This window comes from Gopherus flavomarginatus, chromosome 2 (genome assembly GCF_025201925.1).
Source record: "Gopherus flavomarginatus isolate rGopFla2 chromosome 2, rGopFla2.mat.asm, whole genome shotgun sequence".
NCBI classification, from domain to species: Eukaryota; Metazoa; Chordata; order Testudines; family Testudinidae; genus Gopherus; species Gopherus flavomarginatus.
The window spans coordinates 43,983,885-44,202,832 of NC_066618.1; the positions used below are offsets into that span (position 1 = coordinate 43,983,885).

A 218,948-nucleotide genomic window follows, 5' to 3' on the forward strand; every position below is an offset into this window, starting at 1 on the left:
ATACTTAGTGGTTTTTAAGGTCTGGCTTGACAAAGTCCTGTCTGGGATGATTTAGTTGGTGTTGGTCCTGCTTTGAGCAGAGGGTTGAACTAGATGACCTCTCAAGGTCTCTTCCAATCCTAGTCTTCTATGTTTCTATGATTCTATGCCACATAGTGACACCTACTCGAGATGCACCACATTTTGCATTGACACAATCACTTCTGATGAGTACATGCAGTGCCGATGCAAGCAGCCAAGTATGCACACAGACATGATATACTTACTGTGGCAGCATGTATAGTGTAGACGTGACCTAAGGAATCAACTTATGCTAAGTCAACATAAAATAAGAGTGGGGAGGTTGCATGATTTAACTAAAACAGTTTCTAAACCAATTTAATTAAATCCATACAAATTGTGTAAATGAGGCCTAAGAGCTAGATTGTACCATTTAAGCACAGCCCAGAGTAAAAGATATTGTGAAAACACATTACTCCAGGGGAAGTGCCAAGACGCATTGTGCCTCCATGTGCCTCCTGTGTGTGCAGGACCACAGACCAGGCTGAGAGTACCGCTTACTACCCCCTGTGCGGCTGGCCAGTCCTGCTGCCTGAAATGTAGAGCAGGAACCAAGCCCAGGACACGCAGAGAAATAGTGAGAAAACAGTTCTGCTCTCCTTGGAACACAGGCAATATAATTCTGCGTGGGCCTTTCAAGGGAAAGAAATCTCCCTTTACCTATAAACCGTTTGTCTCACCTGAGTCATATTTTGAAAGAAAAGTTCCCCAAAATGAATTTGTAAAGCTTTCCTGGCCTTGATTAAACAGTTATTAGCCATATTCCCATTATTGTTTAACTGTCAAGATCTAAACAAAATCTGGGACTGAGGCTTGTGTTTCCACTAAGCTTTACCCCTTCAGCTTCATATTCCCCCACTTTCCCCATTTCCCAAACTGGGAGAGAGGTTTCCACTAGACACCTGTGACAGTCTGTAATGACCTGCTTTAAATGTATAACCATCCTTCTTTTGTGGCCATTTTTGTCAGAGTACCAGCATTTAAATGAACTTCTTCCTTTAGTTTTTCATTATTGCCAATTTCCCTTGTTTTACAACACACATCTATCATATGTTCTAATTGTTCAATATCGTCATGAACCAGATTAGAATCCTTTCTGTCATCATATATATTAGACATATTAGTATTTCAGGGCTCATGGTGATCAGCTTCCATCTTTCTCTCTAGCAACTACTTCCTCTTCTAGAATAATGCTTCAAGAAACAATTCAAGTTCTGTGGCAAATTCCACAGCCTCTCAGGGCATTTTTGGTCTCCTTTCACTGACTTTGATCTGCAAGTTCAAGTCCAGCTGAGCATCTATATAATTGGTCCATCACCAGTCTATTTTGGAAGGCATTGTTGGTATCTGGTTGTGCCAGGACTAGCCTCTACAGGTCCTCTGCTAGTTCTAGTGGGGTTTCTTCTTTCCTTCTCCTTCTAGCTTTTAGCTGTTCCCTGTTCAGCTCATATTGATGTAACTCCATAGCACATCTCAAGGTCTTGCATCAGGTCTGGATAGCTCAGTCTCTTTTCTGGGGATACGTTCTGCAGCACCATAAGTGCTGGGCCACACATATTGGCTGCTAACAAAGTTCCTTTCTCTCCCTCTTCCCAGCCATTCATTTGAGCTATAATGTTGAATTGAACCAAATAAGCCTCTGTGATGGGGTGGACTAGGCCCAGAGACCCCCTGCTGGAGGCCTCAGGGTCCTGCCACTCCCATCCCAGGAAAGGAGCATTGGAGAGGTTCTCTAAGCAGGCTAGAGTGGCTGTAGGGGCAGCAGCCAACCAGGGCCCAGGAGGGCCATATAAAGGAGTTGCAGAATAGCAGCAATTAACTGCTGCTATGGGATCTGGAGAAGAAAGGACTTCGTGCTTGGCTGGCTAAGGGAACTGCACATAAAGGACAGCTCAGTGTGGGCAGGGACTGGGGGAGTGAGAGGCTCCTGGCTGGCTTATAGCACTGAGTCAAAGCCAGTGTGCTACAAGTGACCAGGGGAGTAGTGAAGGAGCTCCTAGCTGGCTGCTGAGACTGAGAAGGGAAGGAAGGAAGATAGTGTCTCCAAGGAGGAAGCCCTGGGGATATGACCCCATACCAGGGCTAGACGGGTTTAAAGACCATGGACACACCCAATCAGAGGGGGTGCTTGTGAGAGATGGGTGCTGACCCCATTACAGCCTCCCAGTGAGTTTTGTCCTCAAAGACTGGGGGCTTTTAAATTATTTGAGCTGGAACAGCCCAGATTTTCCCATCTGGGCCTCTGTGGGTTATAAATAGAGTAGAAACTATTATAAATATCTGGTCTTCCTCAAGTCGTTTGGCTGGATCAATTCCTCCTCCAGACAGCTGCCGTTCACTGTGATCCTTTGATTTCCTTATGGAGCTGAATTTTCAGCTCCTTACGTCCTTGCTGAAGATCAGCTCTGTTAGCAAGATCCAAGTTGGATAAAGCTGTCTAGTCTCTGTTATTTAATAGAAAAAATTCTGGACTCTGGCCGTCAGGTTGCTGGTCACCTCTTTGTTGTGTCTTGTCATTCCAGCCTGGGAACTTTGCAGTGGGGTTTCCCAGCCTTCTTGGACATTTTGCAGTTTTTACTCCAATGGCGACCTCTCCCTGCAAGACAACTTTCTGACTTTTCTGGGAATCCTCCAGATGCCTCCCAGCTCCTGTTTCAAGTCTTGTTTTATATCCCACTGGCAGTTTTTGATTTCTGTAAGGAAATCCATTATGTGTTCCATCTTGTTTCCACAGGAATACCAGCTCACAATCTCTCTCAGTAGAAACTGGATCCCACTCCTAACACCCCTCTTCTAAGCAGATAGTCACAGTTTGGGGGCCTGGGGATGTTCCACTTGGAAGTAGAAATTGATGGTGACTGGTACTTTCTTCAATGTAATCTTGTTTATTTACAAGGAATGTACAAAGTCCTGTATCTCTGAATATAGAAGGAACTGAAAACAAAGGGAGCAGATTTCTTAGCTTACAGCTCCCAAGCATGGGTGGCATGTGAAACTTCTCCTAGGGGAGGCTAGCCCTCTGTCCCTCATCTTTTGCCTGTGGCCCCACCCACACCTGCCCTGCCCCAGGCCCTGCCCACTCTGCGCTTGGCCCCTTCCCCATTCACCTTGTCCCTCTCCTCCCCCTTCTCCACAAGATCCCCACCACCTGCCACATCCCTCCTCTCCTCCACCCTCTCTCCCATGAAGCCCCCCACCACTCCCTGTGTCCCTCCTCTCCTCCTGGGGTGGAAGAGTGAGGAGAGATGTGGAGAATGAGGGTCTCACAGGGGAAGGGGTGGAGGAGAGGAGGGACGCAGCAGGGGCCTCGGGGAAGGGCGGGAGCAGGGGGTTACCAAGTGTCTGTCTCTCTCTCAAAAAAGGTGCTGACTTTCAAAACAAGCACAACCTATTTCAGAGGGAGCAGAGTGGGAATGTTTATACAAATTCCATAATTTTTTTAGTAATGTTAATAAACACAAATGTATTTTAATAAAATTAATGTGTAACAATGTTCTATGCAACAGAACTAGGACATAAAGGAGGATAGGGGAGTGGGACTAGCATGCAGCATCTGCCCCCCTCCCCTACACACACACTGCAAGGAGCTCAGTGGGCTTTCACACACTATTTCCCTGCTGCAACATCCCACTCTGTGTGGGCTGTAGCTCCCTCTGGCCAGCCAGGTTTCACAACCTCCCCCGATCCCCCAACTTGCCTGCTCCACTGTCACAGAATGACCGGGAAGGGGGAGCAGCTGGCCCAGCTGTTTTGTGTGAGTGCTTGAAGTTCAGACTTCAGAGCCACACACAAACACCCAGAAAATGACTGGCTTCCCCTCCCGTAACCTTGAACCACCTGGCAGGAAAATCAAAAGCTCTTTCTGAAGAAGGCTGAGCTTATTATTATGCACCATACTGGTTCAGGGGCAGCTGAGGCGGTGGTATCTGCTACCCAGCTTCCTGTGTTCATTGGTAATTTCTCTGGAGTCTAGGGAGATTACTGAATCCAGGAAGCTGAGTAGCATATAATGCAGTGGTTCTCAACTGGCGAGCCTCATGTGGCCCAATTAGCACATGGATGCAGCCCAGCTCAGCTGTGTGCTAAAGGCTGGCCCACATGTCGGGGGTCCGAGTTGCCCATTGTGGAGGGGTCTGGCTGGGTTGCCCTGCATGGTGGGAGTCTGGCATCCAGGGCAGCTGCCCAGCCTCACAGAGTCTGGGTCCGGGGCAGCCACTCGGCTTTGCAACTGCTGGAGTCTGGCTCCAGGGTGGCTGGGTGGCCCCATATGGCAGGGGTCTGGGGGAGCCATGTGGGGAGGGGGATTCCAGTGTAGCTGTCTGGCTGCCCTGCACAGTGAAGATCGAAGTTGTGGCTGCTGCTGCCCTGCCACCCAGCGTCTGCAGCCAGTGCCGGATTAAGGCAGGGGCTTTAGGGGCTGCAGTCTAGAGCCCCAACTCAAGGGGGGGCCCTGCAAAAATAAATCAAGGCAGCGATCTCTGGGCCGCTATAAGGGGCGCTCAGGCAGGCTGCCTGCATGCTATAGCCCCACGCTGCTCCCAGAAACAGCTCGCTGCTGGCATGTCTCTGTAGCCCCTGGCGGGGGGGTGCAGGAGAAGGCTGGCTTCCGGCCAATGGGAGCTACTGGGGTGGCATTTTCAGGTGCGGGCAGTGCATGGAGACCTGCTGGCCCCTTCCCCCTAGGGACCAAAGAGACATGTGAGCAGCCAGCCGCTTCCAGGAGCAGCATGTGGCTGTGGCTATGGCAGGCAGCCTGAGCCCTGCTGTGCTGCTGGCCAGGAATCGCTTGTGGTAAGCACCTCCTGGCTAAAGCCTACACCCCCCCAACCCGCCGCCCAGATCAGAATCCTCCTCCTGCACCCAAACTCCCTCCCAGACTCTGCACCCCAACCACTTGCCCCAGGTCAGAATCCCCTCCTGTGCCCAAACTCTCCCCCAAACCCCGCAGCCCCTCCTTGCAACTTAATCCTCTGCCCCAGCCCCCTCCTGCACCAAACTCTGTCCCAGGAAAAAGACTTGTATACAGGGGCCCCACAAAATCGAATAGCCCTGGGTCCACAGGAGCATTAATCCATCCCTGCCTGTGGCCCAGGCAACATATATATGTGGCCCACAATGGGTAATCAGTTGAGAAACACTGATATACTGACTCCTCAGCAGCCCCAGACCCTGCATGGTGCATAATAAGCACAAACTTCCTCCAACGGAAGTCCACTCCCAGCCCATGCAAATGGCAAAGCCCAAAATAATGCTGAGCTCCAAACACAAGCCCCAAAAACTGCAACCCACAACTCAACAACATTTAAAGCCATTTTTAAAAATGTAAGCCCGATTCCACTTCTTATATGCTGGCTTTTTATACCTGCTACCCAGCTCCCAAGCCTCTTTAGCCATCACGAGGCCCAAAAAAGCTCTCTAGCTTTTTCCAGGGTCACATTGTGTTCACAGGCTCCTGCTTGGCTCCCTTGCCGCTCCCTAACTTTCTGTTCTTGGCTGTCCTCAGTTTCTATGTGATCTCTCTTCCCACTCACACATCTCTACACAAAACATGACTCAGCCAAAAGCTCCTGAGCAGGTTCACACACACTTGTTATCTTCTGGACTTATGTTTACAGGAATATTAATTGAAGAATAAGTTCACACCTCTCTCAATGGGGTTTAAACTCAACCATAACAAGGTTTCAACAGTATTTACCCTTACAACACCTCTGTGAGATACAGACATGCTATTATCCCCATTTTGCAGATGGGGAACTGAGGTACAAAGAGGCTGTGACTTTCCCAAAGTCACATAGGAAGCCTTTGATGGAGGATGGAATTGAACTGATGCCCAATGCCCAAGTTAGCATCCTAACCACTGGGTCACCCTTCCTCTGCTGTGAAACAGCTGTGGCCAGCAAAGGCATTCTGGACTAATAAGCACATACTAGAAGCAGGAATTGCCTTCATCAGTTCTAGCCCAATTTTATCCCAAGATTTTTGTACTCTTTGCCATGCTGCCCTGGATGCATGGGAGGAGCTCCCTGTTAAAATTCATAAGAATCCATAAAAGCAGCAAAGAATCCTGTGGCACCTTATAGACTAACAAACGTTTTGGAGCATGAGCTTTCGTGGGTGAATACCCACTTCCTCAGATGCATAAGAATCCATGACATTATTCTTCTTAGAATTCACCTGTGCCATGATGACTACAAATTATGTGACAAAGGATAGAAAGTTGGTGTGCTCTGCCTGCTTTTTATTGTACTAGACATGATCATTTCCATTTCATAGTTTCATAGAGTTTAGGGCTGGAATGTACCATTAGATCATCTAGTGTGACTTCCTGTACATCACAAGCCATTAAATTTCACTCAGTTACCACTACAGTAAGCCCAAAGACTACTAAACTGTGTCACAGGCAGAGAAGAGACCAAAGTACCACCCTTGACTGAGGCCCTTGCAATAGCAGACAATTGGATAGGTGAAAAATGCTCAAATGATCCTAGCAGGCAAACTGCACCCCATGCTACAAAGGAAAGGGAACCCCTCCTTTCCCAACTCCAAATATGGCAATCAGAATGACCTTGTGTGTGAGAGAAAAACATACTATCAAGGCATCTACAAAGAGCACTGATCCTTCCCAGCCCCCTGTCCTGTTTACAGCTGTGGACAATTTCTGATCTTTTAGAGGAAAGGATGAACAGAGTACTTCAAGCCAATGGTGCATGAGGAGGAAAAAATCCTTCCTGATCCCCACAGGTAACTAACTGAAGACCTGAAGGATGAGAACTGATTATATCATTATTTTAATGCAGAACTGCTAGTGTTATGAGCAGGTTGAGGGCAATGCAGGCAATCCTGTTCTTCCTATGGTATTTGAAGGAAGGGGATGAACAGGGGGACTCAGAGATTCCAAGGCCAGAAGGGACCACTATGACCATATGCTCCCCCTCACTGCCCTACACACAGGCCATAGAATTTCTCCCAGAAGCTTGATTAAAGCAGTGGATCAATAAGGTGTACATATAGCCTGGGTGTACATCAACTCATGTAGATATTTGCCTAGTTTTACAAAAGGCTACATAAAAAACACTAACAAAGTCTGTAGAAACTAAATTTCATACAGACAAAATGAGAAAATAATCAATTTTTCAATAATAGTGTGTTGTGATACATATTTTCGTTTCTATTTTGTAAGCGAGTGGTTTTTAAGTGAGGTGAAACTTGAGGTACACAAGACAAATCAGACTCCTGAAAGGGGTACCATAGTCTGGAAAGGTTAAGAGCCACTGGGTTAAAGCATATCTTTTAAAACGCTGCCTAGATATCACGGTTCCCTTTTCTCCTTCCCTAACCTCATGTTTGTAGCCATATACTATTCTGGTAATATATTAAAACTGTAACCTCTTTGGAAGAGGACCGTCTGTTACCACATGTGTGTAGAGAGCCTAGCACAATAAAGACCCAATCCCTGAAGATGCTGCTGAGCAGGGAGCAATGTGGGTCCAGACACCAGTGAGGAATAGATGATGGATGGGACACCACCAGCAGAGGGTGTTCCCCATGGAATGAGCTAATTCCTGGAGCAACCAGCAGGAGGTGCTGTGGTGGTGAATACCAACACTGTCACAGGGCCCCTAGGCATTACCTCACTACAAATATTAAATAACACAAATAATTATGGAAATAAATTGGAATTCTTAGTTATTACTAATATTATTATTTATATTCAGCAGTGCAGTGAATCTGCATAGTTCTGAAGAACGGGTAAAATTTGCCAAACATTAAGCAAGAATCCTTGTCCTGGAAAGAGTTATGCCAGTATCCTGCATGATTTTCCAGGTGACAACTATTCTTTTGTTTATGTTGGCAAGTAATGGGACACTTTCATTATAAAGTATTAGTTACAGAGGTTTCAAAATTAATCCTAAAAACTCATTTCAGGCTGAAAATTAATGTACACATGTTAATCCCACAAAGTTTCTTTAGCAAAGTGTATCAATTTTATGTGTGTTTTTGACCTTGAGTTTTTTTTAATTGTTATGGTTCCACTGGATTTTTATAAGCAGTTACAACATTTAAATCCTAACAACCTGCCAGGTAATTGTGAATGCATGTGACCTTTAAACAAGTTAATTTATATGCACCTGGGTGTGAGGGAAAAACAAGAACAAATGAACTGATCTGATCCTTCCTCTGTGTCTGAGATCAATTCACTTATACAAACTTGTAGTTAGATTCTTATAAAATGATTTCATGTTACCTGTCATCAAATACATCTCTGTGTTTAAAGTGTAAAAAAACTAAATCTTTAAAATATTTTGAAATATAAAGCCTCTGACCATAGTGAAAATTAATTTAGACCATATTATTTTTCTTAAACAAATTAAAAACCAATATATAACAACTACAATCCTACAAAAAGTCACAGTTTTGGATTGTATACAGGCCTCAATCTAGCCTGAAGTCAGTGGGACTACTTACATACTTAAAATTATGTGCTTAAGTGCTTTGCTGCATAGGATCTTTAAAGCTAGATCCAAATCCCACTGAAGTCAATGGGATGGCTCCTACACATTCAACTCATTTCTTAAATATGAATCTTATGATTTACAGTTGCCTTCAAATTCCTAGAATGAATTTGTTCATACATGAAAAATGCAGATTTGCTTCAAATTTTACATAATCTGCTTAATCCAGACTGTCTTCCCATCTTTTCTGCTAGAGTTTCAGGTGGTAATACCCTCTGGAAATAGTGAGAGAATTTTGTCTCACAGCTTTTGGTTGGCTCCATGTCCTTCCTAGCTGGTGCAGGCCAGTGAGGAAGTACTAGGTCCTTTGCTGGGAGAGAGTGTCAAAACCTCTCTTAAAGCAGGAGGGCTGACCATTGCTTTGAAGTAAGCATTATTGCTGTCTTTGCCTCCTGACTGAGACCCTGAAACCTAATTTGGACTCTGACCTTTGGTATTGACCTGACTATGCACTCCTCTGCTACTCACAGCTTCAGGTTTGACCTTGACTGCCCTTGTTGGGATTCTGACAATCTAAAGGGAATTCTCAGCTGGCCAGAATATATCCACTTTGTGCCGTCTGAATACTATATGCTCAAGCTCAATCACAAGATATTGACCTGATCCAGGAATCACTGGGTGACATTCTATGCCCTGTGTAATGCAGAAAGTCAAACTAGATGATACTAAAAGTCCATTCTGGTCTTCAAAATCTTTATCTATTAATGTATTGGACTGGAGAATCCACCTTGTAAATTATGCTTTAGCTTCCAGCCTATGAAGGGTGAACAAGAGTAAAAAGTTGAAAAATTGTCATTAAATATGACTCTAAATAAACATTCCTTCGCATAGTCACTATTCAGAGTAGGACTGTACTTTAAATTAGATTTTTTAATACTGTTGTAATGTAGGAATTAAAAAAAGGTTTAATTGTAAGTGTGCTTAGGTTTCTCTTATTTTTAGTAGTGTTTCCATAAATGTTCATCCAATGAATATTTATGGAAACACTAGAATATATGGGGACACACTTAAGTGATTTACATCTTTGTAGGATTTAAAACAGGAAAGCCAGCAGGCACTGTTCATAGAAATGTAGCATGTGACATGTTTGTAGGCATGTCTCTAAAACTCTGAAATGATCTCTCAAACTTTGATTATTTTTATGGGAACTTTTTCATAAAATGTATGTTAGAAAACACTAATGAAAGCGATTTTTTTTACAGTTCAAATTGGAAGCAATTCTCCTCATTAAATCAGAAGGAAGAATAAATCTGATTTCCAGGTGAATAAACCCAAAATCTCTAATTTTCTGGTTAATGACAATAGGTCAGGTTACAGAGTAACATTTCTCTTTTTGTGCATTGTTTCTGTAATTAATGAACTTCTATGAACTCAGTTCGTTTTATAAGAAGTTTATGATGGTACTAAAATAATATGATACATCAAACTTTGACCTTGAAGTTCATAAAAATATTCAGACTGTCTTGTCTCTCTTTTCCACATATGGTATAACAGTAATTCTCTAACATTTATAGTGTACAAAAGAAGTCCAATCATGTATAAAAGTCAGCTGCTCAGCTTCCACCTACTAACACTGAGTTTCAAACTTAGATTTCTTATTCTTTTATTATAGCTTACATGGCACTGACTCATTTGAATTCTTATTCAGCCTAAGAAGTTAGGGTCTGACCTAAATCTGAGGGAAATCAATGGGAGGCTTTCCAATTATTTTGATGGGCATTGGATTTTAGGTCCTTATTCAGTTGTGTGGAAATCTATTTTCCTAGCTATATAATCTTATTATAAGTTAAGGTGTTGTTGTATCCCACACACTTCCTAGGTGTGATGTTCTGTCCCATCTAGTGGCACCAAGACCACTTAGAGAGAATGTCTACAGTACAAAATTAATTTGAAGTTATTTTATTCAAACTTCCAGAATCAAGTTCATACATTTGATGTTGTGTCCCCACTAAAGCACGTGAATTCTGCAGTGTGTGTCCGCAGTACCGAGGCTAGCATCGAATGGCAGAGTGTTGCACTGTGGTAGCTATCCCACAGTTTCCGCAGTCTCTGCCACCCATTGGAATTGTGGGTTAAGCTCCCAGTTCATGACAGGGCAAAAACATTCTTGCAGGTTTTTCTGGGTATGTACCGTCACTTGCTCCTCCCTCCGTGAAAGCTATGGCAGATGCCTTGCTGCCAGCAGATGGTGCAGCACGGTGCACCACCTGTCTCCTGGTATGTTGAATTCACTTTGAATGTGCTCTCCTCTTTCTACCTCCTCTTTCACCTAATCATTTCCTGCCGTTTCTCGGCCATCATGAACAGAGCCACAAACTCTGCTCATGCTTCCACTGCAAACTCTGCTCACACTTCCGCCGCAAACTCTGCTCTCACCACTTGTTCCACGTTGTTGGTCCTGGGCTCCCATGGAAGCTACAGAAGGCAACAATTCCCTGCTGTTTCTCATCCATCGTGAATGGAGCCACACAGACAATCTGGAGAAAGTGGCGGATGCTGTCCTTGGCTCCTGTGGAAGTTACAGAAGACAACCATTTACCACTTTTTATCAGCCATCTTGAACCAAACAGCTCATTTTGCACCCTTTTTCAAGGATTAACTGTGCAGGTGCCATTGTGTGGCAAACATGGAGCCCGCTTTCAGATCTCTGCCGCAATTTTGACCATTGTAAATACCTCGCACATATCCAACAGTATGTTCAGTACCTACAAAACCGGGCAAGGAAGCGACGACAGTGCGATTACTATACTGATGAGGACATGGACACAGATGTTCCTAGATGTAGGGCATGTGGCGATTGGGAGATCATGGTGGCACTGGGCGAGGTTCATGCCGTGGAATGCTGATTCTAGGCCCAGGAAACAAGCACAGACTGGTGGGACTGCATAGTGTTGCAGGTCTGGGATGATTCCCAGTGGCTGCGAAACTTTTGTATGCACAGGGCCACTTTCATGGAACTTTGTGACTTGCTGTCCCCTGCCCTGAAGTGCAAAGACACCAGAATGAGAGTAGCCCTCACAGTTGAGAAGCGAGTGGCTATAGCACTGTGGAAGCTTGCAACACCCAACAGCTACCAGTCATTCGGGAATCAGTTTCGAGTGGGCAAATCTACTGTAGGGGCTGTTGTGCTGCAAGTAGCCAACACAATCATTGAGCAGCTGCTATCAATGGTAGTGACTTTGGGAAAAGTGCAGACCACCATGGATGGCTTTAAAGTGCTGGGGTTCCCTAACTGCGGCAGGGTGATAGACGGAACACATATCCCCATCATGGCCCCGGCACACTGTGGTGGCCAGTACATAAACTGCAAGGGGTACTTTTCCATGGTGCTGCAAGCACTGATGGATCACAAGGGATGTTTCACTGACATCAACGTGGGATGGCCGGGAAAGGTGCATGATGCTTGCATCTTCAAGAACTCTGGTCTGTTTGAACAGCTGCAGGAAGGGACTTACTTCCCAGACCAGAAAATTACTGTTGGGGATGTTGAAATGCCTATAGTTATCCTCGGGGACCCAGCTTACCCTTTAATGCCATGGCTCATGAAGCCGTACACAGGAACCCTGGAAAGTAGTAAGGAACAGTTCAACTATAGGCTGAGCAAGTGCAGAATGGCGGTGGAGTGTGCTTTTGGACATTTGAAAGGGTGCTAGAGTAGTTTACTGACTCGGTTAGATCTCAGCACAACCACTATTCCAACTGTAATTGTTGCTTGTTGTGTGCTCCACAATATCTGTGAGTAAGGCAGAGACTTTTATGGCGGGGTGAGAGGTTGTCGAGGCAACTCACCTGGTTGCCAGTTTTGCACAGTCAGACAACAGGGCTATTAGAGCACAGCAGGGCACGCTGTGCATCAGAGAAGCTTTGAAAGCCAGTTTCATGACTGGCCAGGGTATGGTGTGACAATTGTGTTTGTTTCTCTTGAAGTTACCAGCACCCTATATATATATATGAAAGGAAATAAAGTCAAAATTGTTTAAAAACCGTTCTTTATTATTTGATGCACAACGCACTGAGAGAAATTAGAAGGTAGACTGAGGGGGTAGGGTTGGGTAGCGGGGTGGAGGAGGAGGGAAGGAAAAGTCCAGAAACCAAATCAGAAGTTCGCATATGCCAGTTCTCTGGTGCTTGGGCGATCCTCTGGAGTTGAGTGTGTGGGTCCCCGTAGCCTCCCCCCTCGTATTCTTGGGCATCTGGGTGAGGAGGCTATGCAACTTGGGGAGGAGGGAGTTTGATTATACAGGAGCTGCAGTGGAAGTCTGTGGTCTTGATGCCTTTCCCACATTAGATCCACCATACAGCAGAGCATGTCAATTTGCTCCCCCATGAGCTTGACCATAGCGTCCTGCCTGCTCTCATTGCGTGCCTCCCTGCTTTCTTTGTGTTCCTGTAATGCTTTACGGGACTCTGCAATTGTTTGCCTCCATGCATTCAGCTGGGCCCTATCAGCGCAGGAGAACTGCATGAGCTCCGCAACATGTCCTCCCGAGTTCATTTTTTCCACCTTCTAATCTGGACCAGCCCCTGGGATGGAGTAGATAGAGGCTGCATTGAAATATTTGCACCTGCAGGAGGAGAAAAAGGCAGTATTTTAAAAAATATTTTGCAGAGAACAAAGCTCCAATGAGGCTCAGAGCAGGGATGAGCCCAAAACACTAAACATGTGGCTCCAATCAGGCTCCCACTCACCAGAAGTAACTTATCAGGGTCAAGGAACAGGAGCCCACCTTGGGAGTGAGGGGAGGCTATTGGATCCAGCATTAAGATTAGTTCCTGGCTAGGGGGAAAAATGGATTCCCCACTTGCCGCCTGTGCACTGTCTTCCTCCTCCTCCTCTTCGTCATCCAATGTCTCTTCCTTCTTGCTCCGTGCACCTCCCCCCTTGCAGGTGTTTATGGACAGTGGTGGGGTAGTGGTCACATCACCCCCCATAATTGCATGGAACTCACGGTAAAAGCAGAATGTATGGGGCTGTGACCCAGAGTGCTCATTTGCCTCCCTGGCTTTTTGGTACGCTTGCCTGGGCTCCTTGATTTTTGTACGATGCTGCTCTGTATCCCTCGAGTAGCCTCTTTCCATCATGGCCCTGGAGACTTTAGTGTAGGTATTTGCGTTCTGCCATAACAGACTCATCTCCCCAGCATGCGATGAGATCCAGTACCTCCTGTTCGGGCCATGTTGGAGCTTGTCTGCAAATCCGGGACTGCATGATCTCTTGTGATGGTGGACTGTGCTGATAGTCACCTGTGCTGATGGTGACCAAACAGGAAATGAAATTCAAAAGTTTCTGGGGATTTTCCTGCTCACCTGGTTAGTGCTTTGGAGTTGAGAGTGTTGTCCAGAGCAGTCACGAGGGAGCATCTTGGGATAGCTCCCGGAGGCCAATAACATCGAATTGTGTCCACAATACCTTTAACCCGCGATTGTGATCTCTGTTTAAGCGCTACTCCACTTGCCGAGGTGGAGTACAGAAATCAATTTAAAGAGCCCTTTAAATCGAAAAAAACCACTTTCTCATGTGGACAGAATCATTTTTTTTCTAAATAACTCGGCTAATTCCAAAATAACAGGCTAGTGTAGACCAGGCCTGAGTCTGCTCTATAGCCTTAGCTAACAGGCAGTTGACTTTTAGTTCATGTAGTAGAGGCTCATGTACTAAGCTCCAAAAGTGCCGGGTTTGATCTCGCCCACCAATGACTGGGATCTGTCGCCATTACACTATCACAATTGCCAACATCGACTCTCATTATCAGAACTATTTTGCAAAAAAAGAAATCTGATGGGCTAGAACTTAACTTGCAAGAAAATAAATCTTTAAATAAAAAGATTAATTTCAAAATTGTACAAATGTTTTTAAGTACAAAAATACAAATTTCAGGTACTTTTTTTTTTCCTCACACACTATATAAATATACCAATAATGTTTGGGACAGAATTAGCTCATAACTGGTCTTGTTTGTCCTGTTGGCCGAAAGAACAGAAAATCACATTACATTTACATACCTTTATAATTAAATGACTAAACTATGCACTCTCAGGCTATAGTTTAAAAAGTTAACTTCACAATTAACCTTTTCATTCAATAGTAACGATGGAATACCAATAATGAAAACGGTGCTGCTTTCTGCACAAGCTGAAAGCCATTATCTTTATGAAACCCGAGGAATAAACTCTTTTTTCCCCGCGGGATGAAATAAAATATTTCCCTTGTAATTCAGGCTGTCAATTAATCACAGTTAATGTATGCAATTATCACAAAATAAATTGAGATTAAAAAATAGTTGTGATTAATTGTGGTTTTAATTACACTGTTAACATATAGAATACCAATTTAAACTCATTCATATTTTGGATGTTTTTCTACAATTTCAAATATATTGATTTCAATTACAACAGAATACAGTGTACTGTGCTCACTTTATATTTTTATTGCAAATATTTGCATCATAAAATAAATAATATTTTTCAATTCACCTCATACTAGTAGTGCAGTGCAATATGTGCATCATCAAAGTGCAGCTTACAAATGTAGATCATTATTTTTTTACATCTCTGCACTCAAAAACAAAACAATGTAAAACTTTAGCACTGCTACAAGTCAAAGCATGAAAGGGCATACAAATGTTTAGTGTATCTAGCACATAAATACCTTGCAATGCTGGCTATAACAGTGCCATGCGAACACCTGTTCTCACTTTCAGGTGACATTATAAATAAGAAGGAAGCAGCATTATGTCTGTAAATGTAAACAAATTTGTTTGTCTTAGCAATTGGCTGAACAAGTAGGACTGAGCATTCTTGTCTGAGGTGAATTGAAAAGTACTAGCAGTCTTATATGAAATAGCAAAACAGATATAATTATGGAGTTAGGGTTAAATATTAATTTTGATAATGGCATCAGCTCCACCTATAAAAGGGTTGCATTTTCATCATGTGTCTCTGAGACACTATGTGCTTTGCATATTTTTTCAAAATGCTTCCTTCTGTTTTCAGTTCTGTAAAAGATCCCAGCTGAAGAATGTAAGCCTTGTGGGTTGGAAAAAGTCATGTCTACATGTGTAAAATACCATATACATTTATAATGCTATTAATATTAATCAAATTAAAATAAATAATAGTGTAGGACACCTCTATGATATTCAGTACCATGTCTCCCTACAGCACACTTAGTCTTAATTGACTAACAGGGATTCTACTAATTTTGTAATCCATTCTTTTCAGGAGCTCTTGCTAAAGCCCTTCAGCACCACTCCTTGATTTTCTTTCTTTTCTTCCAAACTTTTCAGCTGATTTAATAATTTCTGCAGACACTTACTGCTTTAAAACTAAATCTGGGTCCTAATAAACAGTATTTCTCAAGTTTCTGTAAAACCACTGCCAGCTTTTTTTCTTTTAACAACATTCTCAAAGGTATGAGCTTAAAGCTCCAATGCTTGCCCCACTACCAAGAGAACAAAACAAACTTAAGATTCTGTGAATTTTCCTTTGACTTTGCAGCCATTAAATCAGAAATACTCATTTTAACTTTAATTTTTCAGCAACATTAACTGAGAGACTTACCTTCATGGAGGAATTCAATTTTTTCTCTGTTTTCTTTGAGGTCTATCTGAGTCTGATACTATATTGAATTCAGGAGGTCTTACCTGCATATCATTTGATTTACATAAACAGTAAAGATGGGTGGGGTAAATCTTTTATTGGATCAACTTCTACTGGTGAAAGAAGATTTTGCGCTCCAGAGTTCATCTTTACCTCTTTGGAGCTGAAAAGCTTGTCTCTTTCACCAACAGGAATTGGTCCAGTAAAAACTATTACCACCTTATCTCTCATATCCTAGGACCAACATGGCTACATCAACACTGCAAACAAAATATTTCAAAAGACACATACAGTATATTAAGTATTCTGTCAGGGAAATATCATACCTCACATCTGTGAGGAAATGAAAAACAGAGGTTACTAAAAGAAAATAAAGATCAGCTTGGGCATTGCCTGGTTAAATGAGGCCACCATGTGGCAATTTAAAGACATGGCCACAGAGGGGAAATGTGTTGGTGGTTTTCTGTAAGATAACTAATTACAACAACAGAATGATTGATAGTTCAATAAATTAAATTATTAGAATAAAAATAAAGCCAGGAGTAATCATCGAACACTTATCATCTCAAATCAACAAACGACATCCTACTAAGTAAAAAGCCTGACCAACCCAGTTCCAGAGAAGCCTATTCTCTCACTGGAACAGCGTGGGCATTGGATTTGCCTTACAAACTGGGGTTGGTCAGCTCTCTGTCTGGATCTCCTGACTTCATTTCTAATAATGGTTATGGGGTTATTTTTTTCTTCATTGGTTTTGTGATTTTTTTTGGGGAGGGTAGCTGTTTCGATGCCTTACTTATAGTAAATGTAAGAACAACCTACTGGTAAAGCATTCAGTTTAAATTGCAGATGGTAAACATTAGGTGACATACCCTTCAATGAAGGCAACATTTCAGTTCTTATGGGTCTTTACATTTGGATTTTAGATTCATTTGTCTATAGTAGGTGATGGGGCTGTTTCCTATTTCCTACCCCTCATATTTTTCTAGCAGACCCTCATAGCTATATCTTTCCTGTAGTACTCTTACAACTGCTGCATAGTTGTATATGAATTTTAGCCTGGAAACCTTATTTAAAATGTATTAAAAGATGTTACCCCCCGACCCCCCCACACACACTTGCTCCTGCTTTTGCAGGTGGAGTGTTGGGAACAAGTTATTTATTCTGCTTTTAGCTTAGGGCAGGAGGAAAGTGTACATTAGACTGCCCCTCTCTAACCTGGTCTTTTGTCCAATTCTGCCTGGAGTGTTGCTTTCTCACACCTTTGTCTCTTCTTACAATCCCCCATTGTACCTCCTCTCAATTTTCTCTTATCCACTTAGTACTTAACTTACTGCCATTGATCTTCTCTTCTCCCTCTTCTCTATCGAAACTCCTTGTGGACTCCCCTAGATATCCATTATCCTCTCTACTCACCCTAACTATGTCTGTGGGTTTCAGTAGGTGCAAAAATGAGATTTGTTGGGATGTTTCCCCCGTGAGTTCCTATTGTTAACTTACTTGTATTTCTTGGAACAGTAAAAGGAATTGGTAACCTTATAAAAAAAAGGGGAGGGGGACTTTGTATCTCACTTAAGAAAGCTGATCTACTATTCCTCCAGAACACCTACTTTACTGAGTCTGAGGCTTAAAAAAGGCTGCATTGTAGAAGGTGTTTTTAGTAATTACTTGGCCAACTCTACGGGTTTGTCAATTCTGTTCAGTAAAAGAATGAACACACAAATTCTGTCAACTACAAAAGACACTGAGGGTAGACTCCTAATTGTTAAAGTTCCTATCTCCGATGTTACATACACTCTGTAAATCTCTATGCCCCCACCAAAGAAGTTTCCCTCTTGTTTCAATCAATTATTTTCAAGATTAATTGAAAATCTAATTGTAGTAGGGGGGACTTCAATGAAATGCTAGACCTGCTTTTCTATTGATTGAGCAGACACCAGCAGTCCCAATCCCTTGCTAGGCAGAGCTTTATGGTCAAGATCAAAGAATTGGATTTGAAGGATATACGGAGGCTGCAAGACCTAAGAGGAGAAACTATGCCTTTTTCTCACCCTCACCATGTACTTGTGAATTTATTATTTTCTGGTAATGGGTGGTTTGGTGACCGCTGTTGTTAATAACAAAATAAAAGCAATTATGATTTCTGATCACACAACAGTGGTATTGCAGCTCTTTTCTCCTGAAAAACTAGGGACTACCAGAAGGAGGTTAAACTCCTCTTTACTATTAGACACACAATCTAAGACATCTGTGGGGGAAGTTTTTCTTGGAGATCAGTGACAACCACTTGATCCCCTGAGCAATCTTGAGGGCCACTTTCAAAGCATACTTAATGGCAAGATAATATCCTACTCCTCCCATAAAAAGAGAACCAGGCAGGCTGAGATGGAGAATTTAATAGAAAGGAATTTAATCCTCAAGACAGAAAAATATGCTGATAGGCTGATATACTTTTAGTCAGCACCTACCCCAACATCCTACAAATTACTGAATTGTTTGGGAAAATCCTCAGGGTACAAAATAGATTAGCACAAGTCAGAGGCTCTTTGTCTCTAGAGGGATCATAATATCGCCCTCTTAGATAATACTTTTCTCTGGCAGTATGCAGAAATCAAGTACTTGGGTGTCCTCTTTCCAAGGAACAGAAAAGATATGGTGAAACTTTATTTCAGTCCTTTTATCTCAGATGGCTTTGGATTTACATAAATATTAGGCCCCCCTCTATCCTTTTGGGGAAGAGTTAATATATAAGAAACCAATGTCTTCCTGAGACTTCTATTTGTTCTTAGCACCTTACAAGTTTATATTCCCTCTTCTATTTCCTCCCCTCTCCCACTCAATTAACAACATTTTAAAGTCCTTCTGGGGTGTAGGCAAAAAGTCCAGGTTATCCTTTGGAAAAATGTAGCTGCTTATTAAATCATGAGGCTTTGGTCTGCTCATCATTAGGCTTTACTATCAGGGGCGGCTCAAGACACCAGCACGCCAAGCGCGTGCCTGGGGCGGCAAGCCACGGGGGGCGCTCTGCTGGTCACCGCGAGGGCGGCAGGCAGGTTGCCTTCAGCGGCATGCCTGCGGAGGGTCTGCTGGTCCCGCGACTTCGGTGGACCTCCGGCAGGCTGCGGCAAAATACCTAGTCACCCCTGTTTACTATATAGCCTCAATCTTGAGCTAAATGACACAATAACTGATTCACTGATACCAGGGTCCACAGCCCGGCTGTACATGGAGGAAGAAATTATAGCCCCACTATCACTAGAATCAGTCCTAAACTCAGACTTCTATCATTTCCCTAGAAAGAGATGTTACAATTTTGGCTGCTAGAAAAGCCTGGTATCTGGCTGCTAAGTATAAATGTCATCCCTTAGAACACTCAGAAATTCCAATTTGGGGTAACTCCAAAATTAGATGCCCATAGATCCCTTCTGTAGCCTGATTGGACTAAAATGGGATTTTGAGCATAAAGCATATAACTGAAAATTTACCTTCATGCCCTTTCCCAAAGGATATCAATACCTTCAACTTAAAAATGTTCTGCAACACCAGTTTGGACCAGGTGCCCTTTCAGTCCTCGATGCCTCGTAACTGTTGGGGCTTTCTGAAATTTGTTACACTGTATAGGTGTGACATTCTATACCTTGGGGGAGCACCCTGTGACCCCATGATATTCCTCATTTATATATAATTGTGATATTTCACATAAAGCATGTCACGTAAGATATCATGGGAAAGGTTATGATCTGCTGAAAGTCATTTTTCTATCTAAATATGTATATCATTAATGCATATGAAGTTATGAGACTGTGTTGTATGGTTGTCACTAAAATATACTGTGGATTTGGGAGCAGCCCAGATACTAGCTCTTCAGAGACAATGATAAGGCAGGTAACCAACACCCGAGTGGGTGCTGAACAGACATAACAAGCCATTGTCCTGCAATGACAATGACTCACCTGCATAAGGGCATGGCTACACTTGCAGATGTAGAGCGCTTTTAGTTAAACTAGCCTTCGGAGAGTGCAGTAGGGAAAGCACTGCAGTCTGTCCACACTGACAGCTGCAAGCGCACTGGCGTGGACATATTTGCAGCACTTGCAGAAGCATTGGGAGCAGTGCATTATGGGCAGCTATCCTACAGAGAACCTCTTCCTTTCTGGTGCTGTGGCTTGTGGGAAGGGGGAGGGGAGTGCGAGGCATTCTGGGTCCTGTCCCAATGCCCCATGATGCATCGGTTTGCATCCCAGCAATCCCTCTGCTTCCGGCCACATTTGGCACCATCTTTCAATGTTTTTTGTGCTGCACACTCTGTCTTCCCTCTCGGTCTGCAGGAATGGTGCCTGAACAGCTGAGGAATATGCTGACAAGTCTAGCCAGCACATCACGTTTGGCAGTCAAGTTACTCCTTAACAGCCAAACTGACAGTGAGGACTCTGATATTGACTCGAGTAACGCAAATGACACGAGATTGCTTGTGGCATTCACGGACATGCTCATCACCATGGAATGTCACTTTTGGGCTTGGGAAACAAGCACTGAGTGGTGGGATCACATCGTCCTGCAGGTCTGGGATGACGAGCAGTGGCTGCAGAACTTTTGGATGAGAAAAGCCACTTTCATGGGACTGTGTGAGGAGCTTGCTCCCACCCTGCGGCGCAAGAACACAAGATTGAGAGCTGCCCTGACAGTGGAGAAGCAGGTGGCTATTGCAGTCTGGAAGCTGGCAGCTCCAGATAGCTACCGATTGGTCGCTAACCAGTTTGGAGTGGGAAAGTCGACCGTTGGAATCGTGTTGATGCAAGTTCGCAGGGCCACTAATCGCATCCTGCCCAGAAGAACCATGACTCTGGGTAATGTGCATGACATTGTGGCTGGCTTTGCACAAATGGGTTTCCCTAACCGTGGAGGGGTGATAGATAGGACACATATTCCAATTCTGGCATCAGCCCACCTAGCCTCTGAGTATGTTAATCAGAAGGGGTATTTCTCTATAGTTCTCAAGGCACTTGTGGGTCACCGTGGGCATTTCATTGACATTAACGCAGACTGGACTGGAAAGGTGCATGATGCACACATCTTTCAGAACACTGGCCTGTCCAGGAAGCTGCAAGCCGGGACTTTTTTCCCAGACCAGAAGATCACCGTAGGGAAAGTCAAAATGCCCATTGTGATCCTTGGGGACCCTGCTTATATTTTAATGTTGTAGCTCATGAAACCCTACACAAGGAGTCTTGACAGCAGTAAGGAGCGGTTCAACAACAGGCGGAGGCGGTGCAGAATGAGTGTGGAGTGTGCTTTTGGCCATTTAAAGGGCTGCTGGCACTCTGTATGGGAAGCTGGACTTAGCCGATGACAGCATCCCCGCGGTTATATCCGTGTGCTGTACCCTCCATAACATTTGTGAAGGGAAGGGTGAGACATTCACTCAGGCATGGAACTTGGAGGTTCAACACCTGGAGACTGAATTTGAACAGCCAGAGAGCAGGGCTGTTAGAGGGGCCCAGTGCGGGGCTGCAAGGATTAGGGATGCATTGACAGAGCAATTTGAGGCTGAAAGCTGCCAGTAATGTTTGGTGCCCTGCACAGCAGTGAAGTGCAGTAGATCCAATGTTAGTAGGAATCTGTGTTTGCTATGCTGACTTATAGAATCCTTCCCTTTGGTTTAAGAAAGAAAACATAACTGTAGTGTGGTAAACAAACCCCACACTGGAGAGCAAGAGGTTATGGAACAGCACTGGGTTCAGGCAACCCTGCCCAGAGATACCTGCAAATCCTGGAGGCAGGGCTTGAAAAGGAAGAGCTGAGCCGTTCATAGGCTGGCAGTGGAAGGGAGCAAATGGCTGCTCTGAAGGAAAGGCATTGCCCAGGAGCTCATTGCCTGGGACCTGACACTACAAATCCACAAGGGAGAAGCAGGGGACAGAGTGTTTGAGTCAGAAACTTTATTGGAGTGGTTTAGGGGAGCAGTGACTTAATTCTAAGGCACTGGGTTTAGCTGCCCACCAGTGGGTCCTGGACTAGAACCTAGTGGAGAGGATGGGCCTGGGTTCCCTTGCCTACTCTGAGAGGACAATACAATCACACAATCCCTCTCCTCCACTCATTTTCACTGGGCTGGGGCAGGGGGTTGGGGTGCAGGAGGGGGTGAGGGCTCTGGCTGGAGGTGTGGGCTCTGGTGTGGAGCGGGGATGAGGGATTTGGAATGCAGAAGGGTGCTCCAGGCTGGGACCATGGGGTTCAGGAGGGGGATCAGGGCTGGGACAGGGGTTGGGGTGTGGAGGTGTCGGGGTGCAGGTTTTGGGTGGCACTTACTTCAAGCAGCTCCTAGAAGCAGTGGCATGTCCCTCTCTGGCTCCTATGCAGAGGTGCGGACAGGCATCTCTGCATGCTGCCCGGTCCACAGGTGCCGCCCCTGCAGCTCCAATTGGCCATGATTCCCGAACAATGGGAACCGTGGGGGTGGCACCTGTGGACGGGGCAGTGCACAGAGGCCCAGGGCTGCCCCTTGGCGCAGCAGCTGAGTGGGGCATGCCGCCGCTTCCAGGAGCTGCGTGGAGCCACAGCAAGCTTAGCTCCACTGTGCCACAACTGGACTTTTAATGGCGCCATCAGCAGTGCTGATTGGAGCCACCAGGGTCCCTTTTCGACTAGGTGTTCTGGTAAAAAAACAGGTACTTGGCAACCCTAGATAGGAACCCCTGACAACTGGGATAGGAACCTTGAAGGAAGAGTTTACTTAGTAGGTCTAAGAGAGAGAGGTCTGACTAAGAAGGCCAGAGAATTAAAATCTTGGACAAGCCTAGTAGGCAGTAGTCCAGGTGCAATAGCAGAGTAGAGGTAGGACCTGGGTTCCCCAAAGGGAGGTGAATAGGAAGACTGCCTGAGTCACTACAGGAGTGACATAGTCAGGGCGATGGTTATGAGGACTGCCTGGTGATGGTTGTGGAGAAAGATTTTGAAAGTCTCCCCCAGATGGGGAATAACTGTGTGACCTGGCCGGAAGGCTGAGTATGAAGCAGCCATACTGTGACTCGGTGAGATGAAGGAGCGCTGCATGTTGGAAGACCAGAAAGGGGGTGCAGAAATGAGTGGAGCTAATCCCCAAAATTGCCAGAAGGAGGCACCATCTAGCAGTGAGCAAAGTATACTGTCACACATGTTCTTATAGAGTGAACATCTGCCAATCCTAGGACTCTAAGTACTGACCTATCAAACCAACTCCAATCTTAGAGGCAGCCCTCCTAAAAACATTTCTGTGTTGATGCCTAAACCTGGCTTCAGAGAGCACTTCCAACCTCTAATACCCAGGATTTCCAAAGAGTAAGACCAAGGAATGGTCGATGTTCAACCTATAAGAATATGAATATTCAAGACAGACATTTGTCCTTTCTTTATTTAACTGAATATCTGTCATTCCTGGGCAGCCAAACATTGGAGTATATGGCAAGGAAGAACAAACACAGAATTCTAATTATAAAATATTCTCATTTCTTAGAGAAAGAATAGCTAGAAAATCCAATGGCTAAAAGCAGCATCAGAAGAAGTGTCCACAACTACTTTGTAATACTTAGTAAGAGAGTGAAGCCTCATTGCTTTGTAGACAAAAAGTTGCTAGCTGCCTAGATCACTGAAGAGGAAGAAAACTGGGAAAGGAATCTGCTTAAACAGAAAAGAAAAGAAAAATGGTAGCTTTAGAAGCCATATAACCTCTTCGGTCTTATCTATAAACAATAAAAAAGACAATCTATGGTTGTTTTTTTTCTTTTTAACAAGGAGAGGCCCATTTAAGGGCTTCTCTACATAGGAGTTTAATATGCATGGAGTTGAAATGCACTGCTGGTGAGCAGTATGTAAGTCACAGTAATAGCAGGCACACCGGACAGCTGTGTCCTGTTTCAATTCACATAACTGTGTACTAAGCATGTGTCAGTCTCTGTGGGTATCCCATGGTCCTTTGCTTCACTGCTGAGATGTGTGCATTCTGGGATTTTTCTTGCTATCCATTGTAGGAAACATAGTAGAAGCCAGGAAGAAGCCAGTGGAATTCTGGGACTTGAGGTCAAACTCCAAAAGTACCATGATTCCACTTTACCCATCCCATGGTTCTCTTTCCGGGTGGACTAGTGCTATTTTGAGAGAGCTCCATTTTCAAATTGCTGTTGGCCAGCACGGATGCAACAGTGCTTCACAATGCAATGATGGTAACCATGAATACAGAGGCTGTCAGGATTTTATTTGAACTGTCAACACCAGATGGCTTCAGCTTTGGATTTTGACTGCTGCACTACTGAGCAGCTGATGCCAGTAAAACAGTGGCTCCTCCAGCAACAGCAGGAGGAGGATGAAAGAGAGGAAGATGATACGGAGGAACTGCTACTAAACTAACTGTTCCTGTCAGGGCCGGCTTTATGACCTGGGGCCCGATTAGAATACTCGGCGGCAGGGTGGTCCGCTCCGGGTTTTCCGCAGCACCAAAAGACTCCCCGCTGCCGAAATGCCTTAGCTGTGGGGCCCTCTTCAGCGCAGGGCCCGATTCTGGGGAATCGGGTGAATTGGCTTAAAGCTGGCCCTGGTTCCTGGAGCTGCTTCAGCACCATTTCTGGGCTCAGGAAACCAGCATCAATTGGTGGGAAAGAATTGCTCTGCAAACCTGGGATGACCAGCTGTGCCAACAAAATTTTAGGACGGCAAAAGCAACTTTTATTGAGATCTGTGCTGAACTCCTCCCAGAGCTGCAGTGTACCAATATGCAGACTCCCATACCTACTGAAAAACAGGTCACCATCACCATCTGGAAGCTGGCCATCCTTGACTGTTACCAGCCCCTAGCTAACCAATTAGTCACAGGAACTTGGACTGTTCGGGCCATTGTCATGGATGTTTTTGCTGCTATGCAGAAGATATTGATGCACCAGGTTATAAAGCTTGGTAATGTTCAGATAATGGAGAATTTGCCTACAGGATCACTACAGACATTAAATGGTGTAGAAATTGCTTTGGTCATCCTGGGAGACTCAGCTTATCCTTTGCTTCCCTGGCTAATGAAGCCATTCACAGGCCACCTGTACAGAAGGTACGGTTTAGCTATCACTTCACCAGTGGCAAAATGACATTGGACTGTGAATTTTGACCCTTTCAAAGAGGCGGTGCTGTCTTGTGGCTAAATTACAGGCTTCAGAACAATACTTGCCTAGGATTACAGCTTCATGTTGTATTTTGAACAATATTTGTGAGAGTAAGAGAAAAAGTCTTAACAGTGCGTGGGAGGCTAAGGTGCAGAGAATTGCTCAGCAATATGAGCAGCCAGCAAGACATCTACTGCCAGGACAATCTTTTCAAGGATTCCGTTTGCTCTTATTGCGTGGTTGATACCTGAAAATATGCAGCTGTATACCAAGTTGTCATCTGCTGGGAGCAGAGTTTGCCGAGGGATGTAAACCAGAGGCCTCTTTCTGCAGTTAAATCAGCAGCCAGATTGAGAGACAGCAGCCATGAGCTAAATTGCAGAGTTACATCCTCACGTTCCATCTGTTGCACCAAAACAATGTAATACCAGGCTGTTAAGATGGTACTCCTGTCCTAATAGAACCCACCATCACCAAATAAAGAAACAGATCTTAAGATGTCTAAAGAAAACTTTGTTGGATAGTTTTCTGTCTGGCAAGAAACCACTTATTGACAGTTGTGATTGTGAAATCTATACTTCTATTGTTTTGTCTCTATGGTCCCTACTTCTCCATGGTTTATCTGTATGGTCTCTGATTCTTTAATTGTTTTTGTCTGTTGCATAACTAATTTAGTAAGATTTAATCAACTAAGGTAGTGCGGTATGATTGGTTAAAGAATTGTTTCATAATGGTTTAGGTTGGTGAAAAATACTGTCTTCTAGTACTTTCATTGAAATAATTTGGTTAAGGTATAGCTAAGTAGGATCCAAATTTTAACTATATAAACTGGGGTCCAAAAGGATGTTCTTTGGAACTCAACTCCAGGACACAGCCTAAGATAAGAACTGCCAGACCTCAACACTCTGCCAACTATACTTTGCAGAAGCTAGAGGATCTAATCTGGACTAGCCATCAAGAAAAGTTCATCTCTCTTATTGGGAGTGGTGAGCATTGTATGTTTAGCATGTGTATTCTGTTTTGGTAACTGTTAATAGAGGTTAAGTATATTACTGTGTAAGGCTCTTTCACTGGTAAAAGGCCCCGCACACCCACAAAAGATTATGCCCCAAGCCCTAGGATCTGGGCAAAGGTGGGGGTGCCTAGATTAACAGGGTTACCTCTTGAGTACATGGAAGGGTAAAGGTGAGGTGCCCTAGAGCAGTGGCTCTCAACTTAAAAGTCTGATTTGTCTTGTGTGCCTGCAAGTTTCACCTCACTTAAAAACTACTTGCTTACAAAATCAGACATACTATAATCACATCATACTATAATCACACTATTACTGCAAAATTGCTTATTCTCATTTTACCATGTAATTTAAAATAAATAAATTGGAATATAAATATTATACTTTCATTTCATTGCATAGTCTATAGAGCAGTATAAACAAGTCATTGTCTGTATGAAATTTTAGTTTGCACTGACTTCGCTAGTACTTTTTATGTAGCCTATTTTAAAACTAGGCAAATATCTAGATGAGTTGATGTACTCCCTGGAAGACCTCTGTATATCCTCAGGGGTACATGTACTGCTGGTTGAGAACCACTGCCCTAGGGGGTGTGGGTAACAGGGAGGATTTGATTTTTGAGTTTGAAGTTGATACTATAGGTGGTAGAAGTGGCATGTGATAGTATTCTTTAGATGTATGCTTCTATACTTTTGTAAAAACCTATGACACTGTTGTTAACTAGAAAATTGATGGGGTTTATGTCTATTGTGCATTGCAGGTGCTTTCTGACTAATGTTTGTTGCATAAGTAACAAAACTAACAAAAAATTACTTAGAAAATATTACAAACTTTGCTCATAGTGATTAAAACAACACAAAATACAGCTTTAAAATGAAAAAGTGTGATATCCATATAGTGCACTGGAAGGAGCAGCACACAACAATGTGGATGGACTCCTGTTTACAGATAAGTGTAGTAGGTCTTGCCTCTGCTTCTACCCTTTCTGCCTCCTGGAACTGTATGTCTGGATTCAAAGCTGCACTGTGTATTGGAAGGCTCAGATGTGCTCGGCTGCCTCATGCTGTTTTTCCTGCTACCCTGTGCTAGTGGTGGATAGGGGATTGGTCTTGGGAGCAAGCCTATGGAACTACAGTGGAGAACAGATGTTGGTTTTCCCAGTATCCTGTATTATCCAGGGGCTGTAGAGTGAGGCAAGTTCCTTGTTGAGGGTGCTGCCTTGCCTGCTGTCCTGACAGTAGCATGCGCTCCAGCAAAACATTCTGCCTGCTCACTGACTCCAGGAGCTGCTTCTGTATATCCTTGTCTCTCTCCACTGGGTCTTTGGTCATGGCAATGCTGTCCCGGGCCAGTTTAATGCTGTCTCTGAATAGCTGCCTATCTTTCTCCCTTCCAGACATCAAAAACACCCTTCACTACTTGGTAGTTTTCCATTTTTTCTGAGAGTCTCTAAGGAGGACTCCTAATATCTCTTCTTCGGAGCTCCATTTCTTTTGCTTCAAGTTGACCAGCTGCACAGCCATTGATAAAGGCCCTGTCCTAGCCAGTCTGGGATGTATGTTTCTGAGACACAGTAGAATATGAGTAACTTTGTATCAGAGAAAATGACTTGGTGATTTATGTTGTCACATTCCATTGGAAAGGCAGGAATGGAAATACAGAGAAGGAAGTGTTGAATGGTCAAGCCTACTCCCTAATCTCTAAGAAATGCCACTCACATGAATGGATGGGGGAAACTGATGAGGCCAGAAGTGAAAGGGGGACAATCCCAGTAGCAAGGGAAGGAGACATTCACAAATGGACAATAGGTAGCTCTTCTTCTTGGGAGTCTGTGGCATCCATTACCCAGCTGGGAGAGAGGGATGCTGGCTGGCCAGTATGTCTCAGCTCCCAGGATTTATCCTTGCAAATGTGGAACCTCTTTTGGTTCTCTTCCAGCAGCCTACCCTACCCAAACTAGGAATGGGAAACCGGCCTGACACATGCTGTGGGTCTATCTGATCGTCCATTTAGGAGTCAGGAAAGATTTTTTTTTTCCTCCCATGGGCAAATTGGTGGAAGACCAGGTTTTGTTTTTTTTTGCAGCACCTTCTAGCCACAGATTGCTTAGTATCTAACTGAAGTACTGGGATGGAGTTGTTTATTCATCAGAACTTGTGGCAAGTTTCCACTGCAGATAATAGAATAAAACGAACAGTTCTCAGAAGTAAAAAATCTGGAATTTTGGTGAAGGGCATTAAGCTCAAGTGATAGAGTGAGATCTTCTAGCCTTCACAGGCAAAGGTCCCCACCTTTCTGCACCCTTTATCCCCCTTTCAGGAGGCAGGGTGCTAGTACTCAGAGAGAGCTGAATCCTTGGGTGTAGACTGAGGAGAACCTACCCCACATTATATGGTAAGGAGCCCTATAACCCCCCTCACTGGAACCAATTAAATACAAGTATGAGTGATGGGTGCTACTGCAATATAAATACCAAATACAAATAATAATAATAAAATGTCTGGTAAATGTTTGTTGGAATAAATATGTGGCTATCTGTAAATTGACTGGACCCATTATGCTTACCAGAGCCTTGGCAGAACATATTGTAATACAAACATTAGGTATAGGCTCGTCAGACTGTATCAGTGAAAAACTGAAAATCTATAGACTTCAAACAGTTAACACCTAGAAATGTCATCAATCCTCTTTCCAGATAGGCTAGAGAACATGCTGTTATCCACTCCAAATAAGCTTCTAGAAAGCTTCCTTCTGAACCAGTGGAGCAGGGTCTCCTTGTACTTTATGAGCAGGCATGAGCTATACTGAAGGTAAAGTAACTGTAGTTCCAATCCCAACAGAAAGAATCACGATATAATTTGCAGTATCAGCTACTCAGTAGATTAGTCAGTACGTATCAAAAGATAGATAAATCAGTAGATACCAACTGGCCAACTGAACTCCAATGTGGGAAAAGCTGAACTCACAGGTTTTCCTTCATTTAGTTAGGAAACAGATTTTTTTTTTGGTGGGAGGTGGAGGAAGGATGATGGGGATGAGAGGATTCGATTGGGTTGAGCCCTGTAAACATTGAACTATTGGTTAAAGAAATGGTATATCATGTTCAACTAGTCCATGATAAGGTGAACCTGCTGCCCAGTAAAAGTTTTCCAATACACCAGAATCAATTAAAGAACCTCTGAAGCAATGTGGTGGGTGTTTAGAAGAGTATGTGAAAACCCACTTGTATCACAGGACAAAAGCTTTCTCTAAGAAACACTGAGAACAGGAAACCTCACCTAAAAACAACATTAATCAGTATTCTACCCTGCCAGAAACCTGTCAGTGAGGGAGATATTCTGTGCAGCAGGGATGAGAGAAATACCCTAGCTCTGAGGAATCATCAGTGAACACAAGTCTCAGTTTGATTGGACATCCAAAGTGGCAACCACATGATTGGACTCTAAGGGATATTGGCTAACTAAGCTTGGTCTGAGCAGGTAATTCCACAGGACCGGACAGGGCCCTAGGCGCACCATGACAGAGTCCAAGGGCTCTGTCCCTGAGGCCCTGTCTCCAGTTGTGGCTCTACCTGACAGTGAGTGGGCCAGACATAGGAAGCACAGAGATGTGGGGGACTGTGCAGTGAATAGGAACAGGGAGAGAAACCTCCTTCAGATCCACAGAACAGAGAAAACCTGGGGGCAGTTCATTTGAGAGAGGAGTGCAAATGTTTCCAGGGCCAGTTTGGCCTTCCCAGGGAGGTGGGGGATGTCCAGATGTGGACAGTGCCCTGGCAGACCCTCTGCCCCAGCAGTTAAATCACCACTAGCAAGGGCAGGTCCTATGGCCTCAAGGCTGCTGAGAGCCAGTGACGAATTTCATATTTCACAGCTGGGATGTGTGTGGGGGTGTTTGCCCTACAGCTCCCTCCCCCCATTGGCTACCCCCAGCCTCTCCTCCCTGCTCTCAGCAAGCACCCCTCCTGCTTGGCCCGCACCAACCTCCTACTGACGCCCCGCCCCGCCCCGCCCCGCCCCCGCGGTGTCCCGGCTCCGCCTCCTCGCCGAATTCCCCACGCCGCATCTTCGCGCACTTGACAGCACGCGCCGCTTTGAAGCATCTGCCACCCTGTGCCCCGCCCCCTCCTGCCTTTTGATTGGCTGGCGGAGCCAGTGCTCTGCGGTCCTGGCCCCTGCGACTCCAAAGCGCCGCGGTTGCTCCGGTTGCTGAGGGCGGGGGAATCATCCCTCCCCCGGCCGGATGTACAGCAGCACCTGCCGCTCAGGCACCTGTACCAGGCGAGGGAGACACGGGGGCCTCGTCCTCTTCTGTGGCGGCAGCGGCAGCCCAGAGAGCAGGAGGCCGGGAACAAAGGCTCCGCGCCAGCCGCTGCGGCTCCACCTGCCTCCCGCGGCGATGGCTTCCCTCAGCCTTGGGGGGCTGAACGTCTCGGCCCGTAGGAAGAGCGTCCAGTCCCGTAACGCGGCTGTGGAAAGGAGGAACCTGATCACCGTCTGCAGGTGACTCCCCAGCCCCGCGGCTCCTCCCCGCTCTGCCTCCGTCTCGTGCCCGCCCTGTGGGGAGGCGAGTTCCCCTCCTTCCCCAGCGCCGGGCTGTGCCCGCCTCCGTCTGTGCGGCTGCAATCGCTTCCCACCCCCACCCCCGCGCCCCGCCTCGTGCAGGTGAATGCCCCGCTCCGCCCTCTGCATCCCAGCCCCTCGCTGCGCAGCTGGCTCTGGGCTGGTCCCCGTCGCCCTGGGCAGCGTGTCCGCAGGGCTTAGAGCCTGTGTAACGCGCGTGGCCTGACCCAGGGCTTTGATGGCCCCTGGCAGCGTGGCAGGCTGTGCCCCTGCCCTCGGTGCGTCTTGGGGTGGGGTGGGGTTGCCTGGCTTTGGGGCTGCAGTAGGATTAACTAAAAACGAATGATGGGAGGGAGTCTCCCTCCTGACTCAGCGCCTTTAAAAATGGCTGTTTAGCAGCCATCCAAGGACCCGGCATAAATTGCTTGCTGGATTTATTCTCCTTCACTTTTACAAGGCAGTGTGTGTATTTACCCGACTATACGAGTAACGCTATTCAAACAAAATATTGGGACTAGTTCATACGGGTAGCTTGAAACAAGACGTTTGTTTTTTGCCAAAATGTACTTGTTAGAACTAATAAATATTCACATTGTACAGTGAAATCTCTATGTAGGTTCCCAACAGTTGAAGCGAGAACCAAGATGGATTTTAACATCTTGAGGATGTTTAATTCAAGTCTTGTTTTCATTTAGGCTTTCCTCATGTGGTATCTTGTATGTTGTGAGATACAGCTGAATTTCTCCTTGCAAAATAATACCTTTAACTAACAGTTCTAATTTTTATACCCACTGCATCTATAAAACTTAACGTGAAGGTTGAAGCTCTCTTATTTACCATGTTGTACATGTAGTACAAATATATTTTACCTACTTTTTAAAGATAATTGCAATAGATAATCACAGGAATGGGTGCATTAAAGATAGTGTTTGAGTCTGGATTTATGTTTTAATGCCAACATCTACCATTAATGTATGTGTTTTTAATATTTTTAAATTCTTCTGTGAAAGCATAGACTTGACATGATTCTGTGTGACCCCAAAAATATGTGTCATTTCAGACACTTCAACAGCTCTTTTAGTGCTGTCATAGTCTTATAAATGAGTAGCTTATTTTTTCCACATGTAAATTATTACATATTAAATCATGGAAAACCTTGAGTAAAAGTACAATTCCTAGCCCTATTAATATAACATAGAGACATCAAATTGATTGATTAATTTGAATATTGACTAAAATGCCCTGTAATGACTTTAACTCATTGAAAATAAGTATATTACTTTAAAAATACTGAACAGATATTTAACTGTAGTATCTCTATAATATATAAAGTTCTCCATCTATATTATAACTTCTTTACAAATTGAAGCTTTCACACAGGGATTGACAAGTGACAATAACTGAATAAAGTAGGTAAGAAACTAGTCAGTTTTGTGGTTGTTCATCCGGTTTCAAGTGGCAGAAATGAAATTCTCCAGTATTGTCAGTTCCACTTGGCTGTTGGGAAAGCAGCAGAGGTGCTGACATTGCTTGCCTCCTCATAGACTTAGGATCGAAGTTCACTGGTTACTATTGCAACCATAAATGGTAGAAAAACGTAACAACAAAGCTTACATTCTGTGGAAAGTGATGGCTTAGACCTCATCTCTCCTATTGCATGGAAAATTTCGTACTCTCCACTGGAGAATGGTTGTCATTTTTAGCTCTGATATTTAATACATCAGTGCTGAGACAGTCAAAAGTGACTAATATAGGCAAAGAAATCTTTGAAAACTGAGGCAATATAAATTGTCAGCAACAGCAGTGTATGAGTGATTCCTACCTTCCTATAGTCGCTCTGTAAAATAACAAAATGTTTACAGCTAGAATAACATTCTGCTATCTTTCTCACCAAGCCTAAAAATTAACATTTTCCACAAGCTTTACATCTTGGGAGAGAGGAGTGTGTTCACTTTTAAAGCTGGTATATGTTCTTGATTGTTTCTATCCTTTTTGAGCTTTTTAAAAGAAAAAGGCAAGGAGTAGTTTTATGGAAATAATCAAAACCCATCTGCAATTATTAAGCGTTTCTGATATTGTAGCGTATCCTTCAGTAGGCATACACTAAAAAACTACAAAGCAGCAAATCAGACAGCTGACTGTAATATGTTTGAGACAATCAGAAATACTGTTGGTATAAATGGTTCCATTAGTGTACCCTGAGATGGTTGAATCAAATGTGGAAAGCTCAGAACCTGCAAGGAAGAAATTCTTCTGCATTGTCATCTGCAGCCTTCTCTTATGATTACCAGAGAAGATTTCTTCAAATTATCATTCCGCAAAATCTTTAGTATTTCCTCAGCAGGTCTTTTTAAAATGTCATCTGCATTATTTGTCTTTTTACTTGCCCCTTCTTACTGCCAATTTTTCTGTGCTTGTTCTTCATTAACTAAATGACACAGAATATAGAGGGGATTACATGGTCATTTAGAGACTTCTAAAAATCTGATTTTAATATTGTAGATATTATTTATTCTGACACATGTAGGCACTCAGTCAGATAAGATAATAGTTACCTTATTTTCATATAAGAAAATAACTCTTGACCCTCACATTTTTGCATAGGCCCATGAAAACAATTCCTTCCCCAAACATCTCTACCATGATCACAATAGGGTCCATAAGGTTGGTCTGAGAATTTTCAGGCAGAGGAGTGTCTAGGTTTCTCTGGCCTCCTTCTGTAAAAGTTAGGCCCCACTACTTGTGGTGGTATGTATGTATAGTTCTGAACATTTAAAGTTTTTTGCAAGGGACAGTTTGTTTCAAATAAATTGAAAAGGTTGCGGGGAGACAACTTAAATATTAAAAACCATCATATAATTTTAAGTGTGTTTTTTAAAATTTGGAGATCTGTTAATAGCCTCAGTGCTTTGCAGGTAATATTGTCTCAGTGTGTGTTGAGATTTCACAGCCTTGATGCCCAGCTGGAAGCATCAAGTTCATTGAAAAAGTTATAAACTTTCCCCGATAAGGTGGAGATTGTCTTGTGTTCTTATCTGAAATCTATAAAGGGAAGATAAAACAGAAATGATATTCAATGGTGAAGAGTCTTACAGGATTGTATTGGGGTCTCTCTCCCTATCCTGGACACAATACTCAAACTCTCTGGAGATGGTCTTCAAAAATTAGACTCCCGTTTGCTTGCTTGGATTGTTCTAAAGGTATCTGCCTCAGTGTAGATGTTTGATCCAGTATACATAGTGTGTCCATACACTTCTTGTTAGAGGTTACACAAAGAGAAGCATCAAGGTTTGGGATATCTGTATAGGTTCCTCTTTTGAATGTGAAAGCCATGTGCCAAAGTTGATCAACTCTTTGACACAGGGTGCACTGAACCCCTGAAATAGTATTGGCTGAGGATTCTAAGTATATTACGGTGAGATGCTTAGAGTGCTTTGAAGATATTTGTCTTAAAGCAGATGCCTAGCTGGCATCCAAAGTGCAGCCTTATATCTCTGCTCGGTAGAGAGAGGTTTCAGTGCAGACAAGAACATCAGCAATGAACCATCCTTGGATCCAAAGTCCACATATCAATACAGAACCACCTTTCATTCAAGGATACTTCAAGACCATGGAATTCAAGGTAAGTGGCATTGGTGTAGAGCTTCAACTATAAGCAATAAGGTGCATGATTCCAATTTCTTGTGAAAATGTTATTTCGAGATACTGTTGCATTTCCACACATTGGTGCAAGTAGCTTTGATGCTTCAGAGCTCAAGACTGGTGACTCTTGAGCAGAACTACGTCACAAAGCTGAAACTCCATGTACAGGAGTTGATGTAACAATGCTGCTTCACAGACCAACTTAATGCTGTTGCATGTAAGGCAAGTGACAGTGGGCAAGTACTGCTCCATGATGCTTGTGTTTCCAAGGTGAGATCTGTTCTATTATTAAATAGAATAGAGACACAAGAGGCTGAGGTAATGAGACTGGAAAAGAGCTTTGTAGCTCCAAGTCTTCTCTCTCTCTCACCAACGGAAATTGGTCCTCCACTTTGTCTGTCTAATACCCTGGGATTGACATGGCTACAACAACACTGCATATGTCAAATAGAATAATCAGTTTGTCATGCCTCCTTGCTAGGTACCATCAATTCTAGCTGTTTCAATCCTGATAGTCAAGGCATTGAACTTTTGATCTTGGCTCAGAGCGGCCTCACAAAGCTGGACCCCACAGATACTCAGAAGCCTTGAAGTGAGGATCATAATTCAAACCTTGTTTATCCAGTATAGGCAGTTGTCTCATGAAAAATTAAGCCATCTGTGCTTATCTCAGCCTGAGATAAGTAGCTTTGATGCGGGACTTCCTCAGTTTGCTGTTAGTAGCCAGGACACTACTCTATTCCCATTTGTACTATGTTCATCAGAAATATTGAAACTTGGTAACATCAACCCTGAATTATCTTTATGGTAAATCAAATTTCATGGCTTATGGAATCTCAACTTGTCACCTGTTTGTATAAAGTCAAAATACTGATATAATGGGAACTTGGCAGTGTTTAATATGGCTTCAGATCACTTAAGAACAGAGGAAAATGTCCACAGTATATATGTACTAGTTCACCCGACTTTTTTTTTTTTCTTGTTTTTTTTTTTCTGGCCTTTTGAAAGGTGATAGTGAAGAATAATAGTGTAGCAGCAAAAACATCACAATCAGAAATATGTCTAGCAGCTTCCTTCCATGTTTTTAAAATAATCTCTAAACTTCATAATGCCTCAACAAGAGAAGATTCTAACTTTAAGCCTCTTGGCCTGGATATATCCCAAATGAGGTTCCTGAGCCCTGTTGCAGTTGACTTAAGAAATTTGGGAGAAATTCCTTCTCATCCTGTTGCAAGGACAGAAGAGGTTGCATGGAAAAGATGATGATGATCTTCCAGGTCTCCATCTGACTAACATCTTAATAAGGACTCGGAAGGTCTTCTGCAGGTTGGAAAATGCAACCACATCTACAGCTATTTATTGCTGGCCCAGTCCATGACTACCCTGAAGGAAGAGAATCATGTCCTCAAAGGTTGAAATCATAGGATGCTGGAAGAGCTGTACAGAAGCACTGGTGTTTGGGAACCTTCTCTTGCTTAAAGGACATTGTGTGCAGCTAGGGACTGTTGCAGTGGTGGTATAGCTATGCCATGTTTGGAATACTTTTTTCCTTAATACTGACCTTTTTCTGTGAGCTTACAGCCATTTGAATTGTCTGTTGGCTGGCTAGTGGTATAAACTACTAAGAATACTCTCATGTGCATTGCACTGTGAAAATTGCTGCAGGCCCAATAAAGTGGTAATCTAGCTTAGACCACTGTGGCATGCACAGAGGAACCCGGAGAAGAGAAATTCAGGCTTAGCTTTCCTGCAGATTCTAGCTATTGATGGTGATCTGGCGCAATTAGTCTGGTGGCATGGACTGTCTGTGTTGCTCAGGAAATCCAATGGCAGGTGTGGCACATGCATGCGCACACACATTATTGTGGGAGCTGATCCACTGCTCAGTTAGGCTGATCACATGAGCAAGATGACTCTGATGTCTTGGTGAGGAAATCCAATGGAATACAAGGTGAAAGGATGAATTTGAAGTAGGCATCTCTTCCTTTTTTTTTTCTAGCAGAAATGTAGTTTCAGCAACGAGGATCCTTTGGTTGCCCTTGAAGGAGGGTCAGTATACTGTCTTCTGAAAACTCAGTTTATTTCAAGTTCAGCAATTTGCCTAAGAAAATTCTCAAACTATAAAGTCCTCTTTCAGAGAATACTGAGTCTAAAGCAGATCTCATGGATGGATATAGACTAAATTGGAGTTAGGTTATCAGATTCTCACCCCCACCATGGTCCCTGTAGGATGAGTTAAGGAATTGAGGTGGCATAAAACCACTCTAGAAACTTCTGATGAGAAGGGGGAATTTTCTCCCAGCAAGGGAACTGAGGAGGAACCTGGTCTGACTTCTGAGAATCCCTTCACAAACCCTAGTGTACTGGGGGTGCCAGGGATGAGGATGGAGATGTGAGAGACTTGTTCAGGGTGCGGGAAAGGCTTGAGATTCTGAACAACAATGCTCTAGGCTGAAATCAAGCAGTGAGATGGATGTACACAAGACACTTTTCACCTGCCTACTTTTACTATCCCCAATATTGCTGAAAAGTTTCTCCAATTATTTGGAGAACATCTGAGAGGACTATAAAAAAATTAAAGAGAGAAATTACCAGGGCCAGATGTTTTACTTAATGGAGGATTTTTTTTTAATTGCTTTGGGGCAGTGTAAAATTTATAATTCATAATTTTCTCTTTGGTTTTGTAAATTAATATTGTAATTGCTTGTGTTCTGGTGGTGTCTGTAGTCCCCAACAAATGTTGTTGGCTCTATTGTGCTAGGCACGGTACAGTCTTTTTTTTCCTGAGCAGAACAGGCTGGAGAAAGGATGTCTCTGTTAAATATTCAACATCCCTGCCCTTTCAACTGATCTGTAAGAATTCACCATTAGTGTGTTTGAGACTCCCAAAAGGTCCTTCAGCAAAATTAGGAAAACCGACTCGATATTCCAGATCAATGTTCTGGCAAACATAGCACAAGCTGTGGTATTACACACCACCAAATCACACTAGGGAACAAGATGACTCCAGCTTAAGTGATTGACTATACTATGTAGGGGAAGGAGCTGCATGATTATGGGGGACTTCAGTTTGAGTGACACATGATGGAAGTCTCTTCTTGCAAGTACTTAAACATCCTTGGAATTTCTAAACATTAGAGATGACAATTTCATAACTCAAAAAGTGTTGCAGCCAACAAGAGGGAATTCTTCTAGACCCTTTCTTAACCAGATAAAGAGAAACTGATCACAGAGCAAAAAATTAAAGGTTGCTTAGGTACAAGTGGTCATGACTTCATCACATTTATAATGTGCAAGCACAATCAAGTCCAGATCAGTAATGTACTTAGTGCTGTATTAGGACCAGTTTCACAAAGCAGAAAGCAGTTAAGCCAAATCAGCTGAGAGGAAGAACTTAATCATAAAAATGTGAATTATAATTGGTAATCATTTTAAGAACACCTTATTAGATGGCCAAAAAGCCACAATCTATGGAGAAGGTTGTGCTGGTTTAATAACCGACCTGGTTTGGAGGGGAAGTGAACATACCTATAATAAATAAATAACATTAAAAACAAATGGGGGAGAAGGAAGGGGAAGTTGAAAGTAATGACTATAACTCAGAAGTTAGGAATTGTAGAAAACTGATAAGGAAAGAAAAGGGACCCAATGTAAAAACTATGGCCAGCAGCGTTAAGGACAATAAGAAGGTGTGGGCTTTTTTTGTTGTTGGTTTTTTTTTTTAATATATTAGGAACAAAAGGAATCCTGATAATAGTATTGGTCCATTACTAGATGGAAATGGTAGAGTTATCAATGAAAAGGCAGAAGTGTTCAATAAACATTCATGTCCTATCTCTGGGGAAAAAACAGATGATACAGTCTCATCATATGGGGTTGATAACATTTTTTCCTTCCACTAGTATGTTTGGATGTTAAACAGAAGCTACTAAAGTTAGACATTTTTAAAGCAGCAGGTCCAGATAATTTGTATCCATGAGTTTTAAAAGAGCTGGCTGAGGAGCTCACTAGACTATTAATGTTGATTTTTCAGTAAGTTTTGGTGCACTGGGGAAGTTCCTGGAGACTGGAGAAAAGCTAATGTTGTGCCGGTTTTTAAAAAAGGTAAACAGGATGACCCAGGTAATTATAGGCCTGTCAGCCTGACATCAATCCCGGGCAAGATTATAGAACAGCTGATGTGGGACTCAATAAAGATTTAAAGGAGGGTAATGTAATTAATGCAAATTGACATGGGTTTATTGAAAATAGATACTGTCAAACATATAATAGTATCAAGTTTGAGTGATAAATGTAATAGTGTTGATGTAACAGACTTCTATTAGGTGCCTGACTTGGTACCATATGACACTTTGATAATTATACCTCTACCCTGATATTACGCTGTCCTTGGGAGCCAAAAAAATCTTATCATGTTATAGGTGAAACTGTGTTATATTGAACTTGCTTTGATCTGCTGGAGTGCACAGCCCTGCCCTGCCCCCAGAGCACTGCTTTACCACGTTATATCCAAATTTGCATTATATTGGGGTAGAAGCGTATATTGTTCTAGTGGTTTTTTTTTTGTTTTTTTTTAACGTGACACACATCAAATGGATTAAAAATTGGCTAACTGATAGGTCTCAAAATGTAATCGTAAATAGGGAATCGTGATCAAGTGGGTGTCTTTTCCAGTGGAGTCCATGAGTAATCAGTTCTGTACCCTAAACTATTTAACATTTTTATCCATGATCTAGAAAAAAAAACTTTAAATCATTGTTGATAAAGTTTGAAGATGACACAGAAATTGGAGGAGTGGTGAATAAAGAGGACAAGTCATTGATTCAGAGCGCTCTGGATTACTTGATAAACTGGGCGCAAGCAAATAGCATGCATTTTAATATGGTTAAATGTAAATGTTAGGGCTGTCAATTGCAATTAACTCACATGATTAAGTAAAAAAATTGTGATTAATTGTAGTTTAATCGTACTGTTAAACAGTAGAATACCAATTGAAATTTAATATTTTGGATGTTTTTCTACATTTTCATATATTGTATTCTGTGTTGTAATTGAAATCAAAGTGTATATTTTTGATTACAAATATTTGCACTGTAAAAATAAGATATTTTTCAGTTCATCTTGTACAAATACTGTAATGTAAACTTTGTGAAAGTGAAGCTTACAAATGTAGATTTTTATTTTTTGTTACATAACTGCACTCAAAAAAAACCAAAACAATGTAAACTTTTAGAGCCTACAAATCCACTCAGTCCTACTGCTTGTTCAGCCAAGCACTAAGACAAATACGTTTGCTTACATTTTCAGAAGATAATGTTTCACTTTTTTCTTATTTTTAATGTCACTAAAAATGAGAACAGTCATTTGCATGGCTCTTTTGTAGCTGGCGTTGCAAAGTAGGTACTTACGTGCCAAATATGCTAAATATTCGTATGCCCTTTTATGCATCAGCCACCGTTCCAGAGGATATGCTTCCATGCTGATGACGCTTGTTAAATAATGCATTAATTACATTTGTGACACAATTCTCCCCAAGAAGTTCAATGTCCACTGCTCTGTTTTACCCACATTCTGCCATATATTTCATGGTATAGCAGTCTCGGATGATGACCCAGCATATGTTGTTCATTTTAAGAACATTTTCACTGCAGATTTGACAAAACGCAGAGAAGGTACCAATGTGAGGTTTCTAAAGATAGCTACAGCACTCCACCCAACCTTTAAGAATCTGAAGTGCCTTCCAAAATCTGAGAGGGAGAAGGTGTGGAGCATGCTTTCAGAAGTCTTAAAAGGGCAACACTCCAATGCGGAAACTACAGATCCCGAACCACCAAAAAAGAAAATCAACCTTCTGCTGGTGGCATCTGACTCAAATAATGAAAATGAACATGCATCTGTCCACACTACTTCGGATTGTTATTGAGCAGAACCCATCATCAGCATGGACACCATCCTCTGGAATGGTGGGTGGTTGAAGTGTCAAGGGACATATGAATCTTTAGCACATCTGCCACGTACATATCTTGCAACTCCGGCTACAACAGTGCCATGAGAATGCCTGTTCTCACTTTCAGGTGACATCGTAAACAGGAAGCAGGCAGCATTATCTCCTGCAAATATAAACACACTTATTTGTCTTAGCGCTTGGCTGAACAAGAAGTAGGACTTGCAGGCTCTAAAAGTTTACATTGTTTTAGTTTGAATGCAGGGGTTTTTTGTACAAAATTCTACGTTTGTAAGTTCAACTTTCACAATAAAGAGATTGCACTACAGTATTTGTATTAGGTGAACTGAAAAATACTATTTTACAGTGCAAATGCTTGTAATAAAAAATAAATAGGAAGTGAACACTGTACACTTTGTATTTTGTGTTGTACTTGAAATCAATATATTTGAAAACATAGAAAACATCCAAAATATTTAAATAAATGATATTCTATTATAGTTTAACAGTTAAATTAAACTGTTTAATCACAATTATTTTTTTAATTGTTTGACAGCCCTAGTAAATTTTATGCATCTATGAACAAAGAATGTAGGCCATGCTTACCTCATGGGGTCTCTATCTTGGGAGGCCGTTAATCTGAAAAAGATTTGGAGGATATGGTAGATAATCAGCTGAGTTCTCAGTATGATGCTGCGGCCAAAAAAGCTAATGAGATTGGATGCGTAAATGGGAGAATCTCGAGTAGGAGTAGAGATGTTATTCTACCTCTGCATTTGGCACTTACATGATTGCTGCTGGAATACGGTGTCCAGTTCTGGTGTCTCCAATTTATCAACATCATTCTTGAATTGTGGAGTGTTTAAAGGATTAGAAATAGACTCAGAACTCAATCTATTTATCTTAACAAAGAGGAAGTTAATGGGCAACTTGATTACAATGTATAGGTATCTACATGGGGAAATGAATATGTAATAATAGATTCTTCAGTCTAGCAAAGAAATATATAACATGATCCACTGGACTTGGATGTTGAATCTAGACATAAATGTATACCTTATTTCCATTTTCAATTTAACAATGAGGATAATTAACCACTGGGATAATTTACCAGGGGTTATTGTGGATTCTTCCTTACTGACAACTTTTAAATCATAATTGGATTTTTTTTTTCCCCTCAAGATTTGTTCTGGGATTATTTTGGGCAAGTTCTATGTCCTGTGTTTATACAAGAGGTCAGACTAATTAATCACACTGGTCCCTTCTGGTCTTGGAATCTGTGAATCTATGAAAGCTCTAAGTGTCAGACTAGTTATGACTTACAATATTTTCTACATTACCTCTTGTTATAATTTAGGTAAACGAGAACCATACATTTTATAACTTGAACATCTTGATCATTTCCAGTTTGTATTTTATTTAAAAAAAATTGTGCTATCTGGTGTAAAGAAGCAAAACTATCTATAAAATTGATATCCCATTCTTCTCTTCTAGGTTCTCTGTGAAAACTCTGATTGATCGTTCCTGTTTTGAGACTATTGATGATTCTTCCCCTGAATTTAATAATTTTGCGGCCATTTTGGAACAGATTTTAAGTCATCGTCTGAAAGGTACATTAATTCTGTTTTTCATTTGTTATACCTTTCTTTGTTTATCAAAAACAATGGAGTGTGCACTATGCTCAGTGAATATATGCTCAAAGTTTAAATGGAAACCAAGTGTTTTTAAGCTGAGTGTTGCTCATGTAAAACTGAAGTATAGTTACACTTCTGTCAGTGTCAGATTGCTAGTAATTACATCATGTCATTTGCTCTAGAACTCGTCTTCAAAGTGTCTGAAGATATGGCAGCTGCTACACGCAACCAGATCAGGAGAACTAAAACTAGAAGTCTTTTTGTGAAGTGTGTGGGCAGAAGGATTTTCAGTTTGTTTTGAATGTTTGTGTCCATCAGTAGAATCCAAGTCTTGTGTGTTCTTGGCTAGTCTCATGCCTAATGAACATCCCAAAAGTTATCCTACAGAGCTGCAATTGCCATGTGGAAAATCCTGTTCTAAATAGATATTGAATAGTGCAAAGTTTCATTATTTGCCTTCCATGCAGTGGTCATGTGATTGTGTTTGGGGGTATAAACCCACACTGGGACAGGAGGGTTTCAGGAGCAGTTCTGGGCCCAGGAGATTCTGCTTCTCTCCACCTGCAGAGTTTTCTCTAGCTGGAGGAGAAGGTTTTAAAAGGGGGACAGACAGAATAGGAAAACAGATCTATCCTGAGAACTCCTGAACAAGGGCACAAATAAGTCCTTATTGCAAGAGAAGGGCTAGTAAGTAGCAGGAGAAGGTTCAAGGTGGAGATTCAGGTGAAAGGGTACTGCAAACTTTCTCTTTTGGGCTCAGGGCTGAGTCCTGTGCCAGGAGCCTGAATATATCAGGTTCATCAGGGACTGTTGCTTGCATGAAACCCTGGATAGAGGGAGAGTGTGACAGACCCTGAGTGGGGTGCAGCCCAGGAACTTGGATCAGCGTGCAGCTCGGGCTAGTGTTCAAGAAATGAGGCTACTAGCTGAGCTGAAATGCACTGAAAATTCAGTTATTTTCCATTGGACTTCAAAGGAAATACTTTGAGGTCTTGTGAGAAGAAAGTGGTAGGAAGTGGCTCAGGAAGGCAGCCCCAAAGTACTCCAGAATGTTAGTTGTTGCCTCTTGTAGGGCCTTGGGTTGGAATCTGGTGGAGGCGGAGGGCCTGGGCTCTCCTACCAACCACCCTTCCCAGGGAAGGGGCATAAACCTCTCTTCCCTTCTTCCCCCACCCCTCCTTGGAGAAGAAGATAGACACTGTAAGCGCTCCTGCAGTTGTTTATAACAAGGATGTATTGAATAAATGTTAAAGGACCTGTGGAAGTATTGAGTCTTCTTGCTACAAAAGAGACATTTTTGCAGAAGGGAAATGACGATAAGTAAGTGTTTATGCTATCTGAAGGACAGTAGAATCTTTCTGTAGGTAAAGAGAGGGTCTCTGGTTCTCATAAAATGAATCATGACCATGAGTCGAGCTTAGGGTTGCCAGGCATCTGGTTTTTGACCAGAACGCCTGGTCACTCCTGGAAGTGGCTGGCATGTCTGATTTCTAGGCACAGGGGTGGCCATGAGGGCTCTGCGTATTCCCCTTGCCCTGAGTGCCAGCCCTGCAGCAGGGGCAGTTCCTGTGGGACAGGGCAGTGCTCAGAGCTGCCTTGTCACGCCTCCACCTAGGGGCTGCAGGGACGAGCCATAGGGACATACCGCCGCTTATGAGCTGCCTGAGGTAAGTGCTGTCCAGAGCCTGCATCTCCTCCCACACCCCAACACCCTGCCCCAACCCTGAGCCCCCTCCCAGAGCCCACACTCTGCATCCCCTCCTGCACCATAATCCTCTGTCCCAGCCCAGTGAAAGTGAGAGAGGGTGGGAGAGAGAGAGAGAGCGAGCAATGGGGGGGGGGGGAAGGATGTACTGAGCGGGCGTGGGGCCTTGGCGAAGGGGTGGTGTGGGGCGTTGGGGCAGAGCAAGGATGTTTGGTTTTGTGTGATTAGAAAGTTGGCAACCTTAGTCAAGCCTCTGTGCAATGGTGACTTCTTGAGACAAACTGCTTCCTAGTAGGAATTAGAACTACTAGTTTGTGCTATGTGCAGGTTAAGTTCATGTTGTCAAAGTGTAAACAGTGCTTTTCAATGAATATTATTAGAAAAAATGTTGGTCTGAGTCATGATGTGCCTGAAAGTGCAATTCTACTCTTTAAAGTTCTTTTTCAATGCATTTTGGGTGTTTGAGTTCTTTCTAAATGATTTATAAACTGAGCATATTTGATATGTAAAACAACAGTGCTTACAGAGTTGGAAGGTGTAAAAGTGAACAGTTCTTGGTCATTCCTGAGAGGTGAGGAGGGTGGCCCTATCTGGGGAGCCCCCTTCTACCTGCTGCTCTTTACAGTAAAAGGGGTCATCGTGGGGTTAACTGCATTACTCAAAATATTAGGGGATGGAGCCATGCTCTCCCCTCCCTCCTTCCTGTGTTCTCAATGAGAGTACCTCTCATGCCCTCCCCCAAATATTTGGTTGTGATGCTGTTGAATAAAACAGCAAGTTCCCAGCCTGCAGTCCTGTGAGTGGTGGTGTTTTTGTTGCACTGAGCAGTCCCATTACAAACCCTCCAGTACAGCAGTCCTTGCTTTGTCTGTCTGTTTCTGGGTAGAGTAGTTGGAGCCTCTGGCTGGCTTGTCTCTGAAGTTTTTCCAGAAGCCCACGTCATGGTCGTGAAATAACATTTTCAATTACTTGAATTTACTTAATATTTCGAAATATTTTATTGGTGACTGCAACTTCAAAATTTGTGTTCTTGTTCAGTAATGGTTTTCTACTAGTTTTTTAACATTGTGAACTCTAAGAATTGGATTTCTAGGTGTTCAAGATACAGTGATAGAAATTCTACATGTATACAGCACATGCAGGTGAAGTGATAATACTCTGAACCAGTGAATTTCATATTCTGTCTAATTAGTAAGTGTACTAAGTTAATAAGATGCTTATTCACCTTTTTCCTGTGAGGTTGTCTTGCTGACACTGTGCATCAGTCAGTCATGTCTTTTATAATTGGGTGGCTCTGCACTAAAAAGGAAGATGTCTCTTCTAGTGATAAAGAATGTTTAATTGCACTTTTCGTTTTGAAGGTATCATTTTTATTCTGATTTGAAGTAAGAGGGAAATTAGCTGTTGTCTTATAAGTGGGCAGGTTCATGCTTCCACCAATCTGTTTTCTTAAGCACATCAAGATAACCACTCTCAGAGGATTCTTGGTGGTTCTATGGAACATGAAGGAACAGCTCCCTTTTGCTCTTGAGCCATTCTGCACAATCTGGCTCCACCTGACCCTCTATACCACCCATCTACTCCCATGCCTCCTAAATGCCATCAGACACAACTAATGCTGTTTGCGAGCTCCAGTTAACTGTATTAAACACCCTTGTGTGTTGTCCGTTCTTTTGCTAGTAATCAGTGGTCCTGATAGTGAGGTGTGCCTCTGGGAATGTAAAGGGATAATATTGAAGTGACTGTGCTCTAAGAGACACACTTGACAGAGACTGAGGTGCTCAGCTTCGGATGCTAGATTGGGGTTGTAGACTGTTGCTATTGTAACTCCAATGCGAGGATTGTGGTGATCCTGTTGCATAAAAAACTCAGTATAAGGATTGTGGATACTTGTCTCGGCTACCATTCTTAGCTGACCTATCAACAATTGTTTTTGCTAGTACCTTTCCCCATATTTGTGTTGACCCTGATTTGTTTTCATGTCATTGAGGGTCAGCCGAAAAGACATGGGGCATTGCTCTCCTCTTATCACTGGTGACTTCAGTGGAGTACTTGATCCCGTTTTGGATAAATTGGTGCCTTCCACACATAGAAATTCCAAGCAGAAGTCTTCATTATACTTAGATTTTCTACAGTACACTCTACCTACTCTCCTCTAGATTACTTTTTAGTAGGCCATGATTTAATTGAAAATGTAACGGATTGTCATATTGGAACAATTGCTGTGTCAGATCATATGCCTGTACAGATATGTCTTTGGCTCTTGTTGACATACCCCATCTGTTCGTATTTGGCAATTTAATATATCCTTACTCTCTGATCCTGATTTCATAGCGCATAAATGATAGGAGATTGAAAGTTTATATGAGACCAGAGCTCCAACAGCCCCCTCTTTAGCAGTTTTGTGGAAGACCACCAGAATGTTTATTTGTGGGAGTATTATTGCATATGCATCTTTTAAAAAAGAAATGGTACAATGCTAAATTAGCCTCTGTAGCAGTGAACCAGCAGTTATGGAAAACTCATAACCTTAGCCTTTGGGGCAAATTTAATATTAGTCATAATGAATGTGCTTCCCAGAATACTGTGTATCTTGAGTTCTCCTAGTTATTATTCCTCCATTTTATTTTAGGAAAACTTAATGAAATTTTTTAAAATATTTCTTTGAGGGTGCATCGGAGGCCAAATTGCAAGTCCCAATAACATCTAAAGGCTTCTGTTTTCCCCAGTCTGCAGTATTATCATATGGCCTCTATTTTTAGCAATGCAGCCCTATGACTCAAGAACATAAGAGATCCTCCCTAACTGTTACTGGAACAGGAGTTGGTCCATCCCCTGCTGCTGGCAGGAATACTGGCATCAGCCTATTACCATTTTGATTATAAAATATCCCATATGATATTGGCGACTAATCAAAGCCTGGGCTAGTTTGTCTCAAATTTAAATTTCATCCTTTCGCACAGATTGATGATGTCCTTAGAGGCAACCCATGATTAAAACCAATAATGTGAAGAGAGTGAATGGAGAGTGGGATGATTTGGTGGTGGTCTCAGCTGATCTCAGGGGATCAGTGTCCGGCATTCCAACAATAATACAACCTACAACCCAATTCCTTCTTACCACTGCATGGCTTGAGTCAGAATCATGTCCTCCTTCACTTGGTTGTATAACCTGCAAAGAAAGAAAATATTTGTCAATAGTTACCTATTTTAGCTTAGTAGTTAGTTATGGTTAGTATAAAATATTTATTTTCACCCAGTTGGGGAACCACTCCCCAGCTCTGGGACTATGCCCAGAGTCCCTGGATTCAAGAATTGTATCTCCTGCCCTTGCTGCTTCTCCATCAGTGATGAACATCAGTGCCGGTTGGACAGTCTGGGGGATGTGCACATCTCTATGAAATGCAGTATCTATCACTCCTTCCCATCCTGAACTCAAGAGACCCCCCCCCAGTACATTGGCATCAGCTGACCAGCAGTGCCCCTCCAAGCATGTGCCTTGGAGAGGGGCCTTCAAAATCTAAGCCCAAGAACCCTTCTTCTAGGGCTCCTTATGAGAGTAGAGGGCACTCTAGTGGACCTCCTGGGAAGGAAGGTCTGCTCTGTGGGCTTGCAATTCCATATTGCTGATTGCTAAGCTTTGTTAGTGAAATAAGACTTTAACTATTCCAGGTTTGTGGATTTCAGAGAGAAGCTTCCCATGGCAGACAGGGCCCAATTGCAGTCTGTTTTAGAAGAGGGAAGTTAGTAGCAAAAATAGCCCTCCAGGCTGCAGTGGATCCAGAGATACAGCTTCCAGAAATCAGGTCTCTGGTCTGGTAATAAAGAAGGGATTCCTGGCTGCAGTCATCTGAGTTTCCTAGGGAGGTCCAAAACACCATCAAGAACCTCCCCTTTGACAAATCCAACCTCTTTAAGGAGGAAATGGATGAGTCCCTCTACTCGCTAAAGTATTCGAGATTGACTCTGTGTCCCCTGGGAATTTACATTCCAGTCCCCAGGAGGAAACACTAGCGTCAGCCCTATAGACCAAGGCCTCCCTCCTCATGCACACTGTTACCAGCAGCCAACTGAGTCTGTGTGCAAATGCTAGAGGATTCAGAGGCCTCACTTCTCAGCCTCCTCTACTGCCACAGCCTCCCCCCGCCCCCCACACAACTGTTGGCCAACAGCCATTTTTGATCTGTTGGTTGAGACCTGTGTACCACTACTGATGCCACCTACCTCTCTCCTTGTGACATTTGGGATGCATCTTACACTCTTTGCCCACAACTGGAACACAATCACTATGGACAGTTGATAATCTTCAGAATTCAATCAGGGATACTCCATAGAATTTCTCACCTTCCCATCTCACACAGCCACTCTTGGTCCCTTCTTTGGGAACTACTCTCACAATGTGATTGTTCAACAGGAGATGGAATCCCTTTTATGCCAATAATTATGTCCCACCTCATTACCATGGGAGGGGGTTCTATTCCCTGTATTTCCAAATTCCTCCCAAAAAGATAATGGATGGAGACCCATCCTGGACCTTCAGCAACTCATCTTATTCAAAAGCTGAAATTCTGGATGATTACATTGGCATCAATAATCTCCCCTTCAGGAAGGGATGTGGTTCATAGTTCTTGAAAGGAAGGGCACATTTCCGCATGGACGTTCACCCATCACACAGGAAGTTCCTGCATTTTATGATTGGCCACAAACACTTCCAATTTTGGTCCTCTTTGGGCTTGCTACAGATTATTGACAAAGGTTTTCTCTGTGGTAGCAGCCCAGATGAGGTATCAGGGATATATGCTGTTTCTATACCTAGACAATTGGCTTCTGGAAGGCCAATCTTGTCAGGAGGTCAAGTCAACAACAGAGTGTCTCATGCTACTTTGAGCAGCCCTTGGTATTTGCATAAATGAAGAAAAGTCCATTTTGTTACCAACAAGGACTGTAAACTTTATAGGGGTGGTTGTACTCTGTTTCTGCAAGAGTGTTCCTTCCTGCAGATAGGTTTCATACAGCGAGCAACCTGGTTTTATGCATTACCCGCAGACTATGAATCACAGGTGTATTTCAGTGTTAGGCCACATGGCTGTTTGCACCTATGTGACACTATTCGCCAGACTCCACTTGTGGTGTCTACAGACTTGGCTTTATTCCATCTAATGACTGAGCAAGGACCACATGAATGCCTAGGTGACAGTTCCCACCAGAGTTAACACACTCATTTTGTGGTCATGCCTAGAAAAGGTCATGGTGGGGGTTCCCTTCAGCCCTTCCACACCCAGGGTGACCATCATGACAGATGCCTCCTTCCTGAGTAGGAGTGCTCACCCGAACAACTACACTGTTCAAACTACCAGACCCCACAAGTACACCTACTAGCGATTTTAGTACCTTCCTCCTTCTGGCGAAAAGGCATTCCATCTTCACTCACCCAGTTACAGTATGATTTTTATGAAAGGTCTGATCAGGACCTTCCCACCAGTATTCAAACCTACACCTCAATGGGACCTTCACAGTGTGCTGTTGACACTCACAGGTCTGCATTTTGAGCCACGGCACATTTTGCCATTAACCACCTGCCTATGAAAGTAGAATTCCTAGTGGCTGTCACTTTGGCCAGGAGGGTAAGTGAACTCAGAGCCATCATGGTGGATCCTTATTCTGTGTTTCAAAAGAAAAGATTTTCCCAGACTGCACCCTAAATTTCTCCCCAACATTGTTTCAGAGTTCCATATCAATCAAATGTTATTTATTCCCCTCCGCCCCACCCCCCCCAAAACCTAGGCTTCCTCCGAAGCCAAGTGACTTCACTCCCTTGATGTTCGGTATGCTCTGGATTTCTACCTGCAAAGAACCTAATCCATTAGGAAATCGTTACAGCAGAAAGATCACATGGGCAAGCCATACCCTCCCAAAGGATTTCTTAGTGTGGGTTCAGGATGTATGTTACAGTGCTACAAGATAACCAAACTTCCACCCTCTGGGGGTGTGTCAGCTTATTCCACGTGAGCATAAGCTACCTTTGCAGCATCCCTATCTGATGTCCTTCTGCAGGACATCTGCAGAGTGGCCACCTGGCATTCTATCCACGTGTTTGCGAGAGACACTGCTCTTATTCATGCCTTGGCTGCGATGCAGTAGTGGGATCAGCAGTATTGTAAGCATCTCTGCTACTGGCTTCCTTGCACCTGCCTCCGATCTGAACACTGCTTGCCAGTCACCCACATGTGAATACACATAAGGTCCAGCACTTGAAGTGGAGTTTACTTATTGTAACAGGAAGTTCTTCGAGATGTGTGGTCCTGCTCTGTATTCCATGACCTGCCCTCCGTCCTCTATTCGCTAAAGCAAATCCTGTTGGATTTGTGGTAAGAAGATGAACTGGAGAGGCATCGACCCTTCTTCAGGGGGTGACCTTGTGGGTGCTCCACTTTAGGTGTCTTGGTGGCCTGCACTTCTTATCAGAGAGTTTTAGTAGCAGTGACCTGGTTGACCGTGCACGCGCGGCAGCCGCCTCACGTTGCTCCGAGCAGTTACCCTGTGTGCATAGCCCCAGTTCCTTCTCTACCGCCTTAGGCTTTGGTCAGAACGACAGCAGTGCTTCACAGCTTTTGCTATTTCTATTATTTCAGTTATTTCCCAGCTAGTACCTTCTTTCTTAATTTCTCCTTTTATTTTACCATTTAAAAAAAACACAACCCTTTTCGTTTCCTAGTCTTTCCCTTTACCCGCTTGAGGCAGGGGAACTCCCAATGACAGAAGATGAATACAAACGGGATTATTCCCATTCTTCCTTTCAACATAGACTCTCAGAGATGCCTAGTTCGTCAGGCTTTAAACGTTGTCTTACTTGCAGGCTGTTTATACCAGTCTCTGATGGCCATGCGCAGCATGTTCATTGCCTGGGTGGGGGAGTGCAACAAGTCCTCTGCCTGCCCCTCCTTCTGGGGCCCACTATCTGCCCCAATAAAACTCAGAGAGGTGGCTTCTTCTGCAGAACCTGTGGCTTTATTTACACCAGGTTCTCCCACCACCAGTGATATACTATATACAGAGCAGGCCTTACAGTCTCCTCTTCCTCACAGAGTCTGCCCTTAGCCTGGAGACTGACCTTCCCCTGGCCATTCCCCTGTCTTCTGGCTGCCAGCCACCCTTTATAGCCCTTGAACCCTCAGGCTCACAGGTGCAGCCAGTTCTAAAGGCCAGGCACCAGACTTCTCCCCAACCCCAATCTATTTCCCCTGATTGGGGCTGGCTGAACAGGGGCTAATTAGGTGCCTTTGCACCAGCACCCTGCTGTTCACCTCCCCCTTTAAGCTGGTGCCAGGCCTGGTCTTCTCAGCCTCGCTTTTCTTGGCCGGGGATTCTACTCTGGGGCTGGGCCCCTGCCCAGCCGAGAGATCCCCAGGCACAACCCCATGGGGCTTTGGCACCCCCTCCCACAAAAGGTGCATTGGGTAGAGGGTGGGGCACCCCACAGGTCCACGTTCACCCAGAGGTCCTCACACCAGTCACATGGTTGGGCCGTTTGCTCCAGAGACTCCCCTTTCTTTTCTAATGGGGGTAACAGTTCAGAGCCTACTGCCCCGAGTTGGCCCCCTGTCTCTGGTCCAGGCCCTCTGTCCCTTTTAATGTTGGGCCTCCCTCTGTTGGGTTTCTTCCACCCTTCCTGGGGTTCCCTCCCCTGGGTGGTCCTGCCCGAAAAGCTCCCTTTGCTCCTCGGTTACTCTCTCAGGCTCCCTATTTTGGCTTGGTTTTCTAGGCTGCTTGGCTTTTTCTTCTGAAGGTTGTGGGGTCTTTCCTTGCTCTGGGTCCACCTCCACCAGGGTCTTGCCCTCTCTTTCCAGGGTTCTCTTTCCCCCTTTCTTCGACAATCCCTTCTCCGTGGTCTCTCTCCCCTTGTGGGGAGGGTGCCAATCCAACCCCAGGACCATAGGGTAAGCCAACCCCTGTATTACCTCCACTCACTTCTGGGTAAACCCCCCTTGCACTTCAAGGGGTACCTGGGCCACGGGACAATATTTCCTATCTCCGTGGATTCATTCTACTAACATCTTTTCCTCAGGGATAAGCCAGTGCGGCTTCACTAATCACTGCTGTGTAAGGGAGTGAGCGGAGACCGTGTCCACTAGACCCCGCTGAGGCCTTTTTCCAGTCTGCACCGGGATAGTGGCCAACCTGCACCTCTTTTTCCACCCCTCAAATCTTAGTCCATCCACAAAATTCAACTGCCCCACATTCCATCACCAAGCAGTCTTGACTTTTATGTCCCAGCTGTCTACACAGCCAGCATACGAGCTGCCCCAGGCTGTTAGGAGTCCCCTTGGGCTCCTCCCATCGCCTGTCTACCGGCTTCACCCCAGCGTGCTGATGGGGTTTCCTGCCCCCCCCCCCGTGTCCTTCAGGGCTTGGTGCTCCCTCGGTGGGAAGTCGGCCTCTGCATACTCCTCAGTTCTTTGCGCTGCAGCTTCTATGGTGGCCGGCTGATGTTGTTGCACCCAAACCCGCACGCTATCGGGGAGGCACTGGATAAACTGTTCAAGGATCACTTGATCCATTATCTGTCCCACGGTGTGGGCGTCGGACCTCAACATTGTGTTGCCCAGTCTGTTAATTTTTGAGCAAAGGCCCTGAGTCGCATGCCCTCTGCCCACTGGGCTGCTCGAAACTTTTGCCGATACTTCTCGGCTGAAAGCCCGAGGCGGTCCAAAATCGCTGCCTTCACTGCATCATAATTCCTGGCTTGGGCGTCTGTCAGGGCCATATAAGCGGCCTGTGCCTCCCCAGTGAGATAGGGGGCCAGCCACAGGGCCCAGGTTGTCAGGTCCCACCCCACGCCCAGGGCCACCCACTCGAAGGTACCCAAAAAGGCGTCAGGGGTCATTGGCTGGGGCCATCTTACAGAGGCTAGGGCCCGGGTGCCATCTCCCCCGACAGGACTCACCAGCTTTTGCAGGAGCTGCTGCTGCTTTGTTGACTGCTCCTTGATGAAGTCCTGTAGGGCCTTCTGCTGCTCTGCCTGCCAAGTGAGTAGGGCCTGCCTCTCCACCTGGTCGGACTGCTGGAAGGTGGGACTGCTTTCTGCATTTCAGTCTTTTGCTCAGTGAGCCACTGCAGGGTGGTCTCCATTGCTGGGTCACCAAACTGTGTCTTTGGCACTAGATCCCAGACAAGCCCCAACTTGTAACAAGTCCTCTGCCTGCCCCTCCTCCTGGGGCCCACTGGCTGCCCCAATAAAACTCTAAAGCTTCTCCTTCTGCAGCACCCGTGGCTTTATTTACACCAGTTCTCCCACCACCAGTGAATTACTATATACAGAACAGGCCTTAGTCTCCTCTTCCTCACAGAGTCTGCCCTTAGCCTGGAGACTGCCCTTCCCCTGGCCATTCCCCTGTCTTCTGGCTTTCAGCCAGCCAGCCTTTATAGCCCTTGAACCCTCAGGCCCACAGGTGCAGCCAGTTCTGGTGCCTGGCCTTTAGACTTCTCCCCAACCCCAACCTATTTCCCCTGATTGGGGCTGGCTGAACAAGGGCTAATTAGGTGCCTTTGCACCAGCACCCTGCTACAGGGAGACATCTCACAAAAGTGTTCCTGTTGCAAAAAACTGACACTAGGACAAGGCAGGCTAGGGATCTCCAGCTGAAATTCATGAGGATGGAGAAATCCCTCAGACCAGCTTCCATCCAGAGTTCAGGACATTTCTTGGCCAGCAGTCACCAACAGCTGCCTCAGACATGAGATGCTCCTAAAGACTCTTCCTAAAAAAGCCACAAAAAAGAGGTCTCACTCTTCACCACAGTGAGATTCACCTCAGAAAAAGCGATCTCTGACCTCAAAGTCTGCCCCCGGTACCAACAACACTGAGAGCACTGGACCGTGAGGCACCAGGAACATCCAGTACTGAGGCGTCCTGAGGAGCTAAAGACCCGGTGTGGTCTAGCTCTCATGTTGGTGCATGTACCAAAGCCAAGCCTCCTAGCTCGTCACTGGTGGAACCAAAGAAAATCCAAACAATGGTGCCACCTGCTGCACTGATGCAAGTCTGCTGCACCGGCAGTCCTTCCGTTGATTTCCAGCCAGAGCTTGCCTTTGTCCTTGGTACCATGCCTCCGAGTGCTGCAACAATTTCAGACATGTGGACCTCCTGATTTCGTCAACTCCGGGGACTCAGCTTTTTGCCACCGATGGCACCCCAGCCAGACCGGGATCCCCTTTGGCTCAGCCCCTTCTCTTTCCAGCAGTGAGGAGAAGGCAGGGATGTACATCCCTTGCCATTCCTCACTCAAACCTGGACCCTCGCAGCACCAAAAATCTCTGGATGGAAGAGGCTGGCAGGCTCCATAATGAGCGCCATCTCCCATGGCCCTCCCACCAAACTGGGCATACTGGGACCCATGGGCATTATACAGGGCCCAGAACATCAGGCCCCCAAACCCACCCAGGTCCAGAACAATGTGATCACCTTCACCAGTTGCCTCAGCTTACTCAGAAACGCTGGAGGAGGAAGTAGAAAAACCTGAAGATGCACTTGAGGGTGATACCCTCTCACCTACCAATATCTCCTCTTTTGTCACCAGATGAAACAATAATGCCTCTTCCCCACCCCTACATCTGAAGATAACTTCAAATCCTTTCAGGATCTGTTTAAATGGGTAGCTGACTCCCTTGACATATCACTGGCAGAACTACCAGAAACACAGCATAAACTGATTTAGAGTATATCTGCCAAGCTTCTCTATCACCCAAGTTGTACTACCCATTAATGCAACCATTATGGACCTTGCAAAAAATGTCTGCTAGCCACAGGTCCACCTTCTTGTAAGAGATCCAACAAGAAGTACTATATACCGGCTAAGGGGGCTGAGTTTTTGTTCACCCACCCTACCCCAAACTCATTGGTAGTAGAAGTGGTTAATCAAAAGGGGGAACAACATCAGTCGAGAACCACCCCTTACAATAAGGACTGGAAAAGGCTAGAACTTTTCAGAAGGAAAGCCTACGCATCAGCTACCCTCCAATTCCACATAGCCAATTACTTGGCCTTACTAGCCAAATACATGCACAACATGTTTTCTCAGATGTCAACCTTTATTGAACATCTTCAAGAAGATAAAAAGGAGCAACACAAAGCCAACATTGCAGAAGGTTCCCTCATTGCCAGAACGGCCTTGCAGACTTCTCTCAATTCTGCTGACATGGTGGTATGATCCATTGCTACATCCATAGTCATGTGTAGAGCTTCCTGGCTCCATCTTTCCAGGTTTCCCATGGAATTTCAAGCAACCATAGAGGACCTACCTTTTGAAGGCCAAAAATTTGTTTTCACAGAGCACGGACATCTCTTGGCACACCTTGAAGGACTCCTGGGCAACATTTAAAGACACTACAATCTATGTCCCTCAAACAAAAAAACAGGGCAAATTCTATAATCAACAATTCTGGACTGCCCCATACATCCAACCTCAAAGAGACTACAACCAGCACCGCAAACAGAGGCAGATGAGACGCTGATAAACACAAGATCAGTCATCTATGTCTCAACCATCCACTTCGAGGCAAACATTCTGAAGTGTTGGTCAAGGACATGAGAGCCCCACATTCTCCAATCCCAGAGTTCTATCCAATCTCCATCCCATTTGGGAACTGTCTGTCACCATTCTGCCCAGTCTGGAAAACCATTCCCATGGACAAATGGGTTCTGGAAATTATCCAGAAGGGCTTTATCTTTATTCCACCTACCCACTCCTTTTCCCCATCCCTCTTCAGGGACCGCTCTCGTGCACCTGCTAGAGCAGGAAATAAACCATCTCCTACAATTAGGTGCCGTTGAACCCATACCAGCTCAATAGAGAGGCAGAGGGTTTTATTCATATTGCTTTCTCACCCAGAGGAAAACAGGTGGATGGAGTCCCATTCTCAACTTGCAAAAACTAAACAAGTTCATGAGAACACAACATTTCAAAATGGTGACTCTAGCAACTATAATTCTGGCATTGGAGAAAGGAGATTAGCTCTCTGCCCTCGACCTACAAGACGCTTACTTTCATGTTACCATTCACTGAGCACACAGAGCAGTTCCTGCAATTCACTCTAGGAAACCTGCATTACCAGTACAGAGGTGCTCCCCTTCGGCCTGTCCACCACCCCAAGGGTGTGTTCTGAAGTTCTTGCCATCGCAGCAGCACACCTTTTGCCATCAGGGTGTGATTTTCTTTCCTCATTTAGACAATTGCCTTCTAAAAGCACCAATATACCAGGCAGAAATGGACGCCACTCACACCACTATAACCCTGTCTATGAATCTAGGGTCACTAATCAACTTTCAGAAGTCCACTCTGACACCTACCCAATAGTTGGACTTTATAGGGGCACATCGCGACTGCCTCACAGCAACCACTCGACTACCCCAACAACTCTTTCTTACCTTAAGAAATCTAATTACAACAGTAAAAGATAGGCACATTCTGGCGGATGTTTATAGGCTACAACTCTTGGGGCACAGGATGGCAATAATGTTTGTCGTGAAACCTGCCAGGCTCCACATGAGATCTACAGGCCTGGCTCCGCACTGTCTATATTCCACACATGCACTCGCTCAACAGACGTCTTACAATGCCCCTCAAGGTAAAAGACTCTCTCACATGGTGGACACCACATATGAACGTTTACTCAGGTGTCCCCTTCTAACAAAAATCTCCAACTGTAACATCACGGCAGACTCCTCTCTGGTGGGATGGGGGGCACATTTGTGTGACAGTACCATCCAAGTTCACTGGTCCCTGGAGGAGTCCAATCTCCACATAAATCTACTGGAGCTAAGGGCAGTCCGAAATGCTTGCTAGCTCTTTCTCCCTCTGATCCACAACAGGACTGTCCAGGTTCTCAGCTTGGCGACTGTTTTATGTAATTTGCCAAGGAGGGGCTTGATCTTATCCCCTCTGTGCAGAAATAGGCATCATAGCATCCTACCTGCCCGGTTGCCAGAATACAACAGCAGACCAACTAAGCAGAAACTTTTTCACAAACCCACAAGTGGAAAATGGATCCTGGAATAATAAAAACTATATTCAGACAATGGGGATTTCCTTTGCACTGGCCCACAATGCCAAGTGCCCACAATACTACTCCTGGGTCAGACTGGGGAACGACTCTCTGGGAGATGCCTTCCTTGTGAAATGGGAGGCCCCTCTGCTGTATGCCTTTCCCCCAATCCCTCTATTGCTCCATGTCCTTCACAAGATCAAGCAAGACAAATCTGGGGTCATCTTCATTGCATCAACATGACCCAGACAACTGATTTCCATACCTGAAGCAGATGGCTGTGAGACCACCACAAACCCTTCCCCTTGTGCCTCATCTGCTGATACAGGATGTCTGATGCCTCCGTCACCCCAACATTTCAGTACTCTATCTCAAGGCCTGGCTAATTCATGGATGACAGGACTTGTGATAGACTGTTCTAAGGAAGTACAAGCTATAGTACTGAACAGTCGGCGGCTGACCACACAAGTGACATACGTGCACAAGTGGAAATGATTCTGTACTTGATGCCAGGACAGGCAGATTTTTCCACAGTCCACTAAGTATTGACACGAACAAAATTGGGCTTTTCTGCTAGCTCACTCAGAGTTCATCTAGTAGCCATCACCTCCTCTCACTCTAAAGTGGATGGAGTAACCATCATCACTCACCTGCTGACTAAATTCTTCCTTGTGGACATAGAGAACACCTATCCCACATTACGGGACCCAACCCCCATGTGGGACCTCAATCTCGTTCTCCGTGCCCTCATGAGCAAACCCTTTGAACCACTAGCGACCTGCTCATTGTTGCACCTATCCATGAAGGTCGCCTTCCTAGTAGCTATCACATCAACAAGAAGGGAGGGAGAGCTGGGTGTCCTAATAGCACACCCACCTTATACCATATTCCTCAAAGACTAAGTAATTCTACGACCACATCCTAAGTTTAACAAGGTTGCCTCCCCCTTCCATCTCAACTAGCCCATTTACTTACCTGTATTTTTCCCCAAACTGCATGCTGATAATGGGGAGGCCTCCCTTCACATGCTGGACATCCGCGGAGCGCTAGCATCCTATATAGAAAGAACAAAAACATTTAGAAAATTATCCAGACTGCTTTTGACCCTGGGAACGTTCTCTTGTGGATACAAATCATCTCCAAGCTGAGACTATATCTAAGTGGATATTTACATGTATTCAGTTATGTTACCAAAGCTACAATCTGCAAGCTCCGTCTGGACTTGCACACACTCTACCAGAGCACTATCCACATCTGTAGCCTTTCTCAATAATGTACCCATGATGGACTTTGTAAAGCAGCTACCTGGACATCAGCCCATACTTTTACCAACACTATGCTTTAGAGCAACAATCGGCTGCAGATGCTCAGTTTGGACTGTTGGTGCTCTCCACCATACATAAATAAACTCTGAAGACTCACCCCTCCACTGAGGGGCACTGCTCTACTGTCACTAAAGTGGAACACCCGCAGGGACACTGCTCAAACAAAAAGACAGGGTTACTCACCTTGAGCAGTAACTGAGGTTCTTTGAGATGGTTGTCCCTGTGGGTGCTCCACTACCTCCCTATCCTTCCCTCTGCTTTGGAGTTTCACATCAATCCTCTGGGGTTGAAAGGAACTGGGGGACGGTTGGCTGCACATTTGGGGGTAACCACTTGGAGCGGTGCGGCACGGCCAACCAGGGCACTGCTACTACAAATCTCCGATTAGAAGCACAGGGTGCCAAGACGCTTAAAGTGGAGGACCCACAGGGACAACCATCTCTAACCTCAGTTACTGCACAAAGTGAGTAACCTTCTCTTACTGCCTCTTATACCCTCAGTTGGAAGCATGAGGAGAGCTACTGCACATGTGCAGACCAACGGACACTGCTTTGAACAATTTCTGGACCCGGGCACGTATGCATACCAACATCTAGAATATGGGTTGGGACCACACGTCTCGAAGAACCTCCAGTTTCAATAAGAAACCTCCACTTCTGTAGAGCAGCGCTTTTAACCAAATAACTTGTATTGCTTAGATGGAAGAACAGACTGCCTCCAGGTATAAAATCTTGGCTCAGCAACTTGGTTGACTTAGTGCAGGCGTGGCCAACCTGAGCCTGAGAAGGAGACAAAGAGCCACAGTAATACATCAGCAGCTCCCCATTAGTTCCCCCTCCCACTCCGCTCTCAGCACCTCCGACCCACTGGCAGCTCTGCTGATCTGCGCCTCCCTCTCTCTCCTCCCATTCAGCTGTTTCGTGGCATGCAGGAGGCTCGGGTAGGGAGGAGAAGGAGCGAAGGCACAGCAAACTGCGGGGAGGAGTGGAGTGAGGGCAGGGCCTCTGGCAGAGCTGGGGTTGAGCAGTCAGCACCCCCTGGCACATTGGAAAGTTGCTGCCTGTAGCTCCAGCCCCGAAGTCGGTGCCTATACAAGGAGCCGCATATTAACTTCTGAAGAGCCGCATGTGGCTCTGGAGCCACTGGTTGGCCACCCCTGACCTAGTGAGTAATATTTTGGAGAAGAGGGACCTCTGACAAATTTGAAAAGATTTGGTCTAACTCTTTAGAAACCTTTGATTAATTCCTAGCAGATGGAAATTGGAAACCAAGATATCACTCTTTCCATTCCTTTTATTTTTTTGTTGTTGTTTTGTCTTTCTCTGTTCTCCCTTTATTTTTGGGGGGAGAAAACATTTCGTTTAAAAATATATGTATTTTTTAAAAACAAAATCTAACCACTGCCACTATGCAAAATATCTTTGCTTCCATTTTACGATATTATGGCAGAGTAATTACTTTTTGTTAAAGTTTGCCTAATCCAGTATTGCACCTCTACCTATAAACTGATGTCAGTATTTTTGCTATTGGGTGCTGCATGTGTTGAACAAAACTGAAATATGAGTGGTCTGGTTTTAGATTCTTAAATTTAGGCACTCAAGTTAGAGAAATTTGAATTTGCTTTCTCTCTTGTATACACTAATTAAGGTTGTTTGTTTGGTGTTTTAAATAGCTTGTCCTTGTAAACTTGAAATATGCTGTCAGTATGGATAAAAATGTCAACTTTTGTGGGATCTCCCGTTTCCTGTGCAAGAACGGATCTTGTCAGCACCAGTTTGTTTGAATATAATTATTGAGTAAAACTGAGAATAAAGCACGTTTGACTTTGGTTTTGAGAAAAGAGTAAAACCTCTTAGATGTGTTGTCATATAGGATCTTCTAGTCAAAGAGTGGTAAAACAATCTGAATATTTTAATGCAGAGTTTTCCAAACTATGGTACATGGAGTTCTTGATGGCCTGCAGATAGCTGGCCACATGGTGATCTCCTCTTTTTTTCCAAGTGTTAAATCATATTAAAGACAAATGGCAAAGTAATCTTAGGTAAATATTTCAAGTAAGAATTTGCTAGAGTTGCCATAGAGAGGTTTTGTGAATGTTGTGATAAATGAAGGGCATGGGGGTGGAGGAGAGCTCCCTTTTATGATAGCCAGCCAGCCAGTTAGCTATAAAATCCCTCTTAGTAGTTGTTCTCTGCTTGCTTTACTTCTAAAGGGTTAAAAAGTCTCCCTGCATACGTAAAAGGAAGGGAGTGGGCACTTGGCTAGAAGAGCCAGTGGGAAGGCTAAAACTTCCTCTTTGTCTGTCTGCTCTCCCAGAGAGAAGGGCTAGAGCAGCTATGCTATAAGAAGCTTTAAGCCAGGTATGAAAAATCATCTGGATCATACCTAGAAACTACTCACTTAAAACCCTCAGATATGTAAGTAGATCAGGAAATATCTAGGAATACATGATTAGGTTTGTTTATATATACAAATTTTTCTTTATGGCTTGTGGACGCCTCTGTGTTAACCCCAAATGCTTTTGTTTTGTTTGTAACCTTTAAGCTGGACCTCCAGAAAGTTATGCCTAATTCTTGTAAGTGGGTTTTTTAAATCTAGCAGTAGCCTGAGTTTTCAAATGTATTTTCTTTCTTTTTGATTTTAATAAAATTTACCTTTTTTTAAGAACAGGATTGGATTTTGTGTCCGTAGAGGTTTGTGCACATGTTGTTTAATTAACTGGTGGAAACAGCTGATTTCCTTTTTTTTTTTCTTTCTCAGCTCTTCCCTGGAGTGGGGGTAAAAGGGCTTGAGGGTACCCCACAGGAAGGAATTCCTAAGTGCGCCTTCTTGGGTTCTCAAAGGGGTTTTAGCACTTGGATGGGTAAATGCTGCCACCACCCAAGGTCAGAGAAAAGCTGTAACCTTGGGAGTTTAATACAAGCCTGGAGTGGCCAGTATTAATTTTTAGAATCCTTGTGGGCCCCAACCTTCTGCACTCGAAGTGCTGGAGTGGGGAATCAGCCTTGACAAATGCAGGTGGAAATGGTCAACACAAACAAGAGGTGAATGATGAAAATTTCTTTATTAAGGTATGGTCCACACCATGAAAGAGTTGCTACTAGGGCTGTCAAACAATTAAAAAAATGAATCAAGTGATTAATTGTACTGTTGAACAATAATAAAATAGTGTTTATTTAAATATTTGTGGATTTTTTTCTAAATGTTAAAATATATCGGTTTCAATTACAACACAGAATACAAGCTCACTTTATATATTTTTATTACAAATATTTGCACTGTAAAAACAAAAGAAATAGTATATTTTAATTCACCTATTACAAGTACTGTAGTGCAGTCTCTTTATGATGAAAGTTGAACTTTCAAATCTAGAATTATGTACAAAATAAACTGCATTCGAAAATAAAACAATGTAAAACTCTAGCACCTACAAGTCCAGTGAGTCTTACTTCAGCCTATCACTCAGATAAACAAGTTTTGCAGGAGATAATGCTGCCCACTTCTTGTTTATAATGTCACCTGAAAGTGAGAACAGGTGTTCTCATGGCACTGTTGTAGCTGGCATCGCAAAATATTTACTTGCCAGATGCGCTAAAGATTCATATGTCCCTTCGTGCTTCAACCACCATTCCAAAATACATGTATCTGTGCTGATGACGGGTCTGCTTGATAACAATCCAAATGGAGTGGACCAACGCATGTTAATTTTCATCATCTGAATCAGATGCCACCAGCAGAAGGTTGATTTTTGGTGGTTTGCGTTTTATAGTTTCCATATTGGATTGTTGCTCTTTTAAGACTTCTGAAAGTATGCTCCACACATCATCCCTCTCAAATTTTGGAAGGCACTTCAGATTCTTAAACCTTGGATTGCGCTCTGTAGCTATTTTTAGAAAACTCACATTGATACCTTCTTTGAGTTTTGTCAAATCTACAGTGAAAGTGTTCTTAAAACGAACGTGTGCTGGGTTATCATCTGAGACTGCTATAACATGAAATATATGGCAGAATGAGGATGTAAAACAGAGCAGGAGACCTACAATTGTCCCTAAGGAGTTCAGTCACAAATTTAACGCATTTTTTTTTTAAACAAGCATCATCAGCATGGAAGCATGTCCTCTGGAGTGGTGGCTGAGGCATGAAAGGACATTTGAATGTTTTTAGCATATCTGGCACATAAATACCATACAACGCTGGCTACATAAGTGACATTGTAAATAAGCAGTCAATATCTCCTATAAATGTAAACAAACTTGTTTTTCTTGGCAATTGGCTGAACAAGGAGTAGGACTGAGTAGACTTGTAGGCGCTAAAGTTTTACATTGTCTTGTTTTTGAGTGCAGTTATGTAACAAAAATGAAAGTGTTACTTATAAACGTAAAGAGATTGCACTACAGTACTTGATGAGGTGAATTGAAAAATACGGTTTCTTATCATTTTTACCGTGTGTCATAAACAGATAGCTAAGGGTTAATGTCTCTTCCACCTGAAGCACCTGACCAGAGGACCAATCAGGAAACCGGATTTTTTCAACTCTGGGTGGAGGGAGTTTGTGTCTGAGTCTTTTGTCTGTCTTCCTGCTTTCTCTGAGCTTTGGAGAAGTAGTTTCTACTTTCTAGTCTTCTGTTTCTAAGTGTAAGGACAAAGAGATCAGATAGTAAGTTATATGGTTTCTTTTCTTTGGTATTTGCATGAATATAAGTGCTGGAGTGCTTTGATTTGTATTCTTTTTGAATAAGGCTGTTTATTCAATATTCTTTTAAGCAATTGACCCTGTATTGTATCATCTTAATACAGAGAGACCATTGGTATGTATTTTTCTTTCTTTTTTTATACTAAGCTTGGAGGTTTTCATGCTAACCCCCATATTTTGGACGCTAAGGTCCAAATCTGGGACTAAGGTTATAACACCGTGCAAATATTTGTAATAAAAAGATCATATAAAGTGAGTATTGTACACTTTATATTCTGTATTTATAATAGAAATCAATATATTTGAAAATGTAGAAAAATATCCAGAAATATTTAATTTCAATTAGTATTCTACTGTTTAACAGTGCAATTAATTGTGATTAATTTTTTTAATCGTAGTTAATTTTTTGGAGTTAATTGCATGCATGAATTGTGATTGATAGACAGCCCTAGTTGCTGCCTACTGTTTTAGAGATTGAGTTTAATATTTTGTTTTCTTTGTAGTAGATATTTAACAAGGGCATAATTTAATGAGATATTTGCATCTTATTCCAGTCCCTATATTTTCTCGTCTTTGTCGTTCTTTATATTTTATGTTCTTTGGGACATGACCTGTCTTATGGTTCTGTGTTTGTACAGCAATAGGCCCCTGACTAGGGCTCCTACATGTTATGTTAGTTCAAATAATTATCCTCCTCTTCCCTTCTGATCTTTAATGCTATGCTCCTCGTACTTTAATCAAGAAGGCTCCATGGTTCTGGTATATTTAGCTGCTTGTGTTGGTACTGTTGGCCCAAGGTGCCTTTTTTCAAATTCCCTAGAAATATGTGAAGCTATAAAGATGGAACTATTTTGTGCAATACCATTCAGCTGCACGATTGTCTGAGTAACATCATAAGGAGACTTTCCAGAAACTAGCTGTAATCTTAGAACATTTTAAAAATAAGATGCACTGATCAGATCTTCAACATATTATTGGTATGGATCATCCCTTCATGAATATACATTATTTTTGCTTTCTAGAGAGCTCCAACTTGGTGTTCAGATTGTTGGGGCCAAATGTATACCCTATTGCATTACTGAACACTTGGGTCCCAATGTTATAAGGAAATACAGTTTCAAACTTCACTTAGTTCTTTCTCACTGTTACAGACTTGAGGTTAGAACCTGTATACCCTCCTTTGGTGCTTTCATTTTCTTAACAACCAACACCCAAAATCCTAATCTGTGCAAGTACACATTGAAGCTCAATTAGTGATAGTATAGTATAGTTTTATTAGTGAGTGATTAGTTTTTAGACTTAGTTCCTTGTTGGTGCATGGTCTCCATGGTTGACTTTAGTTTTGTTTGCAACTTTCTTGGTCCTGTTCTACAGTCAATTTTTATTCTCATTGTGATCAACATAACTGATCCCAGCAAGTCTGGATTCAAATGGTGCGCATTATGGAGGAGGAGAAAGATGTCCGTAACCAACTAATATTCCCAGTGTCTGAGTGAAGGTAATTCCTTCCAGAGATGAAAGGTCTAGTTAGCCTTACTCCCTGAACATACAGTCACTTTCTAAAGAGCCTAGTTATTTAAAAGCCAAAGTATTGGTGTCCAAGGCTGCCTTGAAGACTGGTTATGAAAAATCCTCAAGATTGAAAAATGGAGAAGAAATGAAGGTGAGTCAAGCTCAGCCCCAACTACTTCCTCATCACAGAGGAAGAGGCACATCTGTTCCTCTAGACCTTTTCTGCAGTTCAGCAAGACATTGAAGGTCTGGGACTGAGTTTTGCTGAAGAGATTTGTCTGCATTAAAATAATTGATATCAGTGGGAACCCCTTTGACGTTGAAAGTTGGCACTGTTTACTTTGGTTCTAGCCATCTTGTTGGCTTCTTCACCACTGTAGCATTCAGTATCTGATGCTGTTACAGAAAAATTCTCAAAACAACTCTTTATGTCTATAATGGGGCATGCCCCATCCCTGTCCTCTGATGCCCCAGAAACCTCTCAGACTCTACAGTAAGTGGAAACTTTGTGTGAATGATTTATAGTCCCATCACCAACACCAGTACAGTCTCATACAGCAAAGTATTAAGAGTGCTGGTTGCTCTTTAGCCCTTTCCCACGGGTCAAGGGAGGAACAGAGGTCTGCTTTCCTTGAGATCTGAGTATACTAGACTCAGCTAGCCCCAGGTCCTCCCTCCTCACTTCCTTCTTATACATCTCAACTAATAGCTACTTTTCATCAGTGCTCCCAGCCTGATAACTAATAAGATGTTTATCCCCAGTCACCTTTCTCCAGAAGAACTAGCTCACCTGTTTGCTTTCAGCACTCTGTCACAATGCCTTGGTTGGGAACCTTCTATATGTGTGGTATCAGGAAAATGAAGCTTGCCTTGGCACTGAGGCTTTAGCCTGAAAGTTCTTTCTGCCTTGCTGCCCTGTGTAAGGGCCTTTAGCAGCCCTGTTGTGAGTCTGTTATATGGCTTTCTAAGACTGATATGGATGGCTTATCTAGCTGTGGTTTTCCTATGACATTTTTCCTTGTGCTGCTTTCTCTCCAAAGGACCCTATGTTAGGGGTACTTCTTCCTTACTGAACATAGCATGGCTAGCTTTAGGGATGTCTTAGGGCTGAATCCAGTTTTCTAGAAGATTGGCTGCTCCTTCACCCCCTGGATCAGTTTCTAATCCCCCATCAGCTTTAGGCGAACATCCATTACCTGTGTTTCCTACATGTTCTAGAGTAGGCTCTTCTGCAGAGTATATGGAGAAGGGTGACCAGTCTTCCAGTTAAGGTGCTGGACTGGGACTTGGGAGATCTCAGTTCAATTCCAAGTTCTGTAAACAGCTGTTGGGTTGCACGGAGATCATAAAGCATAAGATAAGGGTATATTTATATGTATTATTTTGCAATTTACCTTTTAATACTCTAAAAATATTATTACTTAAGTAATTTATTAACTTTTTTCTAAATCTTATGTGAAGACCATTGTGTGTAGGCTGACATTTGAGTAGCATGATTACTATCTGCTGTCATGCTGTCAGAGGAAGAGAAATTTCACACAGTTGGGTAAAAATATAATTGTCACATAGTGACAAAGACTGTGGGAGCAATTACCCACTTGACAATGCAGGGAACCTTTCTATATCTTTTTCTAACTTCAGTGATTTATTGAACAAATATTCTCATCAAATATCCTTTTGTCTAATGACTTGATGCATAAGTATATATGGTGTGTGTGTCTTTATACACATACATCATGAAATTTCACACTACAGGGCCTTTCCTTCTCCCTCCAAGCTCTGAGAGAATTTTGTACTCCTTTTTATTCTCCCTTTCCTCTTTTTCTAATTAACTTATTAAAATGCATTCATCGCCTTTCAATATTTAGGAGAGCTTTGGAGATGTGGGTCTAGAGAGGATTGCTTCATTGATTCCAAGCAGGCAAAGTATCTGAAGACTCTTACAATCATAGAAGATTAGGGTTGGAAGAGACCTCAGTAGGTCATCTAGTCCAACCCACTGCTCAAAGTAGGACCAACACTAAATAAATCATCCCAGCCAGGGCTTTGTCAAGCCGGGCCTTAATATCCTCTAAGAATGGAGATTCCACCACCTCCCTAGGTAACCCATTCCAGTACTTCACCATCCTGCTAGTGAAATCGTTTTTCCTAATATCCCACCTCAACCTCCCCGACTGCAACTTGAGAGCTTTGGTCTGTCATCTGCCGCCACTCAGAACAGCCAAGATCCATCCTCTTTGGAACCTTTCTTCAGGTAGTTGAAGGCTGCTATCAGATCTCCCCTCACACTTCTCTTCTACAGACTAAATAAGCCCCGTTCCCTCAGTCTCTCCTCATAAGTCATGTGCCCCACCCCCTGATCATTTCCATTGCCCTCTGCTGGACTCTCTCCAATTTGTCCACATCATTTTTGCAGTGGGAGGCCCGAAACTGGACGCACTACTCCAGTTGTGGCGTCACCACTGCCGAATAGAGGGGAATAATCACTTTTCTTGATCTGCTGGCAGTGCTCCTACTAATGCAGCCCAATATGCCATTAGCCTTCTTGGCAACAAGGGCACACTGTTGACTCATATCCAGCTTCTCGTCGACTGTAATCTCCAGGTCCTTTTCTGCAAAACTTCTGCTTAGCTAGTTGGTCTCCAGCCTGTAGTGGTGCATGGGATTCTTCCATCCTAAGTGCAGGACTCTGCACTCGTCCTAGCTGAACCTCATCAGATTTCTTTTGAGCCAATCCTCCAATCTGCCTAGGTCACTCTGGACCCTATCCCTACCCTCCCATGTATATACTTCTCCCTCCAGCTTAATGTCATCTGTGAATTTGCTGAGGGTGCAATCCATCCCATCACCTGGATCATTAATGAAAATGTTTAGAGGGGAGGAATAGCTCAGTGGTTTGAGCACTGGCCTGCTAAACCCAGGGTTTTGTGAGTTCAATCCTCGAGGGGACCGCTTAGGGATCTGGGACAAAATCAGTACTTGGTCCTGCAAGTGAAGGCAGGGGGCTGGACTCGATGACCCTTCGGGGTCCCTTCCAGTTCTATGAGATAGGTATATCTCAATGTTGAACAAAACCGGCCTCAGTACTGATGGGGCACTCTGCTTGGTATCTGCTGCCAACTAGACATCAAGCCGTTGATCACTACCCACTGAGCCCGACAATTTAACCAGCTTTTCTATCCACCTTATACTCCATTCATCCAATTCATACTTGCTGGCTAGAATACTGTGGGAGACCATATCAAAAGCTTTGCAAAAGTCAAGGTATATCATGTCCAGTGCTTTCCTCAGATCTGCAGAGCCAGATATCTCATCATAGAAGGCAATCAGGTTAGTCAGCCATTCTAACAACTCAAGAGCCTCTTGATTTTGGAGTAGATCCCAGCACAAGTCTTGGCCGTCTTCCAGCCAGATTGGAGCATATATGCAGTTCCTGAAAGAGCATAGATAACTCGTACCTCCTGATACTGCGGGGGGGGGGGGCGCCCAGCCTGGGGCCACTGCACTCACCCCTCCCACAGATTTTACATTTAGCTGCTCTCCCTGGCAGCTGGACCCAGGTGAGCAGCAAGAAGGAGTCATTTCTCATGGTGACTGGGCGGGGCTTCAGGGTGGGGAAGCGACCAAGCGTGGTTGGCGCATGGGTGGAGCAGGGAGTGGGGCCATGGTCCATGCAGCAGGGCCCACAAAAGATTCATCCAGCCCTGTGTGCAGTACAGCAGCTGCCTGAGAGAGAGCCCGGCTGAGGCAGCACCCCACTCCCTTCCCGAGCCTGGCTGCCAGGCACAGGGGCTGAGTGAGCCAGAGCTCTCCTCCGTCGGCACGTTTCAGGCTTGTTTGGCACCTGTCCCCGGCAGCTGGGCCGTCAGGCCCAAGCTAGGACACTGCCCTAGCCAGGCTCTTTCAGGCAGCCGCCATGCTGCATGGAGCAGTGACCTGGAGCAGCTGGCATGAGAAGCAGCTGGGACCGCACCTTCTGCTTCCTGCTTGGGCCCAGCTGCCAGGGACAGGGGTCGAGTGTGCCAGAGGGCAGGTGCAGCAGAAGAAGGGAGCCCCTCCCCCTGCCTCCCTCCCCCGGCAGACCAAACAGAAATCCTGAGGGAGGGCGACTACCCATCACCTCAGCATGTCATAACAGAGGGAGGCAAAAACCTTGCACTTCCCGAAATTAGGCTTGGAAGGATTAGATTTTTATTGGTAAGTGTCAGTAATGTTCGATTTCACTATATATATGCAAACTGACAAAACTCCATCCTAATCAAAATTTGTGGATAAAATAAGAAAAATGCAGCTTGAGGACTTACTGGAGTCTAATTTAAGGATATTTGTATTGTATATTTTGACATGGGATGTTGGCAATTTGTGTTTTCAGAGTTGTAAAGCTTTAACATATTGAATCTCAACATCTATTATAATTAAGCAATTGTCTGCCTCCCCCCTGCATAATTTCCTGCAGTTTGAAAATGTAAACTGAAAACAAAAATGCTTAAGCATATATATCGGCCATCAAAATTATATAAAATTTTTTTTTTGCCAAGTTTTCACGTAATGTATCGCAGAATAGGAAATTGCTAGTGGTGCAGTAAACATTTTATATTCTAGAGAGAGAGAGAGCACTGTATATGGTTATTTTACTTGAAAATTTTTGAGAGAAATAAAATCAAGATTTGACTTGTCATAATACATTTTATTATCTCTTTGGAGGAAAAACATTATGAAACATAGGGCTTGAAAGAATGCATCTTATTGATGGAAATGACTAATACGCTTTGACTGCCATACCTTTTGTGTGAGTGATAAAAACAGTCTGTAGTGATTATTTTGGGTGATAGAAGAGTTCCAGTGCAGGCAGAATGTTGCTGGACTGATATCTGTTGTAGTGCTTTATATTAATAGAAAAATTGGGGACTACTGACATACCCCATATAACGTTGTGGTTTAGTATTAGAATGAAAAGTAACTTTTATAAAGGATGGTTAAATTTTAAAACTTAATATTGTCACATTTTGTTAATGGAGAAAGTGCATGGGGGTATTTGGTTTTTTTTTCCCAGTCTTAAGCTGCATGCTTCCTTATACTTTTAAAAATTTGTTTAATTGCCAATTTGTGACCCCTGTGTATAGCCCTAGTAAACACGGTTTGCACGGAGGCTCTGAATGGATCAAATGGTGGAGGCTTCCATCCTTATTCTTTCTCTGAATGCCAGATCAGGAATGTGACTCCCACTATTTGTCACATCGGGTTCTTTCCATGTCTTAGGGGATGTTGTCATGATTAAAGACAAACAAAATAATCCCATTTATAAATGGTGCTTATTTTCTTTAAAGAATAAAAAATACAAACAACAATGTTTTGTACTTGCAGTTTATTCTGTATATCTCTGTGGAGAGCTTTCAGCAGATTACTCCTTTGACAGCCTTGGCTCTCCTTTAGGGGTTGTGGGGAACCCATCTCTAGGTAAATTAAGATCAAAGTATATTCTTTCCAAAGTCAATAGTGAGTCCTGTCTCAGTAGATCATAAATTCTTTTAGTTATCTATAGATAGGGAAACAAATTTTGTTTAAAAGGTTGGTGAATCCTGTTTGGTTTAAAAACTGTTCATAAATGGGGAGAGTTAAGTAATCTTAACTAAATCCTGTGAAATGCAGGAGTTTAATTCATTTACCTAAAAGAAGCTATTCAAGGTATGGTCTTGAGACAAACAAATCAGTGACTATTAAGAATCTTAAATTCCAATTAAATCCCACTATATCTGTTTACCAAGATTATCCATGAATCTTCTTATGCAATACATTATCTAAACAATCTGGTGTTTAATAAGAGAAGCTGTTAATACTTTAAATTATAATAGTATTTCAATATCCCATTACAATCTATGACAAGAACAATTTAAATTTAATCCCTTGTCTGAACTTTGGCAAACTCCCCCTCACCAATGATGATAAACTATTGCAGAGGTAATACTGGGCTGTAACAGAGCTTCCTTTTGATGCTGTATTATGACTACTTCTTTGTTTTAGCTGCCTTGTTGCTGCTGCTGTTCACTTGCATGTAGCGATGAGACCGAGGGCTGGTCTACACTACCGCTTGAGTCAATGTAACTTGCGTCACTCAGGGGGGTAAGAACAGCACCCCCCTAAGTGATGTAAGTTACATAGCATGGTGCTGACACTATTGTAAGTCTATGTCGGTGGGAGAGCATCTCTCATCAACATAGCTTCCACCTCTCGTGGAGGTAGAATAATTTATGCTGATGGGAGAGTGCTCTTCAGTCAGCAAAGCATTTCTTCACTAGTTGTAGCGTGTTAGTATAGATTTGCTCTAAAACAGAGGTGCTCAACCTTTTTCGTCTGGCAGGTGCACGACGACGAGCCATGGAGGACCATGGCGGTGGGCAAACATCCACTGAAATGCCACTGACAAGCAGCAACATCAATAGACGCTGCCGCAGACAAGCATCATCATCCAGAGGCGTTGCCGCCGAAAATCGGTGGCATTTTGGCGGCGATGCCTCTGGATGCTGCTGCTTGTTGGAGGCATTTTGGCAGATGCTCGTCCGCTGGCCAGTACGTGGGTGCCCTTGGACGCCCCGGCGGGTGCCATGGCTCCCGCAGGCACCGCATCGGGGACCCCTGCTCTAAAATGAACAGATTAAGTTGAGCTGAGTGCTGCTGATTGCTAGAGCGAGGAAGAGGGAGACTGATTTTTTTTCTTTCTTTCTGTATTTCCACTGAAAGAGGAAGGTGTGCCTCTTTCAGAGGTTTGGCTAAGTTCTAGTATTGGCTGTGGTCACCTTTCATTGGCTCAACACTTTTATGGGATTGTCATAGTAGCGTATTTGGCTCATGAATATGCAGTCTGCTAATGCATATGCAGCAGGGTTCTAATTGCTTTTGTCTTTGTGGCAGGAAACTCTCAGTTAAAACTAACTTTAAAGGTAGTTTTATCTTCTATTCAGTCCATTTTCTGATCTATCATTGTAGTTCCATCATAGAGTTTAAGGCCAGGAGGGCCCACCAGATGATCTAGTCTGACCTTTTGTATATCCTAGCCAACATCACCCAGCTACCCACAAACTAAACACAAAACTTTGGTGTAATTTCAGTTATTAGAACCCTTCAGAGACTGTATCTAAGGGCTTATCTACATGGGGGTCGTGTTAGTTCTCACTAACTTTAGTTTCCACTCAAATGACCTCTGTCCACATCACAGAAAGGCTTAAGGTGTACTGACTAGCTAGTTAATACATATTCTGTACTCCACTTTGAAAGTATATCAAGATCATTGCTTACTGAGTTAGTGAGGACTAATGTTCATGTGCACACCTTTCATTTGCACTAGCTTGTCAGTCCACTAACTGCTATGCCACATAGGTTTGCATGATGACAGGACTGACCTGTCTATGTGTGCGCTCTCTTCTGCACCGGGGTCATGTGGAGTAGATTTCACCTCCATATTTAGATGCTGGCGCAAAGCCAGGTTCATTCCGTTTGGCGTATCATACCTCTATGTTCTAGCAGTACTATTACGAATGCAATTGCTAGCATTATACAATGCTTTCTGCAGCTGCATGAAGCTGTCTGGGGGATCATTGATCTCATTGCTGGGGATGTGCAAAGGAGGAGACAGCCCTTTCCAAAAAATACTAGAATAAAGAGGTGTACGTATGTAGCCATCTCTGAGCAGGTGGCTAAGAAGGTCACGGCTGGGACCCTATTCAGTGCTGCAATAAGAGCAAAGAGTTGAAAAGTGATTACAAGAAAATGAGAGACAAAGAAGGCTCTGGCAGTGCTCCTGTTCCTCCTGTTATGAGGAACTGGACAGTATTTTCTCCTGGGATGCCACCACCAAACCTCAGTTTAGTGGACCGCACTGAAGATACCAAAGATGACCTGAATTTGGATGAGGAGATTTTTCCCTGCCAGACAGCCTGGATCTCTTTGTTTCAAAAGAGCCTGAACTAGCTCCAGAGGGCACTTACCACGATACCCAGCCTTACAGTCCTGAGGAGGGTATGTAGGTTAGTAAGTGTCTTTCCTTTCATACACTAATTTTAATCTAGCAGTTTTGGAGCTAGGAGCCTTTCCAAGCCCTTGCTTCTCCCCCTTGTCCCTCCACCTGTGTGCTGAAAATGGTGACTGTGATGGGAGAATTCAGCTCTAAAACACGTTGCTGTCCCAACAATAGAGAGTTTACTGCCCTCCACCAGGCCAGCACCAATCCCCAGTCCTGACCCGCTTCCCAGACAGTCGCTGTAGCCTTCCTATTCCCCTGCTCACATGCTCAAATAGTGGCCACAGTGTGCTATAGGCCTGGCTTGTATAGTGAATACATCTGTTGAAACATGCAATATCGGACAAAAAGTACTTTGATTCACAGTTTGATATGTTCTATGCCTGAAGTTACAATGCATTCTAGGAGGTATGTCCCATGATCATATTTCATAGCCATGAAGATTCACATTTTTTTGAGCACTTTGTGCATGTGTTCAGGGAGAATTTAAGGCAAAGAAGGTACTTTGTGGTGGACGTTGTATGGTACAGCAGCCTTATCATTTGTGCCAGCATAGATCATGACTCCCTTCCACTCCTGAAACACTTTTGGGGGACCGTCCTGATAAATATCATCACTGCTATCTTTCTGGTCTGTCCTTAACCTTTTTGAATAAGTCCATCTTCTGCTTCCTAGTCATACAAATCAGCGTAACATCCTCCAAAGTAATCACTGATTAAAGAGGCTTAAAGGCAATCACTATACAGCTCTTATTTCACTGCCACTATTCCCCAATCCATTGCTCAATATTTCTCTGACCCCACTGCCCCTGGATACTGGAACCTGCAAAGCAACTGCACACGCTGCCTGTCTCAAATTGGGATAACCACCCAGCTCTGAAAATATCCCATAATTACAACAAGGTTCATTATAATAGGGTTCCTAGGCACAGAGGGGGAAAAAAGGTGAAAAACAACCTTTGATCACTGATGTTTCCCAAGACAGGGAAGAAGCTCAGGGGATGGTGTTCCAAAAGAGTGGGGAAAATTTATCATTGCTGTCATGGAAACTGAACTTTATAAGAACAAGAGCTATTTGTTAAAATTCATATCTTCCACAGCTCCTGCATCTGAAATTCCAAGACCTTCCAGGACAGGTCCCTTATCTACATCTGAGCAGTTTGCCAATCTCCATGGAATAAAATGCAGGACAAGGGAAAGAGTGTTTACAGATCTTCTCGTAGCCTCTCAGAAAAGATCTGAAAGCACAGAGTACTGGAAAGATCTTTCACTGTAGGAAAAGAGAGATTGGCAGCTGAGAAGAGATGCATGCTAATAGAGCCTCACAATGACCCACAAGATCATTGACCTTAACTGGGACACTATTGAAATGGACAGATATTCAGATACAGAATCCCCTGCTGAAGAGATTGCTGCTACGCGCACCTACCCAGTACAGCAAGCTCAAGCAGGACAACATCCCAGTTACGTATTATAATGTCTGGACAACACTAGTTACTGGAACTGACAGCACTCTGGACACGCTTGTAACCAGAGGCCATTCCCTTCCCAAAGGTCACCCCTTCCCAGGACGCACATAAGAATCATCATACTGGGTCAGACCAATAAATCATCCAGTGGTCCATCTAGCCCATTATCCTGTCTTCTGACAGTGGCCATTGCCAAATGCTCCAGATGCTTTAGAGGCAATTTATTGAGTGATCCATCCCCTGTCATCCAGTTCCAGCCTCTGGCAGTCATGGAGTTGCATCCCTGGCTGTTATCTTTGAAAACTTGTAGCAATTGGGGGAGGTCCCAGGTGACTAGAAAAAGGTAAATATAGTCCCATTTTTTAAAAAAGGGAGGAAGGAGAACCCGGGGAACTACAGACCGATCAGCCTTACCTCAGTCCCTGGAAAAGTCATGAAGCCAGGGCCTTAAGGAAACCATATTGAAGCATGTGGAGGAGAGGAAGGTGATGGGGAACAGTCAACATAGATTCACCAAGGGCAAGTCATGCCTGACCAACCTAATTGCCTTCTATGATGAGATAACTGGCTCTGTAGATATGGGGAAAGCAGTGGATGTGAGATATCTTGACTTTAGCTAAGCTTTTGTTATGGTCTCCCACAGTATTCTTGCCAGCAAGTTAAAGTATGGATTGGATGAATGGACTACACAGTGGACAGAAAGCTGGCTAGATTGTCAGGCCCAATGGGTAGTGATCAATGGCTCGATGTCTAGTTGGCAGCTGGTATCAAGTGGAGTGCCTCAAGGGTCGGTCCTGGGGACGGTTTTGTTCAACAACTTCATTAATGATCTAGATGATGGGCTAGATTGCACCCTCAGCAAGTTCATGGATGACACTAAGCTGGGGGGAGAGGTAGATAGGGGCCTGAGTGACCTAGGCAAATTGGAGGATTGGCCCAAAAGAAATCTGAGGTTCAACAAGGACAAGTGCAGAGTCCTGCACTTAGTATGGAAGAATCCCATGCACCACTACAGGTTGGGGATGGAGTGGCTAAGTGGCAGTTCTGCAGAAAAGGACCTGGGGATTACAGTGGATGAGAAGCTGGATATGAGTCAGTGTGCCCTTGTTGCCAAGAAGGCTAATGGCATATTGGTCTGTATTAGTAGGACCATTGCCAGCAGATCGAGGGAAGTGATTATTGCACTCTATTCAGCACTGGTAAGGCCACAACTGGAGTATTGTGTTCAGTTTTGGGCCCCCCACTACAGAAAGGATGTGGACAAATTGGAGGGAGTCTAGCGAAGGGCAACAAAAATGATCGGGGGCTAGGGCACGTGACTTACAAGGAGAGGCTGAGGGAACTGGGCTTGTTTAGTCTGTAGAAAAGAGTGAGGGGGGATTTGATAGCAGCCTTCAACTACCTGAAGAGGGGTTCCAAAGAGAATGGATCTCAGCTATTCTCAATGGTGACAGGTGACAGACCAAGGAGCAATGCTCTCAAGTGCAGTGGGGGAGGTTGAGGTTGGAGATTAGGAAAAATTATTTCATTAGGAGGGTGTGTATGGGGAGATTTTTGGCAAACCAGTAAAGTGCCAAAGTGAAAGTTAAAACCACTATGACTTATTGCTAAAACCAGCCAAGTCAGCTGGCTTTAAAGTGGCCATGCAGCTTGACCAAGGCAGGAGGGGAGTGATGTTTGAGTGCCACAGAAAGGACAGCTTGACTCCATGTCCTTCCTGATAAGAATTGTGTTGAAGTTGCTGATGCATGCATTTTAGAAGAGTTAGATGTGCCCCAGGAATCTCTCTATTGGGGCATCAAGGCTGCAGCCTCTGGAAAAACCCACACCTGGTTAATCAATAATCAGAAGGAACCTCTTGGTTGACTATTGAAACTGCTTACTTAACAAGTTTTCTTTAAGGGAGATGTCATTCTATTACTAATGTATAAATAAGAGGGGAAAGTTTGAGGCAGTTGGACTCTTTTGGACTCTCCTTCTGGATATATCTTGCGGTCCTCACTGGCAGACAGAAGATTTGGCCACCAGAAGCCTGCTCCTGTGTCATTCGAGAGCCCGCTCAACTTTGGTAATTATCAAGGGTTGGGGGTGTTTAATTAACCTGTTGCAGATGTGTGTAAGTGCTTGAGGCTAAGTAAAGTTTAGCTTTAAGTGAAAGCACTCTTGTGTTGTCCTGTTTGTGCCAGCCATCTATCGGTCGGATGGCCGTGTCTCCCCTGACTTGTTTCCTGATACCTCCTCGCACAGAGTAAAAGTTACCAAGAGCTTTGGGTTGAAAGAACCCTGGGTAACAGGTGGTGAAGCACTGTAATGAGTTACCTAGGGAGGTGGTGGAATCTCCAACCTTAGAGGTTAAGGCCCGGCTTGACAAAGCCCTGGCTGGAATGATTTAGTTAGTATTGGTCCTGCTTTGAGCAGGGGGTTGGACTAGATGACCTCCTGAGGTCTCTTCCAACCCTAATCTTCTATGATTCTATGTGGGCTAATAACCACTGATGGACCTTGTGACCCGATGTGCCTAGGACCGCCCTCAGTGGAAATGCCAAGGTAAGGGCAGTCTGCAAAAGGGAGAGCAGATATTCCCAAGACTGGTGGGTAACACTGAAATTAATCTCCCCAACAGTCACAAACTGTGCTTCTGATCCCCACACTGGTTGTCAAGAATCAAAAAACAGAAAGAGGGAAAAAAAAAAAAAAAAGAAACCACACAGCCCCTTTATTGCATTTCCATTCTCTGGCTCCTAATATGCACCTAGGTCCAGTGTAGTGAGAAGTTATTTTAAAAACTCTGTTCACAGATAAAACATGGTTTTTCTGACCCCAAAGGGTCAGCCATGTTACCAGGTCAGTATACATTTGGATCTTACCCAAAATACTGCACTGCCAGCCAATGGTTTATTATAAAGAAAAAACAAGGAGAGGGATGTTAAATGGTAAAGCAGTCACATACTTCGAAGTCCATATATCAGGTTCTTAGCAGTATTGGTGAGTTTGCTGGCTTGAAAGTCCCTCTGGAACACATCCACAGCTTGGATGATCATTCAGTCCTTTGTTCAGAGCTTCGTTTGTAGAAAAGTTATTTCAAAGGCAAGAAGCAGAACTGAAGACAAAATGGAGAAGATGCTGCTGTCCTTTATAGTCTTTTTACCATGCAACTTGTATTTCCTCTGTTCCAAACACAAGTTGCACAGCCTGGAAGCCTTAGAATTGTGTTCATAGCATGCCTCTGCATGCCTTGCTGAATCATAAGGTATATCCCTTGCCTTTTCTCAATGAGTCAGTTGAATAGCTGATGTCTCTTGATCAGCCATCAAGCAGGGTAGGCAGTGCTGATGCCAGTCTATCGGGAGTGTGAGCCAGATGCACAGCACAAGGTTGGAACTATAGACCTACCATACATATAACTTACAATGCAAAGTATACAAACACGTAAGCAAGATTATCATATTTGGCAAATTGTAAATTTTTGCTGATACCTTACATGGCATATCTAGCACAGTTCATTGCATTTTTACAATATTGGTATCCATAATATCCTAAAGTGTCCCCCAGATTCCATATAGTGTCTCAGACCTATCCTCCATGAACTTATCCAATACTTTTTTGAACCCACTTATAATTTTGGCCTTCACAACATCCCCTGACAACAAGTTCCACGTGCTGACCATGCATTGTGTGAAGATGTACTTCCTTCTGTTTGTTTTAAATCTGCTCCCTATTGATTTCATTGCGTGACCCATGGTTCTTGTGTTATGTAATAGGGTAAATAACACTTTTCTATTCACTTTCTCCACACCATTCATGATTTTATAGACCTCTATCATGTCCCCTCCTTAGTAGTCTCTTCATATGGAGGCTGTTCCATATCCCTAATCATTTTTGTTGCCCTTCTCTGTGTATCTTTTCCAATACTAATGTATCTTTTTTGAGATGAGGCAACCAGCACTTCATGCAGTATTCAAGATGTGGGCATACCAGGGACTTATATAGTGGCATTAAAATATTTTCTTATTATCTATCCCTTTCATCATGGTTCCCAGCATTCTCTTAGTTTTTTCAGTTGCCACTGAACATTGAGCGGATGTTTTCAGAGAACTGTCCATGATAACTCCAACATCTTTCTTGAATGGTGACAGCTAATTTGGAACCCATAATTTTATATGTCTAGTTGGGATTATCTTTTCCAAAGTGCATTACTTTGCATTTATCAACACTGAATTTCATCTTCCATTTTGTTGCCCAAACCCAGTTTTTTGAGACCCTTTTGTAGCTCTTCACAGTCTGCTTGTGACATTACTGTCTTGAGTAGTTTTGTATCATTTGCAAATGTTGCCATCTCACTGTTTACCCCTTTTTCCAGATCATTTATGGCACAGGAATCCCAGGTGTAGGAATCTCCCTTACATCCTTGCAATAGACTGATTACAAAAATTAATTTGGCTTCTCCACAATGACCTTGTCTCCCTGAGTGCTACTTTAGCACCTCAATCATCCAGTGATCTCCCTGATTGTTTGGCAGGCTTCCTGCTTCTGATGTACTTACAAACTAACATCAATTTTTTTAAATCTTTTTGCTATTTGCTCTTCAAATTCTCTTTTGGGCTGCCTAATTGTACTTGATTTCCAGAGTTTATGCTCCTTTCTATTTTTCTCTCTAGGATTTGACTTGGAATTTGTCTTTCTTTTTTGTCTTTTTTTTTTTTTTTTTTTTTTTTTTTTTTTTTTTTTTTACTCTGTTTAGCCATGATGGCATTTTTTATTCTCTTTTATGGTGTTTATTTGGGGTATACATATAGTTTGAGCTTCTATTATGGGTTTTTAAATAAGTTTCCATACACTTATTTCACCCTGGTGGCTGTTCCTTTTATGTCTGTTTAACCAACCGCCTCTTTTTTTCTTTTTTGTATGCTTTCCTTTTTGAAGTTAAATGGTGCTGTGGTGAGTTTCTTTGGAATTTCCCCCTCCCAAGGTGTTAAATTTAATTATTTTGTGGTCACTATTACTGAGCAATTCAGCTATATTCAACTGTTGGACCAGACTCTGTGTGCCATTTTAAAGCTAAATCAAGAATTGCCTCTTGCTTTGTGGGTTCCAGGGCTAGCTGCTCCAAGAAGTCATTTAATGGTGTCTAGAAATTTTATCTCTGCATTCCATCCTGAGGTGACATATTCCCAGTCAATACATGGATAGTGGAAATCCTTCATTATTGCTGGGTTTTTCTTTTTGTAGCCTCTCTGATCTCCTTGAGCATTTCACAATAATCATTCTCATTCTGGGCAGGTGATTGAAAGTATATTCCCACTGTTTTACTCTTATTAGTTAAGCATGGAATTTCTGTGTGTAGAGACTCTGTGGTACAGTTTGATTCATTGAAGATGTTTACTACATTTGACTCCATTCTTTCTTTCACGTATAGTGCCACTACAGCACGATCTACATCATCAGTCCTATTTCTTTTGTACCCTGGTATTGCCATGTCCCATTGATTGTCGTCATTCCACCAAGTTTCTGTGATGCTTATTATATCAATATCCTCAGTTAATCACAGGCACTCGAATTCACCCATCTTAGTATTTAGACATCTAGTATACAAGAACTTCTAAAATTTGTCTATATTTTGCCTTCATGAGATGTGCTGTAGTTGAATGGGACTCTTTCTTTGACTATTTTTCTTCAGTTCCACCTGTATTTTATCAATTTCTGTCATCTCTTTTTTTTACTAGGATATTGAGTATCTCATTTAATAAATCCTCTCCTAAGGGATGTATTTGTCTGAACTGTGTGCTCCTCTGCACTTGTCCGCTTTCTCCCAGCGTTTAGTTTAAAAACCTCTACAGCCTTTTTAATTTTACATGCCAGCGATCTGGTTCCATTTTGGTTTAGGTGGCATCCATCCTCGGAACCCTGCAAATCCACATATATTTGCAGACCACTTTTGCAGATAGTGGCTTGGATCTAGATACAACTGTGCAGGGCTCTACTCACCAGCAGGGCCTGGCCCGCAGCATCTGGCTTGTGCAGCCCGAGGGGCACAGCACGCATGAGGCTGTTGGCCAGCAACTTGTGGCTGGGGATGGTGGCAGATTGGAGTTCAGGCTGTTCAGCACCTGTTCGCCGCGACTCTTCCTGTCCAGCAGCTCAGGCCCCTCAGGCAGCAACAGTGTCCCCACCATAGTGCGGCCCGCCGCCTCATGGGCAGCAGGGCCTGCCCCCAGGGATTGGAGTGGGCTGGGTCCTGGCACCCAACTCCTCCAGCCTACTGTAATGCAACCTGCACTGCTGCTGCCATGTGCCATTGTTCGGGAGCCCCCAGGAGCAGCACTTGGTGCAACATCCCTTCCTCCCAGCCTCTCCCTCTGCGCCATCCCTTCTCCTCGAGTCCCTGCCCCCATGCTACCCCTTACCCCACAGCCCCACCCTCACACTGCCTCTTCCTTGCAAGACCCTGCCCTCCCACTCGCTCCCACCCATCTCCATTACTAGCCCTTGTAAGATGGCTTCCTGCTGCTGGTGCAGATGCAGATACAGCAGATCATGGGTTGATCCTGCTGGATGCGGATCCCCATTTTTGTACTGTCATAAACAGATAGCTAAGGGTTAATGTCTCTTTCACCTGAAGCACCTGACCAGAGGCCCAATCAGGAAACCGGATTTTTTCAACTCTGGGTGGAGGAAAGTTTGTGTCTGAGTCTTAGTCTTTGTCTGCCTGCTTTTCTCTCAGCTTTGAGAAGTGATTTCTGTTTTCTAATCTTCTGTTTCCAAGTGTAAGGACAAAGAGATCAAATAGTGAGTTATATGGTTTCTTTTCTTTGGTATTTACATGTCTATAGTTGCTGGAGTGCTTTGATTTGTATTCTTTTTGAATAAGGCTGTTTATTCAATATTCTTTTAAGCAATTGACCCTGTATTTTGTCACCTTAATACAGAGAGACCATTTGTATGTATTTTTCTTTCTTTTTATATAAAGCTTTCTTTTTAAGACCTGTTGGAGTTTTTCTTTACTGGGAAACTTCAGGGAAATTGAGTCTGTACTCACCAGGGAATTGGTGGGAGGAAGAAGTCAGAGGGAGATCTGTGTGGGTTAGATTGACTAGTCTGAATTTGCATTCCCTCTGGGTGAAGAGGGAGGTAATTCTGTTTTCCAGGACTGGGAACAGGGAGGGGGAGTCCCTTTGTTGTGAGACTCAAGGGATTTGGGTCTTGGGGTCCCCAGGGAAGGTTTTCGGGGGGACCAGAGTGCCCCAAAACACTCTAATTTTTTGGGTGGTGGCAGCATTACCAGGTCCAAGCTGGTAACTAAGCTTGGAGGGTTTCATGCTAACCCCCATATTTTGGACGCTAAGGTCCAAATCTGGGACTAAGGTTTGACATGTACCCACACAGGGCTCTATGCATCCTTTTTGTACGGGCTCCTCCTTTTCCCAAAAACTCCTCAGTTTCTAATAAATCTAGCTCTCCTCTGAACATCATTGTCTCATCCACACACTGAGACCCTGCAGTTCTTCCTGGCTAATGGACCCTGTATATGGAACTGGAAGCATTTCAGAGAATGCTACCATGGAGGTCCTGGACTTTAATCTCTTACCTACCAGCCTAAAATTGGCCTCCAGGACCTCTCTCCTACCTTTTTCCTATGTCAGTGGTATCTACTTGCACCATGACTACCAGCTCATCCCCAGCACTGCACATAAGTCCCTCTAGATGTCTCAAGAGGGCCACAAACTTCAAACCCAGCAGGCAGTTCACCATGTGGTTCTCCTAGTCATCACGAACACATCTATCTAGATTTTTTTAATCGACTCCCCCTACTACTCTTTTGTGTGTCTCTTCCTAGTACCAAGGATCACCTGCTCTGTTGGGGTATTCTTAGTACGATAGGATACCATGACATCATCTGGAAGGAAGGTCGCAACTATGGGTTAATTTCTCTCCACTCCAGATTGATGTTCTTGTTCTCTGAGATTTTTATCCTCCTCTATAGCACAGAGGCTGTTAGATGGTGGGAGGGACCGCTTTACTATGTCCTGGAAAGTCTTGTCTGTGTATCTCTGTCTCCCTTAGCTCCTCCAATTCAACTACTGTGGTCTGAAGAGCTTGCACTCTATCTCTGAAGGCCATGATCTGTTTGCATTAAGTGCGCATACATGCCACCAGCCTACAAGGCAGGTAATCATACATGTTGCATTCAGTGTAATAAAGTGGATAGTCCCCACTCTGTCGCTCAACTTCTGCCTGCATTATCTTTCTTCTTGTAGCGGTTTATTTTTGTTGTTTGTGTGAGATTTGTTGTTGTGTGTTTGATTTTTGTGGGTGATGGTGGTGGGAGAGTTATTGGCCTAACTTTTTAGAGAATGTGGATTAGGTTGATCTGGCTTCCATGCTCTCCCATTTGCTCCTCCTGTTCGCTAGCTTCTGTGGTTGCTTGGGAGCTGGCTTTTAAAATCCTTGTTCTCCCTGAGTTAGCCTTGCCCCCTTGTCAAGGGATCCTAAAGGGATTAGGCTTCAAAGGATGGCAGGCTAGAGCCTCATTAGGAAGCTCTCAGCTTTGCCTAGCAGGCCGCTAGGCTCAGCACACAGTTCCCTAAACAGATCACACTACAAACTTCAACCAAGCAGGCACATGCAAACAAGCTTCACAACAACAAACCAACTAACAGACAACACACTCCCTCTAAAAGTTACATAGTTGTTTCTCCTTTACCGTGAGAACTCTGTGGCAAGACTCTACTGTTTGCTGCTCCTGTTTGTTAGCTGGGTATAGGGCACTAAGAACAGCAAGTTTTAGGAGGTATACTTTGAACCCTTCAGTCCACCCCAAGCCTTACTCCCATGGCATTCCAAAAGCCCGGTGGCCAGCCATCAATGCCATGTAGGACCCCAGGGTCCTGGGGCCAGCCCCAGAGGCAAAGCGACAAAGAAGATAGCACATCTACACATGGCTGTGAACATCACTGCTGCAATGTGTATGTGCATTTTATGATTGGACTCTTAATATTGTGCTGTACTGTTCTTGAGCTTCTGTTGTTTTTTATGTTAGCAAAATTGCACAGTTCTATTGACAAAGTTTTAATTTGCACTATTTCTCAAATATCTTTTAGTTCAAAGGTGACTACAGTTTCATAAAAGCACATGCCATACATAAAATATGTTGTAATTCCAACAAGAGACAATGCAAATCATTTAAAAATTAAAAAAAATATATTATGCAGGGTGTACCAGTACATTAAACATTTTATATGAGTACACTGGCTATTTTACAGAGAAGCACAAGGCAGTCTCTAGTCTTGTCATTAGCGAGCACCACCTCCCCTGCAATAGGCCAAAGGCACACTCAGCTTTATTCCTGCAACTACTCAAGTGTTAGTTAAAACGTTCCTTTCTAGTATCCAAATGTCCTGCATGGCTGGGCCAAACCTAGGTGGTGTGGCAACCCCGTGCACAGGGAACTGGAGCCCAGGGTCTGGTCTAAGAGTAGGAGAACTGTGGGATTCCATCCCAGAAAATGTAAGGGCATGAGGCTTAGTGCCTTAGAGGGTTGCACTCGAAAGAATTGGAGGTGGAGGGAAGTCAAAGGTGCAGTTAGCTCTGTAAGCATGACAGATTGTAGGGTTTGAAGCCAGAACCTTCAGATACACAGCACATACCTCTTCCACTAGAGTTCAGAGTTGCTGATAGCAGAAACAGGCTGTTATCCTCTATACAGACAAGCTTCAAGTGGGCTGCACAACTATTTGTAAGACAACAGTTGAATACAGGATGTCTGGTTTTCTTGGTTCTCTCTCTGGCTTCGGGAGAAGGCTATGGTCTAGTAGTTAGAGTAGTGGTTACAGGCAATATTGTCAACACATTGCTGTGGTATATTCATTCTGAATGCCATTGTGACAAAGTGAGTGCACTTGTGTCCTCTAACATTAGAGACCTGGGTATGATCCCCCACTGTGACTGAAATAACCTCATGAAGGGTGTTACCTTATTAGTAAAATGGTCCCAATGATTCTTACCTCCCTCCCAGGATAGAAATATGAGGCTTGACTTCTTGTTAATGGATGTAAAATGCACATGAATATAAGTTAGTCAGTAGAAGAGATGAGAGCAGAAATCAATCTCCTGGCTTTCAGCCCATTTTATGAGGTGTGTCTCATTATGAGCGAGATTTTACTTGAGGTGTAGGCAGGCATGAGAGGGATGCCACATGTTTGAGTGTAATGTGAGAAGCATGATACTTAGTTGGCAGTTCTGGCTGTGAAGGTCTTTAAGGCTTCATGTGAGAAGGTATACTGGGCCTCTGTGGTTCTAGGGTGAACCAGTCCTGCCCTGAGCTTGTCCTTGTTAATTTCTTAACTAACTGTCAGGTGATGTATAACCTACTGACATTCCCTAAGGATGGGCTCAAAAGCTAGGGATCTGGTTTATGGATTCTGGCCTAAAAAGCTCAGAATGTGGGATATTTTAGGCAGGTTTTTTTTCCTCTCTGTTGCAGTTAGACTCGGTCATCTTTCAGGTAGTCTGAAGCCTTAGCTAAAGAGGTTCTTGGTGTTCCTCTGAGGTATTCTTTACTCCTGGGGGGATTCTGCATCAAAACATTCAAAATTCTGCATACTTTGTCAAAATAATGCAGTGTAATCACAGCAGTTTCAATGTTTTGGTAATTGATTTAAACTACAATATAGAAAAAAATCATAACTGTTCAGCAGTTCCTAAACACATGAAAGTTAAGTTACAAACACTTGGTAACTAATACCCTGCATTCCAGTTATGATCTTGGATTTTCATTTAAATTTCATTACAGAACACCAAACAGCTTCCCCTCCCCTCCCTCGCAAAAAAAAAAAAAAAGAATTTTATTTTTAAATTGCTCAGATGGGGTCAAAACCCACAGTATGAGAACTGCTGGCATTGGAGCAATGGTATGGAATAAACTTAAAATTGCTGTAAAGCATAACTTTACCGTACAGGTTCTCACTCTGTCTGTCTTTGATTATTTTTATTCATGACGTGTATATGGCCCTATCTAGTAAAAAAAAAAAAAACCAACAACAACAACAAAAAAACATTGTTGCTATCAGCATTTGAATCTTTAGCTCTTTTTGGACCCTGCCTTTGAGTTTGTGAAGTACAGTGGGACCATGGTTACAGTTTAGAGCTCTGGGTGGTATTGCAATGCAATACTTAAAAAAAAGCCCAAACTAAATCTTTATCTACACACTGGTTTCAAAGCAAGATAAGCTGCACCAGTGCAAGTCACTTTTTGTGCAAGGGCAGCACATTTACACTAGGGACTTCATTGGTGCAGTTCCTCTGGTGCAGCTATACCAGTGCGATAACAGTGGTAACAAAGCTTGAGGTGTATCCAAAATGTTGGCTGTGTGTCGTCATTGTTTCTAACAATCCATATTTACCTACAATTTTGTCTCCTGCCTTCTGATTAAGGTCAGATCACCTGGTTTGGCTATGAAAGCCCTCGTAGCTTCTGGGACTATATCCGAGTAGCTTGCTCTAAGGTTTCACACAATTGCATCTGCAGCATCGAGAATATGGAGAATGTCAGTTCTTCTAGAGCAAAGGTAAGAAATAAAGCATCAAGGTGGCTGCAAATTACATCATTTATTGTATGTACATCTTAATCTTTATTTTTGTTCACAACAGGAAAATATAACTGGTTAAGTTTATCCTGTAAAATCCTTCAGTTTGTTTTAAATAACTATTTATTTGGGAAGTTTTACAAATCATTACCATGTAAATAGCAGAAAAAGAATGATAATCATTACAACAGTGAGCTTATTTTTTGTTTAGAGAAAAATAATGTAGGAATATAAATCTCATCAAATCTTTCTGTTTAACAGAGTGTTTATTGTATAACAGGTTGAGCCTGTTCACACCATCCCAAATGTATTGTTTCTGGTGATTTTTATTAAACTGTGTGAAACTACTGACTCTATTCATATTTATCAAATCAAGCATGTCTATCAAATATTAATAATTTTTTAAAAAGAAGACATGCTTTTTTTTTTCCTGCAGGTTAATGTATTTTGTCTGAGTCCTGAATAAATGGTACCCAAATGCCAAAGTATCTTTGTCCTCTTTAATTTTTCGATAACATCTTCCCATTTATTTTGGAACCATTCTTCTCATTCTGGGCTATTTTTCTTTTTCCGGTGAAAGGCTGTCAGTTGTCTATTGGCTATTAGTAGATGAGAGATTAGTTCTTTTCTTTGAGACTGTGTTTCCTCTAGGAAGCCCCAGGAGGATTACCAAGGGTGATAAATATACAATAATGTTTGGTTATGAAGTGCATCCCAATACTCTCTGGACTTGTCCACTCCATGTGCATAAAATCTCTCTTCTTTTCACCACAATTTCCCCAACATTTGTCCTCATTCAATTTTTATATATAAATAAAATAATTTTTAATCTGACTGGCATACTGTTGAAACAGTATCTTAAAGAAATTTTCTTTTATCATGGTACATGCTGAGGTTGCAGGTCCTGTTTCGCAGATCAAAACACATTCCTCTGGGGGTAATTTGTCTGTTCAAATCTTTCTTCCTCTGTGTCAGACGGGGGCATTTCTTGCTTGGGAAAGTTTGTCTGCAAAGTTTGACAATGTTTTCTCCCCTAATTGACCAGAAGCCAACATTTCTTTTAAAGTTAGTTTCTGTATACTTTTCTAGAAAGTGGAGAAAATAATATCTAACTTGAAAGTGCTTTAGGAGAGTGGGCCAGTCTGACACACACTGGTTGGAGCCACTATGTTCTCTCTTTGCCACAGCAAGAATGAGCTGCTTTGGAGATTAGACTGTGTGTGTCAGCTCCCAGCCACCCCAGAGTGTCTTCTCAGCCAGCAGCTCAGTCTTAGCCTTGCCTAGCAGGTAACAATCAATGAACTCCAGCCACTGAGCACCTCTCTCTACAGTGTACAGACCGTATTACTTTGCATTCACTGAAGATACTCACTGCTCTTTTAAAGAGTTAGGGCATTACAGATTAGTAACTTAATTGGGGTACTGCACCCTTCCCTTCAAGCACAACACTGAGTTGGTTTGTAGGAAAAATAGAACAAGTTTATTAACAAAAGAATATATGTTAAGTGATACCAAGTATAAGAAATAAAAACAGAAAGAGTTACAAGCAGACAAAAATGAAAATATGTGTCTACTGAAACCATTAGTGAGTTACAGTCTTTGCCTAAGCAGGTTTATCACCTGTATCAATTCCAGAGACTTAGTTGAATGACCAAACATTCTGTGATTTCAAGAGCTCTGACCCCTTGAATCTCCCAAGTAATAGAAAACCTTGAGGTTCTTTCCTTTTTATAGTCCAGTAAACCTTTTGAAATGTATTCTTTAAAAAGTAAGCCCTAGACCAAGCTTCTCTCTCCTGCTGGGGTGCAGGCACCATGCTGTCTTCCCAAAGTTATAAACTCTCCTTCAAGATGCAGGAAGACTTCCAGGGAATAGAGTCTCCATCCCCTGTTGAGTTTAAGAACTTCTATTTTCCACTTTGTAGGCTGTTGGCTTTGTTTACATTTTATGTAAATAGATCTTCATTGTCTCTGTCTGATCTGGCTGGTCAGACAAGGAAATACACATTCCTATGTATAGGGCAGATTGGGATTATGCATTGTTTGCCAAACACATTTTAAGAACATAATTCTAGCTCATATTTATAACTTTGTACACAGCCCAAACATACATCATGCAAGAATATTAATGATCAGTAAGTTACTAATTTTCCTGTGATATATTACATGCCATCTTTTGGCTATATGTCATGACAACAGTGTGTTAGGTATAATAAGTTTCAGGGCCGGCTCAGGGTTTTTTGCTGCCCCAAGCTGACATAGAGTAATGAACTACAAATGTCCTGTGTCACAACCAGTTAAAGTTTTGATTTCAAAATAAATTTAAAAAGTTTCTTTGTTGAAGAGCTGGTCAACCATGTGTATTCCATGTCTCTCCCTATCTATAAAACTTACTTGTTCATGATTTTGGTTAAAATCTGGATTATTTGCAATGAGTATAGTTGGCAAGGGCAAATAATTTTTTTTATTTTTAGTTCTTGATGGCATTGAGATAGTAGCCATTTTCAAAGAATGCATATACATTTCTGTAGAATATTTTTTATATTAATCTGTGGTAACTAAGCATATTCCCCAATGGTTTTTCTTCAATAAAACCCAGTGATGGGGTGCTGTAGAGCACCCCGAATCCACTATTTTTTTGAGCTGGCTGGTTTGATAATACCGTAAAATACTTGGAACAGCTTCTTCATCCTGTTTAATAAATCTGTACAAAATGTCTGCATTCACACTCAATCTTTTCTTATTCCGTATAAATACTAATTTTGTTTTCTATATTCCTGTTAAAATTTTATCTGGGATGATTATAGAAGGATTTTTGAACAATAAAGATGGCCTTAGCAAAATATTCATTTTGACCATGGCTATTCTTCCAACTGAGAAATTGCATAGTTCCACCAGCACTCCAAGCTCTCTTCATTTGCTGCTCTTGTAGATTGTTTTCAGACTTTAATTCCCATGTATCTGACAGAATTTGTTGCCCATTTGTACCCTAATGTTTTCCAGAGGCATGACTCCTTAGAGGGCTGGCAATTTTATAGCTAATAGTTCAGCTTTAAAGCCAGACACTCCCAAAATCCTAGATTTCTTTATATACGAATTTTATGGAAATATTCAGGTTAAATTTTTTTTAAAAGTCATCAGCATATAATGTGTTCCTGCAAATTTTATTCCTGTGATAAATTCATTATTCATTATCCTTTGTGCAAAGGGCTCTATGGCCAATGCTTTTAAAAAAAACAAAAACAAAAACAAACCATACCTACTAATTCATCTTCCAATGATGCACATGTCAATTCCCTGTGAGGTGTATGTGTGTGCCCAGTGCACTGAAGTCAGAGACTTTTTCTCTTACCTGTTGGGGCAGCGCGTGCATGCACCCTGTTCTGCCTCGTGCTGCTGCACAATGGTATAAAGGGAAGAACCACCCCCCAATCTCCCTCAGTTCCTTCTTACCACCCATGGCGGTTTGCTGGAGTGTTTTTCCTTGCTCCTGCAAGTTTTTCCTTGTTCTTAGTGTTGTATATAGTTGATTCTCATTTAATATCCGAGGGGTAGCCGTGTTAGTCTGTATCCAGAGAAGCAATGAGGAATCCTGTGGCACCTTAAAGATTAACAGATATATTTGAGCATAAGCTTTCGTGGGTGAAAAAACACTTCTTCAGATGCATGGAGTGAAACTTACAGATACAAGCATAAATATACTGGCCTATGAAGAGAAGGAAGTTACCTTACAAGTGAAGAACCAGTGATGACAAGGCCAATTCAGTCAGGGTGGATGTGGTCCACTCCCAATAACTGAGGAGGAGGTGTTAATACCAAGAGAGGGAAAATTGCTTTTGTAGTGAACTGGCCACTCCCAGTCCCTATTCAAGCCCAAATTGATGGTGTTAAGTTTGCAAATGAATTGTAGCTCTGCAGTTTCTCTTTGAAATCTGTTTTTGAAGTTTTTTGTTGTTGTTGAAGAATGGCTACTATTCAATCTCTCTGGATGTTCAGTAACAGATTAAAATATTCTCCTACCGGCTTTTATATGTTACTGATCCTGATATCTGATTTGTGTCCATTTATCCTTTTACATAAAAACTGTCCGCTTTGGCCAATGTACGTGGTAGGGGGGCATTGCTGGCACATGATGGCATATATCACATTAGTAGTTGTGCAGGTGAATGAGCCTCTAATGGTGTGGCTGGTATAGCTGGGTCCTGTGATGGTGTCGCTAGAGTAGATATGGGAACAGAGAAGGCAACGGGGTTTGCTACTGGCATTCATTCCTGGGTTAGTGTTTCTGTTTTGTGGTGAGTAGTTGCTGGTGAGTGTTTGCTTCAGGTTGAGGGGGGCTGTCTGTAAGCGAGGATTGGCCTGTGGGAGATCGTTTTCCAGGATAGGTTGTAGATTGTTGATGATACGCTGGAGAGGTTTTAGCTGGGGCTGTATGTGATGGCTAGTGGTGTTCTGTTGTTTTCCTTGTTGTGCCAGTCCTGTAGTAGGTGACGTCTGGGTACCCATCTGACTCTGTCAATCTGTTTCCTCACTTCCCCAGATGTGTATTATAGTTTTAAGAATGCTTGATAGAGATCTTGTAGATGTTGTCTCTGTCTGAGTGATTGGAGCAAATGCGGTTGTATCTTAAACTTGGCTGTAGACAATGGATCGTATGATGCATCTTGGATGGAAGCTGGAGGCATGTAGGTAAGTATAGCGGTCAGTAGATTTCCAGTCTAGGGTGGTGTTTGTGACCATCAGTTATGTGCACAGTAGTGTCTAGGAGGTGGATCTCTTGTGTGGACTGGTCTAGGCTGAGGTTGATGATGGGTGGAAATTGTTGAAATTCAGGTGGAATTCTTCAGGGGCCTCCTTACAGTGGGTCCATATGATGAAGATGTCATCAATGTAGCGTAAGTAGAGGAGGGGCACTAGGTGACGAGAGTCAAGGAAGCATTTTTATAAGTCAGCCATAAAAATGTTGGCATACTGTGGAGCTATCGGGTACCCATAGCAGTGCCATTGACTGGAAGGTATAAATTGTCCCCAAATCTGAAATGGTTGTGGGTGAGGACAAAGTCACAAGTCAGCCACGAGGTGTGCCGTGGCCTCATCAGGGATACTGTTCCTGACAGCTTGTAGCCCTTCCTTGTGTGGAATATTGGTGTAAAGAGCTTCTACATCCATGGTGGCCAGGATGGTGTTTTCAGGAAGATCACCAATGCATTGTAGTTTCCTCAGGAAGTCAGTAGTGTAGCTAGGAGTGCCTGTAGTGTAGGGTCTGAGGAGAGAGTCCAAACAGACAGATAAACCTGCTGTAAGTGTGCCAATGCCTGAAATGATGGGGCATCTAGGATTTCCAGGTTTATGGATCTTGGTAGCAGACAGAATATCCCTGGTCGGAGCTCTAGGGGTGTGTCTGTGTAGATTTTTATTCCCATGCTGTAGCAGGGAGTTTCTTGAGCAGATGGTGTAGTTTCTTTTAGTACTTCTCAGTGGGATCGGAGGATAGTGGCCTGTAGAATGTAGTATTGGAGAGTTGTCTGGCAGCCTCCTGTTCAAAATCCCTCCTGTTAATGATGACTATAGCACCTCCTTTGTCAGCCCTTTTGATTATAATGTCAGAGTTGTTTCTGAGGCTGTGGATGGCATTGCGTTCTGTACTGCTGAGGTTACGGGGCAAGTGATGCTGTTTGTTTACAATTTCAGCCTGTTCACGTCTGTGGAAGCACTCTATATAGAAGTCCAGTCTGTCATTTCGACCGTCACTCCTACTCAGCGTGTTAAATCAAGCAGGACCATGTGCTGGTGTGGCCTCACCAGCATTGGTTTTCCTCTTTGCTGAGCCTCTCAGCTGGGGTTCCTTTGACACTTCCATCGGACCCAGACCTGATATCTCAGGACTATGGTCACTTCTTCAGTCCCAACCAGGAGGAAGCTGATAGCCTGGATGTTCCATTGTTAACATCTCAGGAGGAGAGCTGTATTGTGGAAAAGACCACCACCCATTCGATTTTAGTCAGACAGGTCGAGGCACCTTTATTGTTAAAACAAGAATACAAGTATGCATACAGGGAGAGACAGAAAATCCCATGCAAGGGAAAAACTGCTCTGCCCCTTACAAATTTCACCCAGCTTATAAAGGCTAAAACCGCAAAACGTCATATTGATTACACAAGTTATTTGCTTATATTTGGTAGTTAATATTGCAGATCAGCAGGTTATTTACTTTAAATTCAGCTTAGGGTATTTCCAGTTATGGGCTTTTGCAATTACATTGTCTTATGACTTCTTGATTGCGAATACATATTGCACAAGCTATTAGCATATTGCATAGGTCAACATTTTGGCAGTGATTAAGCTGGTCACTTGACAATGCCACTTGGCAATTTTCTGTAGGCAAGCAGTCTTATTATGCTATATTTTGCTTAAAGCCAGACTGGCAGGAAAAAACCCCTGGTCCCTCCCTGCCCAGTTCCTCTTTTGTCAGTTTACTATACCCTATTTCTTAATATCTTGTTTCCTCCCCACCCAGCGCGAGACATTACTGATAAGCAAGTTAGGCCTGGATATTAAGGCCTATAAACCAATAAAGCTAAAAGCATTTATAATTATTACAATATTATATTAAAATTACAGAGGCTTATATCAATGTCAGGAATCTGCAGCCGGGACTGATTTGCTTTATTATTTCAATCAGGGTCCTGCTGCAGTATCCGTGGCAGTGACAGCAAATTCTTAAAGGCACTGGTTAAACAAGATTTTATCAAAACAAAAGTTTACAAGTATTTAATTATATTCGAACCGTAGATGCTCATATTATTGTTGGGGACATACCACTAGGGTACTTGATCATACATGGTCTTCAATCAGAACCCTAGGGCAGGAGCCACACCAGTGACAGAAAGATTCTAAAGGCAGCGGCTAAACAAGGACAGAAAGCTACAAGTATTCAATTATGTTTCAGGACCACAGATGCCTGTATTACTGTTGGGAACCCTCCACAAGAGTACTGTTCGTGCATTATTTTCCCACCAGAACCCTAGGGCGGGGTCCACACCAGCAACAGCAAACCTTTAGAGGCAATGGCTGAAGATGGCCTGAGTTGGCCGGCACTAAAGCTACATATAAAGGGTGGGGGGTTATGATTCCTTACAGCTGTTTAAAGGAGGTACAAGGTGTCATCTTGAATACAGTAACTCCTCACTTAACGTTGTAGTTATGTTCCTGAAAAATGCAACTTTAAGTGAAACGATGCTAAGCGAATCCAATTTCCCCATAAAATTTAATGTAAACGAGGGGGTTAGGTTCCAGGGAAATTTTTTTTCCACCAGACAAAAGATGTTTGTCCCGCAACCCGCTTGATGTTTGTTTGGTCATGTTCAGTCAGGACGCAAATTGTCCTGATATTTTGCACTCTTGTTTTTTGTTTTGTTTTGTTCTGCCATCAGGACACCACTCCCTGTCTTTCCCCCCCCTTCCATCCCTCCTGGCCTGTGGGACTCTTGGACTCCATTATACTTATTTTTAATTTTTTTTTCTGCTTTGCCTTTGGGACTCTGCCCCTCCCACTCATGTGTTCCAGTGCCACTTCCCAAGAAGTGGGTAGGTGTATCTGGGCCCGCCCTCTACGCCAGGTTCCCGCCCAGGAACCCTCAAACCAGTAGTTCTGGGCTTTGCTCTCTCAGTCCTTACTGCTCCTGCCCTGGACTGCTTCCTACTCTTCAGGTATACACTCTGGGTAGATCAGCTCCAACTTCCTCTTCCCAGGCTGTGACTGCAGCCTTTCCCAGTAGTCGATCCTTTGTGTTGCCAGCTTCTTGGTTTTCATAAGTTTGTGCCCAGCTGAACCTGCCTGCACTCAATCTCCTGCTCCCTGGCTCTCCTTCCAGGGGCAACCTGTGGCGTTAATAGGCCTATCTGGCCACCTTAACCCCTTCCAGACCACTCTATCACATGGACTATTTGTTATACCTGAAATAGCTAGGTCTTGCCTTTAGTTCCATCAGAGTCCACCTAGCAGCTATTTCAGCTTTCTACCCTTAATGCATCTTCCCTTTCAATCCTGGGCTACCTGTTCATTTCTCCATCTCTCAGTGAAAGTAGCTGCCTCAGTGGCAATCACCTCAGCCAGGAGAGTGGATGAATTACAAGCTTTAGTGTCTGACCCTCTGTACACAGTCCTCTACAAGGATGAGATAAACTTATCCCCTCATCTGAAATTTCTCACCAAAGTGGTCTCTCACTTCCACATCAATCAGACGTTAATAAATATAACTTCTTTCCCTAAGTCTCATGCTCATAAGGATAAGGAGAGATGCCACACATTAGATTTTAGGAGAGTTAGTGGTTTACTTGGAGAGAACTAAACCATTTAGATCCTCACAATTGTTTGTGGCCGTTGGACAGGATGAAGAGCCTTCCAGTCTCTTCTCAGTTTTTAATTTTGTTATGGATCTCCTTTTGTATACGTTTGTGCTATGACATGGCCAGTGTAACTCCATTGAGTAGGATACTGGCTCATTCAACCATATCACACATGGCCTTTGCAGCCTTTCTAGCCTGTGTGCCTATATTCTGGTTATTTGCCGAGCTGTAACTTGGTCTTCAGTGCATGCAGGCTGGCATAATGAGAGGCAAATGTAATAGTATAGTGACGATGCCAGATTTGGGCTTGTTGTCCTTCCATTATTATTCTGGTAGATGCCAATCCCACCTTGAGATTGACTGCTTGTGAGCTACTTGATTGGACATGTGAAATCAATTGAAGAAGAATAGTTACTAACCTGTTCTATAACTATTTTTCTGCAAGATGTGTCATACAAAAGCTCCCTGACTTATGCAAGCGTTCTGTACAGGAACATCTTGCTTAAGTTGAATTTTGCGTAAATCGGAAACATATCTCCGACAATTACACGCCAAAAAAAAAAAAAGCTTACAGAACTTCTTCTGTAAGTCCAGATTTCTGTAAGTCGGGTTTGCAAAACCCAGGGAGCGTCTGTACGTTGATTCCATAACCCACCCTTCTTTCCCTCTTTATAAGAGTCTATCTGATAAGAGAGAACTGAGGGGGTTGGAGATGGCTCTGCCCTTTATACTATCATGCAGCAGCACAAGGCAGCAGAGAACACGTGCATTGTCCCAACGGGTACCACTGAGGGAAAAATCTCCAACGTCAGTGTACTTGGCATGCACACACCTGAAGTGGAATGGACATGCACAACACATCTTGCGAAACAGTTACAGAACATGTTAATAAACATTTTTCCCCTGGGTATACAAATAGCGGAGATTTAGCTCTCTTGATTTGCATAGCTGCTTTTGGGCTGGCATAAAAAGCACTAATCTATTTAAGAGGTAGGGGCCAATATCCATATGGGACTAGATATTAAACTGGTAGTTCCTCTATCATCTAACAAAAAGCTTTCTCTACACCAAGTGATAACAAAATACATGTTGTTTTTATTTGGCACTACGAGTTATTCCAAGGATATATGGATATTATGTACCATTTGTCTATCTTTAATGAGTCTAGTTTGATCTGGGTTTATATAAACTGAGAGCATGGGCTGCAGTTGGTTAGCTAGTATTTTTGCTAAAATCTTTATAATAATTCAGCAGGGAAATGGGCCTAGTAAGAGTTGCGTGTATAATTTAAAAAAAAATAACTAACAAAATGACTTCCCACATAATTAATTGCTGGTAGATTTTATATAGTTTAGAAGTAACTTGACCTGATTGGGGTAATCTTAACTGTTGCCTAATTAAAACGAACAGATTGTTCGGAATTATTTCCTATCTTTTGAATTAGGACCAACTATCATATAAAAAATTCTTCTTTTATTGACTGAAACACGAATTAAATCTGGGCATGTTCTACAATAGTCTGCTGAAGCACTTGAGTGTGTGTACATAAGTCCTTACTCTCTGAATACAATTTTTAAACTTTTGATATGGATGTATGAAAACAGTGATAGTTGGAACTGTTATAATTGCTCTCTTTTGGGAGCAACCCCCCCCCCATTGGCCTAGATGATCACAGTGATCCCTTCTGGCCTTAGAATCTGTATCGTGCGAAGAGACTGTGTATAATCTAAAGTATCTGGTCTCTCATTCATGAATATTTTGTTTGGAGCACGAATATTTGGTTTGGAGCATGCCACCTGTTTACTGTTGTTTGATTTGGGTATATATAACTGGCACCAGAGAAAAAATTTAAATTAGAAAATATTATAACCTGCACTGCCAAAAATTTAACAGCACACAGAAATTTAGCTTTTAAAATCATATATAGACACACCATTTTATAATATAATTCTGTGTAAAAGTATTGATTAATAAACAGATTTCAGTGATTGCAAAAATGCAGTTTACAAGGAGTTCCAAAGTAAAGGTATGTTGCAAAACTTATTTACAGAAATAGGTATGGAAAGCTGCCAAAGCTTTCACATGTTTTCATTAAATTAGAAATATTTTGTACATCTGAGTGAAAGTTAGCCACTTCTATATTCTTGAAGGAAAAATTGCTACTTCAGAATTCTTATTTGAATACTCCTGTAAAATGTGAGAAATATGTTTTGTTTTTTATTCCTGTAGTCACGTATACATTAAATACCAAATTTATATTTTTAGTAGCAAATTTGGGTAGTGGCTTTCCCCCTCCAGCTATACTGGTCTGATTGTTTTCCAGGGGTTCAAATAAACAGAATGCTCTTTAGTACAGTATGTGATTTAAGTATTTGGTATTGTTTCTTCCTTTCAGGGCAGAGCGTGGATCAGAGTGGCACTTATGGAAAAACATCTGTCAGAATATATTTCTGCAGCTCTAAGAGACTTCAAAACAACCAGGTCTTAAAGTCCTTTTATTTGCTTAATGCTAAATTTCAAAATGTTGCTTAGGCAAAAGACCTGGGTTTCGGAATGAACTTGGTACTTGATCTATTTAAGGATAAGAAGTAAATAGCAGAAATGGTGAGTTCAGTTTGTATGAGGGGTATCCGTTGCTGCCTTTGCAGACTGATCTAGAGGCCTATATTTATTTATATATTAGCATTGGCATAATTGAAAACTTGTATATTCCTCTCTGATGATAAAAGTTTGGTTGTTTTTTTTAATAGAGATTTTGGAGAGGATCATGAGATAGGAAACTAAACTTTGGAAGTGGGGTTGGTGCTTGTTGCCTACATAAAGATAGAAAATTAAACATTGGTCTGAGGTCTTCTTCTCAAGATAGAGGAAGTGCCATTAGATTAAAAAGCCCTCAAACACAGTGAAAGAAGTATTTACATTTGTCCTAGTTATTGTGGAGAATTTCCCCAGGCATAATTTAGGGGGGAAAGGAAGAGACTTCTGGTAAAGTACTTTAGAAAAGATAAAGGGAAAGGTTAGAATTAATGCACAACAGTGCTGATTATAGCTGTGAAGTACTGCTGTAAAATGTAATAACTTTGGTTATATTTGATAATATACCAATTATGTAGTTTTATTGTCTTAATAAAAGAGAACGCAATAGTGGCTAGGAACTCTAATATGAGCTTATAGTGTGATAGATATGGTATCAAAATATGTTGCTGCTGTTTTGGGTTGCTCTTGCAGGGGCTTCATGTCATAGATCAGAAGGGTCTCTGTATACAGAGCTGAGACTGCCCCTATAATAATGCGAGTATCAGGCCTCACAATATCAGAGAGACTTGAATAGACTGGAGAATATTCAAAGAATGGCAACAAAATTGAGTAAGGGAAAATAATTTCACTAACACTTAATAGTTTCTGTAACACATACTTTTTGTGCTTGGAACTCAAAGTGCTTTACAAATCTTAAATTGCACCAGCGTCAGGTAGATGTTGTTCCATGTATGGATGAATTAACTGAGCCTTCCAGTCACATGCTCTTTGCTTAAAATTATAAGCATTTATCCAGGTATACTTACACTTGAACTGTGTGAGAAATTCTTAAAGCACTTAACATGTCTTTTGTTGTTTTTAAAGCCCAACTCTTGTTTTATTAATTTTTCTTCTAAAGAATTTTGTTTAAAAAGAAAAGTCTTTGTTCATGTCCAGTAGTTTAACCTGCTAGGTGATAGAAAACAATAATTATGATTAGCTGGCTGTTTCATTAGTTTTTCTTTTTTAGAAAACAAACCTTTATCACCATTCATTTGGAATATGAGGAAGTTCCCAATAACCTTGAGATGTATACAGTGTCTATGTTTCAGTAGACCTTTTAAAATTAATGTTTGTTATACATTCAACTTATGAAAATACTTTTAGTAATATTGAAGTTTTGGCGCTGGAAGTTTTAGATTTCCAGTTACTCAGCACTAAAGCAAAACATTTGGGGTTCCCAAACCATAAGCAGCAGAGGACTTAAACAGTGATTTCCTGTGTGGAGCTATAGAGTTAACTGAATTTTCATATAAATTTGTGTATAATTATGTCAATTTCAGTTCAATTATCCAGAATTATTATTTAGCGATTTATTTCTTTAAGTTTTTTTAATAGAGATGGCCAACATTTTCATACATGAGTTTCTAAAGTTAGGCACTTAAGTAAGTGGGCTGACTTTAAGGGTGCTGAGCATCTGCTGGTGCTATTAACTTCAGTGGGAGATGGATGTGGTTAGCCCCTTTTGAAATCAGGCCATTTATTTAAGTGCTAAAATGTGGATTTTGCTGTTTTACCCTAGGCCCCAGTCTTTCAATGATCTTTCATGCACTATGTGAGAGTCTTTTCCTATGGCAAGGAAAGGCTTCAGCAGTGGGGAGGCAATGGGACACTACGCTGCTAAAAATAGGAGCGTAGACTGCTAATATAGTCAAATGTTGAAAGTTAAATCTGAATACTGGGTCTTAAAATTAACTTTAAGTGCAATTAAGAAATATAGATGAAAAAGGCTTTTACAGTAGCATCAATTGTCATTCTTTCAGTAGGCATGACATATATTCTCATTCACAAGTAAAACTCCAATTGTGTCTTTGTCTTCCTCTCTCTCTCTTTCTCTCTTTTTGGGGGCGGGGGTTGTTGTTTTTTGGCTTATCCTTTTCTACTGCTATTTCTCAAGGGCATGAAATTAGACTCCTAATACATTAATTAACATATATCTAGTTATTTTGTTTGGCACTGTCTGGATTTGATACCTTTTAAAATAGTTTTATCATTATGGAGCACTTCCCTGCCCCCCTCTTGAATTTCTTGCTTTATAGTGATCTCTTCCTTTGCTTTACCAGAAGTGAAATATGAATGCCATCTGGGTATCCAGTGGCTGTTTTCATTTATTTGGATTTTAAGTCTTTTTTTAAATAACTTGAATAGTCAATAGGATAGCTGAATTATTATTTAGAACAAAGATTGGTGCTCATTTGTGTGTGTGTGTGGTGAAAACCATTTTGTTTCTTGCAGGAGATTTTATGAAGATGGAGCAATTGTCCTGGGAGAGGAAGCAAATATGCTTGCTGGCATGCTGTTGGGACTCAATGCTATTGACTTCAGGTATTCAGTTTGTCTGACAGGTGTTTAGTTATACTAAATTTAATATCCTAACCTTTATTTTTGAATCACTTGTAGATCCTGTAACCTTAAACCAGTTTTCAGTGTAGTTAAAGATGTCTTTTTCGTATACTGTGCCTAGCACAATGGGGCCCCAATCTGATTGGAGCCTGCATATGCTGCTATAATACAAATAAATAATATCCTTCATGAAAGAGAATATCAACCGTGTGCTCCAACATGGATTTTGGCTTGTGTATGCATGCTGCTTCATTTCTTTCCTCTTCTGTCGCAGTGTATTAAGACAACAAAAACACACACTTCTGTGTGTCCTATATTAAACTTCAGCTAATGATCAGTTGCTGATATTTTGATGCATTGAGAGAGACCACTTTTGCATCACATCCATTATTCTTCAGTTCTTTTCCTCCTGTACTGACTAAAAATGTTGTTCAAATAACAAAGTGTTCCTTCATTACCATCAGAATGATTGATTAATTTTTCAGTTCTGTCAAATTTGTCAGTTGCATGAGTACTTTGGGAATTGCAGCTCAAATTTTGGATAAAACACTGTTTTAAGTGACTAAAAAGATTCTTTTTAATGTTATATTATTTTAAGTTTGTCTGTTCTAGCATGATGTAGTTGATCTTCAAACAAATATTTGCTTTAATGTTCAGAAATGTGTCAAAGTGCTTTGGCTACTGTACTCTACAGCAGGATCTGTAGTTAAGATGATGGCACTAAGGGTTCCATTCGAGCTTCCTGTTCATCTTTGAGTGTCCTCTGTATATTCCCATTCTTGGGTTTGCCAGTTGGTGCAGCCTAGACAGTAGAACCTGTTCTAAGCAGTGCCTGTTAGAGTACTCACACACGCTCTCTAAAATGTTATGAAGGCAAGGCTATAGTGTGGCATGGCATCTACTGTTCCCCAGTTCCTTCCAACCACAGCATTAGACAAAAGTGAACTTTTCCACATCTCTTGGATTTCATCTATAGTACCATTAGATATGTAGGTATTTTAGAGTTAATGTTAGATACTTTATCTCAGACACTGTTTCCTTCCCCAGATCTAAAGCAGAGCTCTGTGTAGCTCAAAAGCTTGTACCTTCCACCAACAGAAGTTGGTCCAATAAAAGTTCTTACCTCATCTATCTTGTCTTTCTCATACTTAACACTCTTGGTAAAGTTACAATTTTTAATCTCTCTCTGTTGTAACTGTAGTAGTGGAGACAAAAATCAGAGGAGTAGTCTTCAAAAGATGCACTTTGCGTCCAGAAGTATTTCCAGCATCAGACGTTACTATAAGGCACCTTGCATGTCTTGGTGAAAGACACACTCAACCCAGAAGCTCCATCTGCTGTACATTTACTGCAGGATTGCATAAAGACAGACAGAATGGTTCACAGGAACTCTTACTAGTTCTTCAAGTAGTGTCCCTATGGGTACTCCACTTTAGATGCATTCGCACCTACTGCACCTCAGATTGGAGATTTTAGGTATCAGTGTCTGTCCAGCCCACAAATATGTTCTCCCTGTTTTGTGCCCTGCATCAGAGCTGTGTAGTGCTGCGTGGGTGAACTGTCCTCAGTTCCTTCTCAACCGCATCAACCTGGAGCCCCAGCAGCATCTGAATTGAAATTTCCTCATTTATATCTTACTATCTTGTTCGAGTTAGTTAGTGTTAGTTCATAATTTGAGTTAGTGTTAGTACTCTCCCCCCCTTTTTTTTAAACAAACCTCTTTTATCTTCTTATTAAAATAGCAAACTACTTCCTGTCCTTTATTTTTCATTGTCTCTTCCCTCTGGGGAAATTAAACCTGGACAGGGTATGCCTGGCTCTCCCTGGTTTAAGTGTTGCCTCTCCTGCCATGAAGCAGTCCTGGTCAATGACAGAAATTTCTGCTGCTTTCGCTGTCTTGGGGAGTCACATGTGCCTCAGAAGTGTACTTTCTGCTTAAATTAAAATCAAGAGCCATAAAGAACCATGAGCTAAAATTCCAGCTGCTAATGATGGAAAGTTCACTCCGAACAGCCCTGCTCTCCACTATCAGAGAGTGAGCCAGCCTGAGGCCTCTGCAGAACCAGCTTACCATTGAGAGGCACGACACATCCAGTTGTATGGACATCCTTGGTTGCCCCACCCATGCCCTTTCCACTACCTCAGTGGCCTTACTGGGACTCCTGGGTAGCCTATAGACACCAATTATTGAGGGCCCATAGTGTTTCGCGTAGGGATAGGAGAAGACAATCTTCAACAGTTTCTCTGTCTAGACCTCATGATCTGCAAGAGGAGACCTTTGAGAAACAGAAAGTGAGACCAAACAGATTACTTCTTCAACCAACTTCTCTTCAACTTCTCCTTATAAAGCTGTTATGCTTCGTCCACTAACCTTGGCAGATAACGTCAAACAATTTCAGGACCTTATCAAGAGGATAGTGGATTCTTTTAAAAATTCTGCTGGAAGAGGTTAAGGAGTCACAACACAAGCTGTCAACGTCCTGTACGTGCCCACATTGCACTTCTAATTAATGAGGCCTTGCTGGACCCAGCAAAAATTACATGGCAGACACCAGCCAAAACACTTTCCACATACAGGAGAGCAGACAAAAAATACTGTTCTCTCTAAAGATTTGGACTTTTTATTTTCACACTCATCCCTAAACTCCCTTGTTGTTGACCCTGTACATGAATGTGGCAGACAGCACCTAGCTAAATCGACACCCTGTCACAAGGATTTGAAACATCTTGAGTTATTTGGACTAAAATCATATTTATTGGTGACCCTACAATTTAGGGTTGCCAATTACCAAGCTCTTATGGCAAAGTACAGTCAGGGTGCTGTTGAGGTCCATCTCCCCAATTTACAGGCTCTCTGGCTCAAGGCATGACTCCTTGATGGTTGAAGGCTTGGAAATGACCTGCTCTGAGGATGTAAAGGTGGTGCTATTATGTAACAGGAAACAAACTATTCATCGCACATGTATTCCAAAGTGGAAGAGATTCCAGCTCTGCTGTGACTTGAGACAATTATTCCTACATCCCCTCTAACTACATAAGAATGGCTGTACCGGGTCAGACCAAAGGTCCATCTACCCAGTATCTGTCTGCCGACAGTGGCCAATGCCAGGTGTCCCAGAGGGAGTGAACCTAACAGGCAATGATCAAGTGATCACTCTCCTGCCATCCGTCTCCATCCTTTGACAAACAGAGGCTAGGGACACCATTCTTTACCCATCCTGGCTAACAGCCATTTATGGACTTAACCACCATGAATTTATCCAAGTTTCTTTTAAAAACTGTTACAGTCTTAGCCTTCACAACCTCCTCAGGTAAGGAGTTCCACAAGTTGACTGTGCACTGTGTGAGGAAGAACTTCCTTTTATTTGTTTTAAACCTGCTGCCTATTAAACTAGTGCTAGATTCCATCCTAGAACTAAACATGTCAGGATTATCTCTAATCTCAAGGTGCTTCTTGTAGCCATCATCTCCTTCTATCATAAGAGAGACGGTTATTCTGTTTTCACTCATCCTACAACAAGGAGGTTTCTCAAGGGTAACCTCTTCCCACAAATCAGATGCCCTGCACTAGCCTGGGACCTCATCCTTGTCCTCAGTTGCCTTGCAAGGCCTCCCTTTGAATCCGTGGCCACCTGCACTCTTTTACACCTCTCTGTGAAAACTGCATTCCTAGTAGCCTTTACATCTTCTCAGAGAGGGGCTCTAAGATACCCCTCATTTGCAGTCTTTTTCAAAGACAAGGTTACACTATAACCACACCCTAAGTTCCTACTGAAAATATCTTTGGAATTCCATATAAACCAAGTAATCCACCTCCCAGTTTTCTTTCCAAAACTGCACCAGGACAGAGGGAGGTGACATTGCACACATTTGATGTCAGGAGAGCACTAGCCTTCTATTTAGATAGGACTAAACCCTTCAGGAAATTTCCCAAACTGTTTCTCTCCATTGCAGACAGATCAAAGGATACTCAGTCTCTAAACAAAGACCCTCTAGATGGATATCGGACAGGATCACCTATTGCTTTCATTCTCTCAATCTTCTTTCTCCTTCTTGAGTATGAACTCACTCCATGATGACAGGTTTTAGAGGGATAGCCGTGTTAGTCTGTATTAGTAAAAACAACAAGGAGTCTTTGTGGCACCTTAGAGACTAACAAATTTATCTGGACATACCCAGATGAAGTGATTTATAGCCCACAAAAGCTTATGCCCAAATAAATTTGTTAGTCTCTAAGGTGCCACAAGGACTCCTTGTTGTTTTCACTCCATGAGATTTCGCTCCTCTTCCATAGCCTTTTACAGAAATATGCAAAGCAGCAAATTGGACATCTGATCATACATTTGCTGAACATTATCCACTCATTCATGACTGTATCCAGTGCCATATTTGGCTCCACTATCTTATCCTCAGTTCTAGACTCAACTCTGAAGCCCCACCCCTCACTTAGGGGTACTGTTGTAGAGTCACCTAAAGTGGAGCACGCATAAAAACACTGCTTAAAGAAGAAGAAAAGATTACTTACTTTATGCACTAACTGTGGTTCTTTGAGATGTGTCCCTATGGGTGCTTCATTATCCGCCGTCCTAACCTCTGCTTTGGAGCTCTTACCAATGAGCTCTGCAGAAGGAACTGAGGAAGTTTGCCTGCACAGAGCTATATAGTCCTGATGCAGGGCATGGGACTGGGAGAGCACATGTGTGGACCAAACGGACACTGCTACCTAAAATCTCCAATCTGAGGTGCAGGGGGCGCAAACGCACCCAAAGTGACGCACCCATAGGGACACACCATCTCAAATAACCACAGTTACTGCACAAAGTGAGTCACCTTTTCTTGTGGAAGTAATAGCAGCAAAGTCTATTGTACCTGATACATCCAAGAGCATGTAATATGAGTGAAGAGACCTGTCATCTCTGAGTTTGGCACCTACTAAGACTAAGGTACCTATGAAGACATCAGCATCAGAGGTAACCCTAAGGCTAGCAATGCTCATGGCCCACAGAACATTGGATCTGATTAAACTAAAAGCTCTTAAGCTTCTGTCAGCACTGGTTTCATACACTACAAAGTTAAGGGCACCTGAAAGGCCACCAGATGCATCGGTTGCAGCTCTGAGGAAGATGGATAGAATCATAGAATATCAGGGTTGGAAGGGTCCTCAGGAGGTCATCTAGTCCAACCCCCTGCTCAAAGCAGGACCAATCCCTAACTAAATCAAAACAGGAAAAGAGCATCCAGTGTTAGCAGGGCTGGATCTCAGATGAGTGATTCATTGGATCCATCAGTCCTGGATCCACCAACATCAGTTCCCAAACTGAAGATAACAATCCAAAAGGAAAAATGTAGACAGAATGTTCTGTTACTGGTTTTGAGGGTTCCTATGGCCCTAAAGACAATGGCAAAGACCTGACCGGAATTGGCAACAATGGAGTCATCGGAACCGGACAGTAGTACTCTATTAGCCAAAATTTGCCATACAGCTCTACAATCACACTGGGCAACAGACCTACAACAGGTACCTTCAGAGTTGGGAGAGAAGAAAAACCCCTTCAGATGTCTGTGTTCGGGGTCATACCCTGAAGAAGACAGGTAGAATGAAGGAAATACCTAGTTTCTCTCCAGAATTTTTTCTACTGCCTCCAAGTTCCTCAGATTCTCTGACATCATTTACTATGCATCACATCTTGGTTCTGGTAATTCTCCGATCTTCTTGGCTTGGATCCACATTTGGAAGAGAAGTAGGATACACTAAACAACCTGATACATTCCCTATGTTCCATTCTGTAGGAGCAAGATATACACCTGGATATTGAACCTTTAATCGTCCTTACCCTTTGATTACAAATGGCACCTGAGAGTGGGTACTGGCAAGAATGGGCTCCTTAAGCTTCATGGTTCTGTTGGTATACATCAAGGGGATTTATGGAGTCTCCCAGCTACTATTTGGCATATGAATCATTCTCCTGCTAAAGATCAAGAAAGGATCTCTAATAGATTTGAGCTTTCTGTCTCTGTCTCCATCTCCTGACTTCAGTGAAGAATATCTGATGGTGTTACCAACTCCTCTATCTGAAGAGGAAGAAGAATTAGCCCCACAGATGGACTCGCAGCAGCTAGTAACAGAGCTAGACTCTTCTGGTCAGAATGTGGGCATCGCTTCTGCTTTGTCTTTCTCTGAGGATGCCCTACAGTTTTGTGAATTAGTAGATAGGATTGATGGTACCTCTGAAACTACCTTCTGTGGCAATGGAAAAAATTCTCCCATCCAGTTTTTGACATTCTGAGAGCCTCTTCACAGACCAAAATTTCTTTACCCATATTGTATGGGCTGTTGTCATGGCCAAATCTGTTTGGTCTACTCCAGCAGTTTGTTAGCCCATTTTTTAAAAGGCTACTAAGTTTTACACCGCCTGTCCTATGAAGAGTTGTTCTTATTTTCACTACATGCAGCCCAGCCCTAACTTGTTCATAGTAGCAGCGGCTATCGACAGCTGGTACATTTCATGTTATTTGTCAAGGAGGGTAAAGATTGTATACTTAAGGACAAAAGGTTTGTTCTTTATCTTCTGAGTATTATGTCCTGTTATCAGTTTCACCTACAAGAAAAGATGGTGACCTTTATTCAAGTGCTATCAGAAGATCAGCATAAACTGGTGAACAATATTTTAACTGGCGGACAGAACATAGTGAAACATGCTCTCAGAGCAGAGGTCCACAGTCTGTGGGGTGTGCTTCCCTAGAGGGGTGCAGAGGAACATTGGGGAGGGGGGCGTGGCCCAGGCATAGGCGTGGGAACTAGAGGTACAGGGATGTAGGTTTTACACAGGGTCCCAGCTGCCGGCCCCAGGCCCAGGGTCTTGGCTGTGGCCCCAGCCTCAGCCCTCTTACCCCTGACTGATTGCCCCCCCACCCCCAGAGAGACCGCTCTGCTCCCAGCCCCAGCTCTGGGGCGGGGGCAGACAGGGGTAAGGGGGTTGGCTTTCAGCACCCCCACTATTAAAAGTGTGTTGCAGTGCCACTGACCCAGGGCCCCAGCTGCCGGCCCCCTTACCCCGTTCTTATCCCCACTCCTCTGGTGGGTGTGGACAGGCGTATGGAGGGGGCGCGAGGTAAAAAGTTTGGGGACCTCTGTCTTAAGAGTATCATTTGATGCTTCATACTCTGACTAGAACAACAGCATCTATTATTAGCTTAAAAAGACATGGCTGGTTAAGATCTGCTCTTCCCGGTGAAACAGGTTCAGAATAGAGGACTTCCCCTTTGAAGGGGAGAATCTATTTAGCAATCAAACAGATGAACCACTGGAGAAGCTAAAAGAATACATGGTCTACTGCCCAGTTCCTTAAGTTAATTTCTTCTGCTGAGAGAAGAACATCTGCCCCTACATTTTGAGATACCATAGTTGATCTTATCTGACACCATAATCATCTTACTATTACACTTTCAGTAGCAACAAAGAGGCAACTGTCACTCTGAGCTAGTTTTTTCAGCTTTGTCTGAGTGCCTTTACTCCAGACATTGGGCGAACTAGTTTGTGAGGTATGCTATACATTAGATTTCTGTATTGTTTTTAGCTAGACTTGTCTGTATAATGGTTTGTAAGACATGGAAGATGGATTTGTGCTCCATGTTGCATCCTCACACCTCCCCTTACTGCAAGTTTGAATATTTTTAGCCATTTAAAAATATGTAAAGGTTTAAGACTTCTGGAAAAGCTCACTTTTACTATTTCTTCAGAACAGTTTTTTAATTTGATAAAGGAATTTCTTTAACAAAAGTAAGCTTCTAAATTGACTGCAGGAACTGTCTCCCTCTGAGGAGCAATTTTTAGAAAGTGTATATTTTGGTTTTTGGTGAGGGGAGGGATAGGAGGAATAAAAAAATTGTATTTGAGCCTCTTGGAAACCTTGTGAAACTATTGTTGTAATTAAACCTTAATTTTAGGTCAGAACCATGTTTAATCTTATCTATTTCTAACCTATGTTGTGATCTTTATATTTGAGTTTTAGAAAGCTATATGGCTACATAGGGACTTTTCTGAATGTCGGTTTCTAAAATGTTCATCTGTTCCTGCAACTCATCGCTTGAAGTGTAAAAAAAATAAAATAAAAATCTAATAGTTATTGCAGTAATTGGTTGTGATGTTATAAACCATGCTATTCTCCCTCCCTCCATCTGCACCCTCACAGTAAAAATAACTAATTTAAAAAGCAGAATTAATAAGGTGTTTGTCAGTTGCTCTGATCACTTCCCTTATATGTACATCCTTTTCTCCATCCCTTTATCTGGTCTTTTAGGCGTGGAACTAGCAACCACTACACACATGCTTGCTTTTATGCATGTGAGTAGTTCTATTACAATCAGGTCAAGTATCTGTGTAAACATTTGCGAAATCAGGACTTAAGGTAGCAAACCCATTAGGTTGGTGATTGATTGTTTGGAAAGAGCTGAGCATTCTTTGATAATTTAATCTCAATAGTTTTAATGTGCAGAAAATGCAGCAATATATAAACAGAATTGTATCTAAAGGAATGTCTTTCTCCCACTTTCCATGCACAATTGGCAGCTCTTCAAAACTTTTGAGAAAAGGCAAACTAAGAACATACTCCCCTTTCCCCCTAAATAATACAGAAAATATGGATATGTATAAAAACTACATCCTTCTAAAACAGAGGCAATAACTTTTCACTTTTTAAATAAATTAGTTGATAATTTAATTTTGACAACCTAGATTCAGGATTTGTGATGGTATTTCAGTGGCTGAAAACTGTACCCCACAATCTTTTTTTTAAATAATACTTTAATGATTTTGTTGGTAAAGAAGATCAAATTATATCCTATTAAGATTGAACTGTGTCACTGCCATTTCCTTTTCTTGGTGTAACATGGTTACTGATTTTCTGTATTGTGTCAGTTTCTGCCTGAAGGGAGAGGGATTGGATGGCAACTTTCCAGCTGTAATAGATTACACACCCTATCTGAAGTTCACCCAAAGGTACTTTTTCATCCTGAAATCTCATCTTATTTTTCAGCTTCACTTGGTAGTTGGATATTTTGTCTTTTACTTATCTTTTTCAAGTTTATTTGGCTTCAAGTGCAGAATGTCTCAACATACTTGGTGACCAGTACGGGATGTTTAGCTTTTTATTGCTGTAATACTGCGTGACTTATGACCTATGAGCAGTCATTCTGGAATTTTAGTCTATACTCAAGTGTTTAATACTTATGCTAATTTTAAAGAGAGAAATTACTTTTATCACTGAACCTTAGACTTTTTAATTACAGCTCATATCAGACTGTAGAGCAGCTGTAATAAATGCTTTTTTTCTGTAGGAAGATATGCCAATTAAATTTTCCTTCCTACGTGTATCTTTCTTCATAGTTAATGGCATTGTTCATATGAAGGTGAGAAAAATCACATCTGCACCTATATCTTGTTGATTTCTGTTGCATCTTGTAAAGTCTGGCTATATGTGCTATTTGTAATTAGCCCTTCAAAAATATCCTGTGGTTACCTGTATAATACCTAGGTCTCTTCAACCAATCTTTAAGTATATGGTTTAACATAATGGTCCTTTTTGACAAACAGCATTTAGTTAATATCTGTATCTGACTGAGAACAGTGAGGCCATCAGTAGCTCCACTCAGCACCTCAAAAGAGCATGGAAATACTGCTATAGATTTTGTTGCTAGATTTAACTGTTTTGGAAAGCAGGTGGGCATTAAGATGTCCTCCCATGAAACATTGGATGTACTGTTGCTAAGACACATGGCTGAAAAATGAACATTCTAATTCTTCTTTGGAGATGCAGATCTCATTAGATTTTGTTTAATTGCCTAATTGCAAAGTTTAAGTTAAACTATAAAAATATTTTTTACCCGATCAGTAAAAGAATGTGAGCATTTCTTAAAAAGTGTGCACACACATCTTATCGAAAACCCTGTGTCTGTTCAGGGTCACTGCTGTACTGATATAGTCTAAAAGCTTTAATGGACACCCATGTTTGTCACAGCAGGCCTGATTTGTCTTAAAATTAAAACAAATTTAGACCCCTTAGGTACTAGGGCAGTGATTCAAACACTTATGTTGATCCTTGATAATGAGGACTAAAAGATCCATAGGTGATGAGTGTGTTATAGTAACATGCCTTCAAGAAGTATATCAACAGTGAACTGTTTTAAATATCGGTACTATGATTTATAGTATTTACAACGCTAAATACTTCTAGAAGAAACATGAACAATAAGTGAATTATGCAGAACTTTCACAACTGAAAACTAGCTAAAAGTTCTTGATGATGCAGCAGAAAACTTTGTAACAAGGAAAAAGATAACGGGATAAGCTAAAATTCTTACCTTTCTGAGTTAATTGCCGCCTCCTCAATTTAGCATAGCAAGATATTCCTTTTTGTGCTGCCCTAAAGAGCTGATGACTTCACAGACACAGATTCACAACCACCAAAAGTAATGCCAGGAAATAGCTTTGTGTTTGCTGAGCAACTAATGACTATCTTGTAAACTGTAGTTGAAATGTTTAATCCTACAGCTATTTCATTAGTTTTCCTTAAAAAACAAACAAACAAACAAAAAACAAAACAACAAAAAACAAAACACACCTTTGCATTTCTTGTTTTAAGAGTAGCAATGCTTCAGTTTCAAGGCAGGTTTTCTGTCAGTTAACTGTAATTTTTATTTGGTTTATAAATTTGGTCCTTCAGTTCTGATAGCATCAGCAGTGATGAAGAAGAGCTAAGGACTCTGGGGAGCAGCGCCAGTGAAAGCAGTACTCCGGAAAATATTGGACCTCCTTTCATCATGGATGAAAACAGTTGGTACAACAAATGCAAAAGAGTAGAACAGAAGTATCGACTCACCTTGGAACAGAAGGTAAAAAAAAACAGTTTGTGGAAGGGTGAGGGTGACTGAACTAATGTGTATTTTTATGTCCAATATTATTGTCAATGAAAAGACATAGGATCCTGTAAACAAGAATTCTTCTAGTCATATATTTTTATCAAAACATAACGAATATGGCTATTATTGTGGGTCAGTTTAAATGTCATTGAAGTTGATGGGTTGGACTGCCACACTTTGTTTTAAGATGGCAGTAAGAAACGCTTATACTCCTTTTATAGCAGCTCCCAACCTAAAACAAGCATATGAGAGTCCACGCAGGAATTTGAATTTATGTGAGTGGAGGGCTTGGGTGGTGAGTGTGGAGAGAGAGAAGCAGTACCACACAGGAACAGATTTAGAAAACACGTACAGTATGGACAAGAAGCTTGGAACTGTAAGCAACGAAACTATCTCCGGAGTCTTGCCTCCTCTGTTCAAGGAAAACAGGACTTTGTATATTTCTTGTCAATAAACAAAATTGCATCAGAGGTACCTATTGAAGCATTGGGACTGGGCAGGTATAGACCTACCCATTACTAAAGGCCTCCCCCTTCAGCTTAAGGGGAAGAGCTATTGGACCCAGGCATCAACTAATTTTGGGGGATGACAGATGAAAAAATAGGGATGGAAATGAAGGTCACAAGGATAAAATCAGGGATCCAGAAGGGGCTAGTGAGCAGAGAACTCTGGACAGCACCCACTGGTCCTTGAAGGTGCCAGGGAGGCAGTGGACACAACTCAGAGGAACTCTGCCTGGAGATGAGACTTCAAGAGGGATTGGAAATAGGCCTCACGGTTGCAGAGCCACCTCCCTGTCCAGCTTCCTCCTCTGGATATCAAAGGTTCCTGATATCAGTTTCTCCTCCTACCTGGAGCAACCTGCAAGATCCTGAATTTTTCACTAGCTGCTCAGGCCAAACAGGGTAACACTACTTTGTGTTCTTTGGCTTTCATATATCTAAGTACTGATGTGTGCCCTGTCACTATTGAATCTGATAGTTTACATGAGGTCTCTTAATATCTAGACAGAATAAATAATAATATTTAGCACTTATATAGCCCCTTTTAATTAGAGGATTTCAAATGACTTTAAAATAGTCCCTATGATGTACAATAAGTGGTACAATAAGTAGGAATTTACTATATGCACTTTATTGGTGGATAAACTGAGGCACTGTTAACTTAATTGTCCAAAGTATCACAGTGAATTGATGGCAGATCTGAAAATCTAATACAGAATGCCTGGCTCCCAGTTTCCATCTCTAGCCAGTAGACCACATATAACCTATTGGTTATAACTGGTATAGCTGCATGTCTTGGGAGTGGCCTAGCTATCTGAGAGTTCCTGGTTTCATAACCCTTTGTCCTCTTCATCTGATGGCTACATTCCACCAGAACAATTGAAATGTTGACTAGTCAAGGAGGTTTGTGAGTATTGGAGACAGACTTTTCGCAAAAGCTGGACCTAGACTATGAAACTTCCTTCTGAAAGAGATAAGAATGACTATCAAACTAATCACTTAGAGAGAAATGCAAAACTAATTTCTTTGACTTAACTTTGCCTCAGATGCACAATACACACTTTCACTCTCACACAAACATAAACAACAAAAAATATGTAAAACTAATAAGCGATTTCTCCTTCAAACTAGAGAGAGTTAGAGAGAAAGGGAGAAGAGATGTGGAAGGGAAGTGGGGGGCAAAATATTTGGAGTCACTCAAATACTATGAAAAAGGCCATAAAGTACCAGAATGAGGTAGCTTTTCAAAAACAAGACTTAATGCCAAAGATTTGAAGCATATTCAGGTGGCTTGCTAGTATAGAATATATCCAACCCATTTTATAGCATAATATTTCAGCACTATTTCTAACACAGAATGCTGCCTTCAAGAACTGGGCAGTAACACACTGGAACAGAGAAAAGAGACAAAAAGTGTGTGAGGGGGTGAGTGTAATTAAGGCTTAAAAAAAAAGGAGAGAAGGATTGAAGGTGGGAGAGAGTGTTTGAAATAATAAAACCCAGTGTCATAAACAGATAGCTAAGGGTTAATGTCTCTTTCACCTGAAGCACCTGACCAGAGGACCAATCAGGAAACCGGATTTTTTCAACTTTGGGTGGAGGGAATTGAGTGTTTTTGTCTTTGTTTTCTGGCTGCCTGCTTGCTCTGAGCTTTGGAGAAGTAGTTCTACTTTCTAGTCTTCTGTTTCTAAGTGTAAGGACAAAGAGATCAGATAGTAAGTTCTATGGTTTCTTTTCTTTGGTATTTGCATGAATATAAGTGCTGGAGTGCTTTGATTTGTATTCTTTTTGAATAAGGCTGTTTATTCAATATTCTTTTAAGAAATTGCCCTGTATTGTGTCATCTTAATACAGAGAGACTATTTGTATTTTTTCTTTCTTTTTTATATAAAGCTTTCTTTTAAGACCTGTTGGAGTTTTTCTTTACTGCAGGGAAATTGAGTCTGTACTCACCAGGGAATTGGTGGGAGGAAGAAATCAGGGGAGATCTGTGTGTGTTGAAGTGGCTAGCCTGATTTTGCATTCCCTCTGGGTGAAGAGGAAAGTACTTTTTGTTTCCAGGATTGGGAACAGAGAGGGAGATTCACTCTGTTTGGATTCACAGAGCTTGTGTCTGTGTATCTCTCCAGGAACACCTGGAGGGGGGAAGGGAAAAAGGATTATTTCCCTTTGTTGTGAGACTCAAGGGATTTGGGTCTTGGGGTCCCCAGGGAAGGTTTTTCAGGGGGACCAGAGTGCCCCAAAACACTCTAATTTTTTGGGTGGTGGCAGCAGGTACCAGGTCCAGGCTGGTGGCTAAGCTTGGAGGTTTTCATGCTAACCCCCATATTTTGGACGCTAAGGTCCAAATCTGGGACTAAGGTTATTACATGGTGGCAGTGGGTGGGAGATAGACAGAATCCAGAAGCCAGTAGGAATATTATATTTTTCTTTTCTCTGCTAAGGGCTTTTTAGCAGAGAGAAACAGTTGGTTTTAAAAGGGAACCAGAGAGAAATTTTTTTTTTCTGCTCTCTCTGGCAGTTTGTGGCTTGCATGTTAAGCAGAAGTCGTTAAGGACTATTAACAGTCTTTTGTCACAATAGCACTCCCATTGAGAGTCATACCAGCACTATATGAATGCAAATAAAGTGGTTTTTCAGGTTTACTTGACATTGAAGATTAGCTAGAGAGAGAAAAGGAAAAAAGCACTGTTGCTAGGCAGACTTCAGGAGGCAACAGAGAACCTGCAGTTCAGAAGATAAACACCGGAGGGCACCCCAACACAAGAAAACAGGAATCATGACTTCTAAGGCAAAAATTGAGGCCCAAGAGCAAGTCAGAGAAGCTGAACACAGGCGACAACTGGAAATAAAACAAACAGAGATGGAAATAAGAGAAAGAGAAAGAGAGGCGGCCCACCGCCGAGAAATGGAAAAGCACCAAAAAGAAATGGAAAAACAACAAAAAGAGAATGAAGAGAAGGAAAAACAGAGAAAACATGAACTGGAGTTGGCAAAAGCTGGGCTGCATGTGCCAGCCAACCCTAACAACCCGGCGCCCATTATTGCTCCACAGCACAGGAAATTTCCCACCTACAAGGCAGGTGATGACACCGAGGCCTTCTTGGAAAATTTTGAAAGAGCCTGTCTTGGGTACAGCATTCCCGAAGACCAGTACATGGTAGAATTGAGGTCACAGCTCAGTGGACCTTTAGCAGAGGTGGCAGCTGAAATGCCTAAGCACCAAATGAATGACTATAAACTTTTTCAAACCAAGGCCAGATACAGGATGGGGATAACCCCAGATCATGCCCGTCGGCGCTTCAGAACCCAAAGTGGAAACCAGAGGTGTCATTTCCCAAACACGCCTACTACATTGCAAAAAACTATGAGGCCTGGCTAACAGGAAACAACATTCAAACCTTGGAAGAACTGAACCTCCTCATACAAATGGAGCAGTTCTTGGATGGTGTTCCTGAAGACATCACACGGTACATACAAGATGGAAACCCCAAGAATATCGCTGAGGCGGGGGAGATTGGAGCCAAATGGATGGAACTGGCAGAAAGCAAAAAAGCTACTGTCAAGGGGAACGATTACCCCAGGGGGCACACAGACCATAAACCCTACAACCGAGGACAGCCAAAGACCCCACATACCACCCAAGTAAAGCCACAGATACCCTACCCTTCAACCTCACCAGTCTCCAGTAACTCACCTCGGCCCAGTGACCCATCAGATGGAAGATGCTTTAAGTGTAATGAACTGGGACATATCAAGGCCAAGTGTCCCAAGAACACCATGCGAGTGCAATTCATTACACCACCATCACACCAAAGATCCCCAGGCCCGGATGCCTCTCAAATACCCTTGCAGCGAAGGGAAAATTTGAGAGTGGGCGGAAAGAAGGTTACTGCGTGGAGAGACACGGGGGCACAAGTGTCAGCTATCCACCAATCCTTCGTTGACCCCAAATTCATCAACCCAAAGGCCCAAGTTACAATTTACCCCTTCATGTCACAAGCTGTAGACTTGCCTACAGCTCAACTGCCTGTCCAGTACAAAGGCTGGTCAGGAATGTGGACTTTTGCAGTCTATGACAATTATCCTATCCCCATGCTACTGGGGGAAGACTTGGCCAACCAGGTGAGGCGGGCCAAGAGAGTGGGAATGGTTACACGTAGCCAAACCAGGCAAGCTTCCAGACCCATTCCTGTTCCTGAGCCGTCCACAGAGGCCCCGTCTGTGTTACCAAAGACCCAGACAGAGGTAGTGGACCCGGATTCCATGCCTACCACTGAAACAGCCACAGCATCTCCAGTCCCAGGCCCGGAACTGGAACAACAACCAGCACCAGCAAGTGCAACTACATCTTCAAACTCAACGCCAGAGGGCGCCAGCGAGCCAAAACTGGCAGAAGCGACAGACAGCCATACCCAAAAGGCTCAGCCAGAGCCTGAAATACCCTCAGGTGCACCAGCGAAGAGCGGTTCACCAGCAACGGAAACAACCCCATCACCTACATCGCTTCCAGAGGGACCAAGCCCAAGTCCACAGTCTGAGGAAGAACTGGTGACCCCAGCCTCAAGGGAGCAGTTCCAGACTGAACAGGAAGCAGATGACAGCCTTCAGAAAGCTTGGGCGGCGGCACGGAGCACCCCACCGCCTCTCAGCTCTTCTAATCAATCCCGGTTTGTTATAGACCAAGGACTTTTATACAAGGAAATTCTTTCTGGTGGACACCGGGAAGAATGGCAGCCGCAAAAACAGTTGGTGGTTCCAACTAAGTACCGGGAGAAGCTCTTAAGCTTAGCCCATGATCATCCCAGTGGCCATGCTGGGGTGAACAGAACCAAGGACCGGTTGGGGAAGTCCTTCCACTGGGAGGGGATGGGCAAGGATGTTGCCAAGTATGTCCGGTCTTGTGAGGTATGCCAAAGAGTGGGAAAGCCTCAAGACCAGGTCAAGGCCCCTCTCCAGCCACTCCCCATAATTGAGGTCCCATTTCAGCGAGTAGCTGTGGATATTCTGGGCCCTTTCCCAAAAAAGACGCCCAGAGGAAAGCAGTACGTACTGACTTTAGTGGACTTTGCTACCCGATGGCCGGAAGCAGTAGCTCTAGGCAACACCAGGGCTAACACTGTGTGCCTGGCCCTAACAGACATCTTTGCCAGGGTAGGTTGGCCCTCTGACATCCTTACAGATTCACGGTCTAATTTCCTGGCAGGGACCATGGAAAAACTGTGGGAAACTCATGGGGTGAATCACTTGGTTGCCACCCCATACCACCATCAAACCAATGGCCTGGTTGAAAGGTTCAATGGAACTTTGGGGGCCATGATACGAAAATTCATCAACGAATTCTCCAATAATTGGGACCTAGTGTTGCAGCAGTTGCTGTTTGCCTACAGGGCTGTACCACATCCCAGTTTAGGGTTTTCACCATTTGAACTTGTGTATGGTCACGAGGTTAAGGGGCCATTACAGTTGGTAAAGCAGCAATGGGAGGGGTTTACGCCTTCTCCAGGAACTAACATTCTGGACTTTGTAAGCAACCTACAAAGCACCCTCCGACACTCTTTAGCCCTTGCTAGAGAGAATCTAAAGGATGCTCAGGAAGAGCAAAAGGCCTGGTATGACAAACATGCCAGAGAACGTTCCTTCAAGGTAGGAGACCAGGTTATGGTCTTGAAGGCGCAACAGGCCCATAAGATGGAAGCATCATGGGAAGGGCCATTCACGGTCCAAGAGCGCCTGGGAGCTGTAAACTACCTCATAGCATTTCCCAATTCCTCACTAAAGCCTAAAGTGTACCATGTTAATTCTCTCAAGCCTTTCTATTCCAGAGACTTACAGGTTTGTCAGTTTACAGTCCAGGGAGAGGATGCTGAGTGGCCTGACGGTGTCTACTACGACGGGAAAAAAGACGGTGGCGTGGAAGAGGTCAACCTCTCAACCACCCTGGAACGTCTGCAGCGGCAACAAATCAAGGAGCTGTGCACTAGCTTCGCCCCATTGTTCTCAGCCACCCCAGGACGGACTGAACGGGCATACCACTCCATTGATACAGGTAATGCTCACCCAATCAGAACCCCACCCTACCGAGTCTCTCCTCATGCCCAAGCTGCTATAGAACGGGAGATCCAGAACATGCTACAGATGGGTATAATCCGCTCATCTACCAGTGCATGGGCATCTCCAGTGGTTCTGGTACCCAAACCAGATGGGGAAATACGCTTTTGCGTGGACTACCGTAAGCTAAATGCTGTAACTCGTCCGGACAACTATCCAATGCCACGCACCGATGAGCTATTGGAAAAGTTGGGACGTGCCCAGTTCATCTCTACAATAGACTTAACCAAGGGGTACTGGCAAGTACCGCTAGATGAACCTGCCAAGGAGAGGTCAGCATTCGTCACCCATGCGGGGGTGTATGAATTCAATGTCCTTCCTTTCGGCCTTCGAAATGCACCCGCCACCTTCCAGAGGCTGGTAGATGGTCTACTAGCTGGACTGGGAGAATTTGCAGTTGCCTACCTCGATGATGTGGCCATTTTTTCAGACTCCTGGCCCGAACACCTACTACACCTGGAAAAGGTCTTTGAGCGCATCAGGCAGGCAGGACTAACTGTTAAGGCCAAAAAGTGTCAAATAGGCCAAAACAGAGTGACTTACCTGGGACACCAGGTGGGTCGAGGAACCATAAACCCCCTACAGGCCAAGGTGGATGCTATCCAGAAGTGGCCTGTCCCAAAGTCAAAGAAGCAGGTCCAATCCTTCTTAGGCTTGGCCGGATACTACAGGCGATTTGTACCACACTACAGCCAAATCGCTGCCCCACTGACCGACCTGACCAAAAAGACCCAGCCAAATGCAGTTAAGTGGACTGATGAGTGTCAAAAGGCCTTTACCCAACTTAAGGCGACGCTCATGTCGGACCCTGTGCTCAGGGCCCCGGATTTTGACAAGCCATTCCTAGTAACCACAGATGCATCTGAGCGTGGTATAGGAGCAGTGCTCATGCAGGAAGCAACAGATCACAACTTCCATCCTGTCGTGTTTCTCAGTAAGAAACTGTCTGAGAGGGAAAGTCACTGGTCAGTCAGTGAAAAGGAATGCTATGCCATTGTGTACGCCCTGGAAAAGCTACGCCCATATGTTTGGGGACGGCGGTTCCAACTACAAACTGACCATGCTGCACTAAAGTGGCTTCATACTGCCAAGGGGAACAACAAGAAACTTCTTCGTTGGAGTTTAGCTCTCCAAGATTTTGATTTTGAAATTCAACACATCACAGGAGCTTCTAATAAAGTTGCTGATGCACTCTCCCGTGAGAGTTTCCCAGAATTCAGTAGTTAAAAAGTGTTCTTAAAATGTAGAAGTCTGTTAGTTATATACTTAGGAGTATATGTAAAGGTGTATGTGTTGTATTAATCTGTTTATTTTCAAGTTCTAGAAGGAAATCGCCGCCAGTGAGCTTCCCCACTGTCTGCAATTTGGGGGGCGTGTCATAAACAGATAGCTAAGGGTTAATGTCTCTTTCACCTGAAGCACCTGACCAGAGGACCAATCAGGAAACCGGATTTTTTCAACTTTGGGTGGAGGGAATTGAGTGTTTTTGTCTTTGTTTTCTGGCTGCCTGCTTGCTCTGAGCTTTGGAGAAGTAGTTCTACTTTCTAGTCTTCTGTTTCTAAGTGTAAGGACAAAGAGATCAGATAGTAAGTTCTATGGTTTCTTTTCTTTGGTATTTGCATGAATATAAGTGCTGGAGTGCTTTGATTTGTATTCTTTTTGAATAAGGCTGTTTATTCAATATTCTTTTAAGAAATTGCCCTGTATTGTGTCATCTTAATACAGAGAGACTATTTGTATTTTTTCTTTCTTTTTTATATAAAGCTTTCTTTTAAGACCTGTTGGAGTTTTTCTTTACTGCAGGGAAATTGAGTCTGTACTCACCAGGGAATTGGTGGGAGGAAGAAATCAGGGGAGATCTGTGTGTGTTGAAGTGGCTAGCCTGATTTTGCATTCCCTCTGGGTGAAGAGGAAAGTACTTTTTGTTTCCAGGATTGGGAACAGAGAGGGAGATTCACTCTGTTTGGATTCACAGAGCTTGTGTCTGTGTATCTCTCCAGGAGCACCTGGAGGGGGGAAGGGAAAAAGGATTATTTCCCTTTGTTGTGAGACTCAAGGGATTTGGGTCTTGGGGTCCCCAGGGAAGGTTTTTCAGGGGGACCAGAGTGCCCCAAAACACTCTAATTTTTTGGGTGGTGGCAGCAGGTACCAGGTCCAGGCTGGTGGCTAAGCTTGGAGGTTTTCATGCTAACCCCCATATTTTGGACGCTAAGGTCCAAATCTGGGACTAAGGTTATTACACCCAGAAAAAAGAGGAAAGTGAAATAGTGGGTCAGACAGATGGAAATAAAATTAAAGCTGATCGGAGAAACAAAGAAAAATTAAGGAATGAAGGAAAAAGAAGAGGAATGCATAAGGGGAGTGTAACGGGGCTCGCTTACCATTCTGGTGCCTTCTCAGCCTGTTTTGAGAATTAGCTGTGTGGTTGAGTGTGTTCCCTTCGGGTGTGCATTGCTGCCGTGATTCCCACGCTTGGCCCATGTCTCTCCAAGGACCGTGGTGCCCTCTTCAGCGACACAACCCTCTGGCCGTGCCACACACTGTGTTCCCCCCTTCCAGGTGACCTGCAGTCCGCTGTTCAGCCACTTCCCGCCAGTGGCAAACTGCAGTCCACGGCCTTGCCACCTCCCGTGTGGCTCTGGCACCCTCTTTACTCTTGTATTGGGGCCTCAGTCTGCAACTCCCCCAGCCACCAGCCAGGAGCTGTCTCTGGCTTCCTCAGCCCTTGTTTGCAGCACTGCTCTGTCCGGGGTACTGGCAGTTCTTCGAGTGATTGCTCATATCCATTCCAGTTAGGTGTGCGCACGCTGCGTGCACGTTTGTTGGAAGATTTTTACCCTAGCAACACTCCGTGGGTCGGCTGGGCGCCCCCTGGAGTGGCGCTGCCATGGCGCCGGATATATATGCCTGCCGACCCAACTGCCCCTCAGTTCCTTCTTACCGCCCGTGTTGGTCGTTGGAACAGTGGAGCGCGGCTTAGTTGATTTCCCCCTCCCTAGCTTCTTGTAGTTCTTTCATCATTATTCTGCATATAGTTCAATATTCTACATTTCTACTTAATTTTATTAGTTCTTTAACGTAGTTATTGTGTATAGTTAAGAGGGGTTGGGGGTTAGCCCTTTCCCCTCACCCGGTGCTGGGGCCCATGCCTGGTTCACCGGATTTCAAACCATGCTCGGCTTGTCGCAAGCTGATGCCGACAGGAGATCCTCACGACTCCTGCCTTAAGTGCCTGGGGGAATCCCACCTCGCAGACAAGTGCCGCATCTGCAAGGCTTTCAAGCCGCGGACGAAAAAGGAACTGGACTTTCGTCTCAAACAGCTCCTGATGGAGGCAGCCTTTACTCCTCCGCCCTCGGCACCGAGCACTGGACAGTCTGCACCGGGGCAAGTGCATCTTCAGCACCGGAGCGCACCGGCACCACGAAGGCCCCTTGGCACCACTCTCTCTCTCTGGGGGTCAAGAGGCACAAGACTCCTGCGACTCCTGTGCCTATGTCGCAATCAGAGCACCCGCCTAAGTCGGACTGCCCGGCACTGACAGCTGCCGCGGCACCGACAACTTCAGCGCCATTGATTCCGGCCTTGCAAGTGCCGTCGAGTCCGGTGCCTGACAGCTCCCCTGCCCGTGGTTGAGCTTATTGTTCCCTCCACGCCGGAGACATTCTCTACGGCAAGAGAGCTGATTGCCCTGACAGAGCCTGTGCTACCTCAACCCCCGGCACCGCCAGTGCGGGTTATCCAATCAGTGGGCAAGCCTCCTCTAATGAGACCATCCTCGCTCGGCACCGCTGAAAGGCACCCGTCACGATCGAGGTCCCACCGGCACTCTCGGTCCCGTCACCGATCCCGGTCTCGATGCCGCTTGCAGTCCCGGTACCGCTCTCCATCTCGGTACCGGTCGTACTCGCGGCACCCTTCAAGATCGCGCTTGCCTACCCGATACTCTTGGCACCGATTCAGCTCCCGGCACCGCACCTCCCGCAGCCACTCCCGTCGTAGAGCTTCGAGGTCCCGGTCGACCTTCTGGCACTGCTCCGGTCGCAGGTCCCGGTCCCATTCCCGGTACCGGTACGGCGTCTGGTACCGTTCTCTGATGCCGCGTGGAGACAAATCAACCAGACACAGAGACCCTTCCCAAATGGTTTCAGCTCCTCCGTGGCCGTCTCGCCATGCATCAGTATCATCACACACGGACAGTGCCTCCTACGCACATGACCGTGATTCAGATACACACAGCCGAGTCTTCCAAGAAACCCACGGCCCAGACCAGGAACCTCACCAGTGGTCCTTCTGGACACCTTGGGCATATCACCAAGCCCAAGGTGGACTCGCAGTGACATCACGCTCCGTTCCATCGGAGCACTGGGTGCCAGAGGCCACTGTCAGCTGCCTCCCTCCTGCAGGTACGGAGGAAGCTTCCACCCGCGCTCCGGACCCTCAGGTCCCACCGGGCCTTGACGTCCCCCACTATCAGAGACCATACAGGACCCACTTGTCCCGGGTCTTTCGTCTTCCTCTTCCCCTGATGAAGCGGTAGCGGGGACATCCTCATCAGGCCTGCCTCCAGTTGACCTCAGGGCACACCAGGACCTCCTGAGGCGCGTCGCCCTGAATATAAACCTGCAGGTGGAGGAGGTTCCGGAGGTTGAGGGCCTTGTGGTAGATATATTGTCAGCGGATGCACCAACTCAAGTGGCCTTACCGTTCATTTGGTCGATTCAAGCTAAGGCAGATACCATCTGGCAATCCCCGGCGTCTATTCCGCCCATGGCCAGAGGAGTGGAATGGAAGTACTCGAAGGGGTACGAGTACTTATACGTGCACCCTCCTTCCTGCTCACTGGTCGTACAATCTGTAAATGAACGGGAGTGCCATGGCCAGCAAGCTCCTGCCCCAAAATCCAAGGAGGCTAGGCGTATGGACTTGTTGGGCCATAAATCTAATCCATGAGGGGCCCTACTTAGCAGGTATAATTACAACACCTGGGAGGCGGTAGGAAAATTCATAGAGCTGGTCCCACAAGACTCCCGCCAAGAATTTAAGGCACTATTGGAGGAAGGAAAGAAGGTAGCGAGAACCTCTCTCCAGGCCTCGCTGGACGCTGCCAATTTGGCAGCCAGAACTGTGGCCTCTGGAAATCACCATGAGGCGTATATCATGGCTCCAGGTGTCAGGCCTGCCACCTGAACTTCAGCACACTATCCAAGACTTGCCATTCAATGGCCAGGGTCTATTCTCCGAGAAGACGGATCCTAGGCTACAGAGTCTGAAAGACAATCGGGTGATTATGCGTTCGCTCGGGATGCATATACCGCAGACTCAACGAAGATCCTTCTGCATCCAACCTCAACGCCCTTTCCCCCCGCCTAGACCAAGACAGGACTTTGGCAGGAGGCGAGGTCGAGGCAACAGAAGACGGCAGTCTGGACCCCAAGGGGGTCCCAATAACGGTCCCTCCAAGCCAACGACGGGATCCAAACCGAACTTTTGAAGATGCGCCCGAGGACGGTGTACCAGTTGGCTCCCAGGATCCTTTTCAGTTTTACAACCACCTTTCCCTTTTCCTCCCTGCGTGGACCCAATTAACCTCAGATCGTTGGGTCCTATGCACGGTAGAATTCGGATACCACCTCCAGTTTATTTCACTCTCTTCCTCGCAACCCCTCTCCTCATCCCTCTTCAGGGACCCCTCTCACGAGCAATTCCTCTTGCAAGAATTATGGACGCTCCTTGCAATGGGAGCTATAGAGGAGGTACCAGAGGAGGTAAGGGGCAAGGGGTTCTAGTCATGCTATTTCCTAATCCCCAAGGTGAAAGGAGGCCTCAGGCCTATCCTAGACCTGCGAGGACTGAACAAGTTCATGAAAAAGTTGAAGTTCCGCATGGTATCCCTGGGGACAATCATCCCATCTTTGGATCCCGGAGACTGGTATGCCACCCTCAACATGAAGGACGCATATTTCCACATTGCCATTTACCCTCCACACAGACGGTACCTCCGGTTTGTGGTCAACCATTAGCATTTTCAATTTACGGTCCTTCCGTTTGGCATCTCTTCAGCCCCTCGGGTATTCTCGAAGTGCGTGGCTGTAGTCGCTGCCTCCCTCCGTCGGCGTCGAATACATGTCTTCCCGTACGTCGACGATTGGCTCATTCAGGGGACCTCCGAGGCCCAAGTCACCAATCATGTGGGCGTAGTCAAGGACCTCTTCATGCGACTAGGACTAATCATCAACCTGGAGAAATCTACTCTAGTGCCCACACAAAGAATAGAGTTCATTGGGGCCATCCTGGACTCCAGTCTCGCAAGGGCCAGTTTACCACAACCCCGATTTCAAGCAATAGTATCCATTTATACAAAGCCTTCAAAACTTCCTGACAACTTCGGCTCGCACTTGCCTCGGCCTCCTTGGTCACATGGCTGCCTGCATGTTCATGACCAGGCATGCCAGACTATGTCTGCGTCCCCTTCAAACTTGGCTCGCCTTGGTTTACCGCCCAGGTAGGAATGCCATAGACATGGTAGTCACCGTTCCCCCAAGCATCCTAGGCTTCCTCAACTGGTAGCTGTCGCCCTCCCTGGTGTGTGCAGGACTGCTGTTCCATCCGCCACAGCCCTCCATGTCCCTGATGACGGACGCGTCATCTCTCGGCTGGGGTGCTCACCTCGAACATCTTCGCACTCAAGGCCTTTGGTCGTCTCAGGGGCTGGCGCTACACATAAATGTCCGGGAGCTAAGAGCAGTCCACCTGGCATGTCAGGCATTCTAGCAACTGTACAGGGCCGATTATGTCTCAGTGTTTACAGACGGCACAACGGCCATGTACTACATAAACAAGCAGGGAGGGACACGATCGTCCCCCCTTTGTCGGGAGGCTATCCAACTATGGCACTTTTGCATAGCCCACTCGATAGACCTGGTAGCGTCCTTTCTCCCAGGAGTTTGGAACACTTGGGCAGATCAACTCAGCAGATCCTTCCTGTCTCACAAGTGGTTGATTTGCCCAGACATAATACATTCTGTCTTCCGAAAGTGGGGATTTCCCCACATAGACCCTTCGCTTCCCTCGAGAACAGGAAATGCCAGAGGTTTTACTCCTTCCAAGGTCTCTCCCAGAGTTCAATCTCGGATGCCTTCCTGATTCCATGGAAGAACCATGTACTTTATGCCTTTCCACCATTCCCGTTGGTTCACAAGGTCCTCCTAAAGCTCCGCAGGGACAGGGCTCGCCTGATCATGATCGCCCCGGCGTGGCCCAGGCAACACTGGTACACTATGTTGCTCGACCTGTCGATAGCCAACCCAATCATCCTGCCTTGTCATCCAGACCTCATAACTTAGGACCATGGCAGACTTCACCACCCAGACCTGCAGTCCCTTCACCTCATGGCATGGCTCCTGCGTGGTTAACCCAGTCAGAGTTACGTTGCTCTGCCCCAGTGCAACAAGTACTCCTGGGTAGCAGAAAACCTTCCACTCGGTGTATGTATCTGGCCAAGTGGAAGCGTTTCTCCTGCTGGTATGAAACACAAAAAGTTACTCCCATCGAGGTCTCGATCCCCACCATCCTGGACTACCTCTGGTCTCTCAAACAACAGGGCCTAGCGGTATCATCTTTGCGGGGGCACTTGGTGGCCATTTCGACCTTCCACCCAGGAGAAAGTGGCTGCTCCGTGTTTTCACACCCTATGGTTTCCAGGTTCCTCAAGGGCTTGGAGTGCCTATACCCCCAAGAACGCCGTCCTGTCCCTACCTGGGACCTCAACCTGTCTTAAACAGACTTATGTCTCCACCATTCGAGCCATTGGCAACTTGCTCGCTGCAATACCTGTCCTGGAAGACAGTTTTCTTCGTAGCCATTACATCGGCCAGACGAGTCTCCGAGCTTCGGGCGCTCATGGTGGATCCACTGTATACAGTCTTTCACAAGGACAAGGTGCAGTTGCGACCACACCCAGCGTTCCTTCCTAAAATAGTATCGGCCTTCCATACCAATCAGGACATCTTCCTTCCGGTCTTCTTCCCGAAGCCGCACTCTTCATGACAGGAACAACAGTTACACTCCCTAGATGTCCGTAGGACGCTCACATTTTATATCGAACGGATGAAGCCCTTTCATAAATCGCCCCAACTCTTTGTCGCAGTTGCAGACCAAGTGAAGGGCCTACCTGTCTCCTCCCAGAGGATCTCCTCTTGGGTGATGGCGTGCATCCGCACTTGCTGTGACTTGGCTCATGTTCCCTCGGGCCATCTCACCGCACATTCTACTAGGGCTCAGGCTTCATCTGCTGCCTTCCTGGCCCATGTACCAATCCAGGAAATATGTCGCGCAGCTACCTGGTCCTCAGTCCACACCTTTGCTTCGCATTATGCTCTGGTTCAACAGTCTAGAGATGACGCAGCCTTTGGCTCAGCAGTTTTGCATTCTGCTACATCTCACTCCGACCTCACCGCCTAGATAAGGCTTGGGAATCACCTAATTGGAATGGATATGAGCAATCACTCGAAGAAGAAAAGACGGTTACTCTCCTTTGTAACTGTTGTTCTTCGAGATGTGTTGCTCATATCCATTCCAAACCCACCCCCTTTCTCCACTGTCAGAGTAGCCGGCAAGAAGGTGCCATGGCGGCGCCACTCCAGGGGGCGCCCAGCCGATCCATTGAGTGTTGCTAGGGTAAATATCTTCCAACGAACGTGCATGCACCGCGCGCACACCTAACTGGAATGGATATGAGCAACACATCTCGAAGAACAACAGTTGCAAAGGTGAGTAACTACCTTTTCTCTTGGCCCTTCAGGGACACAGTCCTTCCTCTCTGTGCTCCCAGCAGAGAACTGCCTTTCTCTGCCTTGCAGCTCGTTTTTTATATAGGCCTAGTTGCCCCTGATTGGCTGCTCCTCTCAGCCCTCCTCTGATTGGCTGCCTCCAACGCAGCCTCACTAGGGCTGCTTTTAACACCTTTTTGCCAGTGAGGGCAGCTGTCCCATCACAGGGAGACCTACTGTTATTAAAAAAAAATCTGCTTAATGGCTTCATTTAATAGAATATTTAATGCCAAAATTTTAAATAAAACTCTAGAAAAGTAAAGTATGGCGAATAATAAAATATATAGGGGTGGATGGTGTGCGGATAGTCTGGAGAAGGAAAATCATAGGGCTATACCTGCTCCACTAAGCACTCCCTTAGCGGATGAAAAGGAGAGGGATAAAGGTGGATGTTCATTTTCCAAATGCTAGAGTCCCAGCCTAGCAACTGGGGCTCAACGTTCTACTCCAGTGCAGAGTCCCTTTCAAAAGGAAATAGAATCATAGGTTGAAAAAGGGCAAGCTATATAGAATAAAGAGATGAAATGAAACTGGCTACATCTTCGATATTTCCCTCTATCCCCCTGAAATTTCCCACCATTGCTAACACCGGTCCAACTCCACCACTCATAGCAACGATGCTACCATTAGGGTAACTAGAGCTCCTGTGGGCTCCACGATGTTTAACACCATGATACCTAGCACTGATCAGAGCAGTTCTAAGGGTGCAACTACACTGCATCTGGGAGGTATAATTTCCAGCTCTGCACGTTCTAGTTCTGATTAAGTTAGCACACTAAAAATAGCATTGTGGCTGTGGCACGAGTGGCAGCTCTGGCTAGCTGCCTGGGTATACTCTTGTCGGAGGTCTGAGATCCTAGGTATGTACTTGGGTGGTTAGCCTGTGCTGCTGTGGCAGCGTTGCTATTTTTAGCCAGTTAGCTTGATCAGAACTAGCACATATATGTCTACCCAAGTGGGAATTACACCCCCTCAGCTGCAGTGTATATGTACCCTAAAGTATCATAGCGATATGTCTACACTTTGAGCTGGAGGTGTAATTTGCAGCATAAGGAGACATACCTGCACTAGATCTGATTGAGCGAGTGTGCCAGAAACAGAGTGCAGCAGTGGTGGGAAGGACTAGCTGCCCCAAGGATGTGCCTAGCATCTTGAATGTGAATGTACTCACGGGAGGAGGAGGGGATTTGGGGAAGGAGTTGGAATAGGGGCAGGGAGGGGGTGGAGTTGGGGCAGGGACTTTGGGGAAGGGGTTGGAGTGGGGTGGGAGTGGGACTTCATGGAAGGGGTGGCGTGAGGACGGGGCTGGGACCAAAGAGGGATTGAGCACCCACGGGAAAGAGGGGAAGTCCGGCACCTATGACACTAGCTCAGTCTTAGCTAGCGCAGGTACATCTCCAGCTCTAAGTGCAGATATACCCTAACACAGTACTTTTGTTTATACTAGTGGCTCATCTTTGCTACCTCTGTTAGTTACAGCAGTGGAAATTTTTTTCCCCCAAAAAAAGTAGGTCTCCCAGCAACATAGCACTGTCCACGCTGGCGTTTCTGTCAGACATACCTTTATTAGCTCCAGTGGAGGTAATGCATTAAAAATAGAAGTGTGGCTGTGGCAGCATGAGTTGAAGGATTGGCTAGCTACCCTGAATATAATCCTGTCTGAAACCCTAAGTATGTACTCGAGATTGCTGCATGTCTATTTTTAGTGTGTTAACTCGATCAGAGCCAACGAAGGTGTGTCTGTTTGACCTGGAAATTACACCGCCAGCTCCACTATGGACATACCCTCATAAAGAAACGAGGCACAGTATGCATTCATTCTTTCTTCTTTTTGATGTTTTTTCTTTTGTAAAATTGTGTGGTGGTGGCATTCCAAAATTTTTGGCAAACCCAATTTCTAACTGCTACATTATTTTTAATACTTTAAATCTCTCAGGTTTTTAGCTATTCATCTACGTTATATCAAGAAAAATATAGTTTGCTTTTTTAACATAAATATAGAATGATTAGTCTCTCAATGTTGCTGGGTAGTCTGTTCTGTTTGCTGTCTCAGATTACCCTGTTTACCTTCTTTCTTCTTAAATTTTGATAACCAGAACTAGACACCACACTTTTAAATCCTATCTGTGGGGGTCTGTATCTCCCTTGCTTTGTAATTCATTCCTCTGACTGTATAAACAGTTATCTTGTTTGCATGTAAACTGCAAGAGAAGTACAACACTCCTGCTTTTCTTACATGCTGTTTTTCAGGTATTTCCTTGCTAGCTTCCTCTAGTTCTATTTAATTGAGAAAGTAAACATTATTCTCTACACTTGGAAAGCCTTATTCTATGAACATTTCTAAGCTCTTCTTTGAATGATGTCCTTATGGGTGCTCCACTGTAGGCGCAGCGGCACTCCCTATGCCTGGGATTGGAGATCTTAATCATCAGTGTCTGTCAGACAGCACAAGTGCATCTTTCCATTCTCGAGCTGTGAGTGGGACACATATATAGTGGTGTGCGGTACAACCACTCCCCCCAGTTCCTTCTCTACCACCTTTTGGTCTGGGACGGAATCCACAGCAGAGCCTGCTTCTCCTTTTTTTACCTCATTAGAATAGTACTTACCTTTCAGTTTTAGTGTGGTTTAGTTCTTCTTCTTCTTCTTCTTCTTTCCTCTATCAAAAGAAATTTTTTTGTTTTTGCTTTACCTTTATTGTTACGTCATAGATTAGGTTTTTGTTTCCCTGCATCCCACAAAAGTGTTCCCACTGTAATGACTTGACTGCCAGGGTCTGAAAAGACCAGAACATCTGGTTATGACTTCTCATGGAGAAAGAACTATGTCCAGCATCAGACTCGGGCCCGGACTCTCCCTCGTGCGGCTTTCATGCTCTGCCAGGTCATCCGCCAATCCTTATTTTCCATGTTCCTCTAAGAGAAAGTTCTCTTTCTCACTCTGAGACAAAGCCTGCCAGAACACCTTCCCCTGTAAGGTCAGTCACTTCAACATAATCTGACAGGGGACATAGCTCTAGGGCCCGTCTTAGTACCTCCAGGACTGGCATGCAACAATGGTCTTAGGACCATAACCGGGCAGAACTGCAGCCCTCGGCACCATCTCTTGGCTGTGGAGACTGAGGCAAACTGAATTTGGCAGCTAAGGCACCAACAAAACCGCTGGCACCGGTGTCCTTTTCGGCACTGCCGAAGCAGTTGGCACCACTGAAGCCTTTGGTACAGAGCAAATCCTCAGCATCACCAGAATGACCAAGTCCTCAACACTGACCAAGTCTTCAGCTCCACCTGTGCAGGCTGTTCAAGAGAATGCACCTCTCCACTGAGGATGGCACCTCCTCCCCAGTGATGAGGAAGAGTACTCCATTGTGCTCTCTTATTTGTGACAGGCCCTAATGACTTCATCTACTCATCCTCATTATTCACAGTCCACATCTAGACCACAATCCTGGTATGACCACTGTGGATGCAACCACATGTTCCACTCCCTTCACATTGGCCATATTTGCACCCTTGAGCCATATACATGGTGCAATTCGGGAAGCCTCCCATGGAGCAAAGCTGGAGATCTACACCTTTCCCTTCTCCATCGGTCTCTCGCCCACCAGAGACTGAACCTCCGTACTGGGTGAGGCGGAAGTACAGGAGGAGGAAGCTCCACCAACACTATATTTCTCCTCTTCTTCCCGTGATAGCCTCATCATGCCCCCACCTCCTGCTGCTGAGGACTGCAGGCACTTTCAGGAATTATTCCATGGGATTGCTGACTCCCTCCGGATTCATACTGGAGGAAGTGAAAATCAACAGCATAAATTGCTTGATATCCTGCACCCATCTTCTTCCTCCAAAATTGCCCTATCAATGAGGCTTTCCTCAATCCCGCGAAAGTGCTCTGGCAGACCCCAGTGTCCATCCTTCCAACCTTCAGATAGGCAGACAAAAATGTGGAATTTCTTTTCTCGTTTCACACCCCAAATTCTATAGTAGTTAGTGCGGTGCAAGAGAGAAGATGGCAATATCAATCTAGTCTCTGTCCTGATGGGAAGATGGAGAAACGCTTAGTTTTATTCTGGTGCAAGACTTAGTCAAAATTGGAACGTGGCAGATGAATATCTAATTATGAGGCTCTTATGCTCAAGTACAACTACCTCAAGTACTCCAGAATAGAGGAATCCTGCCATAACCTTCCTGAGACATAGAAAGAACAATTCCAGGTGCTTATATCTGGCCCATACAGCCCGACAAGCCTCATTAACTCTGCGGATACCGCTGCCCACTCCATCACAACTGCTGTATTCATGAGGTGTGTGTCATGACTACACCTCTCAGCCTTTCCTAAGGAAGTACAGACCACCGTTGAAGACTTATCCTGTGTAGGTCCCAAACTATTTGTGCAGCATATGGATGATTCCCTACACTCCGTTAAAGACTCCTGAGTTAGTGTCTGCTCCCTCTGCATTTACACACCAGCACCAAAGAGACTGCTGCTCTTGACCACCGAAGTACACTCCTCAGCGGCACTATGACTCTCAGCGCCGACAAAAGCCCCCATACAAAACATAGGCCTCTCTTCAAGGAGCTACCTCTCATGAACCTCCAGCCAAGCAAGAATTTTGAAGGGTGTGGTCAAGGCCCCAAGAAGTCTCTCTTTGTTCCAGTCATACCAACCATCTTCGACACCCCACCAGTTTGGCGACCAATTAGCTCCATTCTTTCCATCATGGAGATTAATTACCTTGGACAAGTCAGTTTTAGAGATAATCAGGGAAGGATATTCTATCCCTTTCCTATCTATCCTGCTCCATCACACTCCTTCCCTGTCCCTCTTCAGGGATCCCTCTCACGAACCCATTCTACGAGAAAAAATAGATCATCATCTTCTGCAGTTGGGAGCCATAGAACCGGTTCCATCCTAGCATAGAAGAAAGGATTTCTATTCCTGTTTTCTGATCCAGAAGAAATCCGGTTTCTGGTGGCTAATCCTGGAACTTTGAAACCTCAACAAATTGGTCAAACTGCAGTGCTTCAAAACTGGTTCTTGGCCCTTAACCTCCAAGATGCGTATTTCCATATTCAGAGGGTAGCCGTGTTAGTCTGGATCTGTAAAAGCAGCAAAGAATCCTGTGGCACCTTATAGACTATTCACCCACGAAAGCTCATGCTCCAAAACGTCTGTTAGTCTATAAGGTGCCACAGGATTCTTTGCTGCTATTTCCATATTGTAATAAAACCCTGCCCACAGATAGTTTCTCCAGTTCACCGTGGATACCAACCATTGTCAGTACAAGTTACTGTCTTTTGGACTGTCAGTGGCCCCTCATGTAGTCTCCAAAGTCCTTGCGGTAGTCATTGTCTACCTAAGAAAACAAGGCGGCATCATCTTTCCATACTTAGACAACTGTCTCCTCAAGGCTCCATCCAATCTGAAGCTCTTCACACCATATGGATCCTGATGGACTCTTTCATGAATCTAGGCCTCCTCGTGAACTTGGAGAAGTTTACTTTAACACTGATACAACACCTGGAACTCATCGGTGCACAGCTAGATGCCATACAAGCCAGAGCTTTCTTTCTACCTCACAGATTCTAATCTACAGTGGATCTTGTATCCAAGGTACAAGCCTGTCCCCAGATCTCTGCTAGAACTTGTCTCCAGCTACTAGGACACATGGCAGCCACCATGTTCATGGTAAAGCACTCAGGGTTACACATGCAGCGTCTTCAGGCGTGGCTCCATACAGGATATGTCCCTCAGTTACAGCCTCCACAAGCTGTTTTCCATTCTGAGGATGGTCAAGGATTCACTACTCTGTTGGACATAGATGTTCTTGGGCTATGTTGGGGTTCCTTTCCTTCAGCTGTCACTGACCATGATTCTAACAGTCAATGCCTCCTTAATCAGTTGGGGAGCACACCTTCACACTCATAGGGCAGATAGATTCAGTTAAAGACTATCTTACACGTCCACTGCCTAGAGCTATGGACGGTTTGCAGTACCTGCCGACATTTCCTCCCATTGTTGCACATCACACCATCAGAGCTATGATGGACAATATCACCTGCATGCTCAACAGGCAAGGTGGAATGAGGTCCCACTTGTTATGCTCAGAGGCACTGAAATTATGGAGCTGGTGTTTCCAACATGACATCACCATCTCAGCTGCATACCTCCCTGGACACCAGAACATTGCTACTGAATCACTGAGCAGGAGATTCTCCCATGATCATGAGTGGGAACTGGATACGTGAATCCTTTAGCTTATCTTAAACCACAACATAGTTCCCCAACATAGATCTTTTTGCCACACCACAAAATGCCTGATGGCCTCAATTCTGCTCGAGAGTGGGACTGGGAGATGGATTTCTGGGAAACGCATTCCTCATCACATGGGATGCACTACTGCTCTGTGCCTTCCCTCCCTTCTCCCTTCTGTGTACTCCACAAGGTTCAGAGATGCTGAGCCCATATCCTTATAGCTCCAGCATGGCTATAACAGATCTGGTATACGTACCTCCTTCTTATGCCGGTATGCTGACCAATCTCTCTCCATCCAACTCTGTGACTCCTTTCATAGGAAGGGGTTGCATCCTCCATCCCAATCCACAGATTCTCCACCTCAAAGCCTGGCTCCTCTGTGGTTCCGGGATTCAGAAATAACCTGCTCAGACACTATTAAACAGATACTCTTGAATAGCAGTCACAACACAACTAGATATGCTTATCTTCACAAATGGACAAGGGTCCAATGCTAGTGCACCTCTCATCAGGTTGATGCCCACATGTGTGGTGGCTGCCAAATGCACATGAATAGAGCTGGTGGATAATCCCGATTGCTTAAAGTCTCTCATCATTGCCACTTAGCCTGGTCTATATTTTAATCTTTAAGCAATCAGACTTATCCACCAGCTCTATTGATGTGCATTTGGCTGCCATCACCACTTTTCACTGCCATCTTCACACACCCACTCACGAAACATTTCCTGAATGGTTTCCAAAAATCTTTATCCTCACACATGAGAACCAGACCCTGGCCTCGTCCTGTGCTCTTACTAAACCGCCATTTGAACCGGTGGCAACATGTTCCTAAGTTCACTTATCAATGAAAATGACCTTTTCTTGTCACTATCACCTCTGCCTGTTGAGTCAGTGAAATTGGGGTCCTTATGGTATATCCCCCATACACACTTTTTCATAAAGACAAAGTTACATGGCATCCACATCCCAAAATTTTGCCTAAGGTTCCATCATCTTTCTATCTTAATCAACCTACCCATCTTCCTTGCTTCTTCCCGAATCCTCAAAGCAACCAACAGGAGGCAGCACTGCACACCTGAGACGTCAGGCGAGCATTAGTCTTCTGTGTGGACAGAACTAAACCTTTTAGAAAATCACCACGTTTGTTCCTTTCAGCAGCTGAAAGATGCAAAGTCTCAGCCATCTCTAAACACCTGTTCAACTGGATCTCACAGTGTATACATCTGTCCTAACAACTACACAATTTGCAACCTCCTACTGCAATGAGAGGACGTTCCACGGCCTCGCTTTCCACCTCCAATGCTTTTCTCAATAATGTCCTCATTGATGACCTTTGCAAAATGACCACATAGGCATCACCAGATACTGGCCCATCACTGTGATGGATTCACTGTGCAGTGCCACCTGGAACTGGGGTACCACTGAACCCTCTGACTCACCAGCCTGCAAGCTGCAGACGTGCTCCCAGTTCTACACTTCCACCACCATTCACACAGGCAGGGAGCTGACATAAAATATTGCTCACACTCAGCTGCAGTTACATGCAGGCTGACTAGCCAGTGCATAAACCAGCGATAGAGAGGCTACAGCTAAAATAACCACCGGCTTCCCAGCCTAGGACCCCAGAGCTATACCATCCTGCCCTCATCAAAACCCTGATCAGTATGAATTTATTGTCCAGTTTGCCTCCCCCTCAATGTGGAGAGGAAATTCAACAGCCTTTGCCCTTGAGCTAAGATTTCCAAGCTCTCAATTCAAACTCACTGGTTTAGATAAAGCAGAAACAAGTTTATTAACTACAAAAGATAGATTTTTAAGTGATTATAAGGGATAGCAAACAGATCAAAGCAGATTACTTAGCAAATAAACAAAAACGCGAACTAAGCTTAATATACTAGATAGATTGGATATGAATTAGCAGTTTGTCATCCTGACTGATGATACAGGCAGGCTTTCAGATTCTTAAGGGATGAGCTGCAGTTGCTTTGCAGCTTGAGATCCCCAGGTTTCAATACACAGGATAGAAATCGCTTTAGCCTCAGTTCAGCACTTCCCCCAGTTCAAGTCTTTGTTCCTTAGGTGTTTCAAGAATTTCTCTTGTGTGGGGAGTGAAAAACAGTGTCACTCCCTACCTTATATAGCTTTAGCATAGAGCGGGAACCCTTTGTTCCAAACTCCATTCTCAGACCAGCCTGTGGAAAAACACAGGCCCCCAAAATGGAGTCCAGAGTCATGTTGGGTGGTCACATGTCCTTGCAGAGTCATAGCAGCCATTGCTTACAGGCTGGCTGAAACATCCACAGGAAGGCTCACCAGGTAGGGGATAAGCTTCTCTTAAGTCCTATTGTTTTCCATAATGGCCCGTTATCCTAAATGGGTCCTTCACTACCGGCTATTTAGACTGGAAGCATTTTGCCTAGTGGGTGTCACCCAGGTGTGACTACATGTGAAATACAAATACATAGTCAATATTCATTACGTTAGATACAAAAATGATGCATGCATACAAATAGGATAATCATATCCAGGAAATCATAACTTTTCCAATGACTCCTTACATGCCATGTTTTGTACAAAATTGCATTATAATTATTGCATAATCATATCTTAATAATATCACTATGAAGAATATGGGATGCAGTGTCACAATCACTACGCCATGTCTCGTGATGCCACAGCTGACGCTCTCCTGGAACATACAGTCCCATCATCTGCAGTAAATGCTCCTCCAAAGCCTCAGCCTTCCAATTAGGGGCACCACTTTAGAGTCATCTACAGTGGAGCACCCATAGGGATATCACTCGAAGAAGAGAAGTTTGCTCACCCTGTGCAGTAACTGAGGTTCTTCAATATATGTTCCCCTATGGGTGCTCCACTACCCATCCTCCTATCTGGTTTGGAGCTGACACATGAGCTCTGTGGCAGAGAAGGAACTAGGGGATGGTTGGACCACACAGTGCTAGATATATGTCCTGCTCATGGTGCAAGAGTGTGGTCCGACATGCACTGCTGATGAAGATCTCTGATTCCAGGCACAAGGGGCTCTGCCGCACCTACAGTAGAGGACTCATAGGGACACACATCTCAAAGAACCTCAGTTACTGCACAGGGTGAGTAACCATCTCCTCTTGTGTTTTCCTGCCCTACCTTCTATTTGTATATTAAGTATTCATTACAAGTGATAAATATTTGACTTTTTATTGCTGTTTTCATGTTTAATTTGGTGCTATGAAACTTTTCTTTTGTTTCAATTCTTTTTGTAGAGGTTGAATTGCAAATATTTTATGTCAGCTCCCATCGACTTGCTGTGTAGCTTGATTCTGATTTTTTTATATACCTTTAGTGACTTTGGCAACTATTACTTAAGTAATAGAGTTGTAATCAATTTCTGGGGAGGATTTTTTTTTTCCTTCCAGTGTTCATCCATCAGTCACAGTTTCTTGGTCATTTTATCTAATTTATCTCTTCCTCCATTTGCTGCTTCCATTTCATGGAGCATAGATTGCTTGTTCAAACAAGCATTAATAACCCATAAGATGCTCTATTATTGTGTCAGGGACTACTATGCTCCAGTTAAGTGTTATGTTCATGTCTGCTCACTATACTGTTAAAATAAAATAAAAAATAAACAGGAATACTCTGTCCTATGTCAGCAAAATATGAACATTTTAATTTTGTAACTTTTGTTCTTCTTTGAGTAGTGTCCCTATGAGTGCTCCATGTTAGGTGTTTGCGCCCCCTGTACCTTTGACTGGAGATTTCTCATAAGAATATCCATAGAGCCCACACATGCATGTTACTCAGTCTCATGCTCTGTGCCATTGTTATATAGCACTGTGCAGGCAAACTGCTTTTAATTCCTTCTCAACCACCTCAGCCTGAGACTGAGCCTTTTCAGTTGTCTGCATTGAGGTTTACCTCAGCTGTGTCCCTGTAAGTCTTTTTTAGTAGTTGGTTTATTATAGTTGTTCTTAATAGTAATCAGTAGTTCAGCTGTAGCAGTTCAATTTTTTATTTTTTTTTAAATGTAGGTAGTTTCTCGCTCCTGGGAGTTTTTCTTTACTGGGAAGATATAGTATACCCAGTTCTCCCAGTTACCATTGCTGGAAGGCAGTCCTGTGCATCTGTTGTCTCAGGGAATCTTATATTTCCCAAAAGTGCAACTTCTGTCTGGCATTAAAATCTAGAGCCGGAAAACCAGGGAGATCAAACTTCGACTTCTTATTGCTGCTCTTGGTCTCTGACCCAGGCCAAAGATCCCCACCCTACCCTCACTACACTGGTCTCTGAGTAAGACTTCTGCCTCCACTGTCTCTGAGCCACACTCCTCAAGGATATCTAAGAGGAAGACCCAAGATTCCTCCCATAAGACTCCTGAAGACCATCTCCCAAGTTCTCCAGGAAGGGATTCAACCTTGAAGAAGTTTCAGTCTCTGCTGACTCCAGCCACTTTGGCACCCATTGCTGTCTGATCTAGTACTCATGAGGCTGCTGGTTTCTCTGGTACTGAGGGCACTGTTGGACCTAAGGACTGTAAAGTATTTAATTCTGAGAAGTCATTGGTACCATCAGCAAAACAATCCAGCAAGAAAAGTTTTATCTATTCTCACTTGGTATCAAAGAACCTCGCTCAAGCTCCACCTGGACTCCCCCCGGAGTGGTTGAGATTCACAGTACTGTCATTTCTCTCAGCCACTATCACTTTGACACAGGCCATGAACATGCTACCAACAACACTCTCAATACTGCAGAAGTTTCAATTTCCCCAAGACTTTGCTGTATCTGAGACACGGCAACTACTTTACAATTCAGAATAGCCAACTACTGGGCACTAGTGGTGAAATACAGTCATACAAATTACACCAAGTTGAACTCTTTTATTAAGCACCTACTTGCTGATATTATTGTGGAAGGCCATCTGCTCACAATATGTTTGTTGGCCTCCATCAACACTGCTGATACTGCCACCTGTTCGATCACTACAGAAGTAGTTATGAGACGGGCCTCCTGGCTCCAGCTCTTAGGATATCCAAAGGAGGTCCAAAATATGATTGAAGACCTACCTCTTAATTTTATTTAACTGTTCGCTGACAGTATGAATGAATCTCTGCACCTGTTAAAAGACTCCAGGATACTTTTGTGTTCTCTCAGGATCTATACACCTGCCCAGAAGAGAAAGTTTAGCAAGTCCCAGATGGTGCAGAGATCCCATCCCATCCAATTCTTGAGTTCCCAGAGATCATACAAACTTCAACATAAGAGACAGGTTCCAGAGAAGAAAACCATTTGCTTCTCAACCTTTAATCTCGCAGCCTTCCATCTCCAAGCACAAGTTTTGGAAGGTTGGTTGAGATCCTGAGTTACCATTCCCATTCTTACCAGCTGCATCGATTCATCTGCCTTCCTTCCTTCAGTGGCTACCTTTACCGCTTCCAGTGGGCATGGACAAGTGAGTTTTGGAGATCATCTCTACAGGGCATTCCATCCACTTTACTTGTCTTCCACCTGTCTGCCCCTTCTTCCTCATCCATCTTCAACCACTCCTCTCACAAGAATCTGCTATGACAAGAAACAGATGCTCTCGCCTACTCTTGGGAGCTCTATAACCAGTTCCCATGTGGCACAGAGGGAAGGAGTTTTATTCCAGGTATTTCCTGGTTCAAAAAAAAGAACAGTGATTGGAGACCCATCCTAGATTTAGGGCTGCTCAACACCTTCTTTGAAGGCACACAAATTAAAAGTGGTGACACTTGCAGCAGTAATTCTGTCACTGGACCTAGGGGATTGGTTCTCAGCCCTCGACCTTCAGGACACACATTTCCATATAGTGATCCACCCATCTCATAAATGATTCCTATGTTTTACTATCCATCTGGACCATTTTCAATATTGGGTGCTCCCTTTCAGCCTATCTTCTGCCTTAAGGTCTTTTTGGGTCATGTCAGTAGTAGCGGCATACCTCCACAGAAAACTGCTGTGTTTATATCTTTAAAGGTCTCTGTAATAGACTGTTTGTGTGAATGAGGAATGTATGCATCAGAAAAAGATAAGGTGTGAAGGCCATTGTTATAGCCAGATGGTCAAGGAAGGAGGAGTGAAAAAACTTAACGACACCAGAGAACTATCAATGCGCACCCATAATTAAGGAAGGGCAGTTTGATGACCCTGAGGTGGAGGCTGGCATCCCTAAAGACAAGACAATTGATTAAATCAAAATCAGGACACACTAACCCTCTCGGAGGTGTTTTGAAATGTTAACATCAAAAGATTACACCAATTAAGAAGTAACCGCTCACAAACTGACACAGCAAAATCCATAGACTTCAACAACAACAAAAACTATAAGAAAAGGATGCTAAGCTATGGGACTTAGAGTTCATCTTGCCACAACTCCAGGAGCATCAAATCATGACCGACAGAGCCTGACTTCCCTTTGTGATCAATCTAGCTGGGTACTAGATCGATCCAGACTCTGGACTGTTAACTATAAACAGCAACTTGCAGGACTGTGTAATCCTGCTCCTACACAAGCTTTTACCAAAAATATCTTCCAAGTTCCATATTAACCAACCCATTCATCTTCTGGTCCTCCACGCTAAATGTCACCTAAGCAAAGAAGAGGTGCTGTTATATACTTGATGTCAGGAGAGCCCTGGACTTCTATCTTGATAGGACTAAATCTTTCAGAAAGACTGCCAAATTATTTGTCTTGATTGCAGACAGATCAAAAGGGTCTCTGGTCTCTAACCAAAGACTTTCCAACTGGCTATCCGACTACATTAATTTTTGTTACCAGTCTTGTAATATCCAGGCACCCTCAAACAAACACACACTCTCCCATTCTAAGCCTCTACAGCCTTTCACAATAACGTTCCCATCACTGAAATATGTAGAGCCATGACTTAGACCTCTATACATATGTTTGCTGAGTATTATGCAACAACTCATGACCTAAGTTGCCTGTAAGCTGCTTAGCTGCCTATTTAGTGCCATGCAGGCACTCAGGGAGCCCACCCAGGACCTGCTGCGGATGGGGAAGGGGTGTCCCTCCTTCCAACCTGCCAGGGTGCTCCTCCCCCGGCTCCAACTGGACCCAGGCTGCCAGAATGGCCCAGACCCAGCTGTGGCCAGGGCGGCCCTCCTCCGGCCCAGTCCTGCTGGTCCGGGGGAGTGGTGCCTATCCTGCATCTCCAGCCCCAGAGCTGCTGGGGCAGGGAGAGGTGCCTCTCCACCCCGCCCTGCCCCAGCCCCGGTGCTGCTGTGGGGGGAGAGAGAGAGAGAGAGCTTGGGAGGGAGTCCTCTCTCCCTGTCATAGCCCTGGAGTACTCTCCTGCACCCTAAACCCCTCATCCCTGGTCTCCCCTCAGAGCCTGCATCCCCAGCTGGAGCCCTCACTCCCTGCACCCAATCCTCTGCTCCAGCCCTGAGCCCCTCATCCCTGGCCCCACCCCAGAGCCTGCACCCCCAGCCAGAGCCCTCACCCCCTGTACCCCAACCCTCTGACCCGCCCTGAGCACCATCCCACACTCCGAACTCCTCAGCCCCACCCCCACCACATGAATTTTGTTATGTGTACCAATATGAAGGTGATGTGTCACACATCACCTCCATATTGGTGCACATAACAAAATTGATTCCATGTGGGGAGAAAAATTAGAGGGAACGCTGCACGTGACTCTGCATCCAATGCTGTGTTTGGCTCAACTATATTTTCTTCGATATTGGAGTCGATGTTGAAGCCCCCTCCTCCTTAGAGGAAACTGCTAGTTAGTTATCTAGACTTGAGCACCCATAGGGACTCTACTTGAAGAAAAAGAAATGGTTACTCACTCTGTGCAGTAACTGGTTCTTTGAGATTTGTCCTCCTTTAGATGCCTCATTAACTGTCTTCCTTCCTCTTCGCTTTGGCGTTCTCTGCTGTGGAGCTTTGCAGTACAGAAAGAACTGAGGTTGGTTCACTTGTGCAATGCTATATAACAATGGCAGGGAGAACGAAATTGTATAATACACATGCATGGGGTTAATAGACACCGCTATGCGAAATCTCTGATCAAAGGTGCAGGGGATGCCAGTGCACCTGGAGTGGAGCACCCATAGGGACACACATGTCAAAGAACCACAGTTAGTGCATACAGTGAGTAACCATTTCTTATTCTCTAAAGGTTTTTGTTTATTTCTGCATTTTCAGGGTTATCTTGAAGAGCTAGTACGCCTTAGAGAAACCCAGCTGGCTGAATCTGTCTCACAAAACAAACTACTACTACAGAGGATTGAAGATATGGATCTAGCCCATAAAATGGAGAAGGAACAGCTGGAATACATAATTGTAGAGCTTCAGGACCAGCTGTAAGTTAGACTGTGATGGAGAAACTTTGCTAGAGTAGTAACAACATCTCCCAGGTTTCCTGTATTTTCCTGTATGATTTATATGAATTTTTGGTCCCATGAAAACAAGTAAGACTTAATCTTGAAGTTGAAGTAGTTCTCCTTTTTATAAATGTGGAATTATTTTTCATCAGCTGACAAATTTTATATTCAAAGACAGCTGCCCTGCAATAGTATAGAATTCTAAAGTTGTAAGAAATTTTAAAAAGCAACTACTTAAAGATCTAAGACAGCTTAGCTGAAAACAGTTATTCCTATTTCATCATACATTTTTCTAATTAAAATTGCTATACTGCATTTTATCACTATTAGATTTAAATTCTGTAATGCAAAGCATTTTGTGGGAGGCAAAATATTATTTTGGACGTAGTAAAAGTTTTATTTATTGGGGAAAAAGATATTTCTCCTTCACAAATACACCTCCAGAGACTCCTGCTTTACTATTCTATTCTGGTCATATGGTGCTCTTGAAACACTAGCAGCAGTTCTGCTAGAACTGAGGGCTTCATTATTTGACATGCCATGGGCTTCTCACCCATGCTTTTATGTCAGATAAAAGGGCTGGAGCAACATAAAGGGGCTTTAATTAAACTATCTTAAGTATTTATGTGGCCCCCATTACTATAGCATCTGAGAGCCTGACAATTTTTAATGTATTTATCCTCACATCATCCCTGTGAAGTACAGAAGTACTATCATCCCCATTTTAGAGATGTGGAAATGAGACACAGAGAGAACAAATGACTTACTAAGGTCACATGGGAAGTCTGTTGTGGAGCAAAAACTAAACCTGGGTCTCCAAATCCCAGTCTAGTGCCCTAATCACTGAATCATCCTTCTCTGGGTCTGATAACCTTCCTCCAACGATGGGAGAATTCCCCCAGGGAAAGGAAATAAGGACAACAGCCTCAGGATCTCTTCTGAGACATTTTGTGAGCTCTAACATAGGGGTATGCTGGGATATAGCTGGGTGATGGGCAGAGCAACAGCACATAGCACTGTGGAGATTCTGGGCAGCATCCCCAGCTGAGTCATAAGTTACACCAGTGTCCACTTTGGCCCCTGGAGTAGCCTAGGATCTGAGAGATTTCAAGGGTGGCTTAAAGGCACCTTAGGCTTCTCCTGGGCTGTGCCTCTTAGAGGTGCAGCCCTGAATCTCACTCTGTATGCATTTTAAGTTGTCTAATTAATAAAAAAAAATGTTTTTCTTCCACCTTCTATTAGATCATGGAACTGCTGATGTTTGTAACTTGTGCATTCCTGCTGAATTTCACAGAATAGTTTGTATTTCATTTGTGATGATTTCAAGGCTTCTAGAGGTGTTTTTCACCCCTTCATTTTCTCTGATCAGGAGAAAGTCTGGCTCCAAGCTGTGCGAGAACTGCCTGTATTAAAATTCTATTACTGGCCCACAGTTTAGCAGTTATGGCTAATAACTGGACTTTAATATCCTAGAGCAAAACTTTCAAAAGTGGCTACTGATTTGTGAAGGTGCCAACTTTGGTCTAGTTTGATATTTGAAGGTACTAAACATCTGTCATTCCCGCGGATTTCCACTGGAGTTATGGGTGCTCAGTATAAAGGGAAGGATGTGTGACTAAATTCGGCACTGTTTTGAAAAACTCAACCTTCATTTTTTTTTCTCTTGGAGTGTTAGCTAACTCAGATGCTGGAGTACGAATATGTGGTGCTTTTTAAGACAAAAAAAAAAAATCCCGCCTTATATGGCCATTTGCGATACCATCGTTGGGGCTGTGGGCTAAGTCTCCTTTCATAAATGTAAGGCAGCTACTTAGAGATCCATGTACAATTTTACACAAATTAATGTTGTGACTGCAGCAAATCTATCAGATTTACTCTTCCAAAAATGAGTTTGCAAATTCAGTTACTTACTCAACCCAGAGAGTTAGAAGAAGGGCAGAGAAAATGACTTAGAGGAGGAACCTGAGGGTGAAAACTAGCAGCAACTGGCATTCTCTAAACATAGTTCCTCCATATTTGCCCACCCTTGATCTTTGCTTCATACTTAAACAGAAACTGAGTTGGTAGGGAACCTAAACGGCCTTGTTACTTCAGTTTGCCTGCATTAAAGCATTAATTTGGTCAGTTGCTATTAACATTATGAAATGGTTGAACCTGTGTTTATAGAACTCCAAGTACAGACAGGTATCTTAGTTTTATGTGCTTCCTCATCTCCCCCCAGCCTCACTATTAGCATATTAAAGTAGTGAAATGTGTGCTGCAGTTTCTTGTACTAACAGCCGTAAATAAGCTTGGGATGCTAATACTTCCCTAATTCATATAGGTGTTGAGGCAGAACACATTAATGTTTGTAAAGCATCTTCAGATCACTGATTTAAGGCCCTTTGCTATATTAATGGAAAGTGCTACTATATTATAAAAACAGTCTCTTTCTTTTTAATGAAACTGTTCTGCTCTGCTTATGTTTTTGCTGAAGTAGTGAATTTCAGTGCTTTAACTTATTACCATTTTATTACAGCTGAAAATAAGGCTAAATACATTTTAGGTTGCTGTTGATCTTCATCGTTTAGACAGTTATGTGCTCCAGTTTGAAACATTTGGCTTTCCATTTCCTTACCTTTTAAAAAATATTCTTGAATAAAGGCATTTTTGTAAGTGTGTGATAAATCTGAAATTTGTACATGGAGAATACAAAAGGATCAGCTGTAAAAGATAAAGATGTAGTGCTATGAGAGGTGAAGGCTGTATATTTTAAGAACAGTGCACTCCACAGTGGATTTATGAAGGGCCTCTTCTTGAGTCAGCTTAATCTGCCAGCTCCTGTTTATTATGTATTCTGTTCCTCTTTCCAGATAGCAACTGCTATATTTTTTCTGGGTGTGACATTTCCCAGGGTGCAACCTGAACTGTTGTGTCCCTTAGCTCTCCAGCCCGGATGCCTTTTACTCTCCTTTTGCTAGTGAACAGCATGTAAAGTCACTCCCAGATGAATACATGAATGCTATGCCCAGCCAGCCATGAAGAGATACAAGGTGACACCTGCATATCCCTCAGTCCCAACCTTACCCCTTTCACCCACCGCCACCCTCCGGGAAATGTGTGTCTTGTACTGTTCAGTAACCCACTGGATGGTACAAGCTCATAATTAGTCCATCATTCCAACAAAGGGTAATGAGTATGCACCAGCCCCATTGACCTGAGTAGAAATTTCCCAAACACATCAATCAAACACACTTTTTAGATAAAACAGCAAAACAAGTTTATTAAAGAGAGAGAGAGTGTTTCAGTGATTATAAGTGATTAAGGCATATTGGTCAGGATTGGTTATAAAAGAAGTAAGTTAAAAATGCAAGCTAATCTCTAAATTTTACCAAGCTAAGTGATCTTGAAAACAGCAACAAAAAAGTTTGTTGTTTTTTTTACTCAAAAGCTTACAGCAGTCTGTACTAGTGGGAAAGCCTTCCAGGTAAGACCCCTTTCCTAATTCCAAAAGCTTCCTTTTTTCTTGCAAGTGTTGTAGCTGCCGTGAGCAGAACTGGGGGAAAGAGGTAATTTGTGGGTTATGAGTTCTCCATTCCTATATCCTTTCCCATACTTTGAGGATTACCCCCAGCTGGGGTGTAGACAAAACAGTCCCCTGTGTGACCAGTGGTGCTTGGGGCAGTCCTTACGGGAAATGTCAAGGTCAGGGCAGACTGCAAAAGGGAGAGCAGATACTGCCAAGACTGGAGGGTAACACTGAAGTTAAACTCTCCAACCAGTCACCAGCTGTGCTTCTGATCTCCCACACTGGTTATCAAGAAGCAAAAGAAGAAATCACACAGCTCCCTTTATTGCATTCCAGTCCTCTGGCTCCCAGTCAGCACCTAGGTTCAGTACAATGAGAAGTTATTTAAACAACTCTGTTCACATATACAAAATGTTCTTCTGACCCCAAAGGGTTAGTCATGTTACCAGGTCAGCATAGGTTTGGATCTTACTCAAAATACCACACTGCCAGCCAATCATTTAGTGTCTAAAACTAAAGGTTTATTATAAAGAAAAAAGAAAACAAGAGAGATGTTAAACAGTAAAACAGTCAAAGACTTAAAACGTACAAAGACTTAAAAGTCCATCAGGTTCCTAGCAGTATTGGTGAGTTTGCTGGCTTGAAAGTCCCTCTGGAATAAATCCACAGCTTGGATGGGTCATTCAGTCCTATGTTCAGACCTTCAGTTTGTAGCAAAGTTCTTCCAGAGGTAAGAAGCAGGATTGAAGACAAGATGGACAAGATGCAGTTGTCTTTTATAGTCTTTTGCCATGCAGTTTGTGCTTCCTTTGTTTCAAACACAAGCTGCCCAGCACATGGCTTGGAAGATTTTTCTGTTCATAGGCATGCCCCTGTATGCCTTGCTGAGTCATAAGGTGTATCCCTTGCCTTCTCTCAATGGGTCAGTTGTGTAGCTGATGGCCCATAATGGGCCATCAAGCAGGCAGTGCTGATGTCAAACTGTCTGGGAGTGTCACCTGGAAGCATAGCACAAGTTTTGTAATACAGGCATACATATTAATACAAAGGTGATACAAATACAGAAATGCGATTATCATATTTAGCAAATTATAACATTTTTGCAGATATCTTACATGGCATATCTGGCATAACTCATTGCAGTTTAAAAATATTAATGTTCATAATATCCTCAAGTGTCTTACTCTCTCCCCTGCTGGTGAATGGTTGTTTTATCAGTTAATAGTTTTATAACACCTGTAGTCAGTTCTTTGTCTATGAAGAGCTAGTCTGTGGGTGTTCCCCAGAATTACAACATATTTCAGTAACAATCATATAGTAAAATCTCATAGCTTTTACATGCAATGTTGTTACACACATTTTAACAGAACAATAACGTTCAGCAGCTTGTGAGTTTTCAAATAATATCTCACAAATCATACTTTGTACAAAATATCAAAATAACACCCTTTTTAAAGCAAAAAAGTATCATTTGGATATTTTTGTTGTATTTTGCTTCTCTCAGTGAATGGTTGGTTTAAAATATTTAGTTGGGAACCTCCATCTTTCATTATTAAATAGATATAAAATCTCAGTACCATGCACAGAATGCAGAAATGATCAATGAACTGTTAATTAATCTAATGAATATCCTATGTCTGGGTTTCTTCAATTGTTCCCTAAATCCTTGCAGATTTTTTCCGGTATCTAATATGTATAAAATGTGACTGTCCTAGGCTGTAAGCATATATACAAAAAACTTTACTACATTAAGAATATTGTAAACTAGATAAGTAGAACATCCACCTCTCCCACAAAACAATTGATTAAAACATAGTAGGAAAAACTAAGCATGACAGCATGTCCCAAAGGTTAGCAAACTTGGTGTTTTTTGTGTTAAAAGGCCCTGCCTTGAATACCACCACAGTTGATTTCTATTAAAATCATCCTGTCCTCAGCTCTTCTTTAACCAGGAGGCTAGTAAGCTTGAACAGCTCAGTTGGTCTGAACTGCCATAGTATTACACATGGAGATGGGTAGTCTAAGGCAGCTGGGACCCAAACCATGTAGAAATATACATCAAAATAAGTAGCATCAACTATTTCCAGAAACAAATACAAGCCTGTGTAGATCACAAAGAACAGACTTAATATTATTCCCTGTGAGAAGCACAGCTAATGAAAGCTCACAGATATATTTTATATTAGCTGGCATTTCCAAGTGGTCTTCACTTGTTGATCAATGTAAATTGCAGTAATCCACTACAGAGGTGGGAAAAGCATGGATCTATGGGTAGGTTTGCATCTGAAAGAAAAGATTACAGCTCTCTCACCAGCACTGCTGCTGACTGGATTTCTGGTAACATCTATGGATCCAGCAAGAGACAAGATCTAATTTAGATTACCAAAAAATAAGAGGGCTTATTTTGTTGAAGGAATGTATATAATTTTTATTTCCTACAGTTGCTTTCTCGATGCATCATCATCAAACTCCCATTTTATCCTGATTGTGCTTCAGCAGGCTAGGTCTTATCCCAGCAACAATTTGTTAAACACTGGAAAAGCCAAGCAGTTATCCAGATCCTGTGAAACGGAGATGAGAAATTCATCTACATATGCACATCATCTACATGCTTCAGTCTATAATGCCTGCCTGTCTCCCCAGGAAGCTTATGTGTGCATTGGGTAGAAGGGATGATGAACTGGAATCCTTTAAATGTCTGCATGAGCACTCTCACCATTTACCCAGTGTTTGTTCTCTTGTTTCTCTCCAAAAGATAATACAAACAAAGCATCTGAGGTGCTCCATATATCCCACCTATAGTCTGCAGAAGCACTGGCAATACCTTGTGGTCAAATGTTCCAAAAGATGCTGATGGATCTAATAAATGTGCACGAATGCTTAAGCTTTGTCATTCTCTGGCAATACACTGTTGTCTGTCTTGCTTTTTCAGTCTTACCAAAATGGAAGGTTAGAGACCAGTTGATAAAGGTGATATTTGCAGAGTCAAGTGTTTCTTGAAGAAAGATAAATAATGCCTTTTGAAAGGAAGCTGAAACCTTATCTTCCTAGAAGGAGGAACTAAAAATCTCCTCCAATGACTGACTCTCCACCTCCCCATTTTGATTTTACCACCTATCAAGAACATCTGGAGGATCCAGGCCTGAAAGAATGGCACATGTTTTAAAGTGTTAATTCCTGTTTGTAGAAGAATCCATGAACAGTGAGTAGCTGGAAATACAGATTCCTAGCACTATAATTATTAAAATAACATTTGTAATAATCCCATTCCTCACTTCCCTCTGTGTGCATGATTCATAGTTATCTGTCTGCAGTATGCAGATTTTTGTTTTACTTCCTTTTTTTATGGATGGATCCTGATCCTCTGCTGTGGTCTTTCATGAGATTGAAGGTAATGATGCAGCACGGATGGCATTCCTAATTGTGTCCACCAGGTCCACTGCTCTGTGTATACAAGTGAAGGGTATAAATTTGATCTTTTTTTTTTTTTGATACAACACATTTTAATCAAAATAGGAAAAGCATAAAAATGCAAGAAGTCCTAGATGAAAAATAACTGAATCCAGCTGCACTGTAACCTAGGAGTTGCTAACGGCTCAATTATTAATAAAGAGGGCAGGATTCCATTAAGGACACTAAAAGTTCATCCTCTCCTTCCCTAAAATGTGTTTCATTCTGTTGAAGGAAAAGGCAGTAAAACCATCATACCTCTGTTCAGTGTGTTGGGAATGAGCAGGGAATTAGAAAAGGAACCATAAACACTACTCTATATTACGAACATCTCTCTATGAGGACAACAAAACCAAAATATTATAACCCTAAGAGTATTATTCTTGATCGTGCAGCAAAATACAAAGGATTCTGAATGTCCTTTATCAAGAGCTTTTTATTTTGCAACTTATTCTAGCAATAACTTGTTTTGGGTCAGTTTTTTCTTTGTTTTTTCTGTACCTTTGGGGGAGACATCTGTCTTAATCTTGTCTAAAAGATTGGTAACTCAGCCATTGTCAAAAAATATATGTGGTTATTCTGGTACTGATTCAAGGCCCTGTTTAATTCTTGTACCATATTCTTTCAGCCCCACATCACTGTTAACTCTGGATTGCCATGGCCTTTGTAATCTTATCTCTCTAGGAATGCTAAATTCTCTGGAGCACTAGGTAAAGCATCTCTTTTTTAGATATAGATATAGCACTTATTACTATCTATTTTGGGGGGATTCTTCTTGCAAGATTCTCAAAGGGAATTCAGTCCTCAAACAGTTTCAGTATAATAAACTCAGGTTGCCTAGCTAACTATTTAATTACTTTATTTCCTCACTCCATAGAAATTGGGAGATACAGTCCAGTATTTGATCTTGCTGCTAAATTCATTTCCTATTATGGCAAAATTCAGAATACTGATACTCTTTTCTCTAAATCCCTTTAGAGAGACAGGTTGTGTAAACTCAATTTACATTAGGAACATTTTCCTTTTTTTTTCAGACGCATTCTTTTCAGGTTGGCAATTGTGACATTATTGACATGAACTGTGACCATATCGATCATAGTTGCAACCAGGGTCCTATAGTTGCACCAGGTCTTGTACAGCAGAGGTCAAGTGGGTGTCTATGGAAAGGTTGTAGTTTGCTGGTTATGACTGTACTGTCTGTATGTGTATATCATTTTTGTATTTGAAGTTATGAATATTGGCTATGTCTTGTATCTCAATGGGTTTGACTCTAAGTAGCTTCAGTGAAGCATTTGGTCAGCTTCTTGAGAAAATGAGAATAATCATAAGTGTCCAATCCAGAAACACTTAACTGACAATGGACTTTGGGAAACGCCAATCCACATCTGAGCTTTCCTGGGAATGTTCAAACTAACGTAAACAATGGCGTCGGCCTGCAAAAAGCTGAATCATTCATGGACATGTGACTTGCCCAGGTGGCTACAAACTCCATCTTGTTGCTATGATTTTTGCACAGGAGAACAGAGGTTTCCGCTCACAAGAGAGAGAATATAAAAGGCCTTGGAAACCCCTCCATTTTGTCTTCAGCTGGCTTAAGAAATGGCCTCTCCACCCCCAAGAGATACCTGAAAGAAACTGGAACAAAGGACAGTAACTACAGGGGTATGAGTTATTGCTGGAACCAGACTAGGAAGGAGTCCAGTCTGTGAAAGAAACTTATTGGAACATCTCTAAGGGTGAGATTTACCTGTATGCAGTTTCTTAATGTATTAGGCTTAGACTTGCACATTTTGCTTTATTTTGCTTGGTAACTGACTTTGTTCTGTCTGTTATTACTTGGAATGACATAAATCCTACTTTTTATACTTAATAAAATCACTTTTTTGCTTATTAATTGACCCAGAGTAAGTAAGTAATGCCTGGGGGAGCAAACAGCTATGCATGTCTCTCTGTCAGTGTTATAGAGGGTGGATAATTTGAGTTTACCCTGTATAAGCTTTATACAGAGTAAAATGGATTTATTTGGAATTTAGGCTCCCAGAAAGACTGAATACTGGGTGCTGGGAATATCTCTGTTAACTTTGAAGCTCCTGAGTTGAGTGGATCTCCGTTTCAGTGAACTGCAGGGGGTACCTGGCCCAACCTCCTGGGTCTGTGCTGAAGCTGACTGTAGTGTCTAACTCAGCAAGACAGGAGTGGAAGGAAGCCTCTTCTGGCAGGGGGTTTGTTCTCAGCGGTATCCCAGCACATCTAGTGACAGTCTTAAGGGGGTTTCTGTGACCCAACCCATCACAGCAATGTCAGTTTTAAATCCCTTGTACTGACTTCTGGTCTTTCCTCAGTTTCTTATATTTTTATTTGGTATGGTGAGTACTTGCCTTGATTTTTCTTATTGTGGCTTTTCTCAATGTGTAAATGTAGATTCAATTGCTATTTTAAGGTGGTTTTTCTTTATTGTGTTGGCTGCCTCATGAATGAGAAAATTTGTAAGTGCTTCCTGTAGACCAGTTTATATATAGATTGCCGTAACAAGGTGACGGTATATACAAATTCCCTCTTCCTTCACAAGTTGTCTTTCAGCTTCCATTTCAATCAGCCATTTTCATGGTGGTATTTTTTATTTTTCTTCCAGAAGTGAGGATATTGTACATAAACAGAATAGCAAGAAGGCTATTATATCTCACTCAGAAGTTAATATTTTGATAAACTCTCCTAGTTATACATCATGTATCCTGCTTATAGAATTTTTAGATTATGGTTAAGTCTAGTACATTTACAATCTATAAGCAAGGCCTTTCAAAATGGATAATCAAAAACATCTGCCTTTTGAATGTCTCAGAGCATATTTGGCTGGGGTTAAAAAAGTCACCACCTCAACCAAGCTTCACAATCATCATAGCTGTGAACAGTATTAAATTTCGTTTAAAACGTATAGTGTGTGTGTGTGTGTATGTGTATATATAGATATCTATATATTTTATATATATATATAAAATAAAAAAAAATCTGTGAAAAAAATTACCTTGGAACCTAACCCCCCCATTTACATTAATTCTTATGGGGAAATTGGATTAGGTTAACATCATTTTGCTTTAAGTCACATTTTTCAGGAACATAACTACAACATTAAGTGAGGAGCTACTGTACACTATTTACACTGTATATGCTACTTATGTTTAACTTGGATGGGGGAAAAATCATGGGAGTTTTGTATTTGAGAAATAGTGATACAGTATAGTTTATTAAATAAGCCCAAGCCAGGTACCATAGTTAGAATCAAACTTTAAGGTCAAAAGGGACCATTGTGATCCTCTAGTCTGACCTCTTGCATATTTCAGGCCACAGGACCTCACCCACCCACTTCTGAAATAGACCCCTAACTGCTGGCTGAGTTACTGAAGTCCTCAAATCATGATTTAAAGACTTCAAGTTACAGAGAATTCATCATTTACACTAGTTTAAGCCTGCAAGTGACCTGTGCCCCATGCTGCAGAGGAAGGCAAAAACAACCCAGGGTCTCTGCCAGTCTAACCCGGAGAAAAATTGCTTCCCAACCCCAAATATGGCAGTCAGTTAGATCCTGAGCATGTGAGCAAGACCTACCAGGCAGCTACCTCTGAAAGAATTCTCTGTAGTAACTCAGAACCCTTCCCATATAGTGTTCCATCTCCAGCTGTTGGGGATTTTTGCTACTGGCAGTTGCTGATGGGCGACATGCCATTGTGGACAATCCCATCGTACCCTCCCGCATAAACGTATTAACTGCAGTCTTGAAGCCAGTTAGGTTTTTTGCCCCCACTATTCTTTTGGGAGGCTGTTCCAGAACTTCACTCCTCTGATGGTTAGAAACCTTCACCTAATTTTGAGCCTAAACTTCTTGATGGCCAGTTTATATCCACTTGTTCTTGTATTCACATTGACGCTTAACTTTTATATAACTCCTCTCCCTCCCTGATATTTATCCCTCTGATGTGTTTATAGAGAGCAATCATCTCCCTCAACCTTCTTTTGGTTAGGCTAAACAAGCCAAACTCTTTGAGTCTCCTCTCATAAGGTAGGTTTTCTATTCCTTGGGTCATCCTCGCAGCCCTTCTAGGATTCAAATTCATCTTTCTTAAACATGGGAGACCACACAGTATTCCAGATGAGGTCTCAGCTATGCCTTATATAATGGTACTAACACTTCTCTGTCTCTACTGGAAATACCCTGTGTGATGATGGTGCTCGTGAGAGCCAGCTGAGGTCACTCAATTAGGGTGAACGGCAAACAGAGCAGACAAACCCCAAAAGCTGCTGGATATTCCAATACTTAGCTTTACCAAACCAGCACAGAACAGCTTCTATATTACCTCACTGGTTACTCAGAAGTCGAAATAACGCAGTTGCCTAAAGTACCCAGCCTCAGGCCTCCATCCAGACACACATGTCAAACATATGATAATAAATTCTGAAAATCTTATATCATATAAAATAAAAGTTCTCCCAATCCCAAAGGATCAGCCACACACCCAGGTCAAATAATAACTTAGATCTTACCCAAAATACATGCTTATAGCCAATTCTTAACAACTAAACTAAACTAAAATTTATTAAACAAGAAAATAAAGTTGGTTGAAAGATCAGTATACATACAGATTTGAGTTCAATTTCTTGAGGTCCAGATACATAACAGAGATGGTGAGTTTGTAGTTGCCAGAAGTTTTTAGAAATAGTCTATAGGTTATAGTCCAATGTCCATATTCAGGGTGACTCCAGTCAGTGACTGGGGATCTCAATTCCTATGGCTTAGGATTTCCCCTTCTTGAAACCTAAAGCAAATCTGAGATAAAACAGGCGGGTGTCCCAGGGTTTTTAAACATTTTCCAGCAGCCTCTTGGCCTGAGAGAATGAGCTTAATCTTCTGTCTCCCAAACATCCTGGCAATTAGCATAGTGTAATTTATCTGTTAGTTCATAGACAGTTTATCACAACCTTCAAAGAGACACATAGACAATAATACTATTTCACTCAAATGTCATCATAAATGTTGTTATTCCTTTTCTGATCTTTGAATCAAAGCTAGCTATAGCAATAGACAAGACTTGTTTGCTTACATCACAAGACCTGAGCAAACATCTACCCTTCCATCTCTAACAATTCAGGCTTACATTTCAAAGCTCTATTCATTTACATATCTTCCTAACAAGTCTTTAAAGTTCAGCCACGGGTCAGGTCAGTTTGTGAGTTAATTAACTCTTTTTCTGGCCCTGCCTCACCTTTCAATGAAATATTACACTCATAACATCACACCTTGCCTGATGCATCCTAGGACCGCACTAGCCTTTTCATGGTTGCATCACATTGATGGCTCATAAACCTCCCGTGATCAACTAATACACCCAGATCTTTCTCTTCTTTTGTTGTTTCCAACTGATAAATCTGCAGCTTATAGCAAAAATTCTTGTTGTTAGTCCTTAAACGCATGACTTTCCATTATTAAATTTAATCCCATTTCTATTATTCCAGTTTACAAGGTCATCCAGACGTTCTTGTATGATATTCTGGTCTTCCTCCGTATTGGTTATGCCTCCCAACTTTGTGTCATCGGCAAATGTTATTAGTGCATGCATACTTTTTGTGACAAGGTCAGTAATAAAAATGTTAAATAAGATCCCTGAAGAACTCTACTTGTAAACTCCCTCCAGCCCGACAGGTCACCTTTCAGTATGCCTGTTTGTAGTCTTTCCTTTTAACCAGTTCCTTATCTACCTTTTGAATTCTCATATTAATCCCAATCTTCTTCAATTTAACTAATAATTTTTCATGTGGAACTGTATCAAATGCCTCACTGAAATCTAGGTGGATTAGATCTGCTCATAGACTCATAGACTTTAGAGTCAGAAGGGACCAATATGATCATCAAGTCTGACCTCCTGCACAAAGCAGGCCACAGAACCCTACCCATCTACTTCTTTAACAAACCCCTAACCTATGTCAGAGTTATTGAAGTCTTCAGATTGTGGTTTGAAGACCTCAAGCTGCAGAGAATCCACCAGCAAGTGACCCAGGCCCCACGCTGCAGAGGAAGGCGAAAAGCTGCAGAGGAAGGCGAAAAAGAGGAAAATTCCTTCCCGACCCCAAATATGGCAATCAGCTAAACCCTGAGCATGTGGGCAAGACTCACCAGCCTGCTGCTTTCCTTTCTCTACAAAAACAATTCTACAAATATATGAGAAGCAAGAGGAAGACCAAGGACAGACTAAGCCTGTTACTCAATGAGAGGGGAAAAACAATAACAAGAAAATGTGGAAAAGGCAGAAGTGCTAAAAAATTTTGTGTTTGTTTTCACCAAAAAGGTTAGTAGCGATTGGATGTTTAACATAGTGAGTCCAGTTTTAAAAAAATCATTGATTTTTATCCACCTTTCAGCTCCCACCATGGAAGGGCAAGGGACCCTGGCAGTCCCTGGACGCCAGGGAGTGGGGGAGCCCTGCAGTTCCCTGGCCACTGCGGGGGGTCAGGGGCATCCCCACAGCCCCCTGGCCACTGCAGGGAAGTCAGGGGGACCCCTGCAGACCCCTGAATGTGGGGGCAGGGGGACCATGGAGCTCTGAGCTCCCATGGGTGGTGGGGGCCCCGGAGCTCCCAGTCACCCTGCAACTGTCCAGTCCCTTCTCATTTTATCATGGATGTTTTTACTATAAGTCAGGGACAGGTCACGGGCTTCCTTGGATTTCTTTTATTGCCCATAACCAGTTTGACACTTACTACAAATATCCATGACAAAATCTTAGCCTTAGTGATAAGTAACATTCAGCATGGTTTTGTCAAGAACAAATCTTATCAAACCAACCTAATAACTTTCTTTGACAGGGTAACAAGCCTTATCGATGGGGGGAAGCTTTAGATGTAGTGTATCTTGACTTTAGTAATGCTTTTGATACTGTGTCGTATGACCTTCTCATAAACAAACTAGGGAAATACAACTTAAATGGAGCTGCTATAAAGTGAGTGGATAATTGGTTGGAAAACCATTCCTAGAGAGTAGTTTACAGTCAAGCTGGAAGGGCATATCAAGTGGGGTACAACAGAGACCAATTGTGAATCCAGTTCTGTTCAATATCTTCATCAATGATTTAGGTAATGGCATAGAGAGAGTACACTTATAAAGTTTATGGATGATATCAAGCTGGGAGGGATTGCAAGTGCTTTGGAGGATAGGATTAAAATTCAAAATGATCTGGACAAACTGGAGAAATGCTCTGAAGTAAATAAGATGAAATTCAATAAGGACAAATGTAAAATACTCCACTTAAGAAGGAACGATCAGTTACGCACATACAAAACGGGAAATGACTGTCTAGGAAGGAGTACTGTGGAAAGGGATCTGCGGGTCATAGTGGATCACAAGCTAAATATGAGTCAACAGTGTAACACTATTGCAAAAAAATCAAGTAATTCTGGAATGTATTAAGAGGAGTGCGGTAAGCAAGACATGAGAAATAATTCTTCCATTCTACTCCGCGATGATTAAACTTCACCTTGAATATTGTGTCCAGTTCTTGGTGCCACATTTCAGGAAAGATGTGGACAAATTGGAGAAAGTCCAGAGAAGAGCTGCAAAAATTAATGGTCTAGAAAACATGGCCTACGAAGGAAGATTGAAAAAAAGTTGTTGTGTTTCGTCAGGAGAAGAGAGGACTGAGAGGGGACATAACCTTTTATGTATTTGAAAACTGTTATTTATTTTATTTTATTTATTTAAGAAAGAGGGAGAAAAATTGTTCTCCTTAACCTCTGAGGATAGGACAAGAAGCTATGGATTTAAATTGCAGCAAAGGCATTTCAGGTTGGACATCAGGAAAAACATCCTAACTGTCAGGGCCGTTAAGCACTGGAATAAATTGTCTAGGGAGACCGTGGAATCTCCAGCATTGCAGATTTTTAAGAACATGTTAGATAAAAATCTGTCAGGGGTGGTCAAGATAATACTTAGTCCTGCAATGAGTGCAGGGGACTGCACTAGATCAGTGGCTCTCAGTCTTTCCAGATTACTTTACCCCTTTCAGGAGTCTGATTTGTTTTGCATACCCCCAAATTACACTTAACTTTAAAACTACTTGCTTAGAAAATCAGATCTAAAAATAGAAAAGTGTCACAGCACACTATTACTGAAAAATTGCTTACTTTCTCATTTTTACCATATAATTATAAAATAAATCAATTGAAATATAGATTTTGTACTTACTTTTAGATGTATAGCATATAGAGCAGTATAAACAAGTCCTTGTCTGTATGAAATTTTAGTTTGTACTGACTTTGCTAGTGCTTTTTATATAGCCTGTTGTAAAACTAGTCAAATATCTGGATGACTTCATGCACTCCCTGGAAGGCCTCTGCATACCCACAGGAGTATGTGTACCCCTGGTTGAGAACCACTGGACTAGAGGACCTCCTGAGGTCCCTTCCAGTCCTATGTTTCTATGATTATTCCCCATCAAGAAGAGAACTTATCCTTGTGTTTTGACTTTACATCCTGTTGTTGAGTTGAATGTGGGCTGTTTTATTAATTGATATGTAAGCAGGGTCTGAATGAATTCTCCCCTGACAGCTAGCTGGGAGAGGGCAAGACTTTGGGTGTGTTTATGTAAATACAGTTTGCTCCTGCTCTGCTTAGATATTCAACACATAGAGTGGAGTCAAAGTAAATCAATTTTGGCTGGTGTTGGCTACAAATCACTTTAGTGCTGAATGCAGGGATAATGAAATGCTATTACCAAAATCTTCTAATTATTGTAGGAATATAGGAAAGCAAGACTGTGCTTAGCCTGTCCCAAATGAGGGGGGTCACCTTCAGCTGAAAGGATCTCATTAAGCCAGAGGCTTGAATGTTGGAGCCCTGTGAAAGTAAGAGGGGCGGGGACAGCCAGGAGGTGTGTGGACTCTCCCTATGAGTCCCCGGCCTGGTTTGGCCTGTTCCTCCCTACTGTTTAAAGAATAAAGCTAAATAGGGTTCATTAGGAGCCTCTTTGTTCTAAAATTCAGTTGTGTGGAACTGTGTTTCTGCCCAGACCTGAAAATCACTGGGAACTGAAATCACTTGAGATGAGGCAGTGTTTCTGCCGAGCCTACAAAGAGCTGAAAATTATTGAGACTGATATGCAGAGGTCACAGCAGAGAGAGGCAAGTAGCAACAGAAGGTGACTGACAGTTGGCTTACGAACAAGTGGCTGGTGAGGCAGAGAGGTGTAGCGAGTGGCTTGCGGAGAGGTGCAGCGAGTGGCCAGTAGGGTGGCAGGCAGAGAGGTGCAGCGAGTGATGGAGTAAGTAAGGTGCCTCCTTGCTGCTACCCAGGGTGGGAGGTGAACTCTGAGTCTGCATTGACCAAGGACAGCAACTGTCAGTGGGGTGCAGAGAAGGGGCAGGCACGCTAAAGGAACTTTTGGGTTGCTGGACTTAAGAACCTGAGGGGAAAAGGACACTGGCCAACTTCCTTGGGGGTGGGTCTTTTGCTCATGGCTTATGTTTATGAACCCTATTTGTGGTGGTGTCCCAAATTAATGCCAAGTTACTTCCCTCCTTTTAATAAAAGTCTCTTTTCTATACTCAGACTCTGTGCTTGTGAGTGCAGAAGTATTGCCTCTCAGAGGTGCCTGGGGTGGTGTGTAATTTTCCCAGGTTACTGGGTGGGGGTTGAGCCAGTTCTGTGTTGTACTGATAGAAAGGAACCCCCTAGATATTGCACCCAACCCTGGTCGCTGCTGGCTTTGCCTGGCAGAAAGGTTACAGATCTAGTCTGCCTAGTTGCAGATTCAGTAACAGAAGATTTATTTAACAGACATTTTTGTAACCAATTTCTGTGTATTTAGAGGGGTACTGGCAGGTTGGTGGGGGAGAGGAGGAAGGAGAGTTGTTTGAACTCCACAGAGATCTGCTTCTTCCTGTAATGATGTTAGCAGTATGCTGTCAACTTCTCAAAGTTTTTTGCTCAAATTTTTGTTAAAAGGCTTCACTTTTAACTGCGTGTGCTCATTGGTTGAAACTTTATCTAATACATGAAACTTAATATGAAGTGCTTTGAATGCATTACACAGTAATCTTCAGACAATGCGTCTGATTCATATTTTGAATAGTTACATTGTGCTATTACATTAAATTTTAATCTATTAAATTTCAATCCATTAATGAGAGAGAAGGGAGGAAGAATTTGTACTTTTAAAGAACAAAACCCCCAGAACTATTCTAAAACGTAATCTTTGACTGAAAGGAAATTGGTTCAAAAATAATTTTTGTCACATTCTCATATTAACTTAAATTATGGTTGGTCTTGTAAATTAAGATGTACAACATTTTTCATCCTTTGTAATTATGTTTGTTCTAGAAATATAAATTGATGCTAATTTTTAAAAGAAAATGTGGAACATGATTTAAGCTGTTATTTCCAAAAAGCCTTTATTACAAAATAAAAAAGGGTGGGGGGAGGGAAGAATCATGATCAAAAGCCAGACTGAAAAAATTCCTAACATATGAGGAGATATGATTTTTAAAGTCCATTCGTATACCTGTGGTGCATTGTGAGGCCATGTTAAAGGCAAAGTAACTTATTCTACACAAGAAGTGTAGATACATAGAATAATGGCTTAATGTAGCCACATTGCTTTCATAAACATCTGTTACATATTTTTAACAATTAGCTATTCATTTCCTAATCTGTGCAGTTACTCTAAATCTGCAGACTGGTTAACAAAGGTTCAGACATCTTTTGTGAGGTTCCTTCATATTGATAAAACCATGCTGACGCTCCAATCTCCTTTTGGCAGCATGGAACTGCAAATTGGTCCTTAGTACCCTTGCAGGTCCTGCCTTTTGAACTACTAAGAGATGGGTGTTTGATTTCTCTTACATAAAATGACATCTCACTCTATAAATTAGTGAGACAGTGTGGGATTTTTCTGCAGGGATTTACTGCTTTTTTTGTTTGTTGTAAACCAAAGTGGTGAGTAAAAGAGTGTCTCTTATTTTCCTCCTAAAGATGCTTATTTGCTTTTGTCTGGCTCTTGATGTGTTCTTTCCTTTTTTGTCCATCTTCTAGGTATGAGAGGGGGAAAAGTTACACACCTTGAATATTAGGAAGGCATTCACATATTTGTGAAAAGGATGCTAGAAATGAAGAGTTCAGATCTCCTATTCATCCTGTATCAGAGTTCTGAACGAGCTTTGAAATCTAAGGCTTCTCTAGCCAGTAGGTGAGTGAATCACAGAGACTCACTGAGCTACGTGCAAAGAGCCCATGATCATCAAGGCTTGCTGACCAGGGTAATTGCTACTTGGTTTTCTGAATTGAAGAGGCAACTTCTTTTGCAAGATGTAAGGCTAACACTCAGACATCAGTCAGTGCTTTCTTGTGTCACTACAAAATTTGCATGCAGGCTTTTGCAGATTTCTACTTGGACAAGGTTATATGTGGAAGGCACATTCTAACACTGGGTAATGCTGCAGAAGCTCTCACTATTGTGACTGGTATCTTTGGAAGTTAGAGAAGTTATTTCTGACAACCACAAAGTTCACACAGTTTTTTGTTTCACTTGATATTAGTAGATTCTGCTGTTCCAAAGAGAAACGTGTCTAAATGACGACAAAAACACATTAACAAAATTCAAAGGTATCAAAATCCTCACCACAGATCTCTTATGAATGGAATGGAAAGGTTATGCTTTTTCTGATTTCTTCATAAATATTTTTTTAAAAGAAGGAATAAATTATGGGTAAGAAACTCCTACTTCATGTGCCTGAACTGGAAAAAGAGGGAATATTTTTTCCCATTCTAGGGAAAGGCAAACTATTAATTGCAAGAAAAACAAATTAAATTTCTGGTAGCCTGCTAGAAATAGTTGTTAAAACAACTCCTTACTCTTCAAATGAAGAAAGATGAACTGACAGTTGAGGATTAGATTCAGAAGCTTCCATAAAATCTCCTTACCTCTAGGCCACATGATTCACTCTTCCAATAGTTTTAAATAGATTGTGATTGCTAGCGAGCTCCTATATCTCAAGGTTTTAATCTTAGAACCTAATCAAAGGCAAAGTTAGTTATGTTGACTAGTCTCCTTTCAACAGGGACTACAGTTGGTGCTTTGGCTGAGGGCTTGAAGGGATATCTGTGTCCATCACCACCCAAGCAAGGTTCTGAGTGTGTCAAAGACTTGCTATGCTATGGTAAAGCAGATATGTTTTTGTCTAGGTGGATGTTTTTATATTAACCGTGAAAGAAAATTGCTCTCTTGGAACTAGATTAGAAATTAGGAATTTGAAGCCCAAAGCAGCTGATATCCCTGCCAAAATGGTTGGTGCAAAATACTTTGGGGAGCTGTAACCAAGAAGATCAGAGGCCCCATAGAACTGATGACAATGGACTCTGGTTGGAAGAGGAGAAATAAATCTTGAACATTTTCTGTGAGACACGGGAGAGAAGGACTAAAAAGAGTGCTGAAGGGGCCAGGCTGTGATGCAGCTGGTATGGTATTTTTGCAGCTACATGTGGAGATTCCTTTACAAGCTGTAACCAATAAGAAAGTGTGGAGCACAAGTGGCTACCTTCTTTTTCACTGCAAAGGTTGACATAGGATGCTTCATTGTGAGCTAACTATTTTGGCACTCTGTCTGTGCATAGGGCTTGTGCCCAAGAATAATGGTCTGTTACAACATCTAAATCTACAAGTAAGCAATTGACTTTCAGAACTGCTAATCTAATTTCTCAAAGTCCACTAATATATCAGTCCAGAGATCCCACTCTGTATTTGTTGCAGTACTAAAAGTTTGAGAGGTCCCTCTTTATTTATAGAGATGTTTTACAGATTTTAGTTATTGGGAGGTTTTGCTATTATTTTTGATTTTGCATTTAATGTTTCCTTTACAGTGCACACTTGTCCTAGATAAAGTTTTTAAGCTTGTTCTTTCTTCAAGTGGAATTATTTGAGATTTGATTTTCACTTTTACTCTTCACTACTTGCGTAGTGCTTGAACTGGAGTACACAACTAGTATAGCTCCCTTTTTTTGGGGTTAAAGTCTCAAAGTTTGGTTTATTTCCTGTCTCCAGCTGCTGGTAGGAGATCATATTGCCCACTAGACTGGCATTTTCTGGCTTTTGAGAAATTAAATTTGCAGGTAAGAAATTACCTTTTTTTACATAGGTATAATTGGAAAGATTAAATTTACTTAAAAATGAAAGTGCTTGGGTAAATATTGTCTCATTCAACCCCCATTGACGTGAATTATGGTGCTGATCAAAGTGAGAGTAGAAGCCTTAATTCCTATTGAGCTTGTGCTTTTTTTAGATTTATTTTGTCTGGATTTGAGATTAGTTAATACTTTAACTCCCATAGTGATACCCAAATTTAATATGTTTATGGTACGTACATTAGCTGAGAATTCTACCTGCGAGGGCACAAAATAGCTACCTATGTCTTGTCTGCCTGCACCCAGAAACTTAAAATGAGTAACACAGTTCAGTCTACTATTAGATGGTAGTTTTTATTCTTTTGTTATTAGAGCTTCTCAAATTACCTAATCATTATTCTCTGTGTTAACCTAGTTATACGAGTCCTCTTGTTTAGGCATGGCAAGGCTGCTTGTTAATTTGACTTGTCAAATATTCCAGTAACAGTGCCCTGATGTAGGTAATGGCTACCTATTAGAATTTAATTTTTGGTGCTATCTGTTGGCATGCCTACTTAAATGTCTTGATCACACACTTTTTAATAAATGCTAATACCCCTTGTCATAAACAGATAGCTAAGGGTTAATGTTCTTTTACCGGTAAAGGGGTAACACCAGTAACCTGAAACACCTGACCAGAGAACCAATCAGGAAACAAGACTTTTTCAAATCTGGGTGGAGGGAGGTTTGTGTGTGAGTTCTTTGTCCTTTGTCTTGGGTCTGACCCTCTCAGCTATGAGAGTGATTTTTCTATCTCCAGCTTTCTAATCTTCTGTTTCCAAGTTGTAAGTAGAAAAATAGTAAGGCAATAAGGTTTATATTGTTTTCTTTTGTATTTACATGTGTATAGTTGCTGGAATGTCTTAAATTGTATTCTTTTTGAATAAGGCTGTTTATTCATTTTTTTCTTTTAAGCAAATGACCCTGTATTTGTCACCTTAATACAGAGAGACCATTTTTATGTATTTTTCTTTCTTCTTATAAAGCTTTCTTTTTTAGACCTGTTGGAGTTTTTCTTTAGTGGAAATTCCAGGGAATTAAGTCTGCAACTCACCAGGGAATTGGTGGGAGGAAGAAGTCAGGGGAAAATCTCTTTGTGTTAGATTTACTAAGCCTGACTTTGCCTACCCTCTGGGTGAAGAGGGAAGTACTTGTGTTTCCAGGACTGGAAACGGGGAGCGTGGAGGCCCTCTGTTTAGATTCACAGAGCTTGCTTCTGTGTATCTCTCCAGGAACCCAGGGAAGGAACACCTGGAAGGGAGAAGCGGGGGGGAATGGTTTATTCCCCTTTGTTGTAAGACTCAAGGAATTTGGGTCTTTGGAGTCCCCAGGGAAGGTTTTTGGGGGGACCAAAGTGCCCCAAAACACTCTAATTTTTTGGGTGGTGGCAGCTTTACCAGGTCCAAGCTGGTAACTAAGCTTGGAGGTTTTCATGCTAACACCCATATTTTGGACACTAAGATCCTAATCTGGGAAAAATGTTATGACATGATGGCACAGCGGTGTGGATAGATAGATGGAATCCAGAAGCCAGTAGGAATATTATATTTTTCTTTTCTCTGCTAGGGGCTTTTAAGCAGAGAGGGTTTGGTTTTAAAAGGAACCAGAGAGAATTTTTTTTTCTGTTCTCTCTTGCAGTTTTTGGCTTGCATATTAAGCAAGGAACCATTAAGGAACTATTAAGGGTCTTTTGTTAAACACAGCACTCCTATTAGGAGTCAAGTACCAGGACAATACACATGCAAATAAAGTGGTTTTTCTGGTTTTCTTTACATTTAAAAGATTAGCTAGAGGAAGAAAGGGAAAAAGGCACTGTTGCTAGGCAGACCACAGGAGGCAACAGAGCCAGCAGTTCAGACAATAAACACCAGAGGGCGCCTCAGCACAAGAAAGCAGAAAACATGAGTTCCAAGGAAAGCCTAAGGCTGGAGCGAGCACGGCAACAAGCCATAGACAAAGAAAATGAACAAAAGAGACGGATAGAACTAATTAATGCAGAACTAGCCAAGGAAGAGGCAGCCCACAAAAGAAAACAACAAGAAGAGGCAGCTCACAGAAGGAAACAAGAAGAAGAAGAGGTGGCTCACAGAAGGAAACAAGAAGAAGAAGATGCAGCCCACAGAAGACAGACAGAACTCCAGAGGGAGGCCCACCGCCAGACCCTGGAATTAGAAAAGGCTAAGCAACATGCTCCAGCCAATCCTAACAACCCTTCGCCAATTATGGTTCCACATCCCAAGAAATTTCCCACCTACAAGGCAGGTGATGACACTGAGGCCTTCTTAGAAAATTTTGAAAGAGCCTGTCTTGGGTACAGCATCTCTGAAGACCAGTACATAGTAGAATTGAGGCCACAGCTCAGTGGACCTTTAGCAGAGGTGGCAGCTGAAATGCCTAAGGAGAAAATGAACGACTATAAACTTTTTTCAAACCAAGGCAAGATACAGAATGGGGATAACCCCGGATCATGCCCGTCGGCATTTCAGAACCCAAAAGTGGAAACCAGATGTGTCATTTCCCAAACACGCCTACTATGTTGGGAAAAATTATGAGGCCTGGATATCAGGAAACAATGTTAAATCCATAGACGAACTGCACCTCCTCATACAAATGGAGCAGTTCTTGGATGGTTTTCCTGAGGACATAACACGGTACATACTAGATGGAAAACCCCAAAATCTCACCGAGGCGGGGGAGATTGGAGCCAGATGGATGGAAGTGGCAGAAAGCAAGAAAGCTACAGTCAAGGGGAGCGAATACCCCAGAGGGCACACCGACAATAGACCCTACAACCGAGGGCAGCCAAAGACCCCACCTACAATCCAAGGAAAGCCACAGACACCCTATTCTTCGATGTCTCCAGTAACTCACCTCGACCCAGTGACCAGTCAGCTGGAAGATGCTTTAAGTGTAATGAACTGGGACATATAAAGACCAACTGCCCAAAGAACCCAAACCGAGTGCAGTTCATTACACAACCATCACACCAAAGATTCCCAGGCCCAGATGCCTCTCAAATACCCTTGGCACTAAGGGAAACTTTGGGAGTGGGCGGAAAGAAGGTTACTGCGTGGAGAGACATGGGGGCACAAGTGTCAGCTATCCACCAATCCTTCGTAGACCCCAAATTCATCAACCCAAAGGCCCAGGTGACAATTTACCCCTTCATGTCACAAGCTGTAGACTTGCCTACAGCTGAACTGCCTGTCCAGTACAAAGGCTGGTCAGGAATGTGGACTTTTGCAGTCTATGACAATTATTCCATCCCCATGCTACTGGGGGAAGACTTGGCCAACCAGGTGAAGCGGGCCAAGAGAGTGGGAATGGTTACACGCAGCCAAACCAGGCAAGCTTCCAGACCCATTCCTGTTCCTGAGCCATCCACAGACGCCCCGTCTGTGTTACCAGAGACCCAGACAGAGTTAGTGGACCCGGATTCCATGCCAACCACTGAAACAGCCACAGCACCTCCAGTCCCAAGCCCGGAACTGGAACAGCAACCAGCACAGCAATTGCAACCACATCTTCAAACTCAACGCCAGTGGGCGCCAGCGAGCCAGAACTGGCAGAAGCAACAGACAGCCATACCCAAAAGGCTCAGCCAGAGCCTGAAATATGCTCAGGTGCACCAGAGGAGAGCAGTTCACCAGCAACGGAAACAGCCCCATCACCTACATCGCTTCCAGAGGGACCAATCCCAAGTCCACAGTCTGAGGAAGAACTGGTGACCCCAGCCTCAAGGGAACAGTTCCAGACTGAGCAGGAAGCAGATGACAGCCTTCAGAAAGCTTGGGTGGCGGCACGGAGCACCCCACCGCCTCTCAGCTCTTCTAATCGATCCCGGTTTGTTATAGACCAAGGACTTTTATACAAGGAGATTCTTTCTGGTGGACACCGGGAAGAATGGCAGCCGCAAAAACAGTTGGTGGTTCCAACTAAGTACCGGGGGAAGCTCTTAAGCTTAGCCCATGATCATCCCAGTGGCCATGCTGGGGTGAACAGAACCAAGGACCAGTTGGGGAAGTCCTTCCACTGGGAGGGGATGGGCAAGGACGTTGCCAAGTATGTCCGGTCTTGTGAGGTATGCCAAAGAGTGGGAAAACCCCACGACCAGATGAAGGCCACTCCAGCCACTCCCCATAATTGAGGTCCCATTTCAGCGAGTAGCTGTGGATATTCTGGGTCCTTTCCCAAAAAAAGACACCCAGAGGAAAGCAGTACGTACTGACTTTTGTGGACTTTGCTACCTGATGGCCGGAAGCAGTAGCTCTAGGCAACACCAGGGCTAACACGGTGTGCCTGGCCCTAACAGACATTTTTGCCAGGGTAAGTTGGCCCTCTGACATCCTTACAAATTCAGGATCTAACTTCCTGCCAGGGACCATGCAAAAACTGTGGGAAACTCATGGGGTGAACCACTTGGTTGCCACCCCGTACCACCATCAAACCAATGGCCTGGTGGAAAGGTTTAATGGAACTTTGGGGGCCATTATACGTAAATTTGTCAACGAACACTCTAATAATTGGGACCTAGTGTTGGAGCAGTTGCTGTTTGCCTACAGGGCTGTACCACATCCCAGTTTAGGGTTTTCACCGTTTGAACTTGTGTATGGTCACGAGGTTAAGGGGCCATTACAGTTGGTGAAGCAGCAATGGGAGGGGTTTACGCCTTCTCCAGGAACTAACATTCTGGACTTTGTAAGCAACCTACAAAGTACCCTCCAACACTCTTTAGCCCTTGCTAAAGAAAACCTAAAGGATGCTCAGGAAGAGCAAAAGGCCTGGTATGACAGACATACCAGAGAACGTTCCTTCAAAGTAGGAGACGAGGTTATGGTCTTGAAGGCGCAACAGGCCCATAAGATGGAAGCATCATGGGAAGGGCCATTCACGGTCCAAGAGCGCCTGGGAACTGTGAACTACCTCATAGCATTTCCCAATTTCTCACTAAAGCCCAGAGTGTACCATGTTAATTCTCTCAAGCCTTTCTATTCCAGAGACTTACAGGTTTGTCAGTTTACAGTCCAGGGAGATGATGCTGAGTGGCCTGACGGTGTCTACTACGAAGGGAAAAAAGATGGTGGCGTGGAAGAGGTGAACCTCTCAACCACCCTAGAACGTCTGCAGCGGCGACAAATCAAGGAGCTGTGCACTAGCTTCGCCCCATTGTTCACAGCCACCCCAGGACGGACTGACCGGGCATACCACTCCATTGACACAGGTAATGCTCACCCAATTAGAACCCCACCCTACTGGGTGTCTCCTCATGCCCAAGCTGCTATAGAACGGGAGATCCAGAACATGCTACAGATGGGTATAATCCGCTCATCTACCAGTGCATGGGCATCTCCAGTGGTTCTGGTACCCAAACCAGATGGGGAAATACGCTTTTGCGTGGACTACCGTAAGCTAAAAGCGGTAACTCGTCCGGACAACTATTCAATGCCACGCACCGATGAGCTATTGGAAAAGTTAGGACATGCCCAGTTCATCTCTACAATAGACTTAACCAAGGGGTACTGGCAGGTACCGCTAGATGAACCTGCCAAGGAAAGGTCAGCATTCGTCACCCATGCGGGGGTGTATGAATTTAATGTCTTTCCTTTCGGGCTTCGAAATGCACCCGCCACTTTCCAAAGGCTGGTAGATGGTCTACTAGCAGGACTGGGAGAATATGCAGTTGCCTACCTCGATGATGTGGCCATTTTTTCAGACTCCTGGCCCAAACACCTACTACACCTGGAAAAGGTCTCTGAGCGCATCAGGCAGGCCGGACTAACTGTTAAGGCCAAAAAGTGTCAAATAGGCCAAAACAGAGTGACTTACCTGCGGCACCAGGTGGGTCGAGAAACCATAAACCCCCTACAGGCCAGGGTGGATGCTATCCAAAAGTGGCCTGTCCCAAAGTCAAAGAAACAGGTCCAATCCTTCTTAGGCTTGGCTGGGTACTACAGGCGATTTGTACCACACTACAGCCAAATCGCTGCCCCACTGACCGACCTGACCAAAAAGACCCAGCCAAATGGAGTTAAGTGGACTGATGAGTGTCAAAAGGCCTTTACCCAACTTAAGGCAACGCTCATGTCTGACCCTGTGCTCAGGGCCCCGGACTTTGACATTCCTAGTAACCACGGATGCATCTGAGCGTGGTATAGGAGCAGTTCTCATGCAGGAAGCAACGGATCACAACTTCCATCCTGTCATGTTTCTCAGCAAAAAACTGTCTGAGAGGAAAAGTCACTGGTCAGTCAGTGAAAAGGAATGCTATGCCATTGTGTACGCCCTGGAAAAGCTACGCCCATATGTTTGGGGATGGCGGTTCCAGCTACAAACTGACCATGCTGCGCTAAAGTGGCTTCATACTGCCAAGGGAAACAACAAGAAACTTCTTCGTTGGAGTTTAGCTCTCCAAGATTTTAATTTTGAAATTCAGCACATCTCAGGAGCTTCTAACAAAGTAGCTGATGCACTCTCCCGTGAAAGTTTCCCAAAATCTAGTAGTTAAAAAGTGTTCTTAAAATGTAAAAGTCTGTTAGTTATATACTTAGTGATATATGTAAAGCTGCATGTGTTGTATTAATCTGTTTATTTTAAAGTTCTAGGAGGAAATCGCCGCCAGTGAGGTTCCCCACTGTCTGAAATTTGAGAGGCGTGTCATAAACAGATAGCTAAGGGTTAATGTTCTTTTACCGGTAAAGGGGTAACATCAGTAACCTGAAACACCTGACCAGAGGACCAATCAGGAAACAAGACTTTTTCAAATCTGGGTGGAGGGAAGTTTGTGTGTGAGTTCTTTGTTCTTTGTCTTGTGTCTGACCCTCTCGGCTATGAGAGTGATTTTTCTATCTCCAGCTTTCTAATCTTCTGTTTCTCAGTTGTAAGTACAAAGAGATAAGACAGTAGGTTTATATTGTTTGTTTTTTTGTATTTACATGTGTGTAGTTGCTGGAATGTGTTAAATTGTATTCTTTGTGGATAAGGCTGTTTATTCATATTTCTTTTAAGCAATTGACCCTGTATTTGTCACCTTAATACAGAGAGACCATTTTTATGTATTTTTCTTTCTTCTTATAAAGCTTTCTTTTTTAGATCTGTTGGAGTTTTTCTTTAGTGGAAATTCCAGGGAATTAAGTCTGCAACTCACCAGGGAATTGGTGGGAGGAAGAAGTCAGGGGGAAAATCTCTTTGTGTTAGATTTACTAAGCCTGACTTTGCCTACCCTCTGGGTGAAGAGAGAAGTACTTGCGTTTCCAGGACTGGAAACGGGGAGGGTGGAGGCCCTTTGTTTAGATTCACAGAGCTTGCTTCTGTGTATCTCTCCAGGAACCCAGGGAGGGAACACCTGGAAGGGAGAAGGGGTGGGGGAAATGGTTTATTCCCCTTTGTTGTAAGACTCAAGGAATTTGGGTCTTTGGGGTCCCCAGGGAAGGTTTTTGGGGGGACCAGAGTGCCCCAAAACACTCTAATTTTTTGGGTGGTGGCAGCTTTACCAGGTCCAAGCTGGTAACTAAGCTTGGAGGTTTTCATGCTAACACCCATATTTTGGACGCTAAGGTCCAAATCTGGGGAAAATGTCATGACACCCCTGTTGGGGAAAAAGTGAACTAACTGAAAACTGATCATCTTAGTTGGCTGGAATCTTTTTCACATTCTAGTCAATGTAGTTAAACTGACCTAATTTTCTAGTGTAGAATATCCAGGTCTATATCTTTGTTTGTATACCAGGCCATCAATGTGCATGCACTTTACAAAGCACATTAAACAAGTTAAAAGACACAGTCTCTGTCCCAAATAGCTTACAATCTAAATGACTAGACAAACATACAGAAATTAACTTAGAATGGAGTGTGGGAGGGAGAAAAGGGGTCACAATCATTAGATTTCATCCCTAACAAGGAGAATAGAGGCACTGTCATTAAGCTGCTTGAAGAGTTGGCCTGCTGTTTACCTAGCACAAGTGCATTTAAAAATGACTTTTTTCTTTTATAGTTGTTCTGTGTATGTTTTATTTCTGTCCTTTTTGTAATTTTTCAGTCTTGAATAATATTCACATTCAAATGCCAACTGAAACTTGCTAAAGAAAGTAATGATATTATTTTAGCCAATTAGAGATCATAAAGTCTTATTCTTTGTTGTTACCGTTGTTCTACTATTCTAATAAATCAGTGCTTTAAAATATTTGACCATTTCTGACATTTGACAATGTTTGACTAGTATTTCACCAGTCAGTTGACCGATTATTTTTGGACTGTTCAAATACTCAACCCTAATCTTATCGGTTTTATACGTGTAAATGTAGTAGCAACTCTGTAGAAAGGATTCCATATTTCCTTTGAACGTAATCTTATTATCTAATATTCAGTAAACAGACCTATTAAAAAGGTATGTTTGATGCCAGGAAAGGTTAGTCTGATTCAAATAAACAGGGAATTTGTAATAATTGCAGCCTGTTAAAGATCTTTAGGAGTAAAAATATTACCAGCTTTTAGTTTGATTACCTGATTTTATTTAAGTAAATGTAGCACAGAGAGACTGGCAAACCTAATTAGAGTAGGAGGAGTAATAGAATACTAATTAGTAATCTGAGTTTTGGGTAAATTATTTTATAATTGTTAAGCATAATATTACTAGGGATATTTTAATTATTTTTAATGTATACAATAACATAATACAACATTGTGAATTATAGACTGGAAGGGCTTCAGAAAAACCTTATATGGTAGTAGTTGCCTATGTTTCTGTGAAATTTACACCTCAGTGTAACATTAAAAAGAATTTTTTGTATTCTTTCTCAGCACACACTAGTCATACGCTGTTAATAACCTGCATTTTGGTGTACAGATTTTCCTCAGCTATCTGAAAAAATAAATATACTAGGTTAATCAATGTTGGGTAAAAAAGCTGGTAAGTATTCAGGTGGGGAGCTGATTGGATAGAGATGTCTGTTCCTGAGATACAGGGTCTGTGAACGCTTAAAGCTCTATGAATCCATAGTGTTTTCACCTGAAGGTTTCACTAATCCAATTTCTCCCTAGTTCTTAAATAAACAACTTTAAGGTTTGAAAGTCTGAACTGTGTAGAAGAGTTGCTATGAATAGTTGTTTAAACTTGATGCTGATACTAATGGCCACTGTTAAACTCCCTTGGATAGTGGTAAGTATAATTGAATCCCTAGCAATTTCATTGACAGAGCAGATGTCTCTGCAGTTGCTGCAGATGCTTAGCAACAGTTGGGAGCAGGGGCGGCTCCAGGCCTCAGCCCACCAAGTGTGTGCTTAGGGCGGCATGCCGCGGGGGTGGTCGCTGGGAGGGCAGCAGGCAGGCCGCCTTCTGCAGGCATGCCGCTGAGGGTCTGTCTGCGGGAGGTCCACCGGAGCCGTGGGACCAGCGACCAGCAGAGCGCCCCCCGCGGCATGCCGCCGTGCTTGGGGCAGCGAAATGTCTAGAGCCACCCCTGTTGGGAGTATGTTAGCACCGATGAGAAAATGCATCCTCAGTATTTCAGCTATAATAAGTAGTGATCCGTTAATAAGACAGAATATGTAATTGTTATTTTAAAGCAGGGAGAGAGTGCTTTAAAGTGGTATATGGAACGGAGATGTACTGTAAGGTTAGGGCAGTGGTTCTCAACTTATTTATCATTGTGGGCTGCAGGGGCCGGGTGGCAGGGCAGAGGCAGCCGTGCACAACTGCCCCAGAACCTGGAGCTCACGGAGCTGTCTGGGAGCCCTGAATCCCTGAACCTGCAGGGCTGGCTGGGAGTTCCGGACCCCACTGTGCTGGGCAGCCCGGACCCCACCCCGCCACACCAGGTAGCTGGGAATCCAGATCCAGCCATGCGGGCTGGCCGGCCCTTAGCCAGACCCAGCTATGTGCTAGTTGGGCCGCTGTTTGAGAACTTCTGGCTTAGGGTTTTTTATATATCTGGCCTGAATCATATTTTTTTTAATCATGTACTTTATTATTGCATGATTTTCTCTAAACTTTTTCACTTCCTGTTCTCTCTAAAAAGTTACTAAATGCAATGGCATTTTGAATCAATTCAGATTTAAAAATTTTTTGATGAATGTATGAGTTTGACAGAAGATATATTTTTTAAAAATCTAGCACCAATAATGGATAGATGAAACTTTAATCCTCAAATAAATCACGTGTGAAAGGTTATCTGAAAAATATGTAAATTCTATTTTTGCATGTGTATCTTTTACACACACATTTATTTGTTCTCTCACATGCACTATGGGAAGTGAATGCCATGAAATGTGATGAGGGGATTTTAGCACATCTGGACATTTGATATCTTAAATAAACTTCTGCAAAATGTATTCCATCCCCATGATTACTGATGTTCCTTTTCTTTGTCAAGACCTGGACCATATCCTGATGCATGTGCTGCACCTAACATCCATTAGTGCTGAATTATCAGTTCTGTGAGATACAGCAAATTTCCCTCTCTTCCTCTTCAGTATTCAGTGGTGCTACATTTTCTATATCTGATAAAACCATTATATTTGTTGAGATGAGGGATGGCGCTCAGGCCGAAGAGAAACACTGGGAATGGGGAAAAGGCAATAATCATACTACTGAATATCGGAACCCCATGTTAAAAGCTTTTCGAGTGGTAGTTGAGATGTCATTCACACAGTACATGCTCATACCTTGCAAGTAGTAGGAAGCTAGATGCTGTGGCATGGACTATGTTTCAGACGTGCAAAATGTATGCTAACATTTTGGGTTTCCTCTTTCTTTTGAGGGGGTGTCGAGGTTGGGCCATCTACCACCTAAAGCCAAAATATATTTGTTTTTTATTTTTGCCATTCTCATCTCTCTATATATATGATGCTGCTTCTGGAGACAAGGCCCTTTGATCAGAACTTTAGCTTTTAGTTCAGACCTTCACTTAAAGAAATCTGGGGCACTTTGCTAGTTGATCCAACTAGATGGGAGTGGTGCTCTCACATCATCAGTGTTCAGGACCAAGAGGAAATGCATGCAGGGCCGGCTCCAGGCACCAGCGCAGCAAGCACGTGCTTGGGGTGGTGAACAGAGATGGGTGGCATGTCCGCCTCTTCGGCAATTTGGTGGTGGATCCCTCCGTCCCTCTCAGAGGGAAAGACCTGCCACTGAATTGCTGCTGAAGAATGAAGCAGAGGCGGTAGAGCTGCCGCTGAAGTGCTGCTGATCACGGCTTTTTTTTTTTTTTTTTTTTTTTTTTTTTTTTGGTAGCTTGGGGCAGCAAAAACACTGGAGCCGGCCCTGAATGCATGTACACTGTAGCATTATGTACTGTGACCCAGTTCAAGGCCTTTATTCAGTTAAGTGATTCTGATGTAGTTTGAAAGAAAAATCATAAAAATGTCTATCTTGTGATGTCTGAAGTAATTTTTCTATGGTTATATAACACATGAGAAACTACATGTGTCCTTTGTAAACAAGCAGTAAATAAAGATCTGATGGTTTTCAAAAAGAATAGAAAAGTTCTATTATTTTGTCTTGTCCTTGAAAGATTTTGTTGTTTTATACTTTCTGATGGGAGGAGCATGTAACCCTACTGCTATGATTGGTTTTATTTCTGATTTCTTCTTTTTAAGGTCTTGAATTAAAGCTTCTGTAATCTTTTATAGTTTTGTCAACATATTTGGCTAAATGCCAACATGTTACTACATTTTGTTTGCAGATAAAGCTGTATATTTGTCATCTAGGACATGATATTCCTGGAAGGGTATCTGGGTTTGTGCTACATAAAACATGATGATGCATTACTACTTTTTTACTTGTGTCTTGTACTAAGCCTAAAGCTCAAGACAGTAGGATTTGGGACAAAATAAAATAGGAAACTTTTCTACTTATTCAACTACCCTCTAATAATGTGTAGTTTATGTATTGAACAATGAGAATGTGGTTATACTGTGTAAAGCTTTAAAACACACAACTGAAATATCCAATGTACTTTACAATACTACAGATAAAAGTGGATGTAATTATTACTATTCCCTTTTTAATGGAAAATTCCTAATTTTATTATATACCTTTACCTAGACTTGATGCTTAGTAAGATCTCTTCAGAGTTGTTTTAGTTATATTAGTTTGCTAAAACTTGAAGGTTGACTTTCAAAGAAATAAAGAAACAATTTAAAATGGAAGTATCTTGGAAGAAATTTTATGGTTGGAGTTAAGGAGGCACTAATAAATTAGCAACAATGTTATAATTTCCTTGCATAATTTTAATTTTTTAACTGCAGTTAAATCCACTGTGCCATGGATTTTAAAGTTCTAGCCACCACTGCCCTCAGATTCTTACAGTTCTATTTTTTCTGTGGGTCTCCAAAAGAACTGTTTTCTTCAATGTCTTGCACAAATAACTTTATCCGCCAATTGTCCTTGCCTAACCAATTTTTTTATTGTATTGTATTGTTTCTCCTTTGCTTTGTGAACTTTTCATTAGAATGCTAAATTATCCAAAAAAAAAAAAAAAACAACAAAACAACCTTGGTGTATAAATGGTAACTATCTTGTTAAATATTTAACAATAATATTCTTCCAATTGTTAAATAAGTGTTACAGCAAGAATACAGAGTGGTTTGCAATCTTCAGTGTACTCATTCTAATGACAAAAATTTCACTTTTGAACCACTGATGACAGCAGAAAACTCAAATATTTAAATACAACTATTCTCAAAAGTAATATTCAGCTTCACATTATAATTGCTCCCAGAGTACTATCCTGAGTAAAATGAATATAGCTGCCTTCTGAGAGTGGTGTAGTGTCTGGAATTCATGCTGTTTTGTGCCCCTTTCCATCTTTAAAGTAGGGGAGTGCTCAACAATACTTGGATGTTGAATTTGTATATCCATCTCCAGTACACTTACATAATTCTCAGTGTTTGGAAAATTAAAATGCTTGTTTCCATATTTTTTTTGCCATCCTTCATGCCTCTTTCCCTGCTCCTAAAGTTCAGGTCAATGTAACCCATCTCTTCCCTTTCCTACATTATACTCTCCAGATATTTTTGGTGTGGTCGCTCCTTTAGCCGTTTCATCTATGAACTCTTCGTTACCCTAAAGAATATTGTGCAGCTTTGTGCTGTAATTGACTTTCAAAATCAGTTTCTCTTTTAAACTGATACTACATACTTATGTAAAAGCAGTAAAGAGTCCTGTGGCACCTTATAGACTAACAGATGTATTGGAGCATGAGCTTTTGTGGGTGAATACCCACTTCGTCGGATGCATACGAAGTGGGTATTCACCCACGAAAGCTCATGCTCCAATACGTCTGTTAGTCTATAAGGTGCCACAGGACTCTTTGCCGCTTTTACAGATCCAGACTAACACAGCTACCTCTCTGATACTACATAACTTATGTAATCCCCCTTAACATATAGGAAGCAAGCACCATATTTGCATGACTTTCCATAGAGTCCCTGCTACAATGGAGCCCTATGATACTGTATAGAGGGGACTGTTAAAGAATAAATCAAGCTCCTTCAGCAATACTAGTGATACGTTACAAGCACTGAGAGAACTGCCAGTACTTTATTTTGACATTATTGTTATTTCAGTACTCCTGAGATTATTGGAGAGCTGCTGTATGTGCTCTGAGTGCTGTGTGTGGATTTGAGTCCCATCTTGCAATGGAAAATGTCTTCCTCTGCTAACTATATGGTAGCTCAAACTGTATTAATTTTACTATTAGATTTGCAAAGAATACTTCAAGAGAAATTTATTTTCAGCTGATTTTACAATTGCTATTTATGGCTAATATCTGAAATCTAAAGAATGTGGATACAACTATGTATTTTCTCCAACACTGATCAGTAATAACTTGTTTCAGTTACAGTACTTGTAAGTAAAACAACAATTAAAAATGTGAATCTAAATATAAAGGAAAACAAGCCAACTGTTTGTTTGGTTCTTGTTTCAAAAGCGAAAGCATGTTCAGTGAGAGGAAAATGTATCTCTGCATACTACTGTAGGCACCTGTCTCTTCTTGAGCATTGGGGAGTGGCAAAGTGGAATCTTGTCAAGAGTATCTGTAGATTTTTACTTTCTTGATTTCCTTTGGGGAGATACCAAGTTTGGTTAGGCAGAGTTTCAAAATGTATTTTTCTAAATTCTTATAAACTCCTTTTTTTTCTCTATGGAATAATGTTTTGGGTATCCTGGTAGGGTGAAGACTTGAGTAGCAGAAACTAGGTTACACACTAATAACTGGATTTCTACTTTTGTCATCTCTACATAGATCGACATTTTGCCCTTCTTGCTATTCAGCTACCTATTTCTCCAGTGAGCGAACACTGGCACTGAGAGCTGTATGGTAGTAGCACATAGTTATAGGGCAGTTAAACACTCCGCATACAAAATTGCCTGGGCTCATATTCATGACATTTGAAATTTCAACAGATCTGGCTTGTCTGGGTAGTGTTCACTACAAACCCCAGAAAGGGAGGGAATATGTGAAGGAGATGATGCAATAGAAGAATTCATAGTCACAATTTGGTTACTTTCACATACTGTGTCATCCAGCTATGTGAAATTCCCCATTTTTGCCTTGTGAATTCTTCATGGTGGGAAAAAGGCTCCTCAAAATTTTCCCCACTGTGGAAATTCATCGTTTTTTCTGTTACAAAAATGGCTACATTTTATGCATAACTTTCCTGCCTCATAATGATGGGGGAAGCCCGCACCAAAAGAGGAAAAAAAAAATCTGGAGATGACAGTAACCTGCCCTTCTACTTTACCCTTTTGGAGGCCTCTGATTCCTTATATGGTATTGGGGAGCATCTACGGGATTCTGGTCTAAATGTTTTGATTGTCCAGAAGATAAAACTGCATTGCAAAAACAAGACACCTATGTAAAGAAAAATCCACCCAATACATTACTTGCTAATGCACATAAATACAAATGTAGTTTAACTCATGAGAGAATATCATCAAACTATTGGTAATGCAGTTCAGTATTTCACACAAAACACTGACTTGTCAGGAGGATCTTGTGTTCCAATTATTGAACATCTGTCTATGTGCAACACTGACTTCTCACAACAGATGTGAGACGTATGGTGTGAAGCCACATTTAAGGTTTCCCCTGGATAAATTAACAGATGAAGCTACCTTTTCATTAACCTTCTGTTTTGCTCTCCTGTAAGAGTTGATTGCTATTTCCATTATACTGTTTGGAAAAAAGGTGGTCTTGTACTTAAGACAAAGCCTGGTAATCTAAAGACCTGGGTCTTGCTCCTGCCTCTGTTAAAGACTTCCTGTGTGATCTTGAACAAGTGATTTAATACCTTGGTGTCTCCATTTCCTCATCTGTAAAATGAGAACTGTTGTCTATGTCACAGGATTGAAGTGAGGCTAAAATAATTCAGGCTTGTAAAATGCTCAGTAGCACTTTCTATATGAGTGGCTTAGATGTGCAAATTATTTCTAGTAATTATTATAAGGTATTTTCAACTAGTCTTTGTTAATACTTCTGGATTGACTTATGGTATGCACACTGTCATCCTATAACTAAATTTGCCTGAACAGTTCTGTTCCAGAAAAAAAGTTTTCTGATTAGATTCTTTATTTTGTGCAAAAAAGCCTTAAGAAATAATATTAATTTTTAAATGCAGATACTATGCATGCAACTGATCCTCTATCTATCCTGCAGAATAATAGGTCTTCTGATGTTCAGTAATGCAGTCAAAAATATATCTTTAAGATGCAATTGTTTTTTCAGACGGTAAAGTGTAATTTCAGCTTTTTGTTTTTCTATTCCTACACACTGATTTCTTTTAAGAAAAGAGAACTCATGAAAATTACCTTTTGTTAGTTGTATGAGAATAGTGTTAAAGTAGACGTTACTTAAGAGGAAACATCATCCTGGATAGGATTCTTTGTTACATGCTTCCTTACTGTGACTTGAAACAGTACATTTAATGGAATAAGATTCACTGTCTTTATGTTAACAGAACTGTGCTAAAGAATAATGATCTGAGATCAAGACAAGAGTTAACTACCCACCTCACCAATCAGTGGCCTTCCCTGGGAGCTCTGGATGTCAATGCTGTTGCCTTGGATACTCTACTCTATAGAAAGCACAGTCAACAATGGGATGAGTAAGTTTAATAGTTTTTGTTCACTCTTATTGGGCAGGGGACAGTACTCAGAATCATACTAATATCTCCTCTGTTTCCCTGACACATCATCTGCTAATGTACCCTCTAATACTAACTGTGTCCTTAGGGCTTGGCTACCTGCGCATGATGTAGAAAAGTGTAGGGGTTAGGATGCAGTTTAAATATTTAGCAGTTTGGAACTCAGACATTATGTACAATTGTACCACATGCACAGTTGTGGTATCAGATGAGGATCTGTGCATTGAATAAAAACATGAAAAGGAAATCCACAGAGCAATTTTAGAATTTCATGTCAGAACTGACATACAGCAAGTTAGTGTTATTAATGAAAATCTATTTGATTATGAACTAGGATATAATACTGCAAATTGTTTGATATAGTTTTTAAACAATCACTTAATTTAGCTTGCTTAAATTTGGATGACTGATATAGCACAATAGAACAAGAATAATGAAGTATGAGCATTCAAATATTTTTTAATGTGGCATATTCCAGAAAGTGCAAATTATTGCAATCAAATCAAGATGTAAAAACATCAGCATAAATTCCATTATCCGCTTACACACAGGAGAAATCTTTAATACATCATTACAATTATCTTTATCTATGATAATTTACAGGACATATTGTCTCAAGTCAGCAAAGCACTTGATCACATGCTTAATTTTAAGTATATGTCTGTTTCATTGAAGTGAGTGATACTGAATGGGACACGTGCCCATTGAAAGTTAAGCATATGCTTAAGTGCTTTGCTGAATTGTGGCCACAAATTGTATGACATTACTGAATTATTTCCTATTCTAGAATGAGCTACTTCATTGTAGGTTATCACAAATTTTAGGTAGCAAATTCTTAAATGAATTCTTCAAAATTTGATCTGCATTACAGTACTTTTACATATCAGGTGCAAAGTGCATACAACTATTTCATTTTAAACAAATATTTCAATATATTTTCTAAAATGAAAATAGTGCCAGCAGACCAGAATTTGAACAGCCCTACAGTAAATGAATCATTTTGCAACGGGAGAATTAAGTTTTCAATTCTAAGCTTTCAAGCATAGTGAAGAAATTAGTATTCAAAATTATCAAAAATTTGTTCTACTGATCTGAGGTTATTAATAATTGCATCTTCATGTTGCTGTTTGATCTTCAATTGCTATAGATTAGGGGTCATTCAATCAACTAGAAATTTCAACCACGAAGGTAACATTATTGCTCTTAAATTTTAAATAGAAGTCCAATTAGAATTTGTTATACTATCATGTATAACAAAACTGGTAAATATGAAAAGCTGTGCTGCCAAGAGCAAATTTTAATAAAGTGTAATGGTAATAGCATCTCATGATGGCTATGAATGCCATGTCACATGAGATTTCTTTAGTTTTTATGTTGTATTGAATTCAAAAAGTCATTTTAGAAAATGAGTAGGAAACAAAAATCCTCTTGTTGCTTTTGTCCTTTCCCTTTTTATATTATATTGCTACACCTCATTGTCTCCATGAGTACAGTTGCTTTAGCTCTTTCTCCCTTTAACAAATTCTTTCCAAGAAAATTGGTTTAAAGACTTTCATAATCCATCCACAGGATGTTGTTAATCTTCTTCACACTGCAATGTTTTTCCTATTAGCTTTTTAATAAATATAATATAAACATAATGAAATGTACTTAAAATTCTTGCAGTATATTTTAACCATTTGCTATACTTTCAACATTTAATTATATATAATATGAATGATTAAAATATAAATCAATTTTTATATTACACAGTTTACAAACGTTACTTATAAAAATCCAACTAGTTAAAGAATAATTATTAAAAGAAGATGAAAAAATAGAAGCAAATTTCAGAGGAGGGGGATAGAGAGGGAAGGAAGTGGGTACAGAAGAGGGAGAGTTGAGGGAGGCCCATATATTTAATGGGCTCATTCCGTTACTTCCAAGAAAGCATACCTTTTCTTGGGTATTTCTATTATGTATACAATTCTTTCCATAGTGGCCAAACTTACAATGTCTATGCTCCAGTTTTCAATTGTTGGTTGCTTTTTGAATTTCCATTTTTGTAGTACTAGTTTTCTAGCAGTTGTTGTGGAATCTTCATCATTGGAGATTTTTTAAGAGCAAGTTAGACAAACTCCTGTCAGGGATGGTCTAGATAATACTTAGTCCTGCCTTGAGTGCACGGGACTGGATTCTCGAGATCCCTTCCAGTCCTATGATGAATGCTCTATTTAGCCAAAGGTTTTTTTTCAGATTTATTCAGCTTCCAGTTAACATTCATTAGGTTTAAAATTATATGTTTGGCTTTAATATGATTTTGTTTGATAGTAAAAAAGTTAACTCTGCAATTCAGATCTGCCCCAAACCTACAGATTCCTAGCATTCCCACAGCATATGGATTAAGTTAGCACCTGCTGGCTCACAGCGCCGACATATGATTTTCTGATGCATTAATCATAAATGGAGGTTCAAGGAGCAGTTCAGAGCACTAGCTAAAATTTGTTTCTATTTGTTAGCAGATGATAATTGGCCTAGTTCTTCCTCCCATTTCTTTCTTAGAGACTCCCTGTTTAGTTCAAATTTGCTGACCAGTTGTGCATATAGTGTTGCCTTTGATCTTGGGAATCTGGGTAATATTTGGAGAAATTAAAGCAGTTCAGGTGGGTCAGGGTAATTAAAGCATTAGGGTCAAACAGCTGGGATATAACATGTTACAATGGATATGTTGCTACTCCTTCTTAGTCTCTAGATTGAATATTTCTTGTAATACTGTAAAAGGGAGGAAAGCATCATTTTCAATCAGTTGACTGATGGTCAAAATCCCTTTCCTTAATCCAGTCAGGCCAAGTGATGGGTTGCCTGCTATACAAAATTTTGAGTTGTCCCTGATAGAGACCTTGGTATGTAGAAGAGGGTGATTTTTAAATTTAGTGAACATAGTACACCAAGTATTTCTGGCTGCCACAATAGTCAGTAATTGTTCTTTAGGGAATCACTAGTAATCCAAGTACAGTGCATGGGAAAGGCGTAAAAAGGCAACAAATGCTGCTACCAGCTGGAGCCAGTCCAGGGCCCTACAGCACAAGGGAATGAGCCACTGTGCTGCTTGGCTAAGAATTATTGCCTGATGGTGAACTTTAAAGTTGTGAAATCTAAACCCACTGTTTTGATAGGGAGCTGTAATCTTTTTAAGGAGATTCTGGATTTGTTACCAACACCCCACAAAAAGGACCTGAACATGTTGTTGTTTTTTGATGGTAAAATAAAAGGGAGAGATATGGAGGGAGGGAATTCAGAATGAAAAGGATCCTGGAAAGAGCAGTCATTTTTTTTTTTAAATTTGTTCCCTGAAGGGAGATCGGTAGTGCCTGCCATCTATTGAAATCATTTGCTAATTGCTTGATTAATGGGGCTAGGTTAACCTTGACTATGTTTTTAATTTCCTTAGAGAACATGATGCCAAGATACCTGAGGTTTGTCTGTTGCCATCTAATACGGGGCAGAATAAAAAGTAAAACCCTTCATTGGAGGGTTCTGCAACTGCCATGCATCTTTTAATCCCAGTTTGTCCACGTAGTCTCTTACTATGTTTCCAGAATGTGATTGTGTATGCTGGGGCCAACCTGACTTGTCTTTTAAAAAAAAAAAAAGAAAAAAAAAAGGCCAACACATTTTTAAAATCTCCTGCTATGATGACTGAGCCTAATGGGATATTAATTAATTTGGGGAAAAATTAAAAACTTGGGTTATCTTTATTGGATATCTATATATTTATTAGAGTGTATATAGCGAGTCAAAGATAGTAGCCTTCACTAGCAAAAATCTACCTTCCTCATCTTTATTTACATCTAGAATGTGTCAATTGAGTCTTCTGTGAAACAATATTGCCCCATTTTGGCTGAGGAGGAGAAATTGTTAAACACCCCCATCCATTACCTTCTAAATTTCTCTGCATCCAGGTCATTATGGTGGGTTTCCTGTAGGAAGAGGGTAAGGCAGACCAGGAAATGTAAAAGACACATATAATGTGAGAAACAGGTAGAAAAACTGAGAAAAAGAAATGATCAAACTGACCAAAGATCACTTAAAATACATAACTCCTATCCAAATGGAGATAGAACCTAAGTCACTGCCCCCATTTTCCCAAAACACCCGGTTGGGGGTATAGCTGGATTCCCTTCAGCTTTATAAAGAAGAAATAGTCTCATAACAAGGGAGGGCCTGGTTTCTTCACTATTCATAACAACATAAAAAAAGGTGTGTGTGTGGGGAGCCAATGTCTAAACTTAAGAACAAGGCTATGATAGATGTACAAGAAAGTTATGCAAATTGTTTAAATAACTTTATTCTATCATAATTGGATCACTTGCAGATAAGAGTTTATTAGAAGAACAGTTCTTCCTAAACTTTGTCACCTAGAGCCTTGTCCATGCTGGATTATAGTCTGAACGATATTGCCCAATAGCCATATCAGTAATATAAATCAACACAACACTTATTAAAACTCATTTAACAAAAATAAAAAATAAAAATAAAACCCTGGACTAATACTATTGAAAAAACAACTCAGATTCATACTAACACATTCTGAGTAATTTGATGAATCATAACCAGCAATATAAAAATTATTCTTGGATAGGATTTTAGGAGATGAGATTTCTTCACATGTGAGGAATTGAAAAGATTCATTATTAAACTGAAATCTTAATTCCATTGTTTAGATGTGGTGTCTCTTATAAGTGTACATTTAAGGCAAATGGATGAATATTTTCAGATTTACTATAAACCTAGAATCTAGGAAATTAGATGGGGGAAAATTAAGTAAAATCATCAATGGGGAAGGGAAGAATTAAAAAAAAAAAAAGGGAGGGATTGGTTGGAAAAGGTACTGAGAGAGAGTGCCTCAGACAGAACAAAATCATACTACTTTGCTGAAACTTGCCAATCCACTCATGTGAAGAGTCCCAGGTCAAATGAAGCAATTTGCTTGGAGTTAGGAACTCAAAGGTGGGTGTGCTCCCAGTGCTTTCCTGGATTCATGAGGGAGTATTGATATTGTAACACTCCTGCCTGCTTAGCAGCAGCCGCCAGAACCCACAGCTGCTTCTTGAAACTGAATGGATGTTCAGGAGGGTCAAAATTTGAGCAGAATTGGGATCCTTCTCCCCATCCACTCACTCCCCAGCCAGCACCCTCCGTTTCACATTGCTATAAGAAACCTGCCAGGCTTTGGCTGGGATGCTGTCACTGCTAAGGGAGGAATTTAGGGGGAAAGATCTTGGAGAGCGATATCCATAGGCTCCAGGGCAGTATACTTACCTTTAAAATAGGTATGATTATATGTGTAATTATATCCATGGCTGAACCTATCTTTGAGTATTTTGCTAAACCTGTTACAGAATCCTAGAACTGTAGGGCTGGAATGGACTTGGCCTCACTGACGCATGACCAGTTATACCTAGAGTACACCTGATAGGTATTTGTCTAACCAATTCTTAAAGACCTCCAATGATAATGATTCCATAACCTGCCTTGATAACTTCATAGTTAGCAAATTTTTCGTTCTTCTTCGAGTGCTTGCTCATATCGATTCCGATTAGGTGTGCGCACGCTGCGTGCACGATGGTCGGAGAATTTTTACCTTAGCAACACCTGGTGGGTTGGCTGGAGTGGCACCTTAATGGCACTGGATATATACCTCTGCTGACCCAGCACCCCCTCAGTTCCTTCTTACCGCCTGTGACGGTTGTTGGAACTGTGGATCATGGCATAGCTGTCCTCCACTCTCTCTAGCTTTTGCTTCCCAGTTTTAAATAGTTGTTCCAGTTGTTATAGTTGTATAGTTAGTATAGTGCAGTAGTTGTTTTAGTTAATAGTGTTAGGTTTATGATTAAATTTAGCGGGTTGGAAGGGGTCCTCTCCCTTCCCACCTGCCTGCCGGGCTCATGCCCAAAGCTCTGAGTTTTCAACTGTGTTCAGCCTGTTCAAAGCCTATGCCAACAGGAGACCCCCGCGACTCTTGTTTGAAGTGTCTCAAGGAATCTCTGCAGGCCGATAAGTGTAGGATCTGCAAGGCGTTCAGACCTCGAACCAAAAAGGAACAGGACTTTAGGCTCAAGCAGCTCCTTATGGAGGTGGCCCTTATCCCGGATCCCACATCAGCACGCCAAGTTCTGGCACCAAATGCATCGATGCGCATTGCCCCAGCAGCGGCTTCAGGTACGGCACCGCGGGGAGACTCAGATAGAGGCCTGCAGCACCGGACCTCTCCAGCACCACATCCAGTACAAGTGATTCGGCGCCGTTCCCTGTCGCCAGGCCCAAAGAGACAGCATAAGCCGGAGGCGACTGCCTCTCAGCAACAGGCACCGGCCCTGCTTTTGCCAATCTCGGCATTGCGTCCGGCACTGGAGCCACTGAGAGTACAAGCGCCGATATTGGCACCGTTGACTCCGGCACCGAGGGAGGAGCCATTGAGTCCCTAACCCGAACCATGGTTGAGCCCCGCCTTCCATCGACGCCGGAGACATTTGCAACAGTGAGAGACCTCATTGCCTTCACAGAGCTGGCACCAGCACAGGCTACTGCACCGCCTCTGACTTGTGTGGTACAGTCTAGGGGCAAGCCAACCCTAATACATCCGCCATTTCCTAGTGTGGAAACATGGCACTGCTCCTGATCCCAGAATAGATCCCAATCCCAACGCTGCTTGCAGTCCTGACGCCGTTCCCTCTTGTGGCTCTGGTCATACTCGCGGCACCGATCTGCCTCACGGCATGGATCCAGGCCGTGGTACCGTTCGGACTCCCAACATCGCTCCCGGCACCAGTCAGAGCGCCGATCTCCTTCCCAGAGCCAATCCTGGCACCGTTCCCACAGGCGGTCATCATTGCAATCCAGATCTGGATCCCACACCAGTACGGTCATCAACACCGATCTTGATCCTGGTACCGCTCCCCAGCGCCTCACTGGCACTGCTCTCCATCAACCCAGTACCAGATGGCACCGCGACCCACAGAGTTGACACAGACACACTCTGGTATCAGAGGGGTAGCCGTGTTAGTCTGGATCTGTAAAACCAGCAAAGAGTCCTGTGGCACCTTATAGACTAACAGACGTTTTGGAGCATGAGCTTTCGTGGGTGAATACCCACTTCGTCGGACACACTCTGCACTGCCTTGGCCCTCGCGCTCTGCCTCACAGTCATCACAGTCCGAGAGCGCCTTGCGATCAGCCTACCCTGCTGCAAGCCAGGGCAAGGGTACTATGGGTTAATGGCAAGACAAAAGCTAAGCCCCTAGTCAGGAGCCTGCACTATGGTCCTTCTGGATCCCATGGGCGTACCACCAAGCCCAAGGGATTTCATCAGGGGCCTGCCATTCAGCCCATTCAGAACCCTGGGTACTGGAAGCTACCATAAGTCATCCACCTCCGGTGGATATGGAAGCATCTGCACCTACCCCAGCACAGGCCCCAGACCCTAATGTAGTGGATCCTGGGCAACAAGACCCCTCACAACACGATATGCCAAAGGATCCCCTGGACCCTGTGACATCTTCTTCATCTTTTCCAGATGAGGCAGTGGCGGAGACAACCACCTTGGGTCCTTCCCCAATAGACCTTTGTGCCCACCAAGACCTTTTATGTAGGGTGGCATGTAATATGGATCTACAAGTGGAGGAGGTAGTGGAGCTGGAGGACCCAGTGGTGGACATCCTTTCAGCAGAAGCCATGTCCTGAGTCACATTGTCCGTCATCCGCACCATCCAGACCAACGCCAAGACAATTCCACTAGCTGTGCCTCCTGCTCAGCAACAAAAAATTGACTCTGGAACCAACCCAGAGAATAGAGTTTATCAGAGCAGCTTGAGACTCCAGACTCGCCCAAGCCCTCCTGCCGGGCGCACGCTTTCAGTCAATGGCGAACATCAACTGCAGCCTTCAAAACTTCCCGACTTCCATGGTAAAGACGTGTCTCAGCCTTCTGGGGCACATGGCTTTGTGCACTTACCTAACCAGGCATGCCAGACTTCAGCTTCACCCGCTTCAGGCCTGGTTATCAACAATATATCGACCAGGTTGAGACAGCCTGAACATAGTGGTCGCTGTCCCGGAATCGGTTTTCACCTCCCTCCATTGGTGGTTGGACCCCACATTGGTGGCGAAGGGGAACCATTTCACACCCTGCAACCTTCCTTGTACCTAGCCACAGACGTGTCATCTCTGGGATGGGGCTCCCACCTCAGTGAACTCCAAACGCAGGGCCTTTAGGCCATGTCTGAACTAACTCTGCACATCAATGTACGAGAACTGATGGCAGTACGCCTAGCGGGTAAGGCATTTTGCGGGAACCTGCATGGCCGTTGTGTGGCAGTACTCACAGACAACATCACGGCCATGTTCTACATCAACAAGCAAGGGGAAGCCTGGTTGTCCTCCCATGCTAGGAGGCCATTCGCCTGTGGGAGTTCTGCATAGTTCACTCGATACATCTGGTGGCGTAGTTTCTCCTGGGGGTCCAGAACATGCTGGCAGATGGCCTCAGCAGGTCCCTCCAGCCTCATGAGTGGTCCATTCACCCAGATGTCATCCACTTCATCTTCCTGAGGTGGGGGTTTCCCCAGGTCGACCTATTCACCTCGTGCAACAATCAGAAGTGCCAAGTGTTCTGTTCTCTCCCGGGACGTTCTCTGGGTTTCCTAACAGATGCTTTCCTACTTCCGCGGAAAGACCACATGTTCTACACTTTCCTTCCATTCCCGCTAGTCCACAGGGTCCTGTTCAAGTTACGCAGGGATAGGGCACATATGATTCTGGTTGCCCCAGCATGGCCCAGGCAGCACTGGTATACCACGTTCCTGGAGTTGTCGGTAGAGCCTCTGATTGCACTCCCGCTGTGGCCGAACCTGATCTCACAAGACCACGGGTGCCTTTGTCATTCCGACCTGCAATTGCTCCACCTTACAGCATGGATGCTAAATGGCTAACTCAGTCAGAATTACTCTGCTCACAATCAGTGCAGCAGGTTCTGTTAGGCAGCAGAAAGCCCTCCGCTCGAGCCACGTACCTAGCCAAATGGAAGCGATTCTCCTGTTGGTGCGAGCAGCGCTTCACACCCCCCTTGCAGGCGTCGATACTGCTTATACTAGACTATTTCCTATCCCTAAAGCAGCAGGGCCTGGCAGTATCATCTGTCAGGGTGCACCTGGCAGCCATCTTGGCTTTCCATCCAGGAGAACATGCTTCCTCTATCTTCTCCAATCCGATGGTCATTAGATTTTTGAAGGGTTTAGATCGCCTCTGTCCTCAAGTACGACAACAGGTTCCAGCGTGGGACTTTAACCTGGTCCTTTCCAGACTCACTGGGCCCCCATTCAAGCCGATGACCACCTGCTCACTTCTTTACCTATCTTGGAAGACAGCCTTCCTTGTAGCCATCACTTCAGTGAGACACGTGTCTGAGATCAGAGCCCTCACGTCCAAGCCTCCGTATACAGTTTTCCACAAAGACAAGGTGCAGCTTTGCCCCCACCTTGCCTTTCTCCCCAAGGTGGTATCAACTTTTCACGTGAACCAGGACATTTTCCTCCCAGTCTTTTATCTGAAGCCGCACGCTATGTGGCAGGATCAACGTATGCACTCCCTTGACATTCCTAGGGCTCTAGCCTTCTATATCAAGCATACTAAGCCATTCAGTAAAACGACCCAACTCTTCATTGCAGTGGCCGACTGGATGAAAGGCCTACCGGTCTCCTTGCAACGCATCTCTTCATGAATCACGGCCTGTATCTATGTTTGCTACGACTTGGCCAGTGTCCCGACCCCGCGCCTCACCGCCCACTCCACAAGCTTCGTCAGCCACTTTCCTGGCCCGGGTCCCAATACAGGAGATATGTAGAGCTGCCGTTTGGTCATCAGTACATACCTTTGCCACTCACTACGTGTTACTTCAGCAGTCTAGAGACGATGTCGCATTTGGTTCACTGGTTCTGCACTCAGCAACATCTCATTCTGACCCCACCGCCTACGTAAGGCTTGGTAGTCATCTAATTGGAACTGATATGAGCAAGCACTTGAAGAAGGAAAAGACAGTTACTCACCTTTGTAACTGTTTGTTCTTCAAGATGTGTTGCTCATATCCATTCCAAACCCACCCTCCTTCCCCTCTGTCGGAGTAGCCGGCAAGAAGGAACTGACGGGGCATTGGGTCGGCTAGGGTATATATCCAGTGCCATTAAGGTGCCACTCCAGGGGGCTCCACAGCCGACCCACCGGGTGTTGCTAGGGTAAAAATTATCCGATCATGCACGTGGCGCGTGCACACCTAAATGGAATAGATATGAGCAACACATCTCAAAGAACAACAGTTACAAAAGTGAATAACCGTCTTATATCTAACCTAAATCTCCCTTACTGTAGATTAAGCCCATTACTTCTGGTCATATTTTCAGTGAACATGGAGAACAGTTGGTTGCTGTCCTCTTTGTAAAAGCCCCTAACTTATTGGCAGACTGTTATCTAGTCTGCCACAATTTTTTTTTCAAGACTAAAGATGCCCATTTTCTTCAATGTTTCCACATAGGTCAGGTTTTCTAAACCTTTTATCATTGTCGTATTTGTTGTTCTTCTTGGGACCCTGTCCAATTTATCCACATCTTTCTTAAAGTATGATACCTAAACTTGTCATGGTACACCAGCTGAGGCTATTATTTATCCTCCTATTATCCTCTAGATGCTTACAGATTGATTTTTTTTTAATTTGTTCCAGTATTTTTCCAGGTATTGAAAGTAGGCTGACTAGTCTATAATTCCCTGGATCCTCTTTTAATAGAATAGAATCATAGAGCTGGTGTCCTCGAGAGGTCATCTAGTCCAGTCCCCTGCACTCAAAGACTAAGTGTTATCTAGACCATCCCTGACAGGTGTTTGTCCAACCTGCTCTTAAAAATCCCCAATGATGGAGATTCCACAACCTCCCTAGGCAATTTATTCCAGTGCTTAACCACTGTGACAGGAAGTTTTTCCTAGTGTCCAACCTAAACTGCCCTTGCTGCAATTTAAGCCCATTGCTTCTTGTCCTATCCTCAGAGGTTAAGAATAACAATTTTTCTCCCTCCTCTTATAACAACCTTTTATGTACTTGAACACTGTAATCATGTCCCCTCTGTCTTCTCCAGACTAAACAAAGATAATTTTTTCAATCTTCCCTCATAGGTCATGTTTTCTAGACCTTTAATCATTTTTGTTGCTCTTCTCTGGACTGGACCTCACTACTCCAGTTGAGGCCTAATCAGTGCGGAGTAGAGCGGGAGAATTACTTCCAGTGTCTTGCTTACAGTACTCCTGCTAATACATCCCAGCATGAGGTTTGCTTTTTTTGCAACAGTGTTACACTGTTGACTCATATTTAGCTTGTGATCCACTATGACCCCCAGATCCCTTTCCACAGTACTCCTTCCTAGCCAGTCATTTCCCATTTTGTATGTGGGCAACTGATTGTTCCTCCTAAGTGGAGTACTTTGCATTTGTCCTTATTGAATTTCATCCTATTTACTTCAGAGCACTTCTAGTTTGTCCAGATCATTTTGAATTTTAATCCTATCCTTCAAAGAACTTGCAACCCCTCCCATCTTGGTATCGTCTGCAAACTTTGTAAGTGTACTCTCTATGCCATTATCTAAATCCTTAATGAAGATATTGAACAGAACCAGACCCAGAACCGATTCCTGCGGAACCCCATTCGTTATGCCCTTCCAGCATGACTGTGAACCACTGATAACTACTCTCTGGGAACAATTTTCCAACCAGTTATGCACCCACCTTATAGTAGCTCCATCTAGGTTTTATTTCCCTAGTTTGTTTATGAGACTGTCATGTGAGACAGTTTCAAAAGCCTTACTAAGTCAAGATATACCACATCTACCGCTTCTCCCCATCCACAAGGCTTGTTTCCTTGTCAAAGAAAGCTATCAGGTTGGTTTGACACTATTCGTTCTTGACAAATCCACGCTGACTGTTATTTATCACCTTATTATTTTCTAGGTGTTTGCAAATGGTTTGCTTAATTATTTGCTCCATTATCTTTCCGGGTACAGAAGTTAAGCTGACTGGTCTGTTATTCCCCAGGTTGTCCTTATTTCCCTTTTTATAGATAGGCACTATATTTGCCCTTTTCCAGTCTTCTGCAATGTCTCCCGTCTTCCATTGCTTTTCAAAGATAATTGCTAATGGCTCAGATATCTCCTCAGTCAGCTCCTTCATTATTCTAGGATGCATTTTATCAGGCTCTGGTGATTTGAAGACATCTAACTTGTTTAAATAATTTTTGACTTTTTTCTTTATTTTAGACTCTGATCCTACCTCATTTTTCACTGGCATTCACTATGTTAGATGTCCAATCACCACCAACCTTCCTGGTGAAAACCGAAACAAAGAAGTCATTAAGAACCTCTGCCATTTCCACATTTTCTGTTATTGTCTTTTCCCCCCTCATTGAGTAATAGGCCTACTCTGGTTCTACATAGGTTCTATGTTTGTCCTTCTCTGGGACTAACCTGTCATCCTTGAGCTCTCAAAGGTAATCACTAGTGATTCCAAGATTGCTTCAGCTAATTCCTTACATATTCTAGGGGGAATTTCATCAGGCCCTGCTGGCTTGAATACATCTAATTTTTCTATATATTTTTTCAACCTGCTCTTTTGCTATTTTGGCTTGTGTTCCTTCCCACTTATTGTTAATATTAATTTGCTAAGTATTTGATCATAGTTAACCTTTTTAGTGAAAAATGAAGCAAGATAGGTATTATACACCTCAGCCTTCTTCGTGGTGGTCCTTATTAGCACTTCTTCCTCACTAAGTAGTGGACCTCCATTTTCCTTTGCCCTTCTCTTGCTCCTAATGTACTCGTAGTCGTAGAACCTCTTCTTACTACCTTATGTCCCTTGTGAGGTGTAATTAGTTTTGTGTCTTAGCCTTTCTTATGTTATCCTTACATGCTTCCACTATTCTTTTATATGCATCTTTAGCAATTTGTCTGCTTTTTGTAGCATTCCTTTTTGATTTTCAGGTCATTAAAGAGCTCTTGATGCAGCCATATTGGTCTATTACTTTATTTCCTTCATATTGGAGTAGTTTTCTGCTGTGTCTTTAATATTGTCTTGCTGAGAAACTGCCAGCTGTCTTGAGTTCCTTTTTCCCTTAGGATTTCTTCTCATGGGTCCCTACCTACCAGTTCTCTGAGTTTGTTAAGGTCTGCTTTTTTGAAGCCCATTGCGCTTATTCTGCTGCTTTCCTTCCTTTCCTTAGAATTACGAAATCTATCACTTCATGATCACTTTCAGCAAATTGCCTTCCACTTTCAGATTCACAACTGATTCCTTCTTGTTAGTCAGAATCAAGTCTAAGATAGCTGCCTCAGTTATTTCCTCTGTCTGAAACAAGAAATTGTCCCCAACACATTTTGGAACTTAACGGACATTTTGTTTTTTGCTATATTACTTATCCAAAATACAAAATCTGGTAGTAATGGGGGACTTTAAGTACTCAAATATCTGTTGGATATTTCTGTTATTTATTTTAGAAATATCTCAGCCACCTTCTCTTCCTACTTTGGTGGTCTATATTAGACCAATACCATTATGTCACCCCTTCCCCTCCCTTTATCTTTATCCACAGATTTTCAGCTGGTCGGCCTCTCAACTCTTTCTGGGCATCAAAACAAGTGAATACATGCTTGATGTACAGTGCAACATCTCCTCCCTTTTTTCCTTGCCTGTCTTTACTGAACAAGCTGTACCCCTCTATATCAGTATTCCAGACATGAGATTTATCCCATCCAGTCTGTGATGCCAATTAAGTAATAATTTAGCTTATATACTAATACTTCTTCGAGTAGCATCCCTGTGGGTGCACCACATTCGGTGCAAATGCACTCTTGTGCCTTTGACTGGAGATTTTTGGTAGCAGTACCATTCTGCCTGCATGCATGTCCTAGACATCCTCATGTCCTGTACTGAGGCTACTGAACCACCCTCAGTTCCTTCTCAACCACCTTTGGACTGAGATGGAGTCTAGCGGTGCTTGTTTGCTGCATACTTATTTGCATCTTTTATTAGTGTTTAGCTGTATAGTTCTAGCAGGTTTAGTAACTTACAGTTGGAATGTTTGTTCCCTTTTTTTTTTCTTTTCTTCTTGGCAGTTGAATGCATCCATTCCTCTCGGAAGGAAACACATTTGCAAATTTTATTAGCTTCACATTGGCAGTGAAATAGGGAGTTTAAATTTCTCACACATTTTAGTCATTTGTACTGTTATGAACCTTATTCAGAGTAAGAAAACGGAAATTTTTGTAGCTCTTAAACAGGTGGTGTTTAGCTTTAGAAATGTCTTAACCAGGGTTAACTTTCCTGTGAGAAATTAAATGGATGCATTGAAGAACACAGTTTGTGTACATAAACTGTAAGGATATGGTCACACTGGATTAATTTTGCATTTGGCTTTTCCTATGTACTGAAGAGCTACTTATAATATACTTTCATATAGTTCAGTTCACCTTCAGACGCCTTTGCTAATATCGTTCATTTAATCAAGGGGAAAAAGAAAGTACACTGTGTCATATTTGATAACCCTAACAGAATTAGTTGTTAGTAATGTATTTTCATTCTTCTAAGCTTCAATCTTTTGTAGTGAAAATTCTAAGTTTTTCCAATTACTATAGTCTTCTTTATTTTTCTTTCTAGTGGAATCACCAAATTCATCTTTTCAGTAGGTCATGGTAGAAAAACTGAAATAGAGACAATATTGAAGGAAGACAAGTTTAGCTGGTCACTTTTTAAAAAAAAAGACAGTGATTGAACACACTAAAATTTCAATAGAATGTCATTTAACTTTTCTTTGAAAGTTAGGAAAAATGATATATGTTTTACAGGAAAAGTTTTCAAAGTCTGGACCAACTCTCAGCAGAAGTTAGTCTTTCTCAGACATCTCTGGATCCAGGTAATTCACAAGATGGAGATGGAAAGCAAGATGGATTAAATTTACTAAGTGAAGGTAAAATACTGCCTGAAAGTTCCACTTTGTTCAGGTCCTTGTTAATACTTTTTAATACTTTCAAGTACTCTTCAATTTCAGCAATCAAGGCATCTTGCTTTTCTTCTGGAGAATAAACTTTCAACCTGATAGATGCAAGGAAATAAAATGTACCTTTTCAAAATTAGTGTGTGACCCGACTGATTTTTCCCAAGCATCCTATTGAAAATATGTTTGCATGTTTCAAGTCTCAATGATATGAGTATACCTTATTTTGTGCTGTGTTTAAGGCAAGGCTTTATATTGACTTCAGATATGATTGTTACGTTTCCCCCTTCATCATGTGGGATCTGGTGTCATTTTTCTGTTATAATTAACCTAAGGTTCCATGAGTCCCTAAAGTTCCAGGCATTGGGCTTTGCAGCCCCTTTCAATGTTGTTCTCTCACTGTTCTTTCTTTCAGTCTTTCCTACTGTCCAGTCTCATGCTATGTGGCATTCACATGCTGCTTTTGTCTGCAATGCTGCAGGCTGCCATATGCTTTCCATTAAAATTAAGGGATAGGGAAATTAAAGTAGGCAACAGACAAAATTGGTGGCTAGCACTGCACATCTGTATCTTCAGTTTTCTTTCAAGTACCTTCTTGTGGCCAACTGTGAATAAGCAGGAAGGTGCAACAAGACGTTTAAGAATCTAAATGTTTAATATGAGTTACTGTAAAGAATTCCTCCTAGTCCCTCAAACTTTAGTCACATGCAGCCTGAGAAATACAAAATCCCCCCCACCCTTTTTTTTTTTTTTTTTTTTTTTTTTGGAAACATATCTTTAAAGGCTATATGATCAAGTTACTTTTTCCAGTTAAAAAATTCTCATCATGACCAGTGCCTTAAAATCTAAATCTGTTTCAAGACCCATTGCATAAACTAGTTCACTTCGAGTAATAGCTAGTTCAATGTTATGGTTAACATTGAGAAGATACACACTGTGCTTGGACCCTCTGTGCTAGCAGTGTGGTTTCTTTTATTTTTGCCACATTTGACACCATTTTATTTCTTCGAGTACTAGCTCATGTCTTTTCCACTGTAGGTGTGTGCATGCCTCATGCACAGCTGTAGGAGATTTTTTTTTTCCTGAGCAGTATCTGTTGGGATCGCCCAACAGCCCTCTGTTGCCACGCACCGCTGTGTGTTGGTGTTCAAGGACAAAGCTGCCCTAACTCCCCTCATTTACTTCTTACTGCCAGTAGTGGTTGTTGGAGTGATAGCAGACTTCTTGTGACAAGTGCTTCCCTCACTCCTTTGTGTACATATCCTATTATTGTTAGTTAATTAGTTTAGTGGTAGTTTGCTTAGCTAGATTTTACTGCTAGGTTTTCGTTTTAGGTCTCTTGACCACTTTTTATCTTTTGGTACCAAAACAGTTCCCTGCTCACTGAGGTTTAAGTTCTGCCAGACTTGCACTAAACCTGTGCTGGTCAGTGACCCACACCTGGCCAGGTTATAATGTTTGGGAGGATCCCACATTAGTGACGTGACATTTGTAAGGGATTCAAGCCCTGCTCAATGAAAGATAGAGGTTAGGCTCAAGTGCTTACTTATGGAGGCAGTTTTGCCCTCCATCAGAATCATCTTACAGGAAAAGCATCCTAAGTTCATCAGCAGAACACTCCACCAGAGATGTCTGTGGCACCTCGGTCCCATTTGCCAGTACTGAAGAAAATGTGTATGCCTTCTTCAGGCTTAGTACCTCAATTGAATGGGTCAATACCAAAGCTAAGTAGAGGCAGAGAGTCTGCGAAATGTTGGGGGGGAAGGCTCTCCCTGGGGCACTCATTACCCAGGAAGAGGGAATTGCTGCCTTCAGAACCTGTGCCAAGTTGAGGCTATCCCTGAAAGAACTCTGTGGAGCTATCAGACAGTGCCGATCACTACCACCCCAGAGGTGCATGCAGCTGCAAGGGACTCACATAGGTTCTTGGTACCAGTATCACCGGTACTACAAGAAGGACTACAGCCAGTATTGATGCCTGCAGCTTCTACTTCACCGTGTCATGAAACTGCAGAACTGTTACTGACCAAGCATCCTCAAAAGCCAGTGCAGTCGAGAGGCAAGCCTGTGGTGATATCCCCAGTATCACCATCTCTGGGCTTCGACTACCTCTCACCAGCTCCAACTAGTTCTACCTCTCTGTTGCTGGAAGTGTCAGATTCTTCTCCTTCGGGTTTAAAGATGAGGTTGTCTGTATGACATCCAAGATAAGGAACATACTCTCCATCAGAGCCTTTGGGACCACAGGCCATGCAGCAACTCAACACTGAAATCCTTCTGAGGGACAGTAGCCTGGGCAAGGATGGGGTCTTGGCCCATAACAGTGGCTCTTTTGGACACCATGGCATGTCCCCCCTCCAGCTAGGACCTTTCGTCAATCATCTCAGTGTCCTTGAGAGCTCTTTGGGGGCATTGGCACTGAGGACATCATACACTAGTACTCAGTGCTAAGATGGGTACCAATCAACCAGAGATCACTGAGGTAGCTTCTCCTCTGCAAGACATAAATCACCTTAGAGCCACCTCTTCGCCCTCTTCCTCATCATCAGATTGAGGCTATTGAGCTGACAGATGATTCACTACCACAAGAGGACCACAGAGCTCATCAAGATCTTTTGAGAAGGGTGGTTTCTGTGTTTGATATTCAGGAGAAGAGGTGAGTACAGGCTCTTTCTCACTAGTCAGTGGACATTCCAGTACTGATGGCCCCTGCCAGGGTGGTTCTGCCAACTAATGAAGTTGTTATAGAACTCGTTAAGGTGCTTTGGCAGACACTTTCTGTGACATAACGCAGGTTACAATTGGGACTGTTTGAACTGCTGTGCCTCCTTAATTCTCCAGTTTAGAGTGGTTTTTGCACTGCTTTGCTGATGAACAACAAACCCGTCCCAGGCTGTTCACTCATATCCCTCAACATGCAGTCACACCTAGCTGAGTTGCATAAATGCTCTTCCAGCCACTGATGAACCACACACAAGACAACACCTGCCAGCTTTCTAGTCCCTGCCTTGCACTCCTGAAATGTCTTATCCAATCCATTCACTGTACAGTATAAACTCCTATGTCTGTTATTCCAACAAAGGGTAATAATTATGCACAAGCTTTGTTGTTCTAAGCAGTCTCCCACACGCTTTAATCCAAACTCACTACTTAAGATAAAAGAGTAAAAGAAGTTTAATAACTGTAGAAAGGAGGATTCTTCTTCAAGTGATTGCTCATATCCATTCCAGTTAGGTGTGCGCGCTGCGTGTGCACGTTCGTCGGAAGATTTTTACCCTAGCAACTTCGGTGGGTCGGCAGGTCGCCCCTGGAGTGGCGCCGCTATGGCGACTGATATATACCCCTGCCAGCCTGTCCGCTCCTCAGTTCTTTCCTACCACCGTGTCGGTCGTTGAAACTGTGGAGTGCGGCATAGCTGTCCTCCATGTACCTAGCTTCTCCTTGTTCACTTGTTGTATATAGTTATCATTAGTGTATAGAGTAATTAGTTCATAGTTGTCAATTAGTTATTGTATATAGTTTAGCAGGTTCGGGCTCTAGCCCTTCTCCGCACCCGGTGCCTGGGCTCATGCCCGGTTCGCCAGGATTCAAGCCGTGCTTGGCCTGCAAAAAGCCGATGCCCACGAGCGATCCCCACGACGCCTGCCTAAAGTGCCTGGGGGAATTGCACATATCTGAGAAGTGCCACATTTGTAAGGCCTTCAAGCCGTGGACCAAGAAGGAGAGAGACCATCGTTTGAAGACTCTCCTTATGGAGGCAGCTCTTAATCCTCCTTCCTCGGCACCGAGTGCCGACACCGCGCCGGCACCACGAAGACGCCTCAGCACCGGCCTTCCCCGGCGCAGGGCCCCGACAGAAGAACATCAGCTGCCTCTACGCCTGCGACCGCCCGGCACCGACTCCTGCCACAGCCCCGACGCCAGTGATACCATCGACTCCGGGCCTGAGAGGTCCGTCGAGTCCGGTCTTGGTGAGCTCCCTGGTGAGACCCGTGGTCGAGCTGACGGTCCCCTCTACGCCAGAAACATTCTCGTCAGCCAGGGACCTTATCGCAATGACCGAGTCTGCTCTGCCTCAACCCCCGGCACCGCCGGTGCGGGTTCTTCAATCTAGAGGCAAGCCGGCAGCCATGAGACCTCCGTACCTGGAGTCAGCGGGCCGGCACCGATCTCCACCTAGGTCCCCGCACCGCTCCAGGTCCCATGGAAGATCTCGATCGAGGCGCCGCTCACAGTTCTGGCACTGCTCGCCACGGTGGTACTGGTCGCACTCGCGGCGCAGATCCACCTCCCGGTACTCTTGGCACCGCTCCGGTTCTAGTCATCACTACCGGCACCGAAACTCCCGCAGCCGCTCACGCCGTCGGTGTTCCCGATCCTGGTCGACCTCCCGGCACCGAGCTGGTGGCAGGTCCCGGTCGCAATCTCGGCACCGTTATGACTCCCGGTACTGGTCTCCGGCACCGAGGAGGTCTCCACCAACAGGGGCGAGGGTCCCATACCAACCTTGTTCGGCCCCCCCCGGCCGTCCCACTAGCCGTCTGTGTCCTCTCAAGTGGATAGCCTATATGCCCCGGATACAGATGTACCTACTACCTTGTTCCACGAACCCCAGCCTCAAGAGCATGGACCGCAGCAGTGGGGGTTCTGGACGCCTTGGGCATACCATCAAGCCCAAGGCCTTCAGCTGGGTCCCTCACGTTCCAATGCCTTGGAGCACAGGGTTCCTGAGACCACGATTTCCCGTCCTCCTCCCCCTCCCACAGAGGAAAGGTTGTCCCAGCCTCAAGACCCCGAACCCCCTGCGGAGTCGGATGCAGTTCTTCAGGCAGAGCTCTCTGCAGACCCGCTCCTCCCAGGTCTCTCCTCTTCATCCTCTCCGGACGAGGCTGTGGCTGGAACATCATCTACCAGCCCTCCTCCACTTGCCCTTAGGGTGCACCAGGACCTCCTCAGGCGTGTTGCACAGAACATGAACCTGCAGGCCGAGGAGGTCTCGGAGATACAAGATCCAGTGGTGGACATATTGTCAGCGGATGCCCCCACTAGGGTGGCCCTTCTGTTTATTAAAACCATTCAAGCCAACGCCACTACCATTTGGCAGTCTCCGGCTTCTGTTCCCCCTGCTGCGCGAGGGGTGGAATGTAAATACATGGACCCCTCAAAGGGGTATGAATACTTGTATGTCCACCCTCCCCCTTGTTCCCTCATTGTCCAATCTGTGAACGAGAGGGAGCAACATGGTCAGCAGGCCCCAGCCCCAAAATCCAAGGAGGCGAGACGCATGGACTTACTCGGCCGAAAAGTCTACTCTGCGGGGGCCCTCCAGCTCCGCGTCTCTAATCAGCAGGCCCTCCTTAGCCGCTACAACTATAACACCTGGGCCGCAGCGGACAAATTTAAGGAGCAGCTCCCTCAGGAAACACGTCAGGAGTTCTGCTCGATCCTTGATGAGGGCAAAAAGGTCGCGAGAACTTCCCTGCAGGCTGCCCTAGATGCCGCGGACTCAGCTGCATGTATTCTGGCATCTGGTATTACCATGCGCCGTATCTCATGGTTGCAGGTCTCCGGCCTCCCCCCAGAACTCCAGTATACCATCCAAGACCTCCCATTTGAAGGCCAAGGCCTGTTCTCCGACAAAACTGACCCTAGGCTGCAAAGCCTAAAAGACAATAGGGTTATTATGCGCTCCTTGGGGATGCATATACCCGTTACCCAGCGCAGACCCTTCCGGCCACAGCAACAACACCGGCCTTACCCCCAACCCCGGCAGAGGCAGGACTTCGCCAGACGGCGAGGCAGGAATGGTCGCCGCAGACAATCCGGCAACCAAGGAGGCCAGAACCAGAACCACTCCAAGTCTTCTTCCGGGCCGAAACCTTCCTTTTGAAGGTGCGCCCGAGGGCGTTGTACCAGTTTCGTTGAAGGATCCATCCCCTCCTTTTTCCAACCGTCTTTCCCTTTTCCTCCCTGCGTGGTCCCATTTAACATCGGACCGCTGGGTCTTACACACGGTGGAACTTGGATACCACCTGCAATTTGTTTTAAACCCTCCCTCTCATCCCCCTCGTCCCTCTTCAGGGACCCCTCTCACGAGCAACTCCTCCTACAGGAGGTGCGAGCGCTCCTCGCCAAAGGAGCCATAGAGGAGGTTCCCGAGTTCGAGCGGGGCAAGGGGTTTTATTCCCGCTACTTTCTAATCCCCAAGGCGAAGGGAGGTCTCAGACCTATTCTTGATCTGAGGGAACTCAACAGATACCTAGTAAAGTTGAAGTTCCGTATGGTATCCCTGGGGACCATTATCCCATCCCTGGATCCTGGAGACTGGTACGCCGCCCTTGACATGCAAGATGCCTACTTCCATATAGCCATCTTCCCATCCCACAGGAGGTTCCTCCGGTTTGTGGTCAACCGGCAACATTTCCAATTCGTGGTCCTCCCGTTCGGCCTATCTACAGCCCCAAGAGTGTTCACCAAGTGTATAGCTGTAGTCGTCGCCCACCTTCGCCGCAGTCGTATACACGTATTCCCATACCTAGACGACTGGCTTATCCGGGGGACTTCCGAGGTGCAAGTCCTCAGGCACATCCGCATTGTCAAGAACCTGTTCTTAAGCCTAGGTCTACTGATCAATGTGGAGAAATCAACGCTAATCCCCACACAGAGGATAGAGTTTATAGGCGCCACTCTGGACTCCACTCTTGCCAAAGCCTCTCTGCCTCTGTCGAGGTTCCAAACTATGGCAGCCATCATACGGAGACTGCAAGCAGCGCCCCTGACCTCGGTGTGCACCTGCCTTACCCTCCTGGGCCACATGGCGGCCTGCACGTTCGTAACGAACTATGCAAGGCTCCGCCTAAGACCCCTCCAGTCCTGGCTCAACGCACAATACCGTCCAGCCAGAGATCCAATCGACATGGTTGTCACAATTCCCTAGGGCATCTTGGACTCCCTCCAGTGGTGGCTGGACCCTTCCGTGGTGTGTGCGGGGCTCCCGTTCCATCCGCCCCAACCCTCGGTGTCCCTGACAACAGATGCCTCCTCCCTGGGTTGGGGGGCTCAGCTCGGGCTCCTGCAAACCCAAGGCCTGCGGTCACCTCGCGAGCTAGCCCTCCACATCAACGTCCGGGAGTTGAGAGCTGTCCGCCTTGCTTGTCAGGCGTTCCGTCACCATCTGCAGGGCCGTTGTGTTTCAGTATTCACCGACAACACGACGACCATGTATTATATAAACAAGCAGGGCGGCACGAGATCCTCTCCCATGTGTCGAGACCTTACAGCTCTGGGACTTCTGTATAGCCCATTCTCTTCACCTCATCGCGTCCTTTCTCCCGGGGGTTCGGAACATGCTGGCGGATCATCTCAGCAGATCCTTCCTGTCCCACGAATGGTCCCTTCGCCCGGACGTTGCTCTTTCGCTCTTCTGGAGGTGGGGGTTTCCCCGAATGGACCTCTTCGCATCCCGCGGGAACAGGAAATGCTAGATGTTCTGCTCCTTTCAAGGCCTCTCACCGGGTTCAATGGCAGATGCCTTCCTTGTTCCGTGGACGACGCACCTGCTCTATGCCTTTCCACCATTTCCGCTCGTCCACAAGGTCCTATTGAAGGTGCGCAGAGACAGGGCCCACTTGATCATGAAAGCTCCAGCGTGGCCTCGGCAGCACTGGTACTCCATGCTGCTGGACCTTTCCATAGCCGACCCTGTCCTGCTGCCCCTTCATGTGGACCTGATCACTCAGGACCATGGCAAGCTCCGTCACCCGGACCTTCAATCGCTCCACCTCACGGCGTGGCTCCTGAGTGGCTGACCCGGTCTGAGCTCCGTTGCTCTACCCCAGTGCGGCAGGTGCTCCTGGGCAGCAGGAAGCCTTCCACTAGAGCGACGTATTCGGCCAAATGGAAGCACTTCACCTACTGGTGCGCGGAACGGAGTTTCCTTCCCACCGAGGTCTCCATTGCTAATATCTTAGACTACATCTGGTCCCTCAAGCAACAGGGCCTAGCGATATCATCTCTCCGGGTTCACCTGGCAGCCATCTCCACTTTTCACCCGGGGGGGATGGCCGCTCGGTGTTCTCTCACCCTATGGTGACTAGATTCCTTAAGGGCTTGGAGCGTCTCTACCCCCAGGTTCGCCGCCCTGCCCCTACCTGGGACCTTAACCTGGTTCTGACCCGGCTCATGTCCCCTCCATTTGAACCATTAGCGACTTGCTCCCTTCTCTACCTCTCATGGAAAACCACTTTCCTGGTGGCCATCACATCAGCGAGACAGGTCTCGGAGCTTCGGGCCCTCACGGTAGATCCCCCGTATACTGTGTTCCACAGGGACAAGGTGCAGCTGAGACCGCACCCAGCCTTTCTCCCCAAGGTGGTATTGGTTTTCCATGTTAACCAGGAGATCTTCCTACCTGTCTTCTTCCCAAAACCCCATTCGACTTGCAGGGAGCAGCAGCTACACTCACTGGACGTCCGTAGGGCGCTCGCCTTTTACATAGAGCGAACTAAGCCATTCCGCAAAACCTCCCAACTCTTTGTTGCGGTGGCGGAACGTGTCAAGGGGTTAGCCCATCTCCTCGCAGAGGATTTCCTCGTGGGTAACGTCCTGCATCCGCGCCTGTTATGAATTGGCACACGCCCCCCTGGGCCACATGACTGCGCACTCCACCAGGGCTCAAGCCTCATCGGCTGCTTTTCTTGCTCACGTGCCCATTCAGGAAATCTGCCGGACACCAACCTGGTCTTCTGTCCATACCTTTGCTTCCCACTATGCCCTGGTTCAGCAGTCTAGGGATGACGCAGCCTTCGGCTCCGCCGTGTTGCACTCTGCGACATCTCTCTCCGACCCCACCGCCTAGGTAAGGCTTGGGAATCACCTAACTGGAATGGATATGAGCAATCACTCGAAGAAAAGACGGTTACTCACCTTTGTAACTGTTGTTCTTCGAGATGTGTTGCTCATATCCATTCCACACCCGCCCTTCCTTCCCCACTGTCAGAGTAGCCGGCAAGAAGGAACTGAGGAGCGGATGGGCCGGCAGGGGTATATATATCAGGCGCCATAGCGGCGCCACTCCAGAGGGTGACCTGCTGACCCACCGGAGTTGCTAGGGTAAAAATCTTCCGACAAACGTGCATGCGCGGTGCGCACACCTAACTGGAATGGATATGAGCAACACATCTTGAAGAACAACAGTTACAAAGGTGAGTAACCGTCTTTTTTTAAGTCATCACAAGTCATGAGGCATAAAGGTCAAAATTGATTACAAAAGCAATAAAAAAAAATGCAGTCCTATTTCTAAACTTTACCAAGCTAATTCATGTTTGAAGTAAACAGCTTTTCTTATCCCACTGGATTTTGCAGGCAGTTCACAGTTCTTAGTACACAGGTTGGATTTCTTCCCAACCTGGGACAAATCTCCTCATTTTGAAGTCTTTCAGGCAGTCTTGTTTCAGTTGAGATGGAGGAGGAGAGAAGTAATGAAGAAGTCATTGTCTCTTATTTTATACTCTCCTTGAGTAACACCCTCCTTTCACCCCGACCCCATTGACCTGTAGACAAAGCAGTCTCCTGTGTACATGAGATCCATAGAGTCTCTCAGATTAATTGTAAATTCCTTGCTTGCACCTTCTGTGCACATGTTTGGGATGACCTGCCAGGCCTTTGTTGACAATCTTTTGTTATTTTTGAGGAACTAGTCTGTGGGCCTTCCCCAGACTTACAGTATGTTTCAGTAACAAACATATAGTAGAATCTCATTTTAACAGGACAATAACATTCAGCAGACTGACACCTCAGAAGGCATACTTTGTACAAGTTTTTTACAAAATTTTGTAAAAGTGGTGATCATAATAGTGTAGACTGTCACATCCTCCTCCTTGCCCCCCACAGCAAGAGCTGAGAGCGGTACTATATCCCCTCTAAGGGATATGACCATTTCTATTCTCCTTCTCCCCCAGGTTCCCTCGTGGTGACAGCTGCCACTGAGTGGAAGAGACTGGGAGAACAAGCATCAATACCAAAAGGGAAAGATTCAAAGAGACTGGATCTGTTTGGTCAGAAACTTTATTCCACAGGAAGTCTGCAACTCAGGATTGCAAACCAATAGGCACTCCATGAGTCACTATGATGTTACTCTCTGGAAAAAATATTTTAAAATGTAAAGACATGTTACCAAAAGGATGGTAGGCAGGAGTTTGCAGTAACAGTGGATGACGGTAAGCTGGTTGCCAGGACTGCTCAACCATGGCATCAGCTAGTACTATGAGAAGATGTTCACGGTTGCAATCTGGGCTACCGCCAGAAGTCCAGCAGACAATCCAGGACCTCCCTTTCGAAGGTCCCTCATTATTTTCAGCGAAGATGGATGGCAGGCTTTATAGTCTGAAATATTCAAGGGCGACGTTAAAATTTCTGAGTGGTAGCCATGTTAGTCTGTATCAGCAAAAACAACGAGGAGTCCTTGTGGCACCTTAGAGACTAACAAATTTATTTGGGCATAAGCTTTTGTGGGCTAAAACCCACTTCATCAGATACATGGAGTGAAAAATACAATAAGCAGAATATATGAATCTACAACCTATCCTGAAGGACGATCCTCATTCTCACAGACCTTGGGAGACAGGCCAGTCCTCGCTTACAGACAGCCCCGCAACCTGAAGCAAATACTCACCAGCAACTACACGCCAAACAGCAAAAACACTAACCCCAGAACCAATCCCGGCAACAAACTCTGTTGCCAACTCTGCATATCTGTTCAAGGGACACCGTCATAGGACCTAACTACATCAGCCACACCATCAGGGGTTTGTTCACCTGCACATCTACCAATGTGATATGTGCCAGCAATGCCACTCTGCCATGTACATTGGCCAAACTGGACCGTCTCTACACAAAAGAATAAATGGACACAAATCAGACATCAAGAATTGTAACATTCAAAAACCAGTAGGAGAACACTTCAATCTCCCTGGACACTCAATAACAGATTTAAAAGTGGCAATCCTTCAACAAAAAAACTTCAAAAACAGACTCCAATGAGAAACTGCAGAACTGGAATTAATTTTCAAACTGGACACCATCAAATTAGGCGTGAATAAAGACTGGGAGTGAATGGGTCACTACAAAAAGCAGTTTTCCCTCTGCTGATACTCTCACCTTCTTGTCAACTGTTGGAAATGGGCTGCCTTGATTGCATTGGCCTCGTTAGCACTACAAAAGTAATTTTCCCTCCCTTGGTAGTCACCCCTTCTTGTCAACTGTTGAGAATAGGCCACTTGAGCTAATTCAATTAAGGTGCATTAGCACTGACCCCACTTGGTAAGGCAACTCCCATCTTTTCATCTGCTATAATATATATTCTGCTTACTGTATTTTTCACTCCATGCCTCTGGTGAAGTGGGTTTTAGCCCATGAAAGCTTATGCCCAAATAAATGTGTTAGTCTCTAAGGTGCCACAAGGACTCCTGTTGTTTTTATTGAAATTTCTTGGAATCTGTACTCCAGCGGTGAAAAGGAAACAATTTCATCCAGAGCAGCCATATAGTTACCAAGTTTTTGCTCCCTGGTCCCAAGATGCACCAAAGAGAAAGGGCAGGGGTTATAAAAGACATCTTCCACTTCCCTCTTCTTTGGCATCACCTATCTCATCCCATCCAGTTGCCTTGTCCAAATAGGCATTTTAATGGGTTGGTTGAGGCCAGAGTACCAGTTACCATAGTTCCATGTGTTTCCCACCTTTTGTTTACCAATTGCTTATCCCACTTTCTAAGCAGTTGGACCCATATAACATCAGATTGGTGCAGGGTAGAAAAATCACATCTGCAAAAATTTAGAGTCCCTGTGTTTGTGTACCTGGATGACTGGTTGATCAGAGGTCAGTCTGAGGCTCGTGTTATCCAGTGTATCCACTGTCCTGTCCACCTATGATGCACTGAGACTTCTGCTGAATCAGGACAAATCAATCCTAAAACCAGTACAGAGAATAGAATTCATTGGGCTGGTCTTGGACTGCACAAAGGCCATGACCTTTCTGCCACAATTCAGGTTCAAAACATTACTGTTGAGGCTAAAACATACCCACTCTCCACAGCACACAGCTGCCTCAGTCTCTTGGGTCACATGGCAGCATGGTCCTGTGCAGTTCAGCATGCCAGGCTGCATCTCGGAAAGCTGCAGGCATGGCTAGCTTTAGGATGTGCCCTGAATCATCGTCATTTGGACAAAGTGGTTCCAGGGCCAGTGTCAGCGTTGTCAGTGTTGGATTGGTGGATGGACCCTCTTAAAATGTGTCTAGGTCCCCTATTTCTCCCCGCTGCCAACCTCACTCTAGTCCCAGATGCATCATCCCTGCATTGGGGAGCTCATATGGAGCCCCTGCAGACTCAGGGTCTTTGGTCATCTCAAGATCAAAAGACTTATATAAATGTCAGAGATCTAAGATAGTATATCTAGCTTGCTTGGCCTTCGTCCCCCAGAAAGTGGGAAAGAATTTAATTTTAATACACAACTTTGTCTGCTTATGTAAAACATAATGCAGAGAGCAGTGCAATCAATTCAACTTTGCCAAAAGGCAGTTCACCTATGGGACTTATGCATAAACAACTTGATTCATCTCAAGGCTGCTTACCTTCCAGGGATACAGAACATGTTAGCTGATTAGCTGAGCATATCTCTCTTGAGTGGTCATTACATTCAGATGTGGTTAGATCCATTTTCCAGCTCTGGGGAAACTCCCCAAGTGGATTTATTTACAACAAAAACTATCAGAAAATGTCATCAATGTTGTTCCAGGGGATGTCTCAGCTGGCAGTTCACTGACAGATGCTTTTCTCTTATCCTGGAAGAATCCCCTGTTGTACACCTTTCCTTCACTTCCTTTGTTACCCAGGGTCTTGTCCAAAGTGAAACAAGACCATGCTCATCTCATCCTTATAGCACTGGCATGGCCTTGTCAACATTGGTACTCAACTCTACTAACCTTGCTAATTGAGCCTCCATTCTCTCTCCCATTGGATTCAGATGTGATTTCCCAGGACCATAGTCATTTGCACTATTCCAGTCTCTGATCCCTCCATCTGACAGCCTGGATGCTTGATGGATAACACCCTTTGAAAGATCCTTTTCAAAGGACATTCACAAAGTGCTTCTGAATAGCAGAAAACCCTCAACTAGGAGCACTTACTTGTCTGAGTAGAAATGCTTCTCCATTTGGTCCTGCCAGAAAGCTGTATCTCCAGAGCGGGCCTGGACCACATGCTGGACTTACCTTCTATATCTAAAACAGAATTTGTCTATTAGCTCTATAAGGTTGCATCTGGCAGCTACTGTGGCTTTCCACAACTTGGTGGATAGTAGATCCCTTTTTCCCCAACCCCATCATAGCCAGATTCCTAAAGGGCCTGGTCAGATTAAATCCACACATGCAAGACCCTGGAATCTGAACTTGGGCCTAACAAAATTGACAGGATTGCCCTTTAAATCCCTTGCAACTTGCGCTCTGCTTACCTCTATGTAAATGTAGCATTTCTAGTGGCCACCACCTTGGCCAGAAGAGTGGAAGAGTTGAAAGCCCTGGTGACAGAGCCTCTATATACAATTTTTAATAGGTTTAAGGTTTATCTTCATCCTCACCCAAAATTTCTCACTACGGTGGTCTCTCTAATTTTCATGTTAATCAAGTAATCAAGCTGACTTGATGAAACCTCATGCCCACAGCGATAAGAAGACTTCATTTGTTGAATGTGAGAAGGGCTCTAGCTTTCCAACTGGAACATACTAAGTTATTTAGGACCTCTACTCAGTTGTTCATTGTGATTGCAGACAGAACTAAGATTCTTGGTGGATTTCATTCCAGATCTCTTTATGCATTTGTTTTATTACCTGCTGGCTAATGTAGCCCCCCAGCTAGGGTATTGACACATTCTTCTAGAGCACAGGCAACATCAGTGGCTTACTTGGTGCAAGTATCTATCATTGATATTTGCAAACTGGAGAGAGGTAAACACAGATGACCATTGTTCATCAGTCCAGGGATAATGACAATTTTGGATGGGTGGTCTTACAAGCACTGTTCAGGTTGACTTTGAGCCCACCTCTATGATTGTCTATCTGTGAGTCACCTATAGTGGAATGGACATATGCAAGCACTCAAAGAATGATTATCTACCCTTCTGTAACTATTGTTCTTTGAGATGTGTTGCACATGTCCGTTCCACGACCCGCCAACCTTCCCCTCTCTATCAGAGTCTACCTGGTATGAAGAAACTGAGAGGAGTCAGGGGCGGCTCTGCCTCTTTATTCCAGCACATACTGGCGCATGACAACAGAGGGTTCTTGGACCACCCCAATCGGTATGGCTGAGGGGAAAAATTCTCCAACAAATCCGTACGAGACATTCGCACACACCTACAGTGGAATGGAAGAACATCTCGAAGAATAACAGGTACAGAAAAGTAGGTAACTGGATTTTTATGTATCTGTCGAGGTACTGAGATGTCTCACATCTAGTGGAAGTCAGGGCCTTAGATGGTTCAGATTTTGCTATAATCTGTTGTAAGATGCATTTTTTTAATGCAGTGCTGCACTTATTATCATAGACTCATAGAAATGTAGGCCTGGAAGGAACCTCAAGAAATCACGTTCAGTCCCCTGCACTGAGGCAGAACTAAGTAAACTTGGTTGACTATCCCTGACAGGTGTTTTTCTAACTTGTTCTTAAAACCCTCCAGTGATGGGGATTTCACAACCTCCCTTGGAAGCCTATTGCAGAGTTTAATTACCTGTATAGTTAGGTTTTTTCTAATATCTAACCTTAATCATCTTTGCTGCAGATTAAGCCTATTACAACTTGTCCTACCTTCAGTGAACATGGAGAACAATTGATCCCCATCCTCTTGCTAACATCCTTAATATGAAGACTGTTATCAGTCCCCCTCCCTCCCATGGTCTTTTTTTCCTCAAGATCAAACATTCCCAGTTTTTTTTTTAACTTTTCCTCATAGAACAGATTTTCTAAACCTTTTATCATTTGGACACTCTCCAATTTGTCCATGTTTTCCTAAAGTGTGATGCCCAGAATTGGACATGGTACTCCAGCTGAGCCCTCGGCAGTGCCAAGTAGAGCAGGATAGTGCCTTCCTGTGTCTTACATATATGTGGCAGAGTGCTGGGAACCAACTCAGCACTCTGATCAGTTAAACACCAATTAACTCCCCCCAAGGTGGATCTGACTGTACCTAATTAATCCTTCCCAGCTTATTTTAATATGCTAAAGAGTTAGTTAGCCAATTAATGCAGAGGGTAGAAGAAGGCACCAGCAGGAAATGCTGGAGGGAAAGGCAGGCTAGCAGAGCTAGAAGGTGCAGACAGCTCTTCCCTCTCCTCTTCTTGGCAGAAGGGTGAGGAGAAACTGATTTTGTAAATACTGTGGTGTATGGATCAGTAACGGTGGTGAAAAGAGTAATGAAATAAACTACACAGTGGTGTTTAACAACTGAAAGACTCTGAGGTGGAAAGAGTAATGAAATAAACTACACAGCAGTGTTTAACAACTGAAAGACTCTGAATAGTCTGCATAGACAGAGCAGATGATAGGAGTGGCACTCCCCCCTGTCACAATACGACACACGTGTTCTTATGGTAACATTTGAAAATGTGGTTTTCTGAATTGCAGATTTTTAATATAAAGTTCAGTTGAAAGGGATTGTGAAGTTCATTGTGGGAGTGAGATTTTAGCGTCTTGCCCAACTGCTGATCCCAAAGAGTGCTGTCGCATGCTGAACATAATTTACACCCTCCAAAGAATGCTCTGGCATCTAATAACAACCAATTCTACCTCAGCACTCCTGCTGCCTCTGCCAGGTGACATGAACATCCCTCAGCTCAACTGTAAATGCTAAAGCCTCCCTCTGCACAACCTTTATCTCATCTCTGAGATGTTCGTAGTTGCAAATTATCCAGCTGGAAATTTAGGTAACTTTCCTGATGATAGTAATGTTATGTTCAAAAATCCCTTATCACCACATCCAAAGTTTTAGAGCTCGAATGGTGGATGCATACTGTTAAATTATTTTCCCAGCTTTCCCATATATTTTCTCAGAATATTGAGTTAAAAAACAAAACAAAACTTTTTTTTCCTGGGGATAGAGTGAGTGTAGATCTTTAAGGGTGTTTGCTTGAGTTCATTCCGTAAGCACTGTATTCAGTCACCCATATTTTTTTTAAAGCAGATGTAAGACTTAAATTATGCAAAGATCCATTGGAAGATGCCAGTAAGTGCTGTAAGAGAGTGGATTATTTTCACTATACTGTTTTTTTTCCGCAAAGGTAGGGCTTCCCTTTAAATGAGAATTCAGAGGCACAGTGTTCAGAAATGCCTACTTTACAGATGCAAAATTCCTTGAACTTTTGGTGGACTGGGTTGCAAATACAATGTAGTGCGTGAGACGTCTTAGTCATCTGTTCAAACCCAGTTCAGGTTGGTGGCTACCAAAAGCTGTTATCTGATTCCTGTTTGGTGGCCTATGGAAATAAGGTGATCTCATTGGGTAAGTGTCTGGCTGTCACAAAACGCACTACCATAATTGGCACTAATTAGTTTCGCTGTGGGCAGGGAGAACGTGGGTTAAATTGACATGTTGCCTGACCTAGCCTCATCTCTGGAGGTAGTCCCTCCAGGTTGCATGTTTGTGAGGCAGAATGGGAACTTTGCACTGATACTACCAGTGTAAATCTGATATCTTTTATGAGGAATTATCAAGAAGGATGAAAAACAAAACATATTTATCTTTGGTAATAGCATTTACTGGGTTTTTTTCCAACAAAGGTTAAAAACAATAAATCTCTGGTCATGGCATCATTCTGGTAATTTATTGCTGATGTTTGGTTGAAGCCTTAATGGAATTTTTTTTTACTGATTAATTTCCCCTCTGTTAGCAGTGTCTTCCACAATTCTGGACATCTGGGCAGCTCTTCTCTCACTGCAGCTTATGAAGGTGGATCAGGGTTTTGGTGTTGCATGGTCTGGCCTAACCCTCTCTGCTCCTTCTTGCTGCCTGATGAGTTATTCCCAATCTGTTAAACTTGTATAACATGAACAAATATTCCAGAGATAATGAAATAGCTGCATACATTAGACCAAGAAAGATGGTCGTATAGTAACAATTCCACTTAATATCTGATCCTTAACTGTAGGAGACGCTGCTAGCAGAAAGGAAATTATCAGTAAGAAATGTAACATTCTGGAGTTCAGTGTCTCCCAGAATTCTGGGTATCTGGGAAGTAGCGAGTACTGAACAGATATAGGGAGGGTTATGAAACAAAAGTTTGGCAGGAAAGAAGTACCTCCCTCCCCTTTTTGTGAGCTCACTCAAAAGTTTCTGTTATTTCTGGCCACTACACACAACACCTCCCTGCCAAAGGAAGCCTCTGCAGAAGACAGAAATTCCACCTTTTAGTACTTACTGAAGGTGTTAGCTGTTTTGTAAATTTCCAAAGTGAACACACTTGCTAATTCTGGCCAGGTGGTTGGTCAGTATCTCGTGAAGCATGCTTGATCCATTCTAGGACAGAAGCCTCTGTATATTGTGGAAGCCTTCAAATCATCAATCTAATCCACTGAGCAATGGAGGACTTGGAATTTCTGAGTCCTTGGCATTTAGGGTGGGAGGGCATGAATAAGGAGCCTAATCTTCTTGCAGATTTTTGTATGCTTGAGATAGATTTTCAACACTCCTCTGACCTTTAAGGTGTGCCACACCTTTTCAGTTGGATGTTGTAGTTTTGGACAGAATGAAGGAAGCACAAGTTCTTTGGAAATATGGAAGGAGAAATTTACCTTAAGAAGAAAGGATTCTGGTGTTCTGAGTGCCACTTTTGTCTTGAGGAACACACAGTAAGGCTCACCTATAGATAATGCTGCCAACTCCAACACTCACCTCGCAGATGTGAGAGCTACTAAGAAACAATTCTTAATGGATAAATAAGAGGCCAACACTGAAGTCAAGGGCTCAAAGGAATGACTTGTCAAAGCCTTGAAAAATAGTGAAAGACCCCATTTGGGGAAGAGTGGCACATCAGTCTGGCTAACCAGTCGGCTCAAAGGAATCTACTACCTGTGGATTGTCTTCCAGGGAGCCTGAGAAGTATTTTGGTCTCTGCCTTGGTACAATTCACAAACATATTGGCTGAAGGGAGGCCAAACATATGAATGATGAAATTAAAAACCACCTGATTCAGGCATCACTCGGAATTATTGAGCCAGCGTCTCCCGAGCCAGCCTGCATATTGGGTTCAGATCACCTTTGTTGTGGATCACTCTGAGGGAAAGAAGGAATGATTCTGCCCACTTTATTGTTTCCATTGCTTCCACATGTAGTGTTGCACTCCTTGTTTCCCCCTTTAAATATGCAATCATATTATCTGAACTAGAACATAGTTCCCCCTCTCAGCTCTAGGAGGTTTTTGCTATGAGCCTTTTCCTCCTGGTTCCATAGGCCCTGGGCTGTTTAGGTCTCCAAGTGAGCTTCCCAGCCTTCCAGGCTGGTGTCGGCTGCTTGGACTAGAGGAGCTGGAAGGCAGATGGGCATGCCTTCGCAGATTGTTGTGGGCTGAACACTACTGTAAGGAGTTGAACACCTGTGCTGGAACTTATACTTGATCTTTATTGTGTTCCATGGTGTGATCCCACACCTCTAGTATGAAAGCTTGAAGACTTCCGATGCATGATTGTGCCCATGGGGATCCATATGCATGACACCACAAGTCCTAGCAGTTGGAGGCATAGTGTTACAGTAGCTCTGGAGCAAGAAAATAAATTCCTAGATGAAACTGGCGAACTTTTCTTGGCATTGAAGCTGGGTCCCTGGAGAAGATTTCCCATTCAAGATGTGACCTTCTGTGCTGTGATGGAGCTTTGATCAGATGTCATCCAGGAAGGGGAACAGGTGAGTTTCCTGTGACCTGAGTCTGGCCATTATCACAATCAACATCTTTGTAAAAACCCTGGGGGGCTGAGGAGAGACCAAATGGGAGGGAGTGTTTTTGCAAACTACAGAAGTCTGTGTGGGCGCAGTCTGATGGGAATATGGAAATGTGTCCTCTGGGTCAAATGAAGTCAAGAAGTCCCTCCTGGGACAGGTATGATACTGTAGAGGCCACAATCTCCACTCAAAACTTTTTCTTTATCCACTTGTTGCTTTTGAGATAGAGAATGGCTCTGATACTCCCCATTTGCTGCCGTACAATGAAGAAGATGGAGCAGAACCCAGAGAACCTTTCTTCTAAGGGAACCCACTTTATCATTCCCATATCCAAAAGATGAGATATTTTGTTCTGCATCAGACTGTTTTACAGGGCTATTGGAGCTGGGTGATTGGATGAAGAAGGGATGGGTAGAGCCTGCAGCTCAAGGAGCTCTGTCTCACTCACTATATCCCTGACCCATTTGTCTATGGTCATTGAAAACCATTCTTCCAGGAAATAGGAAATCCTGACCCCTAGCTTCAGCTCTTGCGGGAGCCTATGCAATCTTTGTCATAAAGTGGATTTGGGAGGGTTGGAGGCTGAGGTCCCTCTGGAATTTCCCCTGGTACTTTGATTCCAGTATTTTCACTCAGGGAATTTGTTGCCCCTTCACCAGTAAACGATAAACCTCATACCTCTGTGAGGATGAGGAGCAAAAGGAGTGTCTCTGTATGAAGGCTGGTCTATTTTCTGTTCTGAGGACCCTTAGTGAGGAAAGGAGAGACTGTTTGGATTTTGCCATCTTGTCAGCCACCATCTTTCCCAGTTTTTCTCCAAAAATGAGGAAGCCTGTAAACTTGGCTGAGCATAGGACCTGCTTAGAATAAGTATCCATCTTCGAGGGTTGAAGCCATAGGTGGCGCCTGGCTACTGAACTGGAACCCTTGGCTTGGGCTGAAAACGTCATTGCATCCATTGAGGTGTCCACTACAAAGGCTGTTTCTGGAAAGACCCTTGAAAGTGGAGCCAAAGTCAGGGTCATCTCAAAGCCCTTAAGGGCAGATGCTCCAGCCAGGTAAGAGATGCTCCTGCAAAGTAGGTAACTGCCAGGAACACTCAGAGGTGGCAGAGGAGGCGTCAGAGCCCTCTTTGTAACTGTCCTCCATCTTTCCAGCCTCCAGGTCCTTAAGGTGGAACTCTCCTTTTGAGGCAATAATCATATTTTTGGCAAGGGATGCACACAGGTGTCAAGCTTTGGTGTACCTTTCATTCTTGAATGTAACAGAGCCTGAGTTTGCTCTTGTTGATGTGCTTGCCCTTACCAGACTTGTTCCATTCATCCCTAATCAGTTCCTCAAGGAGTGAAGCGATATTGCAGCCTCAAGGGAGGATTTTGAAGGGAAAAAATTATTCTAAGGCTTACTCACAGGAACCTGCTCAGGTTTCAGAACCAGACAGCTCACCTTCCTCAGTTTAGGAGGAAGAAGAGGACTTTAATCTCCTGGATTTGTGTGCTGTCTTTCCTTTTAAATTTTTTTAAACCTTTTTAGCATGCTTCAGGAGTACAGACCCTCTGCAGTGGCTTTGGTGATGCCTTTTGTGGCTTGCCTTCCTTAGGGTCTGGAGCCCTCTTGAGATGTTTCAGGGGCCAACTCATAGTCAGAGCCATTCTGATCTGCTTGGAAGGGGTGGGAGGGCTGATTTAGAAGCCCTGCTTTTTTCCAGGGTGCTCAGGACCCACTTTAAGTCTTGTGGGCAGGACTGGTCACTCTGCAAGCCTTCTCTCTGTTCTGCTCGGGCCTCCTGGGACTTACTCTAAGAGTCTAGTGGTCAGGGTCCTCCTCACTTTTAGAGCCTCTCTCTGCTGTGCACTGGGGTTCCTGGTCCATTTTTTCCACATTAGAGTTGTGGCTGCCTCAGTGGGTCGGGAATAGGGGATGCAAAATGTTAACCAGTAAGCATTAGTCTAATTGGTTAACCCACCTTAACTGTTAACCCCTAGGCCTGCCAGCTGCAGCAGCATCGGCCTCAGCCGCAAGCTGTGCTGGCTGGCGCTGGCGCAGCCCCAGCCCCCTCCCTTTAATCAGTTAACCATTTAAACAATATTTTTATTGTTTAAATGGTTAACTTTTAAAATTATATTTACATCCCTAGTAGGCAACTCCACTTGCCTGTTGGACTCGTAACCATGGGACCTAATGGAGTTAGGGGATGGAAGGCTGGGTGCAGGCTGGGCCCAGCTTGCCATCTGCCAACCATGGGAAAGCTGCCTTACAGCACCTTTTGGATTCAACCTGGTGCTTTCTTGGCTGCTCTGCCATGCCTCTATGGGTCACAAGCGCTGGCAGAGACACACTGCAATAGAGGCTCAACCCTGAAGGGTTAACCAACCCAGGGAGGAGGAATGCTGTGGAGGAAGAATACTGCTTTCCATTGCCCAAAAAACTGGGCAGAAGAGTTAAGATGGAAAGAGTAAGGGCAGAAGCAAAAGAAGTCACCACTGTGTGGTGCTCCAGAGGCAGAGAATCTGGAAGGAAGCAGTAGAAGAGGCATGATCAGACCACGCGGCACCAAAACTCAGATGTCTCTGTGAGCTGTAGAGGGAGAACTGCCTAGACATCTAGAATTGTGGGAGATGCTGGGCACAGTAGCATGTTTCCCTAAAAACTGGCAACTGCATTTGTGCATGTGTGCTTATGTTGCATCAAGGATGAACATTCTATAAACAGATACATATACTGACCTTCTCTCTTCCCTCAGTGTTACCCCAGTTCAGGTAAATCTAGTATTAGGAATTGCATTGTAATAGTGATTAATGTAATTCTGTTTTAACAGGGAAGGAAGACACTCCATCATTGCTTGGTCTTTGTGGCTCTCTGACTTCTGTAGCAAGTTATAAATCTCTTACAAGTCTGAAATCAAGTGAATACCTTGCAAGTCCTACAGCAGAGATGACAAGTCCAGGTCTAACTCCATCTTGAACAGATATACATAACAAGGAACAGCTTTTGTGTTGTATGCATTCAGTTTACATGCCATAATTTGACTTGCTGTGAAGACTCTTAAAGATTCAAGCAAGCTAAAGAATATGCTGCTTTATTTCATAATGATCTATTTAAAGAAAAGTCACAAAACTTACATGCATTGTTCGTCATGCTTTTCTTTAAAAGGATTTTTCCTGGACTTACCCTTTGAGATCTTAAATTGTTTAAGAATCCCAGTCAGGTACAGAATGTATGCATGATTTAGTAACAAATGATTACCTTTTAGAATGAAATATGTGAACATCAGTCTTCTGCTAAACCGTTGTGATCTATGTTCCACAGGGGCTCTTAACTAGAGCACTTCCTTGTACTGCTCTGCATATTTGTCAACACTTGCAGAAGAGACAGGGAATAAATCTTGGCAGGCTAGCAAAGGAATATCTGAATTCCAGTTTACATTATATTACAAACCATTCCTTGTTTAAATATCATTTTAATCTGCATATGTTCTATTATGTAGGATCTCAAATAACTTATTTAACCTGTTAGATGTTTTGAAATACTGACAGGTAAGTGTTAAACTTGCATTCCCATTATGCCACTTAAAGAGTTAATTTTTATGCTCAGATAAAGCCATATTAAGAAACAGTATACATCCCTAGGTTTTGATGAGGGGACAGAGTAACAAATCTTACACATCAGGATTACTTCCAACTTTTAAGAAGGGATTAGGAGGCAAGTCACCAGGTGATCATGGGACCCAAATGAGGAAGAACTTTGCAGGTAGAAGGTGCATCCTAAGTCAGTAACAAAAAGCAAGTAACTATGTTAATGTAAAAGTGGGGGAAACATGGTGCTGTCATCACCTTAGAGCTTTGGGAAGCATGCCCCCCCATCATGTCCACTGTAAAGAATCTCAGAAGTAAAAAAGGATCAGATTGAAAACTGATAATTTAAATGACAATATTCTCATGCTGGTGGGGTTTTTTCCCCCATGAAAGAGTTTTGGATAGGTATTTTTCTTGGTTATGCTGTGCAGTAATACTTAAACAGAAGTGAATCCTTTAAAATTCTATGCCTCTAAGCTACTGATATGAATTACCTGAAAACATTTTTAAATGAAACTAAACTTCACATCTTCCCAGTTTAACTCTTGCCTTTAACGTTTGCAAATTAATTTTTGAATTGCAAACGGTATTCTTAAAATTCAAACTGTATTCTTACATCTTTGTAAGATGTAACAAGTCCTTTCTCTATGAATTTTGCTATTAAGGTACTTCTGATCAGTATCTTTTAAAAAAAATTAAATGCATGTAAGCGTGTTGTATTTATTAATCAAGGGGAAAATGTTTTGTTGTGCCAAAGAAGTTTCAAATATTGTTTACATGAGCGGCTTCAGTACTATAAGCTTATTTAATTACAGCATACTTTCAGATAGATTTTTGTTTACAGTCAGATACTATTCTGTACTCTTTGCTTTGTTTATATTTGCCAGAGAAATGTGCCTCTTGTAATCTTACCCTTGGCACGACTAGTTTTTCAAAGAGTGGGATAAAGAAAAACAGGCAATCTAATCATTCTTGTAAATGGAAGAATGCAGGAATGTTGCCTTGATAAGCATGTGAAATTACACATTTTCAGAACTGACTAACCCACTCTAATGATCTCTGAAATAAAACTTAATTAAAACAGTAGTGCTCCTTTCCTAAGGTCTACCAGAATGACTATTACTGCATAAAGTAATGTCCTGGTTCTTGCACTAAGAATATGATCTCATGGCAGTTCAGTAGCTTAATTGAACAGCATTCATTAAATATTAGTTTCTAAACTAAAGATGCATTTTTAATGCAAAGACAATGAGGGAAGCAGGATTCCATAAAGTTAACATTACCGATTTGTGTACAGTAACTTGGGCAACTTGTGTTGTTTTAAACACTTCTCCCAGTACATCACTGTTCTTTGGCTATAATCGTGATTTTCTAATCATGTCAGCAGATAGCTCTGTTGGAGGAGCTGCTATAAAATTCATCTGTCATGTAATTTAAGTTTTATGTAATCTTTCACACTAGTATTAGTTTGTAAATGTCAGTGTTTGTGCATGAGGAAGCTGATTGCATGTGTGTGTCAGTTCTAAATGCTGTCCATTTTTCTGAAACATTTGAACAAAAATAAATGCCAAAATTTTATGTGTATTTTGTTGCCGTGCTATATTATAACTGTTGCATGTAAATTAAACATTTTGTATCGTTGCCACTATTAGCTCGTTTCTGTACTTTTCTAATCAAGAAGTGTAAAGTAAGATCACTTACACACTAGTATCATGTGAGCATAAAGCAATTTAATTTTGTTCTAATATTCCTAAATAAGTGAAAATTAACACTAGACTTTCAGAAGACCTTAAATGAAGGTCTTAAATAACAAAGAATATGCATTTCCTTTTAGCATGAGTGATATGGAGATTATAAATTAACCCCAAACATTTAAATTATGCTTTGACTTAGAATCTATGCCAGCAAAAAACCCCAGTATAATACATCACATTTTTTAAAAAAGATAGCTATTCTAAACTATAGAATACTATCTTTAACACTTGCCTCAAGGTGCTGGCTCTAGTCCCAATTTTTATCTACTAAATACTCCCTGCTTTCATCCATTAAATTGAAATGCAGCTAACAATGCACCAATATTTTCTATTAACATAATTGCTATAGTTGGCACAAGGACCCTTTATACAGTCATGAATGGGAGAGAAGGAAATCCGTGAAATCTTTTAATATGTGATCCATGTTATGAAAGTTTGAACTCCTGGGTTATACTCAATTGAGAAAGGAAGGAACTTGAGCTTAACCTTATGTTTTGAATGTGTGATTTTTCTGACAAAGAAAGTCTCCTTAATAAAAGTACTTCATACAGGCAAAATGAATCTTTTGAAGTAAAGAAAGGAACACCTAAGCTTACATTTTGAAATGAGAAAATGTGGTTCAGTGGGCTCCAAAGAAGGGATAGGTATTGACATAAAGTATCATTGAGGCTAAGAGTTTGACAGGATTTAAAAATGTATCAGGTAATCACAGGCTTGTCTACATACACTACCCTCCAGTTTGGATTAGAGAGCTGTTAACAGCACTGTGGGTCAAAGTGCTATGCTCTAACTCCCCTGTGCGGATGCACACTAAAATATTCCTACTTTGCATTAACATAATCCTCTTCAGACAGGCTTACATTAATGCACAATAGGAACCTTTTCATTCACACCTTCTGCATCCACACTGGGAAGCTGAAGTGTAGCACACTGTCAGGCATTACTGTTCACACCTCTGCAGTCCAAACTGCAGGGCAGTGTAGACCTAGCTTAAGTGAACGTCCACAGTCCAATTAGTTAGGGGGGGAAAAGGTGTTTTAAACATGTGCTTCAGACATAAATTAACCACTAAGGCTAACTTTTCTTAGGGGCAGCTTATTTTACAAATAGCCACTATGGCATTTCCTGCACCTTCCTCTAAAGTACATGTTGTGCCACAATCAACAATATCTCAAGCTATGGCATAAGAACTTTCAAAGCCAAGACACTCCACAGGAAGGCATAAAACTTTCATGCAGTATTTATGCACTATATGATAAATAAAATTGAGCCAGCTCATGGAGCCATCTACATCCTGAAGTATGAGGGCTGAAAACTATTGCACTGTAATTGCAAATTCTACTCATTCATAGTGTAAATCTTTAAGTTTCTAAGAAATTCACCTTGATAAAGTGGCATTACATAATTGAACTATACACATCACAAAAAACACTTTTCTTTTAGTGTTAATGAAAGCATAAGATTAAACCAGAAGGGAGATTTGTTCTGTACTTTCAGGGGAGGGATTCTCTCTTCTATATTTGTACAACACAATGCGGCCTCAATTTCAATTGGAGCCTTTGGATGCCACTATAATAAATATTTAGCAAGTAGATTCCTAACCTTTTTGCTAAAAATCCTTTGGCATTCTAATAGTTGGACAGAGGGCCCTCATCTGTGCATTTGCACAATTGTCATACTTATCTTCCTTGTCCATTTTGCATTCTATTTTTGTTTTAAACTCCTATTCACCAGAAGGCAACATCCTGCCTAGGCCAAGAGCATCCAGAGTTAATTCTTTGGGGTGAGGTTGCCTGTTCTTTCGCCCAAAAAGAGTGTAATGACAGAAGACCGATGATGAACACCCTTGATGACACAGGTCTTTGGCCTTTTGAGGCACTAGTCATTGTGACTCCATTTCCCTCCATGCCTCCTGGATAGCCTGTAACCTCAACAATAAGAGTTTGTTAAATTATTTAAAAACTACGGGCCTGTCATAGTGAAATAAATAACTTTTATTTGTGATCATACCTCTAGTTTTCAATTCATTACTAAAACCAACTATATCAGACTAACTAAAATAAAATAAAATATAGCGGAAGGACAGAATAGGTCACACTGGTGGGGGAGTGGCACTATCTGTGAAAAGAAATCTAGAGTCAACTGAAGTAAAAATCTTAAATGAACCACACTGTACCATAGAATCTCTATGGCTAGTAATTCCACGCTTGAAGAATACAGAAGTAGGAATATACTACCAACCACCTGACCAGGACGGTGATAGTGACTGTGAAATACTCAGGGAGATTAGAGAGGCTATTAAAATAAAAAACTAATACGGGATTTCAGCTACCCCCTATTGACTGGGTATATTTTATCTCTGCATCCTGTGCAGAGGTTATGTTTCTTGACACCTTAAATAACTGTTCCTTGGAGAAGCTAATCCTGAAACCCACAAGAGGAGAGGCAATTCCTAAGTGGAGCACAGGATCTGATCCAAGAGGTGAATATAGCTGAATCACTTGGTAATAGTGACCATAACATAATAAAATTTAACATCCCCGTGGGGAGGGAAGAACACCACAAAAATGAGGAAGTGAGTTAAACAGAAATTAAAAGGTACAGTGCCAAAAGTGAAATCCCTGCGAGCTGCATGGAAGCTTTTTAAAGACACCATAATAAAGGCTCAATTTAAATATATACCCCAAATTTTAAAAAAATAGCAAGAGGACCAAAAAAGTGCCACCGGGGCTAACCAACAAAGTAAATTACTAGTACTGTTCAACATATTCATAAATGATCTGGAAAAATGGGTAAAGAGTGAAGTGGAAAAATTTGTAGATGATAACTATCTTGAATAGTTTATAAGTCCAAAGCAGACTGCAAAGAGTTACAAAGGGATCTCACAAAACTAGGTGACTGGGCAATGCAATGGCAGATGAATTCAATGTTGACAAATGCAAAAGTAATGCACATTAGAAAACATAATCCCAACTATAAATATACAGTGATGGGGTCTCAATTAGCTGTTACCACTCAAGAAAGAGATCTTGGAATCATTGTGGATAGTTCTCTGAAAACATCCACTCAATTTGCAGTGGCAGTCAAAAAAAGCTAATAGAAGGTTGGGAATCATTAGGAAAGGGAGCCATAAGAAGACAGAAAATATCATACTGCCTTTATATAAATTCATGGTATGCCCGCATCTTGAATACTGTGTGCAGATGTAGTCACTCCATCTCAAAAGATATATTGGAAAAGGTACAGAAATGGGCAACAAAGATTATTAGGGATACAGAGCAGCTTCCATATGAGGAGAGATTAAAAAGATTTGGACTTTTCAGCTTGGAAAAGAGATGACTACGGGTGGATATGGTAGAGATCTATACCAGGGGTTGGCAACCTTGTAGAA

At 43.2% G+C, this 218,948-nt stretch overlaps 1 protein-coding gene across 5 annotated transcripts; it reads left to right on the top strand.

Moving 5' to 3' along the window:
- The first annotated feature begins 30,441 nt into the window (after nt 1–30,441).
- On the top strand, nt 30,442–215,387 carry RUNDC3B (RUN domain containing 3B). 5 transcript variants are annotated; one of them, XM_050939576.1, is made up of 11 exons: nt 30,442–30,805; nt 41,946–42,061; nt 85,273–85,406; nt 96,168–96,253; nt 98,804–98,893; nt 107,829–107,909; nt 109,633–109,801; nt 139,717–139,874; nt 176,005–176,151; nt 191,100–191,221; nt 213,047–215,387. In XM_050939576.1, the coding sequence occupies exons 1-11, from the start codon at nt 30,546–30,548 to the stop codon at nt 213,190–213,192; spliced, it is 1,509 nt and encodes a 502-aa protein (XP_050795533.1). In that variant the 5' UTR covers nt 30,442–30,545; the 3' UTR covers nt 213,193–215,387. The 5 variants fall into 5 exon arrangements, with proteins under 5 accessions (XP_050795533.1, XP_050795534.1, XP_050795536.1 ...); XM_050939577.1 differs by having other exon boundaries at nt 191,100–191,167; XM_050939578.1 differs by lacking the exon at nt 191,100–191,221 and having other exon boundaries at nt 30,443–30,805.
- The last annotated feature ends 3,561 nt before the right edge of the window (nt 215,388–218,948 follow it).

What these genes read in the sequence shown, in the direction of transcription:
- RUNDC3B (XM_050939576.1), top strand. Translation starts at nt 30,546, where the DNA reads ATGTACAGCAGCACCTGCCGCTCAGGCACCTGTACCAGGCGAGGGAGA. An exon ending in CTCAATGCTATTGACTTCAG is followed by an intron (nt 98,894 to 107,828) that starts GTATTCAGTTTG and finishes GTATTGTGTCAG; the next exon opens with TTTCTGCCTGAAGGGAGAGG. An exon ending in GACTCACCTTGGAACAGAAG is followed by an intron (nt 109,802 to 139,716) that starts GTAAAAAAAAAC and finishes CTGCATTTTCAG; the next exon opens with GGTTATCTTGAAGAGCTAGT.